At 50.9% G+C, this 260,135-nt stretch overlaps 3 protein-coding genes, 1 long non-coding RNA gene and 3 other non-coding genes across 12 annotated transcripts; 3 read left to right on the top strand and 4 right to left on the bottom strand.

Annotated features, from left to right (window-relative positions):
• Positions 1-36,286: 36,286 nt before the first annotated feature.
• On the top strand, positions 36,287-87,509 carry Ptgis (prostaglandin I2 synthase). Of its 2 annotated transcripts, XM_052184343.1 has the most exons (11): positions 36,287-36,351; positions 36,775-37,008; positions 62,260-62,383; positions 64,923-65,101; positions 66,847-66,990; positions 69,295-69,446; positions 76,369-76,550; positions 82,348-82,516; positions 83,111-83,292; positions 83,531-83,682; positions 87,226-87,509. In XM_052184343.1, the coding sequence occupies exons 3-11, from the start codon at positions 62,354-62,356 to the stop codon at positions 87,368-87,370; spliced, it is 1,335 nt and encodes a 444-aa protein (XP_052040303.1). In that variant the 5' UTR covers positions 36,287-36,351; positions 36,775-37,008; positions 62,260-62,353; the 3' UTR covers positions 87,371-87,509. The 2 variants fall into 2 exon arrangements, with proteins under 2 accessions (XP_052040303.1, XP_052040302.1); XM_052184342.1 differs by lacking the exons at positions 36,287-36,351; positions 36,775-37,008 and adding an exon at positions 46,262-46,504.
• Positions 87,510-99,942: 12,433 nt separating this feature from the next.
• On the top strand, positions 99,943-192,789 carry Kcnb1 (potassium voltage-gated channel subfamily B member 1). The gene is made up of 3 exons (XM_052184340.1): positions 99,943-100,259; positions 101,314-102,045; positions 185,274-192,789. The coding sequence occupies exons 2-3, from the start codon at positions 101,479-101,481 to the stop codon at positions 187,278-187,280; spliced, it is 2,574 nt and encodes an 857-aa protein (XP_052040300.1). The 5' UTR covers positions 99,943-100,259; positions 101,314-101,478; the 3' UTR covers positions 187,281-192,789.
• A 36,921-nt stretch (positions 192,790-229,710) lies between these two features.
• Positions 229,711-232,313, bottom strand: LOC127686281 (uncharacterized). Its single transcript, XR_007978065.1, has 5 exons — positions 231,965-232,313; positions 231,517-231,603; positions 230,407-230,466; positions 230,141-230,182; positions 229,711-229,911 (listed from the first exon to the last, which is right to left on the bottom strand). It is a non-coding gene; the product is annotated as an uncharacterized LOC127686281 (long non-coding RNA).
• LOC127686595 (small nucleolar SNORD12/SNORD106) lies at positions 230,256-230,345 on the bottom strand. Its single transcript, XR_007978195.1, has one exon. It is a non-coding gene; the product is annotated as a small nucleolar SNORD12/SNORD106 (small nucleolar RNA).
• On the bottom strand, positions 230,542-230,630 carry LOC127686594 (small nucleolar SNORD12/SNORD106). The gene has a single exon (XR_007978194.1). It is a non-coding gene; the product is annotated as a small nucleolar SNORD12/SNORD106 (small nucleolar RNA).
• LOC127686596 (small nucleolar SNORD12/SNORD106) lies at positions 231,669-231,761 on the bottom strand. Its single transcript, XR_007978196.1, has one exon. It is a non-coding gene; the product is annotated as a small nucleolar SNORD12/SNORD106 (small nucleolar RNA).
• A 221-nt stretch (positions 232,314-232,534) lies between the features above and the next one.
• Positions 232,535-259,887, top strand: Znfx1 (zinc finger NFX1-type containing 1). Of its 5 annotated transcripts, none has more exons than XM_052184338.1 (15): positions 232,535-232,662; positions 234,779-234,910; positions 235,501-235,605; positions 238,558-240,345; positions 244,407-244,538; positions 246,149-246,297; positions 247,192-247,341; positions 248,128-248,242; positions 250,134-250,381; positions 252,468-252,607; positions 252,952-253,106; positions 253,622-253,767; positions 254,647-254,757; positions 255,052-255,147; positions 256,531-259,887. In XM_052184338.1, exons 3-15 carry the CDS (start codon positions 235,545-235,547, stop codon positions 258,967-258,969), a joined length of 5,730 nt encoding a protein of 1,909 aa, XP_052040298.1. In that variant the 5' UTR covers positions 232,535-232,662; positions 234,779-234,910; positions 235,501-235,544; the 3' UTR covers positions 258,970-259,887. The 5 variants fall into 5 exon arrangements, with proteins under 5 accessions (XP_052040298.1, XP_052040295.1, XP_052040299.1 ...); XM_052184335.1 differs by having other exon boundaries at positions 235,495-235,605; XM_052184336.1 differs by having other exon boundaries at positions 232,652-232,746; positions 235,495-235,605.
• The last annotated feature ends 248 nt before the right edge of the window (positions 259,888-260,135 follow it).

Below are 260,135 nucleotides of genomic sequence, written 5' to 3'. Positions count from 1 at the left end.
CAGTCCAAAAGTGACACCATAGGAAGGGTGGGAAATGGAGATGGGTAGTGGGTAACCCTGGGTACTGTGCTCCAAGGAGGGTGGCAGGAGCCCAGGGGCGCTGGCCCTGAGAGCTAGCTAAGTACAACAGGGGAGGTCTTGATGCCAATGGGAGGGGAGTCCTTCTCCTGGTAGGTGTGACAGTCTGACGGGCTCCATTCCCACCACACCCGGCAGAATGGCCTTCACCTGGGCCTGTCCCCCAGTAAGAGAGTGGCCCTGGGCGCCCTGTTTGTGCAGAGCATGCTATGAAGGTGTCTCCATCCCCGGAGACGTCCTCTCCGGAGCTGGGTATCTCATCTCGATGGATGATGGTTCACTTTGCCTTCACCCGAGCCTCCTGGGACCAAGGGTGGGGCCAAGGCTGTGCTGCACTGTGGGTGTTTTGCAGCCTCTGCCACTAAGTGCCAACCTGAAACGTCACCGCACTTGAAATGACTCAGGAGGCAATTGCTTTAGGGAATCGGAAGCCAAGGAGGCTGCCTTGGGGTCAGGAAGTGAGCATGGCCTTGGGGAGAGGCTGAAACCCAGCTGCTCTTTGCTGTGGGCTCTTAAAAAGCTTTTCCAGGCATAGCCTGAAAGTAATTTATTCTAAAAGCAATAAATGAGTTTATGTTTTGGGGGGGTGAATCCCCCCTAGTAGTTTGCTTACATATTTGCATGTGTCGGGAATAAATTTCTGATTTGTGAAACGCCCTGTTACTGGTCCATGGTTGCCTTATGATTTTGCAGCTGCATTCTGTAGGGCCAAGTGTCCCCTCCTCTGAGAGCCCTGTGTGAACTCCCAGGTGGAAGCACCACCCTCCTCCCTCTTTCCAGTTCATCTTGCTTCTCCTCCTGGCTGGCGATACCTGGCCTTCTCTCCCTCAGCACCTCTGATTCCTATACAACCCTGACACTTTGGTTACTTGAGCCTTTTTGCCCTTTGCCCTTTAGCCTCTTGGCTCCCCTCCCCCCCCACAAGGTGTGGCTTGGTCACGTTCACTCGCTGGACCCTGAGGTGTCCCTGCCTCTGGCTGTGCTCTCCCTGTTACATACAATAAACTTTCTCCACCCTACCTCGGAACAGTTAGGTCTGTTTGCTTTACCCCTAGTCACACACAAAGAACATTTGTATCGCTTTCTCCTGGGGGTGGGGCAGCGTCCCTCAAGTGAGTCACAGTGAAACAGGGGCCTTTGTCCCCTGCTGGATTGCCAGTCAGTACTCATCCTGATCTGGGTGTGGTGGTGGCACAGCACTCTGGGGGCAGAGGCAGGAGGATCTCTATGAGTTCATAGTCAGCCTGCTGTATGTTTCCAGTTCTAGGCCAGTTGGGGCTACCTAGTGAGACTATCTTCAAACAAACAAACAAACAAACAAACAAACAAACAAAGCTCAGCCTATCCTTGTGCCAGCGTCCCCAAGATGATGGTTGGTGTTTTGTTTATTTTCTGGCTTACCGGTCCGTGTTCTCGCATCTGTGGTAATTCCTGAGGGAAAGGTTGTTGGTTCTCATTGCTGTCTAGAACAGGATCTGACAGGAAATGCTACTGAAGGTGTGGTACACCCGTGCATAAAATATCCCTACTAGCTCTCTGTCACTGTTTATTGCCGTGCAGAGACATCATGTCCATTGCAACTCCTAAGAAGACATTATATATATGTACACTGTCGTATTGCATCCCATTACGGATGGTTGTAGCCACCATGTGGTTGCTGGAAATTGAACTCAGGACCTCCGGAAGAACAGTCAGTGCTCTTAACCACTGAGCCATCTCTCCAGCCTCTCAAGAAAGCATTTAATTGGCTTGCTTACGCTTTTAGTGGTTGTTAGAACATTTCACTGAACTCTGCTGCCGTGACCAGGGGCCAGAATCTGAGGAGCCTGCAGTCTGAGGGCCTGGCTTATATTGGCAACATGATGAAGCTCGTCTGTAGGAGCCTTTGGCTCTTTTGCTTGCTTTAATAACTTTAATAACTCCCAAGCCACCTCAGGTAAACATACAGCCTCAGAAAGCCTGGGAGTTTTGGGGGGTGGCGTCTGGACAAACCTGTGTTCCTTTGGACAAGTGTCTCAGGGCTCCCTTTCTATAGAGACTTTCTGTTCACTAAGCATGCCCTACAGCTAGGAAATGGGTTCTCAGAGGTGAAGGATCGCTGGTGTTGGTTTAGTGGTGGTGGTGGTGGGGACACAGACACAGATTTATTGAATTTTCAGGCCTATTGCACTTAATGCTCCCATAAACTGAGGAGTAAGTCATCGGGAGGCTCCAAATTTTTCTTCGTGTGAGGAAAACTTGACAGCTCAGGATGGCCATGGAATTGGGTTGTGACTTCTAGGCTGGGTCAGTTGAGGAGGGAATACCCTCCCTGCACTGGCTCATGGGCTGGGCTTCTGCGCAGCAGAAGACGGGAGAACCAGCATTCCTCTCTCTTCCTGACTGGACGCAGCGTACTTAACCAGCCACCTTGTCAAAGCCCCGGCTGCCATGCACCCCACACTGGGCAAAACCAAATCCTTCTTTAAGCTAATTTTATCAAGTACTTTGTCCAAGCAACGAGGCAAGTGATGTCCTTAAAAATACTTATTTAAAAGCATGTAGGCTGCGGCAGTGGTGGCGCCTTTAATCACAGTGCTCAGGAGGCAGAGGCAGGAGGATCTCTGAAGTCCCAATCAGCCTGGTCTACAGAGTGAGTTTCAGGACAGACAGGGCTACACAGGAAGTTGTGTTACAAAACAAAACCAAACCAAACCAAACCAACAAAAATGAGAGAGAGAGAGTGAATGAGTGAGTTAAGCTGTCCTCAGCTACATACATAGCAAATTCAAGATCAGCCTGGGTCACAGAGATCCTGTCTCAAAAATTAAAGTGGACAAAGAAGCATGGAAGGTGGGGAGGGGACTGGACGGTTTGAAACCCCACGTTCGAGCCTTTGCTGCGCATGCGTGAGGCTCCATCCGCAGCACAGAAGAAAGGAAGGAGCAGGAAAGGAAGAGAAGGGAATTCTCAGCCAACCTGGTTAAGACAGTAAACGGGAAGAGCTGGACTGGGGGATGGAAGGAGACATAATCCGGGCCCTTCTCGGACTTTGTGAAAGTGAGCGTAGTGCTCCGGTGAGAGCTGCCGCGAGCAGAGGTGCAGAGGCTGCCAGGATGTCCGCCCTCCCTCCCGGGGTTCATTCTACAGGGAGAGGATGCCTGAGAAGTGGCTTCGGGTCGCTGGGAAGGGGATAGTGCGTGGTCGGGGCCACGGAGGCACTTGGGAGGCTCGAAGCGGGCAGAGGCACGGAGCAAGTTCCCAGAGTGCGCAGGCCAGTATCCTAGGGGCTCGGGAGATTGAGCAGGAAGGCTGGTGGTTCAAGGCTTGACTGTGCCAAAGAATGAATGAGTTCAAAAGGCGTCTGGGGGGACAGGGGGAGGGTAGCTCAGTAGTCGAGAGTTTGCCAGGCACTAGTGTGAGGCACTAGATTTAAGCCATATAATGTAAATAAAATTAAACGAGGTCTGGAAGACATCGACAGTAAGGACAAGGGGCGTGAAGGGACAGACGTGCACCAGGGAGGCAGAGGGAAGGCAGGAGAGGGAGGCAGCACTGAGGGGTAGTAGGTAGCTCTTGCAGGGCCTCATGGGCCATAGCTAGAAGCTGGACCCCTGCTGCAGGTCTTGTCTGGGGAGTCTGTGAGCTGTGGAGAGGAATGCATTAGAGCGGCCCAGAGCCTTGGGGAAGGAGCCAGCATGGAACCACACTGGGGCGCCTGTAGCCCCTGCCCAGCAGGGAGGGGACGGGTGATAGAGCCTGCTGGGGGTGGAGGGGAGCCACAGCGTCGACCCCCCTAGTGCTCGGTGGGTATTTCTTCAGGACCTAGGACCCCTGAAGCTGTCAGCCTCAGAGCATGGCCCTATCTGAGACTGGGACTCTCCAGGGCGACAGCCATGTCTTGTCGTGAGATCTACAGAGAAAGGCCACTCGGTGTCCTTGGCCAGGGCACTCTCTCCTTTTGGTCTTCCGCTCTTCGTATTTGTCATGGGGGGCTGCATGTGTCACCCTGCTGTGTCACCCTGCTGTGTCACCTGGTATACGAGGGGCTGATGATGACATGATGACACCGGGCTTTGGTTACCCAGTCTCCCCCGACACAGCTCCCTCCCGGCTCACTCCAACTGCAGCAGGACAGGGATGCAGATATCAGGAAGGCCGTGTGGCAGGGGGCGTGGCAGGGGCTGGGACAAAGGCCTGAGCATTCCACAGACTGGTGTGGCCCGGGGCTTCATCAAAGCACCCTTCTGCAGTCATACCCCACTGGCCACAGGGGGCTTCATTCTTCCCTGTCACCTCAGCACCCCCACTTGAGCAGTGACAATGACAAAGGTGACTCAGGGGTCATTTTGTCATTCAGTGACCTCATTCAGTGGCCAGCAGGTCCCTGACCTGCACTCTAGCTCCTCATATCTCGGCTTAGTCACACACACACTCAGTCATCACTGACGAGGCTGAGCAGGGGTCAGAGCTGAGTCAGAGGAAGATAGCCTGAGTCATGCTTCGTCACACCGGGAGGCAGGCCCTGACCCCTGACCTTCCGTGAGTTGGCTCTCCCCTTCCTTCCATCCTGTGTTCTCAGACACCGAACTCAGGTCATTGGGCTTGGTGTCTTCACCCATTAATTGGGTTAATTTTTATGTCAACTTGACACAAGCTAGAGCCACTTGCGGGAGGCACCTTAATTTAGAAAATGGCTCCATCGTATAGGCCCATGGGGCCTTTTCTTTTCTGTTTGTTTGTTTCTTTCTGTTTGTTTTAGTTTCATTTTGTTTCTTTTGTTTTTGTTTTTGGTTTGGTTTGGTTTTTTTGGTTTTTTGGATTTGTTTTTTTTCTGAGAACAGGGTTTCTCTGTATAGCCCTGGCTGTCCTGGAACTCACTCTGTAGACCAGGCTGGCCCCAAACTCAGAAATCCGCCTGCCTCTGCCTCCCAGAGTGCTGGGATTACAGGCGTGCGCCACCACTGCCTGGCTTTTCATTCTTTTTCCTTCTCACCCCCACCCCCCATCCCCACAGGGTTTCTCTGTGTAGCCCTGGCTGTCCTGGAACTCTCTCTATAGACCAGGCTGGCCTAGATCTGCCTCCTGGGTGCTGGAAATAAAGGCGTGCCCATCACACCTGCCCACATTTTCTTGATTACTGATTGATGTGGGAGGGGCCAGCCTGCTACGGGCAGGTGGCCCTGGGTTGTATCAGTAAGCTGACTGTCCCATGGCCTCTGCCTCAGTTTCTCTCTCCAGCTTCCCGCTTTAGCTCCTGCCTCGCCCTCTCCTGAGGATGGACTGCTGAGACATGGGAAACGAGCCCCTCCCTCCCAGTTGCTTTTGGTCACAATGTTTGGAAAACCAAACTGAACCAAGCTGAGACACTCCTGTGCTGTCTCACCACCTGCGACCCCTTTCCTAATATTTCCGTATGAATTGCTTGCTTATCTTCTGGGGGTACAGTGAACCCCCAGCTTGGGAACAGTTCAGAAAGTTTTGAATGGTCCTCCAAAGGAGTTTGCTGTTTACTATATAGACCAGTGGCATCAAAGAAGATTATTTTTTGAAGTGCTCAGTTGTGTTCATTGTGATGGTTATGGTGGTCAGTGTGGTAGACACTTGTAACGGTCACTGGTAGTCAACTGTTGTGGTCACCGCTGTGCTAGTCACCGATGTGACTAGTTGCAGTGTTTACTACAGGTAACAGCAGCAAACACCAGCCTCACCACCATAGTGACCACTGCAGTGACTGCTGCGACTGACCATCACAGTGACCACGAGAACTGATCACCATAGCGACCGCTTCAGTCACCAGCTATAGCTATCACATCAGAACACAGTAGTGACCACATGCTCACCTCCACAATGAACACTGAAGCTGACTGACCACCACAACTGACCACCACATGTCCACTATGGCTGATCACCACAGTGACCCCCAACAACTAACATCCAAAGCAACTGCTACAACTGACCCCGATGCTAATACCTACAGCGGACCATCATGATGACCTTCACAGCTGAACATTTAAATGATCGTTAGAGCTGACCATGATAGTGACCACTACAGATGACCATTACAATAAACACTATACCTGCCCACCAGAGTGGCCATGACAACTGACCACATCAAATATTATGGTTGACCATAGCAGTGACCACCACAGCTGACCAATAATATTCTACCTGCCCTGACCATGGTGAGTGACCATTACATAGAGCATCTATGACTGACCATCACAGTGACCCCAACAACTGACCTTCACACTGACTGCTGTCACTGGCCATTACCACTGGTCACTATAGTGACGACCTCAGCTGATTAGTTGGCTGATCACCACAATGACCATGATAGACCCTCAGAACTGACCATCATAGCGGATACCACATCTGATTTTGCAGATGACCACTCCGAGGCCAGAGACCCTCTATTCCCAGGAGGTTCTTAAACCAAGTTAGGGGAGACCACTGAGCTCAAAAGACACATGCCGTTCAGCCAGCGTGATGTGGCCCTCACAGCTGCCCGGCTGCCTTTGATGTCCAGGTGCCTGGGTCCCTGCCTGCCCTCCCCCCTCTGGGGAAACTTGATGCTCTAAGATTCTTCATCTTTTCTCTTTCCCAGCAACCACCCTGCCTTAGGGAGCTACTGGCAGCTGGTGCTGTGTCCCCACCGCCGCCGCCGCATGTCATCACCCCCTCTCAACTCCTACCTCTGCCAGCTGCCTGTCATGGCTTCTGTCTGCTGACTACTGCTCAAGGCTTTTGGCCAACAGCTGTGTGCAGCGTGCGAGCTAGTCTCCCCAGAGCAGGCCAGCTAGGTGGGACTCTTACTTTTGCCATTCCCTCTGCCAGGAAGAACTCGTCCTCAGTTTCCCCCAGAATCTTTGAGCAGCTAACTCATCAGGGGAGCTGCCAGAGGCAGGATGGTCCTAAGAATTACCACACAGAGCCAGGAGTGGTGGCGCACCCCTGTAATCCCAGCACTTGGGAGGCAGAGGCAGGCGGATTTCTGAGTTCGAGGCCAGCCTGGTCTACAGAGTGAGTTCCAGGACAGCTAGGACTACACAGAGAAACCCTGTCTCAAAAAACAAACAAACAAACAAACAAACAAACCAACCAAACAAACAAAAAGAATTACCACACAGGTGAGTCATGCTAAGAAAACCAGCAGGTGCTGGGGAGAAGTCGTCTGAGAACTGAGATCTGACCTCTCAGGAAATAGCAGGTGCAAAGGTTCTGCGCCAGCATGGATGAAGGGCTGCAAGGAGACTGGAGCATCTGCCTCAGAGCTAAGGAAGGGTGATGAGCTAAGGAAACGGGAAGAAGCTCCCACAGGCAGTGCAGTGATCCCAGAGTGTGCCCAGTGTAGGGCAGGACTTGGGCAAAATGGAAGCTGGCACAGCTTTGACTCTCAGTGTCGTGCCTTGCTGGGTGGCTGCTCAGACTTGCTTTGTCTGGTTGAGAATCATGCTGTCATTGGCGGATCCTCTCTGCGTGGGATCTCTCAGCAATATTAGGATGCAGCTATGATGGCCTCTGTGTTATTAAAGAGGTGTGCTACAGGCCTAAGTTAGCAGACCATGGCTGCTCTAACATCCTGCGGTGAATGGCGGAGCCTCCCCTGAACCCTGACAGCAGCCCAGGGCTGAGGCCAGTCTTGCATTTGGGGCTGGCGCCACCTGGTGGTCGCAGAAGACATTGCTGTAGTCTGGAGGGCACCGGAGAGGATTGATTCGTGGTGATGTTAGAGCAGGTTTGGCTTTTTCACAGGGGTTCTGGGGCTACACTCAATTTGTCAGGCTAGCATGGTGAGCCCCCTTTAAATCTGCTAAGCCATTTAACCAGCCCAGCCTTGCTTCTCATACAGAGCCTCTCACCTGGACCGGAAACTCAGGCTAGGTGAGCCTGGCTGGCCAGCGAGGGATCACAGGTGCACACACCAGGCGTGGCTTTTCACACTTGTGCCAGGAACTGAACTCAGGGCTCTGTGCTTCCGTGCTGACTGAGCCGTCTCCTCAGGCCCCTCTCTTCTGTGACTGGTGCACATGTCACAGATGCACTTTAGCACCCTAGGGCGCCTCCAATTCCCTGGGTAGCGGAGTCTGGCTTTACAGACACGCTCGGCCCTCCTGGCTTTGGCTCCTGAGTGCTGGCATCACAGGCGTGTGCTGTGCCACACCCCGGATCACCAAGTGCCACACGGTCCCCTTGCTTCTGCCCCTCACCCATCTCCCTAGGGACGCTGCTGTTCCTGATGTCACCACTGTCTCCTCAGGCAGCACACACAACAGTGGCCGCCGCCCGGCAGGAAGCCCTGCAAAGGTTTGTTCTGTACATGGGTAAATGGATGTGCAGTCTCGGTGCCGCGGCGTGAGGGGACAGATTTCTCCCTTACACTACGGAGCCCGTTCCACTCCCGATGAACAGGTAATCTCTCTGGGCCTTACTGTACTAGGCATAGTTCCCATTGTGGTGGGGATTGGGGCTCAGTGGTTAAAAGAACCTGCTGCTCTTCCAGGGGATCTGAATTTGATTCGTTGATCTCAGGAGCTCCAGGGGATCCACTACCTTCTTGTTTCCAAGGGCACCTTCACACATGTGGCACACACACACACACACACACACACACACACACACACAGATTAAAAATTCCCCGTCTCAGGCTGGAGAGATAGCTCAGCAGTTAAGAGCACTGACTGGACTGCTCTTCCGAATGTCCTGAGTTCAAATCCCAGCAACCACGTGGTGGCTCACAATCATTTATAAAGAGATCTGACATCCTCTTCTGGTGCATCCGAAGACAGCTAAAATGTTCTTAGATATAATAATAAATAAATATTTTTTTAAAAAATTTCCCTCTCCTGTCTACATTCTGAGAATCACAGCCCATATGTACTCTCAGGTAAGGCCAGGCTCAGCACATAGTAGGTTTTCAGCAAACGTGTGTGGTTGGCCAGGTTCTAGGACTCTGACTACTCTCAGGACAAACAGTAGGTGCTTAATAAAGGCAGTTGCTTTAGTTTCAGCCTCCTCCTTCTCTACTTCTAATCCCTGCTGGGGAGAGCTATGCTCAGCCTGGTTGCTCCTCCCATAAATACAGTAGATGCTCATTAAATGTTGGTGTTGCAGGGGTGTTCTACCAAGTGCTCAGAGGGGCTCAGACCCAGACTGTCATCCTGCATGATGGCCAGCAGGGGGAGCCTGGAGCCGTTGGCTGCAGGGAGCCGCAGCCCAGAGGGAGCTTCTGCCTACCTCGGAGTACTCTCCTTACTCTGTCCTTGGACCACCTGACCTGGGAGGGGGAGGGAGCTTCTATTGGACCGCTCTCCTGCACGGAACACTCCCTCCTTCCCACAAATATGGCTCCCTGAAGCCGTCACCGTATGCTAAGACGAGCCCCGGCCATCCCTGCTAATCAAAGGTGGCGGCACGGTTGGACGAGGCTGTTCACTAGCCAGGGGTAGCACTTTGCCACCTCTGCACGGCAGGGATGTGCAGGCAGGTCCCATGCCTAGGGACAAGAGTGTGACTGACAGCAACCACATGGTAGCTTGCAACCATCTGTAATGAGATCTGATGCCTTCTTCTGGTGTCTGAAGACAGCGACAGTGTACTTACATATAATAAATAAATAAATAAATAAATAAATAAATAAATGAATGAATGAATGAATGAGTAAGTTCTAAGACCAGGCCCAGATAGAGACCTCTTGAGACAGGGTATTATGCAGCTGCAGCTGGTGCTCAGGCAGGCCTCAGGAGTCTTCATGTCTGCTATTTCTTTTTTCTCTTTATTTGTTTCTCTTTTGGATAGCAAAGCGTTCTCTCTACCGCCAACCCTTTCCTGGGCAAGGCTCGGAAACCCATTTCACGTGGGTAATAATTTTAGGGACAAGGAACAGCTGAAATTACAGACCATTCTGCTACCCACTCGCACCGGGACAATACATGGGCCGGCTGGGAATTTCCTGAAGCTGTGGGGTGCTTTCTGTGCCAGGAGGGTGCAGCGCCCTGTACTAAGGGTGTTCAGGACAGGGACAGATGGACCCTAAACGGCGTCTGTGGCCTCAGAGGGTGATGATCGACTCCCCACCACTTGGACTCACAATCATCCTGAAGAGGTCCCAGGTCAGCTGTTCCAGAGAGAGCACCCCAAAACTGTAGCCTGGCCCCAGGGCAGCGATGGATAGAGATGGTTGGAAATGGACGGGAGGAAGAACGATGTGGGGTTTGTTTGTTTGTTTTGTTTTTCAAAACAAGGTCTGGGATTAAAGAAAGATTTTTTTTTAAGCATTCCTCACACAAAGGGGTCATGGAGACATGGAGAACAGAGGAGTCCTCACTCCCAGAGCGAGGGAGTTACTGCTACTGTCTGCCCCACCCCCTGCACCCACTTGATGAATTTTTGTGGGTGCGACACAGTGAGAGATGACGACACAGGGTCCTTGTGCCCACCCAGAGGCTGAGCGAGCTGCCAGGGTGCACAGGAGGGCACTTGCTAGGATGCTCTCTGCCTGAATGCCCTGGGGCTCTGGGACACCATCCAGGGTTCTGTGTGAGTGGGCGGAAGGGAAATTTCCGGGAACTGGTCCACCACTGTGTCTGTTTGATCTCCCGGGAGGCAGGGTGTTTTGTGGTCCTGAGGTAGGAGCTCAGGCTTGCGTCTGTCCGTCTGCATCATCGTGAGCTCCATGCCCAGCCGCTCGGAAGACTTTTAATTAGGAACAAATCAATGTCCCAAGGGGGCTGGCCAGATGGCTCAGCTGGTAATGGCGGTCGTCATAAGGCTGAGGACATGAGGTTCATCCCCAGAACCCATGAGGCAGAAAGTCTTTGAAGGTTCATTTTGATCCCCACAAGTGTGCTGTGGTTGCATATACACGCCATATAAACAAGTAAAAGGTAAGGGCTTTTAAAGGTTTATTTATGTATGTGAGTACACTGTAGCTGTCTTCAGACACACCAGAAGAGGGCGTCAGATCTCATTACAGATGGTTGTGAGCCACCATGTGGTGGCTGGGATTTGAACTCAGGACCTTCAGAAGAGCAGTTGGTGCTCTTTTTTTTTTTGGATTTGTTTTTTTTTTCCGAGACAGGGTTTCTCTGTATAGCCCTGTCTGTTCTGGAACTCACTCTGTAGACGAGGCTGGCCTCGAACTCAGAAATCCACCTGCCTCTGCCTCCCAGAGTGCTGGGATTACAGGCCTGCACCACCACCACCCAGCCGCAGTTGGTGCTCTTAACCGCTGAGCCATCTCTCCAGCCCAGATTTTTTTAAAATGGCTTCGTAGATGTTGTTAGATCAGGAAGTGTAAAAAAATAAAATAAAACAAATAAATAATAGGACTATTTTAAAGTTTTAATAAAAGTCTAGTTGGGTATGATGTCATACCCCTTCAATTTCAATAATCCCAGCACTCAGAAGGCAGAGAAACATGGATCTTTGTGAGTTTGAGGCCAGCCTGGTCTACATAGTCAATACCAGGGTAGCCAAGGCTATATAGTGAGACCCTGTCTCAGACAGAGAGAAAGAGAGAGAGAGAGAGAGAGAGAGAGAGAGAGAGAGAGAGAGAGAGAGAGAGAGGACTCCGCAGTTAAGAGCACTGGCCGCTCGTTCAGAAGGCCCGGGTTCGATTCCAAGCACCCAATGGTGGCTCACAGCTGTCCTTGACACCACTTCCAGAGAATCTAAGGTCTTCTGGTCTCTGTGGGCACCAGGCACACACATGGTACAGAGGGGATATATGCCGACCAAACACTTATTCACATAGAATAAGATCTTTAAATCTTGAAATAGGAAAGTCTAACGGTTCCACGGCTCCTGTCCCCGACATTTTAGTACCTTTCTCTCCACATCCAGCTCTTCCGGGCTTCGCCTACGACCTCTCAGGATACCCATCAGACCTGGGCTTTTCTCTTTCTGCCTTCAGCCCTTGCTGCATGTACAATCTCTGTCCCTGTGCCTTTCCTATCCCGGGGGCTCCCAGGTCCCCACCTGTATTAAAATCTTCAAGGAGGGAGGGTCTGTTTGGACAGGAGTCACAACCCGACACATTGGAAAATGGAAACCGTAAGGGCAGGGCAGCTGGGTCTGTGCAGGTGACGCCTGCGGTGTGGGTGCTCACCTGGTGGTGGCTCAGGACGGGAAGCAGGGTAGAGCTCTACCACAGCGTGTACCAGCCAGGCTGCAGCTTTCCAAAGCTCCATCCTGAACCAGCTGACTTCATGGGTCGACTTGACCCAAGCTAGAGTCATCAGAGAGGAAGGAGCCTCCCTTGAGAGAAGGCCTCCATGAGATTCAGCTCTAAGGCATTTTCTCAATTAGTGATCAATAGGGGAGGGCCCCACCCATGGTGGGTGGGGCCACCTCTGGGCTGGTAGTCCTGGTGGTAGAAGAAAGCAGGCTGTGCAAGCCGTGGGGAGCACGCCGGTAAGCAGCACCCTCCATGGCCTTTACATTAGCTCCTGCCTTCAGGGTCCTGCCCTGACTTCCTTCAATGATGAAGTATAAGCTGAATTCCTCCCTGACCTGCTTTTTGGTCATGGTATTTTGTTGCAATAGTTACCCTAAGACACATACGGTCCCAGGACTATGCCACCAGCCAGGGACCAACTGTTCTAATACGTGGACACAGGGTGGGCATTATTCTGTCAAATCACAGCACCACCCTCGTCTGGTGACAGAAACCATCCATGTGAGTGCCCTCTCCTGCTTGGAGAGGGTGTGCGTCCCTGTAGCGAGCAGTGGTCCTGTACTAAGCCCACTGTGCTCGCCGAGAGACTGTGGTGGAAGTGGGCCCCATGCTAGGGACTGGTCCCAACTGACATACACGCTCTGGGCCTCAGGGTAGCCAAGAGCTTCGGGGAATGCTGCAAGGGGAGGCTGCTTCTAGTCATGCGAATGCAATGCACAGCAGCCACCAGGAGTTGTGTGGAGGAGTGGGCCGGTGGGAACAGGCTAGGTGACCTGGGGACACTAGACTTGGCATGGAGTTGAGGTTTGCATAGAGTTGGGGCCCCAAGGCCTCCTTCAGGCTCTGGACATTTCTCTAAGGCCAAGGTGGCCAGGAACAGAACTCCAGAACCCTAGGCCAGAGAGAGGCACCAAGGATACAAGGTGAGAGGGCCTCACTGGGGGGAGAGGGGCAGCACCAGTGCCCTAGGCCCTCCTCTCTCTGCCTCCATCCCGGCTTGCCTCAGAGCAGGCTAAGGGCGGACCTGATTGTGGGGGCTGGGAGGGAATGAGGGCAGAGCTACAGAGGCTGGGGGACTGGGAGGTGGGGGGCAAGGGAGGCTCAGTGATAGAGTGCTTGCCCCCCCCACAACAAGAAAAAATCCTAATGACAGTTCTTGGGGAAGCAGATCCTTATGTGTAGGCTTCTACCCTGTCAGGAAGCTGTCTGTGTATGTGCATGTGTACACTCACACATGTGTAAATGAGTGTGTACACTCACACGTGTGTGTGCATGCTCACACAAGTGTGTATGCGTGCATGTGTGTGCACTCACACATGTGTGTATATATGTGTATGTGCTCACATGCATGTGTGTGTGCACTCACACATGTGTGCATGTGTATGCAACACTCACACATGTGTGTGCACTCACACATGTGTGTATGTGCATGTATATGTGAGTATGTATGTGTATGTGAGTGAATATATGTGTGTGCACATGCACTCACACATGTATGTCTGTGTGTGTGTGTGTGGTGTGTGGTATATCTGTGTTGTGTGTATGGTGTGTGCCTCTGTGTGTGCATGTGTTTATGCATGTGTTAGAGGGCAGCTCACAGGAACTGGTTTTCTTCTTTTAACTTGTGAGTGCCAGGACTTGAACTCCAGTCATCAGGCTTGGCCACAAGCCCCTGGACTGCTGCACCATCTAGCTGGCCCTGTCTCCTCATACATTATTTTGTTTTCTCCTTCATCCTTGGTACCCAGGCCCAGGCTCGCTCTCTCTGTGGGCTACAGTGGTCTCAAGTGTACGAACACTCCTGTTCCCGACCCCTGTAGCCAGAGCCTGGCCTGAGGCTCAAGGATCCGTTCACTCTGTTTCCTCCCTGAGGCTTCATTTTTCTGAGCCAGAACATTTTTCAGCCGTGAGGAAACCTGGGCTGGAGCCTGCCGGCTGTGATGCTGAGGCTGGGAAGACACGCAGAGCGGGAGGGAACGGCCTCACACTGGCTGCCTGCCATAGCTGACCTCGTGCTGCCTGGGGCTGGGCTGAGAGCTACCCACCACCCCGCCTGGCCTGCTCAAAGCCCCCCAACCCTTCTGACCTGCTCCTGGAGGCTCCCAGGCCTCCGAGGTGTGTCCCAAGTGATGGAGAAGGAAGCTGTCGACACTGGTGCCTGCCGCTGTTTCTTCACTGTCTGATAAGAAGATGCCTGGTCTGACTGAGTCAGTTTCCTGCCTCTCCCTCCGACAGCCACCATTCATCTCTGTCACCCAGGAGCTCAGCCACAAAGCCACCCGCCGTGCCAGTGTGCGTGCCTGCATGAAGACGGCACGGGGACATGTGTGCTCACGTGTGTGGTCACAGAATGACCCCACACTCCCAAGGTGTCTCGGTGGGCCCACAACCGCGGCTCATTATGGGAGAGAGGACGGAAGTTACAGGTAGAATTTAGGTGGCTAAGCAGCTGACCTCAGGCTGTGGTCCTCATCGGCCAGAGGACTCAGCGTCACCACAAGGTGCAGACAGGTGGCTCAGGGACCAGAGCCAGGACAAGAAGGATGCAACCCAGGATGGGACCCACACACACTGGCTTGGAAGATGGTAGAGGAAACTTCTGGTTAAGATGTGGCAGCTTATAAAGCTGCAAAAGGCAGAGAGAGAGAGCTCCAGATGAGGCGTCCCTTATTTAGTCTCAGGAGACCCAAATCTCTCTTCTGACACCCAGAGTTGTAAGAAAATAACTTCATGTTACTTTCTGCTAGTGGTGATTGTTTAGTGCAAGCAATGATGGTATGGTGGTTTGAATAAAAATGGCCTCCCCAGGGTCAGAGATTGGCACTATTAGGGGGTGTGGCCTTGTTGGAGTGGGTGTGGCCTTATTGGAGTGGGTGTGATCTTGTAGGAAGTTTGTCACTGGGGGCAGGCTTTGAGATGTCAGACGCTCAAGCCAGACCAGTGTGTCACTGTCTCTTCCTATTGCCTACTGATCCAGATATAGAACTCTCAGCTACTTCTCCAGTACACACACACACACACACACACACACACACACACACGCAGTGTGTGTGTGTGTGTGTTGGTGCCAGATAACCTCTTCATTTGCCCTCTGCTTTCCTTTTTGAGATGGAATCTCATTAACGAGTCTAGAGCTTGCTGTCTTGACTAGACTGGATGGCCAGTGAGCCCCAGAGAGCCCCCTGCCTCTCTGCTGTTAAGTTCTGAGATTATAGGTACATGCCACCACACCTGACTTTTATGTGGTGCTGGGATTTGAACTCAGGTCCTCACGTTCAGGACTTTGATTGTCCAGTCCCCACCTTCCCAGCTCTGCCCAAGCCTGACAAAAAGTGGTCCCAGGTCACCATAGCATGGAAGCAGTGCCACCACTTCTTGCCCACTAGGGTGGTTCCTACGTGGAGACATTCTCTTGATCTTAGTGTAACAGGGTCCCAGACCCTGTTGCTACTTTGTTTCCAACCCAATTCCCCAGTAAAAGAAAACTCAACTCAATTAGTTAAAAAAAAACAAGCTACAAGCCTAGACTGGGCGATCTCCCACTACACTACTCTATTTCCATCTATTTTATCCCATATAACTAGCAGTTTTTCCAGGCTAGGAGCTTCTCTGCCGCCTCTCTGTTGATTTCCATAGCTCCTCCCCCTCCTGTTTATCCCCCATGGCCCCTCCCCTAGACTCTCAGCTCCTCCCACTTCCTCCTGCCCAATCATTGCCTCAAGCCTGTATTTGAAAAGTTAAGGTACGAAGAAGGTTCACAAGGCAACTCCTCATCTGCAGCCCCTCTGAGGAGTGGAATTAGCATCAAAATACAAGCCCAGGGCTATCCACGACCCCAGACCTTAGTAGGCTTGGAAACCTTAGCATAACTGACTCCATGATGGAAATACCATTCAGGCTGTAAACTCATCAGGTAGACAAAACGGGAGCCAAGGCCTGGTTTATCGAAGTCCATAGTTATGGGAACGTCTCTAAATGTACTAACCTTGCTTTTTGGCATCTGTATCTCTGCTTCCAGCTAACTGTTCTTGTTAACTGAAGTACATCAACCCAGGACTTGAATTTTGTGCTTAAAAACTCACCCAGAGCCAGGTGGTGGTGGCACCCGCCTGTAATCCCAGCACTCTGGGAGGCATAGGCAGGCGGATTTCTAAGTTCGAGGCCAGCCTGGTCTACAGAGTGAGTTCTAGGACAGCCAGGGCTACACAGAGAAACCCTGTCTCGAAAAAAAAAAACAAATCCAAAAAACCAAAAAACCAAACCAAAACAAAACAAAAAAGCTCACCCTACACTGGGATCCAAACACCAGCCTGCTAATAAAGGCTTCTATTGTTTCTAATTGAGCAGTCTTCTCTGGTGACTACCCCACAACACCCAGCATCTGATAAGGCTGGGCAGGTGGGAGAGAGGCGGCAACACCCTGGTCAGGACGGCATTGGCCTTAGCAGCGCCAGCTGCCAGGAGGGTGAAGCCAAGCTGCCTTCCTGAGGGTCAGAGGATAGCCAAGTCTGGGCCGCTGTCTGTGGTCCATGAAGAAAAGGTCACCGTGTTTCCTTCTTCCCGTGCTTTGTGGCCTGGGGCTGGTGGCTCAGCATCTCTGGGCCAAGTGACTAGGTGGAGGGCCTCAAACAGCTGGTGGACACATCCCACTCACAGATGCGTCTACATGTTTTACATTAGTTGTTAACACTTAACACTTGAAAACACTCCCGAAAATTCAAGATTCCTGGCACCTCCCTTCACCCCCCAGCAATCAGAAGCAATCCGGCCTTTCGGGGCGGCTGAGGGAGTGAGCAAGCAGCTGCCAAGTTCCCACCCAGCTTCTGTGGTCATTGCTGCTCTCGCCCGGGCCCCTCAGGGGTTGAGTGTCAGCTCTGGGCTCTGAGGTCCCTGCCATTCTTCCTCTTTTATTTCCTGGAACTGACAGCCACGTGCGTGGACACTCACAACCCTGGGGAGCACGTGGCTGTCACTCAGAGGACAACACGCGGGTGGGAACTGGTTTTCTCTCCACTATGTGGGCCCTGGGGGTTGAACTCAGGTCACCAGGCCCCGCCCACCAAGCCACCATGTTTGAGTCTTATTTCTTTTTTCTTCCTTCCTTTCTCTGTCTCTTTCATTTTATTACCATTACTTTTTTTGTTTTGGTTTTTGAGTGAGTCTCACAGAGCCCTGGCTGTTCTGGAACTTGCTATGTAGATCAGGCTGGCCTTGAACACTCACAGAGATCTGCCTGTCTCCGTTGAGGCCACATCCCTTCCTTTTTTTTGAGATAGGGTTTTACTATGTTCTCCAGGCCAGCTTTAAACTAAAAATAATCCTCCTGTCTCAGCTTTCCAAATACTGGACAGCAGAAGGAGACTGTGTGCCACAGTGGGCTAGCCTGAGCATATAAGAGACCTCAAAGCCTGTCTCCACAGTGACACACTTCCTCCAACAAGGCTACACCTCCTAAGAGCGTCACTTCATGTGAGCCAAGCATTCACAGACTTGAGTCTATTTAAACAACCACAGTAGGCGAGTGGATAGATTATATATAGACGGATGGGACATGAATGGATGAATAGATGATGGTGGATAGATGGATGGATGGATGGATGGATGGATGGATGGATGGATGGATGATGAGTGGATGGATGGATGGATGGGTGGATGGATGGATGGGTGGATGGATGGATGGATGGGTGGATGGATGGATGGATGGGTTGGTAGATGGATGGATGGGTGGGTGGATGGATGGATGGTGGATGGATGGATAGATGGGTGGGTGGATGGGTGGATGGATGGGTGGATGGATGGGTGGGTGGATGGATGGATGGATGGATGAGTGGATGGATGGATGGATGAGTAGATGGATGGATGGATGGACGATGAGTGGATGGATGGATGAGTAGATGGATAGATGGATGGGTGGATGGATGGATGGATGGATGATGAGTGGATAGATGGATGGGTGGATGAGTGGATGGATGGGTAGATGGATGGATGGATGGGTGGATTGATGGATGGGTGGATGGATGGATGAGTAGATGGATGGATGGGTGGATGGGTGGATGGGTGGATGGATGGGTGGGTGGATGGATGGATGAGTAGATGAAAGGATGGGTGGGTGGATAGATGGATGGGTGGATGGATGGATGGGTGGATGGTGGTTTGACTAGATATGGCCCCATAGACTCATGTGTGTGAATGCTTGTCCCATAGGCAGTGACACTATTAGGAGGTGTGCCTTGTTGGAAGAAGTGTGTCACTGTGAATGCAGGCTTTGAGGTCTCAGACACTCAAGCTAGTGTCATGTTCACCTCTGCTGTCTGTGATCGAGATATAGAACTCTCGGCTCCTTCTCAGCACCATGTCTGCCTGTGCACCACTGTGTTTCCCACCATGACAATAACAGACTAAACCTCTGAAACTGTAAGCCAGCCCCAATCAGACGTTTGCCTTTGTAAGAGTTGCCGAGGTCATGGTGACTCTTGACAGTAATAAAACTCTGACTAAGAGAGGACGGGGAGATGGATGGATACGGGATGAGTCAGTTACTGATTGGGTGGGTGGTAGAGGAGAAATGGATTGGCGCATGGCCAGGGCCTAATTCTGAGGAACTGATCTGGAGAAAGCTGACTAGATCACCACCCACCCTAACCTCAGAGTTATCCATGTCAACCTCACTTTCCCTCCCTCTTGGAATCCTCAGGCTCAAGGGTCCCAAGGAAGGAAGTCTCCTCAGAGAAGAGGGCTGGTGCCCAGGAAGAGGGAGAGAGGCTAGCCTGCTTGGGACACGATGACCTGTGGACAGACTGCAAAGGCACTTCAGCTCCACACAGCCAGGCTGCCTGCCTGGTTAGATCTGCCTCTGCTGTCTCCTTGCTGTGACCTAGGCGGGAGGGGGGGGGGGCTTTACCACGTGGCCCCTCTGTCTCCTTGTTTGCCCATGGGTAAACAGCATCCATTGCATAGAGGGTGTGGATGATGCAGTGAACCCAGACGCTTCCCCCCGCCGACCCCGGGGGCCTCGGAGGCTGTGGTATCAGTAAGCGGTGATCAGTCCTGGTGTGGTCACTGCTCTGCCTCTTCCTATAAGTGAGCTCACTGGGTTCTCATCTCTGAGGGATTCATACTTTTTTGGGTGGCTGGTTGCTGGCAGGACCACTCACAGGCTCCGTTCCACTTGGGTGTCAGGGGAGGCCAAGGAAGGCCACTCCTCCTCACTTTGCAGAAGGTTTGGGGTAGGAGAGGTTGAAGTGACAGATGGGGGGGCTTCAGCATGGAGCTAGCCCGCCCGACATCTGCCAAGTCCTTTATCAGCACGGCAGAGGCAGCCGTGGGTGTACACCTGTCACTCCAGCAGCTGCGGGGCTCATGCAGGGAACTGTGGCTTCTAAGCCAGCCTAGGGTACAGAGTGAGGCCTTGAGTCATCCTTGGGTTTAAGTCTCTGTCAGTGTCAGTAGCAGTATCTGGCGGATAACGTCACTGAGCAGGGGATTTATTTATACAGTTTTCCTGCTATTTATAGAGTGAGGGTGCTGGGTTTCTGTTTTTAGTGAGTCTGACTGACATTGTGTGTGTGTGTGTGTGTTTAGGGGTGTGTGCTTTTTAGTGACTCCACTGACATTCCTGTGTGTTTGTGTGTGGGGGGTTTGTGTGTGCAGGTGCGCTTACATATACATGCGTGGAGGTTGAAACCTGATGCTTTTCTCAATCGCTGTCTAGTTTATCTTGATGTGGCAGGGCCGGTCACTGAGCCAGGGGGTTGCAGTTTTAGCTAGGCCCCCCCTCCGCACACTGTGGGTGCAGATGTGTGCTGCCACTCCCTGCTTTCACAGGGGTTCTGGTATTTGAACTTGGGTCCCCATGCTCACATAGAGAGTACTTTGCCCTCTGACCCATCTACCTCAGCACTTACTTTCTTTCTTATTTATTTGTTTGTTTATTATTTATTTATTTATTTGAGACAGGGTGCCTTAGGGTTTTACTGCTGTGAAGAGATACCATCACCACAGTATCTCATACAGGAAGACATTTAATGGGGCTAGTTTCAGAGATTTAGGCCATGGCGGGGAACATGGCAGAGTCCAGGCAGACACGGTGCTGGAGAAGGAGCTGAGTGTTCTATATCTTTTTTTTTAATATATTTTTAAAGACTTTATTTATGGGCTGGAGAGATGGCTCAGGGGTTAAGAATACCGACTACTCTTCCAGAGGTCCTGAGTTCAATTCCCAGCAACCACATGGTGGCTCACAACCATCTGTAATGGGATCTGATGTGCTGTTCTTCTGGTGTGTCTGAAGAGAGCAATGGTGTACTCATATACATAAAATAAATAAATAAATAATAAATAAATAAACAAACAAATCTTTAAAAAAAGACTTTATTTATGTGTGTGAGTACACTGTCACTGTCTTCAGACATACCAGAAAAGGGAATTAGATCCCATTACAGATGGTTGGGAGCCACCATGTAATTCCTGGGAATTGAACTCAGATCTCTGGAAGAACAGTCAGTGTTCTTAACCACTGAGCTATCTCTCCAGTCCCTATCTCTCCAGCCCCCAGGTTTTACATCTTGGCATCCACAGGCAGCAGCAGGAGACTATAAGCCACACTGGGTTTAGCTTGAACATCTGAGACCTCCAAGCCTTCCCCGACAGTGACACACACTTCTTCCAACGGGCTACACCTACTCCAAGAAGGACACATCTTTTATTTATTTATTTATTTATTTATTTATTTATTTATTTATTTATTTATTTATTTATTTATTTATTTATTTATGTTTGTTTTTGTTTTCTGAGACAGGGTTTCTCTGTGTAGCCCTGGCTGTCCTGGAACTCACTCTGTAGACCAGGCTGGACTCGAACATAGACATCTGCCTGCCTCTGCCTCCCGAGTGCCGGGATTACAGGTGTGCGCCACCACCGCCCAGCAGGGCATCTTCTCATGGTGCCAGCACCTATGCCCAAGCATTCAAACACTTGAGTATATGGAGGACATACCTGTTCAAACCACTATACAGGGTTTCTCTGTGGAGCCCTGGCTGTCTTGGAACTCTGTAGATGAGGCTAGCCCCTAACTCAGAGGTCCACCTGCCTCTCCTTCCCAAGTGTTGGGATTAAAGGTGTGCGCCACCCCTGTCTGGCCCTTTTGTGTTTTTGATAGACTCTATTTCCTAAAGGAAGCATTCACTGCCTTCCTGTAGCGGTCCACTGAGATCTGCAGGGGCCATCAGAGCTTAGAGGTCAAAGGTGACAGGAAATGGCAGCCGAGGACACTTCCCACCACCCAGGGGCAGTACTCCTCAGAGGTCACTGACTGCTGTGACTGAGGGGCTGGAGACACAGGGATGGAGGAGGGGCTTCCCCATCACACCCACTTCCTTCAAGCCACCTGTGTCATCTGTATGAACAAAGTATTTTTGTGTCTAGGAGAGCAGTCTCCTCCTGGGCAGGTTTTTTGAATCAACTGGGTGTTTCCTCCACCACCTCCACCCCTTTTAAAAAATAAATCAAAACGGAGAGAGAAAGAAACATATCATTTTGTTCCCAAATATCTTTAAGGAAACCAAAACATATTTCAGATTCCACTCCTCCCCCAGGAACCGACCGCACTGGCAGTGGGGCAGCTCTGGGTGGCACGGGCGCCAAGGGAGGGAACACACTGTTTGTGAGTCGGGAACACTTTCTACTGACCCTGACCTTCGGCCTTTTCCTTCCAGCTGGATTCTGGATTCTGTCTCCCTGTCTCTAAGCCTCTAGCTGTCCACACAGGCAGGAAGGAGAGTCCCCCGTAAATATTTAGCTTCTGCAGACGCCATCTTGGTCCTGCCTGCCTCCCTCAGCATCCTGTTCCTCAGGCAGCCCAGTGAGAGCAACTGGTGAAGGTCTGATGGTGTTGTGCTGAGTTTGGCCCCTCCTGTAATCTGTCACTCAAGGACCTCAGTGGGTCTCTGTCTCTCCTCACCAGCACACCCGTTTATGTATTGACAGCTGTCTCTTAGGGCCAGATACTGGCCCCCAGGTCCCAGCCCCCAGCCCTCTCACACAGACAACTGCCACCACAGAGACTCCGTCATAGCTGAGGTTAGCATCCATTGCTGAGTGGCCCGGAGCCGGGGAGGGGGCTGTGTTTCTGGGCTCCCAGATGCTCCCCTGTATGTGGTAATGACGTGTCTCCACAGCAGTAAAACCCTAAGTGCACCCTGTCTCGAAAAACAAAGGCATGTGGGTGCGCTGAGGCAGAGGGTCAGCGGGCAAAAGTGCTCTCCATGTGAGCCCCGGGACCCGAGTTCGGATCCCAGAACCTGGTGAAAGTGGGGTGTGGCAGCACGCATCTGTAACCTCAGTGGGGGCGGGGCGGGGGCGGGGCGGGGGCGGGGAGACCTAACTAAAACTGCAAGTGGCTGACTTCATCTGGACCTGTACGGGAGGGGGGGGCGAGGGGGGGATATTGTCAGTCGTCTCCATTGGGGGAAGACCCTGAGGATTATCCAACCGAGAGAGAGAGAGAGAGAGAGAGAGAGAGAGAGAGAGAGAGACAGAGACAGAGACAGAGACAGAGACAGAGACAGAAACAGAGAGACAGAGGGCATGCTGGGAGCTGTGGAAGGGCCGATGCCGGCTGTCACGGGCCTGACCGTGCGGCTGAAGTGGACACTGAGCTAGTTCTGCCACCTCCGTGCCCGCAGGACACACCTTCCTCGGGACTCTGCAGCCGGCCCCACTGCAGGCCTTGCCCCTGGGTTCTTCAGCTTCTGCGTCACTGACCTCCCCGCCTCTGGCTTGGTCTTCCCGACTCAGCCACCAAACTCAGAGGGTCTGGGACGGAAACTGAGGGCTTTACACGAAACATTCCTTAAAACAGGGTTATGGGGCAAATACTAAGACTGTCTCCACTTTAAAGGAGGCGAAAACAAGGCTCAGAGAGGTACAGAGACTGATCTAAAGTCACAAAGCAAGAAAGCAGCTGGGCTGAGGCTGGAAGCCGGGCCTGTCAGAGACCAAGTTTGTTTGTTTTTTTAAACTGGGATGTCAACAGCAAAAAAACAAACACACAAAACCAAAACGGTGCTTCAGAAAACCTTGGGCAGGGGCAGGGCGGGGCGGGACGAACGGCAGGTCCTAGAAACATGCACCAATCAGTGCGAGTGCAGTGCGGCTCATACCTGGAAACAGATTCTGGGGCCGCCATCGCACTCTCTCTAAGCCCCTCTTCCCCCATATGAGCCAGACCCTGGCCATGAGCACCTCTCCCTGGTATGGAGAGGGTGTGGTTTCTGCTGCCCCTGGGCATTTGCACTTGCCATGCTTCCTATATATAGGGTCCTTGGGTCTCCTCTACATTGCTGGGGGTTCCTGCGGACTCCATGCTGGGAGCTTGCATCCCGGGATACAGCCTTGGATGGTGGACATGGTGCAAGCATGTTTGGCCTGTCTCTGAGCTTCTGTTTCTCTTCCTTTTCTGAGGTCTGGCAGGGCTGGGGCTCACTCTGCAGACCAGGTTGACTCGGACTCACGGTGATCCTCCTGCCTCTGCCTCCCGAGTGCTGGGATCAAAGGCGTGCGCCAGTGTGCTTTCCTTCCTCATTCTGTTGTTACACCAGGAATATTTTTATTTATTTATTTAGTGTCTTATTTATTTTTGTCCGTGTGCCTGTGCGCCTGTGTGTAGTTCAGAGATGTTCGCTCTCCTTGGAGGACACTGTGAGGGAGTCAGTTCTCTCCTTCCATCATGTGGGTCCCGGGATGGAATGCAGGCCATCCTGCTGGCCCCACATGCGTAGCTCAGCCTTATGCATGCGAGCTCTTCAATATACCACAGTGGTACACGCCACCACAACCGGCCATTTCCAGATCCCTGGCGATTTGACTAGACACAGGCTCCAGAAGCAGGGCGGGCCGCTGTAGCCAGCCTGTGTCAGTCTGAGTCAGGTGCCTGGGGCACCCCCGCCCCCCCTGAGAGCTGGCCGGCACTTTGGCTTTAGGTCGGCCTTAGCTTAGGTTATCCCTGGCAGGCACTGAGGTCTAATCACCCTGCTGAGAAGTTCCAGCCCACGGAGCGCCTTAGCCTCTCAGGCTTCGCCAGTCCTCCTCACATACCTTATCTCTACTCAGCCTCCAGCTGGGAAGTGTTATGACTCACTTATGCAGTGATGCTCTGAGCATGAAGCCATCACCACACCCTCACCAGGCCCTCACCCTTCCAGAAAGAGGGGGGAAGGTCCCCATCAGCATCTCTTCCTAGAGGAGACAGAATATGGCCCAAAGAGGAACAGAACATGTCGTAGGGGCTCTGAGTTCCCATTGTGTGCAGGTCCTACGGCAAGGGACAGGTGAAGGACCCACAGACAGGACCCAAGAAACATTTATCCCCAAGGAATTTCAGTCCTCTGGACTCACATCATATCAAAGGGCTGAGGAGATGACTCTGGGCAAAACACCCACAGGAAAAGCATGAGGATGGAAGTCCAACCCCAAGCCAGGCCGGGCGTGGTGGTTCTGAGGGTGCCTGAGGCTTGCTGGCCAGCCTTGCCCATTGACTGAGCCCCAGACTGAGGAGACACCCTCTTTAGAAATAAGCAAGTAAGTCCCAAAATAAATCAAAGGTGGGCGGCACCTGAGGACCAGTGCCAGAGGTTGCCCTCTGCCCTCTGTCCTCCACACCCATGTGCTCCCCCATACTCACAGGCGGCCACTGACAGTGCTGTCACAGATACTGTCCCCATCCCAAGGCCCTTGTGCGATTTCTCATTCAATCATCACTGTATGAAGAAATGGATGAAGAAAAAGCACTTTATGGAGGCCCAGTGTGGGAGAGGGACAAGCGCTCACCTCTGTTCCATCCACTAAAGCCATCTTACAGCCTAACACGTGGAAAAAAACTTACTGAGAATGAGGTCACAGGCGACGTGGGGGAAACAGTGGCAGGGGCCATCTTGGGGCAAATGAGTGTGCAGGGAGATGGACAATGTCTGTGGAGCCCTGGATCCCAGAGTTCCTGAAGCCAAGATGCCCACAAGCTCTCCGGCATGAGCTGACAAGGAGCTGCCATTTTGTTGGCCAATGAGGTGCCTGGCCTTTCCGGAGTAACATGTGTCAGGCGAGAGGAGTATAGAAACCTCTGTCTCTCCTGTTACCACCAGCAATGGCAGCCAGTTCCCTGAGCTACGACTGCCTTGGGCAAGGCTGTGAGCTTCTGGGTCACCCCGTGGCTGGCTCAGTGGCCATGGCGTCTTCTCAACAGCCCTTCCCCACCTTCAGCTTCCTCCCAGAGGCTTAGGTGGAGCCAGGCAGACACCATCTGGGAGAGGAAGGAGGCTCGCCAACAGTGGCTTGACTCCCCAGCACCCCAGGGATGTTGGTTCTGGGGGGGGGGGGAAGCACAGCTAGATTCTGATTCCTTGTAGTTGGGGGTTTGTGGCCATGGGCCCGACTGGGCAGAGTTCTAGCAATGCCTTTTGGGAAATCTCCTCTGGACTAATCTCCTGTCTAACCATCTGCATCTCACTTCCTCCAGATCCAGAGCTGTTGGGTCACTTACCAGAGGCTGCACAGATAGTGTCAGAGCTGAGATTTGAACTCAGATCCTTGGGCTCCGACCGGTTCCTGTGTTAGTTTCTGCAGGGGATCTATGGAGGCAGAACCGAACTTGGCGATTCTGTTACCCAAGGCCCCCAGTTAAACTGTGTAAATAGGGCCTTCATTTCTGTGCTCAGAAAGGAACATTCCAGGGCTTATGAACCAGGGCTCCTTGGGCAGCCTCCAGGTCCAGGCATACTTAGTTTGGTTAGCACTGTGTGTACGTGTTGGAAAAAATGCAATTTGGAAAACAGGCATCGCCCCTGGCCACAGTTTCTTTTTAAAACTACAGGGCTGGGCTGAGGGTTTGAAGGGAGCCAGTTCACTGCTGGTCATGGTAACAGGAGAGGCCCCAGCTAGGGTGAGGCCAGTATGAGGCACTTTCCTGTGCCCTGTCCTGAGGCCTCTTCACTCAGACCTAGCCACTGGATCCTACAGGGAAGATGAGATGTCCTGTCCTGCCAGCCATTGTCTGAGAAGGAAAGGGTGACCTGGTTTCGAACACCACAGACCCCGTATGTCAGCTCTGTAGCAGCCTCACCTGTGCCTTTCTGGACGCTACTTTCCTCATCTATGAAATGGGCAAGCACCTTCTAGACCCTCTTCCTTGTTTGGTGTCCATTGAAGTTAATGGGCAGGATGCGTGTGTGTGTGTGTGTGTGTGTGTGTGTGAGAGAGAGAGAGAGAGAGAGAGAGAGAGAGAGAGAGAGAGAGAGAGAGAAAGAGAGAGATCAGCCAATCAGAATCTCTTGGGAGACTTAGCCCTCCAGGTGAGCCAATGACTAGAATGTTGGGTCTGTGGCAGGAATGGTAGTTGGGGGTTAGAGTTGTCTAACTCTGTTCCTCCCTGGCCTGGAGTGACTGTTCCCGTTCCTTCTAAGTCCTCTGTCAGCTTTTCCTTCCAAGGAGACAATGTGAGTTTCTGCCCAAGTGTTTTCCCTCCACCAGGATGACCTCTCCACTGGTGTGAGTTGGATGCCCTGGGCGGTGTAGACCTTGCTGAGGTCAGGGTCACCCAGCACTGGGCTGGCATGGTGGAACTTCCACCAGAAGCAGAACTGCTTCACACTGAGACCTTGATTCCTGTTTCTGGGCCTCAGTTTACTCAGCTGGAAGGTGGAGTGACTGCTGGGATCAGGATAGTGACAGAGGTTGTGGGGTTCTTTCCAAGATTATGAAGAAGCCCCACCCCATCCCCCACTCCCCCATCCCATCCCCCACTCCCCACCCCATCCCCCACTCCCCCATCCCATCCCCCACTCCCCCATCCCATCCCCACTCCCCCATCCCATCCCCCACTCCCCCATCCCACCCCCCCCACTCCCCCATCCCACCCCCCACTCCCCCACCCCATCCCCCACTCCCCCACCCCATCCCATCCCCTCCTACATCCCATCCCCTCTTACATTCCACCTCCTCCCACTCCCCCTTTCTGTCAGGATGGCTGCTGTCGTGATATTGTTTTGGTTTTTGTGAAACATGGTCTGGCATTGCCCTGGCCAGCCTCAGGCTTGCTATTCTGCTCAAGCTGACTGAACTCCTGAGCCTCCTGCCTCTACCTCCTGAGTCTGGGGTAACAGGTGTGCACTACTACATCCAGGAAGGATCTTATTATTATTTGTTGTTGCTTGTTATTTTGTTTCTTTGAGACAGATTCTCACTGTGTAGCCCTGCTGTCCTGGGATGCTATGTAGACCAGGCTGGCCTCCAACTCAGAGATCCATCCCCCTGCCTCTGCCTCCTGAGTGCTGGGATTAAAGGTGGGTCCACCATGCCTAGTTCTTTTCCTTTTATTCTGGCATTAACCTATTCTATTATAATTGTCTTGGGGTTTCTGTTGCTGTGGTGAAACACCATGACCAAAAGGCAAGCAGGGGAGGAAAGGGTTTATTCTGCTTACACCTCCACACAGCTGCTCCTCCGCAGGGGAAGCCAGGACAGGAACTCACGCAGGGCAGGAACCTGGAGGACAGGACGCAGGAGCTGCAGAGGCCTCGGAGGGGTGCTGCTTACTGGCTTGCTTCCCCTGGCTTGCTCAGCCTGCTCTCTTATAGAACCCAGGACCACCAGCCCAGGGATGGCCCCACCCACGGTGGGCTGGGCCCTTCCCTATCAATTATTAGTTGAGAAAAGGCCTTACAGCGGGATCTCATGGAGTCGTCGCTCAGATGAGACGCCTACCTCACTGATGACTCCAGTTTGTGTCAAATTGACAGCCAGTAGAATAATCGAATTCAATCCAATTTATTGATTGAGATAAGATCTTGCTATGCAGCCCATGGCAGCCTCACGGAAGCAGCAACCTACCCGCCTCGGCCTCGCAGAAGCTGTGATCGACCACGGACATGGCCGCCAGCCCTGGCCGCTCCACGTCCATCTAGCTAGTCCCCCAGCATGCCCTAAATCGCCCCACCTTGTAAAACTTTTGCTTGCACGGAGGCCCTGCTGCGTCCCCAGACCAGCCGACACACCCCCCCTTGCCACTTTTTTCCTTTGTTCAGATTCTGTTATACCAAGTGTGAAAGGATGTGAGGCCGGACTCCAGCCAACAGGAAAAGGCATCGTTGCCACCCATGTTAGAATAAAAGCCAAGTGACATCCTGCCCCAGCCTGCCTGTTAGCCTGGTTGGGTCATGGAGCAAGAAAAAAGAAATTGCCTTGCTGGGTGTCTTAGTTGGGATTTTATTACCGTGAAGAGATACCATGACCACAAGTCTTATGAAGAAAGACATTTAAATGAGGCTGGCTTACGGTTTTGAAGGTTTCGTATATTATCTTCATGACAGGAAGCAAGGCGTTTGCAGGCAGACGTGGCACTGGAGAGGTAGCTGAGAGTTCTACATCTGGATGGACAGGCAGCAGGAAGAGAGGAAGACACTGGGCCTGGCTTGAGCATCTGAGACCTCAAAGCCCGCCTCCAGTGACACACTTCCTCCCACAAGGCCACACCCACCCAAGGCCACACCCACTCCAAGGCCACACCCACTCCAAGGCCACACCTCCTAATAGTGCTACTCCCTATGAGCCTATAGGGGCCATTTTTGCTCAGTTTTGGTCCTGCATATCTTTGTGGATCTCAGAGAATGTGTTTCTAACAGAAGTGTGAAGCATGCCTCTTGCATTAATTATTTTAGACAATTTCTCAGCTCGCTCCAACACCGCTCACAGAATAACATATCTCACCAGTGGGTTTCGGTGTTAACTATTCCACCGTTGCTAACGTGCACCTACCCACCCCACCCTCATGTGCATGTAATTAAAAATAAAATAAATCTCTAATGAGAGCAAATACAATTGGCCACACTTTTACCCCATATTAATTTCTGAATGATTTGAGCTTATTCCTAAATATTTCCCCCTATAAATCAATTGATATACCAGTGCGGGGGGAAAAAAAAAAGCTTAAATGAACAACAATACCCGAGGGAGCCCTAATATCCTAGGGAATTTTGGGGGTATTTTTGCTCTTGTAATCTTTCATTGTTACTTTTAAAATGGGAGTTAAGAGGCTGTTGATACTTTGTGAGCATTGACCATCTGAATCATGGGGGGTGGGGGGGGTCGGGGCTGGGGGTGGGGACGGGACAACGTGTACCTGAGAGCTTTTTTGTCCTTGAAGCTCAAACAGCTCCACAGAGCCTCTCCTCCGCCAGGGCTTTGTCCTCAGCTTGGGGTCGGGCTGTGAGGATCAGGTGAGTTTCAGAGGCAGGAAGCTTTAAGGAGCCTCCCTCCAGGACTGAAAATTTCTGTTCATCTCAGCTATGCAGCTCCCTGCCTTGAGGAGTGCCGATGTCCATGTAGGGTGCCTTTCATTGTAGTCTTCCTCCCTCCCTCCCTCCCTCCCTCCCTCCCTCCCTTCCTCTCCTACTCTTTCTTTTTTAAGACAGGGTCTCACTTGAAGCCCAGGCTAGCCTCAAATTCAAAGAGATCCTCCTGCCCCTGCCTCCTGAGTGCTGAAATTAAAGGCTTGCTGCGCCACACCTGCCCAGGTGCCTTCCTAATTTCCCTCCACTTATGGAGACTGAATCTCTCACTGGGTTAGGCTGTCCGCTGAGCCCCTGGGATCTGTTTCTGCCTCCGGTGCAGTGAGGGTGGGGAAGTTACTGGAACATACTCCACACACGCACACAGCTGGCTTCTTTCAGGGAAGCCGGGAATTGAACTCAGATCCTCCTGTTTGCACTGCAGACCCTTTATGCACTAACTGTCTCCCAGCCCCTGGTCTGAATATGCTGTGACTGGGCAGGTTTGTTCCCAGTATCACCTCCTGTTTATTTGAATACACAAGGCTAAGCACGGTAGCTTTGTACCAGGCCACTCCCCTCACCTGTCGGAGATTTCAGGATGCAGAACATCTTGGTGATGCTCAGTTTACCTTTTCCTGCTCAGTTTTTATGTCTCTATTAAAAAAAAATGTTTGATTTTCACATGCATGTATGTATGCATGTGTGTGCACATGTGTGTGTGGTGTGCATGTGTGTGCTTGCATGTGTATTTGTGTATGCATGCCTGTGTGGTGTGCATGCGTGTGTGTGCATGGATGTGTGGTATGCCTGTCTATGTGTGTGGTATGTGCTTGCATGTGTGTTCATGGTGTGTGTGTGTATGTGTGTATTGCCTGTGTATATGTGTGTATTGCCTGTGTATGTGTGTGTATTGCCTGTTTATGTGTGTGTGCATGCCTATGTGGTATACATGTATATGGTGTTTGTGCATATGTGTGTGCATCTGTGTATGGTGTGTGTATGTGTGTGTGTATGTGTGTGTGTGTGTGTGTGTATGTGTGTGTGTGTGTGTAGGCCTGTAGTTTGCTCATCAGTCTTGTACCTATTTTCATTGAGGCAGGGTCTCTCAGTCAAAGCCAGAGCTCAGGTGCTGATCCTGTTGGAGAAGGATAACCACCCAGTAGCAGTTCCTTTAGCTCTAATTACTTCATGAAGCCCTTGTAGTCAAATACAGTCACCCTGGAGTTTACAGTTTCACTGTGACTCTGGACACAGAGACATTCATAACAATAGGATGGTTTTGCTTTCTGATTTTTTTAAAGATTTATTTATTATTATATGTGAGTACACTGTTGCTGTTTTCAGACACACAGACAATGAGGGTGTCAGATCTCATTATGGATGGTTGTGAGCCACCATGTAGGTGCTGGGATTTGAACTCATGTCCTCCAGAAGAGCAGTCAGTGCTCTTACCCGCAGAGCCATCTCTCCAGCCCTTGCTTTCTGCTTTGAAAGAGCTAGGTTTTTATGGGTATGGGTGTCTTGCCTGCATGGATGTCTGTACCACATGGGTGCCTGGCACCTGCCGAAGTCAGAAGAGGATATCAGGTCTCTACAACTGGAGTCACAGCTGGTCATGTGCTGCCATGTGGGGTCTGGGAACTGAACCTGGGGCCTCTGCAAATGCTCTTAGCCACCGAGCCCTCTCTCCAGCCCAGAATCATCTTTTTGCATGTATTTATTTAGAGTGTGATGGGTGCTATTTAGAATGTCCCATGTGTCACCACGCTTTCCCACGGCAGAGGAGAGTGCTGCAGAGTCGGTTCTCCCGCCATGGCCACCGTGAGAACCTGGGGACGGAACTCAGGTCATCTCCAGCCCTGTTTGTCTCCTGGAGCTCGAGCTGGCCTCCACCTCCCAAGTGCTGTGATTTGTCTCCATGCCTGATTCTCTTGTCATTTGTTTTTTCCAGAGACCGAGTCTCGATGTGTAGCCCAGGCTAGCCTTTGTGGCGTTGGCCCCCACCCCCCAGAGTTCTGGTGTTGCTCACTGTGTCTCTGCATAGTTTGCTCTTTTCCGTTGTTTTCGCTGTCTTTGAGGACATTACCTCATCTCCCAGTCCCTTACTTAGCTTTTTTCCAGCCTCGCTCTCTTACCTCTGAGTTCTTCTCCCTCCCACCCCACTCTCCCACACCCACCCCACCCCACCCGTTCCCAGGACTATATCTCCTGCAGGGACAATTTATGCTTCTTCCAAGTTTGTTTTTTGTTTGTTTGTCTGAGCCAAAGGTCCCACTCTATAGCTCAGGCTAGGCTAGAGCTTGCTATGTATCTCACGTTAGCCTCAAACTCACAGCTATCCTCCTGCATCAACCTCCTATGTGCTGGCTTTGAGCATGAGCCACCACACGAGGTTCCAGTTTGCCTCAATTCCTCTCCTGTCGTCCTACCCCAATCTTCCCTGTGTGTGATTGTCACCAGGGCCCTGACTGCCTGCCACCTCAGAGGCAGATTAGCAAGGCAGGAACTGAGACACAGAGCTGGGCTTTAGTCAAAGGGCCTGCAGGCTAAGAAGGCAGCAGGCTAACGCCCCAAAGGCTGCCTGTCTCTTCTCCAGCCAGCTGGCTTCATGAGGGAAGGAAGGAAGGACAGAGGCAGGTCAGTCATTCCAGAGCTCAGGCTTGCCTCTCCGGTCACGTGACCAGCCACGTGGCTGAGACTTGTGACATCTGTGCCCCTCTCCAGATCATCCCTTGCACTCTGCCCCCCTCTCTGGATGTCTGGGCTCACTTTTTTTTTTTTTAAAGATATAACTATTTATGTGCATGTGTGTGTGTATGTGTGTGTCTGTGTATGTGGGTTCATGTGTGTATGCACTTGTATAGATGTATGTGTACCACATACGTGTAGGTGAAGCCAAAAGCCAGAAGATGGCATCAGATGCCCTGGAACTAGAGCTACAGGCAGTTGTGAGCCGCCCTGTGTGGACTGGACACTGGGAAGTGAACCTGGGATCTCCACGGGAGCAGCAAAGGCTCTTAACCTCTGAGCCATCCATCTCTCTAGATAGTCAGATACTTTGTTGTTGTTTTCTGAGATAGGGTCTCTCTATGTAACCCTGGCTGTTCCGGAACTCACTCTGTAAACCAGGCTGGCCTCAAACTCTGAGATGTGCCTGCCTCTGCTTCCCAAGCGCTGGGCTTCAAGGCGTGTGCCACCACTGCCCGGCGCCCTCAGGCACTTCATAAACAGGGACTCTGGTCGTTTCCCACTGTACCAGCCCCTCCAGGGCCATCAGTTCAGCAAGCACAAGCTGAGCAGCTCCTCCGGCCCCGGCTCCGGCTCCTTCTCTTGGTGTCTCTGAGATGCAGGATACACAGTGCCCCACCCATCCCTCTGTCCTGACTGTCTCCTGTTCCTTTGACCTTTTGATTATCAAGTTCCTCCTGATCTCCTAAACTTCTGCTTTATTGAGTTCTTTCACAGACACAATTGTCATTTGTTTCCAAAGATTTTTAAACCTTTAAAAATCTGTTTTACAGCTAGGCCTGGTGGTCCCAGTGCTGGGGAGGCTGAGGCAGGAAGATTTTCCCAACTTTTCTGAGTTTGAGGCCAACTTAGAATACATAACATTATCCTGTCTCAAAACAACAATATACACATAGGTGCACATACACGCGCGCGTGCGCACGCGCACACACACACACACACACACACACGTACACGCACATGCACACGCGAGTGCGCGCATGCACACACACACATTTCTTTTATTACTTTTTTTATTTTTTGGTTTTTTGAGACAGGGTTTCTCTGTGCAGCTCTGGCTGTCCTGGAACTCACTCTGTAGACCAGGCTGGCCTCAAACTCAAAAATTTACCCGCCTCGGCCTCCCAAGTGCTGGATTAAAGGCATGTGCCACCACCACCCGGCACACACACACATTTCACACCAATGTCATTTGGAAACTGTTGTGTTTTGTTTGTTTGAGACAGGGTCTTTCTATGTAACGCAGGCTGGCCTTAAACTCACAATCCTCCTGCCTCAGCCTCATCCTAGGTCTGGGATGATAGGCACACACCACCATTCCTAACCCACCTCCATTTGTAGCAATAGGAAATGTAACTTCCTGGCAAGCATTTTGTTTTATTTTGAGATGGATCTTACTATGTAGACCAGGCTGGCCTCTGATTCACAGAGATCAAACTGCCTCTGCCTCCCAAGTGCTGGGATTGAAGGTGTGTTGTCTGCCCTGGCAAATGTTCTGCTGAAGCTTCCTTGGATTTCACCATTCACACACACACACACACACACACACACACACATCACACATGCTCCCAACCCCATGTGACTTTCCCTGTTGTCTCGCTGCTTTGGGGAAACATCACCCACACTCTATAAAGTCCACGAAATCCCTCTGCCTGCTTTGCTCACATGTCCAGGTGTTTGCGATGCTTTGGTACAAAGGAAGGGAGAGTGTTGCTAAGCAACCCTATTCCTGTCCCCCTACCAACCATCTTATTGGGTCCCTCTAGCAACTCTGGACACAGGCAGAACAGCCATGACTGGCCCTCCTTTCCACAACAGAAGGCAGGTTTCCAGGCTGGAAGCCTGTACCGTGGCAGGAGAACAAGCCAGCCCTGGGGTGTGGGGGACAAAGTGTTGGGGTTGTGTAGCCTCTTTTCCCCATCGTCCACCCTGCCAGGCTGGCTCCTGGGCAGGAACACGGGAGTTAAGGAGGTTGAAGGCTGGCTACATCACTTTTTCCACTGTGGACGCCAAAGTGGCTGCCTGGAGCCATGTGGCCGCCTGTACCCCAGTCCTGGGGCACTCAAGGGCGGAAGCCGACCTGTGTGTGTGAGAGAGAGAGAGGCAGTGCCCGTGCATGCTTTCTCCCAGCCGCAGCTGAGGCCCAGGTGGAATTCGACTAGCATTTGTCTGTTTGTCTGGACTGCCCCCTCCCCGCCCCCAGGCTGTTCTGAGTGCATTCTTTACCTAATCCTGGCTTTCTCTTGGGAGGTTGCGGCAGCTGAGAACTTTCAGACCTCGGTTTTGGGGGAAAGTCATTTCTTGCTTCCTTTGGCTTTGGACCCAGACATGCCTCTTCTGCCGCACACAGACTCGAAGGGAGGAGGCTCGTCCTGTCCTCTAAAATTCCCAACAGAGAGACTAGCAGGTGCTGGACACTAAGTCCCTGGTCCTAATAGAGAGATTGGCAGGGTGCTAGAGACTAGGTCCCTGGTGAGGATAGTTATGAATACTTTGCCCTTTCTATTTTATTTATTATTTGTGTATATGTGTGTGTGTGTGTGTGTGTGTATGTGTCTGTGTGTGTGTGTGTCTATCTGTCTGTCATGTGAGTGCCCTACATGGCTACATAGAAGACAGAAGACACCTTCTGGGAGTCAGTTTTCTTCTAATTTAATTTTTTTATTTTTATTTTATTTTATTTTATTTTATTTTTTGGATTTGGTTTTTTGGAGACAGGGTTTCTCTGTGTAGCCCTGGCTGTCCTGGAACTCACTCTGTAGACCAGGCTGACCTCGAACTCAGAAATCCACCTACCTCTGCCTCCCAGAGTGCTGGGATCACAGGCGTGCGCCACCACCGCCCAGCAGTTTTCTCCTTCTGCCGTGAGGTCCAGGGATTGGAGCTGGGTTGTCAGGCTCGCACATTAGCTTTCATCCGGTGCTGAGCCAGCTCACCGGCAAGCATCAGCTAGACCAACTCGCGACCTGAGTCCTGACCTCTGGGACGGAGCTGGAGTGATGATGCTTCTTACAGCTGTAAGGAAAAGCCGGGGGGGGGGGGGAGGTTGGGGGAGCTCACACTCCTCGAGCCAAGACCAGGCATACGCCCCACCCCCACCCGTGTCAGCAGACAAACCAGCACTCTGCAGCAAGGATGACATCATCTCTGTCCCCACGGTTTCTGTGCAAGGCACTTGGTCTTGCTGTCACTAAGTGTCCATAACTGAGGTCCTGTCGGTCACGCTAGGCCACCGTGGGTCTATCTGCCACTCATCCTCACAGCACCTCGGGCTTGGTTCTGTTGCAGACAGCTACAGATTGTTCCAGAACACAAGCCCTTGGCACAGCTAGACTCCGGGGATCAAACTAGGAGACAGATATATGTTGTTGGCTGTCCTGTGTTTTGAAATCATTTGAGCAGCTATTTCTGGCTTCTCTGAAGTCAGGAGACCTGGGCGTAAGGGCCTGTCTCTCTACTCAGCTGGAGGCCGGAACTGAGAAGCTGCGTTGTTCGGGATGGGACACCATCCATCCAGTTTCCCTGCCCCCCACCCTGGCCATGACCTCTCCAGGGCGGGTCTCACCCCTATTGTCACCTCACCCCTTAGCACTTGTGAGTGGAGGCATGTCCTTTGAGGAGATGAGAGGGACACCGGTGCAGCCCTCAGGGCCTTCTTGGGGCTCCCTCCTTGGGGTCTACTGTGCAGAGACCATGGCTCCCCTTAGCACTGGGCGTCAGTCCTGGTGCTCGGAGAGGGAGGCGGGAGTCCTCTGGTTCCTTGGAACTCCCTGTATCTGGCCATCCTCCTCCTCCTTCCTTTCCCTCTCCCCCTCTGCTCCCCTCCTCCCTCTCTCTCCACTCTCCTTCTCCCTCCCCTTCTGCACCGCTTCCCTTCCTCTCTCCACTCTCCCTTTCTCTTTCCTCCTCCCCCACTGCTCTCCTCCCCCTCCTCTCTCCCTTTCTCCCAGCATCTTCTGGCTTCCTCTCAAGTGCATTCCGTTCTAGTTTGGAGGTGAAATGTATCCTGGCTTATGCACTGAAGGTGTGGTCCCCATATGGTATTCAGAGGTAAGCTTTGGGAAGATGGCTGGATCAAGGAGTGGGCAGCTAACTTCAGCAATAGATTCATCATCCAGGAGTAGACTCATAAGTCCATGGATGGACCTCTCAGAAGTGATGGGAACTAGAAGCGGGGGGCACTGTGACCCCTAGCCTCCCAACCCTCTGCTCCTTGGGTGCTAAGAGCAGACCCCTTCAGTCGCCAGCTCCCACCATGTCACAGACCCATTGTCACCAGAGCTGACGCCTCTGCAGCCATGAGGCTGCAAGGATCCTCCTCTGTCTTGTGCGTTAGCATCTCAGAAGTTTTCATTGCAGCAGCAGAAAGCTACAGGTACACTGCTGTCTTAGTGCGTGGTGCAGCTCTTCCGGTTCTGACTGATGGGGTTCTGATCACACACCTGTTCCTATAGCTGATGTTTTTACCCACAGAAAACGGAAGAGGAGGTATCCAGGCCACAAACAGCACAAACCAAGGATGGAGGCCCGAGGCCTGTGTTCATAGCAGGGCCAAGTGAGCACGAACAGAAAGGACATCACGATCCCATCTGCCAGCCTATTGCAGGACAGGCTGTGTGGCCTTGGGCAAGATACTGACCTTCTCTGAGTTTTGAGTTCACCACAGGAAGACTGGGGATAATGACAGCACCCACTTAAAGGTTAAAGGTGAGAGTTAAATGGGCCAGAAACGTCCAGACGTCCTAAACTACCAGTTGAAGCCAGGGTAACTCAGATGGGCCGGTTTTCAGCTTTGAAGAGAGCGATGTGTGGTGTTTTCCCAGTTTGTAGGCTTCAGGCCACAGACATGAAGCAGACAGAGTCCTGGGGGGTGGAGCAAGGGGCTGTGTGTTCCCAGGCAGAGCCAGTTGTTTGAAGGGTTGTGTCCTGACACTTCCTTGTGACTGAGCAGCCCCAGGAAGGAGAGACTCATCCAGCTGTCAGCCTGCTGTGGAGAGGGAACATCTGGATTCACAGACTTTTCCAGGGAAGTGCGGGAGCTTGTTACCAACTGAGAGCCTGCGGGACACAGGGCTTCAGACCCCAGAAGAAGGCTTCCACGCTGGGGTTAGCAGGATTAATTTGTTAAATTATTAGATTTAGACCTTTTGCCTGGGGTTAGCAGGATTAATTTGTTAATTTATTAGACCTTTTGCCACTGAGCAGCCCTACCTGCCCCTGCCCCTGCCCCTGTCCCATGCCAAGGTTAGACCATTACTGGCATCTCCCTCTGCCCCTGGTCCCAGCTATACAACTTCAGGCATTTGAGGCTCAGGGCAGGTGAGGGACTAGCCTGGGGTCATTGATCCTTTATTCTACCCTGGTCACTATGGCCACCCTGGTCACCATGGCCACCCTGGTCACCTTGGTCACACTGGCCATCCTCATCATCCTTGTTACCCTGGTCACCCTGGCCACCTTGGCCACCTGACCACCCTGGCCACCCTGGTCACCCTGACCACCCTGGTCACCATGGCCACCCTGGTCACCATGGCCACCCTGGTCACCCTGACTAACCACCCTGGTCACCCTGGCAACCCTGACCACCCTAGTTACCCTGGTCACCCTGGCACCACAGGCCGGAGGTCACCTTCTGGAGAGGCCTCACCTTCCTGTTTGAAGCAATACCACCTGTCAGGCCCTCAGCAGATTCCTTAAACCCCTCATCAGGGTGGGGGGCTGGGGGGTAAGAGGTGTCAGGGTGAGAGATGTAGTTGTGAAGAGTGTGGGGAGCGAAGGGTGGAGAGGAAGGGGAGGGGGAAGGACATAGGGGTAGGAGAGGGGTGTGTGGGGGAGGGGAAGGAATTTTGAGAGGCAGGGGGAGTTTGTTTTCCTGAGTGCTTTAGGATTTGATTTTATGCCGGGCAGTGGTGGCACACAACTTTAATCCCAGCACTTGGAAGGCAGAGGCAGGCAGATTTCTAAGTTTGAGGCCAGCCTGGTCTACAGAGTGAGTTCCAGGACAGCCAGGGCTACAGAGAGAAACCCTGTCTTGAAACAAAACAAAACAAAAATTTATTTTATTTTACTTTGTGTGTGAAAGTGCTGTACCTGCATACATGTATGTGCACCAAGTGCATGGAGGCTAAAAGAGGGAGTTAGATCTCCTGGGACTACAGTTACAGATGTTTAGTTAGGGAGTTACAGATGACTGCAGCCATGAGTGTCGGGAATGGAACCGAAGTCCGCTGCAAAATCAACAAAGGCTTTTAACCAGTCATCTCACAGCTCTGAAACAGAATCTTCAGTAGTCCAGGCTAGCCTCAAACCCACCATGTAGCTGGGGAGGACCTCGGAATGCTGTCCTCTGAAGTTCTGGGATTAAAGGCATGTGCCACATGCACACCTGTTAGCTCTTCCAAATGGCCACAACTGGAGCCTGATAGCCCTCAGCCTGTGATGTACCACTGTCCTGCTGTGGCAACAAATGTGGCAACTGGCCGGCCAGTCGGTGGCTCTGAGCTTCCCCGAGTGGGCGTTCTGGAGGGGCATCTCCAAGGCCTATGCACAGCCTCTCGGGGCCTGTTGGCTTCAGCAGCTGACAGACAGCATGCATAAACAAGAGCGTCTGGGAAACAGGTGTGTGTGTGTGTGTGTTTGTGTGTGCACGCGCTTGCGTGCACAGCCACAGGGAGCAGCCACAGGGAGAGGCACCAGTAAGTATTCAGCGATGGTGTCAGACTGACATCAGGCTAATGGTTGCTTTTAAGTGTCAGTTGGATGTAATCTAGAAGCATCCAGGAAGAGTTTCAATGAGAGGATGTCTAGACCAGGCTGGCCTTTGGGCCTGCCTTGGGCGCTTGCCTTGATGACCTTAACTGACGGGACAAGAGCCACCTTGAAAGTGGGAGGGGCTGCTGTCTAAGGAGAGGGCCTTGCACTGCAAGAGCAGAGGAAGCTGAATGGTGAGCGTGTGTGTGTCCCCCCCCCCCTCTCTCTCTCTCTCTCTCACTTTCTGACTGACTTGGTCAGGGTGATTTTTTTTTTCTCTTGTTTTGTTTTGAGACCAGGCTCTCCCTACATAGACCAGCTGTCCTAGAACTTACTATGTAGACCAGGCTAGGCTCAAACTCACAGAGATCTTCATGAGTCACCACTCCCAGCTTCTCATGTTGTTTGTTTTTTAATCACAGCAACAGGAATGAGTTAGGACAGTCAGGTGCTTCTCTGAGGAGGGAACAGTCATGCGGAGGCTTGGGGACATGGCACAGGAGGTGAGCTGGGAAAAGCTCTCAAGGGAGAAAGTTCTGGAGCCAGGGAGTAGCAAGCAAAGGCCCTAGGGTCAGTGTGAGATTATGACAGTGCAACTTGTAAAGACGCAACAGGTTCTCCATGCTGCCAATGGACTGAACGCAGGACAGCTGCCTTAAGTCCCGCACACACCAAGGACCAAGATGAGAGTCTCACTGCTAAATCTATGCATCTTCTGGCTTTTGTCCCAAGGGTTTCTATAGATTATAAGGTTGTCATGGGTACATGGGGAGGGATTAAGTTCTTAAATCATCTCATGGATCCTGATTTCTGTGGGAACATAGAGAAACTGAGGCAGCAGGTTGTGGACCTTGATGGCTGGAAACATTTTCGCTAGAGGAAAGTGGCTGTGTGCAGTTTAGGTGCAGTTTCCTGAGGGTGGCTCTCAGGAGGCCATGGGTACTGCATGGGTGAGTGCTGCACGGCAGATAGAGGGTGAGACCTTAGATTCCGTCCGGTCTTTTTCTGGAAGCGTGCTTGCTAGTTGGTGCTATGATCTGGAGTGTCCCTGGTGAATGCCGGGGTTGGGGCCTGGTTTTGTTTTGTGCTGGCACTAGTTTGTAAAGATGTTTTGAAAGAAGCCAGGGGCCTTGGAGACGCCTGTCACTGAGGCTCGGGCTGAGGAGTTGCTTGGCTATGTAACAGGGGCGCTCAGGTCAGGTTTTGTTTGCAAGAGGCCTTGCCCGGTCTGCGGTCTGCGGGAACATCTGCTGGCTGCTCTGGCACTGCTGGGCACTGTAGCCTGGCCTGGGCCTTGTGGAGCTGAGCCCGGGGCCCATCTGAGTCTGCTCTTCTACACTGCCCTGCTGTCCAGATTGTGAGTGAGTTAGTTTAATTTTAATATTTGTTTTGTTTCATTTGTTTTTTGAGACAGGATTTCTCTGTTTTGTTTTATTTTTGTTTTTTTTTTGGGGGGGGTACAAAGTCTCACTACGTAGCCTTGAATATCCTAGTGCTCCCTAGGCTCTCTAGACCAGGCTGGCCTCAAACTTAGGTTTGTCTGCCTTTTTCTCTCAAGTGGTGGGATTAAAGGTGTGCACCATCACACCCGACTTGGATTCTAATCTTGTTTTGTTTTGTTTTTTTGAGACAGGGTTTCTCTGGCCTGGCTGTCCTGGAACTCACTCTTTAGACCAGGCTAGCCTCGAATTCAGAAATCTGCCTGCCTCTGCCTCCCAAATGCTGGGATTAAAGGCACCACCACTGCCCGGCCTGTTTTAATCTTTTATTTCCACATTTGAGGAGAAGAAATGGTTTGAACCCTTACGGTCTTAACTGTGTCAGTTGTCTGAGGCATGGGGGATGATGATACTTAGATCTGGGGTACCATTGTTGTTGGATAAAGATCCAGAAAGCCAAAATTCCCGGAAAGCTGTCTACTTGCATTTTAATTTGAACACCATTTTAAAACCATATATTGGAGGTGGGGGTGGGGCTCACATGCCACTGAACACATGAAAAGGTCAGAGGGCAGCTTGTGGGAATCAGCTCTCTGCTCCTACCACGTGGTTTCAGGGATTGAGCCACGGACCTTAGATTCGGCAGCAAGCCCCTTTCCCAGCTGAGACATGCTGCCGCTGCAGGTGAAAAGTCCTAGGTTAAGATTTCTTGTATTACATGACGTTAATCCCAGCACTTGGGAGGCAGAGGCATGTGGATTTCTGAGTTTGAGGCTAGCCAGGTCTAGAGAGTGAGTTCCAGGACAGCCAGGACTACACAGAGAAACCCTGTCTCAAACAGACAGACAGACAGACACACACACACACACTCACACACACACAAAGAAAAGAAAAAAGAAAAAAAGTAAAGAAAAAAGGAGAGAAGTTTTGTATTGGTATAAGGATATTGATAACAAAATTTTTCTAAATTAGATTCTAAAAAAGAAATAAAGAAATTAAATTTACATTTATTTTCTTACGAAGAAGCCAAAGGACACACACAAAAAGAGGCTATAAAATATTTTATGCTAATTAAAATGCATTATTTGAAATACATTGGGGAGATCCAAATGTAATTGCATTGTGACATCGTCTTGATATAAGGAGGCTGCTACACATGAGCATCCTCAGATGTACAAGTAGCTTGGTGCATAATTGTGGAGAGGAGATCAAATCCACCTAAATGATGGTCGTCAACATTGCTATTGTGTTCTTGCTGTGAGTTTATTTTTCAGGCTTATAATTGTTAGATAGATTTTAGGAAGGAAGGACTGCCTAGAAGATCACCAATACTGGGCTGGCAAAATGGCTCAACAGATTAAGACACTTGTTGTCAAACATGAGGACTTGAGTTCAGTACCAGGGACCCACATGGTTGAACAAGAGAACCAACTTCTACAGGTTGTTCTCTGAGCTCCAGATACATGCTGTAATTTAAAATAAAAGAATGCAGGGCAGAAGATATAAGTGCTTTTGCAGATGGCCCAATTAGACCTCCTAGTACCCATATGGGACCCCACATGAGTCCCTGTAACTCTAGCTGTAGAGTTCCTGGTGCCCTCTTCTGGTCCCTGTGGGCACTGCACTCACATGCAAAGAAATTCATGAAAAAAGATCATAGCTGTCTATGTTAAAGATTCTTTTTATTAAATATTTTTATTTTCGTGTGTACGTGTACATGTACCTGTGTGTAAGTGTAAGCCAAGAGATGGCTTAGTGTTTGATAGTGTGTGCCACTCTTGCAGAGAGGTTGGGTTCCAGGACCTACCTCAGGTGACTCACATATGCCTGTAATACCCCCAGGGGATCTAGCACTCTCTTTTGGCCATCTTGGGTACTGCACTCATGTGCAAAATCCACACCCTTTCTCATACACGTGTACTCATATGATGTGTGGAGGCCTGCTTCAACTTTAACCTCTGATGTGTGTCTAAACACACACACGCAGATGTACAGATACACACATATAGAGACACACATACATGCTCACACGCTCACACAAAAAAGATTCAGAGACAAAATAAAAATCCAAAACCAAATAAACCCTTAGACTTTTCCTGTGTCATATTGGAATAAGATGTGATTTCACAGACATGTTAATTAGCCAAGTAATATCTTTGAAGCTGCCAGGAGCCACTTACTAAGTTTAGTTATGAAGTGAAATCCAAAAGAGCTTTGTAATTGTTATTGATACAGAACACTAGAAGTCACTTTTTTTTAAATTTCTATTTTATTGATCGTCAATGTATGTGGGAGGTATGCATACTGGTGCACGTTACCCACGGCTGTCTTGTGGTGATCAGAGGACATCTGCAGCTGTTGCTTCTGTCCTTCACCAAGACGGTTCTGAGGATTGAATTCAAGTCACCAGACTCAACCACAAGTGCTTTTAGCAGCTGAACCAACTTAACTGCCCCAAATATCAGAAAAGACCTAATTCTGCTGGGCGTGGTGGCACATGCCTTTAATCCCAGTACTCAGGAGGCAGAGGCTGGTGAATCGCTGAGTTCCAGGCCAGCCTGGTCTCCAGGGTGAGTTCCAGGATAGCCAGGGCTACATGGAGAAACCTTGTCTCCAAACAATGAGTTTTCTTATTCCAACCAAATTTTTGAAAGAAGAAAAGTGTTTTAAAGAGGAATATTTCACAAATGTGGTGAAATGGTTAAGGCTGACTGCCACCCGGACAGAGCTTAGAATCACCTGGGTGATGAATCCACCGGCAGTTGTCTTAACGGCATTAGTTAAGGAGCCATGTCCACTGTGGGCAGCACTATTCCCTAGGCGGGATCCTGACTCTACGTGGATAGAAATGGTGAGGGGAACTGAGTGGCAGCAAGTGCTCACCACTTTCCATCTCCTGAGTGAAGATGAGATGTGGTGAGCTTCAAGTTCTTGCTCTCCTAGTCCTCATGATAGACTCTTGAGCTGTCTGTCAATCAGGACAAACCCTCCCCCCCTCAAGCTGCCTTTGTTGGGACATTTTCATCACAGCAACAGAAAAAGAAAACACAACATCCAGGCCTTCAGATTTCCAGGATAACATCCTTTTCTAGCAGTGTAAAGATTTTGTTGTCTAGCTTTTTAAAGGTTTATATCAGCGGTCATCACCCTTCCTAATGCTCTGACCCTTCAGTACAGTTCCTCGTTTGTGGTGAACCCCTCCCTATAAAATTACTTTCATTGCTACTTCAGAAATGTAATTTTGCTACTGTTATGAATCATAATATAAGTACCTGATATTATGCAGGATATCTGATATGAGACCCCTGTGAAAGGGTCATTTGACCCCCAAAGGAGTCTCAGCCCACAAGTTGAGAACCACTGGTTTACATGGTTGCAAGAAACTTAAATGTGTGCTTCATTACACATGTGCCATGATGTATACACACACACACACACACACATATACACACACATGTATGAACTTGCTGTGGGTGGCCTCTATGTACCCTTGGGTGGCCTGGAACTTGCTCTGTAGACCAGGCTGGCTTCCAACTCAGAGAGGTCCACTTGCTTCTGCCTCTAGTGCGGGGATTAAAGGCATGCATCACTCCGCTGAGACAGCATCTTCCTTTTTGAGCACTGACAAAGCAGATGTGCCTAAGTGCTTGCATTACAAGCACGCTGCTCTAATAGCTTAGAGGATTAAACACTGATCGCCCAAAGGACTCCTGATGCAGCCCGAAAGTCTTCAGCCTTCTTTGGTTGTCTTGGAGCAGGTTTTTATTTGTTTGTTTGTTTGTTTTGTTTTTAAACTTTGTATCTTCTGATGGTTACAACCCTAAAACACAAATCTCTGTGGATTACTGTGCGTGATGGTTATCGTGCCAAGTTGACACAACCTGGGAAGAGAGCATGAGGGGGCTTCTATAGTGGGTTAACCTGTAGCTGTGACTATGAGAGACTGCCTAACTTAGCTGATATGGGAAGACCCAGGCAACATCCTCCAGGCTGGGGAATCCTGAGCTTGGATCCTGGTTTGGATGAGAATGGCCCCCATAGGATTACAGGGCGTGGCATTAGCTTCTCGCATGCTTCATTTTGGTCAAGAAAGCAGGCTTCGGGCACTCTCTCCTCCTCTCTGTATGAGATCAGACCGAGTGAGAAGACCCTGCAGGAGGGGCCACTAAGCAGCACTGTGCTCAGAAACGGCACTAAGACAAGGGACTAAACTAAAGCCCCAAAGACACAGGGCGAGAGGCCAAATCTGCCTGGACCACAGACACGCAGCAAAGAGCAGGCTGCCGTGTGCCAGCTCCTCCCATCTGCGGCGGGGAGCTTGGGCGGAAGCAAGCGCTCTTCCCACCCAGGCTGCTGGTCAGCTTCCTCTCAGCTCCTGACAGGGACACGGCTCAGAAACGTCCACGTGGGTCCAACAGGTGGCGTGGCATCTCATGTTCATCCAGACAGAGGAATGGACAATGTGGTGGCGTCTGTCAGCTTGACTTGTGAATATATAACAGACCCTCATGCTGACATGAGCCCAGGTAACAGGGTCAACCTGGGGCGCCAGTCACCCTCCTGGAAAGCAGAGGACTGGCAAAATGTCCATGGCTGAATCTATCCATCTGCTTAACCTCCAATCTCTGTCTCATGGTGTCTATAAATGTTAAGACCTGCCTTAGTCATGGTGAGAGAGAACAGGTTGTAGCCTCTTTCCCCTGATTTCTTCAGAAATACAGAGAAACCAAAGTAGTGGGCTTTGGGCCTGAGTCTCAGGCTATCAGCTTGCTCTTTTGGGCAGTGTGACCAGAGAGCAGAGGACAAGGGTCACTGGTAAGGGTAGCCTCAGCAAACGTGCTTGTTCCAAGGGACCATGTAGGAATGTGGCTGTGTTCTGAGAGACAAGGAGTCACGGTAGGCTCTGGGCAGGTATAGGGAAGGTTCTGGTAGGGAGTATGTGTGTGTGTGTGTGTGTGAGAGAGAGAGAGAGAGAGAAAGAGACAGAGAGACAGAGAGAGAGAGAGAGAGAGAGAGAGACAGAGAAAGGAGAGAGAGAGGAGAGAGAGAGAGAGAGAGAGAGAGAGAGAGAGAGAGAGAGAGAGAGAGGCTGGGTTCTATGGAGCTCAGACTGGTTTCCAACTCACTGTGTAGCCAAAGCTGGCCTTACACTCCTCCCCATCCTCCTGCCTCCACCTTCCAAGTGTTGGGGTCACAGGCCTGGTAGGCAGGCTCAGGTCTGGTACTTTGGGGAGGCTGACTTCAGAAGCCAGAGGTCCAGCTGGGGTAACAAGTTGGGGAATGGGAGGAGCAGATGGGGACCTACAGGGGGAACAAGTATCAGGACTGGGGTGAAGGGTCCAGCCCCTCCTTTTCATAACACCTGGGAGAAGGTCTGACAATCTCCCTTTCTTGGCAGACACATCTGCGGCTCTGGGATAAGTGTAGCCCTGACCATTGGTCTTCGAAAGAAACACTCCTCTAGGCTAAGCCCTTCCAGAGTGTTAAGTGGTGTGTGTGTGTGTGTGTGTGTGTGTGTGTGTGTGTGTGTGTGTGTGTGAAGCAGCTTGCGAGCTTGCGATCGCCACCACAGTCAGGTCTGTGGGCTTGGGGCAGTCTGGAGAGGCTTTAGTTCCCGGTGAGGGACAAGGCCGGCGTGGGGGATGGGCTGGGAACCGTGGCTTGTAGGAATGTGGCGGGAACCGCTAGTCGCTCTGGTCCAGTCTCCTCCTTTCGGCCCCCTCCCATCACCACCAGGGGCCCGCCTCCCCCAATCCCCTCTCCTCCCCTCTGCCGCAGCCGGGCCACCCCTCCCTTCCCGCTCCTCCCTCTCCGTCCCACGTTCTCCAGTCGGACCCCTAGAGTGGGGGCCTTTGGGGCTGACCGGGCTGAGGATCTTGCCGTCCGGTGTTGGTGGCGGTGACCTGTTGCCACCCGTCAGCCGCGCACCCTCGAGCCATGTCCTGGGCCGCTCTGCTCGGCCTCCTGGCCGTGCTATTACTGTTGCTGCTGCTGCTGAGCCGCCGGCGCGCGCGGTGAGTATCCCCGGGACTCAGGGCGCGGAAAGGACGCCAGGTGAAACTGAGGGTCGGTGACGTGGGACCCGGACAGAGTTGATACTCTGCAGCTTGCCTGGTGTCCCCGCGCCCTAGACTCCTAGACTTACTGTGGCTCAGTCCCGGGTGGGAACGCTGAGGCTGGGGACTGGCCATGATGCCCGGACGGGGTCATACTGATCGAGGGATTCCCAGTGATGGATGAAGGTCCAATATGGGATCCAGGACACACCTGCCAGCGGAGAAACTTGGGTGGAGTTGAACCAGATCCTTGGTCCTTAAAAAGTGTAGGGCGATGTGGCAACTCTGCCATTTAGGAGAAAAACCAAAAGCTTCTCTTTATCCTGGGGTGTTCGCCTGGCCAGCCTTAGGTCTTTGTGTAAGGTATTTAAATTTTAATTTGCATCCCACAGAACCAGAATACACTTGACTTAAACCAAGCAAGAACCTTCTCGCCCCGACTGACTCTCCTTCTCCCTTCCTCAGGCCTTTCCTGTTGCTCGGTTTGGGCGGAACTTTCCAGATTAAAAAAAAAAAAACACCAAAACAAACAAAAACCAGCCCCCCTCCCGCCCCAGACACACACACACTACTTCAGACTAGTTTGAGAGTTTCAGAGAAGTGGCAAATGTTATAGACTTCCCTCCTGCTTCCAATCCCCGGAGGCTCACATCCTATATTCTTGTAGGATGTTTATCTCCTGTAAAAGCCAGCACTGGTCCTTGGTTGGAGCTGAGTTTCAGACTCTGGAGGTCCGTCAGTCTTCTCAGTGAGCTTCTAGGGCCTGGGCTTCCCGCCCCACATCCCCAGATGTTTCAAGAGCTGCTCTCCTCCGCAGACTCCAGCTCCGGTAACCCAGGGCAGTTCTGCTGCCTGTTTACATTAGAGGGCCCGAAAAGCCCAGAAACACCGAGAACTTGAGTTTTTAAACAATGTGTGAGCTGCGTTTTCCAGCAGCCGCCTCAGTCCAGGCACGCTTCCAGGTGAAAGTTAAAACCATGGATTTGCTTATCGGGGCCCCAAAAGGAGGGAACAAAAATTCAAAAGCCATTCCTGTTGCAATGTCTTTAGCTGGGCTCTTTAGCTGCCGGCTCTCTCTGCACCAGATCTGTGTTTTTGGTTTCCAAAGTTTCCTTTCTCCCGCCAGATGTTAGAGATGACATCTGTTCATGTTCCAGGCAGGTACTCCTGGGCTTCTCCATCCCTTCACCCGTGGGTTTTCTGGTTGTTGTGAGAGCATTCTTTCTTAAAATTTATATGTATTTGTTTTAGTGTGTGTGGATGTGTGTGCACCATGGGGCTCGGGTGGAGGTCAGAGGACGACTTACTGGCATTGGTTCTCACCACGTGGGTCCTGGGGATCCGACTCAGGCCAGCAGGTTTGCTGCCAGACACCTTTACCCTCTGAGCCATCTGGCTGGTCCTGCTTGTACAGATTTTTGTGTTTCACAAAGGGTGCTTTGCTTTGTCTGCTGTGCTACGCCCTGGGGTAGATACAACAGCAAGGAAGAGGGTGGACCCCGTGAGGTAGGACATCTGAGCTCTGGTCATTCTCCCAGCGGGGAAGGTCCCTGCCTGTGGGGCAAGTTAGTGTCCTCTGTCCCAGTTCTCAGTGTCTAAAGCGATGAGATGATGATGGTGACAATGAAGATGATGACGATGATTACGGATGCGTGTAATGGCAGGGGAGGATGAATAACCCCCCCCCCCCACACACACACCCAGCAGTGCGGTTTGAGCTGACTTCTTGACTGACAATCTGAGAGCTCTTTTAACTTGGGATGAAACCGATTTTTATGTGTGCGGGTGTTAGAAACGAAAATCTTACTGTTGCACCGAGAAACGGAGACAAAGTAGGAAATAAAATCTAGCCAGGTGATTTCTTTCTTGAAAAGGCTGCGCCATGACCCAAGCCTGGCTGGCAGCAGCTTGGCTAGCACCTGACTGTCTATCTTGCTTCTGACCTTCTGTATTTTTCCAAGACACAGCCCTGGCCTGCTGTAAATTCACATGAGCTTCCCAGGTCTGGCCACGTCAGTCATTTCCTCTTTTTTTTGGGGTTTTTTTTTTTTTTTTTTTTTTTTTTTTGGTTTTTTGGATTTGATTTTTTTTGAGACAGGGTTTCTCTGTGTAGCCCTGGCTGTCCTGGAACTCACTCTGTGGACCAGGCTGGCCTCAAACTCAGGAATCCACCTGCCTCTGTATCAACAGGCGCGCATCACCACCACCTGGCACATTAGTCATTTCCAAATGATGTTTGGCTAATGCTCGGAGCAAGGCTGGGGAAACACTAAGTCCCCTCTAAAAACCAATCAAGACATCATATAAAACAATATGCCAGACTTTCAAAAACTCCTCCGAGGTGGGCTGCTGTCATTCCTTGAAAAGCCTGTGGACCTTCCTGGCAGCAGGGTCGGTGTTGGCATCTCCCCTGGAACTCCCATTTCCATGACCGAATTAGGTGAAGATGCAAAACCAGAAGAGAATTTGGATGTGGAACTGAATGCCTGTGCTGTAGGAACTTCTGGGGGTGCCATGATCCTCTGAGGTCTCAGTGGTACCAGGAAGGCTTAGGGGCACGGCCGTCTTAGTTCATGCCATGTGGTTGGTCCATGGCCCTCACCATCTTGATGATGTCACTCTTCAAGATGGCAACCAAGTCACACTGTTGCCTCCATCCTGATAGGTCACTGGGCAAGATGGCAACAAACCTCATGGTTATGTTTTGATTGCTATGAGCTCAGTTCTTTGAGGAAATGGGCCAGGCCCCATCACGGCATGCATCGAGGGATCCATGCTTTCATTGTCAGGCTCAGGGTGGACTGTCAGGCTGTGTGAACCGTCAGGCTCAGGGTGGACTGTCAGGCTGTGTGAACCGTCAGGCTCAGGGTGGACTGTCAGGCTGTGTGGACTGTCACGCTGTGTGGACTGTCAGGCTGTGTGAACCATCAGGCTGTGTGGACTGTCAGGCTGTGTGAACCGTCAGGCTGTGTGGACTGTCAGGCTGTGTGAACCGTCAGGCTGTGTGGACTGTCAGGCTGTGTGAACCGTCAGGCTGTGTGGACTGTCAGGCTGTGTGAACCGTCAGGCTCAGGGTGGACTGTCAGGCTGTGTGGACTGTCAGGCTGTGTGAACCATCAGGCTGTGTGGACTGTCAGGCTGTGTGAACTGTCAGGCTCAGGGTGGACTGTCAGGTTGTGTGGACTGTCAGGCTGTGTGGACTGTCAGGCTGTATGGACTGTCAGGCTGTGTGGACTGTCAGGCTGTGTGGACTGTCAGGCTCAGGGTAGACTGTCAGGCTGTGTGGACCGTCAGGCTGTGTGGACCGTCAGGCTGTGTGGACCGTCAGGCTATGTGGACTGTCAGGCTCAGGGTGGACTGTCAAGCTGTGTGAACCGTCAGGCTGTGTGGACTGTCAGGCTGTGTGAACCGTCAGGCTGTGTGGACTGTCAGGTTGTGTGGACTGTCAGGCTCAGGGTGGACTGTCAGGCTGTGTGGACCGTCAGGCTCACGGTGGACTGTCAGGCTTAGGTCTAGACTAGCAAACTGAAGAAACCAGATGGAATTCCTTGGTTCCAACCCAAGACAGAGAGTCCCTGTATCTTACCACAGATTCTAAGTGAGAGTCAAATAATGCCACCTGGACATTGTTTTGAATTCCCCCGGGGTTCCTATACAGTCTGTTGCTGGGCAGGGGGTCCACTGAAGGAAATGGAGAGAACCGGGAGGTGCACCCAGTGCCTGTAGGGGGCGCTATTTCTCTGGAAGGATGACCTTAGTGTCACCTGAGCAGGATATGGCCTGAGACTGCTCTGTGACCATCTTCGGATTGGCAGGGACTTTCCCCCCCTCTGCATGCATAGCTGTATACCATGTGTGTGCCTGAAGCCTTAGACGGCAGAAGAAAGCATCAGATCACCTGAAATTAGAGTTACAGGTGGTTGTGAGTGGCCACTAGGAACTGAACCTGGATCCTTTGAAAGAGCAACAAGAGCTTTTTCTATAACCAGTACTGGCAGGAATTTAAGCCCGAGAAACCAGCTTGTTAAAACAGTTAATCCTGATTTAAAACAGTAGTAGCTTCTACGGTGATGGCTTTTCTCAGTCACAGAAGCAGTTGCCTGGGAGCAGGCGGTCTAAGACAGTATTGGGCCTAACCACGCCTCTTCTTCCTTCTGCCAAACCTGATCCAAAGTCTCCCAGGTTTTCTGAGGGAACGGGTTGGAAAGGGACAGAGGAAGAATCCCATACCCAGAGAAGGGTGATTGGAAGTTAGATTTTGGAGGTCTCTCCTTTGGTGGGGCAGGGAGGGGCATTTTGAATAGAATGGAGGAACCATCTGAGAAAATCTATTTCCCTTTCCTCTTTCCTTGGCCTGACTATTTTACCTTCCAAACCTTAAAGTTCACAGCCCCATTCTGAGGAGGTTTCTGTGTCTAAATACAGAATCTACTCACTGTAATATTTTCCTGGGCCCTTCACTGAATTGCTGAGAAAATTTCCATTCTGGGATTGTTACTGATTGGAAAGAGTCTCATCTGCCTAAGACCCTGTGGGCCAGGCCAATAGGTCCCGGGATACGTCTCCACTAAGGGAAAGGCTCCGCTCTCCCAGGAGGCTTTGAAATGTGGGATAAACCTCAAAGCTGTCGGAAGAGAATAATCTTGATGTTGTACAAACACACCAACAACATGAAAGTGATTAGGCAAGGGTATTGGTTTGTGTATCGCTTCTCGGCCTTTTGGCTAAGTCAAGTGTGGTTTGTGTAAAAAGTGTGCACCAGGACCCAGACCGGGCTGGCAAGTGTGCCAGGGCTGGAAGGCACCTTGGTGGTTGTTCTAATGAAATCGTGACTATGTCTTTTCTCCAATGGCTGGGGTCCAGCCTCTCAGTCTTTTACAGTTGTGTAGCTTTCAAAGACTCTGTGCAAAGGACATGAAGGACTCATGTGATGGGGTCAGCTGTGGGTGTCAGCTGTGGGTCGGATGGGGTCAACTGTGGGTCAGATGGGGTCATCTGTGTGACATCAAGTCCTGGGAGTAATGCAGCCTCACCGGTGGGAGATGAAAAGATTTTCATAAAAGTTGTACATGGCAGGGGGATTTATGAAATATTGGCCCTTGGTGGGCTAATCTCCTTTTTTTCTTCCTTCTCAAGACAAGGTTTATTTGCGTAGCTTTCGCTGTCCTGTAGACAAGGCTGGCCTCGAACTTACAGAGAGCCACCTGCCTCTGGCTCCCCAGTGCTGGGATTAAAGGCATGCACCTCCGCCACCACCGCCTGTGCTCTAGCCAACTTTATAGAAATCCAAACAAATGGGCACCCAGGAAGGCCGATGAGAAGGCTTGGGGAGACATGGGTATGGGAGACCTCAGCCACCGTGGGGTGACAGAAGGAAAGGCCTACAGGCCTACGGGCACTCTGGTTCCTCCAATTTAGATTTTTTTAAAAAAATGGTGTGTATGAGGTTTTTACCTAAATGTATGTCTGTAATCCATATGTGTAGAGGGCCTGGAAGACGACATCGGATCCCCTGGGACTGGAGTTACAGATGGCCGTGAGCCATTTGGTGTGCGTGTGGGGGATGCAACCTGGCTTCTCTAGAAGAGCGACTGCAGCTCTTCACTGGTGCGGAGGGTGGAGGCTCAGGGAGGCCGTGTAACTTGCTCGAGTTTCAGCCCTGGTTAAAACTCTGGACTCCAGGCATCTTCGTTTGCCCGGAGTGACCAGTTCTTTCCTTTGCCGCGTGTTGCTTCACTGATCTGAGCACTCAAAAATCCCAGACGATATGAGCCACAGCTCTGAACCAAACAGTTCCAAGGAAGGAAAAGATAGGCGAGCGTTGGAAGACGTGCGTAGGCGGGACCCAACGTTCGGGTGGAAATACGTAAGGCTGTATTTCCTCCCTGCCCCATTCCTTTCTCCTGACCAAACCTGGGGGTGACTTCAACACCGCCCCCCATCAGACAGCAGGGGCTTGAAGGGCTACACAGAAAGCATATTTCATATCTGTCCTTCAGTTCCCCAGGTTCGGCTTGTCCTAGCAAAAACTAGGACTCACCAATGGGATGGCGGTGCATCTGCCCTCAGGCATTTACAAAAAAAATTTAATTTTTTTAAAATAAGAACTTTGTTTAAATAAAAAACAACAACAACAACAACAAAAAAAACCCAAAAAAACAAACTTAAAACCAAAAGAGGCTCACCGCACAGCATTAAGGAAGCAGGTCACCATTACAGCCATTTAACAGCACGTGCTCGTCCTGTAACACTGCCCTCAATCTGAGAGTCTGCGATCGTAAGGAAGACAAAGACAACGCAAACCCCCTTGTTCCTGTGACTCTTAAGTCCTCACTCACTTTGGGATGTCCTTTCAAGTATAAATAAGCAAAAGTCGGTCGTAGGAAATGCAGCAGAAGGGCCCTGGGGTTCTCTACTGCTCCACGAGGGTCTCCTGATCGCCACATTGAGTTAAACACTATAAACTTAGTGGAGACAGAGGATTCAAAGTTGCCTATGGTGAAACCTAAGAACCCCTTTCCCCCCATATTCTGTTTAAAATATTGCAGATGTTATGTTGTTTTTACCCCTAAACGTTCCAGAACATATCAAAAACAGAGTCTCAATTCCCTGATCCTATCCAAGTAGAGAAACAATTCTTACTAACATGCACAGCCCCAACCAGACTCAGATTTCTGTAATGCTGACAAGAATTTTAAAGCCTGGTTGAACGTCTGTGACTTTTCTCTGGGGACATCGTGAAGTTAGGTGGAGTCAGGAATCTCCAGTGTGGGCCCACTCGGTCTAGTCACTTGCAAGTGGTTACCAGCAACATTCTTTTTTATTTCCCGGGGCCTCAGTTTCCCCACTAGTACTCTGAGGTAGCCTGCAGAAGTGTGTGCTCAGCCTCTAACCCCTTAGCTGAGTGTGTCTTTTCTTTGGCTCTTGCAGGGAGCATTGAGAGAAGTTTCATGGGCTGAATCTGTGACTGAGGGTTTAGGGGGTATCCTTGGCGTCGCTGAGGAAGGCGTGGCCAGGGCTGGTCAAGAGGCGTGGCCTGGTCAGGGGCGTGGCCCGGTCAGGGGGCGTGGCCTTGGCTAGGCAGGAGGCAGGATTTCTAGACAGAAATGGGTATCTGTTGTTTTAACAAGCATGAGACAGAGGTCTCCGAATGGTCCTATATCAGTGTTAGCTCTTTCATGTACCAAGGGAGGAGACGTGGATGGGAGTGGAACGGGGTGGGTGGAGGGCTTCATATATATGAATCCAGTTTTCTAGTTTTTCGTGAAAATGAGAAAACACACCATACTTGGTGGTCTGTCCCTCTCTAAACCTCCCCACAGCCCTTTCCCCCTCCAGTTGCCACTCCAGCGCTCAGCTGGTCTGTCCACGTCAGGTTCCTCTGCAGTGTTTGCTCAGGTCAATAAGTAGTTTGACTCCCTACTTCAAAAGCAAAATCCAAACTAAGAACGTGCAGCCGGATGGCTATGCGCCAATACGGCTGCTTTTCTCGAAGGATTCGTTTGCATTTATTTATTTATGTTTGTGTGTGTGCACCTGTGCCTGTGTGGGTGTGTGCGCTGCGGCACACATGCGGTGGTCAGAGGGCAACTCGACCGAGTTCGTTCTTGCCTTCCGCCTCTGGGGTTCTGGGCATCGAAATTAGGTTGCCAGGCTTGGTGGTAAGCATCTTTGCCCACTGGCCCGTTCTGTGTGCACACACGTTTGTGTGTGTGTGCTGTGCTCCTCTGGCGTGGTGGAGGCCAGAGGTAGATACAGGGTATCGTCCTCGATTGCTTATTTTTTGAGACAGTCTTTTACTGAGTCTGGAGCTCAAAAAGCAGATATGTCCGGGGGTTTTTTGTTTGTTTGTTTTGTGGATGTTGATGATAATAAAAAGTCTCAAGTATCCCAGACTAGCCTTGAGTATGACCTGCCTCACCTTCTGTGTGCCAGGGTCCCAGGGGTTTACAACCACAGCCAGTTTATTCATTCTGAGGGTGAACCTAGGACTTCTCCACACATGCTTGGCAAACGGTCTTCGCACTGAGCCTGGACTATTCAGGCTCCATATGCTTTTTTTAAATAGGCAGTGAAGGGAGCAGGGTGGGGCGGGGCGGGGCGGGTGGGCGGGCTGGGGAACAGCGTGGAATAGCTTAAGAAGAGCCTGAGTTAGTGGTGGATAGGAGTCCCCAGAGGCCTGTGGGTGCACGCTAGAGGAAGACTGGGTTAAGGAAGTTAAAACGAGAGATTGAGCTCCCTGACCAGGGGAGGAGAGAACTGAACCCTATTCCATTTCCCAGCAAGTTCTCCCAGGGCCCTTTCTGGCTGTGCTCTGAAATGAAGTTTGCACAGACAGGTTGGGCAGCCTACCAATGTTGCACAGCCGATCAAGATCAAGCCAGCCTCTGAGTTGGTCATTCCAGAACTCCGGACTGCTAGGGCCTTCGCTCCTCACCCTCTCAGCGACTCTGGGAGGCAGTCTTTTTCACTGAGTCTGACTGTGCGCACAGTGTATTCATGTCATGTGTGTTCTTTAAGCACCTACTACGTTTCAGGCGCAGTTTTCCATTTGAGTGAACACCCAGGTCCCCTGCTCTCTTGGAATAGATCCACTCAATGAGGACAACACTGTCAAGGCCAGGGTTGCCTCAGAGGGCCTGACAGCCCCTACCGACCCCCTCCCCTGGTTCACAAAGGCTGTGGCAGAGCTGGTCCTGGGGTCTGTGAGTGAGAACACCTCAGAGTCTAGAGGCCCCTACCTGGTGGGACACACTAGGAGAGCGAGCAGAGGGACTTCTTGGTCTGTGGAAAACAGGATGAAAGGCCAAACCTCGCCGCCTTCCTCCCCCAACTCCTGGTCTGGCCGGGCCTCAAAAGAGTGAAAGTGTCAATTAGCCTTGGGAGACCGCAGGCTCTGAAATAGATCCTCCTTAGCCCCTGCTGTCCGCAGGCTGAGTCATCCTGGAATGTGGCCTGCGCCCGCCCAGATTGGCTTGGGGTCCTGTGCAGGGGAACTGCCAGCCGCCAGCCCTGGAAGGGCCCCGGTGCCTGGGTTGCAGCTTCCTGCCTTTGTCTGCACCTTCTTGGGTTTCTTTGTGGGAAGAGGGGCACGGCCAGAAATAACACCTGATTCACTGTCCCATCACCGCTGTAGGGTCAAGCCCAGAGACAGATCCTGCACATTGGCAGGTTGCTGTCATCTCTCTGTGACTGTTTCCGCATCTGTAAAGTGTGTGTGTATGGGGTTACACGTGCTCAGTAGGGGGTGATCATATGGGCTCTGGATGGAAATCCAGCACTTCCTCAGGGAACATCCAGGCAAGGACTTCAGTCTCTCCATGCCTCAGTTTTCTCCTCTGTGAAATGGACCTTGTGGGAAGAGCTGTTCCTCGAGAGGAGGAGCCACCGAGCTCCGGCCTGTGAACACCAGCTGCCACCACCCAGCAAGGCTGCCGCCACCCAGCAAGGCTGCCACCACCCAGCAGGGCTGCCACCACCCAGCAAGGCTGCCACCGCCCAGCAAGGCAACAATGACAGATGTTATGGGTGGTAGGTAACTCAAGTGCAGTCGTGGCTCAGTAGGTGGCACTTGGGAGACTTCTGGGTCCTGCTCCCAGGTGGTGCTCTCCTAGGTATCCCTTTCCCCCTCCTTAGACTGACAGACTTCCCATTTCACAGATCGACACACTGAAGCAGAGACCAGTTAAGTCACAAGCTAGCAAGATGTACAGCTGGGATTTGAAGTGTGGCGTCCAAGTTTGGGTGGTGACCCCTGGCCTTCCAGCCTCCCTTGCACAACCCGTTGTTCTGGGTCTAGATGCTGGGCTGGTAGGGGCAAATGCACACTGGCTACTGGGCTGTTCCTTTGCAAGCCAGAAGAGCCCTCTAGTCCAGGGCTTCAAAGGGAAGGAAGAAGTTTCTGGCAGTTCTCAGAAGCCACCAGCACTGAGGTATGCTGGCTTTGGAGGTCCTCTCTGGGCCTGGGGAGACTAGGCTTGCCCCCAGGAGCAAGGTCAGGGAGTATGGGGGGTGCTGGAGGGTGAGGCACTTCCTGTGCCCCCTGAATCATCATCGTGTCCTTCAGTCTTCCTCAGCTTGGCCATCTTGTCCCATACACCCCTGGCACACTCTAGTGAGGCTAGGGCCAGCCAGATGGAGGAGCAGGGGGGCTAGGGAGGGGGAGCCTCAGCTCCCCTGAATTGCTGGATATAACCAAAGCCCCTCACTCTGGAAGAAGGGTCCAGCCTTTCCCCTGGACCGTTACTGTGCTCTCCTGAACCCGGACATCTTGCTTCTCTGTATTGTTGTCCTATGTAAACAAACAAACACACAAACAAACAAAAAACAGCCCCAGCACTGGGATACTCCTGCTTCAACCCTTCTACGGGATCCTCACTGTATTTGTCAGGGAAGCCAGACCCTCCTTGACCTTCAGGCCCTCAAGGTCTTCAAGGTCATCTCTGTCATCCTCACTGAAGTGTCATCTATGCATTCTCTGCTTGGGCCACACCAGTTGCAGTATTCTTGGAGACCCCATCAGCAACCCAGGGCATTTGCCCTTGTGGCTCCCTCTGCCTGTAGCTTCCTCTCCCTCCCTCCCTTCAGGCCCCGCCCCCGGACGTCCCCTTCATCCGGTCTGCTCTGTTCTACTCCCTCCCTGTTCTGTTCTTCATCTTTCGTGGGTCGCACTCCACATACCTTAAACTTCACCATTTAAAGCTTTAACCCAAGGGTTTTCGTCCAGTCTCGAGGTTGAGTAGCCATTACCCCTAATTCCAGAACATTTTCTCCTGAGCAGAAACCCTGTTGGTAACTACTCTCTGTCCTTGTTACCTAAGCAACCACTAAACTAAGCCTAGCACTGTGTATCTCCAGGCTCTCTGGTCTGGCTTCTCCTTAGCACCGTGTCTTAAGGTCCAACCCCACTTCTTTTTTTCAAGGCATAGATATACCACAGTTAGTTTGTCTCACCATCAGTCAGTGGAAGCAGGTTGTTTCTGTTCCATGAAGCTTGTGTCTGCTTATGCATTGTCTTAGTCAGGGTTTCTATTCCTGCACAAACATCATGTCCAAGAAGCAAGTTGGGGTGGAACGGGTTTATTCAGCTTACACTTCCACAGTGCAGTTCATCAGTAAAGGAAGTCAGGACTGGAACTCAAGCAGTTTATAAAGCAGGAGTTGATGCAGAGGCTATGGAGGGATGTTTCTTACTGGCTTGCTTCCCCTGGCTTGCTCAGCTTGCTCTCTTATAGAACCAAAGACTACCAGCCCAGGGATGGCACCACCCACAAGGGGCCCTCCCCTCTTGATCACTAATTGAGAAAATGCCCCACAGCTGGATCTCATGGAGGCACTTCCCCAACTGAAGCTCCTTTCTCTGTGATAACTCCAACCTGTGTCAAGTTGACACACAAAACCAGCTAGTACAATTGACCCCTTGTCAACTTGACACACAAACACATCACTATTAAGCCTCAACCCTTACTTTCTTATTCATCCCCAAGACCTAAATAACTTTAAAAGTCCTACTGTCTTTACATATTAAAAGTTCAATCCTTTTAAAATATACAGTATCTTTTAAAATTCAAAGTCTTTTGGAAATTCAAAGTCTCTTGGTATTTTTTTTTTTTTTTTTGGAATTTGGATTTGTTTTTGTTTTTGTTTTTTCTTTTCTTTTTTTCTTGAGACAGGGTTTCTCTGTGTAGCCCTGGCTGTCCTGGAACTCACTCTGTAGACCAGGCTGGCCTTGAACTCAGAAATCTGCCTGCCTCTGCATCCCAGAGAGCTGGTATTACAGGCGTGCGCCACCACTGCCCAGCAAAAAATTCAAAGTCTCTTAACTGTGGGTTCCACTAAAATACTTTCTTCCTTCAAGAGGGAAAAATATCAGGGCACAGTCACAATCAAAAGCAAAACTCAAACTTCAATGGTTCAATGTCTGGGACCCAACTTTCGAACTTCCAGGCTCCTCCAAGGGCTTAGGACACCTCTCCAGCTCTGCCTGTTGTAGCACACACCTGGTCTTCTAGGGTCCAGCTGTCTGTACTCCACTGCTGCTGCTGTTCTTGGTGGTCATTGCATGTCACTGGCAACTCCAAAACACTTCTTCTTCCACTGTAACTAGGCTTCACCAATAGCCTCTCATAGGCTCTTTTTACGATGCCAAGCCTCAACTCCTATGCATGACCCCTTCAGTCATGGGCCATCAATCGCAACTGAGGTTGCACCTTCACCAATGGCCTTCCATGGCCTCTCACAGTGCCAATCCTCAGCTGCTCTTCATGACCCCTACATGCCTTCAAAACCAGTACCACCTGGGTAACTCTTACACAGTACCAAGTCCAGCCACAGCACAAAGTACAACCATGGTTATCTCTGGAACACAGCCTCTGTACTCTCAGAAGACACTTCCCAGAAGACTTCACCTCAGTGATGATGGTATCTTCTTAATCACTGTTAATTTCTTAGCACAAGCTAACCAGCATCAATAGTCCCAGTAACACAAAGTTTTGCTTTAGTGGTTCTGGTATCTTGTTAATCACAGCTGATCCTTCAGCTCCAGCTAACCAAAACCATAGAATCTTCACAATCAAAACATGGCGCTGATAAGTCTTTAATCTTTCAAGCTCCTACAGAACTTTGCACAGAGCTCATAACATCCTAATGGCTCTTCTAGCTCAAAGTCCCAAAGTCCTTCCACAGTCCTCCCCAAAACATGGTCAGGTTGTCACATGAATACCCCACTTTTGGTACCAATTTGTCTTAGTCTATGTTTCTATTCCTGCACAAAACATCATGACCAAGAAGCAAGTTGGGGAGGAAAGGGTTTATTCAGCTTACACTTCCACACTGCTGTTCATCACTAAAGGAAGTCAGGACTGGAACTCAAGCAGGTCAGGAAGCAGGAGCTGATGCAGAGGCCATGAAGGGATGTTCCTTACTGGCTTGCTTCCTCTGGTTTGCTCAGCCTGCTCTCTTAAAGAACCCAAGACTACCAGCCCAGGGATGGCACCACCCACAGGGGGCCCTCCCCTCTCAATCACTAATTGAGAAAATGCCTTGCAGCTGGATCTCATGGAGGCACTTCCCCAACTGAAACTCCTTTCTCTGTGATAACTCCAGCCTGTGTCAAGTTAACACACAAAACAAGCCAGTACATGCATGAACTATTTCTAGGGGTCAAACTGTGTCATCCTGCGGTATGTTTAACTTTTAAGGAACTGCCAGGCTGGTTTCGAAGGCAGCTGCATCTGTGTGGTTCAGTCCCTTCACATCCTTTCAAACTCTTTATTTTTCCTTTAACTTAAAGCAAAACAAACGGGACCAGAGTGAGGGGGCCGGAGTGAATGAGCTGGAGAGAGAAGAAAAAAGTGTCTGAAGACAGCTACAGTGTATTTGCATATAATAAATAAATAAATCTTTAAAAACAAAACAGTATTGCAGCCATTTGAATGGGTACAAAAATAGCACCTTGTGAGTGTGTTTCCATGGTAACCAGGGAAATGCCCACTGGTCATTTTGGCATCTTTGGAGAACATCCCATTCAAATCCTCTGTACAGTTAATAATTAGTTGTCTTTTGTTTTGTTTGAAACAGTCTTCATCAAAACTGCTCTCAAACTCACGGTTCTCCTGCCTCAGCCTCCCAAGTACTGAGATTCTATGCCTGGCCAGCACGTCTGGCTGATTTGAATATATATAGTAATTATATATATAATAATATATAATATATTAGTGATAATATGTGTGTGTGTGTGTGTATAATGTATCTTCAGGGTTGGGGATCAAATCTACAGCTTCATGAACGGTAGGCAGGCACTGTAGCCATGTGCCCAGCCCTTGTTCATTTGAGATTGTTTTATTCTGTAGCCCAGGATAGCTCAGACTCATGCTCCTTCCTCCTCAGCCTCCCAGGGCCGGGCCCACCTCATGCATTTCTAAGTTGGGAATGTTTGTTCTCTGTGACCAACTTGTGTCTCTTTCATTCACTTCCTGATGGGTTTGGGGGCCGTCTGTCCAGTTCGCTGCTCTGTCTCAGTTATCCAAGGCCTCAGTGTCTGCCTTGTAGTCATGTTTGGCGAGTGAGTGAATGAACCACAGTGAGAGGAAAGATGTAACAATTCATTCACTCACTAAATCAATCAGTTATTCATTCATACCTTGATTGCTCATTCACTTACTCAGTCATTCATTCATTCCTTCACTCGGTCATTCTCAGTTATCCATTCATACACTGGTCACTTATTCATTCATTCATTCATTCATTCACTGTCAGTTATTCATACAATGGTCACTCATTCATTCATTTACTGTCAGTTTTTCATTCATACATTAGCCACTCATTCAGTCATTAATTCATGCATTCATTCATTATGTAGTAGACAGGTGTCTGGAGCTTTCTGCATTCCTGTGGTTCTGATGAGATGGAGTCCTCATAGCGGCGTAGGGACCCCCCAGGGGCTTCCTTAGCTCACAGTCCCTCCTGCAGGAGGTTGCAGATGAGATGTAACTTCCCATGGAATCCAAGCACAAGGTACTGTGCATCCGTGTGGTTGTTAGTCTGTGTAGTAGTTTAAGCCATTAGCTGGTCCTGAGCTTGCAGAGGTTGGGGTCAGGGTGGGCAGAGTCCATGTGGAGGACAGAGACCCCTGTGTTCCTGTCTGCAGCCAGTGGCTGTACAGAGAAGCCACGGTTCCCTGTAAGGACTGGCTCATTAAGAAGAAAGCTTGTTGTAAAGGCTGCCCCTGGGGACTGGAGAGATGGCTTACCTGTTAGGATGCTTGCTGCTCTTATAGGGGACCTGGTTTGGTTCCTAGCACCCATATTGGGCTGCTCACAACTCTCTGTAACTCCAGTTCCAGGAAATCTGATACACTCTTCAGTCTCTCCTGGCCTTGCACATGTACACACACACACACACACACACACACACAGAGTAAGGAGGGATCAAACCCACCATGGGATGTGGTTGGACCTGCCTTTCTTAGGGACCTGTGTGTACCTTACAGTGTCCCCTCCCCTAGGACAATACAAACTTTTGCTGGAAGCTGTGGCAGCCTGCTTTCCTGCCCTAGGTGTGGCCTAGCTCTTGCCTCAGAGGGCTCTCCTCCCAGGTTTGGCTCCATGGAGCAGAGCGTGATGAAGCCTGTGTCTGCCACCCCATCCCCGACACAGCTGTCTTCCTGTGGTCAGGAGAGGGATCGTGAGATGACCCAAGCTTCAACTGGCTCAGAGAACTCTGGCCCTTCTGCTGGGTGCTGCAAAATCCCTCCCACGGGGAGTCATCCATGCAGTAGATCCTCCTGCCTACCCTCCAGCCTCCACCCTCACCCTGGGTCCATCCTCTATACAGAGGCTAACATATCTGTATACCTTCCCCACACCAGTCATCCTCCTCACAGACTTCCAGGACCCCCACCTCACTCAGAGACAAAGCCACAGTCCTCATGCCTACACAACCATAGGGTCTCGCCCACAACCTGGCTCCGGTACACGTGCCTGTCCTTAATCTGTTGGCCCCCACGCACCCACTTCCACACTGTCCTTTGAGCCCATAACGCGAACCCCAGGCCCTTTGCTCTTGCCGTCCCCTCCTCTTGGGAAGCTCCTTTCCCAGAAGCCATCGGCTCCCTTCTGCCTCCAGCGTCAGCCTCCTCTGACTTCCCCGTAGCTCCTGCTCTCCGTTCCCTCCCTTGCTTTATCGCGTCATGCTGAGCACTATGGCTTCTGCAGGCGACCGGGCGAGCCTCCGCTGGACCTGGGCAGCATCCCCTGGCTGGGCCATGCCTTGGAGTTTGGGAGAGATGCCGCCAGCTTCCTTACCAGGATGAAGGAGGAGCACGGTGACATATTTACCGTGAGTATCTCTAGGAGGGGCCCGGGTGGGAGGCTGCTCATCACTGGGCCGTCCAGTCCAACACCCACTCCATCACCTATCCAGGGGAGGCTGACTGTCCCTCTGTCTGTCCAACTGTGCAGACATCAGCGGGGCTCTGTGCTCTAAGGGTGTGTGTGCCCTTGCAGGCACACCCAGAGATGGACATCAGTACTTAAGGTGCTTCTCAGTGTAATCAGCTTGTCAATTAAGATTAAATACACTTCCACTTGCCCATTTATCCATCTGTCCTTTTGTATATTCACCCAACATGTCTGTCTTTCTATCATCTAGCTAGTCTTTTTTTTTAGAAGTTTTTTTTTTAACTATCTTTTTAAAGATTAATTTTGCCAGGTGGTGGTGGCGCATGCCTTTAATCCCAGCACTTGGGAGGCAGAGGCAGGTGGATTTCTGAGTTCGAGGCCAGCCTGGTCTATAGAGTGAGTTCCAGGACAGCCAGGGTTGTACAGAGAAACCCTGTCTTGGGGGGGGGGGAGATTATTATTTTTATTTATTTATTTATTTATTTATTTATTTATTTATTTATTGGTTTTTTGGATTTGGGCTTTTTTGAGACAGGGTTTCTCTGTGTAGCCCTGGCTGTCCTGGAACTCACTCTGTAGACCAGGCTGGCCTCGAACTCAGAAATCTGCCCACCTCTGCCTCCCAGAGTGCTGGGATTACAGGCGTGCGCCACCACCGCCCGGCTAAAAGATTAATTTTTATTCACATGTACATGTGTGTATCTGTGTGCATGTGTGTGTTTATGCAGAGGCCGGATAAAAGTGTCAGACCCCTGGAGCTGTAGATACAGAAGGTTGTGAGCTACCGCGGTGTGCTGGGAGCCGAAGGTTGTGAGCTACCGCGGTGTGCTGGGAGCCGAACTCAGTTCCTCTGGAAGAGCAGTCAGTGTCCTTGTTAATTCTCTCCAGCCTCTATCTACCTATCAAATCCCACCCAGCATTCTCCACTCGTTCACCCAGCACCTCTTCAGCTTCCGTCTCTAGATCCCATCCCCACCGACTCCCCTGGTTCATCCTCCACATTTATCTCCATCTACTACAGCCCAGCCAACGCTCACTACCAAGTCACTCAGCACCTGACTGTGGTCTGCTCTCTGCACACCTACTTCTGTGTTCATCCATCTGTCCACCCACCTTCCCAATCCACCCCTCTACCCACCCATCCACCCACCCACCCATCCACCCACCCACCCCTCTACCCACCCATCCACCCACCCCCAACCAACCAATCATCTACCCACCTACCCATCCATCCATCCAACTACTTATCTACTCATCTACCCATCCACCCACCCACCCCACTTACCCACCCAATCATCCACCCATCCATCCACCCACCCCAATTACCCACCCATCCACCCACTCATCCACCCACCAAACTACCCGCCCAACCATCGATCAGTCTACTCATCTACCCGTCCATCCACTCATCCCCACACATCCATCTACTTATCTGTGCACCTATTTACCTACCTTCCCACCCATGTACCCATTCACCCACCCACCCATAGATACACCTACCCACGCACCCACCCATACCCCTCCCTACTCACCCACTCATCCATCACCCACCTATGTCTTCAGCACCATTCAGTCACCCCTTGTTCTTGAATGCTTCCAGTGCTCGACCCTCTGGTGTTCTTGCTTCAGGCTGTTGTTTGGTCTACTCAGCATCTTGTTACCCACGTCCCCAACATTCTAACCTGCAGTCACGCATCCGTCCATATGTCTTCTGTTCCCCACCTGACACTTGCCACCTAACACCTTCCTTTCCTTTCCTTTCCTTTCCTTTCCTTTTCTTTCCTTTCCTTTCCTTTCCTTTCCTTTCCTTTCCTTTCCTTCCTTCCTTCCTTCCTTCCTCTTGCCTGCCTATTTTCCATCTAACTACCCCGCCATCTTTCCTTTGGTTTATATCTCCTTCCTCCATCTTTATCCACGCAGCCACCTCACTCGCAGTCAGCGCTGGCATTTACCTGTCCACCTGCTCACCCATCCTTCATCCCCTCCAGACGCACTCTCACCTACAGTCTGCTGGCCTTTACCCAGCAATGTCCATTTATCCACTCATCCTTTTCCTTGTTGTGGTACTGGGGATCGAACCCAGGACATCATGCATGCCAGGCAAAGACCACATCATTTTTCACTTTCGTACCCCAGCCCCCTTCTCCCTTCTTAACTGGAGACAGGATCTTACTAACATTACCTGGATTGGCCTTGAACGCGCTCTAATTCAGTCAGCCTTCAAACCCAGGATCCTCTGCCTCAGTCTCTTGAGGAGGTTTTGGCCAGTCTTGGCTCTGATATGTTTCAGCATGGAGATTTGGGGCGCGTTGTCTTGTCCCAGCCTAAGTTTTGCAGCAGCAGATGGGTGAGTGGCAGCCCCTGGCTCAGAGGCCGGGAGGGGCGAGCCCGACTGCTGCTGGCCAGTGCTGGTGGTGCCCGTGCTTACCGACCGATGCCTGGATGCAGAGGGCTGACCACACCCGCTCCTCCAACAGGTGCTGGTGGGGGGCAGGTACGTCACTGTCCTCCTGGACCCACACTCTTACGACGCGGTGGTGTGGGAGCTGCGTACACGGCTGGACTTCCACCCCTACGCCATCTTCCTCATGGAGAGGATTTTTGATCTGCAGCTTCCAAATTTCAACCCCAGCGAGGAGAAGGCCAGGATGAAGCCGTGAGTGCCGAGATGGACCCGTGGGCGGGCCCGGGTAGGGGATTCAACCCAACATCCTGTTGTCCTTGGCCCCTGTCTTATTGCTGTGATGAAATACCATGACCAAAAGCCGAGTTGCGAAGGGAAGGGTTCATTTAGCCGTACACTTTCATATTGCTGTTCATCTCTGAAGGAAATCAGGGCGTGACCCCAGCAGGGCAGAACCCTGGAGGCAGGAGCTGATGCAGCGGCCCCAGAGGGATGCTGTTAACTCGTTCCCTCCCCATAGCTTGCTCAATCTGCTTTTTCATAGAACCCGGGACCACCAGCCCAGGGATGGCTCCACCCACAAGGGGCGGTCCCCCCACCAATCACTAATTAAGAAAAATGCCCAGCCAGGCAGTGGTGGCGCATGCTTTAAACCCAGCACTTAGGAGGCAGAGGCAGGTGGATTTCTGAGTTCGAGGCCAGTCTGGTCTACATAGTGAGTTCCCGCATAGCCAGGGCTACATAGAGAAACCCTGTCTCGAAAAACAAACAAACAAGAGAGAGAGAAAGAGAGAGAGAGAGAAAGAGAGAAAGAGAGAGAGAGGCCCTATGGGCTTTTATACAGCCGGATCTTATGGGGACATTTTCTTAGTCATGGTTCCCTCCTCTCTGATGACTTAGCCCGCGTCAAGTTGCTGTAAAACTCTCCAGCCCAGCCCTGAGGCCACTGTCCAGGAGAGACAGTTAAGAAACCAATGTAACAATGACCGCCTGGTCCACACCTGCTGGTTCACGTTGCCACACCAGGTTCCCAGGAGGGGCACTGTCCCCTGACTCTCCAGTAGCTCACTGCTGTTGGTGGCTTCGATGTCGACAGGCCCCCTCTGACCCTTGGCTCTCACTGCTATTGGTGGCTTCGATGTCGACAGGCCCCCTCTGACCCTTGGCTCTCACTGCTGTTGGTGGCTTCGATGTCGCCAGGCCCCCTCTGACCCTTGCCTCCCAGCAACACTTCAGGCTTTGGTCAGCACGAAGGCGGTCCAGGACGCCTCTCACCCCGGCCCCCTGAACCCCCAGGCTGCGTCTCAGGGCCACATGGGGAGGCTGGGTCAGTAGCCGGGGCTTCGCCCCATGCCTGTCCATCTGGAATTATATTACCAACCTTTCCGCTGAATTTTATACAGGAGGCGCTGGCTTCACACTTGTCTAGAAGCCTCTGTGTTCCTTGACTTTGTGCTCCAGGCAAGGACAGACTGTCCTGTCCAGGACCTCATAATGTGGGGTGAGGCCAGCCGGTGTGTGAACTTCCGCTGTGCCCTTCCCTGCTTACGTTTCTCTGTCCCGATGCTGTACTCTTTGTGCCTGAGTTTTTCCACTATAAAACTGTCTCCCTTGTGTTCATGCGGATGTCAAGGCCAACAATCACCATATCAAACAGGCCATGAAGAAGCTCTATGACATTGATGTGACCAAAGTCAACACCCTGATAAGGCCTGACAGAGAGTAGAAGGCCCATGTTCGCTTGGCTCCTGATTATGATGCTCTAGATGCTGCCAGCAAGATTGGGATCATCTAAACTGAGTCCAGATGGATAATTTTAAATATACAGGTTTTTTTTCACATTTAAAACACACACACACACACACACACACACACACAAGAACAAAAAACAAAACCAAAAAACTTGTTTCCATGGTGACTGTTATTCCTTTGACACACATGTGATCTTTTTTATGTATATTAAGTGGCAAATACCTATCTTCTTTTGCTGGTCTCAGGACACTCATGCACAGAGACCTGCAAGTGCTCACGGAAGCCATGTACACCAACCTCCGCACCGTCCTTCTGGGTGACTCCACAGAAGCAGGCAGTGACTGGCGGGAGACAGGTCTCCTTGAGTTCTCCTACAAGGCTCTACTCAGGTTAGTCTGCCACCTTGTCATGACTGAGGGAGCTGAGGGTCCCCTATGGGTGGGGACACTGTGGGAGATTCTCAAAGCAGAATACAGGAAGGAGATGGTTCAGGTGGAACCACGATTTCACCTCACACAACCAGCTGTTAGTTGTAAAAGGGCACCGAGTATACAAGCGTCCTCCGGAGCGGGAGTCCCTGTCTTAGTCATGGTTTCTATTCCTGCACAAAACATCATGACCAAGAAGCAAGTTGGGGAGGAAAGGGTTTATTCAGCTTACACTTCCACACTGCTGTTCATCACTAAAGGAAGTCAGGACTGGAACTCAAACAGGTCAGGAAGCAGGAGCTGATGCAGAGGCCATGGAGGGTGCTGCTTACTGGCTTGCTTCCCCTGGCTTGTTCAGCCTGCTCTCTTATAGAACCCAGGACCACCAGCCCAGGGATGGCACCACCCACAAGGGACCCTCCCCCCTTGAACACTCATTGAGAAAATGCCTTGCAGTTGGATCTCATGGAGGCACTTCCTCGAGGCTCCTTCCTTTGTGATAACTCCAGCTGTGTCAAGTTGACACAACACCAGCCAGTATAATCCCCTAGTTGGGCGACACAGCATCTGTGCTGTAGCATAGACTCTGGCCCTCATAGGCTGGCAGTGATGCTTGGGAGACTAACCAGGGAGCTTGACCTGAGGTCAGACCTCATAACTGTAGTGAAAACAGTGCAGCAAAGTGCAACTCCTCAATGGTCCCCCCCTCCCCACTGGAAACAGCAGGGGACACAGCAGATGAGTTCCTGATGCCTGAGAAGGCGGAGATCCAGAGATGGGACATCTGGGGGCTTTCAGCCTCAATGCTGAGGTCTAACTGCAGGGCTGCGGGGCGGCTGCTGTGCCAAGACTTTGGTGGGGACACAGCACATGCAAGGCCTTGGCATGGGAAGAAGCTGGGTGAAGGGGTCAGGGTCGCGGAGCAAAGCAGGGACATGGCAGAGAGAGCAAGTGGAGGTGTCCGCAGAAGCCGCCTCACAGCCCGGAGGAAGGCTTGGGACTGTCGGCTGGGCTGGCTGGGGGTGGGCCTTTAGGGACTTATAAAGGGGCCCCGATGCAATGTAATTTATGTTTCTATGTCGAGGACATCTGTAGGTGAGATCCAGGCAAGGGGACCTACTAGGACACCTGTGGGTAGTAATGATAGCCTGGACCAGGGAAAGGGCAGGAATACACAGTTGGCAGGACCTAGGGAAGGCTTTTGTCAGGTGAGGGAGGGTCTGGAGACTGTGTATCTTTGTTTTTGTTTTGTTTTGTTTTGTTTTTTCCAGCCAGGGTTTCTCTGGGTAGCCCTGGCTGTCCATTTTAGTTTATGGTATTGAGCGCCACCTAGTGGCCATCTTGATCCATGTACGCTGGTAGGGTCGTTGTCTCAACATTCCTGGGCTATGGTCCCCACAACTGCCCAGAGTTAGGGGAGGGAAAGAAGGGAACTGTTCAGGCTGAGGATGTGGTATGGGGAAGGCTGGGCTTGGCCTCTGAGCCCTAAGTCTTCCTAGGGGAAGTGGGCTTCTTGTTAGCCCAGAGGAGAGAGCAGGTGTGAGTCTCCTACCTTGAGGTTTGTTTCCAGGGGCAGACACTGGGGCTGGGCTGGAGAGGGGAGTGGGGTGCAGGTGGGTTGTGCTGGTGGCCTGGGTGGCTCTTGGTAGACAGACTTGTGATGGCCTGTCACCAGAGTCCTCAGGAGTGTGTTTTATTTACATATCCATCTTTCCAGTCACCCTACCACCCCCACACACCACCCACATCCATCTACTCTTGTCCATTCATCCAGACATCAATCTATCCACCTTCCGACTCGACATCCACCTACCCATCCACATCTCTGCATCCACCCATCTAACTATCCACTCAGCCACGCACGATTGCTCCTCTGGCTTACCTACCCACCACCATTGGCCCAACATTCATTGCGGGGCCAACTGCTGCACGCAGTGTTGGTGAGGCTCAGGGTGGGGGCTACACATATTTCTCTCAGTCTCACCTCCCTCCTTCCTGTTTCTCCCTCCATACTTGGAAAACCCTTTCCTGGAAGACCTGAAACCCGGGGGAGCTTAGGAAGGTGGGGTGGCATTCTGCTCCGTTCTGTTGCTGTGATAAAACACTGGCTAAAAACAATTTGGGAAACAAAGGGTTTATCTCATCTTATATTTTCAGGTCACACTCCATCCCTGAGGGAAATAGGCAGGGTAGGAACTAAAGGGGAACCTGAGGCAGGGTAGGGACTGAAGACTGACAGGACCTGTCTTGTTGCTGTCACCACAGCGCCGGCTACCTGACCCTGTACGGAGTGGAGGCCTCACCACGCACCCATGAGAGCCAGGCCCAAGACCGCGCCCACTCAGCTGATGTTTTCCACACCTTCCGCCAGCTGGATCTGCTGCTCCCCAAACTGGCTCGAGGCTCCTTGTCCGTGGGTAAGCACCATGACGGCACAGCAGAAATGGGTTTTTGTTAGCGACATTTAATAAGTGTGTTACATTTTTCCTTGTACCCGGCTAGCTCCCAAATCATTGAGATTGGATAATTATATTTATTTAACAAGTTTAAAGGCACAATAACTGAGTTGCTACTACCTGTTTTAATATTTTATGCTAATCTGGATACCTCCCTGCCATAATCCCCAAGATACTTTCTATCTCTTTCCTGGGCTGCATCCCCTTCCCTGGTTGGCAGGAAGTCCCGCCCTGTTCTCTCCCCTGCTCAGTCATTGGCTATTAAGCTCTCTTTATTGACATATCCGGAACAATTGGAGAGCTGGTGTTTACACAAGATTGAGGTAGGAGATTCTCTGAATAAGGATTATAACCAGTTATAAAAGGGACAGAAATGAGCATTTGAATCTTCACACAGTGCTCAAGAATGTTATGCCTGACAGTGGCATAATGCACCTGTGCAGAGGAGACTGGATGGTCTTTCTCCTGAGAAGCAACAACAGCCAGGCGTGGTCACCTTTAGTCCCATCACTTGGAAAGCAGAGACAGGTAGATCTCTGTGAGTTTGAAGCCAGCCTGGTCTACATAGCAAATTCTAGGGCAGTCAAGGCTACATAGTGAGACTCTGTCTCAAACAACCAAGAATTAACTAATTAATTAATTAATTAATGTAAAAGAAGCAGTGAAACACAAATGATAAAATATCCAAGGAAGGGGGCTGGAGAGATGGCTCAGCGGTTAAGAGCACTGACTGCTCTTCCAAAGGTCCTGAGTTCAAATCCCAGCAACCACATGGTGGCTCACAACCATCCGTAACGAGATCTGACACTCTCTTCTGGAGTGTTTGAAGACAGCTACAGTGTACTTATACATAATAAATAAATCTTAAAAAAAAAATCTAAGGAAAATACTAAAGATGGAAGGATGTGTTTTGGCTCCTGGTTTCAGAGGTTTCGATCCCTAACCATCTGGCCCCATTGCGGTGGGCCTGTGCTGTATCTGAACATGATGGGGGTGGGAGCACTCAGTAGGAGCACTCAGCAGAGGGCACTGCCTACCTCGTGGCAGCCGGGAAGTGGAGAAAGCTAGAAGAAGGGTCTGGGGGATAGGATACACCCTTCAAAGGCACATACCCACGATCTGCTGCACACACACACACACACACACACACACACAGAGCCCAGCTGTACACTCATCTGCCCTTAACCCATCTGTGTGGCTAGTTTCCTCACAATCCAGCTGTCTCCCCATAATGCCTCCTGCTGGGAGCCACACCTTCAGTGTGTGAGCCCGTTGGGGACACATTTCACATCCAGACCATTGCCGTCTGTTTGGATTCCGAGCTCTTGAGGAGACTGAGCCAAGTGCACATTTGACAGGGACCCTGAGGAGGCCGGAAGGGGTGTGTGTCCTGGAATCTCTGCTCTGCTTGAGGCTTTGGGCTAGCCAGCCACTGTCATGGACCACCCCACTCGGGTTTGGGGGCCCCTAGAATGAGGGTCTTCGAAGGCTAGGTGGGTAAGGATTTGGCAGTGACAAACAGAAACAAACTCATAGGCAGTTTGAATCTGAGTATATTTTGTAGCTCTAAGGAAGGGTTTTATACATTAAAAAAACAAATATTATAACTCTTAGAAAATGTGTTTACTGAAGCAATCACAAATATGATTCTCATTTGGTACAGTAAAGCACAAAATTAAGCAAACATTATAACTCTGAAAGGATGTATTTAGTGAATTACAAACAGAACAGGTAACATCATGATTAATAGAAATCATCCAAGTGTTACAACTCTAAAAGGATGTATTTAGTGGGGCAGTCATCTAATGCTAATAGAATATTTTTAAGAGTAGGTTAATAAATCTTTACGGTCAATTATTATTTAACGTCTAATGTTTGATATTTTATAAATCTTCAATGCATAAATTTAAACTATTTTAATTCTTTCTATTGAAGGTTTTCTTTAGTATATACCAAAGCCCACCTCAGATGACACATGTGTAGCCATATGAAATTTTATTGTTGGGAAAGTTTTTATTTATCATAGTATTATTATATAATTTCGTAAATGATTTATAAAGTAAAGCATTAGTTTCCCCGGATAAGGTCATGTTAGTGACCCCATCACAAGGGATGGTTTCTTACCCATTATTCTCACTTAAGATCTTGGCCCAGGCTATCAGGAACATGTCGTAAATAAGAAAAGGAATAAAAGAAAACAGATAAATTGCCATGAGAACTATGGCTCAATATTTTGCTCTGGGCAACAGTTCCAAACCAGTTCCAACAGGCCTCCTTTTGAAGTTTTTGCCCCAGTCTGTGGAACTTGTCACACAGATTTTGCTGGGGTTGGTGTAGCCAGTCCCTCCTCTGTCTCCTGCTCTGGTGGCACGGTGTAACAGAGGGAGGGGACATGACAGATTCTGGGCTCCACCTCCCCGGATCTCTGTGGTCTCACTGTGTCAAATGGGAAGGAGGACATCACCTTAGAAGGTGGCCTTTAGGCTCAACCAAGGCCATAGATAGCATCATTGCTTGCTAAGGATTTGACCTTGTTCCGAGTGTCAACCAGGCTGAGTGTGAACACGTCTGAAAGACACCCTAGTATTTTTTAAGTATGTTTTCTACTTCATTTTGCTTTTTTGAAACAGGGTCTCTCTGTAGACCAGGCTGGTCCTTAAATTTGGGGTCCTCCTATCTCAGTCTCCCAAGAGCTAAGATTACAAGTGTTCACGGCCATTGAGCAGTTCACACACCTATCCAAAGATCTGCCGCACCCTGGGGCTGTCGCCTGTCTTCCCGTTGGTTTGCCAGCCTGCTGGGCAGAGGCTGTAGCTTCCTCTTATCACATCATCGTCAGATGCAGCCATCACCCCGGACAGCAGAAACGGGCATCCGGCATCCTGTTCACCTCCATGCCTAGCATGTTGAGCTATTGTTTGGCTTCTCCAGCCTCTGCAGGCCCTGTCTGGGAGCTGTGCAGACAATCGTCTTTACAGAGATTGTTCACTGTGTAATGCAATCCCGGGGGTCTGGGGCTCACACGGGTGAAATCACCTGGGACAGGAGCAGCCAGTAGGTGACAGAGTAGGCAACATGCACACTTTGTCTGATTGCAAAACCCAGTATGCTAAACATATGTCCCATCCCAGCACCAGCTCCTCCAGAAAGTTTCTTCACACTCCTTCCATGGGACGCAGAGGAGGCATCCATGACAGGCTGTTTCCCAGTGTGACCAGCAGGTGGCAGTGTTGGACAGTTGCTCTCAGGTGGACCTGGTGGTTGCCGTATGCCTGGAAGGCCAACTAGCAAAACCCTACCAAATATCAAATGTACATAGTTTTCTCCCATGGTTATTCTTCCAGGAGATGATCCCACAGAAATACTCACATGTAGTGGCAGATAAGGATACTCGTGCCCTGGCCACAGCGGTGACCACAGAGCTAGAACTGACCTGCACCAGAGTAGGAACTGATTAAATAGTTAACACAGTGTGTGAGAGCATCATATAAGAGCAGCCCCCAAACCTCCTGTTCTCTTCCTCTCCTTCATCATATGTATGTATGTATGTATGTGTATATGCATGCATGTTCATATATGTGTATATGTATATATGTATTCTAGGTGTGTGTGTGTGTTGTGTACTCAGGATCTCTTGTAGCCCGAGTTGGCCTCAGACTCACTAGGTAGCCAAGGATAGTTGTAAACTTCCCGTCCTCCTGCTTCTAGTATTGCTGGGATCACAGGTGTGCACCCACACCTGGGTTTCTTTCTCTTAGTGTTCCCTGTGTATATGCGAAATTCTCCATCTTTTCAAGTATATTTCAAATATAAAAATGTATTCATGTTGCCAAAAATATCCGCATGAAAAGGAAGTTGACCCCCCCAAGCCCTCTGAGGGTTTGTGTTTTATTTGAATACTTTGGGTGTGAGCAGAGGAGGTTGAGAGATAATCTTGCTATATATGCCAGGACAGTTTGGAACTCACTATGTAGCCCAGGCTGGCCTCAAACTGGTGGTCCTCTTATCTGTGCCTCCAGAGTGTTGGGATTACAGCTGTGTACCCTCAGTTTACCCACCCAACAGGAGACAGTCACAGGAAGAGTCACAGTGTGATCAAGATTCTAATGGCCCCGAGGTAACACACCGAGCATTCATAGCTCATCTCCACAGACTATCTCTGAGCTCAGAGGGGCATCCAGGAAGACACCTGAGTGACAGGGTGAAGGCCTCACTCTGTGGAGGAGGAAGTGACTGAGGGCCAGAGATGGCCAGGCCTCAGTCAGACCACACAACACGCCTTCTGTGTCTGGGTCACTTCCTCTGTCCTCTGGACACAGAGTCGGGTCAGACTGCCCTGAGGTGCATTTTAGCTGTTACAAAAAATCCAGAGCTGGGGTTGGGGATTTAGCTCAGTGGTAGAGCGCTTGCCTAGCAAGCGCAAGGCCCTCCCTGGGTTCAGTCCTCAGCTCTGTTAAAAAAAAAAAAAATCCAGAGCTGGAAAAAAGGCTCAGTGGGTAAAGTGCTCCATGTCAGGGCATGAGGGACTGATCTGGATCCCCATCCCCTAGGCGAGAGTTGAATACGGTGCCAATAACCCCAGCGCTGGGGGGTGGGGTGGGACGTTTGGGGTTCACTGCGGGTCAATGTGGCTAAAAGGGCGAGCTGTACGTTCAGTGAGAGACCCTGACTCCAAAAATGAGGTAGGAAGCAACAGAACAGAGGTTCTTACCCTGTGAGTGCGAGTCCAATGGCCCTTTCACCGGGGTGACCTAAGACATCAGAAAACACACATGCTTACATGACTAGTCATAACAGTAGCAAATTTACAGCTATGAAGTAGCGACCAAGCAATTTTATGGTTGGGGGTCACAGCATGAAGAACTGTACTAAAGGGTCGCAGCTTAGGGAGGTTGAGAACCACTGCAATAGAGTAGAACACATGCACAAATGTGCACATGCACATACGCATAATGCACATGTGCATGCATGCACATGTATACATACATATAGGCATGCATGCATACTTGCACATGTATACATGTACACATGCATATAGGCACAAATGCATACAGGCACACATGCATACAGGTGTATATGTATACATGCAAGTGTATACATGCATACATGCACACAGGCACATATTCACATGTATACATGCACACATGCATTCATGTACACATGCATTCATGCACACAGGCACACATGCACATGTATACATGTACACATGCATATAGGCACAAATGCATATAGAGGTGAGTGCTCTAACATACACATGTGTCCATGTACACACAGTACACAACACATGATGCATACATGCAGCCACAATGACTACACAATGAGAGATTGCAATTGTAAGGTTGGACCTCAGGGACAGCCAGATATTTCTGTGGATGTGTTGAGCCCTTTGCTTCTCTGGTCAGGGGACAGTGGGGACATCTGAACCATTGCTGGGGGTGATGCTGTCACCTCCTGTGCCCCTTGGTGATTTGTTTTACAACTCCAGATGGTGGTCTCACATGGGGACCTCATGGTCAGCCTGACTGGGGCCTGGGCTCCCAGGACACTGGGAGCTCTCAAGAACCCAACACAGTAGGAGGGAGACCCAGGAAAGCTGAGTTTCAGATGAGCCCATGGGCTTGATATTTCAAATCTGGTCATGGTCAATGCCACATGACCCAAAATGGTATCAAGAGGTTGAGCCCATTGTCTGAAAATGTTGCCATCCAACTTCAGAAATAGTAAGTCCAGGCTGGGAGATGGTTCAGTCGGCAGAGCACTGGCCACACACCCACGAGGACCTGAGTCCACCTGATCCCAGCGCCCACGTAAGAGGTGTGTGATGGTTCACCTGTAGTGCCAGCCCTGGGCTCTCTGTTTTAAGTCAGTTGGCAGCGTTTGCAGACCACTGCAAGCAGTGTTGTTCTGCATACGGCCTCAGTGCCTGGCTTTGTCCCATAGGCAAAGGACCTCTCCGACCCCTGCTCAGGTCTAGGCTGGTGTTCTTGAGGCAAAGCTTACCCTGGAGAGACTTTTGTGGCCTGTGCAGGCTCCACTGTCAAAGTTACAAACACAGAAGGCTAGAGTGTAACTTGGTATATGGAAGGCTCAATTTCTATCCCCAGCACTGGGAACTATAGACAGATGGACGGATGAACGGACAGACAGATGGACGGATAGATAGATAAATACAGAAGCACCTGGATTATTGGTTTTTTTTTTTCTTTCCCCATTTGGTTTTTCAAACAGGGTTTCTCTATGCAGCTCTGGCTGTTCTGTCTCTGTAGACCAGGCTGGCCTTGAAATTCACAGAGATCTGCCTGCCTTTGCTTCCCAAGTGTTGGGATTAAAGGTGTGCACCACCACACCTTTTATTAGTTTCCTTAGAAAACACGTGTGCCTGCGTGGAGCCAATTGTTCCTCCATGTCTGAGGGTGGTTTGGAGCGGCCTGGAGGTCTCCCCTCTCTTGAGGCCTATATAGCCTCCTCTGTGGGAATCTTCCTCTGCTGACCTTACCTGTCTGCTCTAGAGGAGTTTGAGTGGAGACCCAGATCTGTGTCCCTACCAATGCAGCTCTTTCTGAGATGCTGAGCCCCGTTGCCTTTCGTCTGGCCTTGCTTTGGTCTAGGTCCCAGGAGGAGAGTGTGGTTCTCCTAAAAGGCTCCATAAAACCTCGCACACTCATCAAACTTCTATTGGGTTCCTGCTATGGAGAAGTTCTCTCTTGCAGGAGCAGGCCCTCATGCCTTTCTGCTAAGAGACTTGCGGCCTAGGCAACTCTTAGAAGGCTTCACCCCAGGCTTTCCCATCAGTGATACCCAGAATACTTGTGAAAGGCTAAGGCTGGGTAGCCAGGGCCTAGAGGTGGCTATAACCTTCCTCTTCTGTGCTCTGTCCCTGCAGGGGATAAAGACCATGCGTGCAGTGTGAAAAACCGCCTGTGGAAGCTGCTGTCCCCAGCCAGACTGGCCTCCAGGGCTGACCGGAGCAGCTGGCTGGAGAGTTATCTGCGACATCTCGAGGAGATGGAGGTGTCAGAGGAGATGCAGGCCCGGGCACTGGTGTTGCAGCTCTGGGCCACACAGGTAAGCATGGCTGTGTAGGTGTGGAATTTGTCTGTGTGTGTGTGTCTGTGTGTGTGTGTGTGTGTGTGTGCTGATGTGAAGAGATGAGGATGTTAGCACACAGCCTGCTGGTCACACCCACCCTGCACTGTTTCTCTGGTCCGGCCACTTTGTAAATGGGAGGGGGGGGTCCAAATGATAGGAAAAATGAGACTCATGTAGCCCAGGCTAGCCTCAAATGTGCCATGTAGCCAAGGATAATCTTGAACACGTGATCCTCCTTCCTCCGTCTGTTGAATGCCGGGTTACAGATATGTGATAGCATGCTTGGTTTATATGGTGCTGGCGTGGATGAGAACCTGGGCCTTGCCTCTAGCCTGTAAACTTTTTACGTAGCTGAATAGACTCTTGTGCGTGCTGTCTTGGTTCTCCACCCTCTCACACCTCAGTTCCTTTCTTTCCCTCCTTCCTGCTGTGATTTGGTCCCACTTTGTGGCCAAGTTGCAAATAACCCAACTTATGTTACAATGTCTCCAGGGAGTGAGATCTTCCTCCTACAGCCTGTTACCAAACTACAAGGAGGTTTAGCCAGACTCATGATCATGGTCTAACCTGTGTCTCATAGTCATTCCAGCTGTGCCTCTGTCCAGGTTCCTTCCCTGTTTTGGGGATGAAATAGTCCAACCAAAGCAGCTTCGGGAAGGATGGATGCGTCTCAGTTCAAGGTTACAGTCCATCGCTGTGGGACAGTCGCGGTGGTGTGGGCTCTAGACGGCTAGTCACAGTGAATGCAGTCAATACTCCTCTGTCCGCTGACACCGTGCAGGACCCAGCCTGGGAGTGGAGCCACTGGAATGTTGTTCCCACCTTGGCTAAGGCACGGTTATCCTCACAGGCATGCGGAGAGGCTAGTCTTTCAGGTGATTCTAGAACTCAAGCTGACAACTGAGAAGAACCACTGTAGCCACTTAAGGCTCACCCTGCCCGGGCCTCTGCGTCAGCAGCACCCACGTGGTGCCCAGCCATTGCGGGATGGACGCTCACCATTCATCCGGTGTTTGTTCTGTTCTTCTGTTTTCCACGACTTTGGCATTTTTATTTTTGTAGAGTGTAGACCCGTGATTCTGAGAACTACTGAAAAGCCCCTTCAAGTACCTGAGGTAGACAGGCTAGGGCAGGAAGCTGAGGTCCAGGAAACAGGCTCAGTGGCTGGGGTGGGAAGCGGGGCTGGGATAGGAGCCCTCCTGGGAGTCACAGCTAGAGGCTCGGAGAGGCCTCTCTGGAAGAGTTGTTTGTGCTGTCTCTGTGCTGAGAAAGCTAGCCTCCGAGATCTGGGAATTTGGCAATATTCTCAGCAGGGGGGGCAGCAAGAGCAAAGGTCTTGGGGTTGGAGCCTGCCAAGGGCTGTGGCCACCACAGAGTTGAGGGTGTGAGCTGACCTAGTAATGACTCCTGGGGGTGGGGCTGGGAGAGTTCTGAGATTATTATTATTATTTTTAGAAACTGTTTATTATGAAAGTGTGTGTGTGTGTGTGTGTGTGTGTGTGTGTGTGTGTGTGTGTAGCACCTGGTGCCCAGGAGGCCAGTAGAGGACACCAGATTGCCTGGAACTGGTACTAACATATGATTGTGAGTTGTTGGTGTTGGGAATTGAACCCAGGACTCTGAAGGAGCTGCGAGTGTTCTCAACCTCTGCGCCATCTCTCCAGCATTAGTTTCCATTAGTTTTTGAGATTTGTTGTTGTTGTTGTTTTTGTTGGTTTTTGGATTTGGTTTTTTCGAGACAGGGTTTCTCTGTGTAGTCCTGGCTGTCCTGGAACTCACTCTGTAGACCAGGCTGGCCTTGAACTCGGAAATCCGCCTGCCTCTGCCTCCCAGAGTGTTGGGATTACAGGTGTGCACCACCACCGCCCTGCAGTTTCTGAGATCTTAAGGTTCCCTTCTGCATCGAAACAAGTCACCAGTGAGGAGGCTGTGGTGGCCACTGAGATTGGAGAATCAGATATGGGGAACTAAGATGGCCGCCAGCGACTTGGGTCACAGAACTGGTGTTGACCTGTGGAAAAGAGCAGCTGCTCGGACACTGTGACTCTGAGGCCTGGTCACTGCTCTCGGCCTGCCCAGCCCCTCGCTTTCTTTTGGCCCCACTTGGCAATGACTGTCGCGCAGCCTGGCGTCCCAGGGTGATTCCTCTCCATCGACTGGCAACTTATTTTTAGTTGTCCTCCGAGCTATTAACTGTCCTGCAGGCCAAGGCTGGCAGGGGCTGGGCAGGTCTTAATCAGCAGTTGGCCCTATGCATTCCTGATAACATATTTATGGGCTAAGAGGACAGGGCGCTCCAAAGTGTCCTCAGAGCCCCTTGTACCAATGACCTCTGTACGCAGAGTGAGAAGGTGGACTGGCAGTTGAGAAGCGGATCCTGGGAATGGCTTTGGGCAGGGCTAAGTGAGAACAGGTCTTCCCAGCAGAGGGATCTGGAGGAGCCTGGGTCATGAGCAGGGCAGGAGGCCGTATGGTCTAGCAGCTCTGGACACAAGCTGTAGGCCTGTCTGTCTGGGCACGAAGTGACTGTCACTTTCTAGCAAGTCAGTCACCACACACTGCTCTACCTCAGTTTACCCACCTATACAATAGGTATGCAGTTCCTTCCTCAGGGCATGGTGGAGCAGTGAAAGGAGCTTTGGACCCACACCCAGCAGGTAACAAGGGTTCGCCTGGTGTTTCAACAGCTCAACAGCGATCTGTAGAATCAGGCCTATAGCACACGCCTGCCCTCCCAGAACTTGGGAGGCAGAGGCAGGAGGATCAAAAGTTCAAGGTTGCCTGCTCCTTCCTGGTGAGTTTGAGGCTAGCCTGGAATACATTAGACCTTGTCTCCAAATCCTAATCAAATGAAACATTTGGCAATAGACTGCGCTTAGGTCCCACGTGTGCATGACCTTACTCTAGAAATTGGGTACAGAGCAATGGCCGGGGGTGGGGGGTGGGGTGGGCAGATCTAAGTTATTGTCTATAGAGCACAGTCAATGCACAGTGAGTTTGTGAAGTGACTAGAGAGAATTGGGCAGTGACTTTGGAGCAGAAACTTGGAGTGAAGGGTGAGCGCCATGGGGGTCTCTGGAATGAGAGTTCTGGGTGGGGAGAGTGGGGGCAAAGGCCATGAATAGGCCTGGCGGTGATGCACAGAGAGAGGGTGTGTGTCATAGAAGCCGTCAGGACCTTGTGGGCACGTGAGGGGTTTCAATCAAAGTGAGGCGGGCGCCCTTTAAGACTGTGCAGCGCCATGGTGTGGCCTGTTGTGTTTCACAGGGGAAGGAGGCAGGGGAATTGCAGTCTGTAGGTCAGAGCAGGTGCGGTGGAGGGCAGGGGAGAGTCTCTCATGGTACTTATGTGCCACTCTGGGAACCAGGATCCATCAGCTTCCAGTCTGAGCCTGGGCAGGCGAAAGGGCTGTTGTTAATGGCTGGAGAAGATGTTGTGAGGGGAAATCAGGACAGAAGGTTGGGGTTTGGTCACATGAGATGCAGATGTTCTAGAGCCCAGGGTCAGGATGTAGATCAGAGCCAGACCTGTGGGACCCAGTGGGGAACACACCTTTAATGCTCACACTTTGGGGGTAGAGACAGGTGAATCTGTGTGGGTTCTGGGCCAGCCTGGTCTACATATCAAGTTCTAAGTCAGCCAGGGCTACATAGAACTTGTTTTAAAAAAACAAAAGAAAATGGGAGGGGAAAAGCCATGGATTGGAGAGAGAGAAAGGGGTGTATGGGAAGGTTTTCAGGGAGGAAAGAGAAGGGGGGAAACACGCAATTCATAAACTCAGAAAATAAAAAAATAAATAAAAAAGAAAGAAATTAAACAAGACAAAAGAGCCGGGCGGTGGTGGCGCACTCCTGTAATCCCAGCACTCTGGGAGGCAGAGGCAGGTGGATTTCTGAGTTCGAGGCCAGCCTGGTCTACAGAGTGAGCTCCAGGACAGCCAGGATTATACAGAGAAACCCTGTCTCAAAAAAACCGAATCCAAAACAAAACAAAACAAAAAGACAAAAGAATAAAAGAAACTCAAGCAAGTTAAAAGGTATGTGCGAAGAGGGCAGGTGGCTGGGGAAGTGCTTGGGGGTGACACCGTTTGTCAAGTGCTTGCCCATCATGAGGGCCTAAGTAAGAACCCTAAAGCCCGTGTTACAGAGAGGGAGCACAACCAGGTGCGAAGACACACATTTGTGATGGCAGCATCGGGGTGACGAGACAGCCAGGTCCCTGGGGCTCGCTGGCCATCAGCCTCGCCTGCCTGCCACGTGACAGGCCAGTGAGAGACGCTCCTCACTGTCTCACAAAACAAGGTGGGCAGCACCTGAGCAACAGCCACAGAGGTGGCCTGTGGCTTCTGCCCCACCCCCACCACACACACACACACACACACACACACACACACACAGTCAATCTGCCACCTCAGCTTCCCAGCCCCCAGCCGCCTCAGGACCAATTCCGGTCTCCTCGAGGTAATCTCATCCCCTTCTATGACCACTCTTCAAACACACACATGGTGGCAGCCAACAAACCCCACGCCACATCCTGCAGCCCGCCCGCTCCCATGTGTCTTTCAGACCCGAAGGAACAGACTGGGGTGTTTTTTTTTTTCCACAGCTTCCCATGTCCAGTCTCACTGCTAGGCCTTCACCTCCTCGCTGGTTTCTGTTGACAGACACAATTTGTGTCTGATTTTGGGGTGCTGTATGGGGGCTGTAATTCAAGTCCTCTCCCTGGTGCAGTTATGTCTGTGAAGACCTATCGGGAAAGATGCTTATGGCAAGGTTTGAGTCTGTCACTATGGCTGTTTTAGGATAGACCAAGCCTCCCTGCAGGGTGAGGCGGCTTGGGATCTGACGCGTCTGCAAGAGCTGGGACTATGCTTAGCCAGGCCTGACCTGGTCTTGGAATACACCGTGCCATTGATTTTCCTAGCTTATCTTTTGGGAAGTTTCATATATATATATATATATATATATATATATATATATATATTTTTTTTTTTTTTTTTGCTCAAAAACTAACAGCCTATAAACTGCTCGTTCACTTGTTGTTTAAGAGACTCCAGTATAATGCAAGAAGCATGTAAGGAAATTCTGTTTACCAAACTATGAATAGCTATTGTTATCAGCCAGTTAAACCCGGCAGCCTGTGTTGATAGACATTCTTTGGGCTCACAGGTCTGTGGATCTGGCTGGTCAAGCCAGGCCCAGCTGGAGCAATTCGACTCTACCCTGTGTGTCTCTCGTCCCGGACCCAGAGACCCAGTCAAAGGTGGGGGACACACACAAGGTCTCTGAAGGCCAAGGTTTAGATCTACCATTCATTAATAATTCTACTTCAGGCTATTTGCTGGTTAAAGCAAGTCCATGGCTGAGTCTGCGCTCAAGGGCAGGGAGATGAACTCCACCTCTTCCGTGGAAACTTTAGAGGCATATGAAAAGGCATGTGGCCCCAAAGGTCACCCCAGACACTCTCAGTGTTCTTGCCTTGTGGTCTTATTCCTCTTATCCACCTGCTCCGATGAGTTATGGTGGCTACCCGGATGACCTCAGACCAGGGCCTTCACTCAGGGTCAGGATACCACGAGAGGCCTTCAAGTAGGTGCCAGGCTCAACCAAAGCTCCAAGCAGCTTTTGGCCATGGGCAGGGGGCTGAGATTCCCCGGGTGCTTGGCCAACCTGGGAGCCAAGCACGCTGTGCTGCCCAGGCCTTAGCCTATGCCCATTCTCAGAGAAGCCCACTCGGTCCTCTTGGTGGAGTAACAGACATCTCGTTGTTGCAGGGGAATATGGGACCTGCGGCCTTCTGGCTCCTTCTCTTCCTCCTCAAGAATCCGGAAGCACTCACTGCTGTCCACGCGGAGCTGAAACGCACAGTCTGGCAAGCAGAGCAGCCTGTTTCTCAGATGTCCATGCTCCCACAGAAGGTTCTAGACAGCATGCCTGTGCTAGGTAGGATGGCCAAACCTGCTAACGTGGTCAGCATGGGCCCCGCTGAGCCCCCCCAAGGGTCCTCATGACTCATGCCCAGTACCAGCTACGCATAGCTCCTGGTCACACAAGATTTTTGGTGTTAAGGAAAGAGAACTTGGAGTAGGGACTGTGGAAAAGAGACTCAATCCAAGTCGTATAACTGAAAGTCCTGAGGACTCTAGCTTCAGGCTCAGGAGGATCCAGGAGCTTGGACAGTGTCACCGGGGCTCAGCCTCTCTCCATCTTTCAGCCCCATTTTCTTGGGGCTGAACTTCCCCCCCCCCCCAGGCTGGGCGTCTCACTGAAGTCCCAGGAATGTGTTCATTGGCTGTTTGGGTTCTAAACCCACCCAAAATCAATCCCAGGCAGATTGGCCAATGAAAGCAAGCTCATACCCACCAAGGGCTTCTCGGAGACCTCAGTGTGTACCCTTTGTCATCTGGCTTTTCCCACCTTGCTGTGTGACTATGTACAAGGTACACCCCCTCTGGTCCCTGCTCTGTCAAACAAGAACAGGAAGTGTCGTCGAGGAAAGCTGGCAGCCTGCTGACACTCTCTGCCCTTGCCCTTCAGACAGCGCGCTAAACGAGGCGCTCCGGCTCACAGCCGCGCCCTTCATCACCCGTGAGGTCATGGCGGACCTGGCCTTGCCTATGGCAGACGGGAGGGAATTCTCCCTTCGACGCGGTGACCGCCTTCTCCTCTTTCCCTTCCTGAGTCCCCAGAAGGACCCGGAAATCTACACAGAGCCCGAGGTCAGTAGCAGGCCCAGGGCTGGCTATCCCGGGAGCTGTGGGGTGTGGGGTAACCCAGTGTGCTCTTTGCTCCCTCTGAGGCCTGGGAATTGTCACCTCCACAGTCCTTTAACCAAGCCTCGGCCAGTTCAGTCACTTTCCTGTGCTCAGTAGTAATAAGTCTGGCATCGGATCCCCAGTCCTTTGTCCTGGTGCGGGCTTGCATGGGATGACATTACACAACAGCTTCTTGTTTCAGGTGTTTAAATACAACCGATTCTTGAACCCAGATGGATCAGAGAAGAAAGATTTTTACAAAGATGGGAAACGGCTGAAGAATTACAATATGCCATGGGGCGCAGGGCACAACCAGTGCCTGGGGAAGAGTTATGCCATCAACAGCATCAAACAGTGAGCAAGCGGTGGGACCAGAGGCAGCTGGGCATGGAGGGGGCAGCAGAGCAGTGTGGCATGTGGGCAGCATGGCACAAGAGAGGCAGACATGGGGGCTGGGGGGCATGGGGGAAGGTGGAGCACGGGGAGGCGGGGCATGGAGGCAGCAGGGCCTGGGCCCAAGCAGAGTATGGGGGCAGGGAGAGACCGGAACAGCAGGGCAGGGCATGGGGGAGGCAGGGGCATGGCCCAAGAGGGAAGGGGCCCATTAGTGAGTTATGGCTGGGGCAGGGTTTGGATGGGGCCCAGGATGTGGCCAAGGTGTGGTGACACCTGATGCCTCTACTGTTTCTTTGACTGAAGGCTTCAGGCTAATGGTTTAGGGATTAGATTCCAAGCTGGCAGAGAGTCAGCTCCTGTCCACAAATCCGTTTATTTGTGTTTTTAAAACTCAGAAGAGCCCTCGTTAAAAAAAAAAAAAAAAAAAAAAAAAAGCCAGACGCTGGTGGCGCACGCCTGCAATCCCAGCACTCTGGGAGGCAGAGGCAGGTGGATCTCTGAGTTTGAGGCCAGCCTGGTCTACCGAGTGAGTTCCAGGACAGCCAGGGCTACACAGAGAAACCCTGTCTCGAAAAAACCAAATCCAAAAAACCAAAAAAAAAAAAAAAAAAAAAAAAAGAAGAAGAAGAAGAAGAAGAAGAAGAAGCAGCCACATTTCCGATTTCTCACTTAATGATCAGATCTGGCAGCAAGTTCTCCCTCTGAATGTGCCATGGGAATACCAAACTCTAGCCGTTGAGCTCAGCTGGCCATGGCTGGCTGGCTGCGGCTGCCCCCGCAGGTTCAGCCCCTTGTGGAAGGAGCTGCCTGAACATTAGGGTGCTCCTTGCTGGCTCTTGTAACTCCTGAGAGGGTTGAGTAGCTTCTCCATTCTCTTCCTGGGACTCCCTGAGTCTTAGTCTCGGGATCACAGACGGCCTGGATCCGGGCCTGCAGCATCTGACCCTTGCTCTGCTAGCTCCTACAACATTCTGAGCCTGCCTCCTCAGCTACGAAATTTGGGTACTGATTAAAGCTCCAAAATGGATGAGAATGGGTCTTCCTAAGTGCCTACCCCACCGCCTGACTCATCACAGGCTTTGAGAAATGTTAGGCAGTGTTTACATCATGGTGTTGACAGGCAGGCGTCATGCCCAGGAACAGCAGCAAGTCACCTTACCCTTTGGCCTCACTTTTCTTGACAGCAAAGTGGAAATCATTATGGAGTCAGGTCTGCCCTAACCCTCAACAGCCTTTCCTAAAAACCATCTTATCTTGCATAATTAGGCAGAGAGCAGAAGCAGCAAGGTATCAAACTTGGGGGCAGAGGCCTATACTACCAGCTATGGGGGGAGGTCGAGGCAGGAGGTTGGTGAGTTCAAAGCCAGCTTTGGCCACTTAGCGAGCTCTTATCTCAGAATTAAGAATATCAAGATGTCCGCCGGGCGGTGGTAGCGCATGCCTGTAATCCTAGCAATCTGGGAGGTAGAGGCAGGCGGATTTCTGAGTTCGAGGCCAGCCTGGTCTACAGAGTGAGTTCCAGGACTGCTGGGACTACACAGAGAAACCCTGTCTCGAAAAAAACAAATCCAAAAAAAAAAAAACAAAAAACAAAAAAACAAAGAATATCAAGATGTCCGATTGAGGCTGGACCTCAGTGTAAGGCGCTCGCTGAGTGCACACAAGGCACAAGATTCAATCCTCAGCATCACAAAAACAAAACAAAACAACAACAACAACAACAACAAAAAACACCTCAAAAAAATCATAGGATACAGACAAGGGGAGCCTGAATCTCAGTATTGTCATCAGTGACACACAGAGATTAGAACCAAGTGGAAGGTGGTCATGCAGTGTCCTAGTCAGGGTTTTTCTGCTGTGAGCAGACACCATGACCAAGGCAAGTCTTATAAGGGCAACATTTAATTGGGGCTGGCTTACAGGTTCAGAGGTTCAGTCCATTATCATCAAGGTGGGAACATGACAGTGTCCAGGCAGGCATGGTGCAGGAGGAGCTGAGAGTTCTATATCTTCTTCATCTGAAGGCTGCTGGAGCTAAGGTATTAAAGCCCATGCCTACAGTGACACACCCACTCCAACAAGGCCACACCCATTCCAACAAGGCCACACCCACCCCAACAAGGCCACACTCACTCCAATAAGGCTACACCTCCTTATAGTGCCACTCCCTGGGCTGAGCATTTACATCACATGCTTAAGGAAGGCACAAGGGCAGGGAGCTGGCTCAGCGACTAAGTGTGAGTAATACAGGGTCTGGTGGACAGGGCACAGTTGATGTTGAGGGGCACATGCGTGTGAGCCCCGCCAGTGCAGGCTCTGCATTCACCCCTGTGGCTGGAGATGAACCAGCACCTGAGCCAACGTGTGGTTCGCTCATGTTTGCACCCCAACACATCGACCCTTTCAGGACAGATTCTCTCGTTCCAATCAGTAACTATGACAGAATTTCGGTTTCAGTTCTTGCTTCCATCCGGTTAGGGACAGACAAAACAGATGCTTGGTTTTACGTTAGTTTAGCGTGGGATTTTGCTCATGGCCTCTCAACAAATGAGTGAATGAATCTGCTGTTACCTCAGTCCCTGTGGTCTCCCTGCTAGGAAGCTCTCAGCCAATGGCAGCGTCGATAGCTCTCACCACTGGGTGCTCAGGCAGTGAGACTCCTATCTCAGACAACCCTGTCCCTCCAGAGCTGGAAGAGACACGGCCTGGCTTTACTCCTTTGACCCACCCCACAGGAGAATCAAGTCCTCAGGTGGGAACAGACCCTGGGGAGGGTCACTTCCCCTTACGTCCCTTGGACGGGCTCATCCCCTCGCCTTTTTCTCTTCAGATGACAGGAGAAAGTCCTTACTGTGCTCAGTGTGGCTTTGGGCCCCTGAATTGAGGTGGGGGACAGTGGTGAGGCCCAGGACAATTAGGATAGCCATTGACTCACAGGGCAGACCTGTCATTGTGTCATTGAGACACTGAGAGCATCCTAGATATGACAGCTTTATGTGTCTCCAGAAGGTGGTGGTAGAGAGTGCTGCCTGGCAAAGGTGGCCCTTGGTGACATTTCTGTCACAGGGTGACAGTAAGAAGTCTTGAGGAAGTGGTGCAGGTTTCAGTCTTACAGACACTCCCGGTAAGCATGGTCCTGCTAGGGATACATAGTCCTTAGCTTAGGGAAAGGGATGCAGGATTATGGAAAGACAGGAAGAATCTTTGTTACCATGATCGCCATGATGCATCTGGGACTCAGGATTGTGTGTGTGTGTGTGTGTGTGTGTGTGTGTAGTCAGAGACGCATGGCTGGGGCCCTTCCTCCCTCCCTCTGGCTGCTCCAGCATCTGAAGATCACACTGTAGGCGGGAGAGCTGGAGATGCACACTCTGACTCTTAAGGACAATGACATAGAAATGGCTGCCACGGATACAGCCACTGAGATCTGAGCTAGCCTCACTTTACCCGGGCCTGCCGTGTCCAGAGCAGCACAGCCTGCAGCACCCCCTCTCTCTGCAGATTTGTAATCCTGCTGCTGACTCATTTCGACCTGGAGCTGGGCAGCGGGGACACAGAGGTTCCTGAGTTTGACCTCAGCAGATATGGCTTTGGCCTGATGCAGCCAGAGGAAGACGTGCCCATCCGGTACCGAACCAGGCTGTGACCTGTGTGGAGCAGACACTACCCTCGCCTGGGACCTCCTGACTTCCTGTTGTTCCTCTAGAATGCTGTGTCCAGAGGAGGGGACGTGGAGGACACTGAGAGCAGGAAAAGCTAATAAAAGCTCTGTATCTCGCTGTGAAGACTTGCTTCCAAATCAAGCTGTCCGTGTTCTAGGTTCACCTGTGCCTCCTGTCCTGTGGCACCCACGGTCCACATCACCATGCCCCTGACTCTCAGCAGCCACTGTCCCCTTCTTTGGTAGCTGGTGTAGTCCAGGCCTTGGCCAGCATTTCAGAAATGGGTCCTTAGAGGACCTGTGTGAATTCATCAGTGTGTCTTATCCCCAGATCTTTAAAGAGACATGTCCCCTTTTCATGTGGATGCCCAGAAAGATGCACCGGCCTCTGGTGATTCACAGTAGCAGCAAGGTCTTCCTTGTGCTAAGACTGGAGTAGGGGCAAGACAGAAAGATCTGGCCCTGTGAGAATGTCTGGAGAGCCAGCGTAGGGAGCCTTATCCCCTGTACCCAGAATACAATGCTATGGTGTACGCCAGTCTGCAAGATGGCTTTGTTCAGCCTGCACGTTAAAAACCAACAGGGGACTGGAGCGATGGCTCAGCAGTTAAGGTCACCGACTGCACTTCCAGAGGTCCTGAGTTCAATTCCCAATGACAACACAGTGGCTCACAACCATCTGTAGTTGGATCCAATGCCCTCCTCTTCTAGTGGGTTGGAAGACAGTTACAGTGTACTCATATAAATAAAATAAACAAATATTTGGGGGAGGGTCGTTTCGAGACAGGGTTTCTCTGTGTAGCTCTGGCTGTCCTGGAACTCACTCTGTAGGCCAGGCTGGCCTCGAACTCAGAAATCTGCCTGCCTCTGCTTCCCAAGTGCTGGAATTCAAGGTGTGTGCCACCAAATCTTTTTTTTTTTTTTAAAGGAAAACCAACACAGTAGAGCGGGGTGTAGTGGCACAGGCCTTTAGTCCCAGCATTCGTGAGACAGAAGCAGGTGGATCTCTCAGTTCTAGGCAAGCCTGGTCTACATAGCGAATTCCAGGACAGCTAAGGTTACCCATAAATATCCAGTTAAACAACAACATAGTTGATATCATATCTGTGGAGAATTCATGTGAATGCTGGGCCACACCAGGCCCATAGTCCCACCCCTGGCCACAGCAGCTCTGGCCAGGGGTACCCAGTACCCACTTGCCCAGTGACACTCCCAGTTTCCTCTGATCCCAAAGGCACTGGAGTCTGGGCCCCCGTTTGACTCTTGGAAGCACTGGTGTGGGAAATGATGGGTCCTCAGCTAGCTGCTCACCTGACTCTGGGTGGCATAGCCGAGCAGCATCAAGTCAGTAATAAAAACCCACCTTTGCATCAATTTTAGGAGGAAACATTGATTTCAAGGGAACTGTGGCTTGCACGCCTCCCTCGTGACACTGGCTGCCCTGGAACTCACTATGTGGACTAGGCCGGCCTTGAACTCAGAGAGCCACCTGCCTCTGCCTCCAGTGCTGGGATTAAAGTGTGTGCCACCACGCCCAGCATCCTGAGTACCTTGAAATGCTGAGACAGGCACAGCAGACATATATTTTCGTTCCTCGCAGCATCTTAGAGAAGATAGGGTGTTATGTCAGCTTTCCAGGTGAGGAAGCCAGCTCAGAGAGGTAAAGTAGCTTGCCTGGGGGTCACACAGCTCTTGCCAGCAGAGCTCAGCCTACACACCTCTCCTAGAAGCAGATGTCGGGTGGGCAGTTTGTTCTTCATTCCAAGGGCTTCACGGGTGGCAGTGGGACACTTCTGTTTGGCACTGGAGAGCTGACAGCCAGAAACACCCAAGCGTGGTGCAGACACATCTGTGATGAGGTCCTTTTAGCTTTAGCTGGAAATACAGAGGAGGGCCTGAGCCTGCGTGTTCCGGGGGCTCATGTCTTGGAGCAGGGCTGGGGCTTGGAGGCTTCCCTGGCCCTGGGTCTCCAGGTACCCTCAGGATTCCCAGATAGACAGTGTGATTGGCAGGAGTCTGGGTATCCCCAGGGAAACCCATCTTCATGCTTGGGTGACCCCCCACTGCTGCCTTCTTATCTTCACAGGAAATCAGAGCTGGCAAGCCTCCCGTGGGAGGATGAGCCTGTTTCCATGGCAACCCCCAGTTGCCTCCTCACGGCTGGAAGGGGAGGAAGAAAGTGGCAGAAATAGCTGCTGAAGGTCTCACAGGCTTCTGGTCCTGGTGTGCTAGGGGAAGCCCTTCAGAGCCCCGTCCTAATTGAATCAGCCTGGGCTGTCCCCACGATGCTCACCTGTGCTCCGTGAAGGGCTGGTTCCTCTTAAAGGCGACAGCTCCTCCGTGGTTAAAGGGCAGACAGCTCTGGTGGGGACCTGAGGTGCTGAAGCAGCGCTCGCTCGGGGGACGATATTCATGCATGCCCTCATTTTAATTCCCTCCATCTCCCATTTCTTTCTTTTATAACAGGCTGGGAATTTAGCCCAGTTGGTAAAGTGGTTGACTAGCACGCACAAAGTCCTGAGTTCATCTCCTGTTCCTCCTAAATTGGGTTATGGTGATGCACACCTGTAATCCCAGCAAGGTGGAGGCAGGTGGATTAGGGATTCAAAAGTCATCCTTGGCTGCATAGTGAGTCGAAGTCAGTCTGGGATACACAATTCTGTCTGAAGGAAGAGGAAGGGCAGGAAGAGTTGGGAGAAAGGAGAGATGAATTAGCCCCCTGCACAGGCTGGGTCTCAGCTTTCCGTACCTGGCTGAGGTCAGGGCCACTGGGTGAGTGGTACCGTCTTCAGTTTGCTCCGGTGATGTGTTCTCTGGACCGTCTGGCTGTGTGTCTGCTGGCAGAAGTGGGCTTCCATCACCCACTCTGCACACTGAACTGGGAAGTATAAACGGGGCCCTGGACAGTGGAGGTCAAGACCCTGGGTGCCGGAGTCTGTGTTCTCAGGTTAGACGAGCCAGTGTCCTGGCTGGCTGAAGGCCTCGCCCATGTCTCCCCTCAGCTTTCTCATGGGTGGACTCCAAGTGGGTGAGGGGGCCAAAGAGGGGTGAAGTGCCCATGGCAGGGGCTGGCAGCCCAGCGTCCAGATAGCCCAGAGAAGCCAGCCCTGAGCATCTATCCCAGACACTGGTTTTGAGGCTTTTGTTGTTATTTTTAATAAACACAGCATCACGGTGTGTTTCATGAGCAGCCCAGTGGTCACACTTCGCCATTTCAACACAGCCCTCAATCTTCAGGTCATACTGTCAGACGGACGGGCATCCATTAAAATGACCTCGCTTACGAACTGCCTCTGTGTGATTCTAGAGAGGGAACCTCTGGGTCTGGAGGTGAGGTCATCTACTGGGAGGTGAACCGGAAGTGCTAGCCCATCTGGTCTCATCCTGGGAGCTATAGCGTGAAGGGCTATAGATAGGGAAGCTGGGGGGGGGGGGGGTGGTTAAGAAGAGAGATGGGAGGGGAGGTGGACAAGAGGGAGCACTGGCCAAGGACAATAGAGGAGAGAGGAGGCAGGAGAGACACCAGGTCCACAGGGCACGGGAGCTGAGTAGCTCTCACTGCTAAAATGTATTAGGTCCAGCTGCTTGATCTTTGATCGCCGCAGCCTAGTTTCTTCTGCTGCTCCTTTTGTGCATCTTGGAGTTCCCTGGCTCCTTTGAAGAGAAGGGAGATCAGCTTACCTTTAATTGCTCTGTTGGAAGCCTGCCCCTTGTTTGTTCCTGCGCCCCATCACCCTTTGGCCCTACACCCTGGAAGTCAATGACTTTCAAAATCCTGACCGCAAAGAGGCTTCCCCTGGGGAGACATCCTGGTGGCACCCATACTTCTCTCCTGGGAGAGAACCCAGGGGACCATGCTGGGGTCTCACAGCGCGGCGCTGTATGCACAAAGCATTATAATGTGCAAAGCCCACAAAGCCATTGCCAGGCGGTGGGCGGGAAAGTCCAAGGATGGTGGAGGGGCGTGCGAATGGGTAGGTAGATGGGTGGGCAGACGGAGGAGTGGGGCAGTACGTGAAGAGTTGGGGTGAGTGAGGGGTTACAGGAGCAGAGAAGTAGGTAGATAAATACATTGTGTGTGGGAGGATAGATCGATGGATGGTAGATGAGTTAGAAGTGGGTGTGTGGGTAGATGGATGGATAGACAAATGGGTGGGCGGCAAGTTTAAAGGTAAGTGGAGTGTTGGTAGAAAGACGTGGGCAATAGGATGGGTGGACAGGTGGGAAGATGGGTAGTGTTTAGGATCTGTGAATGGACAGAGGGACAGAGGAGTGAGTAGATGCTAGGTGGGGCTTAGTGGCTAAGACCACAAAGGAGGGGCTGTTCAGGTCTGTGGGTGGGTGACAGAAGAAGGAAGAGTAGATAACACTTTGGGTTGGTCAAAAAACAAGCTTCATGCATTTGCAGGGACTTGGGCCAGGAAACCCAGAGCTTGATAAAGACCAGTGGACTCAGAAAGAAAAGAGTGGGCACTGGAGCTAAGTCTGGTGGTGCAGGTCCAGGATTCCAGCTACTCATGCAACTGAGGCAGGAGGATGGCAAGTTTGGAGCCAGTCTGGACTATGTGGAGGGCCTAGGCTCACAGAGTGGGTCACTTAGGGTCATCTAACAGTGTAATGGCCTCAGGGCTTCGTCCTCAGTGGCTGGTGCAAAGGAGAAAAAGATCCTTCGAGGGGGTCACACAGACCCCCCTGGTATGGTGTCTGATATATAGTATGTACTGAACTGATCCAGCCAATGTGATTGTCTCAAGAGTGCTCCCCATTCATCCTCCCAGCTGCCCTGCCAGGTGATTATGGAGGATGACAATGGGACAACAGACAGAGGACAAGTCTAGCAGATGGGACCTTCCCCGGGGCCACAGAAGTCCCCTGCAACATGGACTCTGATATGGAATGATGTCCCCACATCCCCGGAGTCTCTGAGGACTCCTCTGTTCATCCTTATTATCTACAAAGGAATTCATGCATGAGCTGTGCTCCTATGCGTGTGTGTTCGTGCTTGTGTGCATGCGGGGGGTATGTTATGAGAGAGAGAGAGAGTGTGTGTGTGTGTGTGTGTGTGTGTGTGTGTGTGGTTTGCAGGGGCAGGGGGTATGGTATTCGTTAGCCTTGCTCTACTCAGAATCTCCCAGAAACCTGAGCAGGCCGCTCCATGGATATAAATGATAGATGGTATCGTGGAATCTGGAGATCAGACTTCAAACAGCTGAGCCTCTTGCCAGCACTGGTCAGAGGAAGCAGCGTGGTGGATCTCGGATCTTGGCTGCTCCAGCAAGATACCGGGCGAGGCCACAGCAGACATGTTTAAGAGGGCAATGGTCAGGAATCAGATGGTCTGATGTTGGAACCTGGCTGCACTGAGATACTGTCCCCTCTGGGAATGTTGTGGTTTTGTTTAGCTATCAGAGGCTATACTGTGCCCCTTCTTTATAAATATTCCAAGTTGTAGTTCATTTTCCTCCCCATCCCTCTCCCTTCATCCCTTCCCCTCCCTCTCTTCTCCCTCCCTTCCTCCTCCCTCCCTCCCTCTCTCCCTCCTTTCCTGTTTCTTAGGTATGTTTAAGACAGAATCTCATATAGCCCAGGATGATCTTGAACTCACTATTTAAGCAAAAATGACTTTGAACTTTTATTATAATTAATAAACTATAAACAAATTATAAATTATTAATTAATTGTGTGTGGGTGATTTGCCTGCATGTATGTCTGTGTTCTACATGCATGCCTGGTGCCCACAGGGACAGAAGAGGGCATTAGATACAGAAATGGAGTTATGGTGGATTGTGACTTTGAGCTTCTGATCCTCCTGCCTTTGCCTCCTGAGTGTTTGGGGCATGTTAACATGTGTTCACATGTATGTGCATGTGGATGTCAGAGATCAATGCCAGGTGTCCTCCTCAACCACGTTCTCCTTGGGGTCAAGAGGTGTTTCTCTCTGAACCTGGAGCTTACTGATTCTGCTGGGCCAGATTCCAGATTCCAGATGGCCTCAGGAATCCCCATTCGGTGCCAGCACTGGGATTACAGGTGTGCATGGACAGCCCCCACTCTTCTTTGTGTGTCCTGGGGATCTGAACTCAGCTCCTCATGCTGGCTCACAAGCAGTTCGCTGACACGGTTGTCTGTCTCCTCACTCACCAGCTAAGCATTCTGGTTACTTAGATCAAGCTGGACACACAAGCCCCTCCCTTAGTAACACCCCCCCCTTGCCTTAGTGACCTGCAGTTGACCAGACAGAGCCATTGATGGTAAAGGGCTTTTGAAATCCCTCATGGGCTGGAGAGATAGCTCCATAGTTAAGAGCACTGGCTGACCATCCAGAAGACCTGGGTTCTATTCCCAGTACCCACATGGTAGTTCACAACTATATGTAACTCCAGTTCCAGGGATCCAATGCTCTCTTCTGGCCTGCATGTGGTACACAGTCATATGTGCAGGCAAATCACATACACACATACAATTTAGTTTAAAAAAATTCTGTCCTCAACACACATGCTTAGTATATACACACAAATACACACAAAAAAGAATTTTAAAAATTCCCCCATAACCTAATAAAGCAGACACTGTCTCCATGGTTACTCACTTTAAGGATGGGAGCAGTACAGAGAGGTTAGAGCACTTGTCCAAAGTTATTCTATGCCAGCTGTTCTGTCCTGAGCCCCCTCTCTTTGCCATGAGGTCACACTGCCACCCTAAGGAAACTTCCAAGGACTCCTTGCTGAGGAAACACACAGACACAGGGCTGGGTGGGGCCTGATGGAGTCCAATGGAGCCTGCACTTTCAGGTGCAAGGGGTGCGGGCACTTCTCCCCTGAGTTTGCAGTTAAATTTTGTAGGTTGGGTTGCATGGCGACCCAATCACACGGGGTCTTTGGCACTGGCCTTGGGCTTGCAGAAGAATCTCTGCAGATTCCTCACCACCTGTGGCTGGTGAGCTGCCCACCACTGATCCAGGGCTCATTAGGTTGGTATAAATGATCACAGGAACCTTTTTTAAGGGGCTCCTGGGACCACCTGGCATTGCTCAGCTCCCCTGGTGCCCTTTCTGATGGAGGGTCACTTAACGAACCATTCTGTGTACAGCACAATGTTTAGTGACATCTCCTTGCCTTTACCAACCAGACAGCAGGAAGACTTCCCCTCCCCCAGAGTTGTGATAACGAAATCCCTGTGCTGATGTTGTCACATGTCCTCTGGGACAAACAATGAAACATCTGCCTCCTTTGCAGGATGGTGGAGTGTGTGTGTGTGCTTTCAAGCCAGGTTTCATCCCAGAGACTGCAGTTTCCAAGGGTTCCCCGGGCAGATGGGAGCGCTCACCCAGAGCTTGGGAGTAAGAGATGACAGTCAGGTCTCTTCAGGACTCACTACAAGAGGAGAGTTGGTAAGCTCACCTTAAGGAGAGGAGCAGAGAATAGGCCTCATGAACTCAACATGTAGAACCCCATACTACTCAGACCAGAGGGGCAGGCAATGAGATCAGGGGTGCTGCAGATGGCAAAGGCGGCCCTTCAGATCAGTGTGGGAAAGTGGCTTGCCCCAAGGATGGGTTTCAGAAACCCACCTATAACCAGGCCTGGCAGTTGAGGCCTGTTATCCAGCTAATCAGGGGGCTGAGGCAGGAGAATGGTTGTCAGGTTTGAGGGAGGGGGGAGCATTGTTGTGAGCCATCTCACAGGCCCCTCAAATAATGTTCTGAAAACAAAAGGTATCACAAGCAAAAAATTAAAACTCAAGTGGCCAAACAGAAGGTGTTTATGACATCCAGGGTCAACAAGGTACTTGGCATCTAGATTATATAAGCAATCCCATAAACCAGCAACTACAATAACAAGCATGACAATAATATAACAACCATGACCACAACAGTAACCACGGCAACAACCACCAACCACATAACTAATCATAGCAACAACCTTAGCAACAAACACCAACTAGAAGAGCAACTACAACCATAACAACAGCCACATTAACAACAACCACAATCATAACAGCAACCTCAACAACAACCACCAACCACAACAACCACAGCAGCAAACACCAACCATGATAACCATAACCATGGCAACAGCCTCAGTGACAAACACCAACTAAAAGAACTACAACCATAGCAACAGTCACATAAGAGCAACCACAGAAACAACCACTAACCATAACAACCGTAAGCATTTTTGAGGCCAGCCTGGTCTACAGAGTGAGTTCCAGGACATCCAGGGCTACACAGAGAAACCCTGTCTCAAAAAAACCAAACCAACCAACCAAACAAACAAACAAAAAAACCAACCATAAGCATAGCAACAACTATCAACCATAGCAACATCAGCCACAATCATAGCAACCAAATCATAACAGCAACGACAGAAACAACCATCAACAGTAAACCGTAATCACAACAATAATCACAGCAACAAACGTCAACTGTAAATAACAATCATAACCATAACAACTAACAACTACTAATGAGAACAGCAACCACAACCATAACAGCAACCAGAATCATAACAACCTGTCAAACATAACAACTACAACCACAACCATCAACAGACATCACCAACACAACCAGAATCATAACAACCATCAAACAGCCATAACAACCACAGCAACAACCCCCAACCATAATAGCTACAACCACAATTATAATAATAGCCACCTGCACAACAGCAGAAACACTCTTAACAACTACAGTCAACAACCTATAACCACTGCCACCGCCATGACCACAAGTATAACAATAGTCACCACTACAACAGCCATAATATCCACAGCAATAGTCACTACTGTAAAAACAACCATAGCAGAAACAACTCCCACAACAGCCACTGAAATCACAACAGCTCAAACACACACACACACACACACACACACACACACAAACATGCTTGTGGGTGCATGTGCATGCGCAAACATGAAATTCATTAATAGTCAATGAGAGGGCTATTTCAATACACTGAGCTGTTTTCTGGCACATGCTGGACAGCCAACGTTCCACTCTCTGGATAAAAGCTAATGGAGGTGGAGACTGGGGCTGGAGGACTCCCAGCACTTAGAGGAGATGTCACCAGAGGCAGGGAGTCCCGGTGCACTTAGTTAAGAGTGTACACACCCTGGGACACATTGTTCCAAAGCCACAGGAAGCATGTTTACAAAGTCATCACATCAGGGCTGGGGACACGGCTCAGTTGATAGAGCATTTGCCTGGCATGCACTGACAGCTGGGTCCAATCTAGGGCTGTGTAGTCCAGGTGTGGTGGTGCACACCTGTAATCTTACCACCGAGGAGGTGAAGGCAGGAGGATCAGAAATCCAAAATCATCTTTGGTTCTGTAGCTGAGTTCAAGGCCAGCCTGTGCTATGAGACCCTATCTTGGAAAGAGATATGCTGCTCTGTGAGCTGATGTGAGAGGCTGCTCTCAGGGGCATTCACTGAGTGACAGAGAGGAAGGGACACATCGTGAGGACCAGTGGACTGGTGAACCCATGTCACCATGAGTAGACCTCCTGAAGATAAGAAATAACATGGGGGATGGAGAAGTGGTCACCAGTTCAGAGCACTGGCTGTTCTTCCAGAGGACCTGGGTTCAAATCCCAGCACTGACAAGGTAGCTCACACTTGTGTGTAACTCCAGTTCCAGGGTTTCTGACATCCTCACACAGACCTACACCCAGGCAAAATACCAATGAACATAAAAGAATAGAAAAGAAAAGAAAAGAAGATAGTAAAAAACCATCAGAGTCACAGAATAGAGCATATGGGTAAACTGAGGCAAGCACAGTGGTGCAGGCAGGTAATCCATGTTTGTAATCCCACATCATTCAGAAGGATTAGACCCTTAGCATGGTGAGTTCAAATTTAGCCTGGGCTGTACATTGAAATATTTTCTGTGGGGGGGGGGAAGGAAAAAAATTAATAACAGCAAAAATGTATGAATTTATTTTTCAAGATCACACAGAAAGAAAAAAAAACCCATACTATCCACTCAGCAGATAACGACCACTGCCTATGATGTGGGGAGTGTTGTCTGAGGGAAAGAGGGGGGACGAGGAATTCAGAAGACGTGGACCTGGGGACAGGGCTGTCGGCAAGGCACTTGCTTCGCAAGCACAAGCACCTGAGGTCAATCCCTAGAATACATGTTAAAAAACAAAACAAGCAAGCAAACAACAATAACAAAACAGGCGTGACAGGGAATGTTTATATTCCCAGGGCGGGGGTGGCAGAGGCAGGTGGATCCCTGGGGCTCACTGGCAAGCCAGCCTCGCCTGCTTGGAGAGTTCCCAGTCAATCAGAGAGGCTGGCTCAGAATAAAAGAATAAAATAGCTAAACAGATGGACGCCATCTAAGGAACACGCCGAAGACCCCTGACCTCCATATGGACAGGCACACGAGTGTGCACATGTGCCCTGTATAAGCTGGGATTTTCTGGAGGAACAGAACTGACGGGATTGCACGTTTTCTATGTTATATATAGAACATTTTGTAGACCAACTATAAAGAATGCATTTAATCATCTTACTCTGGAATTGTCTCAACACTGTGAGGTGAGCAATCTGGTAGCTGCCTGGCCCTTAAGGTGCCTCAGTAGTCACCAAGCCAGCACCAAAAATCTGAAGGCTCCTGGAGACTTGAAGGTTCTTGGCCCACGATAGACGCCTGAAATGGCTGGCTCTGATACCAGTGGAGGAATCACTACCACTGCCGCCGCCGCCGCCATCATCATCATCATCATCATCATCAATCAACCCTTCAGGAAGAGGCAAAGCCAGGCCAACAAGGACAAGTGGTCTCCCTTCGTCCACACCTGTTTAATCTGGTCCCCCACTAGTCGATGCTACTCACATTTTGGTAGGTCCTCCTACATTCAAGACAATTCTTCAGGTGAGGCTCCCTGCTCAGGTGATTTTAATTTGTGGTGAGTTGACACTAACCCTAACCTTCTCTCTCTCTCTCTCTCTCTCTCTCTCTCTCTCTCTCTCTCACACACACACACACACACACACACACACACACACAGGCACACATGGGAAGGAAAACAAATCTTTTCTTTTTATTGTTGTTTTTCCAGACATGGTTTCTCTGTGTGGCCCTGGCTGTCCTAGAATGGGCTCTGTGGACCAGGCTGGCCTCAGACTCACAGAGCTCTGCCTGCCTCTGCCTCTCCCGTGCTTAGTCTTGCATTTTTCTATGCTGTCCCTGTGGTGGCCAGGGAGGCGTATGACTGTCCCTTATTTGCATCGGGACTCTAGCCTAGACACAACTCCGTGTGGAACTCCTCCTACCTCCCATATCTATCTGACTCCCTTCTTACCTGTGGAGTCTGTCCTCCTCTGAGAGGTCCTGCTGAGCTCCTGGGTAAAGCTCTTAGCATACCCCCCCCCCCCCCCCCCCCCGATTCCGGTACCACTCACGCCTGGCCAAAGCTTTCTCGTTTAAAACTGAACAAACAAAGGATGCTTTTAGATGCTTGCCCCAGCTGAGAAGAGGAAGGAGGGACTGAACCAGAACTATCAGGTCGGAGCAAGGGGAAACCCTGCGAAGGCTTTTACTCCATTGACAACCACATTCAGTTTGGGAAATGGAACATTCATTCTGACAGCCGTGGCTCTGCTGGAGGCAGAGGAGGGATGGGGGTGCTGAGAGCAGAGGTCACAGGGACAGAAGGCAGAAGGGGTCCTGATGAGAGTGGATTTTTTCTTTTCAAACAGTTCTGCATGATGCACTGGAAAAGAACACGGGGTGGAGAGGGGAAGGCCTTACCTCCGGGCACCATGCCCCACTAAGTTTCCCCCCTCCAGGCCTAGGTTCTCTGCTGCATCTCCTTACTGTCACACAACAGATATGTGTGTGAGAAGAAACCAACAGGGCCAAGTGTGGCTGACGGAGGGAGGCCTGGCCCCTTCTGCATGCAACCCTGTCTACAGTCACTCCTGAGTCTGCCCGCCCCGCGGCACAGGGTGAGGCAGGGGCAGTGGATCTCTTGGCTGAGCCTGACCCTCAGCAGTCCAGAAGCAGCCGTCCAAGTTAGCACCCATGGGTGAGGCCGGGCAAGCGCTGTCTTCACTGGCCCTTCACCTGGCCTTATGTTTCTCCTCAACAGCTCCCACCAGCCACCCACCTCTTTTGCCTGTCTGTTTGTTAATAGGTGTAATATCCATCTTCCTCTAGAATCTAGAATCTGATTTTGTAGAATCTGGAATGGAATCAAAGCAAGGGCTATTTAAAATTGCCACCTGCCTTCCCCAGCTTTCCCATCCTCCCAGCTTCTAGCCTGTCAGACATAGTCTTCCAAATCTGTTTACAGTCTCTCTCCAGGGAGCCCCGCGGCCCAGAGGCTAGTTGGCTTCGCAACTGTATCTCCCACGCTCGCCCTACGTGCAGCGCCTGCATGCAGTAGGCGCTCAGCCTCGTGGTGGCCAGGACGCAGACAAGCAGCCCGGGTGGGCCCCGCGGCCTGGGCCAGGGCTGGGCCGGGCACGGAGGGGTTAAGCCGCGCGCGTTTCCGACCCGCAGGTGGCGCCGTCCCGCCTCGGTGCCACTCGCCGCGCTCCGAAGTGCGGGACAGAATCGCAGCGAACGCGGAGCCGAAGCTCAGCCCGACTTGTTGATCTCGCGCAGGCAGCCGCGGCCGCCGCCGAGCCGAGCCGGAGCCCGAGGTGGAGGCGGAGGCGCCGCCGATCGCCCGGGCCGCGCCGTCCCCGCGCCCCGCAGAGCGCTCCGCCCGCGCCCCGCAGCCCCGGCGCCGCCCGCCCGCCCGGCCGGCCGGCCCGGGTAGGCCAAGCCCGGCCCCGGGACCGCCGCTGCCGCGGGCGGGGGCGCGGGCGGCCGGCGAGATGAGCGCGGCGCGGCCCCGGGAGGCGGCCACCCTGGGGGTGAGTGTGGCGGGGTGGGGGATGGCGCGGGCCCACCCCGGGGCTGGGGGCGGGGCGTGTGCCCCGCGAGCTGTGGGCTCCGGGAACCCCCCGAAATCACCGGTGCGTGGCGGGAGGAGGGCACGCTCCGAAAGGCCAGAAGATTCCGCTGGTTTCCCCGCCTCCCACCTCCCCCACCCCTTCCCTTCCGAGCCCGGGCAAAGGCGCAGAACCCGGAGTTATAAAAAGCCATCGCCGGGAGGAGCGAGGAGGAGGAGCGGGAGGAGGGGGAGGAGGAGAAAGGGAGAGGAGGAGGGGCAGGAGGGGAGCACCGAGCAGGCGGATCCCGAGGACTCCGCGCCCCTCCTGCGCTAGGGTGGGGGGGCGCACAAGGAGGTGCAGACCCCGCTGGCTTGGCTCCTTCGACCCTCACCTGGTCTCTGGAGCGACCTCAGGTCCTGGTGCTGTAAGGAGTGGGGTCGCCCCAGGACAGGGCAGCCTGGTGGCCTCCGACAGGTGGGCATCTGGTAGCCGCCACAGTCCCCACTCGGCCCAAAAATCTCTTAAGATTTAGAAAAAGCAAGCTCAATGCCATCTCTATGCTCCCACCCCAAAATCTTGACTATCTCGGGGTGGGAGGAGATGAGAACTCACTAAAGAGAGAAAGAAAAGAAAGTTCTCCCTGCCTCTCCCCTGCCTCCCCACTGCGGAGGCCAGATTGGGCTCTCTCCATGCGGAGACCCGCAGAGCAGGGAGTTTCAGCACTCGACGGGACGGACAGCGCCCCGGGCGGCCGGATTGCGCCAGGGCGGGGATGGGGCTTCCTGGGAGCCTCCTGGGGCCCTCTCCCTCCTGGAGGGCCACCCCTCCCTTCGTCCTGGGGTGGGGCTGACTTCAGCACCGGCGGGAGGAACAGCGGCCATCCGTCCTCCCCCCCCCAACCCCCCCGACCTGCTCCCCAACTCCCCTGAGCCGCTTAAGCCTTGGGAAGGTCAAGGCCAGTGGGGGACCCCGGGGGAGGGGCCTCACTGTACGGTTCGCTGACCGGTGTCCGCTTTCGCTTTCTGCCTCGCAGCCGTCGGGATGGAGGTGAGACGGTAGCCGTGCCGCCCTCCCTCGCGCACCCCTGCACCACAGCGGCCTGCAGAGCTCCCCGCCCCCCGCCCCCGCGGCAGCGGGCCTTGCCGTCGAGTGACAGCGGCCTGGGGGGGCAGGGGGGGCGGGGGCGGCCAGACCAGCGATGCCGGCGGGCATGACGAAGCATGGCTCGCGCTCCACCAGCTCGCTGCCGCCCGAGCCCATGGAGATCGTGCGCAGCAAGGCGTGCTCGCGCCGGGTGCGCCTCAACGTCGGGGGCCTGGCGCACGAGGTGCTGTGGCGCACGCTGGACCGCCTGCCCCGCACGCGGCTGGGCAAGCTCCGAGACTGCAACACGCACGACTCTCTGCTCCAGGTGTGCGACGACTACAGCCTCGAGGACAACGAGTACTTCTTCGACCGCCACCCTGGCGCCTTCACCTCCATTCTCAATTTCTACCGCACCGGCCGGCTGCACATGATGGAGGAGATGTGCGCGCTGAGCTTCAGCCAGGAGCTGGACTACTGGGGCATCGATGAGATCTACCTGGAGTCCTGCTGCCAGGCCCGCTACCACCAAAAGAAGGAGCAGATGAACGAGGAGCTGAAACGCGAGGCCGAGACGCTGCGCGAGCGGGAGGGCGAGGAGTTTGACAACACGTGTTGTGCTGAGAAGAGGAAGAAACTCTGGGACCTGCTGGAGAAGCCCAACTCGTCGGTGGCCGCCAAGGTGAGTCTGGAGTCTGTTTCCCCCACGGAGGCCTACAGCGCGGCTCCTCACGATGAGTATACCGGTAAAAGGTAGTGACTCCAAGCGAGTTCTCCAAGGACCCCTTTCCATGTGGTTCAGTGCTGTGCACCCCTGCTTTGTTGGGGGTGGGGGGGAAATGGTTTATAAAACTCTAAAATGCTACAGTCTTGGTGAGAGCAGAGGCTGAGCTTGGCTGGAGAGTCTCGGTGTCCCGCCCTCGAGGCTGTGCTGGAATATATTGCTAGCTCTGCTGTTGTAGGGCCTAGCCCTGTATTATAACCCCACCTTCCATAAGGAAGGGTGTAAACGCAGCCTACCGACATACCTGGCAGAGGCTGGGACATTCATAGATATTTTAAGAGATAACAAAAGATAGGGAAGGCTAGTGGTAAGGACAGGCCTGCCCAAAGGCTCGGGACTGTGGGTGAGGGCCAGGCTGGCTCCTTGTTTATGTGATTGTTGTGTGGTGTGGTTTGCACTTGGCTGTTGGAGGAAGATGTAAATTTCCAAATCAGAGCAGAAAACAGGCCTGGGGAAAGAGTCAGGGGTGAACTCTGGCTCACACAAGCTGGGCAAAGTCAGAAGCCTTGGGGACCAGCAGAGGCTTGGGGTGAGGACCAGGGCAGGTGCAGTTCCTCTGAGTCAGGCTGGCACCTTGGCGTGTCTGGAGGGTGAGGCCTGCCTCACGTGGCCTGTGTCCTGGGTGCCAGGAGTAAATGACAGCGCCGTGTGCTCGGGGCTGCATGGGAGTCTGGGAAGGGGCCCAGAAAAGAGATGTGTGGGAATCCAGAGAGATCAAGTTCAGGAAGAGACAAGATTGTCTCTGAGAGCTGAGTCCAGCAAACAGCACCGGAGGCAAGCAACCGAGACTGCCTCTTCAGCCCGCCCGCCGTAGTTTCCAAGCAGGGTCTGGCTGTTGACTAGCTTGGCCTCTCAGTGTGGCGTCTCGGTGGCTGCTCAGCTGGCCCCCCACTGGCCCCTTCTCTCAGGGGACGCTTTGGGGTTATTTCCAGAGAATCAACTGGCTGCAGTAAACATAGGAAGGGGCGGTACATAGCGCCCACCATCATTTTCTCTTGCCTCTGGGCTTGGTCTCCTCCTGAAGACTGAGATCATAAGCCTTCCCCAGTTTCCGTGTCCAGAAAGCCTCCCTCTAAGACGAAAGGTGCTCACCCTTAGCCGGCTTAGGATCAACAGACTTATTTTGCTATTTCTAGTCCTGACACAGGTTCCCCCACTGCTCAGCCCATTGAAGCCCAGGTAGGCCCCTCCTTTCTCACCTGCCCTGTCCTTAAGACCCTGGATCCAGGGACAGGAAGTGGGGATTTACCCTCCCCGAGAAGAAACAGGCGAAGGACTGTGTTTGGGTTGGCACCCAGCTGCAGGGCACAGGCGGGCGGTCGGCTAGCAAGAGGCGGTGTGTAGGAAGAAATGGTCCTCCCTCCTCTCCCTCAGCTTAATCAGCTCGCCCAGACAGCACCATGACCTCGCTGTGATCCCAGGCCGGGCTGTCAGCTCACATTCATGGAGTTTCTGCAGCCAGGGCTGAAATGGGAAGGCAGTCGAGCCCACTGGCTCTCCACATAGAAATGTCCACCGCCACTGAGCAAATGCCTAACGTGTACAAGGCTCAGAGAGGCGAGGCAGCTTACCTAAGGTCACAAAGCACGCAGCTAGGAGGAGCCAGAAATGGACCTTCCTGCGAGCGAGGTTTTGAACGCCCTGTTCTTTCTGCCGGTGGTTGAGGGCCACACACACCTCCCTTCCTAGCACCTTCTCTGTGTTTGCTTCCCACAGCCCCTTTCCCAGCAGCTCAAGGTGCAAGTCAGACTGCATTATTCATCTGTTTGAAACCCATGGAGGTTTCCTTCACATTCAGCATGAAATCCACATGCCACTGTGCTTCTGAGGTCTGGATTCTGGCCCTCAGAGATCTTCAGGCTCATCTCTCCCGTTCTCTCCTGGCCCATGTTGTCCCAGTCCCACTGGCTTCCTTACTGTTCCCAAACATTCCAGGGTCTGTCCTACCCCAGGACCTTTGCACTTATTTTCCCGCTGCTTACAGTTACCTCCCCCATAACGTTCCACGGACGCCTTCTCTTCCTGTCCCCATTTGCTACTAAACTCTTTCCCCCAGGAGACCTTCTCAGCTCCTGTCCCCTCCCTGTCCCCTGTCACCTCATGCAGTAGTTTTTCTGCATGATCTTTAAACACTCCTAGAGATCATATCTGGTCTACGTGTTTCTGTTCTACACCCACAAGGATGTATCATACACATTGCTGTGTCCCCAGCATGCGTCGTGGTGCCTGGTTCAGAGGACTCCAAATAATTCTATGTAGGGTGGATGGGTGAGTGGATTGCTGGGTGGATGGAGAGATGGAGGTAGATATGTGTTTGGATGGATGGATGGGTGTGTGATGGGTGATGGATTGGTGGATAGATGGATGGATGGGTGGGTGGTGGATAAATGGGTAGATAGGTGGGTGGTTGGATGTGTGGGTAGATAGGTAGATAGATGATCATTTGGGTGGGTGGATGGGTGGATGGGTGTGTGGATTTGTCCATGGATTGGTAGATGTATGGAATAATTGAATGAGTGGATAGATGGATGGATGGGTGAGTGGGTGGATGGATAGATTGGTGAATGATGGATGGGTGGGTGGGTGGGTGGATGGATGGATGGGCAAACATATCAAGGAAGCAATCAGGTACTGACTTTCTCAGGGTTCGGGAACCTGTCAGCCATTCTTCCTCACAGCCCCCTGTGGCTCAGTTCCCTGGACCCCTGCTCTGTCACCTGCACCTGGCCACCCCATCCCACAATCTCTACAGTGAAGCCTGTCAACACAGTGAGACTTACAGGTTCCCCAGAAACTGCACAGGCCAAGTGCTAAGTATCACTTCTAGGTGCCTGTGAGGATCAGAAATGGCCACGTCTTACGTATCCTGGAGAAAGGACGGAGCAGGGCTGTGGAAGCAGCCAGCTCCTCACTACTCTCTGGCTGGAGGCCGTTTCTTCACCTCTCCCTTCCCTGCCTCCCGTCTGTAAAGTGAAGACTGGGGGCCACTCTGCAGTGAGGTCGAGTTGGTGGGAGCTTTAGCACCATGCCCAGCACTGGAGGGAGGGTACTGTTGTTATCAGTGCTAGGTTGCTGTGCCCTTTCTCTGGGTGAGCTGGGGTCCTCTCTCTGGGCTGGGTGGGCAGCGATCACGTCCCTTCTGATAGCACCCTGGGGAGACTGAGCTGATGCTGTGAATAATTGATGACTGTTCTGCCGAGTGAGGAACAAACTGAATCCCAGGCCCTGGATCTTCCACCGGGGGAGAAGAAATCAAAACCCATTAGGTCGTTTGGGGGGTGGAGTTAGCCCTGGTGGGGAGGCAGTGCAGGCATGCCAGGGCCTCCTCGGAGATCCCGCTCTCTGGGAACACGCTCAGGCCTCTCTTGATGTGGTGTGGGGAGAGCTAATGCGTGAGATCTGAGTCTCTGGGTTAAGGCTCTGAGACCGATTCCAAATTGCCAGAGTGCTTACTGTGCTGCACACTGACGGGTGGTCTCTGGAGCTGGTGTGATCTAGACATTTCTTCTGCAGCCTTCCTGGGCGGTGGGGTGCTCATTAGTGCTTCTGTGGGTCGTAAATGACAAAGCAGAAACACAGGCTTCAGTACGGAGGAAGATGTGTTACTGCGTGTCTCCCGACATTGCAGGGTGTCGGGGTTTGGGCTGAGTTGATGGCTCAGTGGTCCTATCAGGAGTCTAGATCGTTATTTTTAAGTTGTTGTTATTTTTTTTTTTTGAATTACCTTATCTCTTGCTTTGTATGTATGTTAGGGTTCATATGGAGGTCAGAGGTCAGAGGGAGATTCGAAGGAGTCAATTCTGATCTTCCATCATTTGGATCGGGCCTGGTGGAAAGGGTCCTTACCTGACAAGCTATCTTGCTGGCCCCAAGTGGTGTTGCTTTAAACTCTATGTATTGTGTTACATTTGTTTATTATTTATTTATCCTGCGTGTGTCTCTGTGTGCTTTTGTGTGTATGCACGAAATAGCACAGTTGTGGAAATCAGAGGATACCTTGTGTTTCCTGCTTCTGCACCGAGGGTCCCGGGAATTGAACTCAGGTCATCAGGCTTGGTGACAGTCCGTCCTCCAACTGCGCCAGCTCGCCAGCCCAGATTCAAGATTCTTTCCATCTCTCTGCTTCTCTAGACCTGGAACGTGACTTAATACCCGTGCTTACTGCCTGGTGTCAGGGAAGATGAATGCCGGATCTGGCCCGGAAATGTAGCTATGACGATGTCTCCTCCACAAAGAGTGGTGGCTCCTCCTGTGTTCCATTGTGTTCTCCTTCAAGAGACCCCTCCCCACCAGGAGCACCCTCCCAGGTGTTCTTGATGGGACGTCCACCACGTACCTCATGCTTTAGTGCGAGGGGATCTGGAAAAGCAAGGGGCTGGTGTTTACAGAGGGTCGAAGGCTTGTGTTTGAGGGCATTTAACATCAGAGGAAACAGGCTCTGGGAGGTGACACGCCTTCACCTAACACTAAAAGGATAAGTGACCGTGTGTGAATTGAGTAGAAATGGCGGAGTTGGGTGTCTTCATTATTGTTCTATGGCTGTGACAAAACACTTTGACCTTGTCTAATTTTATTTTTTTAAGACTTATTTACTTATTTGAGTACACTGTTGCTGTCTTCAGACACACCAGAAGAGGGCATCAGTTCCCATTACAGATGGTTGTGAGCCACCATGTGGTTGCTTTGAATTGAACTCAGGGCCTCTGGAAGAGCAGTCAGTGCTCTTAACCACTGAGCCATCTCTCCAGCCCCCATGTCTAATTTTAAAAGAAAGCATTTAATTTGGGGCTGGCTTACAGGTTCAGAGGGGTCAGTCCATTACTGTCATGGTGGGGAGCATGGCAGCAGGCAGGCAGACCAGCATAGCACTAGAGCTGTAGCTAAGATCTACTGGGCCGACTGGGGCTGGTGTGGGCTTCTGAAACCTCGGAATCCATCCCCAGTGGCACACACCTTCTCCAAGAGACACACCTCTAGACCTTCCCAAACATTTCCTCCAACTGGAGACCAAGTATTCGAATGTGAGTCTCATTCAAACCACATCAAGGTTTGGATCCAGATTTTTCTCAAGCTTGGATAGGTCAATTATACTGAGTCCCTGAGTCTGTCCAGTGGGGATGGTGGCCACACCCACCTTTGGGAATATTCTAATGCATCAAGGAATTTCTGATGTGAGTGTAGCTTAAGAATAGAAATGATAAGGGTAAAGCCAGGAGTGGTGGCGCACACCTTTAATCTCACAACTCAGGAGACGGAGGCAGGCAGATCTCTGAGTGTGAGGCCAGCCTTGTCTACAGAGTGAGTTCCAGGGCAACCAGGGCTACACAGAGAAACCCTGTCTCGAAAAAAACCAAATCCAAAAAAACAACAAAAAAACCCCAAAAAACCAAAACAAACAAACAAAAAACATGGAGAAATCCTGTCATAAAAAACAAGAAAAAGAAAGGAAAAAGAAAGAAAGAAAAAAGAAAAGAAATGACAGAAAAAAAGAAAAGAAAAGAAAGAAAGAAAGAGAGAGAGAGAGAGAGAGAGAAATAAGTTGTAAGGGTAAAATTTAGAGGCCAGGAGACAGACTGATTGGTGGAGTGATTGCTTGTAACCAGGAGGGCCTGAGTTCCAATCCTAGCACTGGGCGAAAAAGCCAGGCATGGTGGCGCATCACTCTAATTCTAGTACTGGGGAAGTAGAGACATGTCCTCACCCCACCCCCACTGCCCTACACATTTACACACAGAGCGTAAGAAGGCTAAAATGTATTATTATATTATATCAAAAGTGGGAGTGGCCTTTAGCTGGAGACAGCGGCTGGAACATTGCTGCCACCGGCTGTGGGGCGCATGCGTGCGGATTCTTTCTCATTATTTCTGAGGACCGGGAGTCAGTCTCCCGTGTAGGAAATGGAAGTTAGGAGGAAGCCGCCAGCAGGCCCGGGACGTGCCCGAGTGAAGAGTCCAGCCAGTTCCTGGCATGAGTCAGCACTTGGCGAATGGCCACAGCGGTTCCTGGCAGTCCTTCCGAGTCCCCCTTTCTAGCTACATGTCCTAGTGTGGCGCTGGATGTGGCTGATGAGGTTGCAGCTTTCCCCCCATGAGCGAGGAGGAGTTACCAGGAGCCCAGGGCCCCTGCGCTCTGTGCTGCCTTGCAGAGCCAGCGAGCGAGGCAGGGCATCTCTGATGCCTGTTTGAGAGGGATTGCTTGCTAGAGACTCAGGATCCTAGCTGGACGGCTGTTCCAGAGCTGGATGCGAGTCCTGCCTTCTCCTGGCTGTGGCCTCTGGACCCTTCCTAGCTTTGCTTCCCACTCTGTAGATGTGATGCTGTAAACCTGCCCCCTGGGGCCGTAGGAGGGTGAAGTATGATCACACGTGGGAGGTCCTGAAGTCACGCTTGATGGATCCAGGATCTTACTGGGTAAAGGGCAACCCAAGGGCTGGGTTGCGCTGCTCATTTGACTTGCCAAGTCACACCAAGATTGGTGTCATTCTTGGGTCTTTGCTGCCTCATCTGTGCTCTGGGATCTCTCTGGTCCCCAGAAGAGGAGTGATGAAGTTGAATATTGGCAGAGGAGCCCTTAGGAAGACAGTGTGCTTAGGGGTCAGAGAGAACGCTCATGCCTTAGGCGGCTGCAACCTCCCACCACATCCTTGGTAGCACTGTGGCCTGGATGGGAGCCTCTTGGCAGAGCTGGGCTGCCCAGGTTCAGCCCGGCTCCTTATCCTCTGTATGATTTGGGGCGAAGCATTATGGTTCCTTCAGGTGACAGCCATCTGGAATCCACAGCACTGCCTGCCTCATTGAATTACCCCCAGAGGTCAGATGTCACCCACATAAGGGGCAGTGACTGAAGGGCTTACTTACTGTCGACTGTCTCTCCAAATCCGTCTGTGGAATAAACCCCTCCCGAAACATCATTCTGAGAAAATACCATGTTCGCTGCAAGCCACTAGAGCCCAGGAAAGTCAGGGACCCAGGGACTCAGTGCCCCAGCCAGAGCTGCCCTCCCCTGCTGTTGGAGGAGCAGAGGTATGCCGTATCACAGCCATCTTGTTCTAGGTTGACTCTCAGATCCTCTTCAGGATGGAGCTGAGGTCCTGAGTGCTGGGGGTTGGGGGTGGTATTTGTTTGCTATCCACTTTTTTGGGGTGGGAGGTCACTCCCCACATCTCAGCACATGTACTTAAGAGTCAATTCTGAAAGAATTAGCTGAAGATTGACCAGCGGAAGTCCTACTTGGTGTGTCCTGATTGTGTTTTGAGCTAGGAGGGTACCTTGCAGTGACCCCCTAGCTGGGGTGGTCTCAACAGCACAGATCCCAGACTGTACACCCAGAAGCAGTGACAGTGACTATCGGTGCAGCCCAGTGCTAGGAGGGTGGGGGGCTGGGCTGGGGCGACATCTTGGTGGGTGAGGTGTAAGCCTGAAGAGCAGAGTTCAAATCATTAGAACCTACATAAAGCCAGGCACAGTCCCTCATGACTGTAACTCCATTGCTTCAAAGGCAACATGGGGAGGCAGGACAGTTACTAGAAGCTGCTGGGCAGCTAGCTTGGCGTATCCAGTGGTAAATAACAAAGAGATCTGACGTCAAACAAGATGGAATGGCACCCAAGGTTGTCCTCTGACCACCACACACCCTCACACACATGTATCCCGCACAAATACACACAAAGGTGACCCCGTAGACCCATTGACCTGTTTTCCTCTTACAGCTGTGGAGACTGAGGCCCATAGAAGTGGAGTGGCCCAGGGCCACACACAACCCACAGGAGGCTGGGACAGAGCCCACCCCAGGTGCTCTGACTGATGAATCTATCTTGGGCAGTGGTAATGATCTTCAGAGGTACAGATGGCGTCCTAGGGATGCTGCCCCAAACAGTCACTTTCCTCACGGGGAGTGCTAGGAGACAGGAGCTGTGTCTAGTGTCTGCTGCCTGAGTTGGGAGTGGTCTTGGCTCTGTCCCCACAGGATGCTGGATGGGCCAGATGGTCCTAGAGACACAAGAGCGGCATTAACTGTTATCTGTAAGATCATCTACACAGAGGAGTCTCTGCCTTCTCCCTAGGAGGGCATTCTCCATTTTGGTGTCTCTGGTAGACTTAGGTGTCATGAGTTACAGCTTGTGACAGGAAGGCCAGCTCCTAGTGGGGGGGATGGACAGGAGCCAGAATCTACAGATGAATGAATGTCCAGGGTGCCAATTCTCATGGTTTTTCGATGGTGACATAAGGTTGTCATGTGACTCTTCGAGGCTAGGGTGTGTCCTGGGTTCAAGTCTGGACCTCTGCACTCCCAAGTTGCATGTGCCCCAGAAGCATCTCGCCTTTCTGGGACTGGGAAGAGAGTGTCCCCGGGGGTCACCTAAATTCTGGTGACTGGGGCTCATGGTAGATACATGACCCAGGTGAATTTTAAAATGTGGTAAAATCCAGTAAGTATAGGATTTTCTTTCTTTACAGTTTTAAGTGAGGAGATGTGTGTAGGCATGTTCAGTGTTAGGCAATCAACCTCCAGAATGGTTCATTACCGAAATCGAGCCTCTGCCCCCGCTGGACAGCACCCACCCCAACTGACCCCCAACCCCCGGGACCTACACCTGGACTTCTGTCTCTGAATTTGACTCTTGTAGGAAGCTACACACAGGAATCATGTGTCACTGTCCTTAGTGCCTGGCCTCTTTTATGTAGCATAATGTCCTCAGGGTTTGTCTACACTGGCTCGACATAACTTCTTTCCTTTTAAGACCGAATGCAATTCCTTTGTGTAGATATGCTACGTTTTGTTTCTAGTTTCGTCTATTAATGGACACTTGGGTACTTCAGCTCTCTTGGCTGCTGGGAATGTGGGGGTACAAACAACTGAACCTTACTCTCAGCTTTTTTCCAGTCTATATGCAGAAGTGTGTGTGTGTGTGTGTGTGCGCGTGCGCGCACGTGTGCGCGCGTGTGTGTGTGCACAACATACTCGTGTGTGAGTTTGGGTAGTGCACATGACTGCACACACGTGGGGGGGGTGCCGGGGACAACCTTAGTGGTTCTCTTCTCTGTCCCAGGCCAGCCAGCCTATGAGCTTTGGGGAACCTCCCATCTCTGCCTCCCAGTCACCCGGATCGTGGGTGTGCCCCAGTGGCAGGCTTTTAATGTGGGCTCTAGGGGTCGCTTCTGTAACTTTCCCCATGGCGACCTCTCCCGAGGTTCGTGAAGCTGTGAGAAACCGTTTCTGTAGCAGCTCTGTCATTCTGGGGCCAGCAAAGAGAGACAGTTCTAACTTTATTATACCTGTGCCAGCTTCCCATTTTGGGCACGGTGGTGGAGGGGCTTTTTGAGACAGTGTCTCTCTGTGTAGCCCTGTCCAACCTTGACACCCTGGACATATGTAGACCAGGCTGGCCTCCAACTCAGAGAGCCGAGTGGCCTCTGCCACCCGAGTGCTGGCATTAAAGGTGTACACCACCACGACTGTCCCGTTTAAAACAAAAACTTGTCTTATACTAGACATTCTCCTGCCTCGGCCTCCTCCGTGCAGGGATTCCAGGCATGCACTACTGTATGTCTGTGCACCGGCTCCTTTTGTTCACAGAGTAGCCATCAGATGAGCCCACTTCCCATGGTGGCTCCGCACCTTCTAACACTGGGGATGCTGAGTAGCTGAGAATCACTTAGACCCTTTGCTGAGATAAAGTTATTTCATCGTTTTGTTAAATAAACATTGTGTGTGTATGTGTGTGTGTGTGTGTGTGAGAGAGAGAGAGAGAGAGAGAGAGAGAGAGAGAGAGAGACGACCCTCGTGTGACCACCAAAGGACGACTTTCCTGGGTGGGAGCTTTTCTTTCATTTGCGGGTCCCCAGGATCACATCAGCTCAGGTTGGCAGGCGTGGCAGCAAGTGCCTTAGCCCTCTGAGCTGACTCCCCAGTCCCCTTTGTTCAATTTTACAATTATATTATTTGACTCTTGTGGTTGAGTTGTCCCTTCGTGTGTGTGTGTGTGTGTGTGTGTGTGTGTGTGTGTAGGTCAGAGGTCAACCTTGAGTGACAAGTCATCCTTCTTGCTTTCTGAGATGGTCTCTCTCACTGGGAGCTGTGGCCTGTGGTGCTAGGCTAGGCTGGTGAGCCAGAGAGCAGGGGATCCCTGACCCTACTTCCCAAGTACCACCTCCACACCTCTTTTTATCCAGTGATTGGACTCAGGACCCTTGTGTAGTGAGCGTGTTTCCCAAGAAGCCATCTCCCAGCCTTTAGAGCCCTTTATACATATTCAGGACATGCTTTTTTTTTCAAATCAGATGTGTCGTTTCCGACTGTCTTCCCCCGTCCCGTGGGTGTGTTCTCTCTGCTACACTGACGTTTGCAGATAGCTCCTTTTAATGTTGATGAAGTCCGGTTCGCCTGTTTTTCAGGCAAGGTTGTGTAGCCCAGGATTGGTCTTGAATTCACTCTGCAACTCAGGATGACCCTGAATTTCCCACCCTCCTGCCTCCACCTCCCAAATGCTGTGCTGGAGACAAACCCAGGGCTTTGAGCGCGCTAGGCAAGCACGCATTCCGCCCAGCTGCATCATCAGCCTGCCTTCATTCCTGTTCCTGTGCTTGGGTGTGGTCGCTAAGACGCCATTGCCAGGTCCAGGCTTCTCCATCCTGCGGCTCGGATCTCACATTTGGTGGTTTGCTATGGTGTGACTTTAGGAGCGGGTGACACTCTTTCCTGTGGCTGTGCTGTTCCCAGCCCTGTGTGCTGCCCTAGGTGACTCGGGGTGTCAGGAAGGGCCACGCAGAGGCAGAAGATGGCTTGGGAGGAAAGTGCTTATGCTCGTGGGACCCCTCACCCTGAAAGCTCTAGAAGTGTCCAGTGTGGCCATCTGGGTCGGGGGCGGGCGTCAAGGCATTTTCAGACCCATCTCATGTGGCCCCCTTCTCACACACAGAAGCTCACCAGAAGAACAGTCTTTTGCCACACAGCTGAAGAGGTGTAGCCATGAGGGTGAGGGAACCATGATAGCAGGACTGGGGACTCTGGACCCCTGTCCCAGAATGTGGTCACTGCTCACCATCCACTGCTGTCCCTGCGCCCTCTTTTTTTTTTTTTTTAGATTTATTTATTTAATGTATATGAGTGCACTGTAGCTGTACAGATGGTGGTAAGCCTTTATGTGGTTGTTGGGAATTGAATTCAGGACCTCTACTTCCTCCGATCAACCCTGCTCACTCCAGTCAGCCCCTCTCTCTCAGGCCCAAAGATTTTTTTTTCTTTTTTCTTTTTGGTTTTCCGAGACAGGGCTTCTCTGTATAGTCCTGGCTGTCCTGGAACTCACTCTGTAGACCAGGCTGACCTCGAACTCAGAAATCCATCTGTTTCTGCCTCCCAGAGTTCTGGAATTAAAGGCATGCGCCACCACCGCCCGGCTGGCTCAAAAGATTTATTTATTATAATATTATTATAAGTAAGTACATTGTTGCTGTCTTCAGACACACTCCAGAAGAGGGCATGAGAACTCATTACTGGTGGTTGTGAGCCACCATGTGGTTGCTGGGATTTGAACTCAGGACCTTCGGAAGAGCAGTCCATGCTCTTACCTGCTGAGCCATCTCGCCAGCTCCCTCCTCGCCCCCCCCCCCCTTACCCAGAGCTCCTCATTGCTGTTTTCTCCAGCCAGGCCCACAACCTGCCTTCCATTCCTTTGCTCAAAATCCTCCATGGGGACTGAGGACATAGCCAGCCAGTAGAGAGCCAGCCCAGCGTGCAGGAAGCTCTGGATGGGTTCGTCCCCAGGGCTGCACAGACCAAGTGTGGTAGTGCGCGCTGGCAGCCTCGGCTCTCACTCAGAAGCTGGAGGCAGAAAAATCCGAAGTTTAAGGTCATCCTCCACTACCCAGTGAGCCCAAGGGCGGCCTGGGCTAGGTGAAACTCTGGCTGGAAACAAGAAGTCTGACAGGGCCCAGGGTCCACAGCTCCCCTCTCTCTGTGCCCTGCACCCTCCTTCCCCACCAGCCCCCGCCACACACACACCACTCAGTTCCCCTCAAACCTCTTTTTCTCACACCTACCAGGCGCCTTCCCTTCTCAGGGCCTTTGCACTAGCTCTTGACTTCACTGGAGTCAATCCTCCTAGAGACAACCATAGATCACCTCACACACACACACACAACCACAGATCGCCTCACTCACACACATACAACCACAGATCACCTCACACACACACACACACACAACCACAGATCACCTCACTCACACACACACAACCACAGATCACCTCACATACACACACAGAGGCAACCACAGGTCACCTCACACACACACACACACACACACACACACACACACAGAGGCAACCACAGATCACCTCACACACACACACACACATACACAGAGGCAACCACAGATCACCTCACACACACACACATGCACACACACACACTGTTCCTAAACTCTGGGTTCCTCCCTTCCAACCCCGTGGATGTGGTTAAAGGACAGGGCTTTGTCTAGTTAGCTGAGGACTGCCTGCTCATTGCCTGAGGCAGTGGCTGCCACAGAATAATACCTCAAGAGCTGTGTGATCAATGAATCAATGAACGAACAAATGAATGAATGAATGAGGCAGTCACAAGGCTAGCTGATAATTTTACTGATTCGGAAAAAGGGAAGTGTTCATGTGTATGGGGTCTGTCACCGTCATTACTGCCACGTGGCTGGGAGAATGACTTCAGTCACATCTGCTGCCCCTCACTGAAGAGCCCATCTGCAGCCTCACCCCCCTCCCCCAGCTCCTCACCTTCAGCCTTGCTTCTGTTTGGGAACAGACCTGGGCTTTGTGGCTGACCCAGGTGCATCTCAGTGTGCCCAGTGCCTCGTCAAGACAAGGGTAGATCCTGCCTACCGGAGGTGGCGGTGGGTTGTAAGAGGGTGGAAGCCATGCACTGGGTGAGCGGTGGCTGGATCCTGGATCTGGGGTGTGGGAGATTATGAGGCAGCTCCAGGGAACCATCATCTCCTGGGCACAGACATCCAGTCTCTCTGTGGGAGTCTTGGTCAGTGTTAGCCTGGGGTGGTGTGCCTCCGTTTCCATCACTGTACAGTGGAGCTAACTGCAGCCCCGGCTTGTAAGGAGGCTGGAAGGGGAGTGAGGAGGTGATAATGTCATCCAAAACCATAAACAGACATCCCCGGGCCGCCGCTGTGGGGCCTGGTCACGCCCAGCCAGTCAGGACTCACAGAACGCTTGCTGTATACATAGCTCTGTGCTGGGAGTTAGGGGCCTTGCAGATGGCAAAACAAAGACACTGGCCTCATAGCCCTGGCCTTCCAGAAGGAGGAGAGGGACACGGATACAGACATTGACGGGACCGTGGCATCCACGTGGGGGAACCGTGAGACAGGGACCTCTGGGGAGCGGCCACCACCCTCTAGTGAGGAATGTCACCATGAGTTCTCAGTGTCCTTATCTTACATAGGAAATATTCCTGGATGAAATACATCTCCCCGTCTGGTTCTTGTGAGACAAAGTCTCATGTAGCCCAGACTGGCCTCAAACCAACTATATAATTGAAGATGACTTTAAACTCCTGATCTTCTAGCTCCCACCTCCCGAGTGCTGAGTGCTGTGTGCCAGGCATGGTCATAGGTGTGACCCACCCTGCCAGGCATGGTCATAGGCCTGCCTGCTGTGCCTGGCTTTCACATCAGTCTTGAATGTTGGGGTGTTGTGCAGTAATGGCAGAGAGAAGGGGCCCTTTGCCCTTATTTACAGAGACAAGACAACTTTGGACACCTGAGGTATCTTGTCTGCACCTCATCCCCATTCTCCCATTTTTACCTGGCAATGGGATTGGTCTCCTCCATGATTGGTCAGTTAGGGGCAGGTTCTGAGGGGATGGAGGATACTGGCAGCTCCACGCTATCTCTTGCACCTAGCAAATGTAAGTGAATCACTAAGATTCTAAAAGTAGACCATCCCACTTAACGATAGCCACCAGGGCCCCAGCTCTGACTCTTTCCCATGGCCAGGCTGGCCCCGCCCCCCAGAGTCTACGTGGATCTACTTGTGCACAGAGCAGGCTTTGACTGACTGAGGCACCTCAGAAGAAAGTCCAAGGCAGCAGCGAGAGGGTCAGGCCTGCCACCGTGGATACACATGCTGAAGCCGTACATCTTCATGAACTCTCTGGCCTGCGCTCACAGTAAATGTGCTTTGGGGAGGGGAGGGTCTTTACAATAGTGGCTGCAATTTGACTCAGCCACCCTTCCCACCTGTGATCAGTCTTTTCAGCTCCAGAGTTGCCAGTCCTGGGGTTAGGTGGGTGTGCATGTGCCCAGATGCCACCTGTTGGTACAACAACCAATTAGTGTATGTCACCATATGCTGGTCACCATCCTGAGTGCTGAGGAAGCAAGCGTTAGGACCCTTTGGTTGTAGGGACAGAGATGCAGCTCAGAGTATCGCAGGCAGAGCTGTATCTGGAAAGTTCTGAGTAACGGGGACGCTTCAGGTACGGCTGGATCTAGGAGCTTATGCGCCTCACTGGGACTTGGTCTTCCCCATCCCTACATTCTGTTCTTACCTTGACTTCTCAGCGGGGAGCACCAACATGACTTCTGGCACTTCAGGCTTTCATCCTGTGCGCCAGGTATGTCAAAGAAATCTCAGAGCTGATTTTCATTGGCCCATGTGGGAGCCAATCATGTCAGAGCCGATCAGTCGCTTAGCTGTGCCTGGGTCACCAGAGTCTCGTTTCCTTCTGGACTGAGAATGGAAAAGAGGAGTCCCCCAGAAGACACTGGGAACAGTCTGGCCAAGAGGAGGGGACCCGTGTGAGCTGGACTCCTCCTACCATGGCGCTTGTGGGGAGTCAAGCATGAGTGGAGTGAAAAATCAAAGATAGTCATACTACGCATAGTAGGCATGCTATGAAGGAAGGACACACAGTAGGCATACTTCAAAGAAAGGAAGGACTCTGGTGCTTTAATGGGAATCTGGGGTGCAGACAAAGGCCTTTTCCACAGTCCCCTGCCTGGGCAGACTGCAATAGTATCTTTTATTCTCCTGATGAAATTGTCATCTCTGAGGCTTACAGCCTCCTCCGTGTCTGCTAACCTCAGCCTCTTCCTGGAAGCTTCTGGCCTCCATACAATCTAATCTAGGCCTAGAATGTTTTCAGCCCCTGAGACTTACTTCTGAATAAGTTCACACCTTCCTAGTTCTTTCTGAACTCTAGCTGGCTGGTCAACCCAGCTGTTCTGACTCAAACTCCTCTCGAGGCTGACTGATTCACTCTGGCCCAACGCTCACAAGAGAGTTGGCTGGCCTCTGGACGAGTCACTCTCAGCCTCCTACTGAACTGCTCTGCTTGGCCTCACATTAACTCTTGCAATCTGTTCTGATCTTCTGGCTCCTTCTCAGTCTCTGGGCTCACTCTGTCTTTACCTGTGTCTAGCTTGTTCTCTCTTCAACCTGTCTCTGTAAAACTCTCCTGGTGAACTGCCTCCTCTCCCCTCTCCCCTCTCCCCTCTCCCCTCTATTCTCTCCCCTCTCCCCTCTCTTCTCTCTCTCTTCTCTCTCCTCTCTCTCCCTCTCTCTCTCCCTCCCTCCCTCCCTCTCTTTCTGTTTCTCTCTGTTTCTCTCTGTTTCTCTCTCTCTCTCTCTCTCTCTGCACTGCTCCTTTAAGTAGTTTCCCTTTCCTCTCTTCTCTTGAGAGTTGGGCAGATCTTATCTCTATCTCATTCTGTCAAATCTTTCTCTGATTCATCACTTTGTCTGCCCCTCCATTAGACGACATCGCTTTCCAACACTCTATCTTCATTGTTTGGGATTAGAGGTGAGTACTGAGGGCAGGTCTGTATTCCAGCCCGAGGGATTAAAGGTGTGTTCTGAGGCTGAGCCACACCAGAGGTAGAAACAGGCTTTTCCAGTGCAGGATCTTTGGAGTTTACAATGTGATCAAGTGTCCTGCAACAATGTACAACCTTTGTTTTTGTCCCTGGAAACTGCTGAGTCTTTCCTTGTGCCATACAATGCGGTCCCTCTTGCTTTCTATTTTATTCTGCATTTTTTTTTCTCTCACTGAGTGAAGCAGGATGTTCTTCCCGACATGTCTTCCTCTCCTTGTGTTCTAAAGTGGAGTAGATGGGCTGCCTGGTTTATAAGTAAGACTTGATGGGAACGCAGCCGAACCTATTCACTGACCTGTTGGGTACACCTGCTTTCAGATGTATGGCCAGAAAGCCTAGATGGATGATGGTGATGATAGTGGTGGTGGTGGTGGTGGTGGTGGCGGTGGTGGTGGTGAAACCTAAGATAGAAAAAGCTCACTGACCTGTGCTCTGAGGCTGCCGTAGGGCCCAGTGCAGAGGGAGAAGGTAAACCAGCTGTGTGACCTTGTACAAACTACTTGCGGTCTCTGGGCCTCTGATCCTGACTTTGGCTGTGCCCACCCAGTCCATCCAGATTTTGGCTCACGTATCAGCTCTTCAGAGAGACAGTCTCAGACCTCGAATGACTAGTTTGGATGTAGTGGTGTTGAAGCCTTTCCGTGATAAAGTGTTTCTGGTATGTAGCAGGGTTGGATCTGCTGTGCGGGGAGCCTCCCCTCCCCTTCTAGAAGCCAGCCCCTCCTCTCATGCACAGGCAGTCCAGAGGGAGAGTGGAGGAGATGGAGTGTGTTCTTAATCCCCGGGTGTGGTATGCGGAGTGTCTGACCTATTCTCTCACCTTTGCCCTTCTCAGCCTGTGTCCCTAGCTGGGAAATGGGTGTGGCGGCCCCGCCCGTTGCAGGGAATCATTCACGGTGCTGCTCTGTGCCATCTCTTCCCTTCCCCGGCCCTCGCCTAGCACCGCTGTGACCTGGTGACCTGGTGGTCTGCCTGACTGCCACACGGTGACCATGCAGTGATTGGCAGGAGGGGAGAAGGGGAGGGTCCCACAGTCGCCCTCATCCTTGATGAGCACAGATGACTTCTCAGGTTCCAAAGTCTCTGAAAGCACATGTCGTGGAAGGTCCCCTGCCCCATCTTCAGCACGCTGCACTGGCGGCATCCTTAAAGTGTAAGCTCCTAAGCTCTCGTTTGTGTCTGAGCCGAGCCGAGCCGAGCCGAGCCGAGCCGAGCCGAGCCGAGCCGAGCCGAGCCGAGAGCTCATTTCCCTCTGGTGAGGCCAGAGCGGGTGGGGGTTGGGAGCCCCTAATTCCTGAGGCACCCATTGGCAAGGCTAGTTACACATTTACGAGCTGCAGACAAGATCAAAATGGGTGCCCTTCTTCAAAACGCCGTCAAGTGTGGACAAAGACCTCTAAACACACCAGATGTGGTAGCTCACACCTTTCACCCCAGCTTTACATGTGCAGAGGCAGGAGAATCTCTGTGAGTTTGAGTCCAGCCTCATCTACAGAGTGAGCTCCAGGACAGCGGAGGCTATACAAAGAAACCTTGCTAGAAAACCCAAAACCCAAAACCCAAAACAAAAACAAAAAAGAAAAATAAGAAAAAAGAATTCTAAATGCATAGTGGAGCCTTGACAGGGGTGGGGGGTGTTGGTCTCTCTCTCTCTCTTTTCTTTTCTTTTTTTTTTTTTTTTGGTTTTTCAAGACAGGATTTCTCTGTGTAGCCCTGGCTGTCCTGGAACTCACTCTGTAGACCAGGCTGGTCTTGAACTCAGTGATCCCCTGGTCTCTGCCTCCTGCATGCTGGGATTAAAGGTGTGAGCCACTACAGCATGGCCAGCATTTGTTTTAAGACGAGGGGCTTTGTTTATTTTTGTTTTGTAAGTGTTGGTGTGGTATGGTCACACGTGCTGTATGTAGAGGCTCACATCACAAGCCTGACTTCAGGTGGGCACTGGGGATTGAACGTGAGTCCTCGGGTTTGAACAGCAAGCACTTGACTGAGCCATCTCCCCAGCACTGGAGGGGAGCTTTGGAAACACTGGGCCCCCATGACTGGGAAGTCTCTAGGCTGCCTCTAAAGCTGGTGCCACCCACCATGTAGAATGACGTAAGGTTGTCTCAACTGTCCTCTCAAGCTCCTTGTCTGTGCATGGGAGGACTACCAGGGAATGTGTGTCACCAACAGGAAGCAGCCGGAAGGAAGGGCTACAGGAGCGGGTCCCAGGGTCAGCCCAGCTTCACCAGAGGTGGGTGACAGGGACGAGTGTAGGCCACAACACATCTGAGTGCAGCCTGTGGCTCTTGAGAGATGGGCCAGAAGAGAGTGACATGTCGCATGATCTGTACCAAGTTCAACTTGAAAAGGAAGCTATAGTAAAGAGACCTTGGGCCTATCGCACCAGTGTCCGAGTGCTGTGAACACTTTACAGCTTACCACTTTAGGTGGAGGGTGTTTGGAGACAGGGTCTCGTGTAGCCTAGGCTAGCCTCTAACTCTCTATGTAGCTGAGGATAACCTTGAACTCCCAGTCTTCCCATCTCTACCTCACCCCAAGCACTGGGATTGCAGGCATGTGCCATGCATGGTGTACTGGTTTCTGCAGTGCTGGGGACTCACGTGCTCGACGAGACATCCCTCCCTTTCTGAGTTGCAGTGCCTTTTGTTATACTTAAGTCCTCAGCAGTTAGGAAGGGGTCTGGAGAGTCCCCAAATCAGGGTGCCAATCTCTCCCACCTCAATCTAAAACAGGCTGGCAGACACCCAGAATGCTTCCTCGGGCCACCCCCGGGGCACAGTTGCCTGGGTGTGCCGTGTTAACCATCCTTCTTTTCCTTGATGTTGTGGATGGAACCCGGGCTTTGTACACGCTAATCCGTGGCCCAGTCCTTCCCTGGGGGATTAAGGAAAATACTCTATACATTACCCTGAGCTGTGGTGCAGTCTCTCACTGATAGATTCGAGGCCAGTTCTCACTGCTGACCATACCCCCAATCTTCTCTGAGGTTTAGGCAAGTGCTGTTGTACTGGTGAGCCAGGGCCCTAACCCTTCACTGGTGTATTCCGGGCAGGTGCTATTCACCTCAGCCACAGTCCTCTGCTCCATCTTTATAGCCTTAGTATCAACACAGGCCAGGATGGCAAGGATTTATGAGATAAAAGGTTTCCACCCAGATGGCCCTCGGCCTCCCAGACCAAGTCAGCTCCTGCCTGGTAGAAGCAAACACCAGTCAGGGAGGCTCATGGGTAGATCTCAAACCCACAAGGTGGTAAATGACTTCTGAGTCCCTCCCCCCACCTCTAACCCGATCTGGAAGAGAAGGGTGCAGCAGAAGCCAAAGCAGGCTGACCACGGATGCTGAGGCTGTCAGCTGAACCGGCCCCAAGCTCAGGACCTTCCTCCGTGACGTGGGGATAATAAAGTCGTCCTCAGGCTATCAGGAGGCCGGAAGTTGATGAAGCACAGGGTGGGCGGGATGGCATGCAGCAGTGTAAGCCATTGCTTCCCGAGTCATCTGGAGCCTTGGACGGGTCTTCAGCAGCCAGGCTTCAGCTGTGGCAGGGGATGACCTTGAACTTCTGACCCCTCCTGTCTGTCTCCACTTCTCAAGTGCCGGGGTTACAGGTGTGAGCCACCACACCTGATTTATGAGGTGCTAAAAATGTGTGCCCAGGGCAAGATTCGACCTACTGAGCCGCATCCCCGCCCCTTGAAGGAGTCAGTCATTCAGTTTTCCAGCCTCATGGGGAAATACCGACTCCTCTTCAGGCAGAGGGGCCTGGGCACTCGAGAGTCTCCAAGCAGACTAAGGTGCTTCGGTGTGACATTCAGGGTTGGAATCCTGGCTCTCAGGCTCACAGCTGTGTGTCCTGTATCGGAATGCGACCCGTTCAAATTCAAGGTCACTGTCACCCCTGGTCAGAACCGTTAGATCCACAATTGGACCCAAAGCATATGGCCAAGGAGAGCATCGTGCTGTGTGACAGAAGCTAACAGGCAAGGTCAGACGGCTGATGTTCCGGGCTGGAACTCATGTCCAGAGTAGGAATTCTGAGGCTCAAGGTCGGAGCTCTGCAGACACTCGTAGAAAGAGCTGCGGCTCCCCGCGCACCCCGGTGCGTGCCTGTCCCCTCTGCATGCCATTAAGGCTCCATCACCTCCTGGCAGCAGTCCTGAAGAAATGGAAACCGCAGAAGGCTCCCCAGTCTCCACTTAGCCAGCTGCTTCCTCCTATCACCAAGTGGTGGAAGCCTGGCTCTCCTGCCCAACCCCACAGAGTCCCTGGAGTCTGCTGTCCTGTCTGTGAAGTGCTCAGATCCTCCCAAGACTCTGGTGCAGAGAACTGTCTAGGGACTGTAGATGCTTTCTGTAACAGTACCCAATCAGCCCAGGGCGGTACCTTCCTGCTGCCTCAGTGATTTGCCACACCCTGTGCGCACATGCACAGGTGTGCACACAGACACATACACACATACACACATACACACACACACCACGTGCAGTGGACTCCTTAGTCCTCACCCTCATTGGCCTTGCTGTCTGATAAGGTCATCTTGAGACCTCTGTACAGTGGTTAGGTCCCCTCCCCACCTCCAAGCTTCAGACCAGATGAGCCTGACAAGGATTCTTGTGGGCCATATCAGGGTAGCCGCCCCAAAAGCCAACACCAGACAGTTGATCCCCAGGGAAGATCAACTGGTTCTCATCAAACTTCCTCCCTTCCTGCAGGAAATAGCCTGAGAGGGAGGCAAGAGGGATTTGGATGCCTCTCTAATACACAGATGGCCCCTTTATCACAAAGAGAAGAGACAACAGGCTCCTGTGTCTGGCAGGAATACTGAAGTATGGTTGATGGTATATTCATATTCAGAAAGGTCAAGAATCTTGTCAGTTCAGCCCGTGAGATGGGATGTCTCATCGGCCGCAGTCTGGTGCTAGAGTCCCAGAGGATTCCTAAAGAGCACTGGTTACCTGTTAGAATGCAGAACAGGTAGATTCCAATACCGCTGAAGGAGCGCCTCATCAGCAGAGTAGATGAACTTGCCAGCAAGAGCGAAGGCAAGCAGGCAAAAAAACAGACGCTTCCTTGTTCCACGCCCTTTGACGTGGGCTGCCACCAGAAGGTGTGGCCCAGATTTAGAGTGGGACTTCCCATCTCAAATGATCCAATCAGGAAAATCCCTCACAGGTGTTCGAAGCTGCTTGAGTTGATTCCAGATATAGTCAACTTGACAACCAAGATTAATGTCACAGTGAGGGACATATTGCAGGCCTAGGAGACCTTCAAGTCATCTTTGCTCTGGGGTCTTTGAAAATCTTTGAAAACCCATAGGCCTCTCAACAAGGACTTCTGTCCCTGGGCAAGGGCAGGTCCCAAGCCCCAGGCCACTGGAGTCTCTCAAGACCACAGGTCTATGTCTCCAGGTCTACCTTTCCTCTGTAGTTCTCTGGACACTTAAAGCATAGTCTCAATGCCTTAGGCTCTTATAAAAGCCCCTATGCAGAGGGCTCCAGCCTTCTCTGCAACCGTCTTTTCCAGGGGATACTGGGGCCCAGAGGACCCTCATGCTCTACCCAGGATCTGCAAGGAGTCCAGGGCTGAGCGGGGATCTGACAAACCTTCTACCTCTGAAGCTGGGCTTGTCCCATCTTTGTACAAGACAGGTCTGGTCTATAACATGCCCTAAGACACACACACACACACACACACACCACACCACACCCTGCACCCCCCTCCCTGCCACCACCTCTCCACTTCAATCCCCTGCTGGGGCTCTCCCTCCCACCCCCCATTTTAGCATCTAATTCAGGTATAGGGTTTGAGAGCTGAGAGCCCCGCCTTCCACTCCTGCTGTGTCTGACTCTGCGGGGACAGAGCCCAGCTCCCCAAGCCAGCTGCACTCTGACCCCTTTTCACCACCCCATTAACAGCTCTGACCGGGAGCAGCCAGCAACTCCTTAAGGGACCTCACAATAAACAGTCAGGTCTGTGGGCCAAGAGGCAAAGTCAGGGCTGTTATAAAATCACTTAAAATGGAACCGTTTAAATCCTGGAAGGGCTGTCTTCTTTTACCTTTATTTTCTTGTCTTTGCATTGGCTTGGATTTTGAGACAGACTCTTGTAATTTAACTCAGGCTGAAACTTGGAGATTCTCCTGCCTCAGCCTCCCGGGTGCCGCGTGCGATTCCAGGTGCATAGGATGGCACACAGCTTTGAGATCATTTTGTGGAAAGCCGGCAGCTGGTTGCTTTTCCTGGCACAGCTATATAGTTGGATGACCTTTGACCCCGGAGTCATTTGCTGACGTTTACATGCAGTTCGTCAGGTGAATGTGCTCACTGCATTTCATGAGTAGACAGACACCAGGACACCACTTAGCATCCACAGTGGGGAAGTTCACAAGCACTGGATACCACAGGCTGCCCCCTCACTTGACCGTTCTAGTCCTGAATGCTGTTTGTGCTGAGGTGGAGACTGCAGACCCAGTCCTGTCCCCTCCTTACTGACCACCTGCTTCCCTATGTCTGTTCATCCCACAGCATCTGAGAACACAGGACACGCCGTGAGGCCTGTCACTCAAAGCCTCCAGTGACTCCAGTCACTCCTTGTAAAAGCCAATTGTTCGCCGTGCCTGAAGGCCTGACAGGATTGCTCCTCCACAAATCCCGTCTCACTTTGTTCTCCCACCTCCATTGTGGATCTACCCCAGGGCCTTGGCACAGGCTGCTCACGCTATTATTGACTTGACTGACTCCCTCCTTTCCAGGTGTGTAGTCAAAAGATCTCCTTTGTAGACGCTGATGATCTGAGGTGACGTAATGGCGTCCACCTCACCCCTTTCCCTACCTGTGTATTTTTACTAGAACAGGTGTAGCCTCTCCCAGAATCTGTAAGGTATGAGGCAGGGACTCTTAGCTGTTTACAAAGGTGTCCCAAGCATCCATAATTGTCACACAGTGTTTGGTTAATGTCTAGTCATGGATGTTCTTAGCACGGTTCTTAAGACCCCTGTGTCCCCAGGGGCAGAATCCCCATCTCAGTTCAGTTGCTTCAAAGTGCTGAGCTGGTAGGCTCTGTGCTCACTGCAGAGTGCTGTGCCCAAGCTGGGGTTATAGCGTGGTCTGGTATCAGGAGATTGTGGCCGTGAGTGTTTGTTGGCTGGGGTGGAGGCTACAGGCCAGGCCCTTGGGTAGCAGAGGTCCGTTACCTGTGTCTGTCTGTCCTCCAGTGTCCCATCCGTCCATCCTCTGTGATCTGGGTCCCCTCAGCTTAGCCCAGCCTCCTTGTCACTTCATCTGTCTGCTTCTTAGCAGTCATGTGGCCTCGGCCCTGAAACCCTCCATGCCTCATCGACGTGAGGTGGATGTTGTGTGCCAACAACCTGAGTGTGTGAACAATGCTCTCTGAGGTTTCGGGTGCCATTCACTGGCCTGTGCTAGGGGATGGGTAGCTGTACTGGCTAGTTTTGTGTGTCAACTTGACACAGGCTGCAGTTATCACAAAGAAAGGAGCTTCAGTTGGGGAAGTGCCTCCATGAAATCCAGCTGTGGGGCATTTTCTCAATTAGTGATCAAGTGGGTAGGGCCCCTTGTGGGTGGTACCACCTTTGGGCTGGTGCTCTTGGGTTCTATAAGAGAGCAGGCTGCACAAGCCAGGGGAAGCAAGCCAATAAGAAACATCCCTCCATGGCCTCTGCATCAGCTCCTGCTTCCTGACCTGCTTGACTTCCAGTCCTGACTTCCTTTGGTGATGAACTGCAACGTGGAAGTATAAGCTCAATAAACCCTTTCCTCCCTAACTTGTTTCTTGGTCATGATGTTGTGCAGGAATAGAAACCCCTGACTAAGACAGTGGCCACCAGCCAATTTGGTCCATGGCTGCTTCTGAGTCCTATTGTGTCTAAGGAACTTGTACGAAGAGTGGGCAGCTGGCATGGGGCATCCAGGATGGTCCCCCACCTCCCGACATCCGTGAGCAGGTGGTATAGCTGCCCAGAGCATTGCACGATTGCTCTAGGCTGATGGGAGGTTGTCACATCCCAGCTCTCCCTAAGCACTTATTCTTGGTCACTTAGGGGGTTACCAGGGGCCCTGGCTCTCCTGTCCCCAGCAGCCCTAGGGAGTTGGGTACAGAAGAAGTCTGCCCTCTTGTTTCCAGGTAGACTACACTGAGCCTCCAGTGTGCCTAAAGCCCTCATGGGGTCAGGTCAAGGTAAACCAGGTTTCCATTGAGGCGGGTTCCTGCAGAACCCCTACCCTGCTCTGATCTTTCAAAGAATCATGGACAATCCCTGTTCCTGGCTGGCTCTGCCTCAGGCTCCCTGGCACAGCCTAACGGAGGAGGAGCATATCCCTGCCCAAGTGCCAAGGCGCCCCCTTCCCACTATCTCCCTGCTTCGACTTCAGGGTGGGTGCACTGTCTCCGCTGGCCTGAGAGGTTTCCACTTTTCTGCTGAGTTGCTGGAGATTCTGGCCAGAGGGACCACAGGCCAAGCTCTTGTTTGTGAAGGGCTTTGAAAGGCTGGCCCGGTCTCCTTTCTACCTAGTCTGCCAGGAACGCAGCCTCCCCTGTCTCCAGCAAATGCTCTGGCCAGTTGGGCCTTGTTTCCTTTGGTGGTGGTGTTCCTGAGGTTTGGCTTGGCAGCTTTCCGAGTCGACCCTGGACGACTTAATGAAGCCAGGAGGGGCCCTGTGCCAGTTCCACATTAGCTCAGATTTTAGAGTCCCTCAGGGTTCCTGAACCTTCCTGCCTGCTCAGGCTGGGAGGCAGAGAAGGTAAGCCAGGCAGGCAAACAACCGATCAGGGAGCGAGACACTGTGGGACCCTCACCCAGCCACATTCCTCGGGGTCCCCTGGCTATCAATGGAGGGGCTGAAGCCCCTCCCAGCTCCTTGCTGTATCCAGGCATCACAATCCTGTTATGCATCTGTTGACCAGCATGTGTTAGGGTTTCACTGCTGTGAACGGTCACCATGACCAAGGCAACTCTTATAAGGACAACATTCAATTGGGGCTGGCTTACAGGTTCAGAGGCTCAGTCCATCATCATCAAGGCAGGAGCATGGCAGCATCCAGGCAGACATGGTGTGAACAGGAAGAGCTGTGAATTCTATATTGCTAGTAGAAGACTGACTTCCAGGCTGATGATGGTCTTAAAGCCCACACTCACAGTGCCACGCCTTCTCCAAAAAGGCCACACCTACTCCAACAGGGCCACACCTTCTAAGAGTGCCACTCCCTGGGCTGAGCATATACAAACCATCACATGGGGTAATGGGGAAAGGGTGGGTTTTAGAATCAGAAGGTCTAAGGTTTTAAACTAACTTTACTTTTTGACTTATATTTTAATTTAAACATGTGTATGTATGCATGTGTGACTCTGTGTGCATGTGCATGTATGTGCATGCATGTGAGTGTCATTCTTCAAGAGCCTTTCCCCTCCTTTGAAACAGTATCTCTTTCTGGCTTGGGGTTCACCAATCACCAGCCAGCTCCCCTTGTCTCCTCAGCACAGGGATTTTATGAAGCAGCCTTGTCAAATGTAGATTCTGGGGATCAAACTCCGGTCCCCATGCTTACCAAGTAAGCACTTTACCAACTGGGCCATCTCCCTGGGCCATCTTCTAAATCTATTTTTAAAATGGTATTCACTTAACAGCCACATACAATTACAGGGTAGACTGTGGAATGCAGATCAAATCAGGGGATCATCAGCACACGACACCACCTCAAAACACTTATCTCTTTGTAGTGAGAGCATTCTGAATCCTCTGCCTTAGTTTCCTTTCTGTTGCTGTGACAGAATACTCTGACAAAAATCAACTTAAAGGAGAAAGATTTTTTTTCTCGCTTACAGATGAAGGGTGCAGTCTGTCACAGCAGGGAAATCAAGATGGGAGCTTGAGGCAGCTGGTTACACTGTATCCACAATCAGAGAGCAGAGCAGTGAATACCTGCTGCCCAGCTCCCTTTCCCTACTTATACAAGGCAGGATCTGAGCCAGGGGATGGTACCGCCCACAATGAGCATGTCTTCCCAGTTACCACACACAGCATAATCCCCCACAGGCAGGCGTGCCCGGAGGCCTAGCTCCCAGGTGATTCTAAATTCTGTCAAGTTGGTAATTAGCACTAACTGCCATCCCCTCCCTTCTAGCAGTTCTGAAAGACAGCATGCTATCAACTCTAGTGCTTCCACTGCACAGAACCCCAAGGCGTATTCCTCCTTACCGGAACGCCGCCGTGGCAGTCATCCAACCCCAGCAGTGCCTGGCCCTGCTCTTCTATTCTCTACTTCTGTGAGAATGGCTGTTTCAGAGTCTACATCTGAGTGGACTGTTCCGTGCTCGCCCTTCCGCGCCCGGCTTAATTCACTTAGCACACTGTCTTCCTGGACGTTCCTCTGTTTTAGCAAATGGGAAAGATTTCACCTTTTTTTGCAGCTGAATACTCTTTCACTGTGCATTTACACCACATAATTCTTTATACGTTCTGTCACTGATGGACACTTGGACTGACTTTATAGCTCAGCTTGTGTGAATGCAGCTGTAGGAAACATTGCAGGTAAAGGTATTGTTTGTCCAAACTGAGCCCCGCTCCCTTTGGAAATGGGTGAGGAAGTGGGGTTGCTGCGTTGCTCAATTCTTCTATTTAAGCCAGGAGACCTCAGGACTGCTGTCTGGGTGACTGACTAGTTGGTGGTCCCATTGACAGGGTGCGCCGTGTGGTCCCGTCTCCGGACGCTCCCACCAGCACTCCCCAGCCTGGCCTTTTGCTCACACCCATTCAGTGGCTGGTCATTTGGTGGGTGGAGTTTCCTCTCTTCATCTGTAAGTGGGGTTATCCTGAGGCATCCACAAGATGGTGGCCATAAACGGTTTGGAAGTCGCTACTTCTGACGATAATTAAGCACCTACTGTGTTCCCCAGCATACCCCTTGTCAACAGCCCTCATAGTCTGCCCATGAGGAGAGCGTCGAGCTGTACTGGGGTCAGATCTCAGCCACACCATATCGTAACCGTGTGTGACCTCAGACAAGCCAGTGGACTTCTCTGGGCCTCAGCTTCCTTATCCGGGAGAACTGTTAAGAGCTTTGCTTGTCTGTAGGTTCTAAGGGCAGAGAGTACATCAGGGCTTATACAACCCCCAGAAGGGACCCGCAAGACAAGTCCGCAAGAGGACCTGTCAGGAGGCTCCGCAAGACACAAAGCAAAGGGATCTGGAGTGCAGGTGTGTCTCATCCCAAGCGTGTCTGAGTGTCACTCGTGTATGTGTTAGTATGTGGTTCCATATGTTTGCACACAGCTGAGCATGCTCTGCATTGTGAAGGACACACCACATGGTTCTATGCACATGAAGCTCAAAGAGGCAAAATTAGCAGCTTGGAACAGAGGGTCCTAAGATGGGAGCCTCTGCTCCCTAACTAGGGGCAGGGGAGGCACAGAGATATCTGTTTATTAAAAACCATGTCCTGCCGGGCCATGGTGGTGCACGCCTTTAATCCCAGCACTTGGGAGGCAGAGGCAGGTGGATTTCTGAGTTCAAGGCCAGCCTGGTCTACAAAGTGAGTTCCAGGACAGCAGGACAGCCAGGGCTACACAGAAAGACTCTGTCTCGAAAAAAACAAAAAACAAAAAACAAAAACAAAAACAAAAAAAGAAAAGAAAAGAGAAAAAGGAAAAAAAAAGAAAAAGAAAAAAAGGACGTCCAGGACTGGGGAGATATTCAGTCATAAAGTGCTGGCTGGTCATGTGTAAGGACCTGACTTAAGTCCCCAGTATCCAAGTAAAAAGCCAGATGTGGCAACACAGCTATCATCTCAGTGTTGGGAGGCAGAGCCAGGAGAGGCCCTGGGGCTTGCTGGCTGGCCAATATAGCCAAATAAGAGAATTTCAAGTTCATTGAGAAACCCTGTCTCCAAAAAGGTGGGGAGCTATTGAGAAAAACAGCAGACCTCTGGCTTCCATATGCAGGTGCATACATGTGAATGAGTGAGTGTACACACACACACACACAGATTGCAAAGAACCCACAAACACATGTGTTTTATTATGCATGCACTGAACCTCACTCAAACAGTAAGAGTGCATCTGCTAAAGAAAGACTCACTCCGGCGTGCCCAGTCAGTGTGCATGACTAGATCCTCTGTGTGTGTTGGAGGCTGTCTCTAAGTGGATGTGTGAATGGTTTACACATGCACCCTCAGGGGCCTGGGCGGGCTTGCTGATGGGACTGTGTGTGGCCACAGACACTGCCCAGATGTCTGCTGGCACCTGGCACTCTGCTAGTGAGGGTTAATGACGGCACCCTGTGTGGCCCTGGCCAGCAGAGAGGCTCCAGCAGCGAGAGGCAGGGCCTCTGGTCTCTGTAGACAACTCAAATACTGGTATCAGAAAATAATGGCAGGGGATCACCAGCCAACCGCCTGTGCCAGGAGGGCTGAGGAGGCCTGGGCACCAGGCAATTAGCATCTCTAAAGGGTGTCTCTACTGAATGTTGGCTAATGGGCAGACAGGGCCCCATTGGGCGCACACAGCAGTCGGAGGGTCGAGAATGACAGCTTTCCCCAGGAGCCAGTGAAAACCAACCCTGCTGTTGGCTCTGGGTTTGCACAGAGGTTACACTTCGATAATTTTTTTAAAAAATTATTGTGTGTGTATGAGTGTGTGCCTACATGTGTGTGTGCATACCACATGCATGTCTGGTACCCATGAATGCCAGAAGAGGGCATTGGATTCCCTGGGATTGGAGTTACAGATGATGGTGACCCACCACGTGGATACTGGGAATCGAACCTGGAGCTCCAGAGTCAGCTCTCCAGCCTGAGCTTACAGCTTAAAGAGCTAGTCTGTTAAGGGTATGAGCAGATTTCTCCTGCTTCTGACTTATTTGATTGGCCTTGTGAGGAGGCCAGGGAGGAGGTGGAGGCTCAGGGAGGGCAATCAGGTTCAAGAAAGAACCATCCAGTGCTATCCACAGACCCAGGCACAAGGCACAGATTTGTGCCTCTAGTGCAGCTTTGGTGATTCGGGAGCTATTTTCTCTCGCCAAGAGTGCAGGTGTTAGCTGACCCCTTTCCGTGTGTGTGTGTGTGTGTGTGTGTGTGTGTGTGTGTGTGTGTGTGTGTGTGTTGCATGTGTTTAGACATATGTAAGGATCCATGGGAGGCCCGATTGGAATGTGGGCGCCATCATTCAATACTCTTTCACCGTATTCACTGAGCCGGGGTTTCTCCCTCAAGCCCAGAGCCCACGGATGTGGCTTGCCCAGGAGACTCCCACTTTGGGAGACTGGGATTATAGGCCAGGTGCCTCGTCCATGCAGCATTTCTGTGGACACAGGGTCCTAGGCTTGCAGGGTAGATACTTTAACCACTGAGCCATTTCCTAGTCCCAACCCACTTTTTAGATTTGCATGTTAATTTAAGAAAGAACCTTCTATTACTAAAGCCAGGACCAGACCTGACATTCATACATTGAACCAGAGCGACCAACCATCCCTGTCCACAAGGACTATAGCTGTTCTTAGCTGTGACCTTTGAATTTAAAATCTGAGTGTTCCTGTCGAAACAGGCATTGCTGGCCACCCTAGACCAAAGACAGGGCTTAAACGAGGCCCAAGAAAACCAAGTGAACTCCATCTGGCCACTGAGCCCAGTTCTGCCCTCATCCGGAAATCAGTCTAATTTCCTGATCACATGCCCAAATTGAGCCAATCACTGTTGGAGCGCCTCTCTAAATGTAGAGTTCTGATTGGCCAAGCGTTAGGAGGGGGCGGAGCTAGCCCTTACCGGTGCCTACTGACCCAGTAAGGCTATGAGGAAGACAAGGATATCCAGAAGTGTGGGAAGGAGTGTCTCCTGAACGGAGCCAGGCTCAGAGGCACCCCACGGGGGGAGTAGTGCACTCCCAGGGCCCCGCTCCTCCTGGGCTTCTCCCCCACCGTCATCTCCGTCATCTCCTAGTATTTCAGCCTCTCACAAGGCCGGTTGTTGTTGGGGTTTGGTGGGTTTCTTTTCTCTCACACTTGCGCAGAAATAGGGAGGGTGTTGTCACACCATTGGAAGCGTGTAGGACATTACCAAGTTCAAATCCTAGTGTGGACTCTGTGATTCTGGGACAGACTGTCTTGAGTGGCTGAACCTCAGTCTCCTTATTCATAAAAAGGAAAAACAACCCCATCCCTATGAGGGTGGGGACTCAAGTGGACGCTGAGAGGTCTTGGGTGGGTATACTTGCATTCTGGAAGCAAGAAGTCACACAAGCTTGTGACCCCTGAGGTGTCTGTCCTCATCCCCCCTCCTGCTTCCAGGGAGGGGCAGTGTTGGTCGGGGTGGGGAGGGGTCCCCAGGTTAGATCTGTTTTGTGCTGCTCTGGCCAATCTGTTTGGCTCTGAGGCCCAATGGCTGCAACCCTTCTTGCATCACACGGTGTTGGCCAGAGGAAAGTGGACTTAACTCCAGGCATCCCTAACCGGCCTCTGAGGACATGAACTCTTGAGCAGGCTCTGGGGCTGGGGCAGGCTGGATGCTTATTCCTTGGAGTCCTGCGGAACCCCTGCCGAGGAAGAAAGAGCTGGGAATGAGACCAGTGCCCAGGAGCTGCATGGGGAGGGGGAGGGGAGGGAGGAGGGCACCACGAGGCGGGGGAGGGGGAGTCTGCTGAGGGTGTGACTTAGACCATTCCTGTCAAGGACAATCATTTTGGAAGCTGAAGCTCAGGAGGCTTATGGTGTCGTCCAGAGAATGGGGACCGGACTCCCTTTGAGGTGGTTAGCGGACCTCGGGGACTACCGGTGTTTTGAGGAAGAAGGAAAGACTAGGGTGCTTTGCACACTTCCTGTTTAACCATTTAGTCCTGTGGCCACCCCCAAAGGGGCTTCTATTGATGAGTCCATGCCGTGGACTCATGTAAGTGTGTGGCCCCGGGAGGCTCTGGGGTGCATTCTCTAGAGGGACCTGGGGACCCCTCTGAGCTATGGGGCATGGCCTATTCTCAGTGTTGTCTTGAGCAGACTCCTCTCTGGCTCTCTGTGCTCTGCCTTAGCCCCACCTCTCCCCACCGCCAGCCCTTTCTAGCCTGTCAGCTTCACTGGAGAAGAGTGAGTCTTCCAGGCCCTGGGATGAGGAGGTACATCACACGTGCCAGGCCTTTGTCTCTCAGGGCCCCAGGGCGCAGTCCCATCCCGCTACCCCCTCTTGGGTTCCCCAGCACTGGGCTTGTGCCAGCCAGTGTTCGAGCTGCTGCAGCCCTGGCCAGGCTCGAAAAAGGAATTATTTCTGTCTCATGCATAGTTCTTAGCCTGATTCCCAAAATGGGAAGTGGCGGGAGGGCTCCCCACCCCCACAGCACACAGCAGGGAGGAAGGGAGGGAGGGCTCCCCACCCCCCACATCATGTGGCAGGGAGGGAGGCCTGTCCACCCCCATACCATGCAGCAGGGAGAGAGGCCTGCCTACCCCCCATACCACAAAGCTGGGAGAAAGGGCTGCCCATTCCCACAGCACACAGCAGGGACAGAGGGCTGACCATCCCCAAGCCATGCCGCAGAGAGGGAGGGTGGTACACCCCACGCCTGTGGCTAGAAGGGAGGGTTCTCCACCCCATAATACGAAGCAGGGAGGGGGCTTAAAGCCGGGGACAAGAAGGGCTGAGCAAGGACGCTACCCACCACCTCTCATTTCACGTACACATGGGCACATGTACTCATGGGTACACACATTCACATGCACCGTGTCCTCAGAGTTCACGTGTGGCCCCTGCTCTTTCCCGCAGCCTGTGGAAGGAGGCTGGATGCAGCCAAGGAAGAGGGGGTGCCTGCTGTGAGGGGAGCCCTGGTGATAACACAGAGGCCAGGTGTGTGGGTACCATTCCCCAGCTAATAGAGGGCAGAGTTACTGACCAACCCCAAATACTGTTCCTCCTCCTCTTCCTCTTCCTCTTCCTCTTCTCTTCCTCTTCCTTTTCCTTCTCCTCTTCTTCCTTCCCCTCCTCCTCTTCTCTTTCCTGCCCTCTCTTCCCTCTCTTTCCCCCTTTCCTCCTCTTTTTACAGGACGGTCCTCTGGGGGCTGCCATAGTTTTTGAGAGGTGCAGAGACCTCCCCAGGTGTTCTGTGGGCACTGGACCATGTGGCCTGACTCCTTGCATCCTCCAGGGTCTGGTTACTGACTCTGTCCAGTCTGTCCCAATGACCAGCTTTGTCACAAGTGGGGTTGAACTGAAAAACCAGATAGGTGACTGAGTCTGTCTCCCTGGTGTTTACATGAGAGTAAGGCGGCAATCCCCAAGGCAGGCTGGCTGGCTGGCTGGGAGACTGTTGGTCTGTCTCCAGGGCATTTGGGGGTTGTAAATAAGTAAGTCATCAGATCTGGCTGCCCCTGTCAAGGGCCAGAAGTGGCCAGGGCTAGGAACTTTCGTGCAGCTGGGATCAAGACTCAGTGTGATAAGGTACGGGGCTGATTATTGACAGGGATCCAGGCTCAGTTTGTGACTGTGACTGTATGACCAGGATCAGGACCTTGGATCAGGGTAGGCGCTTGACTTGTGCCTCTTTCAGGGCAGGAGGTAGATTCCACAGCGACATCTGAGTTCTGAGAGAAAGCGGAGGATGCTTCCGTGTAGGACCACGGACAGAAAACCAGGATGTGCAATTGGCTGGCTCCCGTTCTCCTTACACTACCACCTCCTGGGCTCCAGGGCAAAGCCAGACATGTCCTGGGCCCAGAGACCAGGAAGTTTGCCAAGGACGAAGGGGATGTTCATTCGGAAGGCATAGATTTTAATTTGGGAGCTGCCACTTTCTAGCTGTGTGACCCTGGGCGGGTTATCCAAACTCAGTGTTTCAGCTTTCTCACTGACAAGTGATATGCTAAGAATAACATCTATAAAGTCATAGGAAGGATTAATTAAAGTTCATATGTGTAAAGTGCTGGCAATGTGGCTGGCTGGTTGTAAGTGTTCAGTGAATGTCAACTGTTCCTACTTTGTCAAGGGGCCATACCTTGTGAATGGGCAGAACTCATATGGGGAGAGAAGGGAGACCAAGGTCTGACCTCTGGCCAGTCCCCAGAGGTCCCCAGCTGCTGGCCTCCTCTCCAGCATGTTCTGGTCATCATAACAATGTGGTGACTTCTTCAACATCTCTGTCACTCCACAGATGTCTTCCCTGCTCAGCAGGGTGTCCCCAGCACCCAGTGCAGGGTAGGTGCTCAGAAAACAATGAACAGACAGACAGACAGGTAACGATCATGCTGGCCGCCCTCCCCACTGAGCCATGGCTCCCTGCCTTCCCTCAGGATTTTTGAGTCTTTTAGAGTCTGACACTTCCAAAGAACAGACCCCCAGCAGTTTATAGTAATCAGCACCTCGGGGCCTGGCTGTGAAGGATACACCCCTCCACCCCACCCCACAGCCCAGCATCCTCCATCATCTCCTTGCCCATCTTTATAGGGAGCCTGCACGAGTCTGTTCATGGTTATGTCCCACCATCCTGTGGTAACAGTGAACGTAACTTGCTTTATCTGGCACTGGCTCCTGGCTGCTCATAGTAGGTCCAAAGTAAGAAGATGTTGAAGATTCATCCTTTTCTATGTTTTAATTTAACTACTCCCAAGTTGATCCACCTCAGAGATCCAACATCCAGCAAAAACCACATTCTGTTTCCCTGCTGGGGAGATGCCATGCTTCTCAGGAGACATTCCACTGGGGCTGTTCCCCGTTTGGTTTTCTTTCATCCATGAATGTGAACTCTTTGATACGCATCTCGTTTTGATTCCGTAAGGATTGTTTTCATTGTCGTTGAGCCAGCCACATCTCAGAGGGGTTAAGACGTTTGCCTGAGGTCACACAGCCGGCTTCCAAGTCCTCACCAAACTGCCTACCAGGGCTTCTTGCTGAAGTACCTCCAAAGCCAACTTCACACAAGGTCCCCTGTGATATTGTTGTCATGCTCTTGGTTAATATTACCTCAGAGTGGAGCTCAGGCGAATCATGGTCCCCAGATGGACCAAAAACACCGCCCCCCACCCCAGCTGTGCTAAGGCAGTGGTTCTCAGGAGGAACTGGAGGGCGGTGATTTTGACTACAGAGAACTCTCAAGGTCTGAGATGTTTTCAGTTATCTAACCTAAGAGGCCATAGATGTCTCCCAGTGTCCCACATCACCTGGGATGGCTCCTTGTGACAAAATCAGGGTTGATGAGGGAGGGCGCAGACATGGTAATAAACTGCCTGGGTCAAATGACAGCTTGCACCTCTTGGGGGTTGTTGCTTCTGCAGGTGGGCTGTGGGATCACCAGGGCTGTGATTAGAGCCCATGTTGGGAAATGGAGGAAGCAGACAGAGGTTGTCTCCACCCCCCTCCACAGCCCAGCCTCCCCCAGGGAGTGAGACCTCAGCGCAAAGGCGGAACTAGAACCCCTGACACCGCCAACCTCACTCTGAAGGCAATGGAGGAAATTTCCCTCCAAAGGTTATTTCTGTTTTGGGGTCTAAGAGGCTGTTCTCAGGGGACCCTGGGGCATGGGTTGTAAAGATGTTGAGTAGCTCCAAACTCTGCCCTGGATGAAAGAAGAAGCTGGGCCTCTCCGCAAACACACCCGGAATGGGGCAGGACCTCCCCATGTCTGCCCTCACCGAATCTTCCCTCAGAGGCTATCCCGTCCACTTCTCTCTGGCCAAATATCTCTGGTCCCATTTACTCTTCCCTTTCCAAGACAGTCTCAGACCCCAGCCTGGACATCACCCTAGCCCCAGGTCAAAGCCCATGCCGTGCTCCCTGCTCAGTGCCTTGAGCAGCCCACATCCAAGTCCCTGGACCTCAGCAGAGTGACCGCTTCTGTGTTTGCTATTGAAGGGGCAGAGACAGTGTGTGGTGAGCACAATGCAAACAGGCCACATGTCTCTGCAGTGGCAGGGAAAGAACCTCAGAACGCTTGAGGACAGCTGCCCTTTGACACAGCTGTTCTGGCCACATGCCCTCTGAGGCAGTCAGCAGATCGCACTGGCCTAGTCTTTATGGTAGTGTTTGAAATGGCATGAAGTTGGAAACAACTTCCCAGGAGGGGCCAGCAGAAAACTCGATGAGACATCAGCTCAGGCCAGTGACACGGCCATTAAAATTAGAGCTAGCAAGGTCTGGTGTGATAGCGTGCAGCGGTAGCCCAGCACTGGGAGTAGGAGACAGAAAGATCCCTGGGGCTCATTAGCTAGTTGGTCCTAGCAGAATCTGAGCTCCCGGCTCAGGGAGAGACCCTGCCTTAAAGAATGAAGTGGAGAGTGAACAAGGACGCCATCTCCCACTGACCTTGGCATTACACACTCACCTGCAAGTACACATGCACACACATGGGCACACTGGCACACACGTACACATGTTGCGGGAAATATTAAAAAATGACCCGCCAGCTCTCCTGCCCCCACTGGGCCATCTCTCTGGTGGTCCTAGCAGCCTGCCAACTCTCTAGCCACCGCCAGGCAGGAGGTCCCGAATACCTCTCACTTCCAAGCATCGACCCACACACCCCACGATCTGCCCCCTCAACACCTAATTACCTGGCAGAATCAAGACTCTTAAGGCTTAACAATCAGATTTATATATAAATAATATCACAATTTACAAGATGTCAATACAATAATTTTAGAGCCAACTGATAATGATACAAGCTTTATCCCAATGTTTCTAACCTTGTGAAAACTTAGCTACTTGTGACTGGTAATTGCCACATGGGTTCATGTCCACGCCCGTGGTTCTTCTTATTTACCCTCTGGGATGCCTCTCTGTCTCCCCCATTCCTAGCTCCGCCTCCCTTTTCCTGTCCAATCACAGGCCTCCCTCTGCCCTAATGTGATTGGACAGGGAAAATCCTGCAACATGCACAGACAGGTAGGTATACCATACACACAGACAAAACTGAGGTAGCAGAATGTGCTGATGTGTGACAACTTGTCATTAAGTGACAATGTAAGATCCTGAAGGGTGAGCGCGGGGTGCTCTGCAGTCTCTGTGGAAAATACAAATGCTTGCTTGGCCACAGAAGATGGACAGCTGCAAGGGTCAGCAAACCTAGCTTCAGGCCTTCCTGCTGCTCTGTTCTCAGTATGTGGCCTCTAGCCATCAAGACCACATTTCATAAAGGCAGGGTTGGAAATAAAGGCAAAAGGAAATCACATATAGCCTTTTTCCTAAGCACTTTGATTTTGAGGGGTAGTGGGAAGGAATGCTCTCCCGGAGAAACCCCCTGCCTCTAATTCACCAGACAGTACTGAGTCACGTGACTGCTCTAGCTGCAAGGGAGTCTGGGAGCATGAATGTTTTCTAGCCGGGCCCTTTGCCATCTGAATAAAAGTGGGATTCGGTAAGAAAGAATTTGCCATTCATAGCCCTGTGCTTCAAAGTTCTGCTGGCTGGGAACAGCGGCTGTTTCTGGCTTGAGTTGGGGAACAGGAAGGAACCCCCACTTCTAACTCTGTACCTTTTTATATTTGTTTCAAGCGTATCCATGTTTTCCCTTTCAAAACATAGCAAGGGCCAGAGTGATGGCTCGGTGGTTAAGAGCACCGACTGTTCTTGTGAAGGACGTGGGTTCAGTTCCCAGCACCTACGTGTTGACTCACAACCATTCGTAACTGCAGTTCCAAGGAATCTAATGCCTTCTTCTGACCTCTGTAGGTGCTAAGTGCATATGGTGCATTTACAGACATGCAGGCAAACAGTCATACACATAAACAATCAATAAATTTTATCAAGAAAGCATCCAAAGAATTTTTTAAAAGCCAGCACAATTTATATAAAAAGGCAGCCTTGGTAGAGATGGTGCAGAGTGCAGTAGGTTCCCAATGACCAGCTCTCCTTAAGCTGGAGTGGGGCCTCTGATATACACAGAACGCTCCTGGCCACGCCTGCATCTCATGACCTGGGCTGGTTCTTTATATCTTCCAGGGTTTCTGCATCCCAGGGAATGGATGAGATGGGAACAGGCTCTCTTCCCAGCTGCAGAATCCTCCCTGGCTCCAGTGTTGTTAAGAAGATGGTTTCTCTGTGGTTCATAAAATGAGAATGTCTGGGATGAGGGTGGGAGAGTTGGTGCTTTCCAGGGGGGGGGGCTCCCACATATGCCTGGGCACCAAGCATGCTGTGCTATGCTAAGATCCAGGGTGTCTCTGCCTCAGTTCTTTCTTTAATCCCGACGGTGCTTTCCCGAGTGGTTCCCTGTGTACCTTCCATCTAGAGGAAGAGAACACCAGAATGTCGCTGTGGGTAGGTAGAGACTGAGACACTGGTCAACTATGGTCAAGACACTTCACACCAGAGTCAGAAGCAGCAGGGGTCATGAGTGTGCAGATCCACGGATTCCTTTAGAGCTCGGTGGAGGAGCTGTGGCCTCAGGATCGACCTGTGGATTGACGTAGTTCGCAGGCCATCTGCCGTCTGGGGAGTCTCAGCTGATATCTGGTTCAAGTCCGGTGAGGAGAAAATCCCCGTCATCCTCAGAGCTGAGGGAGTCCGGGTGAGAATGGGAGCAAGTGACTGCGTCTCGTACTGCGATGCCCCAGCTGCCCCCCAGCTGCAGAGTCCTCCCAGTGTCTCCCCCTGGTCTACTTCAGAAGGCTTCTCAGTAGTCTCTGGCTTCCTCTGCCAAACTCCTCTTCCAATCCATAGTAAGACAGAGTCAACCCCCTGCTGTGGCTCCTACTTCACTCAGAATGAAGTCACTGCTCTTAGCAGGGTCTGCCAACCCAGTTATTCCCCTGCTTCAACTCCTGTCACATGCTATCCCAGCCGTTTCTCACTGCCACCCTAGGGCGTTTATGTCTGACTCCCCGCCCCCATGCACCCTGTGCTCCTGGGCAGCTGTCACTTCTCCAGAGTGACCTCCCAAGCCCCAGGGCCTCTGCCCACCCTCTAAAGCAGACACACACACACACACACACACACACACACACACACCGTTTCCAGCCTCAGCCGTCACATTCTGTCCTGGTTTGCCTCTCTGTTGCTGTGTGAAAGGCTGACTGAAAGCAAATTGAAGAGGAAAAGGTTTATTTGGCGTCCGTGTTAGCATGTCCATGGGTGTTATTCATGTTCGGGTCGTATTTAGGGAGCTGTGTTGATGAGACTTATGAGTATATCTTCTCTGACATTTCTGGGAGAGACAATCTCATAGCAAACTTCCTGTTCCTCCGGCTCTTACCATCCTCCCTCCCCTCATCCGTTATGATCCCTGAGCCTTGGATGTGGGAGCTGTGGTAGAAGTATCTGTGGGGACTGGGGACCATTTAGCCTCTGTTCCCTTCATTCTGATTGGTCGTGGTTTTCTGTAATGTTCTCTGTCTATTTGCAGGAGGGATGAGGACCACACTTACCTCTGTGCACACGAACGGATATTTAGAATGTAGTCTGTGATTATGCTGGTTTAGTTGGTAGATGTGGGCTCTCATCCAAGGTCCGTGACTTCACTAGTCCTGAGGTTGGCTGGGTTTCCAGTACCAGGCATGGTTCCCTTCTTGGTCTTCAGTTTAATTAGAGAATTGTCTGTTGCTACCAAGGTGTGTGTGCCACTGTTGCCCCTTAGGGTTATAGGACCATGCTGGTCATGGCTCATAGATGTCACAGCTTAGTAAAACCGTTGGCTCTTTGCCTCCTATGGAAGCTTGTTCTCTGTTCTGAGACAGGGTTTCACTATGTAGGTCTGGTTGTCCCGGAACTCACTATGTAGATCAGAGCGGTCTTAAACTCATAGAGACCTGCCTGCCTCTGTCTCCCAAGGGCTGGGATGAAAGGTGTGCACCACCATGCCCAGAGCTGCTCACTGTGGCCTTCATTTGCATATGTCCCTGCTAATTGTGACTATGTCCTGCAAGAGTTGGGTGAACTCTGTGCTGACTGGAAGGCCCACACAGGTCCAGTGTAGCAGAGGCCTCTGAGGCTGGTGAGTGTCCTGGATAAGGCCCTCTCTGCTCACTCATAATTGGTGTGAAAAGCACTAGAGGCCTCTATACCACACCACCCGCAGCCATGCCTGGTGGCTCACCCACAACTGCTGCTGGCTCCGTGGCTCAGGTTTTAGAAGCATGACCTCTGGCCCTCCCTCCCAGCTTGGCAGAGGTTTGCTCTGTGCCCCTCTTCCAACTACCCTTCAGCTTTGCAGGGGCGTGGGGACCCCCTTTATGCACATGAGAAAAGGGGAGAAAGGGGTGTCAGAGATACTGACAGGACCCAGGAACCTGTCAGCAGCATCTCCTTGCAGAGACCTGGTGCTCATCCTGCTGCCCCCAATCGATCTGAGACTTGAAGTGACTGAGCAGAGTCCTGTCCTGTCAGAGCACCTCGGCAGTGTTGACAGCAGCTGCAGCCCCAGGCTCCCTAACATCTCAGGAAGAGGAGGGCTTCGGAGTCACAACTTTGTCAGTCTGTACTGTTGTTGCCACAATTCGTTCTTCAGTAGGCAGGGTTGTCCGAGGCTTCCCACAGGGAAGGCAGACCACACCCCTGCCTGTATACCTTGCTCTTTGAATTTAAAGCTAAATAATAAATAAAAGCACGGCAGGATGACAAGAAGGCCCGGCAGGTAAAGGCTCCTGTAAGCCCAGCAGCCTGAGTTTGATCACAGAGTTGTCCACACGGTGGACAGTGAAAACTGACCCTTGCAAGGTGTCCTCTGACCTCCACCCATGCAACGGCACACATGTGCCCCCTGCCCCAATAAATAAATAGAATAGAAAAGTTTAAACTTCTCATTTGAGTAGAAGCAAGAGCAAAGGCCCTGGGGTAGGAATGACCAGGGTTGGGGGTCAAAGGCCCTGGGGTAGGAATAATCAGGGTTGGGGGTCAAAGGCCCTGGGCTGGGAATGCCCACGGTGGGGTCAAAGGTCTGGGGTGGGAATGCCCACAGTGGGAGTCAAAGGCATGGGGTGGGAATGCCCAGCGTCAGGTAAAATTCTCTTTTATGTTCTGATTACCCTGTCCTGTCCCGGCAGACACAGGTTGTGTTGATCCAGGGACTCCTGCCCAGGTGCCTTGACACACCCACATCTTTCTCTATTCTGGCCCCACTGCAGCCCCAGAGTCCCAGCCCTGCCCTCTCCCTCATCGTTGGTCAGGGGCAAATGATGTTGCTCCGTGCCTCAATTTCCCCATCTTTACCATGAAAATAATGTTAGGACTCACCTCAGAAGGTGGCAGTGAGCATCAAAGAGGACTAAAGACACACACACACACACACACACCACACACGGTGCTGGTGTCAGCACCCCACAAATACCTGCTAAATTTATTGTCTTGTTTATCTTATTTTTTACCTTTGGTCTGCTTTTTTGAAATTGGGGGTGTGGTGTAATGCCTAGCATAAATTGGAGGTAGGAGTTATTCTTTATGGCTGAAATTGGAGGGAGGGAGGGAGGGAGGGAGAGAGAGACTGGGGAGGGGAGAGGTGTGCACACTCTCACCTTGAGCCGGCACAGGACCCAGTCTGGGTAAAGCCCCACATTTTATTTGAATCTCTGCTGTCACCTTGAAGTCCTTGACTTGATCAAGGACCCGCCTTCTTATGTGCGGTCAGCTCTGCCAATCATGTCTGCCCTGGCTAACAAGGAGCAGGCGGTCCCATCACTCAGTCCTCATAGCTGTTCCCTTTCAGAGGGAATTCAGAAATACTGTCTTCATCTGTCTGGTTTAATCGAGTCAGTTCTAGAGCGCCATGAAGAGGGAAACGCTTTTGAAGCACAGGAGAGTCAGGGTGAGGGGTCCAGGGCCAGCAGCTCATTTACAGGGGTTGGGGGGTGGGTGTGGTGCAAGGCCACCATCTGCCCAGTGTCTGGGATCCTGGGGCCTCCCGGAAAGGAAGGGTGTGAGCTCCCTGCCTTGGGTCCCTGAAGTTATTTGCAAGTCTTCAGCGTGTGTCCCTTGGTCAGCACGTGCTACAAGAGATTGAAACTCCGTTGTTGTGAATGGTAGACAAAGCTAATTGCTTAGGCTCTCCTGGGCCTTGAAGAGGCAAAGGAAAGATGGAAGAGGGGATTGGCCAGAGGGCAGCAGGCGAATGTGTAACTCTCTAAACTCTTGTCTTCTTTCATAAAAATGATCAGCTCTGTTGCCTGGGGCTGCTTAGGTGTTAGATTTGAACCTTGAGATGACACTATTTTAAAACTAGGAAGTGGGTGGGAGGGGGGAGGGCTGGAGAGATGGCTCAGTGGTTAAGAGTACTGACCCCTGGGTCCAGTTTCCAGTGTCCACGTGGCAGCTCACAACTGTCCATAACTTCCGTATCTGACACCCTCACACAAACACACAAGCATGCAAAACACCAATGCACATAAAATAAAAATAAATAAATTCACGGGACTCTGTATGCCCTAGGCTGAAGTCTGCCTTGGAGGAGGCTGGAGAAAAGGAAGGGAGGAGGGGGAGGCAGGTCCCATCAAGGCAATGGGAGGAGCCAGGCATGGTGGTGCCTGCCAACACTTCTGGAAGCTGAAGCAGGAGGATGGAGATCTGAGGCCATGCTGGACTACATAGTGAGAGACTTATCTCAGGGAAACAATAGGTGAAGAAACAAGCCTGGGACTGGGGCAGTGGCTCAGTGGGTAGAGCACTTGTGTAAACTTGAGGACCTGAGTTCAAATCTGCAGAACTAACTTAGAGCCAGACTCAGTAGTGTGGTCCCAGCATTCCAGTGTGGAGGCAGAGATAGGAGAATCTCCAGAAACTCATTTGGACTCTGAGGACAAATACACACCCTCTCACACGTGAACACGCACACCACACACACATAGAAAAGATAAAATGATGATGCTGGGCGTGGCAGCACACGTGTGAAATTCACAGCTCTTGGGAGGCTGAGGCAGGAGGATTGCCACAAGTTCAAGGCCAGCCTGGGCTATAGAGTGAGCTTGAGGTTAGCCTTGGCTACAGAATGAGACCCTGTCTCATAGCAGTACCCTACAGGTTGAGCCGCAGTGCCCGGGCTCTCCTTGCTGCCTCCAATTCTGTCCCTGCTGTGGCCTCTCCTCCCACTGCAACTACACACATCCCTTTCCCCAGACTCCTCAAATGTTATTACATCAGTTCCCGACAAATAGCCACGCACCCCCACACACACTCCTGCATCCAATGGCTATGCCTCACCTTAGATCTGCCCTGGTCACGATTCTTGCCATCTCTCCTAGGCAGGCTCCACCTGCTGTCACCTGCTGTCACCTTTTCCTGCCACTAATGTGACTATTTACTCCCAAGAAAATGCCCTTAATTTACAAGGCATTAGTTCTAATGCTGGATGATTAGGGTCATTAATATTCATGGTGGCGCTCCAGGGGGGACCTGGGTGTTAATTAGCATTCTCCTCCGTCCATTCCATTCCAGTGAGGCTGCTGGTGGCTGCTGCCTCTGCTTCAGCCTCTGCCACTTCAAAGGGAAGCCTTGCTCCGGCCTTTCCTCCTTCACTCAGATCCCCATTCTGAGAGTTGTCTGAAAGCCTCCCCCCACTCCCTGAGCTGGAGGGGTCCAGGGTGTCAGGCGGGCTGGAAACCTGCTGGGGTGCCCTAGGGTCTGTCTGGAGCAGAGGAGGGAAGGAAGGTGGCAGGACTGTGTATGTGTCCCCAAAAACAGAGCTCCATCTCAGACGCCCACGCCTTCCTCCATCTCTAGTCAAAAATGTTCTAGTGTTTTTACGTAAGGTGGAATCTAAGGCAGTCATCCCAACACCCCAGCCCTGGGGCTGCTGAACAAACGGAGCTCTGTGAGGTGTCTGCTTCTGGGGACCCAGATTGGAGAATACATATCTCACTCCTCAAACACCCATTCCCTGCCTGAGGAATGGGCTTCAAGTAGAAGATGCTGTATAAACAGCATGAGGTTGCCACAGCAACTGAAGAGCTTCCTTCCTCCCTAGAGACCTGCGTGGGGTCCTGGAGTGACCTCACCCACCCATGCCATTCAGCTGTGGGGCAAGACTGGAACCTAACAATGCCTCCTGGGACCAGACAGGACTGGATGTGAGAGCTGTAGCCAGGGGCAACCAGGTGCCTGTGTCTGGCTTCTGTCTGGCTCCAGCCAGTTACTGACATGCAGAAAAAATGGATTCAGGGCTGCCAACCTCCAGCTGCCCCAGAGAGATGGACAGTGCGCTTATGGGCACATCACTGCTGGTAAAGAACCTGGACGAGAATTGTTCTGTAAGGGCCATGTAGTCAGAGTGTGGCTGGGGGTTGGCACTTGGAGCTGTCCAGTCCAGTCACTATTCCATAATCTAATCAGGGTACGTCATTCTCAGGATGCTGATTCCCCTGGCCCCTGCTGCATCCAACCCTGCAGTGAATGGTGAGAAGATGGCTTTGCGAGGGGAGGGGACAGAGGAAGTAATCCCATTCCCAAAAGACTCGGGTAGGAACTGGGATCTGCCCCATTGCATCCTGGGTCTCCCAGATCACTCAGGATCTGACATTGTAACAGGTGTGGCAGCACACGTCTGGAACCCCAACCTACAGGCTAAGACTAAATTAAGATGGTACTTACAGCCAACCTGGGTTCCTGAGTAGGTTCTTGCCAGCCTGGGCTACAGAATAAGACACTGTCTGAAGGGAAAACAAGACAAAACAAGAAGTACAAGTATCTGAATTTGATCCCCAGAAGCCAGGCGAAGAGCTCTGTGCTGTGGGACATCCCTGGAATCCCACCACTGGGGAGGCAGAGACAGGAGGAGGGGTTTGCTGGACAGCCAGCCAGCTCTGAGGCATCGTCTCAAAAAAAAAAACAACAAACCAACAAACCAAAAAATAGAGATGGCTCAGTGGTTAAGAGCACTGACCGCTCTTCCAGAGATCCTGAGTTTAATTCCTAGCTCTCTGAAGACAGCTCTTCCAGAGATCCTGAGTTCAATTCCTAGCTCTCTGAAGATAGCTACAGTGCACTCATATACATTAAATAAATAGATAGATAGATAGATAGATAGATAGATAGATAGATAGATAAAACAAAAGGCCCCAGGTGGATGGCACCTGGCATCGGGCACCTGAGAAATGACACCCAAGGTTGTCCTCTGGCTTCTGAATGCATACACACCCATATATACCGCACACACACACACACACACCACACAAACAAACACCAGCACATCCTGGTCATAGGTTAGGAAAGGGCCACTTGGATCAAATGTGTACCTGCCTCTGCTTGTTGAGTGACACTGAACTAGGCTCTCTTCTGTGCCTCAACTTCCCCATCTGTATGATGGGATCTTTCTCATAACTGTCATAGTCTCTCTCTCTCTCTCCTCTCTCTCTCTCTCTCTCTCTCCTCTCTCTCTCTCCCTCTCTCTACTCTCTCTCTCCTCTTTCTCTTCTCTCTCTCCTCTCTCTCTCTCTCTCTCTCTCTCTCTCTCTCTCTCTCTCTCTCTCTCTCACTTGTTTGTTTTTCAAGATATGGTTTCTTCATGTATCCCTGACTGTCCTGGAACTTGCTCTGTAGACCATGCTGGCCTCAGACTCAGAGATCCACCTGCCCTTCCTCCCTCCTCTGAGGGCTGAAATTAAAGGTGTGAGCCAACGCACCCAGTGACTTTCTTCTTTTTCTTCTTTTAAGTCCACCAGAGCACTTCTGTCCCCAGCGTTTCCTGTGTAATTTGCTGAAGATTTGGAGTTGGTAATGAGTGGGTCCCCACTTAGTCCTTTAGACAACAATGTGACCTTGGTGACTGCCACTGGATGGAGGTGGGGGAGGGGGAGAATATCTGGGAAGGTCCCTGCCTCTGTGGTTGCCTATTGCCCTAGAGGAGACAGAACCGGTGGTGGGCTTGCCCACATCTGCCCAGTCCCCACTCCTGCCTCAAGGACAAGAGGGTGGAGCTAGGGCTGCCTCCCAGGCTGCACAGCCTTCCCAGGATCTTACTATGACTGCTGTAAAGTCATTGCTGTCATCTGTGGCTGGACGTTCTTTGTGGAGAATATCCCTGTGTGTTCACGGATGTGTTATCCTAGCCTGATTCCTCCCACCACATGCCAATCACACACACACACACACACACACACACACACACACACATACGGCATGTGTGAGGGATTAAAACAATCCCTTCATATGTGCCTAAAGGATGCATTCACCCTGAATGAGAACTGCTAGAGGATCTGTGGTAGCCAGAGGTGATCTGTGTGTGACCCTATGGTACCACAGTCAGGGATGCCCAGAGATTCTGGGGAGGAAGGAGGAGGCTCTTTGTTTTCTTCCCTTGAACAAGACATAGCTTCCTATGATGACACTGGCAGCCGTGCTAGGTCCATGAGGTAAGCCAGATTGGATCAGAAGCCGGGACAGAGAACTCTGAGACAGGACTCAGTTGTGTGGGATAACAAATCCCTTGTAGAGTTTTACTCACGGTCTTCTAATTCATAAGCCAAACCCTCTCCTGACTGATAAATCACACTTCCAATCTCACCTTAACGCCACCTTCCTCAGAGATCCCTCCCTACACTCACAATGAACACTTAGTCCTCTTGTTATTCTAGACTTTTCTTCAGTGGCCTCTGTCTCAGTTTACAGACACACTTTTATTTACTGAGGTTGGTTTCCTACTAGACTGTGAGTTCATGGTAACAAAGACCTTCTTTGTCCTCTCTTCCCAGTGGCAATAAACTCTGATGATGCAGAGCAGGCTTCCAATAAGGACTGTTGTTCAGTACACGGATCAAATAAACGAGAGATGCATGAATGAGTGGATGGAAGAATGGATGAATATATGATTGGATGATGGCGAGTAGGGAGGGCATGGGTAGATGGGTGCATGATGGATTGATAGGTAGATGGGTGATGAATGAGTCAACAGATGGTTGGTGGATGAGTGGATGAATGGTGGGTAGATTGACTGGTGGATTGATGTGTGTAGGGTGGGTCAATAGTTGGGAGGATGGATGGATGAATGTGTAAGTGGGTAGATGATGCATGGATGGATGGATGGATGGATGGATGGATGGATAAATTGATGGGTTGATGGATGGGTAAATGATGAATGAGTGGATGGATTGATGGATGGATGGGTAAATTGATGGGTAGATGGATGGATGGATAAATTGATGGATGGATAGATGGATGGGTAAATGATGAATGAGTGGATGGATGGATGGATGGATGGGTAAATTGATGGATGGATGGATGGATGGGTAAATTGATGGGTGGGTGGGTGGATGGGTAGATGATGAATGAGTGGATGGATGGATGAGTAAATAGATGGGTAGATGGATGTTTGTGAATAGATTAGTGGTTCAATGGATAAGTAGATGAATGGATAGGTGAATGGGTAGATGGATGGATAGATAAATGGATGGGTGTGTGGAGAGAAAGGTAGGTGGGTGGATAGATGGTGGGTGAGTGAACAGACAAGTGAATGGGTGGATGGATGGATGGATGATGATTGGGTGGATGGATGGATCTACTGATCCACTGATGATCTCCCGGTGTCTCCAGTCTCCTACAAATATACTTAGGAGTGGATCACTGGGCTGTTTGGAAATATTTGATATTTGATATTTTGCATACCTGGTAGTTTTGGCCTCCTCGGCCCTCAGTATAATTCAGTTCAGAGTGATCCTTGTGGCTCAAGTCTCCAGAGTCTCAGGTAGGCATTCCAGGGTCCCTCCTTCTATGCTAGGGTTCTACGAAATGCCCCAAACTTTCAGCACAGAGTCAAATCCTGCCTCTGCCTTCTCCAGGCAATGTGCTCTCAAGCAGGCAACTAAACCTCTCTGAATCTATGTTTCCGTAAAGACAAAATCCAAACACAGCAGTGGAGATGTTATTCATCTCTCTCATCTGTGCTTATCACAGCTGTGTTTTTTGCCAGGACATGACATTACAGTGGCAGTGCAGACAGAGAAATACCTATAAGGTTTGACTCCCATTCTGGTCTTTTCAGGCCATAGCTGGGGCCACTGTCCCGCCATCCTGAGTAAATTGACTTTGACTTCCTGTCTTTACGACCTGTAAATCTGAGCTGAACCCACAGATCATCAGGAGAATCGTCCCTTCTTTCAGCCTACTGCCTGAAGGGGCACAGGGGTCAAACGCGGCGGTGCGGTGCAAGCCACCCCCTTCCTTCCGTGTGGCACCTTGGGATGTGGGGGCGGTGCTTCCAGAGCAGATGGATCAGGCAGCTGTGGGGATGGGTGGGCATGTGACCCGGGATAAGATACCTGCTTAGTCAGTCACTGCCACCTGTTCTGGCACCTTCTGATCACCTCCTTGGCCCCACGGGGCTCGAGGCAGTCATGTGACATCTGCTAGTCAGTCTCTACAATGAAGCCAGGCCTGGTGCTCCTCACCTGGGTCGGGCCACAGCTGAGCAAGGGCACCCTGGGAGTGTACTCACAAAGTACAAAGACGTGGGCAGGGCCCAAAAATAGTGCGCGAAACCCACGGCTTTCTGTTTTCTCCCTGGGAGGGTGGTTGAGTGAGTCTCGGCAGGGGACCTTGGACGTGTCTCCTGCAAACACTGTTATTATGAACCAGCTAGGGTGGAGCTCCGGGGGCTGAGAGTGCTGGTGGGGGACACTACCCCTCCTCCACCACTACCATATGCACCCCAGCCTGGGGGGGGAGGGCGGCCCTGAGAGAACCCTGAGCCAGACTTCACACAACTTCCAATTCTGGTTACATTCCCTTCCTCCAGAGCCTTCTGGACGGTACCTGTGGGTAAAGTTGCGTGACTCGGGAAAGCGACTCAAGCCCTGCGTGTCCTAGTGTCTTGTGACACCACCAACACTTTCCCATTCCAGCTACTCGGTAGCAGTCCCAAAATGTGTGTCATGTGTTCATGCTCTCGGACTACTGTCACCCAACTCCGCCATCATGGAAGCCCAGCTTTGTCTATTAAATCACTCCAGCTGACTGAGGGAAAGCTGGGGCGGGGCAAGGACTGGGAATGGCTGGCTGGCTAATGGTGCAAACTGTAGCTGAACTCAGGCTTCTGAATGACCCTGCAGTATTTCCATTTCCCCCACCCCCTTGTCTCTTTTGGGTTGGTTTTGATTGTCAAAGGTCAGTCAGGACAGCTCTCTGCAGCCCCAGGCTGGCATCTGACCGTCTTGACAGCCCCAGTGGGTGCCAGCAGCTCTGTCACAATCCTGCCTGACACACCTGGGCCCGGAGGTGTCGTAAATCTCTGAATTGATTTCATCAAGGTTCTGACCAGGCAGGTGTGGTCCACACCCTCATCTGGAGCAGTTTCCTGGAGACCAGGGAGAGGAGGCTCCGACCTCAAAGGGTGCAGAGGGGTTAGAAGCAGGAAACAGCAGGTGTCCGCACGGTGCCTGTAGCTGGAGCTGTGCTGAGTTGATGCCTACTTAAAGCAAATGTCTGTGAGTGGAGGTCTTGGGTGGAGATGCTCCCTTGGGTGAGGCTGATCCATCTCCAGGGCCTTCAGTTGTCTCTCCTGAGATTCAGAAATGTAAACTCCAAGCTCAGCCTGGAGTCTTTCCTGCCTCAGCTCAGAGCCCTCTGTCCCTCCCTTGGAGGCTGTCTGTAGCCCCATGAACGAAGGAGGAAGATCACACGGGGCCCTTGGCACACCGGCAGGAAGTCTACACATAGCTCACTCTTTCAAAATTTGAAGTAGAAAAATTAGGAAGTTAAAATGTAATCTCTTAAAAATGTGAATGTTAACAACTAGTACAAGCTTTTTTTTTTTTTAAGCATGGTCTAGAACAAGCAAAGCAAACCTGTGGGAATAGAGTCAAATTCCAGGCCGTCATTTTCAATTTCTCTCTCTCCTTGCTATAGATGGAAAAAGCAAAGGCACGTATATGTATTGCTTATATATAAATATATAAACAATACATACATATATAAATATATACATCATACACACATATGTACATATACGTATATACACATACACACACACATATATACATACGTACATACATACATACATACATCCTGGCTATATCCCTTAGGCTAGATTGGCAACTATGGTGGTCTTGATTGCACCTCTCTAGAGGTAGCACTGGAATGGGGACATAGAGTGAGGGAGTCAGGTCCTGGCTATCTGAGGGGAGAGCTTTCCAAATAGATGACACTACACAAGGGTCTTGAGGCAGGTCTGTCTGTCTGAGGATCAGCAAATAGGTCGTCAGGCTGTGGCGCAGAGTGGAAGGAGATGAGGAGTGGAGAGTCTATTCCTGGCCAGGGCCTGTGGGACCTGATTCAATTTTAGTAAGAATTAATGAATGGATGGACAGACCAATGGACAGATAGATGGTAATGGATGGATAGATGGTGGGTGGATGGGTGGGTGGACTGATGGACAAACATACAGGGATGATGGGTAGATGGTGGATGGATGGATAGATGGGTGGGTGGATGAATGCTAGATAGATGGATGGGTGGATGGATGGATGGACAGACGGACAGATGAACAAACTCCAAACTTTTCTACTTTGACAGGAACATTCTTACATGATGGGTGTGTGGGTGTGCCTGATGTGTCCCAGGTTCTAGAAGGTGACTATGCAGGTGGCTGTCAGTCAACCTGGGTTGTTTGGTGCTCCCCACATGTGGAGAGGGGAACCTCTGTGAGGGTCAGGAGGTAGTGAGAGTGATGACACTCTGGGTGCCAAAGGCAGAAGTGATGGCTCTCACTCAGGACTGCTCACAGCAATGTGTCATCCCAGCAAGCTGAGGACTCTAAGCCACCATCAAAGACCCAGGTCTGGACAGGGAGTCTACCTAACCACCCAGCCCCACCACTCACAGTGGCCCCTGTGACCCCATAGGACGCCGCAGTTGGCGCCCCCATGCTTGGCCGCACTCAGCCTCTGAGACTATTTCTGTCATCGTTGGGTACTGGCATCCCAGCTGCTGGCAAGCAACTCGGGTGGGGTTGCCATGGCGACCCTCGGGCACGGATTCCCAGAGATGCTCCTGCATCCTCCCCAGCCACTGCCGATTGCCGGGGGAGAGCGTGACTCACCGTTAAATATATCGCGGTCATCCCAAATTGGCTGCTCAAACCCAGCAGCCGGATGTGGAGACAGGCGGCCTGTGGAGGGGGCAGGAGTAGGGATGCTGAGGCACGACCTTCTGGGTACCACTGGGGCCTTTAGATCCTGCTGCTCTTAGCTGCTCCCATCCCTGTTGGAGCTTGGTCCAAGCTTGCTTCTCCCAGCCTGCCTGGGGCTCGGTCCTGCCACTCTTTTTCTGTGATTGTGTGTAAGTGCACACATGCGTGTCCGTGTGTGTGTGTGTGTGTGTGTGTGCATGTATATGTGTTTGTGTGGAGCCCAGACATAGATGTCAAGTGTCTTCCTCAGTGACCCACCATCTTAGTTTTTAACAGATGTTTTTATTTCGTATTTATTTACCGTGAGGGAGGGAGGCACGCATGTCATGGCATGAGTGTGGAGGGCAAAGGCTAACTTGCTGGACGCCATCAGGCAAAGGTGATGATTGAACTCAAGTCTCCAGTCCCGGCAGCAAGCATCTTTACCCACCTACCCATCTTGCCAGCTCCTTCGCCTTATTTTTTGATGCAGTGACCCTGGAGCTCATGAATTGGAGTAAACTGGCTGGTCAGAGAACGCCGATGATCCGCCTGTCTCTGCTTCGAGCGCTGCGTTTAGAGGCAGACACCACCACCCTCTGATTTCCACATGGGTTCTGGGGATCTGAGCTCAGCCAACACTTTATCAACTGAGTTTCCCCCAAGCTGTGTGACCTTGGATAAGGAGCTTGAAGTCTCTGGGTCTCTGACCATTCATCTCTAGGTTGGGCCTGAGCTGTATACTGACCTTGAGAGCTCAGCTTGACCCCAGCTGCTGCTGAGTTGACCCATGGGAGGCTGCAGCCAGCCAATGGAAGACTGAAGCCTGCTGGGTGGGACAGGAAGGAGTCACTGCTCATGGGCCAGGAGGCATCTTCACATTGCTTTTCTCTGTCCCCGCATTCCACGCAACACGGTCCCTATGGACACAGCACACACAGCTGTGGATCCCCGAGCCTAGGAAACGTTCTCTCATGGTGTGCCCAGCAAGCCTGGCCAGCCTTTGCCCTGGTAGACACTATCTACATGCTGCTTGCAGAAACAATACCGTGTCGACGGTCCCAGAGGACATGCTGGCTCTGTCTGCTTGATAGATAACCAGACATCCCAGAGGAGGTTCAGGACACACGCAGACTTTGGGAAATCCACAGGAGCTATCCCCCAACACTTCCCCACAGGGCTCTAGACAAGCGCATGCCACCTTGTATAAGAGCCACTTTTGCAGGGTGCCGGACGCAGCATCCGCACCTTGCCGGTACTTGTCATCCTTCTTCCTTCCTTTTGCAGGTCTTGTATGTCACGGCTCTAGCTTTTGACAGCCAGCACACACCCATCAGCCTAACATGCCCAACGAGGTACCACCAGCCACAGCCCCCAGCCTGCACCTCCTCCTCCATCCCCTGGTTCTTTGTGGGGAGGGGGCGTTACTAGCTGTTGAACTCAGGATTTTGTGTGTGCTGGGTTGATGCTCTCCTGCTGAGCTACATCCCACCTCTCCTCTTACCTTTTATTTTGAGGCAGGGTCTCACTAAAGCCTTGAACTCATTCTGGCATGGATGGGCCTTGAACTTGCGGTCATCCAGGCCAAGCAGCTGGGACTACAGGTGTGCAAAGCACCGCCCACCTAAAGCTATAATTCACATGCTCACACTTGTTCCCTTTTGAGACTGTGCATCAATGATCTTTAGTAAGTTTACCAAATTGAGCAGCCCCCACGATCTAACTTGGGAAGATTCCTACAGGAACCTTGTGTCTCCTCATGTCCATACGCCTCTGCCCTTGGACAGGTGACCACTGGTCCATCCTGTATCTTTACGGTGCTATTCTTAGACAGTTCATGTTAGAGTCCTGTGGTAGTCACATGTGTAAACCTCAGTTTCTGAGCTGGAATCAAGAGCAAGAGAGACTGTCACCGCAGAGACCATGGGGGTGACATCCTGAGGCTCTTGTGACTGCACGTTCATGTCAAGGCAGGGACTGAGTGTGGAAAGACAGCACTTCACAGGACTTACAGGTCACAAGATCGTCCAAGAACAGGACACGGCTCAGTAGTTCACGGTGGCCAAAGATGGCTAGAGCCAACTCCATCTTGCCTGGAAGGAATGCACCCCAGGGTTGTCTGCTCTCGGCTGCTGTCATTGTCCTTGCTCTGTTCCCCTAGGAGGCTGAGTGTGTAGAATCCAAGACCTTCTCAGCCTCAGCCGTGTCTCCACAGAGAGGGCCACTATGTGCATGGCTGCCCCAGGGCTCCGGCTTTAACCAAATTGAGAGGATGAGAATGCTTCCAAGCTATTGCCCCTCTTCGAGTCTGTGGGACATCAAGGAAGGCACCTCACCTCTCCGAGCCTCAGTTTCCTTTTCTAGCAAGCAAGGATATTTGGAAATATTGGAGGTTTATGTAAGAAGGCACACCATACCCTCCACTCAGGGCCGTGCCTGTCATAGCTGCACTGACCTCACCGTTATCGGCACAGATAGTTATTTTCTGTGTGATAAAATGTTGAGTCTTTCCTGGAAGGAGAAGCCATCCTGAGGGAAAGCCTCACTCGCAGTTTACAGAGACATAGCCTTTGCCTTCCTCCTGCTTCTGGAAAGCCCCGTGTCCCAGCGCAGCTCACTCTACACGCCTCCCCTGGAGTCGCCTCAGCTCTTACTTTGACTGACAGCCTTGAGGAAATGGTGGCCTTTATCTCCAGCCATGGAAGCCCTTAACTAAATAACATCCTGCAGTCACCTGGACACGAGCACAGCAGATACATGGAGCCCACCCAGAGAGGGAGGAAGAGAAAGGGAGGGGAGGGGAGGGGAGGGAGAGAGAGAGAGTGTGCTAGTGTACAAAACTATGAGGCATTGAGCCCAGAGTCTGTGTGTGCATACAGGTGTGTGTGTGTGTGTGTGTGTGTGTGTACATGCATAGGTGTCTTAGTCAGGGTTTTACTGCTATGAACAGACACCATGACCAACGCAACTCTTATAATATTTAGTTGGGGCTGGCTTACAGGTTCAGAGGTTCAGTCCATTACCATCAAGGTGGGAGCATGGCTGCATCCAGGCAGACATGGTGCAGGAGGAGCTGAGAGTTCTGCATCTTCATCTGAAGGCTGCTAGGAGAAGACTGGCTTCCAGGCAGCTAGGATGGGGGGTCTTAAAGCCCACACCCACAATGACACGCCTACTCCAACAAGGCCACACCTCCAAATAGTGCCCCTCCCTGGGCTGAACATATAAAAACCATTGCAATGGGCATGTGTTTGTGGAGGCTAGAGGTCAATTTTAAGTAACCTCCTACACCTGAGTTCTTGAGACAGTCTCTCACTGAATCCAGAACTCACCTAGACAGCTAGGCTGCTGAGTGAGAAGCCCTGGGAGTTACTGTTTCCACCTGCGTGGTGCTGGGACCAGGCGTGCCCTGACGCCCAGCCTTATTACGGGTTCCCAAGCTTGAGCTCAGTCTCACACTTGTTCATTGAGTGCTTGACCATGCAAGCAGTCTTCCCAGCGATTCCGGGAAACCTTCCCATACCCGCTCTTCACTAGACCGGTGACTCACTGGACCTTTGCTGGGCTTTAGAGGGCATAGCACTGAGAAACAAGGGGGTGGGGCAGGCTGTACATTCTAAAGGGGAAAGAAAACCTGTGGACACGTCATAAGATCCAGGTCCATATACAAAACCTGCCTGTAGATGTGCCACGTGGTAGGTAAGGGACAGTGCGGTGGACAGAAGAGAGCTTTAGAGCCGTCGGGGAAAGCTGTCCCAGGAGGGTGACACTTCACCAGAGAGAGAGAGAGAACCTCTCCTCACTGTGAGGAGAGGTTCATGTCTGGAGGCAGAGGCTCGTGAGAACCCAACAAGTGGGACGGCACCCAGGCGTCAGTGCTCCCCTCATGTCGCAGGAGCCAGAGGAGATCAGGGTAGCCGCAGCAAGGGAGCTGTGGGTGGACATCTGACCAAGAGAAGCCACTCACACAGCATTTGGGAGGCATGGAAGGTTCTGGCTTTTGCCCTGAGTCGGGTGGGAGATGGAGGCTGTTTTGGGCAGAGACCAGAGATCTGCTGTGGGTTCCAACAGGCCCCTCTGGATGGCTGAGGCGGAGGAACATCCACCATGGGGACCAGGATGGAAGCAGCTGCGATGCAAGGGGCTGTGACCCCTCGGACTTCTCAGAAAGGGTTAAGAGGTGGGCACCTTTTGGATGCTTCCAGAAGGCAGGCTGGCAGCTCATCGGTGTGCCGGATATTCTGAGTGAGTCTCTGGACCGGTGTCTCAGGAGAATTCTCTCATCACTAGTGTCATCGGGGCTGCAGTAGCCAGTGATTAGCTTCTGCTCCTGTGCCCTGTGTTGGCCATGCCTGAGCTCAGGGATCCCAGGGGAGTCCCCTCCCCAAGCTGAATGTCTGAACATGAGGAAGCCAGACTGCTCCCACCACTGCCACTTCCCCTCATGGGTTGAGAGTGTTGAAGGTTAGTTTAGGCTCAGGTAGGTGCACTGTGGAGACAGAAGGCCTCGGCAATGCTATCAGGTGGTTAAGATGTTCATTAGCAACTCTTCTTCACTCTGGCCAGTGGGAAATTTTCAGCCTGGTTCAGGTCAGCCCTCAGTCACAGGTCAATCTCTCTCACTTTGACATGAAGGGTAAAATACCTAGGCTTTGGACTCAGGACCAGACTGGAGACCCTGGCTAAGTGCTGGGGGCAGGGTGGCACCTTTTCCCCGTGCTCAGTCTGCATGTTCCCAGAGGCAGGCCCCACAGTCCTGTGCCCTCAGCAAATTTATCACTGTCCCCCGGGGGAGGCTAAATGTGGGCATGGGACTGCTGTGCCTCCTGAGAACTCAGCCTCTCTCCTCCCTGAGGAGAGCAGGGGCAGGGCCCCTCAAGACAGAAGACGCCTGGAACGTTCTATTTTCTGCAGCTCCTGGAATATTGATCAACATAGAAAGAAACAAGAAAACACCTCCCGGATTGGTGCATCTGAAATGCCAGGTCCAAACTGTGTACACAGATGTCAGGCCACGGGAGAGGAGGCCACAAGGCAGACTGTGGACAGTCTGTGTAGGAAGGTGTCTGCGTCCTCTGATCTATGCCAGTCTCCAGGAATGACTTGGTGATGGATATGGGAGCCTTCTTACACGCCATCAGCCTGCTGAGTTTGTGTGCACAACCACGGCCCATTTAGAGATACGGTCAAAATTCTAAAAATACCGCAGCCTCGGGATTTGAATGGCGAATATAGTTCCCCTGTTGGAAAGCCAGGGTGTTCAGAGGGCACATGAGGGAAAATGCTCCTTCACCCCAGCTCTGGGCAGCCACTCCTCCTTAGCGGCAGACACCGGCACCGGTTTATAAACGCTTACAGAAATACTACAGTCATGTGCTAACAAACCCAGACACATACATATATTTCTTCTGTTTTTGTCAAAGTAGGAGCCTGTGTGTGTGTTTGCTAGCTGTACAGCTGAGAGCATGTTCCCTGTTTAGGGTCGTCACAACACGCCTTTCCTTTTTCACAGCTGCATAGTATCCCACTGTGAGTTTTAACTTCACTGTAATGAGCATAGATGAGACTCTTTGACCAAACTCCCTGAAGTGAATAATCTTACTCCTGTCAGGAAAACCCTCCTTTAAGATCTTTCTGGACCTTGCTCTAGCTGGGAAGCTACTTTCTGGAAACTGAGGCTTGCCTCACGCCATCACAGAATGAAGGAGGACAATTCTCTGGAGAGGGAACTGTAATACAAAGGCCTCCGTGAGCTTGCCTGAAGTCTGCCGAGTCTATCTGTTACCATGGAACAGGACAGAGGGGTAGCCCCTGAGGAGAGAGGCAAGACAGGCCTTTGGAGACAAGTGAGCCGGGAGAAGCCACGTACATGCTGCACGAAACTTGTATTTCAAGAGGCATGCATGGCCCTTGCTGTACTTCTTGTTGCTAGGAAGACTGGAGGATTTCTCCTGTTGCGTTTTCCAGATCTTTCTTCAGTGCTGGCTCGAGCAAGAAGAGGCCCTCCACTGCTACAGAACTCAGACGCACCACACACTCCTCCCCGAGCCCAGCCTCCATGGGCTTCCGTGGGTTTGGCTCTGGTCTCTCCCACTACTCTGTTTAATATGAACCAGGAAGAACGGGGCCCAGAATCCGCCATCGCTCTGACTTCCTGGCCTTCTCTGGGTCCTTCCTCTTTCAACCCTTCTGTCTTTACCTGGACGCTGGAGGGTCACTGCAGATTGCCAGCTGTCAAGTTGTCTCCTCCTCTGCCATCTACCCCCAAGGCCACCACCCCATCTCTCCTAGTGCTTTCTAGCCGAGCCTCAGGACACCATGCTGTTCCTCGGACACCATGCTGTTCCTCAGAGGCTCCTGAGCCAGCCCCAGGGTCTCTAGGACAGCTCAGGGCTGAGGACTCCAGAAACTCGAGGCTGTTTCTTTGAATTTGCTGGTAGTTACTTGAAATGGTCTTGGTCCCCCACCTTCCCCTCCCAGCCTCTGAACTATAAGCACCAGAAAGGGGTCAGTCAGCTTCAGTCTTGCTCGCCTTCCACATTCCCCCTGCACTCCTGAGGTATTTAATTGGATCTTGAAACCGGACAGGGCTGGGGTTCCCTCAGCAGGAGGAGCTGGGCACAGCCAGAGGAGAGACTGTGAAAGGAGAGGTTAGGAGTCAGATCCTTCGAGGCCCTCAGTCACAGTAAGGAGAGGCATTTGTCCTGAAGGCACCGAGGAGCCTTAGAAGGCTCTGTAGTGGAGGAACTGGGCGAGATTCGATGCTGGAGAAAGATCTGTAGGCTCTCTGGAAGGAGAGGCCAGAGGAGGCCAAGACAAGGCCAAATGGAAACAGTATTGACTCTCCATCTCTTCCCCTCCCCCTCTTCCTTCCCTTCCTCCCTCTCCCCCTCCCTTTCTCCTTCTCCCTCCTTCCCTGTCCTTCCCTCCCCTCCTCCTCTTCGGGCTTTGCCTTTCCCTCTTGCCTTCCTTCCCCTCCCACAGCCTCAGCCACCCGCCCACCCTGCTGTCTCCCCTCAACCCCATAACTCATCCTCCGTGGCGCTGGCACTGGCGCCCTTGCTCTGACACAGCTCATTATTTTCATTAAAGGCTGGAATCTGTTTCCCTAACCTGACATCTTGCTTAGAGAAACCAAAAGAGGAGTTGTCGGGGCCTAGACAGGGAAGCAGCCAAGGATAAGAGAGAGAGACAGAGACAGAGACAGAGAGACAGAGACAGAGAGAGACAGACAGAGACAGACACAAGAACGAACCCTTCCCCCCACCCCCACAGCCGCCTCCCCGTGAGCGTGGCTGGCCTATGATCACCTGCTTGCTCCTCTGCAGTTCCGGTGGGCCTGGGGAAGGCTTTCTGTGGTAGGATTTGCAGAGATGAACTGACCATGTTTTGCAACTGAAGAACGTAAATCGATTCTGCGGGTGAGAGGCTGCCCTGCCGGACAGGAAGTATATTTCACACCTTGCCCTCTCCGGTGCAGAAAGCACAAAAGCACTTTGGAAAATGCATACAGTGGGTGCTTAAGCTGTGACTGCAGATAGGCTAGAAGCTGCAAGAAGAGGTTTCCTGTTTGTTTTCTGGTGGTGCCATGGCTCCCATCCCGTTTTAAATGTGGAGCCAAGCTCAGCAAGAACTTGCCCCTTGCAACTCACCCAGTGTGGGGCGGGGGGAGGGCAGGGAGGGGAAACTGGGGCAGAGGGACCCCTGGATTGGGTCACCCTGTCCTGGGACAGCAGGAGACTCAGCTCTTGCCACACCCCTGAAGCCCAGAGGGGAAGGTGGGGGCTTTTCTTCCTCCCCCTCCTTCAGTGAGGCAGGGAAGCCTGAGACTGAGCAGGGCACTGAGGGCGTCTGCTGGAAGACTGCACTGCGCCATTCCTGAGGAAGGAAAGGGTCTGTAGGAAAGGAGGGAGGCATGGGGCCCAGCTGGCCTTGGCTATGTGGCTGGGCTACGTGACGACTGCATTCCTTCCTTCCCTTTCCTGGTCTCAGCTTCACGTCTGTGCAATGGGTGTGGCCCTTGGAGAATCCTGATCAACCACTCCATTCCCACATCCTGAAAATGTCCCAGATGTTGAGTCTGGCATCTCACCTTTGCCACTGGGGCAAGTCTTGAATACTCATTCACCCAGCGAGTGTTTATTGAGCATGTGCTCGAGCTGCCTGGTCTGTTTATAACATATACCCTCCCCTCAGGAACCCCACATTGCAAGCATGAGAAGCAGTCAGTTTGCCATGAAAGAATCGGCCAAAGGCATGGAAACCCGTAGAGACTCTCAGCACATGTGAGGATTAAGTGGCCTTATTTATTTATTTATTTATTTATTTATTTATTCATTTATTTAATTTCTTGAGACAGGGTCTCATAACTGTCTTTGGAGTCTCCATGTAGCCAAGGTTGACTGAGGACAATCTGATGTTCTCGTCTCTGTCCTCCGAGTGCTGAGATAACACATGCATGCAGCCACATCAGGCTCACACAGCACTAGGGCTGAAACGTGGGATTTCCTGCGTGCTGGGCAACACTTTACCAATGGAGCCACATCCCCAGCACCTAGAATGCAGCCGGGGATCCTCTGCAGTGCTGAGCAGAAACCTGAGGCTTGGAAGGAAAGAGACTTCTAAGATGGGACTGAGACTTCCTGAAAGAGAATCCAGTGTAAAAGCCCTGGGGCTGCAGCCAGGTGGAGCATGGAAGGCCAGGGAAGAGTCCACGTGGGTGAAAGCGTGAGCACGGGCCACTCAGTGTCAGAGGTCTTGAAGGCCACAGGAGGCCAGGGGCTTCTGTTCCCAGCAAAGGAGTGGGAGGCACCTCAGAGGACTTGTTGACAGGTTGTGATCTATTTTACAAAGCTGGTTCTGAAGAGAGTATAGACTGAGGAGATAAAAGAGGTGCAGGGAGAGAAGTGAGAGACACAGTAGTCTCTGTGGGACATGTAGGTGGCTTGGGCCAGGGCAGTGGGCACAAGTAAGTAGTCAGAATGTGGGTTCTTTAAAGGATTTTTCCTCAAAGACCAAAGAATAGAAGTCCATAGGGACAGCCAGTGTGGCATATGGGGGACAGGAGTCAGAGACTTCATATGGCTTTAGAGAATTCCCAAGACTCTGGGCACCTGCAGCAGATATTAATTCCCGTGGCCCAATTCTGCCTGCTGGTAGCTTTCTGGGACACCTGGACAGGTTCTCTAAACCCATACTCCATCCCGAGTCTTTTCCAGTAGGACACTGGGGAAGAGACAGCGGACCCACAGGCAGCCCCCACCTGTGCTCTCCCTGTCTTCTGCATAGACCTCCCTCTTCCCTTCCTCTCACACACATCTAGGTTCCTCAGCTCCTATACAAGGCCTGGGAGTCTCCAAGCATGTGTTCCCTGTCTCCACTGAGAATAGCTGGAAGTGGGCTGTGAGTTCCGGCTGGCCCCACACTCCCCAAAAGAATTTTTCTTCCTGATTGTTGGGAGTGGCAGTTGCCATCTTTGCTTTACTACAAGAAAGTTTAAGTTCAGGGAGGTGAAGTTTCAGACTCTGTTGTTACTTTATCAATAAATAAAGTAACATCAGCCCATGAGAAGCAGCACCAAGGAAAGCCAGTGCTGGAGGAGGGCAGCAAGCAGGACAGAGCATGGCCCATGACTCATCCACTCCTTCCATCAACATTTAGGGAAATAATGATTCCCAGAGTAAGCCAGCTTTCCATCCTCCCTTGCAGCTAGAAGCTGAAGCAACCATTTCAGATTCTATATGCTGTGTTGTAATAAAGAACTACTTGAGTCCCTTCCCTCATAAGGGACTCCAAGCTCCTTGATGCATAGGTAGAGTTTGTTCAATTATGCATTCCCAGCACAGGCTCTCTGTATATGTTTGCCCAGTGGACAGATAAATGGATTAATCAAGAAAATTGAGATAAGAAGGAGAATCAATTCCCAGCAACGACATAATGGCTCACAACCATCAATACAGCTACAGTGTACTCATATACATAAAATAAAATAAAAAAAATAAAAATTTTTAAAAGAAAGAAAGGAAGAGAGAGGGGGAGAGAGAGAGAGACTAAGTAAATAACATGCATGGAGCCCAGGATCCCATTGAACTGAGTGTAGTGGTACATACCCACAATTCCAGCACTTGGGAGGTAGAGGCAGGAGAATCAGAAGGTTCAAGGTCACCTTTGGCTCTGTAGCAAGTTTGAGGCTTGTCTGGACTCCATGACTCAAAACCAAGCCAACAAAATGCACTGAAGTTGTAAAGAGAGGCTCCAGCAGGGAGGTAGAGAGGAAAACAGCACACCATTAAGAACAAACACAGCTATACCTATCTATTCACTTCTACAAGGCAGAACTGAGACATATGGGGTTTCTAGCTGCAAAGGAGGCTGGAAACAGGCTTTCTAGCTGCAAGGGAGGCTAGAAACAGTCTTACTCCTAGAATCATTATCTCCTTAAATGTTGATGGAAGGAGTGGATGAGTCACAGGGCTATTCTCTGCCCTGCTTGTTGCCCTCCTCCAGCACTGACTTTCCTTGGTACTGCTTCTTATGGTCTGATGTTACCTTATTTGTTGATAGTCTCTAAGGAAGAAATGTGGGCAGCTGTGTCCAAGGCTGTCTACCCAGCAGTGCAAGTGAATGAAACTGAACAAGTGAACCATGAGAGGTTTGAGCGTGGCTTCCTTTCTCACTGATTTTTTTTTAATCTCTGAGTGACAAATATTGGCTGTCATCGTACATGCTGAAATTCTGGGAAGGTGACACATCTCTAGCACAGAAAAACATGGTTTAGCTGAATATGTGTTTTCGGAATGTTATGTCAAAATGATGCGGCGAAATCTCAACCGTGAGCAAGACAGAAAAGAGCACCTCCTCCCCACCCCCACCCCTGCTTCTCTCTCTGTATATGTGTGTGTGTGTCTGTGTGTGTGCACCTGTGCATGTGCGTGTTTATGAGAATACTGATCTTATTAATTTACAGATTGAAAGAGAGGTGCCAGGACCTGAGGTAGGAACAGTCTATGGGATCCCTCATACACAGTGAAAAGCAAGAGTAGACACTGAAAATTCAGACACATTGACTCAGAGGGATCCGGGTCACAGAGGTCCTGTGGCTCCCCACACCCAGGTCCAGGTCCCTCCATCTGTGGAGACTTTCTGAATTCATCCTCTCAGGGGTCATCAGTTTATGAATCTGTATATAATAGATCTACTATACCTTCAGTTCTAGCACTCAGGAGACAGAGGAAGAAGGATCATAGATTAGAGACCAGCCTGGGTTGCATAAGAAAACTCTGTCTTGAAAACAAAAACAAAAACATATTTTCTACACATGTAATTTTTTTTTTTTGGTTTTTTGGATTTGGTTTTTTCAAGACAGGGTTTCTCTAATTAGCCCTGGATGTCCTGGAACTCACTCTGTAGACCAGGCTGGCCTCAACTCAGAAATCCACCTGCCTCTGCCTCCCAGAGTGCTGGGATTACAGGCATGCGCTACCACTGCCCGGCTTAATTTAAAAAAAAAAAAAATCAATATAATGCCAAACTTCATCCAAACAGGGAATCTCAAGGAAATGACCAGTATTGTGCTCATTTGCATAAACAATGTGCTCATTTGCATATGCAAATATCTGCTGACAACAATGGTACCAGAAGAGGCCACTGAGTCACCAGTGCTATGGAGAGAGTATGACATAGACATAAACAGACAGGTTGTTGGCTGTACCACAGTCCCAGCATGTGAGATCTGAATTGAAGGAAAGGCAATTTCCCAGGAAATGCATTTTCTGGGAAGGTCAGCATAGATTAAAATCACAGCAGAGCTGTGTTTAGAGCACCGTTCTGATGCACATGAAGCCCTGGGTACCACACCCAACACACCTGCAATCCCAGCACTAGGGAGGTAAGAGTGTCAGAAATATAAGGCTATCCTTAGCTACAGATGGAGTTCAAGTACAGCCTGGGCTACCTACATGAGACCCAGTCTCAAAATGACAAGGACAAAAGAAAAACCTTGGAATCTCGGTGTGAGAAGTATGAGATAAATTGTCACCACCCGAGCGAGGCTGTCACCATCAATACAAGGGAAGATGCTTGCTCTGAGGATCATGTCCATATGGTGTCATCCCAAGTCACCTGGAATCCCAGCTTCTGTATCCTCTGCTATCATGGAACATCCTCACGGATTTCCAGAACATTTAGTTGGAATCTTGAACCCAACCCCAAGTGATAGCCAGACCTGTGAGGATGACTTGACTGGTAGCTGGTAGCTGATCGATGGGTTGTTCACAGGACCACTGTTCGTGTCCCTTCCTCATCCCCATACATCCTTGGTTAATTAGTCCTGGGACTCAACAGGCCTCGAAAGCACCAGGTCAGCCAGCAGCCCTGACACAAGCACTGTGGAAGTCTCCGCAGCTCTGTGTGCACTGCTCAACTTGGGGACAGTGCTGCTCCAGGTGTGTGTGGTGACCTCGAGAGGACAGAGACCCTTAGCCGTGGTCTACAGAGGTTGCAGGTGACAAGTGCCTTTCTCAGGAGCACTGTGTCATAGCGCATCGAGCGTCTGAGAACTCATTTTCTCAGTTGAGAAGGAAAAGACACTAAGATGCCTTCCCTTTCTTCTTCCCTCCGCCTTATATCCTGTGCCCCTATGTGAGCCGCTCGCTCTCCTGCCTTGGTGAGGGAGACCACATGGACAGGAGAGCTCATTATTGCTGGCCTTGAAGTAGGGTGTGGTGGTAGGCATCTAGGATCCCAGCACCTGGGCAGCTTACAGAGAAGGATAGGAAGGTCAGGGACAGCCTAGGTTACATCATTAGTTCAGGAATAGCCTGGGCTAAGCGGCAAGACGCTGTCTCAAGAAGGAAATATGAAGTAAATGAAATTGTTGGTGTTTGACAACGTCTAAATCCTGTGTCCTCTGGGTTTCACTTTCAAAACCTAAGGACAGTTTGTTTCCTTGTGAGGGCTGGAGAGATGGCTCAGTGGTTAAGAGCACTGGCTGCTCTCCCAGAGGACCACTGTTTAGTTCCCAGCACTGGGGTCAAGCAGCTCACAAACACCTGTGACCCCAGGTCCTAGGTATCCACGCACGCACACACACACACACACACACACACACACACACAGAGAGAGAGAGAGAGAGAGAGAGAGAGAGACTCAATTTTGTCTTTGTGCTGTTTATTTAAGGAGGCAAACAGGTGACAACGTGGCTTTGTGAAGTTTTTAACCTTCTCTGCCACTTGCAGATGAAAGAAGACTCAGAAAGGGTCCTGATTTACCCAAGGCCACACAGCAGTGAGGGGTGGGGCTGAGGCTTGGCATCCTGCCACAAACTCATTTTCTCTGCCTCAGGGCAGAAATAGCTGTCTGTGCCACTTTCTGCGAAACGGTTTCCAAAAGAGGCTTCTGGGAGGCAAACAGTAGAAGCCGGCGTGGTGTCGGGAACTCCAGCGCTTATTTGAAACTGGGGTGTGGAGCTTAACACCCGCCAGCCACCCAGCCACCCAGCACTGGTGACAGGCCTGTCTGCCTCCTCCGTTACAGACCAGTCAGTGCTGGCTGTAGCCTGTATTTAACTATGCTTTCCAAGATCCACAGTTAAGGCAGAAGACTGGGCTGTCCAAGTCTCACCAGGCTGGGGTTACAATAGAGGGCATGCTGCTCTCGGTGAGATCGAAGGACTCTCCCTGGGCACAGGATCAGCGTTCATATACCACTTTCCTCAGACTCTGTTTTTTAATTGGGGTGTTTTATTCATTATAGGCTGTCTTATTGGCATGTCTGTGTGTGTGTCCGTAATGTGTGTATATAGATCGAAAGGCTTGTCACATGCTAAGTGAGCCTTGTACTTCTGATCCAAACGTCTTGTATTTTGTATTAAGTCTTGTGAAGACAGGATCACATGTCGCACAGATGACCCTCCAATCTCCTATGTATCCAAGACTGACCCTCTTGCCACCACCTCCCAAGTGCTGGGATTGCAGGCATAGGCTGCCAGGCCCAGCAGATGTGATGCTTCAACCCGAGGGCAGGCCTTCCGACATGCTAGCCCAGCACTCTAGCAACTGGGACATTTAGCTAAAATCTTTTAAAAAATTATGCCAAGCACCATGGCACGTGCCTGAAATCCCAACACTCGGCAGACTGCGCCAGGAGATTTGAAAGATTTAGTTCGGGGCTGGAGAGATGGCTCAGCGGGTAGGAACACTAACTGCTCTTCCAAAGGTCCTGAGTTCAAATCCCAGCAACCACATGGTGGCTCACAACCATCCGTAATGAAATCAGATGCCCTCTTCTGGTGTGTCTGAAGACAGCTACAGTGTACTTACATATAACAATAAATAAATAAATCTTTAAAAAAAAAAAAAAAGAAAGAAAGAAAGATTTAGTTCAACCTGAGCTACTGAGATCTTGTCTACAAAGCAAAGAAATCCCCTTTAGGATATTTCAAGCATGCCCCGTCTGGGAGTGGTTTGACATAAGACATTTTGAATTTGCATGATGGTTGATAGTGGTGACCATGACTACTTTGGTGAACATTGTACTTAGATCTTTGAATATTGGGGGTTTTGTTTGTTTGTTTGTTGGTTGGTTGGTTTTTTTCTCTAATCTTCTGAGGTGTGTATGGTGTGGCCTGACAGTCCAGTGATTCAGGCTGGACTGTCCTAGAGGCAGAGGCCTGTGATCCCAGATGTTCAGAAACTGGAGACAGGGGGATAATGGTTAAAGGCCAGCCTGAGTAATTTAGTGAGACCATTTTTTATTTAAAAACCCTTGTTTTAGGGACCAGAGGTAAATGTCAGTTGTAGAGTGCTTGTCTGGGTTGTTGAACGCAAGGAAGGAAAGTGAGGAAGGGGGAGCAAAAAGAAGAGAAAGCCCTGGCAGGAGGCCCCAGACCACCACAGGTGTGTTGGGAAGCCGGAAGCCACTGGGCTCTGCCGGGAAGTTTGGTAGTTATATGGAGGGAGTATTTATTTGGTTGGTTTTTGTTTCTATTTGTTGTTTGTTTTTCGAGACAGGGTTTTTTCTGTGTAGCCCTGACTGTCCTAGAATTCACCCAGTAGACCAGGCTGTCTTTGAATTCAGAGATCCTCCTGCCTCTGCCTCCCAAGTGCCAGGATAAAGGCATGTGCTGCCACTGTCCCTTTATCAATGGGGTTTTTGACTGCCAGCGTTTCAGCTTCTCAGAGCATAGCCCTGTCCTAACCTGAGGTTCTGGACATCCCACCAACTTAACTTCTCCCTCCACAGACTTCTAGCCCGGCTGCCATGCGCCAGGCTGTCACCACCCCTCCTGTCTTTGATCTGTGGCATCCCTGGCGATGCCCACCTCACTGGGATTCAGCCGGCACTCAGTTATGGAAGAGAGACCTGGCGGGCGCACTGTTGACACAGGGGTGAAGATGTGACCTCATAACTCGGGGCTACTTGTGTACTTGGCCTTATTCTTCATTTGCACCACTGAAAGCCACTATGACCGCCCTCTCCCCCAATGTCAGTAGTGTGGCAATGAGAAACACCTTCCCTCCCCCATGTTTCCAAAATGCCTCCCAAGGGACGGGGCCACCATCACTGGGCTAGATCATAGCTTTTTGAGTCACCTCGCCTGGGCACAAAGCCAGTTTGTCACTTAGCTGTGTAACCTTGGGCAAGTTGATTAACCTCTCTGAGCCCTGTTTCCCTCCTACTCCCTACAGGGGTGACCTTAGTATCTTCTGCCACCCCGGAGCACCCCTGCCGCCCTGCCTCCCTCTGTGGTGGCTGCTGCTGTCATTGTTGTATGCTCAGAAGCAATGCGTTCCCGAGGGAGCTGAGCATGCTTATACTAATTTACAGGAGGGAGGGAGACCCAGCTAGCAACGGGAGTGTGTTGCCAGAGCAGGAGAGAGGCATCGCCTGTAAGTGCGTGGTGATGTCTTCGGCTAAACTCCATTTGCTCAAACTGACCTCCACCTTACAATCTTCCTGCCTCAGCCTCCTCAGGCTGGGGTCAGTGGTGTGCTCCATCAGGGCTGGCTTCATTCATTCATGTAATTTAATTTATTGGAGGGTGCGCATGCTTGAGTGTGTGCGTGTATTCCTATATATAGTTATATTTATAATAGCCCTTGTCGCTGGCGTCTGTTGAGAAGCAGGGAAATCAGGTCACCCTGTGGACACCTCCAGGACCTCGTGATGCTGCTGAGGGCTGCCCGCCCTTCCTGGTGGTTCACACCCAGCCTGGCCCAGCCCTGTGCTCTTCCCACTAGGTCCCTGCAGAGCAGAGAGACCAGGCCCTCTGACGGAAGAGGTGGGGGCAGTCCCAGTCTTTGGCCTCTGAAAAGGAATAGCACAGGAAACTCCCTGGGTGTGGTCTGTCCAGGGCAGGAGAACTTGAAGACTCTGGGGCCCCCACCCTGGCAGGGGAGGTCAGGCTATGGATGGAACCCAGGGTCTCATCCCTGTGTCGTAAGTGCCCTGCTACTCGGCCCCAGCCCTAGCCCCACAAGCACCATTGGCTCAGTTCTGGGGGGTGCCTGGTTAGTCAGTGAGAGCTGGGATGTACTGATGTACTCGTGTACCCCAGAAGGAGCCTACAGGAGGCCCAGTGCCCAGCTGAGTAGAGAAACAGGGACTAGCCTAACCCTCTGTCACCTACAAACATCAGAGCAGGGCCAAGAAGGTCATCGCAGGACAGGCCGTGTGTCCTCTGACCCCGGCTCCAGGCCTGACCCTGCGGTCCTTCCCCTCAGCCGACTGCCAGCATCAGCCTGCAGAAGCACTAAACAAAGTGTGGACTGAGAGCCTTGCACACAGAAATCTGAGGTCGTTCTAAAGATGGGGTGTGTCCCTTCTCTGTCGCCTGGACAGCCCAGCACTGTCCTCTGAAGGCAGGGGCAGCTGAGGAATGACGTTACTCATGAGAGCCCTGCTGAAGCCAGCACTGACTCTTGTGTGCCCAGATGACATTGGGGGTCCTTGAGGCTGGGGACAGGAAGTGGGAGCCATTCCACTGGTTCAGATGCACCCTGTCCCAAAAGAACTGGAGCTCATTTTGTCCACAGCAACTGAGGCGGGGCCTCAGAGCTTGAAGGACCAGTAAGAAATTGCTAGAAAGAAAGGCCGGTGAGACAGGGAGGGCGGGAGAGGGCGCCCTGAAAATGGAGCTGTGAGCCACCTTCTCAGCACCCAGAACGTGACGTCATTTGCTGTGTGTGAAATGCTCGGATCAGAGCGTGGCCCACGGTGCGTGGGTGCTTGGTAAACATTGTTATTTCTCCTGTCTACAGAATGGAAGTCACGTTACCGACTCATGAGACTGAGGCCTGGTGACACACACCCTTCCTCTGCCTGGACGTTCCTCTCACGGGCTGCAGACAGCTCTGTGAGCTTCGTTCAGACAGCTGTTACGCTATTAGCCAGCTTTTCATGACTGTAACAGAATCCCCGGGGCAAGGAGCTTTATTTAGCTCCTTGTGTCACAGGTTGGAAGTCGGAACAGCATCGAGCGGGCTCTGGTGAGGGCCTCTTGGCTGCAAGGCTTCCTGGCAGGTGGCATTGCAGTGACTGGTGTCTGAGAGGAGAGATCGCACGGCCCACAGGGGGTTGGAAGTTGGGGAGCCAGAGGCCGGGGAAGAAGGGTTTTGAGGCGGGAAAGGAGCCAGCGGGCCAGCCTCAGATAGCCAGTCTCAGCTGGGTTCATTTAAGAGTCCCAAGACCTGAGACTCCAGCACATTCCCTCCCTTTTAAAGATAGCATCACCTCCACACTGCCACATTGCTAGCCACATCTCCAACACGTGAGCCTTCAGGGAAGGAGGGCAGCCAGTCCATTGAACATTTCCCAGAAGCCCCGGTCAGCTCCCACACCTGGTCACCCTGGCCACCTGTGTTCTTGTCCTTGTAGCTCCGAAGTGATGTGTGAGTGACCTGCTCCTCCTGCCCCAAATGTCACACAGAAACAACACATACACACACATGCACACGCGCACGCACGCACACACACACAAACACACATACATGGGCACAGGCACACATGTGGGCACAAGCACACACAAACACACACATGCACACACATGGGCACGTGCATACACATGCACACACATGATGACCCATGTTGTCTCCTCCAGCTATAGGATAGCATCTAAAGCATGATATGGGTTCCATAAGTATTTAATGAATGAATGAGTGAGTAAATGAATGAATGAATGAATGGCCTGACACCTTCCCTGAAATGGTGTGCAGCTTGTCAGCCAGCAGGGGCAGAGGTGCACACCCACGGGAAGAGAGGGTCTCGGCTGTCGGTGGCCTTGGGGAGCAGGCCCTCGTGTGCTGCAGTCCTCCGTCAAGATCTGCAGTCGGCTCAGTCCGCTGCTTCTGATGTTTCTGAGGCTTGCGATGCTTGGTGGGATTAATGTGGACACCACGCCCAAGAGGGACCAGAGCATGTGTGACAGGCCACCTTCCAACTCCGAGCTCTTCCTTTTCTGGGGTAGCCTCAACACCCTCGTGACAACACTGTACCCTCATGACACATGGCTCCGTCTTCTTTGTCTGCATTTATTAGACACCTACTGTGTGCCGGACACAGGACCATGGCCCTCTCGATCCTTCACCCTGTGGTATTCACTTACTTATTTTGAATTTTTGGTGCTTCCATAGTTCCTAAGCACCTACTGTGTGCAGGACGTGTGGGAATAAAGACGTGACCAAGGGATGTCCCCCTCTCATGAAACTCTGAGGAGAGGGAGGCCATGGAAGAAGGAAGGCGCCTTAAATGGCCTTCTGTGAGTCAGGCAGCTGAAGGGAAGGGAGGCCTCTGGGAGCCGCCGGCCCCTGTGCTCACCCTGGTGACGGGCAGGTGTGTGCCCTGTGACTTATGGCGGCTTGGAGGAGCTTAGCTGCCTGTGAGAGGGATGGGCTACATCCCCCATAATGTTTGTCAAAAGACTGAGTAGCTTCACTTCCGCTCAAAATCCTCCGCGGCCGCTTGTTGCCTTCAGGGTCTCTGCCAGCGCCCACCACCCAAGCCACTATCTCTGTCTCAGGAAATGCCAGGACAAAGTCTGGGGAGCTAGTGATTGGCTCGTCCCTCGCAGAGATCCGCCCCATCAGCAATGTGATTGGCCCCGGCACACGCCTTGAATGTCTGAGTTCCCAGCAGCTACCACTTCTTGTCTGGACGGCCGCCTTGGCCTCCACCTTCCTACGAATTGTCGAATTGTCGAGTTGTCGCTAAGTGTGGGGAAATGGGAGGGGGCGTCAGGTCCTAAAGCTCCATGAGGCCACAGGGCTCCCTGCTAGCTTGACAAGGAGCCCCCGTGGGTCCCGGGTCATGGGTCTCACTTCTCTTGCCTCAGACTGAAGGCCTCACCTCCCACTGTAGCTCCAGCCCCAGTGCTGTCCTCAGTCTTAATCTTGTGCCCAACCTCAGGACCCTTGCACCTGCTACCATCTTTTCCAGGAAACTCCCTGGCCGTGTGAGCCCAAGCCCCCGCCGCCGTTGTATTTATTTATTGTTATCTGTGTGTGTGAGCTTGACATGTGGAGGGACAGATGGACAAGGAGGTGACACCATGGATGGGAGCGTGGGGGGATCCGAGAGCCAAGCCAGTGCAGGCAAGGCCACCAAGAGCAAGAGCTGCGAATGTATTTGAGAGCAACAGGAAGCCACCACAGCCTCTAAGGACTCTGAGGAGTGTGGTGACCCTACTTTGCACTGGTAAGGACAATGACGGTGGGTTGATGCCATCTGGAAAAGGCACTTTAGACTTTCCAGAGGAGATGACCTTTCCTCCCATGCAGAGTGTGAACGGCAAGGAAAACAACTCCCGGACACTCCAGGGCAGCCAACAAGGTTGTGCTGAAACCACAACAGGAAAATGTGGAGCCGTCCCAGGCCAGGGAAGGAAGGGAGGGTCAGATGAAAGAGAAGGCGTTGCCCAGCCCTGTGCACCGGAGGAGAGCTCAGAGTACTGAGCTCCCAGTCTTTTCTTTGCCTGAGGTCTCTGAGCAACTGGGTGCCTACTGCCTCAGTGGGACCGCCCGTCAGATGGGCACACAGTCCTATGTACGAATAGCACTCCAGTCTTCATTTCCTGGAGGGTTGCTGGGCTAACCACTCTGTGCTGGTTCTTCTGAGAGGCGTCTAGACTCCAGATGTTTCTTCTTTATATTCTAGAGAGAAGCGTGTATTCCTCACATTCATCCAGATGTAAGCAGTCAAGGGCCGGTGTGGTGGCCTTATAAGCTCACCACAGCTCCCAGCTCATCTTCTCTTATCCTTGCCTGGAAAGTATAGCTCCGGCATGATGGCGCTTTACAAAGGCTGTGGTGTCTCCAGCCATCACGTCATCATCCCTGGCAGCAGAATAAAGAAAAGTCTAGAAAGAAGAAGTGATCTTCTCTGCTTCAAAGGGATTTCTGGAATCCCACACAACACTTTCAGTCCTGTGTTTTTGGCCAAACATATGCGTTACCCATCTAGAAGCAAGGAAGGCTGGGAAATGTAATCTCTAAGCTGAGTATCTGTGTTAAGCCGTTGAAAGTCGGGGTTCTGTTGGTATAAAGGAACAGCACGTGGGCACTTGCCACCTGCAGCACGTGGCTTTCCTCAAGTGGCCCTGGGCCCACAAGGAGCTCATCACTGAGCTGCAGTAAACGAGGGAGCAGAGGAGGCGGGGAGAAGGTTCTGGGGGCAGAGGCCGCAGCTCAGAGGGCTGCAGCCGGGCTCCCTGCAGCTTCTTTTCCTTTCCATGAACCAATAACGCAGCCCCTCCAGGCTCGTGACTCAGCCTCCCCGTCAGTGTCTCGTGGGCGCAGCTGAACACTGCCAGTGTCTCTCAGAGTATTAAAATGGCGGCTCTCTCTGGGGTGTCTCCTTGTATTGTTTCCCTGCTGTGAGTGGCCATCGCAGCCTGAGCTGCACTTGGTGTAGAGGGACCTCTCGTGTCTGCCCTTACTTCTTTCTCCCTTCCCGCTCTCCCTAAACTCAAACAATGCTTGCCCAGCAGCTTCTACCCCAGGGCCTTTGCACCTGCTATCCTTTACCTGGAATGCTTCCCTAGGGTCAGCTTCTCCTTATCCTTCAGGCCTGAGCCCAGACAGAGGCCCAGCCCCACCAGCCAGACGAACCACCGACAGCCACCTCTTTCTCACAGGTCTACTTCACTCTCCACGGATAGATATCCTACCAAACCAACCCATTTCACTTCTGGTCAGTATACCCGTCGGGCTCTATCTCTCTCTCTCTCACACACACACACACACACACACACACACACACTCAGGTTTCTGCCTGAACTGTTTACTGTTGCATCTCTAGGACAAGACCTGGCATGCCAATGAGTGAGTGAGCAAATGGGAGAATGAATGAATGAATGAGCAAGTGAATGAATGAATGAATGAATGAGAAAGTGAGTGAGTGAAAGGCTGACAAGGTCATTGTAGACACCGGAACCACTATTTGAGGTAACAGTCACGCATGCCAGACAAATACTACCAACTGAGCCAGTGACAGCCCAAGTGCAGGATCTTTTATTTATTATTTTTTATGTCTATGAGTGCACTCTAGCTGTCCTCAGACACACCACAAGAGGGCTCAGATCTTGTTACAGATGGTTGTGAGCCACCATGCAGTTGCTGGGATTTGAACTCAGGACCTCTGGAAGAGCAGTTGGTGCCCTTAACCACTGAGCCATCTCCAGCCCGCAGTACAGGATCTTAGCCAACACATTCGCTGCTGGCCTCCTTCAGGACACAGGTCACCGTTCATCTCCAGCCGCCACTGAGTCTATGCACAAGGCCCCGCGTTTCCTCAGCAATTCTGAAATGGTTTTCACTCATTCCAACTTCCTGTTTTAAATGCCTAAAGGAAGACAGGGCTCGGGCTGGGCTCAGGCCTGTCCTTCCAGACAGAAGCTGAGGCAGGAGGATCAACTTGGACAAGCTACTCAGCTGTTACTTCCTCTGCTGTGGCAAAGATGGAGGCTGTGCCCTGGGGTGAGGGAGCCACTGGATCTCTGGGTCCCTGGGGAAGAGAACAGTGCTGGAAACCTCTGGACTCTTGTGGCTGTTGTGTGAGCGAAGCCAGAGATGCCTGGGGACGCCCGGTTGGAGTTAGAAGGCAGCTCCTCCGACTCTCCTGGGGGACCAGACAGTAGGGTGGGGAAATGTCTCCCAGCCAACGCATCCTCCGTGTTTGTGGGGCAGCGGACCTGTGCCCCTAGACAGAAGAACTGCTAAGGTTGTGGCAAGTTCAGAATCCCTGGGAAATCTCATAATTGAGAACGGCATGGGTAGGAACTAGCCTCCGACCAGGTTCCTGTCCTAGAATGCGTGACCACAACACCACACATGACAACCAGTCACGTAGCATGGAGACCTAGAGTTCTCCATGCTAATGAGATCTCTAGATAGGCCCTGAGTGTTTACCCAATGAGTTTCCCTTCCTGGGCACCCCTTCCTACAAAAGGTATTTAATTCCTGGTTTATCCTGAGTAAGACGTATGCATCCTCATCTGCCATGAATAAAACGGTTTGGACATGGGCTGGAGAGATGGCTCAGTGGTTAAGAGCACTGATTGCTCTTCCGAAGGTCCTGAGTTCAAATCCCAGCAACCACATGGTGGCTCACAACCATCTGTAACAAGATCTGAGCCCTCTTCTGGTGTGTCTGAAGATGGCTACAGTGTTGCATAGTTGCATAAATATGCATGCTATACTTGCATATAACAATAAATATATCTTTAAAAAAAAGCAAAACAGTTTGGACAAGCAAAGGCTGTCTCTTTCATCAAGGACCGCTGGAGAGGGAGACCCTCATCACAGAGACACGCCTAAGTCTCCCTCAGAAGGCCCCTCTTCCAGCCCCTCTGTTCTTTGGCACTCACTTAGAACTAAGTTGGATTCTGCCCTGTCGAGGGTTGAGGGAGGCCTGGTCCCCCAGACCCCCATTTCCAACTCCTTGAGGTTCCCAGCAGCGTCTGCACACAGAGGAATTCAGCACAGCGCCCATCCTAGACTGTTCTGCTTTCCAGTGGCAAGGCAGGCACGCAGCCGGCCAACCCTGCACGTCACCTCCCCTGAGCCACGGATCCAGTGCTATTCAGACGCCCCAGGCGAGAGGTAGAGACGCAGGCTGACCCAGTTCATGGACGGCTACCAGCAAACGCGGCTGTGAAGATGGCCCTCCTGAAGGCGGCCTTGTAGCTTTAGCCGTCCGCTGTGCGGTCCCCCGCCCAGCACCTCCCCTGACCCCCAGGATCTGCTTTCAGCTCTAAGCTACCATGGTTGGATTCTCAGGGACCATCTCCACATCCACATCCACATCCTGCCACATACCAGGGGACAGAGGCTCCAATTAGAGGCTTAGAACCTGTGGGTACCGTCCTGCCTGGTCAGCCACACACCTCTTAATTATACTCCCAGTGCTGTTCGTCAGCAGCGACAGCCCACGCCATTTGTCCATCCTGACTGACAGTCTGTCCTCCTGGCTTCTTACGTCCTCAGCAGGTCTAGGAGACCGGTGGTCACCCAGCCAGTAGGGCGTTGCCCCAGACTTTCCCTTTCAGAAGGGAACCTTGGGGACATGTCCCCATGTGGACCAGGGCTGACCTCAGCATCCCCTTCAGGAGGTTGTTCAGGAGACAAGAGGGAGACAATCCCCAGTCCCTGACCTCCACACGGAAAGTGCCTGTCACAACGTGAGTGTGTGAGTGAGTGTGTTTGTGTGTGTGTGTGTGTGTGCATATGTGATTGCGCGTGTGTGTGCATGTGTGTGCATATGTGCATGTGTGCATGTGCACAGACAACAGTGTGCATGTGTGTGTGCCAAGCGTCCCTGTGCATGTGCCTGGCCGCAGTGAGCACACATGTGTGCCTGCCATGGTGTGCAGGTGGAGATCAGAGGACAACTTGTGGGACTCTTCTCTTTCCACAGTGTGGCGCCGGGATCGCCAGGTTTTGCAGCCGGCACCTCTTGTCAGCCATCTTGCTGGCCCGATGCTAGGTTGTGTTTGCTCAGTTGTTTATGAGGCACTGGGAACTGAACTGAGGACTTGACAAAGGCTGGGCAGGCGGGCATTCTACTGCTGAGTATTTCCAGGCCCCTCCTGTATTTTGTGAAATGGGGGTCTCATGTAGCCTAGGCTGGCTGCAAACTCCCTCTGCAGCTAATGACGCCTTTGAACTCCTGACCTGCGTTCCTTTGCAGTCCCCAAGTCCTGGGATGACAAGAGCCCCGCCGTACTTGCTTCATGCTCGGGTGAAGCCCAGGGCTCCATGCATGCTAGACCAGTGCTCTACCCACTGAGACACATACAGACCATTCATTCATTCATTCATTCATTCATTCATTGTGTATGCTCTTGTGTAACTCAGGCTGCCCTGGAACTATCAATATGTTAGACTGAGTGCCGGGTGGCTCATGTGCCACCGTACCCATCTTTCTGTGCAGCTTAGCTGAGGTCTCCCATGGTCCCCGAGGACACAGGTTTGAGACTCAGCACATGCCCACAAAACGGGAAAGTATCTATGGAAAACATTGCTACTAAAAATATCCTGTGGACATTTCTGAGAAAAGGGAAGCCCGTGCCTCTGGGGACAGTTGGGGGTGGCTCCCCTGAGGTGACCTCCAGCTGAGAAGCAGTCAGCTAGCAAAGTGGAGCAAGAGATATTCCAGGCATGAGGGATGGATGGTGCGGGCAAAGGCACTGGGGCAACCATAGAGACTACGGTGGGGATAGAAAGGCCTGCAGCGAGAGTACAGAGGGGCTGGGAGGCCAAGCTCCTGTGGCTGGAGATGCAAACCACACAGACTGAGAGCTGCCAGGCCTCTCTGTAAGCTCAGCACAGCGCTGGGGTTAACCCATCTATATCCAGAATAGTCGTTCTCCCCATCTGTCTCCCAGCCAGCAGTCCGGGGAGAGGAGAGGGGGGTCTACACCAATTCTGGGTGCCTTTTGCTGCCCAAACCTGATCATGGGACCTCATCTATGCAGCAAGGGAAGCTGGGAAATACAGTCTCCAGCTTAGATGGTCCATGCCCAGCAACGGAAGGAGGGAATAAACACTGGGGTGTGTGGACTGTACAGTGGCTTTGAGGAGGCAGGAGAGATATCTGTTTGCAGTGGTACCGGTGGGACAGGGTGGTGGCTGTATGGTGGACAAATATGTTTGTGAACAGGAATTGGCTGATGTGAATATGGGGCAAATTAAGGCAGGATGGTAGGACTCCCACCTATGCCTGTTTCTGCCTCCATAATTCCATGCAAATCTCTAGAACATTCTTTACACATAGTAGCAGGTCTATTAATAGCTGTTATCATTGTCCTAGTACCAGGTAGGCCCAGAACTGCAGAAGCACGTGGTTATGGAGGCCTCCTATGAGGTGCAAAGGTCCTGAGGCACTGGGAGTCTGCCTGGGAAGTGGTTGTTGCTCCTTACCACCACCTAGTGGTCATAACTGAAAGTACAGGTCCAGCGCCTCTGGTTTGTTGAGGGAACCCATTCATCTGGATTTTTATGTGAAATCTCCCCGTTTTAACCAGATGTGGCGGTGCATACCTGTAATCCCAACACTGGGGAGAATCTCAAGTTCAAGGCCAGCCTGATCTATGCAGTGAGTTCCAGGCCAGCCCAGGCTATACAGTGAGACCCTGTCTCAAACCAACCAACCAATAAACAAAAACTCCCAATTTGAAACATGGGCAACTAAGGAAAATGAGTGTCCTAGGGCTCTGGCTGGATAGGTGTCCCCGGGCTGTGTCCCATACCCCTGCCCTCTTGTGATGGCTTCTCTTGCCCAGGCCCAGGTGCCCGCCAGCATCGCCTGCCGCTCCAGCGTCCCCTCAGCCCTTGCAGGGAGGGGGCAGCGCCTCAGCCTGCTCCCAATCCTTTAATCGGATTCGCTCCAGTGACCCTTCCAATTAAAACTCCCTGATGTAATCCCCCTCGAACCCTCCCCACAAGACCCAGGAAGCGGAAAGACCATAAAAGGAGCCCCTTCTTGTGTCCTTGAGCAGCGTCTTAGGAAACCCCGTGCCTGAGACCACATCCCAGATCCACTAAGAGAGCGTATGTCAAATGTTAACAAACAATCATTTAAAAAGCATTAGAGTATTCCAAAGCCAGCGCCAATAAAAAAAAAAAAAATGGGATAAGGAGTCATTTCCTGCCAAGGACACGTGATTGCTTTCAGTGTCCGCGACCTGAGGGGTGTCCAGGAGGGAAGCAGGACCTTTGGTTGTTTTTCTCAGAGTCACTGGTATCCCCAGCTCCTGAGCTGGAGCCAGGCGGAGTGGGTGCCCCAAACTGAGGGCCGTGAGGCTCCGGTTCATTCCCTCAGAGTCAGCGCTGGGGACACCATGAAGGAGCTGGGTCCCATGTTCCTGGGCTGAATCCGGTGCCTTTGCCTCAACCTCCCTTTCCCACTGATGCTACATTACTTAGGGTTCAGCGATGACGAGGCAGAGGTACAGGACCCAGAACTCTGTTTGCAAGTGGTAACCCCATTGCCAGCAACTGGGGTCACAGCCCCCTATGATCCTCCCCCACTCCCAGGAGGCCAAGGTGGGAGGATCCTGAGTTTGTGTCCCATAAGGAGACCCTGTCTGTGACACTCCTGAAGTCATGGGGACTAAAAGCGATGGGACGTCCTTGGCAGAAAATGGCTCCTTCTCTTTGATGCTTGCTTTACAAGTCATAATTTACCCACTTCTCCTATACAATTCAATGATTGTTTTTAATTTTTTAAACTATTGTGTATTAACATTTCCACATCTGCTCACTTTATTGATTGATTGATTGTTTTTTGAGACAGGGGTTCTCTGTGTAGCCCTGGCTCTCCTGAAACTCACTCTGTAGACCAGGCTGGCGTCGAACTCAAATCCGCCTGCCTCTGCCTCCTAAGTGCTGGGATTACAGGCGTGCGCCACCACCACCCGGCTTCTGCCCACTTTAAAACGCTGACCACTCTCATCTCCCACCTCTCTCTCAACCCCCCACCCACTCTACAAATCTTTCTCATAATAAATAGTTCATAACTATTATTATAATTATATAATATAGTTATATATTTGCTACCTACTGAGATTAAACAAGGCAGTCTGTGGCGTGTGGCCTTGGAGCTGTGGCTTGGAGCTTGTTAGGCTCAGCACTGGGCACACAACTGAAGGCCATGGTTCCCTCTCTCCGAGGACCTATCCGTAACCAGTAGTTCAGAGGGAAAGGTTGGGGCCTCATGAGTCCCGCCCAATTCTTGACTGGTTGTTAGGGCTGGTCTTGTGTGGGCCCAGTGCATGAGATCATGGTTATAATGCTTGTGTTGAGTCATAGTGAGTGGTGGTGGTGGTGGTGTACGCCTTTAATCCCAGCATTCTGGAGGCAGAGGCAACCTTGGATCTCCGTGAGTTCAAGGCCAGTCTGTTCTACAGAGTGAAACCTGTCTCAGAAAGAGAGAGAGAGAGAGAGAGAGGGAGAGAAGGGAGGAAGGAAGGGGTTTCCTCTCTCTCATCTCACAACTCTTTCACTGCGTTTCCTGAGTCATTTGAGGGCACAACACAAGGAACTTGCTCAGGGCTAGTCCCGTACCTGAACAGACCATCTTTGGTTTGTCTGACCATGGCTTGGTGGAATTCTGGTTACTTCTCTGCCATCTTTAGGAACAACAGTTATTAAAAACACGTGGAAGAAACAACTGGTAAGCTCCGAATGCCCTAAGGAATTTGCCAAGGATGGATCCTGTGTCTGCTGACCACAGCGGGCGGAGTGACTGTGGCACAGCCTCTCTCTTTCCTCTGCTGAGGAGGCCTATGCTATTTGGACACTTGATGCCTTGTCCTCCATATTGGAAGAACAGAGAAAGGGCAGAGAGGTGGCATCAACTGTGGGAGCTGTCCCTGGGCTGGAACAGTTGAAGAAGACCTGATCTAGGCAACCCTGCATCCCTCTCATGCCCCTCTCCTGTCTGGCATACTCAAGACACTCCTGGGACCTCCTCGTAGGAAGAGAATGTAGTCACAGGTTCCCTCAGGCTGGCCCCTGTCTCTGAGTCTGGAGTCTGGAGTCCTGCTCTGACCCAGTGAGGCTCTAATCCCAGGAAAGTAGGAAGTTTTCTGGGCCCAACCCAGGACTGGGAAGACCCTGTGTGGTGACGTAGCCATCCGTGCCAGGACCTGTTCACATGGCCTAAGGGTCACATGAAGCTTGCAGGGGTTAGCAATAGATTACCTGGATAATGACCTAGTGACAGATGGACTTAGTGACCATCATGAGCAACTGCCCGGTTACTTCCACCCCACTCAACAGATAAAGCATTGGAGGCTCAAAGCGGGAAAGTAGCCTGCTTGTCCAAGGCCACACAACCAAAGAATTAGGCCACTAAGAACTGAACCCAGGTCCCCAACCAGCTTATGAACAGAAGAGCTGGGGAGAAACAGAAGCGGTGAGTAGGGGCGATCATGCCACACTGACTGAAGGGCACTCTACCTCAGTGGATTCTACCTCAGTCTTGCAGTGATGGCCAGCCTACCAAGGTAGGAAACTGAGGCACAGAGGGCTTAGCTAACATTTGGAAGTTCCCCAGGCAGGAAGAGTGGCCCTGACTCTGACGGCTTTGGTGGCCTAGAAGAAACAAACCTTGTCGGTGAGATTAGGGGAGTCCCTGAGCTGCCTGACACACGTGCTCCTGGGCGTGCAGTGAGGACCCACAGAGAAGGGCTGATTCCTTGGGCTCTCCCCTCCTACCACGGCAACAGACACACACACACACACACACACACACACACAACAAGAGTGACTGCGCCCATCCTGGACTGGGACTCGGAGGGCCTGTCTCTGGATGCACAGGGATGGATACAGCCTCAGAATAACAACCCACAGGGTTGCCAATAGCCAGGTCTGTAAGTCACTACTGTCAAGGACCATCCACTCTGCGGGTGTGTGATAGCCGGGTCTGTAAGTCATTTCTTGTCACAGACTATTCACTGTGTGTGTCTGCCCAGAGTTGTCTGGGGTTAGAAATAGGGGCAGGTACCAGCTGCACCCTGCCAGCCTCTGAGGAAACAGAATCTCCCAGCTCTTAAAGGGACAGACCCCCTCCCGAGATCCACTCCTGTTGGAATCAGAGATGCGAGTAGGTGCCAACAGGATTCAGTCTAAGACCTGCGCCTGTTCCACCCAAGCTCTGTGTGCCCAGCCTGTGTTAAAGGTAACAGAAGTCCTTGCTCTAGAACTTATAAGGGGCTACCATGTGCCTACCCCAGAGTTTCACAACCTTAGCCTGGGTAATGCTCTGTTTCCAGGGGTCACCTTGTACATTGCAGGGTGCTGGGTGGTACCGCTGTCCTCTGCCAGTCTGATGTCTCTTGCACTCCTCCTGTGGGCTGCAGCAACCAGATACTTCCAAGAAATTGCTAAGATCCATCCTAGGAAGTAGCCTCGTACAGACAGGGACACTGAGTTGGGGAAGAGGCTAACCCTCAGGGCTGAGCGTGACAGAGCCGTTCCCAGCTGCCCAGGGAGAGTGACAGCAAAGTGTATCTTGGTGTCACTGCATCGGTCACTAGGCAGGCAAAACGGGTAGGTTTGCGTGTCATTTTGCAGACTGACTGAAATAAAGGTGAGTGTGATTTTTTTTTGCAGAATAGCGAGGGTAACGGAGAACACGCATGGTTTGGCGTTGGGCTGACAGAAACGGGCTTTGTCTGGGAGCGCGTGTGTTCTGTGCAGAAAAGCCAGCTTATGGGAGGAGGCTGGCACACCTGTCTGCAGGCTGCCGCAAGTTCACGGCACAGCAAGCGGAAGGCCAGGGTGGGTTCTCATGTCTGACCCGGCCAGCCGCAGGCACTCAGCTTGCTGAATTTGACGGTGCTCCCCACGCCGAAGCAGGATACCCAGAAAGGCTAAGGACCAGACCTCTTGGATGGCACTTATAGATTCTGGGCATCAATGGGCACATCTGCACATGTGCGTGCATTCACACACACACACACACACACACACGCACACACATGTCTATACACTCACACACAACTGTAACGAGACGTCAGTATCTGCACTGTACAACAGTACAATCGAGGGCCCTAAACATGGAGTGGTCCTTATATCCAGGAAAAGCAGGAATAATGCCAGAGAACTAGGACAGGCTTGGCTTCTGTTTGTTTTGCTGTGAGGAGCGTGAGGGTTTGGTTGGTAGACTGGCACTTTACTGACTTGCTTACTTACATACCAACTTATTTATTGTGAGCAGGGTCTCATTTAACACAGGCTGGCCTCAAATTCACCAAGTGGCCAAGGGTGACCTTGAACTCCTGACCCTCCTGACCCAACTTCCAGGGTGCTGGGGTCACAGGTGTTCACCACCACCTCTGGTTCACCCGATGCTGGGGCTGGAACCCACAGTTGCCCTCATGCTAAGCCAGCTCTGTTGCCAATGAGTCCCCTCCCTGGCCCCTCTCAGAGGGCATCTTATGGCCTCTAATCTCCCACAACTCTGGAGATGCAGATGGTGCAGACAGTTCAGGCAGATGTAGTCAGTTAATTCTAGACCTCCCACAAGCCATTTGCTCCCTGGACCCCCTGAGCACAAATTCTCTAGAATGAGTTGTCTGAGCCCAAATTTCCTGCCTACCTCAAATCCAGTCAGCAACTGGCAAGAACATAAACCTATGAGTTTCCCCAGCCCCATGCAGTGGCAGAAGGAAGGGCGGTGACCAAGGAGACGATGCGGGCATCTTGACAGACAGGCTGAGAGTTTCAGTTTTGTCCTGAGAACCCTGGAAACAAATTGAGCAGAAATTGATGACACTGGATTTTTTTTTTTTTGTACAGGGTTTCTCTGTGTAACCTTGCCTGTCCTGGAACTCACTTTGTAGACCAGGCTGACTTTGATTTCACAGACATCTGTCTGCCTCTGTCTCCCAAGTGCTGAGATTAAAGGCATGAGCCACTACCACTGCCCAGCATAGATTCATATTTTTACAGAAAGACCCCTGAAGCCATTCATTCTGTCTCCTGCAGATGGATGCATTAATATCAACAAATATTCATCAAGCCCCTTCTCTTGGCCAATCCTCTTCCATAAGCATAATCTGTGTGTGCATATGTGTGTACACACACATACGTGCACATACATGCCACAGTGTGGAGTTCAGAGGACAGCTTGTAGGGTCAGTTCTCTCCTTCCACCTTTATGTGGGTGTCAGGGAGCAAACTCTGGCCTCCGAGCTTGTGTGACATCACCTTTACCTCTGAGTCCTCTCGCCAGCCCTCAAGCTGTCTTCTTGACCCCAGGGACTAGTGAGTAAATCCAGTAGAGCAGAGGCCCTTGAGCCCAAAAGTTTGTATTTCCCTCCAGTTCCTGAGACACTCGGGGACATCTGTGCCCGTGCCAAAGCGAACCACGGGATTTTTGTTGTTAGCAAATGACCCTTAGTGTTCATCTGACACACTCACCTGCACATAACTAAAAATAAATATAAATTTTTAGTTATGTGCAGGTGTGTGTGTTGTACATGAGTATATGCCTGTTGTCAGATCCCCTGGATCTAGAGTTACAGATGGTGAGGGTACCGGCAGTTGAACTTGGGTCTTCTGGAAAAACAGCAAGTGCTCTTAACCACTGAGCTGTCTCTCTAGCAACCCCACCCCCATGTGACATTTGACACACTCAAGAGATCATGCTGAGGGATCAGAAGAACCTGGGTCCAAATCAAGGCTCTGACGTATCTTTTTATTATTGTTATTCATCTATCTCATGTGGTTAAGTGTTTTGCCTGCATATATGTCTGTGCACCACATGTGTGCTGTCCCAGCAGAGGCCAGAAGAGGGCTCTGGTCCCCCTGAAAAATAGGGGTTACAGACAGTTGTGTGTGGTGGGCTCGAACCAGGTCTTCTGGAAGAGCAGCCAGTGCTCGAAACCACTGAGCCGTCTCTCCGGCCCTCAGTGCTAAGCTTCTGTCTGTTCAGCTGAGCTGTCCACACTTCCTTTGATATGGGGGTGGGAAGGCTGCTTTGAATTCCTGACAGGAGTAACACCTAAGAGAGTTGATCTAGGCGGACGGCGGTGGTGGGGGTGATGGTGGTGATGGTGGTGGTGGTGGTGGTGGTGGTGGTGGTGGTGGTGGCGCACACCTTTAACCTCAGCACTTGAGAGGCAGAGGCAGACGGATTTCTGAGTACAAGTCCAGCCTGGTCTACAGAGTAAGTTCCAGGACAGCCAAGGCTACACAGTGAAACTCTGTCTCGAAAAATCAAACAAACAAAAAACAAACAGAGAGAAAGAGGGAGAGAGAGAGAGAGAGAGAGAGAGAGAGAGAGAGAGAGAGAGAGAGAGAGAGAGAGAGAGTTGATCTAACTTGTGAGATACAAGTTGTGTGTGGTGTGACCCATAATCCCAGGACTTGGGAGGCAGAGGCAGGAGAATCAGGATGGAGAGGCCAGCCCGGGTGGCAAGATGAGAGACCCTGTCTGAAAAAACAAGGACAATGAGACACACCATAAGACAGAAGTTGCTCAGCTCAGCCCTGGGCCTCAGCACCGCGCCCCAGAGCCACGCCCACAGCCACATTTGGCCCCCTGGTGTTTTTATAAATATTTTATCAAGAGGCAGCCCTAGTCATTCCTTCTCATTCCGTCCAGGCTGCCGCTGCTGCAGAGCTGCACGGCTGTTGCAAGATGCGCCATGCAGCCCTTTACTCCCGGTGCTTCTGTGGAGGTCTGCTTGCCTGACAAGCTTGAAAGTGTTTTCACTTTGGGTTTTTTTTAAGATTTTTTTTTAATTTTATGTATATGAGTACACTGTAGCTGTACAGATGGTTGTGAGTCATCATGTGGTTGCTGGGAATTGAACTCAGGTCCTCTGCTCGCACCGGCCCCACTTGCTCCAGCCCCAAGATTTATTTATTATTATAAATAATAAATACAGCTACAGTTGTACACTGTCGCTGTCCTCAGACACACCAAAAGAGGGCGTCAGATGTCATTACAGATGGTTGTGAGCCACCATGTGGTTGGTGAGACTTGAACTCAGGACCTCTGGAAGAGCAGTCAGTGCTCTTAACCGCTGAGCCATCTCTCCAGCCCCCTTGTTTTCATTTTCTAGCTTCGGGTTTTCACATCTATGTCATTAACGGGTTTACAGACGTTACCTTTTGGAACTCGGTCAGCCATGAAGTCTCTGGTGAGAGAGAAGGCCATGTTGAGCACGGTGCTGACCGAGCCTCTCTGTGTGAGGGCCATGCTGAGCACAGTGCTGACCGAGCCTCTCTCTTCTCCCCGCAGATCCTGGCCATCATCTCCATCATGTTCATCGTCCTCTCCACCATCGCCCTGTCTCTCAACACGCTGCCCGAGCTGCAGAGCCTGGACGAGTTCGGCCAGAGCACGGACAACCCGCAGCTGGCACACGTGGAGGCGGTGTGCATCGCGTGGTTCACCATGGAGTACCTGCTGAGGTTCCTGTCCTCGCCTAAGAAGTGGAAGTTCTTCAAGGGCCCCCTCAACGCCATCGACTTACTGGCTATCCTGCCCTACTACGTCACCATCTTCCTCACAGAGTCCAACAAGAGCGTCTTGCAGTTCCAGAACGTGCGCCGCGTGGTCCAGATCTTCCGCATCATGCGCATCCTGCGCATCCTGAAGCTGGCCCGCCACTCCACCGGCCTGCAGTCCTTGGGCTTCACGCTGCGCAGAAGCTACAACGAGCTGGGCTTGCTTATCCTCTTCCTCGCCATGGGCATCATGATCTTCTCCAGCCTGGTCTTCTTTGCCGAGAAGGACGAGGATGACACCAAGTTCAAAAGCATCCCCGCCTCTTTCTGGTGGGCTACCATCACCATGACGACCGTCGGTTATGGAGACATCTACCCGAAGACTCTCCTAGGGAAGATCGTAGGGGGCCTCTGTTGCATCGCCGGGGTCCTGGTGATTGCCCTCCCCATCCCCATCATTGTCAATAACTTCTCCGAGTTCTACAAGGAGCAGAAGCGGCAGGAGAAAGCCATCAAGAGGAGAGAGGCTCTGGAGAGAGCCAAGAGGAACGGCAGCATCGTGTCCATGAACATGAAGGACGCCTTCGCCCGGAGCATCGAGATGATGGACATCGTGGTCGAGAAGAATGGGGAGGGCGTGGCCAAGAAGGATAAAGTGCAGGATAACCACCTGTCTCCCAACAAGTGGAAATGGACCAAGAGGGCACTTTCCGAGACCAGCTCGAGCAAGTCCTTTGAAACCAAGGAGCAGGGGTCCCCCGAGAAAGCCCGGTCCTCGTCCAGTCCTCAGCACTTGAGCGTCCAGCAGTTGCAAGACATGTACAGTAAGATGGCCAAGGCGCAGTCTCAGCCCATCCTCAACACCAAGGAGATGGCGCCGCCGAGCAAACCGCAGGAAGAACTGGAGATGGGCAGCATGCCCAGCCCCGTGGCCCCTCTGCCCACGCGCACGGAGGGCGTCATCGACATGCGGAGCATGTCCAGCATCGACAGCTTCATCAGCTGCGCCACGGACTTCCCTGAAGCCACGAGATTCTCCCACAGTCCTCTGGCATCCCTCTCCAGCAAGGCCGGGGGCAGCGCGGCTCCGGAGGTGGGCTGGCGGGGGGCTCTGGGTGCCAGCGGCGGGAGACTCATGGAGACCAACCCCGTCCCTGAGGCCGGCCGCTCTGGTTTCTTCGTCGAGAGCCCCAGGAGCTCTATGAAGACCAACAACCCCATGAAGCTGCGTGCGCTCAAGGTCAATTTCCTGGAGGGGGATCCCACCCCACTGCTGCCCTCTCTGGGTTTGTATCACGACCCCCTTAGGAACCGAGGAGGCGCGGCAGCTGCGGTCGCGGGACTGGAGTGTGCCTCCCTCTTAGACAAGCCCGTGCTGAGCCCGGAGTCCTCCATCTACACCACAGCAAGTGCCAGGACGCCCCCTCGCTCCCCGGAGAAACACACAGCAATAGCGTTCAACTTCGAGGCGGGGGTCCACCAGTACATAGACACCGACACGGATGACGAGGGCCAGCTGCTCTACAGTGTGGACTCCAGCCCTCCCAAGAGTCTCCACGGGAGTACCAGCCCCAAGTTCAGCGTGGGAGCTAGAACCGAGAAGAACCACTTCGAGAGCTCCCCCTTACCCACCTCCCCTAAATTCTTAAGGCCGAACTGTGTCTACTCCTCAGAAGGGTTGCCTGGGAAAGGCCCCGGGGCTCAAGAGAAATGCAAGCTGGAGAACCACACCTCTCCGGAGGTGCACATGTTGCCTGGGGGAGGAGCACACGGGAGCACTCGGGATCAGAGTATCTGAGCTCCCTGCCACAGAGGGCGGTTGCAGGAGAAATCGAGGAGGAGGGATGCTTGGCTCGCCTGCCGCTGAGTTCTGTGTGAACTCAGAGACCCAAGGCCCCCCCGCAGAGCCCCAGCGACAGGAGAGACCCTGAGGACAAATCTGTGGACACCAACTAGGATGGGGACCACACCGAACAGCATCTTCCTGAGAGGGCAGGAGCAGAGCTGACAGCCACCACTAAGACCTAGCCTAGGCCACACACTCCTAACGTCCTTTAGAGGCTCGCCCCGCCTCTGAGTGTGTCACCACCATCTCTCATGGCTTCATCGGAGGCGGGTGTTGGAGCAAGGGGTCGCTAGTGAAAGAATGGGCTCACCAAGAAGTACCTGGTGTCGCCCCTCCTGTTAGAAGGGTACAGAGGACACCTGATCATGAGGAAGTCTCTGCCCATCAGCCGCACTCCAGGAGGGTAATGCTTAAGCAAGAGGCTCAAAGGATTCAGTATTCTGTGGTACCTGGGGCTTTAGTCTGAGACGCTGTCAGGGTGAGCTGACAATTTAGACTCAATGCTTTCTGCCCACCTGGCAGTCCAGGAAGGGTTCTGACGCTTGGCACGCAGCCCAGGGGATATAAGCCAGGGCTGTCTGTCACGGGAATGCGGGTTCCGGGTTCCAAACGGCGCCAGCCTGGACTGAAAAAGATGTGGAAGCGTCAAATATGCAAATGAGATAGATTATTCAAAGAGACTGTGTGTGACTGAAAAACAACATTAAAAATATAATAAATTTCATTTTCTACATGAAAAAAAAAAAAGAAAAGAACAGAAGAAAAGAAAAATCCTTCACTGAACTGCCCTATGCAGAGTTGTGACTACTTTCTGCTGTGGTGGGGCGCACACCTACTATGAGAGGAAGTTCTTTTTTTGGTTTTTTGTTTTGTTTTTTGTTTTTTGTTTTTTTTTTTGTTTCCTGTGGTATTCAAGTTAAAAATAATAATAATAAGTTAATAAAAAAAGCACTTTATGTTTTTCTAATCTAGGTTCTACCAGGGACAGTGTCAAGATCTCGCACTTTAAAACAAGCACTATTTCCTGTGGGCCGCATGCTGGCCTCGCACTTGGGGTATTACTTGTGCCCATTTCTGGCCACAGTGGGTCTACCATTACCACATCAGAGTCGGGGCTTTTCCGTGACCCCTCAGGATCACCCCTCATCCCTCATGGGACAGGAGAGGTCCTCAGCTCTTGGGGGCAGGGTTCTATTAAAGTCCTGCATACAAGAGACACACACGTCTCAGAAGGGCGCAGCAAGAGTTGGGTGTCGGGTGTTGTACCGCTCTTTCTTGTCAACTGGCCATTGTGTGTTCTATGTCACTGTCCGTCCCGAAAGCCCGATGCTCCTTCCTGCGGCTATCTAGGCAGACGGCACAGCCAAAAGCAATAAGTACCCATGTGTATCCCTCGAGGTTCCCGTGTACTTCCTGGTGTCAGTCTTCCCGTCCAAGCGTTGACCTGGCACTGTCCCGCCTGCCTGTAACCCAGTGGCACAGTATTGTTGGCCCTTCCTCAGTGACACCAGTTTGCGCAATGCTCTAGTTATGGCGATGTTGTTGGTCAGCCTGTCTGTGGTACAATGGGGCAATGTGGTTTTCTTACTATAGTGTGAGTGGGTAATGTCCCAAATGCTGTAGTGTCGTCCTCCCTGTCCTCAGCACAGTGACGGGCATGTCTTCCTGATGAAGCAAAGATGATAATGGTCACCTGTCCTCAGTATCGTCTGTGACTGGTCGGCCGGGCAGTTCAGTGGCGTGATCCACCCGTCAGCACACGTAGTACATCATGACGTTTGGCCTTCTCTTGTTTCCATAGCTGAGGTCGGGCCGCCTGTCCCAGGTAGGATGCTAGAGGCGCATCCTACCACCCGTAAACAAAGTGTTATCTGCAGCTCCTGACGCCGCTTCTCAGCACCTCCAAAGACCTGGGTCCCCTCCCTCCAGAGGGCACGGCTTGGTGTTTTGCTGTGTTGATGAAGAAAATGAGAAGTTGACTCTGCCTCGCCATCCATCCTCAGAGCTTTCTCAAGACAGAAGCCCATGCCAGGTCACCTGCACCAGCAGCAGTCTGGAGGCAGGAAGAAGGGGGGCGGGCCTCCGGCCCCCTGCTGAGCTTGGCCTGGTGCTGGGGGCCTGTTGTGGTGACCGGTGACCTTGGGACCTTTTTGCTGACCATCTTTCCATGTCTGTCTTTTGTGTTGCTCATCAGTCACCCATCAGCACAAATGTGAAAATTCAGGGAAAACAAACAAATGCTTTTTGATAAAAAGTAAATAGTTGTGATTTCCGATTCAGATATTTTTAGAGCTATCTGTAAAAAACAAAAAAACAAACAAAAAAAAAAACCTCCTACTGATGATATAGTCTATTTTACATATCAGGAAGTAAACACGTCTTAACATAGCCATATATAGCCAGAAGGAAGTTACCGCCCCCTTCTTTAAACCAAGGCATTTCATTGGTTGGTTAAGCCGATGGCGGGGTGTACAGTGTAGAAATGATTGCATTCTTTTCTAAGAACCACTTGGTGCGACTTTTCTTGTAACCAAAGGCCCCTTCTGCCTTGTGTAGGACCTGGCTGTCCCTTCCTCTTGTGTTTTGTCTGACCTTAAAGTAGCATTAAACAGAGAAAATGATGAATTCAGAATACCCTTCCTAGCTGCACAGGCAGAGTCTGACAGAATTCCTATAGAGACAGACAACTATCAAAACAGTGTAAACGATGCATAAGAGTTTTCCATTTTGGTTTTTGTTGGCTTTTTTTCCTTTCAGTTATATTTGTGTGTACTGTGGGAATATAGCTTCCCACACACACGTGTAACTCAAGTTAGAATATTATAAATTTCCCTACCAACCCTCCACCTGCTAAAAAGGAACACAGAGTCTCATGCCACATGTACCTGACCCGGGTACCTACCTGTGTTTACATGCACTGGGAAATCTTGGGTTGCCAAGATGACAATGAAGATGACAGATGGGTCTCAGTGAAGGGAAGAGCCAGCGTACGGAGGCAGAGGCCACTTGAAGTTGGTGGTCCACCTGGCCTGACCCAACCAGAGCAAAAGGAAGTGAGGTACCCAAATAACGCTAGGAACTGGAGGTGGCGATCTCCTGGTCCAGTTATGAAGTCAACAGGACCATCAAGAAGCCATCTGAACCTGAGTCCCAGCACCCAGCACATCAGAAAAGGCCAGGTGTCAGACTGCACTCCATGCCCATCCAAAAAGATGCCCGGGAAAGCCTTACTGTGGACAAGGTGAGGACAAGCCAGTTCTTTTGCCTTTTCATTTTTGGATGTCTCCAAAGCAGCAGGTCTGGGGCAACAGATCTCTCTCTAGGATTCCACCGTAAGCACATTTAGATGAGAGAGAGAGAGAGAAAGAGAAGAGAATATTTGTCATCGAGGAGAGAGGAAACCCCAAAGTCATGAGGAAGTCACCCTTCACCTGCTCCATTCGCCCTGACAGTTGCTGGGAATACGAGCTTTGTTCCCAACCGAGTCTGACCTTCTCTCCATCTCCTCTGTGTTCCATAGTTGCAGCCTTGTCTCTGTCCCTTCTCCTGAGAAGATCCACATCTCTAAGGAGGAAACAAGACGCAACCGCATCCTCTTCTCTACAACTGTAATGTATTGTCAATATTTATACTTATGTATTTGTCTGACTCTGGTCAAGGCTGGAATGGCCAATCTATGAACAAGGGGATATTTAAAGTTCATCACAGACAAGGGTTCCTAAAGCCAGGTCTCTCTAGATAGATAGGTAGGTATAGATATATAAATAGATCTCGTTTCCTCATTTCTCTGCCAACTTTGTCTAAAGTGAAATAACCGCAGGCCGCACTGACTCAGAGGGAAGGACACACAGAAAAGCTTCTAGAACTTGCTCCTTTGGAGACAGACTTCGTGTATGAGTATCTGAGAGGTTGCCAGGAGGAAGATGGGGGCTCCCAGGTCCCCAACAGGACAACAGAACACTCTAGCCTCGGGCGTTTCCTAACCTATTATTGTTTATATGACAACCCACAAACGCTTTCATGTCACCAGGCCAGGGCCACCCAACCAGCCCAGGCCACACCCAGAAATAAGACTTACCTCCGCATTTTCTGTTGCCATTTTTCTGGCTCTAGAAGCATCTACATCCTAGGACGTCCACACATCTCAGAGTAGTCTATTTTTTTGTTCAGATAAAATATATACACATATGTATTTTTAGTATATTTATAATAGGGCAATTGAGTCTAATTTCTTTTGTAACAGAGTGATATCTTAGGGATTTTATTGTTGTTCATTTGCATAGCTGGTCTTTTCTGCTCTCTGTCATTCCTTCCCACAGTCCTTTGAACTGATTTGTTTTGTTTTGTTTCTGTTGGGTTCCTGTTGTCTGGAGATGGGAAAAGACTGGGGTTTGATATCCTGGACGATGGAGTTCCTGGCAATGGGTGGGTGATGGGCATCCGGAAGAGCAGCTCTGGGTCTTTTCTCATCAGGTCTATGTTCCCTGGATGTCACTCTTAAGAATCCAGGTGTGCAGGAGCAAGCCAGGTGAAGACAGGTGCAGTTGGGACCTGGGTTGCTGGGAGCTCAGATGCTTCCCTCCCCAAATTTTAAAGGACTGAGTTTTCTGGTCTCCAGAAATATTAGGATCAAGACCCTCCTACAAGCAAACTTGTCTCTGACCTCAGGAACATTCCTGAGTCCCTCCAGGGCCTCCTGCTTCCCAGGGCCACCAACTGGAACCAAGGACCAGGGCGTGTGCAGGCTCCAGCAAACCTCAGAAGAATGTGCTGTGTCTCCGTTCCATTTCTCACAGTCTTCTCAAAAGCCAGCGGCCAGATAGCCGTGTAGCCAAGCGCTGGGGAGTGACAGCCCAATTGTGACCTCCCCAGCCAGCCCCTCTCAGCGGCGCCAAGGCGAGACTTGAGGCCAGGGTGGCAGTATTTTTCCAGCTTCTACCTTTCCAAGTCTCCAGTCCTCGGTCATCCTGAACGTCTATCGGAAACTATTTTGAGCCTCCTGTGGACAGACTCCATGTGGAGAGAAGGGGTCTGCCTACCATCAGCTTATACAGGACAAGAAAAGCTAATCAGATTGCTTCCCATGCCCAACAAGTCACCTACCTGCCTCAGCTCTGGACTCTGAGCTCTGCCAGCATCAGAGACTTTGAGTCAAGCTAGAGCACCCCTATCTCAGACAGTAATGGTATCCCCACTGAAAGAACCCCAAGAGGATGCTACCCAAATGCAAATTTAATATTCTGGTGGTTGGATTTTCTTTCCTTCCCCTTGGGTTTGTTCTGTTTTGTGGTATTGGGGACCTAATTAGGGCCTTGGCTGTGTCAGACAAGCGCTCGACCCTGAGCTACATCTCCAGCCCCTGAATGTATTAATTTGGAATGTGATTCTAATCCGTTTCTCCCATCCCTAAAATTCCTGGTAATTTGGTTTGTTCCAGAGCCAAATAAAACAGACAAGATTTTGTTTGTGTGTGTGTGTGTGTGTGTGTTTGTGTGTGTGTGTGGTATGTGTGTGTGTGTGTTTGTGATTGTGTATGGTGTGCATGCATGCACATGTGTGTTTGTGTGCATATGTGTGTGCAACTTTTGCATAAGAACAAAATTAAAAATTGCTGTCATATTATTTCTGAGGTTTCCTGCCTAGATAAGTAAATACTGGCTGTCTTCCCAAGAAAGAGGGGGCAGGCACCCTCTGACCTCTCCTTGTCCTGGAATTACTCACAAAATTTCCAGATGGTGACTTGAACCTAATGTGGAAGGGGCTCTTAGTTGTTTGAGCCGTCCTCCCCATGTGTAGTCCTACCTCTGTCCTTCTCAGCCAAGGTCCTGAAGAAATCGAAAAGCCAGCAGGAGAGCATGGGCAGGGATAGGCCCAAAGAAGTAACCACTCAGCGTGAGTTGTCCATTTCAGCTCAGAGCAGTGAAGGCCTTTCTCAGCAGCTGGGCTATCTGCTCATAGGACACAGGTGCATGATGGGTAAGAGGATCCAGACTCCCCAGTGTATCGCAGGTATTCCCAGGGAGGCTGAGTAATGCAAAAATAGGCCTTGGCATTACTACAAAATGGGACTGGAAACTCAAAGCAATTCTTTCTTGGTGTGTGTGTGTGTGTGTGTGTGTGTGTGTGTGTGTGTGTGTTCATGGCCTTCATGCACATGTGGGTGTCTGCATAGATGCCTTGAACATTCTGGGTCCAGGTTCAAGCCTCACAGACAAGGATTTGGAGCAGAGCTACTGGGACCTCGGGTTAAAGGATCAGGCCATCCCAGGGGGCACTGAAGCGAGAGGGAGTGCAGCAGAGGACTCAACATCCTAAGCCTGCTCTTGCTATTTTTCTGACCCTGCCAACCATTTATCCAACCCATCCCCAATGGCCTAACAAGGACCACTTAGGGAAGAGATGCACGCTGCCCTTTCCCTGGCCAGTAAAGGGCCAACCCGCAGGCTCACCTGTGGTTGGCCACCGCATGGTGCTTCAGCCCCTCCGTGCCCTCAGAGAGACTCAGTGATCACCCCACAAGCCAGCCACCCACTGCCCAACCAATTCCAAATGGCGCCATTCCAAAAGGGCTTTTCCCCCCTCGTTAAATAAGAGTAAACCTAGTCAAAGGTCTTCAAAGGTCTCTGCCCAGGAAATAAACCTAGAAAAATAAAAACAGCAGAGGTAATTATAATCCAGCTTTATGGGGGAAACAAGGCTCCAGCTGCACCCAAGAGGAAAGCCTGCTCTCCCTCATCCATAACCCCAAAGGGAATGATGTCTGTCTCCACTCAGCGCAGAGCTGGCGAGCTCTGCCTCGCGGGATATGGGAGTGAGGAAGCAGTAGTGTATGAACTTCAGAGTGAGCCCAAACCTAGGTGGTTTTGAAAGGCCAGGTAGACCAGTAAGCCAGGGTTACCTGAACTACTGTCTTCTAAAACTAAATTAAATAGGAACTGGTTTACAAAATCTCAGCCCATGGAGGTGCTTCCCATGATACTCAGCTGCAGTTACAGAGCAGCTGAGGGAAATGTGGGGTCGCCCAATTCTATCCCACTTAGATGTGTGAAACTCAGTTTGGATAGACAGGGATGCACCACAGAAGAGAGCCCCAAGGGTCTAACTCAACAGGACAGTTTCCGGCCTCCAGGCTTCCTTCCCCAAGGTTTGAAACTACCTGAGACCAAAGGGAATCCAAGCGCCAGATGTGGCTACAGGAAGTACAGGGCAGTTGTCCTCTTTCTCTCTGGGCCCATTTGGCTTGAGTCAAAGCTAAAGAGCCAGGAGTCCCCTTTTAATACACCGTGGCCCTCTGCGAGTCTGCTGATGGCACACAGCAGTCACCCAGCCTGTGTTTTGGGGTGTGTGCATGTGAGGATTGTAAGTGCTCAGGTGGATGGGTGAAGAGGGCAGGGCTGGATTCTCACCTGGCTGGGGGTATTGCTAGCTGGGAAGCAGAAGTCCCCCTTTCTCTGAATTGTCCCCATGAATGCCATCTCTTCTATGACCATATTTGGAGTCACAATAATGCCCACATTTGATGTTGGCAGCCTCAAGCTGATAGGGGTCATGATCTACTGAAAGCCCCCCTTCCCCCCACCACCACCCTGAGGCTGGCCAGCACTGGCTATCTTCCTTCTTGTTCTACTTCAGTTCACAGGGAGTCACATGGAGACCACAATGGCTATCCAGTAGTCCAAGTCAAGGCTCCAAGGTGGGGGTGGGGTGGGGTATATGGGACTTGACTAGGGCAGGAACATGGGAGCCAGGGTCTACTGCTGGACCTCATTACCTGAGCTGTAAGAACCAATGGTCCCTCCTTTAATCCGAGCCTGGAAGGTTCCCCCTTAGAATAGAGACAAGCACCCCAATCCCATCAGCTCAGACTCTCTGTCCCTTCCAGGACCCCACAGCGTAAGGCCGGGGTTCCTCTGCCAGCAAAGCCATTCTGATTGCCCCACCTTTGAAGGAGGCCAAGCCAACCATATTAGCCATAGTCCACCAGGGTCCTCAGCCACTCTTCTTTGGGTTGTGTTCATGGGTCCTGTTCAACCTTCATCAGCAGAAGGCTCTAGCCCTTCCTGTCCATGTGACACATCACACCGGCGTGCACCTGCTCATACGTGCACATGAGTGCACACACGTGCACATGAGTGAACACACATGCACATGAGTGCACACACATGCACATGAGTGCACACACAAGGAAACCAACAAAACCCCAATGTCGTCTTCTGCATGTGGTGAGATGGACTTGTGACCCTTGTGTGACCTCCGGCTGCTGTCCTGTCTTGTAAAAAACAATAATTCACGTGTTTAAGAATTTTCAAGCAAACGGTCCCTTAATGAAGTCTGCAGCGTTCAAATAAAAGATCCGGAGAAAACAAGTCTGCTGGTGTTTGGCTTATTTCGGGGAGAGGGAGGAGGCTTGGGTGGGCTGGGGTGTCTGTAAGAAAGGCTGAATCTGAGAGTCTGGGGGCCTTGAAGGTCCATCAGGAGTGGTTGCGTCAAAAATGCAGCTGGCTTTTCAGCCCCAATCCGCAAGCCTGTGTCCGTGAGTCACAACCCAGTGCCGGCCATGTAGCTCTCAGAGCCATGCTCCCTGGGTTCCCCTTTCCTGTAAGCATGTTTCACCCTAACCTAACCGAGGAGGCAACAATGTGTATCCCAGAGGGGGAGCAGGGGCAGCAGCTCCAGGCAACTGGGATCTAGGAGATTCCAGTCTCCCAAATCCCAAAACAAAGCAACAGTCTCTTCGAAGAAGGAAGTAGATTAAATACTCATGAGGGGAGTGGAAGGTGGGGGGGGGGGGTGACTGACTTGCAAAGCAACCTGGATTCCCAGAATAAAAGAAGGGGTGGGGGTGGGCGGCTGGAAGAAACACCCACCATGCTATCATCTGCAGCTGGTTCTTACCACCTAAGGACAAGGATAGCCTTGCCTTATCTTATAAGGACCAGAAATCTGAAGCCGGCAAAATGGCCCAGCAAGTAAAGACACTTGCGCCAAGCCTGGTGACCTGTGTTTGCCCACTAGGACCCACATGGTGGCAAGAGAGAAATGACTCCACAAGTTGTTCTCTGACTTCTACAGGCATACTGTGGCCCTCTCTCTCTCTCTCTCTCTCTCTCTCTCTCTCTCACACACACACACACACACAGATAAGTGTAAATAATATGTTGAAAAAGAATCAGAAATCTACTGGTAAGATGGCTCAGCAGTTAAGAACACTGACTGCTCTTCCAAAGGTCATGAGTTCAAATCCCAGCAACCACATGGTGGCTCAACCATCCATAATGAGAAACCAACCAACCAACCAAACGAACAAAACAATCAGAAATCTATATTTTACAAGAGATCTGCCAGCTTCTAAGTGTTAGTGATAGCTTCTGGTTCCTTTACATGTAATGGCCAATGGAGGTACGTGTGCACGCCAGCCACACCACTCGCTAGCCACAGCCATAGCCACAGACGGCCGCAGGCTAGCTATAGCCCCAAGCAGCTAAGGCTAGCCTCAGCACAGGCCAGTCATATCTATAGGCTGATGACAGCCACAGGCCACCCACAGCTACAGGTCACCCACAGCCACAGACTGACCACAGTCACAGGCCAGCCACAGCTACAGACTGACCACAGCTACAGGTCACCCACAGCTACAGGCTGACCACAGCCACAGACTGACCACAGGTACAGGCTGACCACAGCTACAGGCTGACCACAGCCACATGCCATCCACAGCTATAGACTGACCAGAACTGTGGACCAGAAATAACCACCAGCATTGGGCTCCATGCCCTGGGTACCAAGGTCAAAAATATCCTTTTGTTTCCAAGTACTGTGAACCAGATTACCCGAGCACCTAGCAACTTGAAGCACCTGTTCTGTGGTTTTTATACTGAAGGTCAGAGTAGCTTTACCTGGGTGACTCTGATGTCACAATACATCAACTGCAGTCATCTGCTCCACTGTGACTCAGCCACATGCTGCTCAGAAGCCTCTCCTCCCAGCCCATAATGTGGCTTCAGTGCTTGCCTGGCCTGTAGGTTCTACCCCAAGCATTGACTAGGACAGGCATGACGGCACACACTGTATTCCCAGCATTCAGAGGGGGAGCCCGGAAGGTCAAGGGTTAAGGTCATCCAAGCCCCCCAACCCTGGGCTGAATTTCACAGGCCAGGGCATTTTCACTTTGGTTTTAAAACATGGACCACCAGGGGGCGCTGGTACACGCTGTTAATCCCAGCACTTGGGAGGCAGAAGCAGACAGAGCTGTTTGAGTTCAAGGCCAGCCTGGTCTACAGACAGTCAGGACTACACAGAGAAACCCTGTCAAAAAAGAAAAAGAGCCGGGCGGTGGTGGCGCACGTCTGTAATCCCAGCACTCTGGGAGGCAGAGGCAGGTGGATTTCTGAGTTCGAGGCCAGCCTGGTCTACAGAGTGAGTTCCAGGACAGCCAGGGCTATACAGAAAAACCCTGTCTCGAAAAAACCAAATCCAAAAAAAAAAAAAAAGAAGAAGAAAGAAAGAAAGAAAGAAAGAAAGAAAGAAAGAAAGAAAGAAAGAAAGAAAGAAAGAAAGAAAAGAAAGAAGGAGGAGGAGGAGGAGGAGGAGGAAGAAGAAGAAGAAGAAGAAGAAGAAGAAGAAGAAGAAGAAGAAGAAGAAGAAGAAGAAGAAGAAGAAGAAGAAGAAAAGGAAGGAAGGAAGGAAGGAAGGAAGGAAGGAAGGAAGGAAGGAAGGAAGGAAGGGGGCTGGAGAGATGGCTCAGTGGTTAAGAGCACTGGTTGCTCTCCCAGAAGTCCTGAGTTCAAATCCCAGCAACCACATGGTGGCTCACAACCAGCTGTAATAGGATCTGATGCCCTCTTCTGGTGTGTCTGAAGACAGCTACAGTGTATACATGTATATAAAATAAATATTTCTTTTAAAAAAGGAAGGAACAAAGAAAGGAGGTAGAAAGAAAGAAAGAAAGAAAGAAAGAAAGAAAGAAAGAAAGAAAGAAAGAAAGAAAGAAAGAAAGAAAGAAAGAAAGAAAGAAAGAAAGAAAGAAAGGAAGGAAGGAAGGAAGGAAGGAAGGAAGGAAGGAAGGAAGGAAGGAAGGAAGAAAGGGGCTGGAGAGATGGCTCAGCGGGTAAGAGCACTGACTGCTCTTCCAAAGGTCCTAAGTTCAGATCCCAGCAACCACATGGTGGCTCACAACCATCTGTAATGGAATCTGATGCCTTCTTCTGGTGTGTCTGAAGACAGCTACAGTGTACTTACATATAATAAATAAATCAATCTAAAGAAAAAGTTTTAAAGAAAGGAAGGAGGGAAGAAAAAGAAAAAGAGAGAAAGGAAGGAAGGGTTAAGGTGGCTAGTGACTTATTTCCTAGTGTCAGATGGGGAAGAAGTGAGCACCTGCACCACAGCCCATAGAACACGGGATGATTCTTTTATTCCTTTCCTTTTTTAAATACATGGTCTTTATTTCTTCCAGATCAAAGATTTGGAGTATAATCATATAAAAATGAAGAATCAAGTTTTGCCACCTAAAAATATTTACTTCTTAAAACTATTAATACGTTAGTAAACTATACAAAAAAAAGATAAGGAGACACACATGTACATTTATAGAACTGCTTATTGGTCAGGCCAGATCGTGCAGAGGGGATTTCCAGCAGGACCTCATTCATCTGTGGGGACACAGAGCAGTCCTTGTTTGGACCACACCATCTTCTCCTGCCTGATGGCTTCCTTCTACACATGTGTGTGTCTAGCTGTCTGCTTCTCAGAGCAGACATTTACCTTTCTCACCCACCAGCCATTGGAGGAGGTCTGGGCCATGGATGACTGGTTCCACCCATTCTTCATGGATGGTTTCCTGCTGGCAAAAAGAAACCCACGAATTCTGCTATTCCCCAGACGAGATCTGTTATGAAAGATGACCTCCATGGGAACTGGCTCTGGCTGTCCAACACTTGACCAATCAAGACGTGAACCATCTTCCCTCCCGATGCCCGTTTCCTAGCGACTGAGGAGCCAAAGGATATTTCAGACCCTCAACATGGAGGCCATCTTTTAGAAATAGACTTGACTGTCTTCATGCAGATGTTGCATTGCAACCTCAGTCTTCCTCTTGGCTAGAGTCATTCTGACAGCTGTGGGCACTTGGCAACCTCATCCCTAGATGCCAGGGCACTCTGGTACAGTTACAGCTCCAGCTGTCCCTGTGGATTCGAGATTGGGGTGAAGGGTGGAGTGAGGAACAAAATTATCACCAGTTGAGGTCCACTAGAATGGGATCAAACATCAAAGTCAAAAATCCTCTTCCTACTGGTCAATCCCAGCACTTGGGAGACAGAGACAAGAGGATTTCTGAGTTTGAGGCCAGACTGGTCTACAGGGTGAGTTCCAGGACAGCCTGGGCAATACAGAGAAACCCTGTCTCCCTGTCTCGGAAAAATAAAATATCCCTCTCCCTACCTCAGGGCCCTAGTCCATTTCTAGAGGCAATCCTGGCTTACAGCACACACACACACACACACACACACACACACACACACACACACACACACGCTTGTGCACACACCGGCGTGTGGAGTGTTTTGTTTGCCTTCCTGTGTTTCACCTCAGAGACCAGCCCACCCTGCCCCTCACACTCTCATTGGGTGCATTCTGGACCATATCCCAATAGAAAATGTTTGAGTTCCTCAGTAAGTCTTCCTTGGAGCGTCCTGTCTGTGACAAAGGCTAGTCTCCTATGCTGGGCATTCTAGTTGCGTCCATCTTTCCCCTACAACAGGCAAAGCTGAAGTCAGCGGCCTTTAGGCACTTCCTCTGGGCTCCACAGCGCTGGGATCAGACTTTCCATTCCAATGCCATCTCCGGGCCACCAGCACCCATCCTTTGGTGACTCTAGCCCCAAGCCAGGCTCCTCAGTCCAGGCTCCTCTTGGCACTTAAATGCCATGTCTTAAATTCACTGTTAACCACTAAGCCATCTCTTTGGTCCCCACCTGGTCCTTTTAAAGAATAATGTCCGGTCGAATAGAAAGACTATAATAGAATGGAGAACAGAGTCAAGGCGGGCATACCTTACTCAGAGCTGGGGAGTGAGACTCATGCAGTTCTCACTGATGCGCCCACACACGGGTATAAGTTACAATTGTGGTGGAAACTATCCCTCTTCCTGCAACTCAAGGTTAAAAATCTCTGTGAAACATAGCCTCAAACTAATGGTGGTGCACACCTTTAGTCCCAGCACTTGGGAGGCAGAGGCAGATGTATCTCTGAGTTGGAGCCCTGCCTAGTCTACACAGCAAGTTCTGGGACAACCAGGGCTAGTTAGAGAGAGAAATCCTGTCTACAAAACAAAGGAACGACAGACAGTGACAGCATAGGGACAAAAGGCCATCTCAGCTCTGACCAGACCACAGACATCTGGAAGTGCCTTTGTCCCTCTGAGCCCCCACCAGGCTCGGTCTGGCCCCGGCCCCTCTCCTGCTGTGCCCAAGCACACACTTAAGACCCACTCAAAAAAGGCTATGTTGTTGTCATTGCCTATCCCCACTGCTCAGCACATGAGTGGGTGTGCCCATGCCCATGCCCATGGCCTGTTTGGAGACCTGGCTCTCTTGCCAGCCACAAGGCCTCCAGCAGCTATCTCAAGAGATGTTTGTGCAGAGCCAGTTTGCTGGAGTTGCCTGGGGCTGATTAAAAGCCCCCCAATAAAACATGGGGAGCCAGGGTTGGGTAGCATGCACCTGCGCTCTCTGTGTGCACCTGCTCTCTCTCTGTGTGTACCTGCTCTCTGTGTGTGCACCTGCTCTCTCTGTGTGCACCTGTGCTCTCTCTCTCTCTCTCTCTCTCTCTCTGCACCTGCATTCTCTCTGTGCACCTGCACGCTCTGTGTGTGTACACCTGCTATCTCTCTCTCTCTCTCTCTCTCTCTCTCTCTCTCTCTCTCTCTCTGTGTGTGTGTGTGTGTGTGTGTGTGTGTGTGTGTGTTCACCTGCTCGCTCTCTCTCTCTCTCCATGCACCTGCTCTCACTGTCTGTGCACCTGCACACTCTCTCTCTCTCTGTGCACTTGCAATCTCTCTCTCTCTCTCTCTCTCTCCCCCCTCCCCCCGTGCACCTGTATGCCATTCTCTCATTGAGAGGGTCCATGAGAGGACCCCCAGAATGACAAAATGGAGGGAGAGTAGAAGTGTCCCTAAGATGTGATACTCAGTCCTACAAGGGATCGCTATCTGTGACGATCTGGGGACCAGAGGTATCAGAACCTCATCTAATTATTGTAAGAATGTCCCTGAGTGGGGGGGGGGGGAGGCGGCGGAATGTCCCTGTGAGCCGGGTGGTGGTGGCGCACACCTTTAATCCCAGCACTTGGGAGGCAGGGCAGACAGATTTCTGAGTTTGAGCCCAGCCTAGTCTACAGAGTGAGTTCCAGGACAGCCAGGGCTACACAGAGAAACCCTCTCTCAAAAAAACAAAAACAAAACAAACAACAACAACAAAAATGTCCCTGTGACTGATGCTCCCCCGAGTGAGCGAACCAAGGACAGAAACCTGGTCTTTTTCTCAAACACTTTTGTTCTAGTGAAATACATCTAGCATCCATAATCTCCTCCTCCTCCTCCTCCTCCTCCTCCTCCTCCTCCTCCTCCTCTTCCTCCCCCTCCTTCTCCCCTTTCCTCTCCCTCTCTTCCTCTTCCTCCACCTCCTCTTCTCCATCCTCCTCTCCCTCCTCTTCCTTTCTCCTCCTCTTCTTCTCTTTCCTCTTTCTCCATTTTCTTTTTTTGCTTTATTTATTTATTTACTTACTTACTTATTTATTTATTTATAGGTATTGATGCTTTGCCTTCACATATATATCTGGTGCCCCTGGGAAGCCAGAAGAGAGGATGGGATTCCTAGAACAGTAGTGACCAGAAATATGGGGCCTGAAACTCAAACCCAAGTCTTCTGGGAGACCATCAAGTGCTCTTAACCACCGAGCCATCTCTCCAGCCCTTTCTTCTTCTTCTTCTTCTTCTTCTTCTTCTTCTTCTTCTTCTTCTTCTTCTTCTTCTTCTTCTTCTTCTTCTTCTTCTTCTTCTTCTTCTTCTTCTTCTTTTCTTCTTCATGGTCTCATGTAGCCCAAGCTACCTCAAACTTGCTATGTAGCTGAGGATAATTTGAACTTCTGATCCTCCTGTGTCCTCCTCCTGAGTGCTGGAGTGGCAGGCGTTAGCCACAAGCCTGACTCCAGCCTGACCATTTTGAAGTGCACAGTTCCAAGCTATAACCACCTCCAGAATTCTAGGTAGCCTTCCCTTGGCTGGTGGTCCTGGATGGGATAAGAAAGCAGACTGAGTCAGCCTTGGGAAGCAAGCCAGTCAGCAGCATCCACTCCTTCAGTTGGTGCCTCCAGGTTCCGTGCCCGGAGCTCCGGAGTGCAGTGCGGAGCTACAGGGGGATCGGCCCTCCCCCCCCCCCCCCAGTGGCTCGTACTTGTAATGTTTTCAAGGCATGGAAACTTCTAGAACACAGCACTAAGGTTGTCCTCAGGATGGCTTTCTCATCTCTCCATCAAAGCCTGGCTTGCTCTGCCTTCCCTCAGCCTCTGACACTTCTCCAATCACAGCCTACAGGTCCTCAGATTCTGACCTCCATCTCTTGCATAGGCTGATTACTCCAAGGAGCCGGTAGGAGCCGGACAACTAGGACTCCAATCCTGGCTGCTTTATTTTCTAGCTGTGTGACCTCGAATGAGTGACTTCACTCCTCTGGGCTTCATGTAGTAACAGCTGGGTCTAGGGGCTGAGTTTGAGTTTAAATGTGTAGCATTTTATAAAAAATCTTAGTCACACTCAGCAGACGGCAGTTGCTACAGTTTGTCTCTTGTTCCCTCCATGCTGGGACTCACTCACCTTGTCTTTTTTTTCTTTAAGATGTATTATTTATTTATTTATTTATTTATTTATTTATTTATTTATTTTATGTATATAAGTAGCGTGTACCTGTACAGATGCTTGTGAGCCTTCATGTGGTTGCTGGGAATTGGATTTAGGGCCTCTGCTATCTCTTGTTTTGTTTTGTTTTGTTTTTGGTTTGTTTTTGGTTTTTTGGATTTGTTTTTTTCGAGACAGGGTTTCTCTATGTAGCCCTGGCTGTCCTGGAACTCACTCTATAGACCAGGCTGGCCTCGAACTCAGAAATCCGCCTGCCTCTGCCTCCCAGAGTGCTGGAATTACAGGCGTGCGCCACCACCGCCCAGCTTCTGCTATCTCTTGTTAACCCTGCTCGCTCAGTCCCCACTCGCTCCAACTCAAAGATTTATTTATTGTTATATGTAAGTACACTGTAGCTGTCTTCAGACACACCAGAAGAGGGCGTCAGATCTCATCACAGATGGTTGTGAGCCACCAAGTGGTTGAAGGATTTGAACTCAGGACCTTCGGAAGAGCAGTCGGTGCTCGTAACCACTGAGCCACTTCAGCCCCCACCTTGTCTTATTCTTGCTTTTGTTCCAAGAGCCCAGCACAGGGCCTCACCCAGGACAGGTGCTCAGAACGGTAGCCCCATGAATATTTATGAGATTCCTTTCTGAGCCAAGCCCAAGGGAGAGAATGGATGCTTCAGGGGATCACAGTCAATACATAAATACACAGAGAAGAGAGCAGGTTGTCACTTGCCACAATGGAGAACATGACATGGCTGGGCACTGGAGACTGTGGCCCTAGAAAGACAATCAGACAAAGCTTCTCTGAGATGGTGGTAGTGTAACCAAGTTGCCAAAAGGGGGCTTGCCACTGGGTGAGTGGGGAGAACAGTCTGGGGCACAGTCTAGCAAGTGCAAAGGTCCTGGGGCAGGAATGCCCTGGGAAGCCAGTGGCTGCAGGGATGGATGGGAGAGGCCAGGAAGCCCGTCAGGCTGCCTCTTGATAAGACAGACTCCCTATAGCTCTCTCTCCAAACCATGGGCAGCGACGGCTAGAATCTAGGCCACCGTGAGGAGTCCCTGGTACTGAGTCTTAGCCTCCAGTCAGAGGCAGCTGCTCCCCCTCCCCCGGCAGCTTGAGGGTATCGCCTGCGTGGCTCAGAGGGCAATTGCTGCCATCCATCCTTGTCTGGGCTCCTCGAGTCAGACTCTAGGCCGATTAATATAAATGAGGCCCTTTGCTGACTCAATTTCTGACGGAGTGCAGACGGTCGAGATCCCAATTCCGGGAAATGTGGAATTTACATAATGAAAATTAAAAGAGAAACTTGGGAGCGACTCCTTCCTTAAGTGCTGCTTGGATTGGAGCGCCGGGGCCTGGCGTCTGTCAGAAGATGGATGAAGGCTGGCTGCCAAGGGCGGCTGGGCGCTCCAGACCCCTCCTTCCCTCAAAAGCAGAGCTGGGTAACACCTCACTTCCACCAGCTCTCGTCATCCCCATTCCGAAACCTACCTCACCAGCTGCCCTATCCCTTGGTTCACCCTCGTGGGCAGGCGGTACTGTGCCTGTCATTTATTGGTGGGGAAACTGAGGCTTGAATTGTAGGAACACTTGTTGAGGTCACACAGCAAGACCTTGGACACACTCGTGTGCACACACAGGTCATTGATTGAATAAGCAGACGTCCCGTCCCCCCCGCCCCCCCCACTGGAGTGGCCATAAGAAAAACGTGGGATAAAAAGAGGCAGGCAGAGTCCTGGCACGTGATCAGCCTGGACTCGTGTCTCTGTCTTTATTGCCTAGGCGGTAGGGATGGAACCCCGGGCTTCATGCACGTTAGCAAGCGTTCTACCCCCTGAACCACATCCCAGTTCCTGATGTTTGGGTTTGGATCCCTGTTTCTTGTTTTGTTTTGAGACAGGGTCCCTCATAGCCCATTCAGATCTCACACTTACCATGTAGCTGGACTTGAACTTTTGATCCTCCTGCCTCAGCTTCCAAGTGCAGTGATTTCAGGTAGGAGCAACTACACCCTACTCAAAGTCTCGTCTCCCCTCCCCCCCCCCCCGGGTTCTTTTCAAGGCAGGGCTTTTCTGTGTAGCCCTGGCTATAGTGGAACTAGTTCTGTAGACCAGGCTAGCCTCTAACCCAGAGATCCATCTGTTTCTCCTGGAGTGCTGGGATTAAAGATGTGCACCACCTAGGCTGGTGAGATGGCTCTGTGATTAAAAGCACTGACTTGCTCTTCCAGAGGTCCTGAGTTCAATTCCCAGCAACCACAGGGTGGCTCGCAACCATCTGATGCCCTCTTCTGGTGTGTCTGAAGACAGCTACGGTGTAACGCATAAATAAAGATGTGGGCCGGGCGGTGGTGGCACACGCCTGTAAGCCCAGCACTCTGGGAGACATATGCAAGCAGATTTCTGAGTTTGAGGCCAGCCTGGTCTACAGAGTGAGTTCCAGGACAGTCAGGGCTATACAGTGAAACCTTGTATCAAAAAAAAAACCAAAAACCCAAATCCCCCCCCCAAAAAAATTAAAAGAAAGAAAGAAAGAAAGAAAGAAAGAAAGAAAGAAAGAAAGAAAGAAAGAAAGAAAGAAAGAAAGAAAGAAAGAAAGATGTGCACCACCAAGGCCAGGCTGTCTCCCCTCAAGAGAACACAATGTGCTCAGTTGTGTTTGGATTCTGGTCACGTGCTTCCAGCTAAAGCACTAGAAACAGGCAGGATCCCTCCCAGGACTCAGCCAGTGTGCTAAGAGTGATGTGTCTATCTCACATACATGAACAAACGCACAGAAGATCCAGGGACTCCGGATCACTAACATTGATGTCGATAGTACTCTCAGAAGCATCAGTACCACCACAAAAGCCTCCAGGGAACCAGATACCAGCATTAGAGGACAGAGTGGGGATGTTAGGTAGGAGAGCATGAAGCTCTGAGCTCAGTCCCCAGCATGCCTGGAAGACAGAAACAGCAAGATCAGAAGTTCAGGACCATTCTCTGCTACATAGCAAGTTCAAGGCCAGCCTCTCTGAACTGCTAAGACCCTGTCTTTAGCAGTTGGAGAGATGGATCAGCAGTTTAGAGCACTGGCTGCTATTCCAGAGGACCTCGGTTTGAGTCCCAGCACCCACACCCTCTTGTAACTCCAATTCCAGGGCATGTCCTCTGGCTTTTGAGGGTACCAGCACACACATGTAACACAGGAGCTCACAGACCCACACACATATACATATAAATAAAAATGAATAAATCTTTAAGGGCCCTGTCTTTTAAACATTCATTTTATATTGTTTTTCATTTTTATGTGCTTTTATGCATGTGGACAATTTGCCTGAATGTAAATCTATGCATCACAGTCATGCCTGTGGAGGTCAGGAGAGGGCATCAGATCCCCTGGAACTGGAGTTGTCTTTGAATGGTTGTGAGCCACCAGGTTGAGTGCTGGGAATTGAACCTGGGTCCTCTGGAAGAGCAGCCAGTTCTCCTAACTGGACCAGCTCCACTGTTTCTGCTTATTTGTTGGTTTGTGATGTAGTCTCAAGTTGCCTAGTCTGGCTTCAAACTCAATTGGTAGTTAAGAATGACGCTGAACTCCTAATCCCTCTGCCTCTGCCATTCGAGTGCCAGTATTAGACATGGCCCACCATGCCCAACACTTTAAGGATATCCATATACAGTTTTGCATATCAGTCACACCCAAAAGATCCCAAATACACATAGGTGTGTGGTTCATAGACATGTCTGACTGTGCTCACTCACAGATATATAAAGGCCACTGGGTTTTCTAGATCTAAGAAGTCCCCCTGCTTTCCAAGCCCCATGACACCCTAAATAACAAACATAGACATACGTATTTTATTACTCATGTGCCACACGGTGTTACACAGGCAGACACAGACAGAGGTCTGGAGAGATGGCTCAGCAGTTAACAGCACACAATGATTTTGTAGAGGACCCATGAAGGATGATTCACAATCACCCATAACTACAGTTCCTGGGGGGTCTAGTGCCCTCTTCTGGTCGCTGTGAGCACTGCACTCATGTGCACAAACCCACACACAGGGATACACACACACAGGCAATTAAAAATAAGATGAATCTTCTTTAAACTGGGTGTGGTACTGTAGGTGTTTAACCTCAGCACCTGGGAGGAAGAGGCAAGTAGATCTCTGTGAGTTTGAGGACATCCTAGTCTACATAATGAGTTCCAGAATAGCCAGGGTTACATACAGAGTCCCTGCCTCAAAACAAAAACAAGAGAAAACAAAACGTCAAATCTTTATCTTTAAAGGGGAAAAAATACAGCTTCAAGCTCACTTTCCTGCCTCCAGACCTTTGAACGTACTGTTCCCTCCACCTGGAAGGCTCTTGCCCCCAAGGTAACTTCCTTCTTCACGTCTTGCAAAACTGGACTCAAAATTCGCTTGCCCAGTGAAGCCTTCCCCTGAGCATCGACAGCACTTCCTGAATTCTCAGCATCCATCACCACCCATGAGCATAGCGGTCTCCCCGCCCTGCCCCTGCCTGCTTCTTCCCGGCAGTCACTGCAGCCTGACATGATCTAGCATGCACACTGCACGCTTCCTTCAGTCACTCTTACCATTTCCCTACCTTGGTTTCTGCCTCGCTGCTGTGCCGGCCTCTAGAACCCTGCCTGGCACACAGTAGGTATTCAGCAGATGTTCGCAGAGGGATGAGAGAAGCTGGAGAAGGAGGCTCCTTGAGATGAGGAGCGCCCTACTGTCCCTAGCCTCAAGCCAAACGTAAGTCCATCTCAAGAAGTACTGAGCAAAGCTGGGGAGACGGCTCAGCTGGGGAGCACCTGCTGACAAGCATGAGGACCTGAGTTCGAATCCCCAGCTCCCACATAAGAAAGCCAGTTATACATTCAGTGCTGGGGAAGCAGACTAGAGGACCCCAAGGGAGCTCAAATGCCAACCAGTCAGAGAGGCCAGTCAGAGACTCTGTCTTAAAATTAAAATGGAGGACTAGAGAAATGGTTCAGTGGGTTAGAGCATTGGCTGTTCTTTTTTTTGTTTTGTTTTGGTTTTTTTTGTTTGTTTGTTTTTTTCGAGACAGGGTTTCTCTGTGTAGACCAGGCTGGCCTCGAACTCAGAAATCCGCCTGCCTCTGCCTCCCAAGTGCTGGGATTACAGGCGTGCGCCACCACCGCCCGGCTTTTTTTTTTTTTTTTTTTTTTTTTTTTTTTTGAGCATTGGCTGTTCTCACAGAGACCTGGCTTCAATTCCAAACGTCCACATGGTTTGGAATGTTTCAGGACATGATGGCCTCTTCTGGTCTCTGTGGGCACCAGGCATGTGGTGCACATACAAGTGGAGGGGGAAACACTCATACATACAAAATAAATAAACCTAGTTTTACACACACACAGACACACACATATACACATACGCACACAGACACACACACAGACACACACATACACACATATACACATACACACACACAGACACACACATATACGCATACACACACAGACACACACACAGACACACATATACACATACACACACAGACACACATATACACACAGAGACACACACAGACACAAACACAGAGACACACACATACACATATACACACAGATACACACACAGAGACACACACATACACACATATACAATACACACACCTACAGACACACAGACATACACAGACACACACACACAGAGACAAACACATACACACATATATAATACACACATATAGACACACAGACACACACACACACATATACACATACACACACAGACATAGACACACACAGACACACATGTATATATACACAGAGACACATACAAACATAAACACACATGTACACATACTCACACATATACACACAGACACACATAAACAGACACACACAGAGACATACACATACGCACACACAGAACCCCCCCCCCCGCCCCCCGTGTAGGGAACAACTAAGGAAGCAAGGAGGTCACCTGATGCTGACCTCTGTCCTCCACATGCACACACATGCATGGCCACCGTCACACTAAGAACTAGAGAGAACCATGCTTGGTGGTACACACCTGTGACATCAACTCTCCAGAGGCTGAGCCAGAAGGATGGAGAGTTTGAGGACATCCTGAGTTGCTTAGTGAAATTCTGTCTCCAAAAACACAGGGGACACAATGTAAGCTACGTTCCAGTACCGTGGTGTCCCCACAGGAGCCTTGGGGTGCCATTACTGGCCATCCTTGCTTTATGTGGAGGGAAATAGGCACAGAGAGGTTAGGTCATCTGCTCAAGACGTCAGAGCACAGGAGTAGCCAACACCCAAGCACTCTGGCTCCACAGACACACACACACACACACACACACACACACACACACAGAGTGTAGCAACACCAGGTTCTTCTTGCTCTAGAGCACTCTAAGGAATGAGAGCATCTCGCCCCACAGTGAGTGTCTGTGGCCCCTCCCGCCAGCACCTCCCGTGCTCATTTCCCAGTCTGCAGCAAACTTGCATCCTTGGTGACACAGGAAGCTGTAGGCTGCCCAGTTGTCATGGTGATGGCCAGCAGCCCCTGTAAACAGTCTCCCTTACTGCCTGCCTGCCTGGCTCATGTTGTGACCCTCTGAAGTTGACCCTGTCTGGGTGGCCTGTGGGCTTGTCTGTTCTGCGGACTCCTCCTGTGGGGGCACAGGAGGTGTTGAGACAGAAAGCCGGGGTCCCTCCCTTCCTTCCTGTCCCCTTCTTGGCTGATGACCGTCCCTTCCCCAGACCATTTCACAGTGTGGCCACAGGACTTAAAAGGTTCTTCCATCCTTTCTCCCCCTCTCTCTCCTTCCCTCCTTCCTTTCCTCCTGCCCTCCCCTTCAGCACATGCCACACGATGGTCCAGATGCTGGGGACACTGCCGTGGCCAGGATAGATGCACCCTCTAGAGTAAGACAGGTCATGGCTGCTCCTCCTGGCCTAAGGCAGGAAGGGCCTCCCTCAGCCGGTCAGCTGAATGAAAAGGCAGAGACGCACTAACAGGCAGGGTCTAGGGAGCAAGGGTGACATGCAAAAGGCCCTGAGGCAGCCATAACTCGGCCCAGACAGAAGGGCTTTCCTTCAGAAGGACACCTCTAGCGCTCAGCTGCTACAGGTGGAGAGAGCATGAACAGAGACAGTGGGGCATTGCTCAAGACCCCAGGAGATAACCTAGCCTGCTGCAGGTCCAGCTTCCTGCCCGGGGCGTGGCTGCCCTCAGCCTTGCTGTCTTATCTGCTTTCACTTAAGAGACAGTGAAAGAACAAACAGAACAAATTGCAGAGCTTCCTTTATACAACAGTGTGACCTCTTGACCCTAAGAGAGAAGACAGAGAGACAGAAAGGGCCAGCGAGATGGCCCAGGGGGTAAGGGTGCTTGCTGCCAACACTCACGGGCTGAGCTGGGTCCCCAGGACTCACATGGCAGAGGAAAGAACAACTTCTGAGTGTCAGCCTCTGACCATCACGCCTGAACTGTGACAAATGCATGTGTTAGCTCTCTCTCTCTCTCTCTCTCTCTCTCTCTCTCTCTCTGTTCTCACGTGCACATAAGTACGTAAGCACATCCTGGGTCAGGACACACACACACATACTTACATGCAAAGTAAAAACAAAATGTAATTTCAAAAATTTTAAAGGGAGTTAGAGAGGTGGCTCAGGGGTTAAGAACACTGACTGCTCTACCAGAGGTCCTGAGTTCGAATCCCAGCAACCACATGGTGGCTCACAACCATCCATAATGAGATCTGATGCCCTCTGCTGGTGTGTCTGAAGACAGTTTCAGTGTACTCACATACATAAAAAAATAAATGTAAAAAACATTTTTTAAAGGAAGAATGGCCCCTGTCTGAGGTCACATGACTATTGCCTATCTGAGGTCACATGACTATTGCCTGGCCATGTTGAATCCATCACATGACCCCAACCACCAACTGATGTGCTTTAATGATAGTGTAACTTGGCCCAGAGCCCCCAGGAATGGGGGCAGTGCTGGGTCAGGCCCTTCTTGTGGGCTGTGTGAAAATGCAAACTGGCCACAGCAAGGTGTTTAGATTTTTCAAAACAAGCCATGCCTTTTCCATGAACTGATTTTAAACTATTAACTCAGCTGGGTATGATCCCAGGACCCAGGAGGCTTAGGCAGGTGAGTTGCCATAGAGAATAGCTAGCCTGTGTTAAAGTGAGTTCTGGGCCAACCTGGGCTACTGAGCAAGACTCTGCCTCAAAAACAAAAAACAAAAACAAAGAACAGAAAAACAAAAAACGAAGCCGGGTGGTAGTGGTGGCGCACACCTGTGATCCCAGAACTTGGGAGGCAGAGGCAGGCGGAGTTCTGAGTTGGAGGCCAGCCTGGTTTACAGAGTGAGTTCCAGAACAGCCAGAGCTACACAGAGAAACTCTGTCTCGAAAAAAAAAAAAAACAAAATCCAACCACCCCCACCAAAAAAACAAAAAGTCAGTCAATTGGTTCAAATAAAATATTGATTCCAGGGTCAGTCTGCTCTGGGGCAGTCAGATGAGGGGTGTTAGATGTTCTGAGGGGGGCGCCTGTGCACACAGCCAGCTCTGCTCCAGCAGACCCGCCTCCTGAGCACTTTTGAATCTATTAGAGGGGAGAGGAAAATGATCGCAAATCTGGTACCCACTTGGCATCAGAAAAGCTTTATTTTATTTTATTTTATTTTTGGATTTGGTTTTTTTTCGAGACAGGGTTTCTCTGTGTAGCCCTGGCTGTTCTGGAACTCACTCTGTAGACCAGGCTGGCCTCCAACTCAGAAATCCGCCTGTCTCTGCCTCCCAAGTGCTGGGATTACAGGCATGCGCCACCACCGCCCGGCTCAGAAAAGCTTTATAAAGCAGCTGGCTCTTGTCATCGTCACCACAGGCCCTGAAGCCGGAACCTCACCTGTCACCCTTGGGCCATGCTCTGGATGAGAACCCAAGGCTTCACTTTCCTTTCATCACTTATAGGGTGTGTAGGCCGGTGACCCCAGTCATGGAAATTGGGACTTGCGGAGCAAGGTCAGTTGGATATTGCTTAGACTGGAAAGAGCCAGCAGAGATGTAACAGGAGAAAGATGAGGCAAGGGCTCTGGGCCTGCTTCCCAGACCCAGGCTGCACACAGGTGCCTGCCAATACTGCCTGGAATCTGGGGAGGGCACACCCGGGAGAGAAGCCTGTGGCATCTTTGAATCACGGTGCCAAATGCCTGGGCCTGGTTCCTCTCCCGGCGATCCAATTACTAAATGCAGTAGCATTCTTGAAAGAAAAAAATGTCTTTCCTCTTATGTAATGCGGCCGTGACAAACGCCAAGCAGATGGTACAGCGACAGGCTTCCCGCAACCCTATCCTTCCAAATTAATGTGTGGGTATTTAAATGAGCCCAGGAAGACAGGAGGGACAGGCCACTGAAGCACTTGGTGAGCTTCCACCTCAACGCTTGAGGGATGCTAATGGCCTGTGTCGGGGCTGAGTTCACAGTAAACATTGGTTAGAGCATACCTGGTCTGGACCCCCTGGGGAGACATCACCTGGCCTCCCCAAAGCTGGAAAAGAAGGTGTCTCCCCTATTCTTCACGTCATTCCCCACCCCCCAAACTTTCACATTGTCTTTGAGAATGTGGACATCTCTCCCTGCCTCCCGTGGGGAAATGGTTTAGTCACAAACTATGTCAGCTGCTGGCAGCCAGCTCGTCCACCCCCCAGCCTTCCTTCCTCAGGGATGAGATCATGCCGGTTTGGAGGCGGTTTTAGCTGAAGAACGCTAGGGCTGTGCAAAGCCGTCCTCAGAAACCTCCTCCCTCATCACAGTCTGTACCCTGTGATGGGCGGAGACTGGAGGCCAGGTGCTGGTCCCAGGCTCCTCCCAGGGTCCTGTCCCCAGCCCCCAGCTCAGACCTGACACACTGGGGTGCCGGACTGCTGGGCTGCACAGCCAGCTGGCCTTAGGAGTTCAGGACTTGGAGAGCGCTGAAATGTCTCCGTTCTGAAGGGGAAACTGAGGCTCAGAGAAGGAAGGCTAGTCTGCTCAGGTTCAGATGGACAAGTGTGACAGAGGCTGGCGATCCCAATGCTGTCCCTGAAGCCGCCCTTGCCTGGGACCTGTCTGCCCACCATGCCCTTTGCTTCAGGGTCAGGACGCTGAATCTCTACTGGGAATCAAACCTTCTCCACCCTCGGGACAGGAGGTTCAAGTAAAACTGCCCCTTGGTACTCATCCAAGAGCGCTCACCGGGCTCAGTCCTAACCAGTCAGAGCAGTTCCTCCTTCCTACCCAGCTGCATCAGGTTGATGAGCGACAATCCCAGCGCCGGCGGGGCGCGGCGGGAGGGCGGGGCGCGGCGGGAGGGCGGGGCGGCGGGAGGGCGGGGCTTCCGCTTCATATTTAACCCGGGTCGTTAAAAACGAGGCCATCCTTCCTGTGCTCACCCAGGGCTGCCAGCAGCCACCTCTGTCACTATCAGAAGGTGACTACCCAAGTATGGAAGGCACACATGGAGCTCATGGCCAAGGAAAGTGATAACAGCAGGCTTCGACTGGAAACATCCCCGGAGCGAGCTGGACCTGAGTTGGCCGGAGGTTGCTGGACTCCACGGATTAGCACATTCTCCCTTTGGCTGAAGTCCGGGTGGGTTCTGTCGCTCACCGGCAAAAGGGGGATCAGCGACGGAACAGGGCTCCAAAGCAGGGTGCTGAGGGACCCTCTCTCCATCCCCAGAATGTCCCCCAACTCCCTGTCACTCATAGCACCACAAACCTGAGAGACAGTACCCATGGGGAGAGTTCTCAAGAGAGCCTGCTCCCTGCTTGGTCAGGAGCAAGCGCATCCTGTCACTTTCCTAGGCCTGCCTTGCTTACCTCTCTCTGTCCCTGTCTCTGTCTCTCTGTCTCTTCCTTTCCTTTTCTTTCTCATACTCTTTATTCATTATTTCTTGGGCTGGAGCGGTTAAAAGCACTGACTGCGCTTCCAGAGGCCCTGAGTTCAATTCCCAGCAACCACATGGTGGCTCACAACCATCTGTAATAGGATCCAATGCCCTCTTCTGGGGTGTCTGAGGACAGCTACAGTGTACTCACATACATAAAATAAACAAATAAATCTTTTTTTTTAGTCCTCAATTTAAAAAAAAATCATTTATTTCTTGTTTGTACTGTGGATTTCTTTTCCTTTGTGGCATAACCCCATATAGCCAAGGCTAGCCTCTAGTTTCTAACCCTCCCGCGGTGAGATTTTACAAGCGAGCTGGCTGGCTTCATGTCTCTGTAACCACATGGGGGGGGGAGCACCTATCCTGTCAGCTGGTTAAAGGAATTGAAATGGGGGCCACCACTGCTAGATATGACAATAGTGGCACTTAGGTGCTCGGAGCCTGAGCCACACACGGCAGGCATTCAGAGTCCACTTGAGAAAAGAGAGTCGTCATAGGGAAACAAAGCCCGGTGGAGACAGGGAGCCTGCTGAGGAGAGTGGGACAAGCCCCTGCTGGCCCCTGGCTGTGCAGGTTGGGTGGGGTCCCTTCACTCCTGCCCCTGAGCCCAGGCTGGGACACAGGTGCTGAAGAGATGCTCATCCCGTGACTCACCCTGCCAGAGCAGGGACAGCATGAGTCCTGACTAAGGCATGAGGATCAAGTGACAGCAACTCAAGCCCGTTCCTGACCAGCCGAGGACAGCTGGATGTGCCTGTCATCAGCATCAAATCCCGACCCGCCGCCCCATCTCCCCACCCCAGCAGAGCCCTCTGATGTGGAGCTGTGACTCGAGGTGTTTGTCACGTGACACCCAGAGTGTCTAGGGATCTAGGGATCTGGCAAGAATTGGAGGCACTGGGCAAATACCTCACAAGTCCGAGAGGCCAGGCACAAAAGGGCAAATGTCACATGGTTCCATTCATACAATTAGTAAATCCATTTAGGGCTGCTTGGGTCGGAGGACTGAGGGAGAGGTGACTCTAACGGGGACAGGGTTTCTTTCGGATGGGAGCAAAACTATTCCAAAAGTACGTTCTCGTGGTTTGAGTAAGAATGGCCCCCACAGGTTCAGATAGTTGACTGTTTGGTTCCCAGTTGGTTGAAGTGTTTAGAAAGGATTAAGAGGTGTGGCCTTGCTGGAGGAGGTGTGGCCTTGTTGGAGGAGGTGTGGCCTCCAGCCCCCAGGAACTTCTGGAGCCTGGACCAAAAACCAAAGAATACACATGGAGTGACCCATGCGCTGATCACATATGTGGCAAAGGATGGCCTTGTTGGACATCAGTGGGCCTGAAGGTGTTTGATGCCCCAGTGTAGGGGAATGCCAGGGAGGGAGGACTGTAGTGGGTGAATGGGTGGGGAAGCACCCTCACAGAGGCAGGGGGTGGGGAGTGGATAGGGGGTTTCCGGAGGGGAGACCTGGAAAGAGGGAAACATTTGAAATGTAAATAAAGAAAATATCTGGTCGGGCAGTGGTGGCTCACGCCTGTAATCCCAGCATTTGGGAGGCAGAAGCATGTGGATTTCTGAGTTTGGGGTCAGCCTGTTTTACAGAGTGAGTTCCAGGACAGCCAGGGCTACAAAGAGAAACCTTGTCTCGAAAAGCCAAAAAAAGAAAGAAAGAAGAAAGAAAGAAAGAAAGAAAGAAAGAAAGAAAGAAAGAAAGAAAGAAAGAAAGAAAGATGGAAGGAAGGAAGGAAGGAAGAGAGAGAGAGAGAGAGAGAAAGAAAGAAAGAAAGAAAGAAAGAAAGAAAGAAAGAAAGAAAGAAAGAAAGAAAGAAAGAAAGAAAGAAAGAAAGAAAGAAAGAAAGATACCCAATAAAAAAACAGGTGTGGCTTCGTTGGGGAAGGCGTGTCACTGGGGGTGGGCCCCGTGCTAGGCCCAGTCCTTGTCTTTTTGTCTCTCCCTCTTTCTCCTCTTTGCTACCTGCAGATAAGATGTAAGCGCTCAATTACTGCTCCAGTGCAGCCCTCGTCCCTGCCGTGATGGCGGTGGATTCGCCCTTCGACGCTATAAACGAGCTCCCGTGATACGCTTTCTTTTACGAGCCGCCTTGGTCATGGTGTCTCTTCACAGCAACAGACAAGTGACTAAAGCAAACCTCACGCTGGCTACAGGGTGGGTTGGTGTGCAGGGTGGACCTAACGGTGCTCTGGTATGCAGGAGGACCAAATGGCAGTTGTACATGGGCGAGCCGTGGGCTGCACGCCTGAGTGGCTATCACTGAGGCGGGCACAATGCAGCTGACTCCCAGAAACAGAGACTTCTCTTGCTGCCTCAAGCCTCTCTTGGCTTTTCAGTCATCTGGGGACAAGCCTTCCCAGGGTTTGGTGGATCCAGGTCATCTAACAGTCACTAGCTTCCTGCTAGACCGAGAGGAGAATTCATACTCAGCAATTAAAAAAAAAAAAGTGGCAGTGGTGGCGCACGCCTGTAATCCCAGCACTTAGGAGGCAGAGGCAGGCGGATTTCTGAATTCGAGGCCAGCCTGGTCTACAGAGTGAGTTCCAGGACAGCCAGGGCTACACAGAGAAACCCTGTCTTGAAAAAACTAAATCCAAAAAACAAAACAAACAAACAAAGACACACCAGAAGAGGGCATCAGATCTCATTACATATGGTTATAATTCCCATGTGGTTGCTGGAAATTGAACTCAAGACCTCTGGAAGAGCAGTCAATGCTCTTAACCACTGAGACATCTCTCCAGGCCCCATACTCAGTATCTTGAGAAGCCAAAATGTCCGGCTATATTTGTATGGTTTCCTTGTTTTATCTTGTTTTGAGACAGGGTCTAAGTTGGAGAGATGGCTCAGCGGTTAAGAGCACTGACTGTTCTGCCAAAGGTCCCGAGTTCAATTCCCAGCAACTACATGGTGGTTTACAACCATCTGTAATGGGATCTGATGCCGTCTTGTGGGTGTCTAAAGACAGCAACAGTGTATTCACATAAATAAATCTTTAAAAAAGGCTTCCGCCCGCGGACACAGTGAAAATGGCCTGTGCTTGTAAAACCCCAGCTTTCCCTCCTGTCTCAGCCTCTTCTTTATATGTCCTCAGGCGTGTTTCCATCTATGAAGTGAAGATGGCGATGTCTACCTTGTTGTGAGCATTTATCCACAAAGTCCTTTTGCTCGGATTCCAGAATAATAATAGACTGTGTGTTGCGGGCTGGGAGTGTGGGTGACTCAGGTGCAGTCTCTGCTGTGGGGATTTGGAGGGTGACAGGGGCAGGCCTGCTATGCTGGTGCATTCTCTTCATCTCAGTGCCCTGCAGCCAGAGGCAGGCAGATGTCTATGTTCTTGTGGGTATCTGGGCCTACACAGTGGACATCTTGTCAAAAACAACAACAACAACAAAGTTCATGTGTAAGTCTTTATTCCTTTAACAATATTTTGCTCGGCGTGGTCGCACAGGCCATGAATCCCAGCACTCGGGAGGCAGAGGCAGTGAGCTGTGTGCCAGTCGGCTCTCCAAAGTGAACACCAGGACAGTCAGAGCTGCACGTCAGGTCTAAAAACATTTTGTGTGTGTGTGTGTGTGTGTGTGTGTGTGTGTAAGGAGAAGACGTGTGCTTGATAGTGTCGTGTGTGAAGTTCTGTGGTGTACATGTGCTTGAGAGTGTCATGTGTTAAGATTCCTATTGATGTATTTATGCATTTACAGGTTTAGGCCTTTATGCATTTACACATTTACACACATGCATCTATGCATTGATACATATATTTATGCATGCATGCATTAATGTATTTATGTGTTTATGTGTTTATGCATTCATTCACTTATGCGTTTATGCATTTATGTATTTAGGCATCTATGTGTTTATGCATCTATGTATTTACATATTTATGTATTTATGTATTTACACACTTATGCATCTATGCATTTATGCATTTATTTATTTATGTATTTATGTATTTATGCATTTATGTATTTATATATTTATGTGTTTATGCATTCATTCACTTATGCGTTTATGCATTTATGTGTTTATGCATCTATGTATTTACATATTTATGTATTTATGCATTTATGCATGCATGTATTTATGTATGTATCTATTTATTCATGCATTTTTGGGTTTATGCGTTTATGCATTTACACATATACACACTTATGCATCTATGCATTGTTACATACATTTTTTTATGCATTATGCATGCATGCATTAATGTATTTATGTATTTATGTGTTTATGCGTTCATTCACTTGTGCGTTTAGGAATCTATGTGTTTATGCATCTATGCATTTACATATTTATGTATTTACATATTTATGCATTTATGCATTTACACACTTATGCATCTATGCATTTATACATATATTTATTTATGTATTTATGCATTAATGTATTTATGGATTTATTTGTTTACGCATTCATTCACTTATGCATTTATGCATTTATGTGTTTATGTCTATGTATTTACATATTTATGCATTTATGTATACATGTATTTATGTATGTATCTATGTATTTGTGCATTTATGGGTTTATGCATTTATGCATTTACACATTTACACACTTATGCATCTATGCATTGTTACATACATTTATTTATGCATGCATGCATTAATGTATTTATGTACTTATGCATTCATTCACTTATGCGTTTATGCATCTATGTGTTTATGCATCTATGTATTTACATATTTATGCATTTACACATTTACACACTTATGCATCTATGCATTTATGTGTTTATTATTCCTACTGAGTTCAGAGGAGGTAACCAAGTTAAGGGAACAGTTTGGACAGACAGACAACAGCATAAGGGACATCTCCCTCTCCAGTTTTTGTGGGACCCATGTGAAGACTGTGTAGCACATGTATTACATATATGGTGTGGGTCTCAGTCCTTCCTGTAAATTCTCTTTGATTGGTGGCTCAGTCTTCTAATGCTCAGGTTAGATGATTCTGAGGGTCTTTGTATGGACTTCCTGTTCCTTCAGTGGCCTTCAACCCTCTCCCCAAAGACACCCCTGAGTCCTGTCCAATGTTAGTCTGTGGGTCTCTGCATCTGTTATAGTCTGGTTCTGGATTCAGACTCTCAGAGGCCAATGATGCTAAGGTACTGCCTGTAAGTATTATACAGTATCCTCAGTAAAGTTAAGGTTTGTTGCTTGCCCATGGGAAAGTTCTCAAGCTGGGCAGGATATTGTTAGGGCATTCCTTCAGTCTCTGCTCCATCATTTTGATTAAATTTCTTTTATACCAGACAAATTTTGGCTGGAGATGGTTTAGGTTCAGGAGGTGTTCTTAACTCTCCACGGGGCCCCTGCCTGGCTGCAGGATGTGGCCTCTTCAGGGTCCATAACTAATTTCCATGCATTTCACCTAAGATTACTCACATGGACTCCTTGGTACCCTCCAATTTGTCATCTCTCGCACATCTTAAATATACCCCACCCTTTGACCACCACCTGCTGCAGATTTCAATTTATTTTCCTGGCCCTCTGGTCCTCTCCTGTCTCTCACCACACCTGTTCCTGTTCTCTCCCCCTTCTCCTTTCTTCTCTGCTCTCTTAGGCTGTTCTCTGTCTTCCATCTGCCTCTTATGACTGTTTTATTACCCCTTCTGGGATTGAACCATGTTCACTTGGATCTTCCTTCTTGTTTAGCTTCTTTTGGTCTATGGAGAGCAGTGTGGATATCCTATACTTTATAGTTAATATTAACTTGTCTGTACATACAGTCTTCTCCTTTTCTGTCTGGGTTAACTCATACTGAATGATAGTTTCTAGTTGTATCAATTTGCCTGTAAAATTGTGATGTCCTTGTTTTTAATAGCTGAATTATATTCAAGTTTGAAAATGAAAAAAAAAAAAATCTTTAAAAAAAAGAGACAGGGTCTAAATTGAACTCAGACTCGCTGAGGATGATCTTTATGATGACCCAGTTGTCAGCTTGAGGAGGTCACCTGGGAGATGGGCCTCTGGGCATGCCCGTGAAAAGAAATCTTGGTGAGGTTACTTGAGGTAGGATGACCTACCTGTTATGGGTGGCACTAAAGTTGGGACAGTGGGCTGTATGAAAAAGAGAGAAACATAAGCAGAAGTATTCATTCACTCATTCACTGCTGCCTGCTTCCTGGATGTGAGTGGGATGTCACCCACTGCCACAGGTTCCTGGCATAGGAGAAGTGAAACAACCTGCAAACTCTGCTTCTGATCCCTGGGGCCTGAGTGCTAGAGTCACAGGTGTGGGCGGGGCCTGAGTGTTAGAGTCACAGGTGTGGGCGGGGCCTGAGTGCTAGAGTCACAGGTGTGGGCGGGGCCTGAGTGCTAGAGTCACAAGTATGGGGCGGGGCCTGAGTGCTAGAGTCACAGGTGTGGGCGGGACCTGAGTGCTAAGGTCATAGGCATGGTCGGGGCCTGAGTGCTAGAGTCACAGGTGTGTATGTGGCCTGAGTGTTAGAGTCACAGGCGTGGGCGGGGCCTGGGTGCTAGAGTCACAAGTATGGGGCGGGGCCTGATTGCTAGAGTCACAGGTGTGGGCGGGGGACCTGAGTGCTAAGGTCACAGGCATGGGCGGGGCCTGAGTGCTAGAGTCACAGGTGTGGGAGGGACCTGAGTGCTAAGGTCACAGGCGTGAGCGGGGCCTGAGTGCTAGAGTCACAGGTGTGGGGTGACTAGAGTCACATGTGAGGGCGCTACAGCTGGCTGCTCTTTTATTTATCCTTTGTTATTGAGACAGGCAGGGCCTCCGTCTCACTCTGTAGCTAAGGATGACCTTGAACTTCTGATTCTCCTGAGCACTGGGATTACAGGCCGCCACACCTGGTTTGTGTGATGTTGGGATGGAACCCACACTTCCTGCACTCTGGGCAAGTTCTCTATCACCTGAGCCACATCCCGAACTCTGTTCATTGCCATTTATAACTGTAATAAACATTTCCCCTTTACAGGGTTGTAACTGCTTCTCACCTCATCAAACCCTTGTGAATAAGACTTCAAAAATGTAGGAGAGCTTTACCCTTGTACAAATCAGGGACCAGGTCCTAGAATAATCCGTGGCTCTAGGTCAGTATGGCTGTTAACTTCTGTTTCATGCCAACTCAGCACACAGAGCTGGAAGACATTATCCAAAGTTGACAATCACAGTCAGCATTTCCAAAAAATGTGTACTATACCTATGCAGGCACGTATATTTCCATTTATATTAAAAAAGTCAATAATAATTGGCTGGGTGGTAGTGGCACACGCCTGTAATCCCAGCACTTGGAAGGCAGAGGCAGGCAGATTTCTGAGTTCGAGGCCAGCCTGGTCTACAAAGTGAGTTCCAGGACAGCCAAGGGCTACACAGAGAAACCCTGTCTGGAAAAAACCAAAAAAAAAAAAAAAAAAAAAAAAAGTCAATAATCATGCTATGTTAGGCAGTGGCCGAAACAACAGCCTTTCTAGGTTCTGCAGTCATCTGGACAGAGTATACACTTTATCCTGCAATGTAAGTTTCCTTTTAAAATAAGGGCTAACAAGATGGTCCACCAAATAAAGGACTTGTAGCTTAAGTGTGGCAATCTGGGTTTGATCCCAGAACCCACAGAGGCAGGAGCAATGTGATTCCTAAAAGTTGTCTTGTGGGCTGGAGAGGTGGCTCGGTGATTAAGAGCACCGACTGCTCTTCCAGAGGTCCTGAGTTCAAACCCCAGCAACCACATGGTGGCTACAACCATCTGTAATGAGATCTGATGCCCTCTCCTGGAGTGTCTGAAAACAGCTTCAGTGGACTCACATATAATAAATAAATAAATCTTTAAAAATAAAAGTTGTCTTGTGCCCTCTAGGTGTGCACACCTGTGTGTGTCCATGCACACAGGCACGTACATGAAGAAGCTATGTGCACACACAGAAACATACACACACGGCCGACTTTCTGTGTAAGCAAACATGACAGTGTGCCCAAGGGCACATTTCCCTTTTTCTCAGTTACATCACGAAACAAAATCCCTCTTTATGAACTGGAGGAAGGAGCCTGAGTCACAGGCAGAGGGAGGACAAGTCAGCCCACCTGGGGCTGGCCAGACTCTGATTTTGATAGGAGCTGACTACAGGTCTCCCCCCAAACACTTGCTCCTTAGCTGATACCCTGTAAACATCACCCAAGTCTTCAAAGGTAACATGGGCCCGTATCCCAGCCCTGGAAGATGGTGTCAGAGCATCACGAATACAAGACTAGCCTGGGCTACACAGACTGTCTCAAAAATCCAAACACTTGCCTGGGCAGTGTGGCATGCACCTTTAATCCCTGCACATGATAAGCAGAGGTAGAAGAATCTCTATGCGTTTAAGTCCAGCCTGGTATACATATCCAGTTCAAGGCCAACACAGGCTACATAGTCAAATCCTGTTACAAAAGGGGGTGAGGTATTGGGGACTGGAGAGATTGCTCAGTGGTTAAGAGCACTGGCTGCTCTTGCAGATGACCTGGGTTCAGTTCCCAGTACCCACATGGCAGCTTACAACTATCTATAACTCCAGGTCCAGGGGATCTGACATCCTCTTCCAGCCTCCAAGGGGTTCAGGCACAGACATGCAAATAAGACACCCATACAAATAAAAATGAAGAAAAAAGAAACTTTATATATGTGCACAGTGGGGCATAGTCATAATTTCAGGACTCAGGAGATGGAGACAGAAGAATCAGGTCAAAATTTCAAGGTCACACCCAGCTACATAACAGGTTGGAAACCAACCTGGGTTACATGAAACTTTATCTCAAATAAAAAATATCAGAATGAGTAGCCCCGGACTAGGAAGGTCCGACTGGGAAGACCCTGTGACATGCCTACTAGGCACCGGTACACACTACGAATGGCTCTGGCGGTGCCTTCTTTTATTTGTCCCAAACTCAAGTGCCCATGCTTGCCCAGCAAGCACTTGACTAACACAGTCATTCCCCAGCCTCTTGTTTTTTAGCTTCTGTGTTCAACCCCCAGACAGAACCCAATTCCATAAAATTTGCTGTATCAGTCATCTCCTCGGATGGGGTGGGGAAAGTCTGCAAGGCAGGTGTGGAAACCAAGCAGCCAACAAAGACGGGGCCCACTGGAAAAGGGCGGTTTGAAGACTTCTGCTCGACACTACAGTCTGCAAAGGATCCTAATTTATAAGAGAAGTACCACATGAACCATTAAGGGCGACTCTCCCAGGTGCAGCCTGGCATGCTTGAGGATACGATGACCAGCGCCCCCTGCTGGAAAGTGCCTCTTGCTTGCCGAGACTCTGGTGACTACGAGGGGATGCTGCCCCCTGGTGGCCTTCCTGCTGGGCAGCCTGAAGGCGTAGATAGGCTTCTTTAGGGATGGCTCAAACAGCCTGGCCCCTCCTACCCTGCCCCTCTGTGCCCACCAGCACTCCGTGGCCCTGGAAGAGTTATCTTCCGAGGGCTCTGCCTAGTAGAGTTGAACGGGAGGAGACTCCTGGTTCTTGCTTAAAAACCTAAAGGCGGACCTCCAAAAGTGCCTGGTCCAGGAACCACGCCCACTGCTAGACCAGACCAATCAGAGCGTCCTATCTTCCGGGCCTCGGCGATTGGTTCAGGGGTGAACCTGCACCAAGCAGGGCCAATCAGGATCTCTCTGGAAATGATTCTCAGGGGCCTGAGAAAAGGGTTTGGAAGGTGTGTACATCCCTAAGGCGTCCCCATTTTGGCCATTCTGGCTTCTGCAGGGACAGCTACTTAAGATAAGGCCAGAAAAGAAACACAAGAGATGGGCATCTCCCAACGGCCTGGTAGGGGTCTTATTTCCAAACGTCCACCATGACAGTTTATTAGTTACACGTATCTTTGCTGTGACGAAATACTTGACAAAAATAACTTAAGGGTTATCGTAGCTTACAGTTCCAGGGTGCAGCCTGCCATGGCCAGAGAAGTAACGGGCAGGGCGAAGCTGGCCACACCGCATCTGAAGTCAGGAAGATCCATCTGAACGCGCAATGGATCTTAGTGCTTAGCTCCACCCCTTTGTCCTTTTAACTGGAGGGGGCGGGGCAGGCCCCGGGATGGCTCTTCCTACCTGGTCAGCTTAATTTAGATAAGCCCTGAGACTTGTCTCCTAGGAGAACCTTGATCCTGTCAAACTGACAGTATTAACCATCCGAACCAATAATTCCCTTCAATGGTGTAACTAACCACTTGCAAGGTGCCTTTCTGTAAAGAGACTAATGAAATTCATTGGGTCACCTAAAAGGCAGAAAAAGTAGACGATGGGCTAATTTAGAGGAGGAGTGGGGATTGGTGGGAGAGGGAGAAGAGTAAGTAATAGGCAGGAAGGGTGAATGTTGTCTGAGTACATTATACGGAGTGGGTTAGGTTGTGTACAGTAACCGTTTTTTTCCCGTTAATAGCTTGCATTATTTATTCATTTATTGGAGGTGATGTCACTATAGACACGTGGGGGTTGATGTTTCCTTCCACCACCTGGGTCCTGAAGACTGAACTCAGATTGTCAGGCTTGGCCGAACAGACAGCCATAACCACTGAACCATCTTACCGTAGGTCTACAAGTGCATGTTACTGTTTGCAGTTTCTGTCTCAGAGCTTCAGTCCAACACTTAGAAGACATGTCACCTATCAGCCACCTGACCAGGTCATTCCGACAAACTAAATCCCTTCCTGGATGGTGGGGTTCCCGGAGCCAGGGGTCTCGAGGCGTGGCTTTTCATCTAGAGGTAATGGCATCAAGTGTGTTTGCTAGAGGGCTTCCCCGCGCCTCTTGTCTGTACTCCAGGCTAGCCTGGATGCGTGCCAAGAAGGGAATAGAGCTGTTGATCTCCGCCCTGGCAGGGTTTTCTCTCCCCTGTCAGCTTCCATCTGGGTAATTAACCTGCTGGCAGCCAAGGGTCTGCCTCTCTCGTGTCCGTGGGCAGAGGAGTAGACATCTCTGGATGCATGCCTGGCTTGGTGACTTCGGGGCAAGCTGAGGTCCTGTTCTGACCAGGAGAGGCCTCAGGGAAACAGTCCTCTCCGTGTCAAGGAGCTGGGAACAGATGGAGCTTCTGCTGCTGTGCCAACCACCTGTACTCTTGTTTTTTCCTAACCTTGTCCCAAATCTTAGTGCTCTGAACGCCAAGGGAGTTACCTACACAGTAGTCCCCTGTGACCTTCTCCCATCCTAATAGCACCAAAACCACCAGGGGGAAGGACCTCCCACAAGCCCCACCCTTACCTCAAGGGTAACCTGGCTTAGCCCTTGATAATGCAGACAGCATCACACCCAGACCACCTCACCGGAGATGAAGCGTCAGGGTGAGGGGTGAGGCTCAGTCGGTGGAGCATACAGGAAGCCCTGGATTCTCCAGCAGCCCATAAGCCAGGTAGACCTACAATCTCAACACTTAGGAGGTAGAAGCAGAAGAATCAAAAGTTCAAGGCCATCCTTGGCTACATAGTGAGCTAGCGGTCAGCCTGGGCTACAGGTGACCCTGTCTCAAAGAACCTTTTGTCCGATTCAGAACAGTAGAGTATCCCCATGACTGTGTGCTCAGTCATACTCACAGGGAAAAAAAAAAGATGCTTGCCTGATCAAGAGGGCATTTCCTTAGCTGTGTAGGGTCGCTACCTAACTCAAAATGCATATGGTGCCCCGGGACATACAAGCCCTGCCTATCACATGCCTGGCTGGTTCCACAAGTGAATGTAAATTCAGGGTAAGCCTGATGCTTCACTTTCTCTGTGATGCTAATATTCCAGATCATCCATGGCACAGGATGAAACTGGGGAGAGTCAGAACCGTGTAACTTAGAGATGAGAAAAAGTTCTCCAGCAAACAAAACATGTTTTAAATGTCTTGGGTCTGGTGTCGTAGTGCATGCATTCAATCCCGGCACTCAGGAGGCGGAGGCAAGCCGATCTCTGTAAGTCTGAGGCCAGCTTGGTCTCAATGAGTTCTGGCAGGTCAGGACTGCATAGTGAAACCTACCCCCGCCCCTGCGAAGAGAGCAAGATACTGCTCCAGATTAGAGATTCTCTGGAGATGTACAAGTGCATCAAATATTCCTGAGATATGAGCAAGATTTGGGTGAAGGGGGCTGGAGAGATGGCTTAGCAGTTAAGAGCTTTGTCTGGTCTTGCAAGGGGCCCCAAGTTGGTTCCCAGCACCCACGTGGCAGCTCACGACTAATTCTAGTACACCTAAGTACACATGTGGTGTATATTCCTATGTACAGACACTCAAACAGACATCTAAGAACAAGAACAGGGTGGGGTAGTGGTGGTGCACGCCTTTAATCCCAGCACTTGGAAAGCAGAGGCAGGTGGATTTCTGAGTTCAAAGCCAGCCTGGTCTACAGAGTGAGCTCCAGGACAGCCAGGGATACAGAGAAATCTTGACTCAGAAAAAAAGAAAATGTTGCCTGCCAGGTTCCATGCCAGTCAATTCTTAGCGTATTATCTGACTTGTTAACCACCTTGCAAGGAGGTCACCTCACCACCCCAGATTTACAGATGAGGAAACATGGAAGTTGCAGTTAGCAACTGGCTCTGTGGTGTCCTGGACAGACCCTCCCTCCCTAGCTCATTTAGCATGGATGTTACTTTCCATAGAACGCCTTATATTGAGACAGCCTAGATCCCAGATCTCCTTGCCTCTGTTTCCCAAGTGCTGGGATTAGAGGCGTGCATCACTGACAGGCTCAAGGCTTTTTGTTATTACTATTACTATTATTATTACTATTATGACTATGCCTGTATGTAGGTATGCTGAGTCTTCATGGCCCCTACATCTGATTCTCTTGGGGTTCTGGTCATTGCTCCCTGGGTGGCCCTGTAAATACAAGGACCTTTTACTGTTTCTAATTCCAGGCTTTGTACTGGTCCTTGTGTCATTTTGGAAATATCTTCTGCTGCAGCCACTCGGGCCATGAGTTAAGAATAGAGGTAGAGCCAAGATTGAAACCCAGCCTATAAAATGGCCTCTGCCCGCCGCCGCCTCCTAATGGCTTCTACCTAGTGGCCATCTTCATCCTGCCGGACCTTCATTCCATCTCTCCAGATTCCATCACTTCCCACAATGCAGGGAACGTTGCCAAATGTCTTTCCACGCTTGCCAGCCCACAAACATTAAAAACAGTTCTGCTGGTGTCACCCAGCTTCTGGTCATCACACACAGACACACACACCTGCACAAACACTCGCGCAATCGCAAATGGGTAATCAGAGCCACAGAACCTGTGGGCAAAGCACTCAGTAGAGCCAAATAGTTAATGCCCCTGAAAGAGTCCTCTACATTTAACCCTTTAGTTTGGAAAAGATATTACCTTCTTTTGTGTATTCACTTGAAATATTCTCCCTGCCCAGTTAACAGCACACGCACCATACTCAAGGGCTGACTGCTAGGACTTCAGGTCAGTTGCCCAGCTGATCCTTTTAAGCAAGATACAGTATCTTACATCAGTTTCCCAGGATGTGTCACTAAAGCCCTTTTAAAATTTGTGTGTATGGATGTTTTGTCTGTATGTCTGTACGTGTGCTGTGCCCAGACATGAAAAGGCATCATGTTCCCTGGAGGGGAAGTTACCATGATTATAAGGCATCACATGGGTACTGGAACTCCAACCTGGCCTTCTGAAAGAGCAGCCAGTCCATCCCTCTAGCCTTTTAAAGCCCTCCATACATAGGAACTATCTCTGAGTGGGGCTCGAGGAATGCTGCTTTCCTCCCTCGGCTTGCTTTCCCTTTCTTTTTTGCTTCAGTTTTCTGATGGATGAAAATGGTTGGAAGATAGCTCATTTGGTAAGTTATTTGCTGTGTAGCCTGAGGACTTGAGTCTGGATTCCAGCACCAAGTGCGGTGTGCACCTGTGAGCTCAGTGAGGGGGGTGGGGTAGCCGGGCTCACTGGGGTTCACAGGTCAGCCAGTGTAAGCTCCTTGTTCAGTAAGAGCAGCTCTTCCCCCAAATAAGATGGGGCCAGTGAAATGGCTCAGTGGGTTAAAAATGAGCCTGAGTTCATCCTTGGTCTCCAGGATAGGAGAGAAGCAACATCATGAGGTAACCTCTTACCAACACATCATACATATATACACCATAGTGTGATCACACATGTAAAATTGAACAGACATACACAAAACCACAAACTGATTCTGTGAACTTAATCCAAATTTTTCTTTCAAGCTGGGTGTGGTAGTGTATACCTTTGATCCCAGCACTCAGGAGGCAAAGGCAGGTTTTTCTGAGTTTGAGGACAACCTAGTCTACACAAAGAAACCAGTTATTTTTGTGGGGGAGGGTCTCAATTCTCCCAGTCCCCTTTTGTTTCTTGAGACAAGGTCTCACTCACTGTGAAGCCCTCATTGCTGTACTGTACTCGCTGTGTACTCTAACTCAAAAAAAGGTCTGTCTGCCTGCCTTGTGCCTGTCTCAGTCTTGTGGGTGATGGGATTAAAGGCATGTGACACCATGCCAGGCTTTTTCCTTTGGTTGCTGGAGGTTGCTCAGCAGTTAAGAGCACGGGCTGGTCTTCCAGAGCTTCCAGAGCTTAATTCCCAGCAACCACATGTTGGCCCAGTCATTGCCAATGCCCCCTCCTTCTGTTATCTGAAGACAGCTACAGTGTATTCATACACAATCTTTCCTGGGCTGTTCTTTCAGAAGTAGCCAGGCAAACCATGTAGTACCCACAAGGCAGCTGGACCTGAAGGAACCTGAACCTAAGTGACCTCTAGATTATCTTGGCTTCCACTTTTCCCCAGATTGGCTCTCAGGTACTTGTCAGTGGGGTGGGCATGGCAGTTACTTTTAATCCCAGTACTCAGGACAGCAGGAGGGGCTTACAGGCTTGAGGTCACACACCCATGCAACCAAGTCACTAAGCAAACCTAACAGAAGGGGTCCCAGCCAGCAGAAACCCTAACAACCCACACGTGGTCCCTGGAGCCCAAAAAGCTGAGAACAGATATTGTCAGAACATGTCATAGACAGCAGCCTGGGCTTTGAGAGCACGTGTTACCCTAGAAGAAAAGCTTGGTTTTACTGACCTTAGAAACCACCAGGGAGGTGATAAGGTGCAGCAAAGATAGACTGCATTTTATATGTAAGGTGAGGAGGGGAAAAAAAAAAGAGGGTATAGGGTCAAAGAAAAAGGATAACATTTGAGCAGATGCAGGAGACAAAGGGAACCAGATCCTTGATTCAAGGGTCTGGAGATTAATGATAGGTAATGTCTTTTTATCAGGCCACTGATGCTGGGATATATCAAAGGTCTAGAATACCCCAAACTTAATCCTGGCAAGAGCTCTTAAGTCAGAAACACATAGGGCTTGGGCCTATGCTCTGCCTCAGGACATATTAGAGCAGCCTTACTTCATGGTGAGAATCTGGTATGGGGAGTGGACTAATCCCACGCCAGGGTAAGGGATAAACCAACTCAGGGAGCAGCATAAATTAGATATAATCAGGCGGACCTCAACTGTAGCCACCACCAGGTTGAGATAGCTACTCACACAGCTGCCCCATTTAGACACTGGGAAACGTTCACAGGAAGCCAGCTGCAGGCCCAACCCAGAAACACAAGCACAGCAGATAAATTAAATCACTAGTCAGATTTTTATTTCTACAAATACAAGGCCAATATTTTTTATTTCTGTAGCAGTGCACACAGTGCCATTACTCCCCCTCAGCTAAAAAGTAACCCTTCTTTGCATTCTGCATAGGCCACAGCCATGACCAGCCTTATGGGGCTGGGCAGCAGGAACAGGTCTGGTATTCTGTAATCCAAAAGTACCTAAAAAGAAAAGTTAACACTGATTGATAGGCTTGCCTGGCATAAACTCACTCTTAGGCCCCCCGCCATGATCTAAGATCAGATAAGGTAAGACACCTGACAACCCATCCCCCTTCCCTCCAATCTCACTCAGCAAGACCAACCACACCTGTTACCAACAGCTTCAAAACTGGGTCCATTACCCTCCACACTTTTTACTAGCATCTTTAGAAACGGGTCAAAACCTCACCTGAAATCATGACAAACACTGGCATCCACGGCTCCCTCGGGCCTGTAGAAACGAAACAGTTGAAGCCATTATTAAGTGGAATAGGTTAAAGCCAAAAGAAGCAATTATTCCTGGGGCTGATGCATCAGACAAAACTGGCTATTAGCTTAAGAGATCAACAGGGTCGATCTGTCGGGGAAAGAAGTGATATCATCAGTTCACCAGCCAAATTTATGTTAAAAAGAAACAAGTCTACACTTGAAGATGGACACACGGAAACCACTTACCAATGCTCTCCCTCCTGAGTTCAGGCTCCACTCAAAGTCTGGTCTCCGCTGTCGGCAAACCTGAGATAAAATGCAGAAAATAACCTCGTCAACTACCTGGACACCAAGGGGCACAGCAGCAACAGGCGCTGTCTAGCAGGCATGTCAGACATACTGGCTTAAAAGAATGTGATCAACATGGTCGATCTGATGGGGGAAAAAGTTCTGTCATCACACATGCCTGCAGGAAGAGGCCGAGCCTAATCCCAAGTGTTAGGTAGATGGCTAGGTAGGACTACATCTCTTCTTCACAGGCAACAACTGTAATATCAGCGCCTGCAATCACTAGCCAGGAATGAGACTTAAGGCTGAGTGAGATATTCCCCTTGGAAGCTTTCAACATTATATACCAGAGGCCTCAGAGACCACCTGCCATGGAGGCCCACCCAATCTACAACAAACCGTAAGTGCAAAACGGTCTCACATATGCCATGTCTGACCAGCACTGTTCACTTCCAAATGTGTCCAATTGTTCAAACACAGCACCCTTCAGTCTCTAGGTATCATGAAGCCCTGGCTGGCTTCAACTTAAATCACCTTGGTCTACTTCTTGATGTAGGGCACGTTCACATTGAATGAGGTCAGGATGGATAACGTCAGAAGACAGTAGTCGAGTACAGCCATGGTCACATCATTTTTAAAAGCACCAGGCTACAAACTTTAGCCTTTTTAAAATATCATGCATAAACATGATATTTTATTCCATCAACAACTTGAGACATTAAGGCTCAGACTCGAAGCCCACAAGGGGCTGAACCACCACCCACATCAACTGCAAAGAAAATGAGCTACAGGCTAATCTCATGGTAGTCTTCATCAGTTCTCAGGCAGTTCTACCAATCAGGTCACCGGCAGGGCATTGCATCTCCTAGAACTGTATGTACAGATACCCAATGAAAGATGGAAGAAACACCCCAACAGTCTGAATATTTAGAAAAAAGACAGGGTGTATACTTAATATTAACGAAGATTCAATCCTTATCACTCTTGTGTCTAATTTCCAATCACAGTCCTCTTAAAGGCTATTGAGAGCACGTGCTTGCCACATTAGGCCACTAGACAAATCAGTACCTTGTGACTAAGGTAGTAGGCGAATTCTCATCTCCCTGGATGTCCTCTCCCTCCAACCTCCATTCTGTACTGCCTGATGAGGGCGACCTACAAAACAAAGCGTCAATCACCACCTACCCTCGATCAGAACAAGCAGACCAGGTCCCTTGGAGGCTGGTGTTATCAGGACAAACTGGCAAATGTTTTAAGACAATCAGCACTGTCGATATGACGGGGAAAAAAGTGAAGTCATCATTTACACCAGCAAAAAAAAAAAAAAAAAAAAAAAGCTTCCTAGGCCAAACCAGAAGGTGTCTTTCCCAACCGAACCGAATCACCTCCCCGAAGGTCAACCTGGGGATGGCGCTCCATAATCCACACCTGGAGACTAGGAGCAGTTACAGCGATTAAACTTGATAAAAGGCTAGCAAAAAAAAAAAACTGTGCTGTATGTAGGAACGCAACTCACCATCTGCAAATTAATCCCGCAGTGACGAGACATATCTGAAATGTTGCAAACGCTCACGGAGACGCCGGAAAGAAAGGACGAGAACAGTGGCGAACGTTCCTTATATAGCTCAAGGCGGCATCTGCGCCTGCGCACTGAGCCTAAGGTGCGTCGCTTCCGGGCGCGACCGCTTGGCGTCCTGGGAAATGTAGTCCCCAAGCCGCCCGGCCCCCAGCTCACTAATGGTTGTCCAGCCAGTGTCTAGCCCCTCCCCGTGCTCACTGGGCCTCCAGGGCTTCTCGGCTTCCGCGCCATGTCGCGCTTGGCACGCACGAGCCGCCCGCCGTGTCCGCCTGGCTCCCTGGCCGGCCGAGACCTGTGGCCGTCCGGGGCGCAGCCAGCCCGCCCCCCGCCGCGCCCTCCCCTCAGTCGCGCCCGCGGGAGCCGCCAGTGCAGCCGCCGCCGCGGGGGCTGAGGCGTCGCCGCCCTTCCGCCCGCCCCGAGGGCGGGGGCGCAGGCGAGCCCAGCCTCTCGCTGGCGCCCGCGGCACCGCCTCCTCGCCCTGCGCGGCCTCCTCTTCCTCCGGGCCGCCCACCAGGCTACTCGCCCCGCCCAGAGGCTGCAGGGACTGGAAACCGAAAGTTCCCGGAGCCGGGCGGGGCCGCGACCTGCCAGGGCCGGAGCTGAGCTCTAGCCCGGCTGAGGACGCGCCCGAGCTGGTGAGTGGCCTCCGCCCTATCCCGCACCTGCTTCTGCGTCGCCGCGACCGCCGGCGCCCCGCTCTGCCTCGGGCCGGGTGTCAGGTTAGCCTTGGAGTTCCTGTCTGCCCCGCTCAGCGCCCCTACCACCCCTGGAGTCCCTGTCCCCGTCCCTCAGTTATCCTATAGCCTCCGGAGTCCCTGTCCCCTTCCCTCAGTTATCCTATAGCCCCCGGAGTCCCTGTCCCCTTCCCTCAGTTATCCTATAGCCCCCGGAGTCCCTGTCCCCATCCCTCAGTTATCCTATAGCCCCCGGAGTCCCTGTCCCCTTCCATCAGTTATCCTATAGCCCCCGGAGTCCCTGTCCCCTTCCCTCAGTTATCCTATAGCCCCCGGAGTCCCTGTCCCCTTCCCTCAGTTATCCTATAGCCCCCGGAGTCCCTGTCCCCGTCCCTCAGTTATCCTGTAGCCCCCGGAGTCCCTGTTCCTGTCCCTCAGTTATCCTATAGCCCCCGGAGTCCCTGTCCCCTTCCCTCAGTTATCCTATAGCCCCCGGAGTCCCTGTCCCCTTCCATCAGTTATCCTATAGCCCCCGGAGTCCCTGTCCCCTTCCCTCAGTTATCCTATAGCCCCCGGAGTCCCTGTCCCCGTCCCTCAGTTATCCTATAGCCCCCGGAGTCCCTGTCCCCTTCCCTCAGTTATCCTATAGCCCCCGGAGTCCCTGTCCCCGTCCCTCAGTTATCCTATAGCCCCCGGAGTCCCTGTCCCCGTCCCTCAGTTATCCTATAGCCCCCGGAGTCCCTGTCCCCGTCCCTCAGTTATCCTATAGCTCCCGGAGTCCCTGTCCCCGTCCCTCAGTTATCCTATAGCTCCCGGAGTCCCTGTCCCCAGCCCTCAGTTCCCCTATCATCCCCGGAGTATCTGGAGATCTCCCATCACCCCTAGGATCTTTTCCCACTCCTTGCCACCCCCAGAGTCCTGTCCTCCCACCTGCACCCTCAGTCGGGCCCTGAGTAAAGTCTACCTGGTTATTATCAGCAGTCCCATTCCCCAGTCCCCGTTTCCTCTCCTCAGCAGCCCCATCACCCCTAAATCCCTGTTCCTTCCCATCAGCCTCACCTTCACTCCCCAGAGTTCCTGCCTCCTCTCCTTATCAGCCCCCATCACCTCCAGAGTCGGTGTCTTCTTCCCCAGCACCTCCTGAGCTGCTAGCACTGCCATTACCCGCCTTGCCTCTCTTCAGTTCACCTGTCACCACCCTGCTCACACCCCACCCCCAATGCCCCTTCACCTCAGCACCCAGTCACTCCTGGAGGACCTTCAGCACCCCCTCTGCGCAGCTCTCCACGTGTCCTGGCCTGTCTCTGACCCTGGCCCCTGGAGCCCCACGCTCTCCATTTCTCATCCCTGTCACTATACCCACTCCTTCCACAGCCCTGGGCTCTGCCATACCTCTAAGTCTTAGGTCCCCAGCTCTCGCCTGCTTTCTGTTAACCTTGCAGTGTTTCTCTGAGGGATGCCTGGTGTGGAGATTTCTCTCAGGACTTGAAATTTACCCAACTGCAACTCAGCTGCCACCTCTCACTCCATCCTCTTTTACCTCCCCCTGTAATTAGAATTCTCTAAATGTTACCCTGCAACAGCTTACCCATCGCTGCACTTCTGCCTTGATTCCCCCAAAACCCTAAGCAGAAAGCTTCTGCACCCCTGCTGGCTCCTGCTGGTCTTCCCTTGCTGTCTCTAGCACTTACTTCCATTTTCTCTTGCATTTCTGCTGCTAGCACTCTAGTATTTTTTTAAAATGAGGAAGGGATTTTCTCAGGAAAAAATTTCTAAAACAAACGCTAGCCATTGCATCATGAGAACAGGGTTTGGTAAGATGAGGAGAAAAGATGCCACAAAAATATTCCCAGTGGGAAGAAAAGGGACTCTTTTTTTCTGATAAGAATAAAAGCCACCTCTCATACAATGCCAAATCTATTCACAGTTTCCAACTATGAATATTTTAAAACTGTGAGGACAGTCTCAAAAATCCTTTTGCTAAGAACTGAGTCACCACCACCCCGCCCCCCTGCATCCACATGATATGCATGAGTTATATTGAGAAGTTCCCTGAAGGGGCTTTCTCTTTACCCAGCATCAGAAATTTTCAAGACAGAAGAAAAGCAAGAATTGCTAGCTGGTTCTGAGGAAAGACTGCTAAGAGCTCACTTACTCTCTAGCGGGAGGGAGCGGGAACCTGTCGACTGCTGTGTCATAAGACTGCCTGGTAAGATCCTGAGCCCTTGGGTGTGTGCTTGTTGAAGTAGGGCCCCATAGAGTCCATGTTGGCCTCGGGCTCAGTGGAGACTGTCTTTGAATTTCTCTGATCTTCCTGCTTCTACTTCCAGATTCCCCCCCCCCCCCCCGCCTCCCCCTCCCAGGATTGGAGCTACTTGCACCCTGCCGCTGGCTGGTACAGGGTTGGGATTGGCACACTTGCACTCCTTTGCCCCAGCAATCATTTTGTAAGAAAGGAAAGGAAACCTAAGCAGGGTATTAAGTAACCTGGTTGAAGGCAAACCAAGCAGTGGTTGAGGAGTTGATGGCACTCTGTCTGCCCCCAAGCAAGTGAAGGAGTCCAGGAATGGGGGATTGGATCCCTTGGAGTTGCCTACAGTGTGATCTACGTTTACAGTTTGTATCACGGTTGAGAATCCACAAGGTTGAGTGCTTGTGCCCATGATTAGAATCTGCGTGTTTTACCCTTCAAAAATAAATCATTAACATGTAAAGGCAGAAGGGCTGGCTTTGTGGTGTTTGGGTATTTGCTGTGTCAGAAAGGCACTGGTGGCTCTCACTCAGCCTGTGCAGTTACAGGGAACGAAGTCAGGTGAATGTGGCAGAATTCCTGAGACTCAGACATGGAAGACAGAAGACCTCATCTAGAGGCCAGGCCCAGGAACCCCCCTACCAACCACAGAGGTAAGCAGGGTTTCTACCAGGTCAGAAGGAGAGGCCTACCAGAGACACGCTGTGGTTTTTATTTAGTAAGGACCTCCTTGTATAGTTAGTGGTGGTGGTGGTGGTGGTGGTGGTGGTGGTGGTGGTAGTGATGATGATGATGATGATGATGATGGCAGTGGCGGGCGGCACACACCTTTAATCCCAGTACACCGAGGCAGAGGCAGGCAGATCTGAATCAGAGGCTAGCCTGGTCTCCCTAAGAGTTGCAAATGGTTCTGTGGTAGGAGATAGGCCTGTTATTCAAGCAGAGAGAAGAGGGTTGAGAATTTGAAGCCAGCTAAACAGTAAGATTAAAGATGAAGGCCATCCTGAGTTCTATCTGAAACCTTGTCTCAGAAACCAGGGCTAAAGGGATAGCTTCAAGTTAGAGCTCTTACCTCCTGTAAGGCTGTGTTTGCTTCCTGCACAGGCAGGAGGTGAGAAACAAACTGACCGGTGGTTTGCAGCAGGACTGTCCAATAGAAACTGCTTCGAATCTCCAACAGCATCATTAGGAAATTTAAAAGATAACCAGTAACATTAATTTTTAATGATTTGTGTGTGTAAATCAGAGGACTTCTCCTAAGAGTTGAGTTTTTTTCCTTCCGTCATGTGATCTTGAGGACTGAACTCAGATTGTCAGGGTTGGGAGCAAGTGCTCTCATGGACCTTGAAATTTTTTTTTTAATCTAATGACAACTTAATAAAATATAATGCTCTAATTTCTTAAGTTAATTATATCCAAAATATTAACATCTTATGAGAATTGATGCATATGCATAGACATTTGACATAGGGTCAAAGCATTCATATACGTAAAGTAATGATAATAGCAACAAATATTTTAAAAATTAGAGGCCAAATAGGGGGTTACAGGATCAGAGCCTATCTCCAAAAAAAAGAGGAGGAGGAGGAGGAGGAGGAGGAGAAGAAGAAGAAAAGAAGAAGAAGAAGAAGAAGCAGAAGAAGAAGCAGCAGCACCACCACCACCTAATCAGGTGGCACGCTTCTTTAATCCCAGCGGCAGGAAGGTAGAGACAAACAAATTTCTTGTGTTTTAAGCCAGTGTAGTCTAGTGAATTTCAGGCCAACCAGGATTACACAGTGAGACCCTGTATCAAACAAAACAAAATAAACCCACCATTTAAGTGTATTTGCATCTGACGGGTTTCTCTGTGAGCCATCCTGGCTGGCCTGGAATTCACTCTGTAGACCGGGATGGCCTTGAACTCAGAGAGATCCATTTGCTTCTGCCTCTGCCTGTCTCTCAAGGGTTAGAATTAAAGTGCCGCCACTGGCTGGTCCATCATCTTCAATCTTAAGTGTTACATATATTTGTAGCTTTCCTAAGTTTTACTGTCAAGTTGTGTTTTGCAAACCACACCACTCTTGCTAAGGCCAGCTCCCGGAATCCTTGGAGAGGAAAGGAAAGTGACTGAGGGAGGCTGCCCACAGTGTATGATGGGCAGTTGGTGAGTGTGGGGGTGGGGCAGCTGGGGGATGATGAGTTTCGTTTTCGTTTCCTGAATCAAAGTTCAGGTTTCAGGTTTCACTTTCTGACAAGGAAACTGGGTGTTTGTGCCTCCTTCTCTCCACAGTCTGTGGATTAGCCACAAAAGTAAAAAATATATTGGAAGTGCCTTCCTCTTTCCCATTTCCTGTTGCAGGGTAAAGGTCAGTAGTATTTCCTTCATAATTTGGTTCCACTTGGCCTTGTAGCATATGAGAGCTGTTTAGCAGAGTAGCTGCAGAAATCACTGGGTAGACCCTAGAGGGGCTCCAGGCATTTCACAATTTTTATGTGTTTTAAAGTAAATTTCCTCAGATTAAGTCTACATGAAACATTGAGATGCACATTGGCAGCGTTCACCTGATGTTTTATAAACATATTATCTATAGCAGCCAAACACTGATAAACTGCCCAAGGCTGCACAGTAAGGAAGTGAGCAAGCCTCGCTGCTGACTCCTGTGTTCTGACTAAAGTGCTGGCGGGAGACTAGAATCTCCTGAAAGTTAGGCACCGTTGTGGAGCAGGAAATAAGATGAAATAAAGTAACACTCACTTACCTCCACCTTATGCTCACCCAGACGCTCGCTCACCCAGTGCTCGCCCAGTGCTCACTCAGATTCTCTTCTGTATCTTTCAGGAAAACGGTCTCTTCTTAATCTATACAACAATAGATAGCATTTTTTCTTGAAGTATTAGGATAGAATCCAGGGCCTCATGCATTCAAGGCAAGTGTACTACCACTGTCTGGGTCCCACAGCCAACACACACACATACACACATACACACACATACATACACATACATACACACACACATACATACACACACACACACACACACACACACACACACACACACACACACACACACCCTCTTGCCATGTAGCTCAAGCTGGCTTCTAAGAAACTATGCTATCAAGCCGGGTGTGGTGGCGCACTCCTGTCATCCCAGCACTTGGGAGGCAGAGGCAGGTGGATTTCTGAGTTCGAGGCCAGCCTGGTCTACAAAGTGAGTTCCAGGACAGCCAGAGTTATGAGTTACAGAGTTCCAGTAACCAGAGTTACTATGGTAAGATTGTTTTGAAAAAACAAAACAAATAAAACTTCTATTTTTTAACTCTATCTGTGTTTTTGGCACATGTGTGCATGGGCTTGCAGAAGCCAGAGGCATTGAGTCCCCATGGAGCCGAGTTAGAGCAGTTTTGTACTGTCCAGTGTGGGTGCTGGGAACTAATCTCCAGAAGAACAGTGTGTGCTCTTAACTGCTAAGCTGTCACTCCCTCAATCCTTGGCAAGAAACTTTAATCTCTATGTGCAGACTCTGAGCTGCTTGTTGTTTGGAAGACAGAAGTGTGTTCTTTGTTGTCTCATTGGACATCATGGCTCCTTGACTCTGCTTACCCAGTGTCCCCTTGTGTTTAGGTCCTGTAGATGGAGAAATACCACCCAGAGCTAGAAATCAAACCAATCTCCCAGCAGCCGCCAACCATGCTGGAAGGCATCCGAGGGCCAGCAACCATCCTGCTCCTTTCCGGCAGAGGGAAGAGAGGTTTAGGGCTATGGGCAGGAACCCACATCAGGGAAGAAGAAACCAGGAAGGGCAGACCGGTGACGAAGCTAGAGACCAGAGACAAAGCCATAACGACACCAGGAGGAGAAATGATGACCAGGAGGGTAGGAACCACAGGCCACCATGGTCCAGCGACAATTTCCAGCAGTGGCACACCCCACTCCAGAAGCCAGCAGAGCAGCCACAGCAGACAAAAAGACTGGGCTACAAGTTCCTGGAGAGCCTCCTGCAGAAGGAGCCCTCTGAGGTGGCCATTACCCTCGCCACAAGCTTAGGGCTCAAGGAGCTGCTTTCTCATTCCTCCATGAAGCCCAGCTTCCTTCAGCTGATCTGCCAAGTTCTCCGGAAGGCTTGCAGCTCCAGGATAGACCGTCAGAGCATCCTGCATGTGCTGGGCGTCCTGAACAACTCCAAGTTCCTCAGAGTCTGCCTGCCCGCTTATGTGGTGGGGATGATCACGGAGCCCATCCCTGACATCCGGAACCAGTACCCAGAACACATAAGCAACATCATCTCCCTCCTCCAGGACCTCGTCAGTGTCTTCCCTGCCAGCTCTGTGCAGGAAACCTCCATGCTCATCTCTCTCCTGCCAACTTCTCTTAATGCTTTGAGAGCCTCTGGGGTTGACATAGAAGAGGAGACAGAGAAGAACCTGGAGAAGGTACAGGCCATCATTAAACATCTGCAGGAAAAGAGGCGCGAGGGCACACTAAGAGTAGACACCTACACTCTGGTGCAGGCCGAGGCAGAGGGCGGGGTGGAGAGCTACCGGGCCATGCCCATCTACCCCACCTACAATGAGGTGCACTTGGACGAGAGGCCCTTCCTTCGCCCCAACATCATTTCCGGGAAATACGAGAGCACTGCTGTCTACCTCGATACTCACTTCCGCCTCCTGAGAGAGGATTTTGTTAGGCCCCTCCGGGAAGGCATTTTGAAGCTTCTACAAAGCTTCGAGGACCAGGGTCTGAGGAAGAGGAAGTTTGATGACATCCGAATCTACTTCGATGCTAGGATCATCACCCCCATGTGTTCAGCATCAGGCATCGTGTACAAAGTGCAGTTTGACACAAAACCCCTGAAGTTTGTTCGCTGGCAGAACTCCAAGCGACTGCTCTATGGGTCATTAGTATGCATGTCCAAGGACAACTTCGAGACGTTTCTTTTTGCCACTGTTTCAAACCGAGAACACGAAGATCTCTGCCAAGGAATCGTCCAGCTATGCTTCAACGAGCAGAGCCAGCAGCTGCTCGCAGACGTCCAGCCCTCAGACTCTTTCCTCATGGTAGAGACAACAGCCTACTTTGAGGCCTACCGGCACGTCCTGGAAGGACTACAAGAGGTCCAGGAGGAAGATGTCCCCTTCCAGAGGAACATTGTGGAGTGTGACTCCTATGTGAGGGAGCCGAGGTACTTGCTAATGGGTGGTAAATACGATTTCATGCCCCTAATAGAGACTCCCTCATCCATTAGGAAGTCTCTCAGAGGTGCTGAGGCCTTGAGATGTCCTAGGATTAATGTCTTAGACTTCAGCCAGTGGCCCTCCAAAGAAGCCCTGAGGCTGGATGACTCCCAGATGGAAGCCTTACAATTCGCCCTCACGAGGGAGCTGGCCATCATCCAAGGACCTCCTGGAACAGGTGAGAGAATCTCTCACCACATAAGGGAGACTTCGCTCTAGGCATCTAGCATGCCTCATTTAGAAATATTTCTCTGAAATGCAATGAATATCACTTGTGGCATAGTCACAGTAATTCCCAGTGGGGACAATAGGCAGGCACAGTGATGGGTCAAAATCTTGTTTGCTGGGGAAAGAGAGGTATATCTTTTCTTCCAAATGTTTGTTGGCTTTATGCTATCTTAAATTAAGTACTATCAAATATATAATTACAGTGTGATGTACCAAACACCATCTGCTTTGCTTTACATATTTTAGGTCACTGTGTTGTGACAATAGGCCTGCTTGGTAAGGAAAGTCATCTTGTAGATGGAAAAACTAAGGCAAAGAAAGGGTAAGCTTCTTCTCGCTTAGGAGCTGTGAAGTGCTCTGCAGCTCACAGTGAGCAGATCTGGGACATGAACTTGGGAAGCCTGGGTAGAGGGTCCTGACCCTCACTCTGCTGCCCTTGAGGGCTCCCACTCACAGGACTCCCCACATGCACCCTGACCCAGGTCTGGAAGAGTAGCTATGGTTAAACATGGTTACCCATATTTATCCCTGTGCTTTTGTATACATTTTTATTTAACTATAAGCATATGACCATGCTTGCATGTGACTTACGTAAAACACACTTTGAGTTTATTATTTATGTTAGCAGATATGTAAAGACTGCTAAATTAACTTCCCAAAACATGCAAAATTAGGCACGGAGGCAGAAGCAAGACTTCAAAGTATGATAAGTAAGGGCAATTCATGGTTTGGTTTGGTTTGGTTTTATTAAATTAGGCCAGACTTGGTGGCTCCCGCTTTTCCTTTAGTCCAGTACTCAAGAGGCAGAGACAAGTGCCATCTCTATGAAACTGGTCTGCATAGTCCCCTGACAGCTGAGCGACATAGGGAGATCTTTAAAAAACAAGTGTTTTGGGGGCATGGTAATCCCAGCACTTTGGAAATGGGAACAAGATAAGAATTTTGTGGCTTTTCTGTTGCTACCAGGTTCAAGGCCAACTTGGGGCTACATCTCTGCCTCCCTAACAAAGACATGGAGCAGAATAGAAAGTTTCTTTCCAACAAGAAGGGCGGCTGTGGTAGAAGCATGTGCGGAGCGGAGGAGGAGGGGAGGGCCTCTCTGGATTCTGGGTGAATCAGACTTTTCAGGCCAAGCCAGCTGATACTGGGGTTTGTTCATTTGCGATGTGAAGTTTTCTGGCTCACTAATTTTAGTATTACCTTTTAAGAAACAACAGCTCACATTTTTAAAAGTCACTGGCTCCCTCCTGCTACCCCCTCCTCAGTCCCTTCCTTAAGCAAATGACATAAATGATTTTCCTGTGTATCCTTCCAGGGATTAACCTATGAGTCCTCACACACAGACTTACACTTGGGTCGTGTGTCCCTGCTGTGACACTCTGTAGTCCCTCTGTGGCTGTTGCCATGGAGATGCTTTCCTATTAGAGTATGAGGTGTGTTCATGGTGACTCCAGACAGTTCTCACAGGCTCCATTGTGTCGGCACATCACATCATGAGCTGCTGGACAAGTCTCCTTACAGGCGTGGTGTTTGATACTCTCCAGAGGAGCTGCGTCCAGATTAGCCCATTTGGAATTGATGTACTTATTTGTTATTTTGTATTTTTTTTAGTTATTTTGAGACAGGAATTTACTATGTTGCCTTGATGGACCTGAAATTTGCTATGTAGACCAGACTGGCCTCAAACTCACAGAGCCGCCCCACATGCTCGTGCTTCCTGGATGTCGGAATTAAAAGCACATGCTACCAGGCCTGGCCAAGATTCTTTACAATGTATTTGAGGGTTTATTTTTTTTTTTGCCTGCATTTAAATGAACCATATACCTGCAGGGAGCCAGCAGGGTATTGGCTCCCCTAGAACTGGAGGCAGATAATTGTGACCTGTGGTGTTGGTTCAAGGAACTGAACCCAGGTCTTCCGCCAGAAGAACAAGTGCTCACATCAGCTCAGGCATCCCTCTAGCTCCCATTATTATGTTAACAGGGACAGTATTGTCACATTGTTTTCTGACAGTAGAATTACAGTGATTAATTTGTATTCCTTCAGTTAAAAACTAAATTCAGAGTGGCTCACTACTGCATATGACTCCAGCTGGGGACGTGTCAGATGTGGGTTCTGTCCTCCCTCCCTCCCTCCCTCCCTCCCTCCCTCCCTCCCTCCGAGGTTGATTGCACATTATACTGTACCTGTATCAGACATACAAAGAAAGAGTACACTTTTTTTTAACAGTTCTACATGAGGTTTATTAGAGAGAGAAAGGCAAGGTGGCGGTGAAAAGAGAATGGGGGGAGAGAGAGCGAGATTCTTTTATATATGGAGACTGATATAGCAGAAAAGTACATTTTTAAGGATGCTGGAGAGATGGTTCAGCAGTTCAGAGCACTTCCAGGAGTACTAGAGTTCAATTCCCAATACCTACATGGCAGCTCACAACTGTCTATAACTCGAAGATCTGACAGCCTCACACAAGCTAATTATTTTAAAAAATGAATGATTTTTTTAAAGCACATTTTTTTAAAAAAAATACAATTTTTGCCTAGTGGTGCACATCTTTAATCCTAGCACTCAAGAGGCAGAGGCAGGGAGATCTCTGAGTCAGAGGACAACCTGGTCTACAGAGCAAGTTCTCAGGACAGCTACACAGAGAAACCATCCTGAAAAACAAAAACAAAAATTGAGCCTGTGTCATGGCCCATGCCTATAAATCTACCATTTGAAAGGTAGAGTAAGGAGGAACAAAAGATAGCATCTCAACAACAACAAATAGACTTTTAAAAAATATTATTTAAAAGCCAGTCCAGCCGCTTGGGAGATGCCTTGCCTGGGAGTAGTTGATGCCTCGCCTGGGCAGCACAGACACTGTCTCCTCAGGAATTAGCCGTTCCCTCTGAGTACTTTATCACCCCTCTTACAAAGTGTGGATTCTGACCCCAGCATCCTGCGATGGACAAGGAGGCAGGATCTTGTCCCAGCTGAGGCAGCAGAGGGACGGTAACCATAGTTCCCAACTTGTGAGTGATGTAGACAGCACAGACCGGGGTCAGCAGCTTCCGTGAGGAGGAGCAGGTGGGAAGGGGAAAGGGTGATGTGGAGACAAATGAAGGTGTGTGTGTGTGTGTGTGTGTGTGTGTGTGTGTGTGTAACTAAACTGAACTACGCACCTTCTGTCTTCGTTGTCACAGTTAAAAAGTCACTCTAGACTAGGAGTGTCATTTAGGTAGGTTCCGTGCGTGCGTGCGTGCATGTAGGCATACATGAAGTCCTCACCAAATTACCAAAATGTATTGGTTCCTTCCCATCTGTAATCCTAGCACTTGAAAGGTAGGGACAGAACAGTCAGGAATTGAAGGTTATCTTTAGCTCCATGGTGAGTTCCAGGCTACCCTGGGCTACATGAGACCTGGCTAGAAAAAAGATGTTTTGCTTTTGTTTTTCTTTCATCTAGCTTTTCCGCATTTTAAAGTCTCTTTTTGTCTCCTAATGTGTTCTCATGAAAGAAGGATGAATATTTCTTTATAAGACTGCCTCGGGCTAGAGAGATGGCTCAGCACTTAAGAGCACTGACTGCTCTTCCGAAGGTCCTGAGTCCAAATCCCAGCAACCATATGGTATTTCACAGCCATCTGTAATGAGATCTGACGCCCTCTTCTGGAGTGTCTGAAGATAGCTACAGTGTACTTAGATAAAATAAATAAATAAATCTTTTAAAAAAATGTCTCACCGTGTAGCCCAGGCTAACTTGAATTTACAGCAATCTTCCTGCCTCTGCCTTCCAGGTGCTGGGATTGCAGGTTATGTGCCACCACATCTGGCTAATGAGAATGTTTTTAAGCAGATAGTGAACTGGTATTTGAAGGCTTGTATCTGTGTTTTCTCCATGTAGGAAAATTTCAGATAAATATGTTTATTAAGATTTGAAATATACAGTTGTTTGCCTTTTAAGTTATTGAATGAAAATATTAAATTGAAACAAGTGTACATTTTGTAACTTGTCTTTTCCCTATTTTCTAGGCAAGACTTACGTGGGTCTAAAAATTGTTCAGGCTCTTCTGACCAATAAGTCTGTTTGGCAAATTAATACTCAGAAGTTCCCCATCTTGGTCGTATGTTATACTAATCATGCTTTGGACCAGTTTCTAGAAGGTAATGAATGTCTTTTGACAAAATTGTTTTCTACTGGGGATGGAGATTAGCTCAGTGGTTGAGCACTTCCTCTCTGTCACAAGGCCCCGGGCTCCATCCTTACCATGACACATGCATGCACATGCTCAAACACACAGTCCACAACCTCGGTGGCTTTCTCCTCTCTCTCCGTGGTCCTTATCCCCATGGGAAAGGCTGGCGGATCTGCCCTACTCTGCACTGCGAGCGCTCTGTGTCTGCTTCCCAAACCCAGGGGCACTGTCACTTCAGTCCTTGAATTCTTTGCCCTCTCCACCTCGGCTCAAGTGCATTAGCCTATCTTGTGCCAACTCACTCTTCAAGCCTCACCTCAGATGTGAGGTGTCCCATTGCCCCAAGTCTGCTCTCTTCATTTTCTTTTCTTGTTCTTTCCCTTTTTGTATTATTTAAGTTTTTTTAAAGAATAATTTATTTTTATTTTATGTGTTTGGCCGTTTGCCTGCATGTATGTTTGTATACCACATATATGTATAGTGCTGTCAGACTAGAAGAAGATGTCTGATCCAGTCCTCTGCAAGTGAAGTTACTTATGGTTGTGTGGGTGCTGAGAATCAAACCCAGGTCCCCTAGAAGAGCAGCCAATGATCTTAACTGCTGAGCTCTCTCTGCAGCCCCATGATTGATTGATTGATTGATTTTGGTCTGTGCTGGGCCATGAAGTATAAACATTAAGGCTAGAAAAGTTCTTACTGAATTTTTACAACATATTAGTCACTCAAAAAAATAAAATATTCAGTAGGGGCTGAAGCGATGACTGAGTGGTTGAGAGTGCCTGGTTCCTTCCGCAGAACCTGAGCTCAGTTCCCAGAAGCCATGTTGACCACATTGCGGTCTGCCTGCTGCACCAACTCCAGGGGCTCAGACACCCTCTTCTGGCCCCTGGACCCCTACTGGCACAGCTATATACACATAGAATCAATCTTCTTAATCCTAGTTGGCCCATGAATAAGTATGCACTCCTCCCTTTGTTGAAACATTGCTCTGGGTTTCTGTGCTTAAGCCCCTCCCTCTGTGCTGTGCGCCCCTGTGGACCCCATGCCGCAGCCGGTGCAGGTCCTTTCTGTGCATTTTCTGCAGCAGGCCCTCATTATTGCAGCTATGACTGTTGGGAGTATGTGGTTTAATGAGGCAGGATGTGAGACAGGAAAGCAAGGCAGATGCTGTCTCCAGTTTGTAAGCAGCCATTCCCTGAGAGGAACGGGTCACGTGATTCTGCTGAGCCGTCCTCAGAATTGCAGTGATGGACGCTGTGCTTATCTAGACTGTTACCACACAAGGCCGTTCCTCTGCCTCCAGCTCGTCCACAGAGCGAGCCACCAGTTCAGTGCCTCCCCCCTTGCTTGTGCTGTACAGCATTGTTAGAGGCAGAGTCCTCTGTCTGTCTGTCTGTCCAGCTCCACAGCCGTGCTCTGAGTGCTACACGTCTGTGCTCCGCAGTCCACATTTTATCTGTAGCCTGCTCTCACGAGAGGAGTGACTGTCCTGTGAGCACGTTTGCTCCCTAAGGCACCAGTTGACGTAAGATCCTATACACACAACTCTCACCTCAGCTATCGCACACTGTTTTACAGGCATCTACTGGTGTCAGAAGACCAGCATTGTACGAGTGGGCGGAAGGAGCAACAGCGAAATCCTGAAGCAGTTCACCCTGAGGGAGCTGAGGAACAAGCGGGAATTCCGCCGCACCCTCCCCATGCACCTGCGGAGGGCCTATATGAGTGTGAGTCACAGTTCTGGATTAGCCATGGGGTGAGGAACCCACAGAGCACAGCAGCTGCTCCCCTGCAGGCGGGCAGGTGGGCGGGCGGGCAGGCAGGCAGGCTGGCGGGCAGGCAGGCAGGCTGGCGGGCAGGCTCCACAGCCCTCTGAAGGACCCAGCCTCCTCCTGGCATTTCGTGCTGCTCACCTTTGGTGCCCAAGACAAAGGGTGAGAAAGCTCTGCTCCTGCCCCACCAGGCAGGCCCTTCAGTCTGCTCCCGCCACACTACCCACAGCCTTAGTCTACTCGCTGGGCAGCATCTTGGTTTTCCCCGACAGGTTTCTCTGTGTACCCTCTGTTGTACTAGTATTCACTCTGTAGACCAGGCTACCGTCTAATTAGAAATCCACCTACCTCTGCCTCCTGAGTATGCATCTTCAGGCCTTGACTGGGAAGTATCTCTATCTAAGCAGAGTACCCAATTAAAATCACAACTGGGTACAGAGACACAGACCTTTATTCTCAGCTACTAGGGAAACTGAGGCAGGAGAGATTGGTTGAACTAGAAGTTTGGGACCAGTCTGGACAATGTAGTAAGAACCTGTGTCTTAAAATGAGTGAAGAAAAAGAAATCTCTCAGATCTTATCATCAAAGAGGAAAAGAAGCTATGAGACCTGAAGTCTGACCAGAGCGCCTCAGGCCTGTTTCCCATTCTCCTTTGCTCGCCCTGCTTACTGAAGGGTTAAGCCATTGAGCCTTGGGTCTCAGGACCAAGATGTACTTGAGAAACAGGTTTTTTGACTGGTCTGTTTACGTATTCCTCCTTGATTTTCCTCTCTTGACTTTATTTTCTCTCAGGGCAAAGGCTAGCTTTGGGAGAGAATGTTTCCTCATTGCCTTTCTGTTCTTGGCAGATTGTGACAGATATGAAGGAGTCAGAGCAAAAGCTTCAGGAAGGGGCCCAGACCCTGGAATGCACCATGCGTGGTGTCCTTCGGGAGCAGCACCTGGAGAAGTACATCTCTCCCCAGCACTGGGAGAGCCTCATGACCCGACCCGTGCAGGTAGGGCTGCTGGGGGTGCCAGGGGGCAGCCAACAGAAGCCATAGTCCAGGGCCTTACTTTTCTGTGTACCTGATGCTGTTGTAGGGACCGGTTCCTTCCTGTGATAAGCAGTTGAGGGTACTGGTCAGGACTACGGCTCTGTAGTTCACCTGCTGAGTTTGAACCAGCAGCCTCTGAACTATAAGGCTTAAGGTTTAGACTTTCTATGCTTGGGTTAGAACTAAGGTCTTCCTACAAACTAAGCAGGAACCTGCTCCCAAGATTTACCCTCAGGAAAGAATCTTCTCCCCTCCCCTCCCCTCCCCTCCCCTCCCCTCCTCTTCTCTTCTTTTGTCCAAGACAGGGTTTCTCTGTGTAGCCCTGGCTGTCCTGGAGCTCACTCTGTAGACCAGGCTGTCCTTGAACTCAGAAATCTGCTTGCCTCTGCCCCCCCCCCCCCCAAGTTCTGGGATTAAGGACATGTGCCACCACTGCCTGGCTGGAAAGAATTTTATATCATTCCTTTTTAGGGTCTGTTTGTCTTTAAAGATTTATTTTTTTACTGTATATATAGTGGTCTGCCTACTTGAATTCCTGCACACCAGAAGAGGGCACCAGATCTCATAGGTGGTTGTGAGCCACTATGTTTGCTGGGAATTGAACTCAGGACCTGTGGAAGAGCAGCCAGTGCTGCTAACCTCTGAGCCATTTTTCCCACCCAGGAAAGAATTTTAAATCCTTTGAAGAGGCACTCTCTTCATTCTGCTTGTCACAGAATTCTCATGACTGACAATCTTCCTCCCCAGGATTCTGACTGGGTCTGTGTGCAGCCCTCGAAGCATTCCATGATGCTTGAATGGCTGGGACTCGGTGTGGGCTCCTTTACTCAGAGTGCATCTCCAGCAGGACTTGAGAACACAGGTAAGAGAGTCATATGACCCAGGACCCTGTCAGCTGGAGTCTGGCGAGAGCAGAGCAACAAGACAGAAGCTGAGTCAGTCAGCAGAGGACTGACAGGGAAGCAAGGCCTAGACGGTGGGTACAGTGTAGAGAGTGCTGTTGTCTACTACATAGGAAAGGCTTGTTGGAAACTAAAGAGTCACAGCTGATTGCTTGCCTGGCATACACAAAACTGTAGCTAGGTTCCATCCTTAGCACTCTGAGACCAGGCATGGTAGGTAGCACATGCCTATAAGCCCAGGATCCAGGAGATACAGGCAGAAGAATCAGAAGTTCAAGGTCATTCTTACCTACATAGTAACTTCCAGCCAGGTGTGGTGACATTATCTGTAATTCCAGTACTAGGTAGACATAGCAGAAGGATTTCTGTATGTCCAAAGCCATCCTGGTCTACATAGTGAGTTCCAGGACAGCCAGGGCTATTGAGAAACCCTGTCTCAAAAAAAAAAAAAAAAAAAAAAAAAGAAAGAAAGAAAGAAAGAAAGAAAGAAAAGAAAAGAAAAGAACCCGGCTCTATTACATTTGAGCAGTGTGAGAACTTATCTCAAAATACACACACATACACACAAATATGCACATACATACTGATAATAATAAAAATAAATTTAAAAGAAACCAGAGATGCCGGGCAGTGGTAGTACGTACCTTTAATCCCAGCACTCAGGAAGCAGAGGCAGGAGGATTTTTATGAGTTCAAAGCCAGCCTGGTCTACAGAGTGAGTTCTAGGACAGCCAGGGCTACACAGAGAAACCCTGTCTCGAGAAAAAATAAAAAAAGAAAGGAAAGAAAAAGAAACCAGAGGGCTTAACCCTAACCCTAACCTATATGATTGTGTACAATTATAATCTCAGCCCTCAGAAATCAAGGCTAGCCTGAGCCCACACAACAACAAAAACAAAACAAAACACAAAAACAACAGAAAAGCCAGCACAGAGTGGGACACTGTAGAGGTGACTCAGCAGTTGAGATCATGGGTTACTCTTGTAGAGGGCTCACTTCTCAGCACCCACATGGTGGCTCACAGCTGTCTAGCCCCAGGGACTCCTATACCAACATCTGGCATGCTTGTGGTGCACAGACATACATGTAAGCAATACACATTAGTAAATAAAAAATAGGACTGGAGAGATGGCTCATTGGTTAAGAGCACTGACTACTCTTCCAGAGGTCCTGAGCACAACCATCTATTAACAATACCCAGTGCCCTCTTCTGGTGTATCTGAAGACAATTAGAGTACACTCATATACATTAAATAAGTAAACATTTAAAATAAATAAAAAATAAGTTTTACACTTACATTTTATTTATATTGCCCCTCACTTTTATAATTGATATAGTGAAAACGTTCTTAAAAGGCATTTTTGGATAGCTGGGTGGTAGTGGCTTCCTTCAATCCCAGCATTCTTGAGAGGCAGGGGTAGGCAGATCTCTGTGAGTTCAAGGGCCAGCCTGGTCTTAGAATGAGTTCTAGGGTAGCCAAGGCTATGCAGAAAAATCCTGTCTCAAAACAAAACAAAAACAAAACTTTTTTGACTGGGTCTGGCAGTGTACACCTTCCAGCCTTCGGGAAGCAGAGGCAGGCAGGTCTTAGACAGGTTGACACTGGGCTGGGCTACATAGTAAGTTCTAAGACTATGCAGTCACACTGTCTCCACAACCCACCCCAAAAAGAGCCTCCTTTTACATGATTTTTTAAAACTTGATATAGTGTAACAAAGGCATGTACAGATAACGTTAAGTCTGTCCCTGGTATTTGTCCCACTTCCCTTCCCAGGACTGCATAGCGCCATGAACTGGTCTTGTGTGTGAGCTCTTACAGGTGTCCCTTTCCTACCTGCTTCCTCTCTTAGCCCAGGCAGAGGGGGAAGAGGAGGAGGAAGGGGAAGAGGAGGGTTCCCTAATCGAGATTGCCGAGGAAGCCGACCTGATCCAGGCAGACCGAGTGATTGAAGAGGAAGAGGTGGTGAGACCTCGGAGAAGAAAGAAGGAAGAGAACGGGGCCGACCAGGAGCTGGCTAAGATGCTGTTGGCCATGAGACTGGACCAGGATGGGCCTGGGGCTACAGCTGGACCAGAACAGGCTACTGAAGAGTGGGAGGTGAGCCGGCTTCCTTTGATGAGACCCCCAACAGGTGGAGGAGAGGGCTCAGTCTCACCAGGCAGCCTTGGATTGGGCTCTGCTGAAATAGGCCCTAGAGGGTTTGGCCACTGCTACTACTGCTATTCCTTCAGTTGGTCCTCACAGCTGGTCATTGCAGCAGCATCACAGAACCTGAGGGTGGAGAAGCTGGGGTCAGGCAGAGGCCCCGGGCAGGAGCAAGCAACTTAGTTTGTTTGTTTGTTTGTTTGTTTGGTTGGTTGGTTGGTTGGTTTTTTTCTTTGTGTAGCCCTGGCTGCCCTGGAACTCACTCTATAGACCAGGCTGGCCTCAAACTTAGAAATCTGCCTGGCTCTGCCTCCCAAGTATTGGGATTACAGGCATGTGCCACCACGCCCAGCTGCTAGCAACTTAGATAAGAAGCGGTGCCAGGGCGTCCCCTCAACAGTGTGGACTTTGTCATCTCACACACCTGTCAGACTGGCATCTGTGAACAGCCAGTGCAGATAGCAGGACAGGAGTAAACAGGACAGCAGACTTCATCCTGCAGTCAGCCTGGACTCCAGCTGACCTTAGAGCCAGGGTGGGGTGACTTAGTCTCATGGACACTTTCCAATGCTTCTGGTCAAGCATTTACTGTGTGTATTTACTGTATGTTTCCATATGAACAGGAGACTTGCTACTCCACATACCAATTTGTAACCCTTACTGAGAATGAAGGTCTCCTACAGACAACATTTCCTTCCTTCCTTCCTTCCTTCCTTCCTTCCTTCCTTCCTTCCTTCCTTCCTTTCTTTCTTTCTTTCTTTTTTTTTTTTGTTTTTTTTTTTTTGTTTTTTTGAGACAGGGTTTCTCTGTGTAGCCCTGGCTGTCCTGAACTCACTCTGTAGACCAGGCTAGGCTCGAACTCAGAAATCCACCTGCCTCTGCCTCCCAAGTGCTGGGACTAAAGGCCACCACTGCCCGGCAGTAATTTCCACCTTAGAATTTGTGCCTTACTTGTTCATGGCAATGGTATTGTGTGGGGCAGAGGAATAAGCCCAGTTCTCAAAACTGTGTTGGCCAGGCGGTGGTGGCCACGCCTGTGATCCCAGCACTCGGGAGGCAGAGGCAGGCGGATTTCTGAGTTCGAGCCCAGCCTGGTCTACAGAGTGAGTTCCAGGACAGCCAAGGCTATGCAGAGAAACCCTGTCTCAAAAAACTAAAAAAAAGAAAGAGAGAGAGAGGGAGAGAGAGAGAGAGAGAGGGAGGGAGGGAGGGAGGGAGGGAGGGAGGGAGGGAGGGAGGGAGGGAGGGAGGGAGGGAGGGAGGGAGAGAGAGAGAGAGAGAGAGAGAGAGAGAAAGAAAGAAAGAAAGAAAGAAAGAAAGAAAGAAAGAAAGAAAGAAAGAAAGAAAGAGAAAAAGAAAGAAAGAAAGAAAGAAAACAGTGTGTGTTGGGCTTCACTCTTCTGTGCCAGTGAGGTTGGGGCCTTTAGTGTGGTGACATCAGTTTACATGCCAGTCCTCATAAACTCTTGTAGCTTCATTCAGTGACAGATCCAGAAGGGATAAGATATGGTGTGTGAGGACCATTGTAGTCAGCCTATGGCAGACCCTGTAGTAAACACCACCTCCTAGGCAGTGGCCCAGAAAGCATTCAGCCAGAGCCCATACCCCTCTACCTTGGTGATATACACCCACTTTAGAAAGAGAAGGAGATGGTTGTCAAAGCGAGTCCAGACAGGAGTGGCAGGGAAATGGGAAGACAGAGGCACGGCCCAAACCTACTGTCGGAAATGTCATAATGACATCCGAGACATCCTGGCCAGTGCTCAGCCATTGCTAGCCAGTGGAGGCCCCTCCCTTCCAGGGCCCTTCACATTGCTAGGCCACAGCCAGCACCCTAGGGCACGCCTCTTGGGGAGGGTCAGGGCAGAAGTGGGCTCCCAGGCAGTTGTCTAGAACTTCGTGTAACTTCTCATGATGGAGTAGCTACTGGGAAAGGAGTAGCTGTTGGGAGAGTGAGACACAGTTCACCTGGGTGGCCATCCCTTAGCTCTGCGTTGGGGCCTCTGCTCATTGTCTTTCCTGGTATTTACATCTGCAGACTCAGCGCAGCCAGAAAAAGAAGATGAAAAGGAGAGTGAAGGTGGAGCTTCGCAAACTGAACACCATGACTGAGGCTGAGGCCAGTGCGATCCAGGATGTCTGGCAGCTGGACCTGAGCTCTCGCTGGCAGCTCTATAGGTATGGGTGTGGGACCCAAGCCTAGCTAGTCTGTGTCATTTCCCATGGATCTGTCTGGTCCCTAGGATGGGTCAGATTGGGATGGACTCATATGGAGGAGGAGGACATTGGGGGCTTTCCGAGCAGAGTGTGTCTCTGTCCTCTCGTCCCTCCTCACGTCCCGATGACCCTGCACAGCTTTTATGGGGCATTTTCAATTCTTGCTTTCTGTAATCCTGGGCCTCATTCTCCCTGTGTGGCCTGTAAACTCTGTAGAGCTTTAGGGCTCACTTCAGGAGCTGACACAGATCCTCAAAGAGCACTTATTAATGGAAGGCTTCCTTTCCCTGGGTCTCATTCTCCAGGCTCTGGCTGCAGATGTACCAAGCTGACACTCGCCGCAAGATCCTCAGCTATGAACGCCAGTACCGCACATGGGCAGAAAGAATGGCTGAGCTGAGACTCCAGGAAGACCTTCACATCCTCAAAGATGCCCAGGTTGTGGGCATGACAACCACAGGTAGGGAGGTGGGTGGAGTTACTTGTTGAAGCCAAGTTAATCTTGGTGCCCCCATCCCATTAGATGAAGAAAATATGGCTAGAGCTACTATTATAAGCAGCCCTTACCTTGGGACATTTTCCTACTTTTTGCAGAGCTTAAAATGCCAACATAAAAGCTTAAAGCTCAGGATCACTCAGTGCCCACCCTTTCACTCAGTGCCCACCTTCACTCAGTGCCCACCTTCACTCAGTGCCCACCTTCACTCATTGCCCACCTTCACTCAGTGCCCACCCTTTCACTCAGTGCCCACCCTTTCACTCAGTGCCCACCTTCACTCAGTGCCCACCCTTTCACTCAGTGCCCACCCTTTCACTCAGTGCCCACCCTTTCACTCAGTGCCCACCTTCTTCACTAGCTGCTCCAGCCCCCTGATGAGCAGGAGGGCTTAGTTTTCTACCAGCCCAGGGAAGGTACAAAAGAACTGGCCCTTTAGGTCTTGTGCTCAAAGGAGCCTCTCCTGTTCCTGATTTGAGGTGCTGCCAAGTACCGCCAGATCCTGCAGCAGGTGGAGCCGCGGATCGTCATTGTGGAAGAGGCTGCCGAGGTTCTTGAGGCCCACACCATTGCCACGCTCAGCAAAGCTTGCCAGCATCTTATTCTGATTGGGGATCACCAGCAGGTAAAGCAAGAGTTCTTAGAAGATGGGGTGATCTTTGGGGAACAGGACAAACAGAAGACCCTAGCCTCTCTACTTAAGAGTCCTCAAACTTACTGGTGACTCTGCTCTCTCTCTTCCTTGCATCTGTGTTGTTTCCCTCTGCAACCTCATGGCTAGAGATTGCACCCAGGGCAATCCATACGTGTTATACCTATGGGTGTTTTGCCTGCATGTCCGTGTGCCACATACCTGCAGTGCCTGTAGAGGCTAGAAGAGAGAAACAGATGCCCTTAGACTGGAGGTCCAGATAGATAGTTGTGAGCTGACACATGGGAAATGAACTTGTTTCCCGTGCAAGAGCAGCCATGCCCATGCATGTCACTCTTAAAACCCTCAGGGGTTTCTCACTACTCTTGATGTTAGAAATCAAGCTTTGTAGCTGAGTGTGGCTTTATCCTACTGACCCTTGCCTCCACTTTCCAAGTGGGGGATTACAGGACATGCACAGCCATGCCGAGCCTAGAACTTGCTACATAGCAAGACCAGCTCAGAACCAGAAGTGGGCTGTGTTCTGTCTCTGGCCCACCCTATTTGCTCAGGGCCTGTGTTTACCATCCTTCCCCCTTCTCATGGCTTGCTTTGCAAGTGCAAGACTGTATGACTGGCAGCCTCCTCTGAGCTGTTGTTAACTCAGGTGTCACTGCAGAGGCCTAGCCTGACCGTTCACCCTTGGGCTCTCTGTTACATCATGTTGAGTTCTTCATGATCCTTGTCACTATTAATCTTGAACCTGCCAGCACCTGGACTAGTACCTGCCTTCCAGCAGGTGCTTGAAACATGTGCTGCTGGGCAGTCAGTGTGTTCCCACCAGAGAATTCTCAGCCTTGTTTCTCTCCCCAGCTGCGCCCCAGTGCCAATGTGTATGATCTGGCCAAGAACTTCAACCTTGAGGTGTCCCTGTTTGAACGACTGGTAAAAGTGAACATCCCCTTCGTCCGTCTGAATCACCAGGTGAGAGACTGGGCTTGTGTTGCTACCGACATCTAGGAGAGGCTCCTGGGTGCCTGCCAGCAATTAGAGCTGGCTTGTTGCTTAAATAGCTAGACAGAAATAAATAGCCAGTCAGAAATACTGTTTGAAACCATTACGAAGTCCCCTGCTCTTGGGGGGGGGGGGTCTCTTGCATCATATTTTTTTCCCCAGCTGTTCTTGGGTGGTACCTCTGTAGGGTTCCTGCTGGCACCTCAGCCTCCAGAAAATGGCCCTTTGCCTTATGCTTGTTCCTAATAACATCTGTTGTTTCAGCACCGCATGCGTCCTGAAATTGCCCGCCTTTTGACCCCCCACATTTACCAGGATCTGGAGAACCATCCTTCTGTTCTCAAGTATGAGCAGATTAAGGTCAGTCTGTGCTCCCTGGTCATCTCTGATGGTATCAGCAGCCTAGGAGATTTCCTTCCTCAGGAGAAAAAAGGCTTTTGAAAGTAGTAGAGGGTCTGAAGAGATAGCTCAGCACTTAAAAGAGTGTGTCCTGAAGCCAGTGTGGTGGTGCATACCTTTAGTCCAGCACTTGGGAGGCAGATCTCTGTGAGTTTGAGGCCAGCCTTGTCTACATACAGCGAGTTCCTGGACAGCAAGAGCTACATAATAGACTATATCTCAGAAAGTGTGCATTGCTCTCGCACAGAACCCAAGTGCCCGTTCCCAGCACCCACACTGGGTACCTCCACTGCCTCTCCTCCAGTTCCATATCCAACCCTTATTATCTCTTGGTCTCTCTGCATCTTCTGGTCTTTATGGGTACCACACTCAGATGTACATAACCACATATGGACACACATATTTACAAACAATAATTAAAAATAAAAACGGGACTGGAGAATGGCTTGGTGGTTAAGAGCACTGGCTGCTCTTCCAGAGTTCAGCAACCACATGGTGGCTCACAACCATCTATAATAGGATCTGATGCCTTCTTCTGGCATGCAGGCTCTGTATGCAGATGAAGGAAATTTATATATATATATATATATACACACACACACACACACACACACACACACACACACACACACATACAGAGAGAGAAAGAGAGGGAGGGGGGAGAGAGGGAGAGAGACAGGGTTTTTCTGTGTAGCCCTGGCTGTGCTGGAACTCACTCTGTAGACCATACTGGCCTCAAACTCAGAAAAAGAAAAAAAGGAAATTAGAGTCAAGTCAGGACTGCTAAGCCTTAGGAGGAGGAATGAGACAGAAACAGTGGCTCTTGTCCTGGCGTGAATCTAGGTCTTGCCACTTGGCAGCTGTGTGACCCTGACTGGGTGAGTCAGCAGGAGATCCAGGTGCTGTGGTCCGCAGTGCAGTGAGAATGATGGCTCCCACACACACATGCACAGGGCTGTGTGAGCAGTCAGCACCGTGCAGCGCTGCAGCTATCGGCTGCTGCTCCTTACCAGCTACTGCAGGCCTGTCCCCTTGGCCATGGCAGATGATTGAATACTTGTAAAACAAAAAAAAAAAATAGGCTTAATTATTTTCCAGCTCCATCCATGCCATAGCCTGAGATAGAGCACACGACTTTCACAATGTCGAGATGGAGGGCACAGAAAGCACAAAGGCTCTTCCTGGGGTCAGTGGTCAGTGTCAGGCAGTGAAGTATCAGGAGCTGGGATGGAGCTCAGAGGTCCAGCAGGCGTGCAGCGTGGAGCTCCGGGCTCCATCTCCAGTGTGAAAGGCAGAGGGAAACACCACGAGGGGCCTCTGATGTGTTGCCACCGTATTTTTCAGGGTGTCTCCTCCAACCTTTTCTTTGTGGAGCACAACTTTCCTGAACAGGAGATCCAAGAAGGCAAAAGTCACCAGAACCAGCACGAGGCACACTTTGTGGTGGAGCTCTGCCAGTACTTCCTGTGCCAGGAATACCTGCCCTCCCAGATCACCATCCTTACCACCTATACCGGGCAGCTCTTCTGTTTGCGCAAACTCATGCCTGCCAAGACGTTTGCTGGCATCAAGGTCCATGTGGTGGACAAGTACCAGGGGGAGGAGAATGACATCATTCTCCTCTCGCTGGTGCGGAGCAACAAAGAGGGCAAGGTGGGCTTCCTCCAGATACCCAACCGCATCTGCGTTGCCTTGTCCCGGGCCAAGAAGGGGATGTACTGCATTGGGAACATGCAGATGCTTGCCAAGGTGCCCTTGTGGAGCAGAATCATCCACACCCTTCGAGAGAACCACCAAATAGGCCCGTCCCTCCGCCTCTGTTGCCAGAACCACCCGGAGACCCACACTCTTGTATCCAAAGCTTCTGACTTCCAGAAAGTACCGGAAGGAGGCTGCAGCCTGCCATGTGAGTTCCGGTTGGCCTGTGGGCATGTGTGCACACGTGCCTGCCACCCATATGACTCCTCCCACAAGGAGTTCCAATGCATGAAGCCATGCCAGAAAGTCATCTGCCCAGATGGGCACCGGTGCCCAAATGTTTGCTTCCAAGAGTGTCAGCCTTGTCAAGTGAAAGTGCCCAAAATCATTCTTAAGTGTGGTCACAAACAGATGGTCCCTTGTTCAATGTCAGAGTCAGATTTTTGTTGCCAGGAGCCTTGCTCCAAGATACTAAGATGTGGCCACAGGTGCAGCCACCTGTGTGGGGAGGATTGTGTGCAGCTGTGTTCAGAAAAGGTCACCGTGAACCTTAACTGCGGGCACAGTCAACTGGTTAAGTGTGGCAATGTGGAAGATCTAAAATACGGTCTGCCAGTCAAATGTTCCACCAGATGTGACACTGCCCTAGACTGTGGCCATCCTTGCCCAGGCTCCTGTCACAGCTGCTTTGAAGGGCGCTTCCACGAGCGCTGTCACCAACCATGCAAGCGCCTGCTCATCTGCTCACACAAGTGCCAGGAGCCCTGCACTGGGGAGTGCCCACCCTGCCAGCGAACATGTCAGAACCGCTGTGTCCACAGCCAGTGCAAGAAGAAGTGTGGGGAGCTCTGCAGCCCCTGCGTGGAGCCCTGTGTCTGGCGCTGTCAGCACTACCAGTGCACCAAGCTCTGCTCAGAGCCCTGCAACCGGCCCCCGTGCTACGTGCCTTGTACCAAGCTGCTGGCTTGCGGCCACCCTTGCATTGGTCTGTGTGGGGAGCCATGTCCCAAGAAGTGCCGTGTCTGCCATCTGGATGAGGTGACCCAAATCTTTTTTGGCTTTGAGGATGAGCCTGATGCCCGCTTTGTGCAGCTGGAAGACTGTAGCCACATCTTTGAGGTGCAGGCCTTGGACCGCTACATGAATGAGCAGAAGGACGATGAAGTTGCCATCAAGTTGAAAGTCTGCCCCATCTGTCAGGTACCCATCCGCAAAAACCTGAGGTATGGAACCAGCATCAAACAGCGCCTGGAAGAGATAGAAATGGTCAAGGAAAAGATCCAGGGATCTGCAGGGGAGATTGCAGCCAGCCAAGAGCGACTTCAGACCCTGCTGAAAAGCAAGACCCTCTTCCATCAGCTGTGTCCTGAAGAATTCCTAAAGCTTCAAGAGAAGCTGGCCCAGAAAAACCTGTCAGTGAAGGACCTGGGCCTTGTGGAGAATTCTATCAGCTTCTACGACCACTTGGCCAACCTGGAGGGCTCCCTGGAGAAGGTGCACGATGCAGAGCGCGAGCGAGTGCGGACTCGACTTGAACAGGTCCACGAGTGGCTGGCCAAGAAGCGCCTGAGCTTCAGCAGCCAGGAACTGAGTGACCTCCAGACTGAAATCCAGAGGCTCACCTATTTGGTGAATCTCCTGATGCGCTGCAAGATAGCAGAGAACGTGAACGGCAGCGTAGCAGAAGAGGTCTCCAGCATCCGGAACATTCTTGAAAAAACAAGTAAGTTCACCCAGGAAGATGAACAGCTTGTGCAGAAAAAGATGGACGCTCTGAAAACCACCCTTCCCTGCTCTGGCCTGGGCATCTCAGAGGAGGAACGAGTGCAGATTGTCACTGCCTTGGGTGTTCCTCGTGGCCATTGGTTCAAGTGCCCCAATGGCCACATCTACGTAATTACTGAGTGCGGGGGAGCCATGCAGAGGAGTATCTGTCCTGAGTGCAAGGAGGTGATCGGTGGTGAGAATCATACTCTGGAGAGGAGCAACCAACTTGCCCCTGAGATGGATGGAGCCCAGCACCCTGCCTGGTCGGACACAGCCAACAACTTCATGAACTTTGAGGAGATCCACAGGATGATGTAGAAGATGGCACCCCAAGGCCTTTTGCCCTGCCACCTCAGAGCCAGGGTTGGCTCCTCTGTGGAGGAACCAGTTTATTAGTGTCCTTTAGTCTTCGCACTTGTTTAAGGATCCACTTCTAGGGCTTGCCCACATGTGATTCTAGATGTACCCTGCGCTAGAGTAAGCACTTTACCCCCAGCACCGAGCAGAGAGCCCACAGTTCTCAGCTCCTCTACTGTAGCAAGTAGGACTGACTCCTGGGAGTGTCCGACATCCGGGGATATTAGGATAATTGGGTCCTGGCATGGCCAGCACTTCTGTGCGTGCCCAGGGTACGCTTCTCATGTCCAGGCCCTAACTTGCATACTAACTTCCATTGTAATAACAGCAGCCCAGAGCGAGCTTTAGGAACCACTTTACCTTCCAGGAGCACAAGATCCCAGGCACCCTCCGCCCGGAGATGGAGGCCTGTGATGGGCACTTCAACTCTCCTTGGCTCAGTTATATAGCCACTGTCCCCAGCGGGGTGGGGCTTCACAGCAGACACAAGCTGAGTGACCCCTGCACCCTCCTGAAACTTGCACTCAGATCGCAGGGGTGGGTGTGTGTCTCTCTGTAGGAGAGGTTCTGTGGTGGTGCTGTCTGCGGGTTCAGTGTCAGCAGCACCTCCCGTGAGTGAGTCTTTATCCAGACACCCTCCCTCGCAGCCTTTGCCTGGGCAGGGTTAGCATGCCAGCAGCTTCTGCAGGCCCCGACTCCAGGCCCACTGCCTGCATCTGCATCTCTTTCCATGTTCCTTAGAACAGATTTAGGCATCTCAGGTCCTTTCTAATGTTGTCTAGGAAAGCCCCTTTCTTACGTATGCATTTCCTTTTTTTGTCTTTACTATGCACTTTAACCTATAAAACCAATTAATAAAAAACGATTGAAAAAAGCCTATGGTCTATATCTCTGCTTGCTTTTTTACTGTATTGGTAACTGATGCACCTAAGGTTTCAGCTATGTTCAACAACCATCACCATCCTAGACCAATGATTTGTCTCTCTTCCTAACTGTAAGCAGCAGTTGTGGGTAGGGTACTGCCTAAGGTGAGGCCTATCATTTTTGGTAGTGGAGGTCATTTAGCTGATGAGTCAGATCTTACCATGGTAACACATTCTTTAACCCATAGGAAACGTCTTATGAGT

This window comes from Apodemus sylvaticus, chromosome 5, assembly GCF_947179515.1.
Source record: "Apodemus sylvaticus chromosome 5, mApoSyl1.1, whole genome shotgun sequence".
Lineage (NCBI taxonomy): Eukaryota > Metazoa > Chordata > Mammalia > Rodentia > Muridae > Apodemus > Apodemus sylvaticus.
The sequence above is the reverse complement of the archived record's forward strand: the minus strand, read 5'-3'. Positions and strand labels throughout refer to the sequence as shown.

Excerpts from the sequence above, each read along its gene's own strand:
- Kcnb1 (XM_052184340.1), top strand. The coding sequence starts at position 101,479 with ATGCCGGCGGGCATGACGAAGCATGGCTCGCGCTCCACCAGCTCGCTG. Across the intron at positions 102,046-185,273 it reads ACTCGTCGGTGGCCGCCAAG|ATCCTGGCCATCATCTCCAT; the intron begins GTGAGTCTGGAG and ends TTCTCCCCGCAG.
- Znfx1 (XM_052184339.1), top strand. The coding sequence starts at position 235,545 with ATGGAAGACAGAAGACCTCATCTAGAGGCCAGGCCCAGGAACCCCCCT. Across the intron at positions 253,107-253,621 it reads TGTGGGCATGACAACCACAG|GTGCTGCCAAGTACCGCCAG; the intron begins GTAGGGAGGTGG and ends TCCTGATTTGAG. Across the intron at positions 255,148-256,530 it reads TCAAGTATGAGCAGATTAAG|GGTGTCTCCTCCAACCTTTT; the intron begins GTCAGTCTGTGC and ends CGTATTTTTCAG.
- Ptgis (XM_052184342.1), top strand. The coding sequence starts at position 46,428 with ATGTCCTGGGCCGCTCTGCTCGGCCTCCTGGCCGTGCTATTACTGTTG. Across the intron at positions 65,102-66,846 it reads GAGAAGGCCAGGATGAAGCC|GACACTCATGCACAGAGACC; the intron begins GTGAGTGCCGAG and ends TGCTGGTCTCAG. Across the intron at positions 69,447-76,368 it reads TCGAGGCTCCTTGTCCGTGG|GGGATAAAGACCATGCGTGC; the intron begins GTAAGCACCATG and ends CTGTCCCTGCAG.